The sequence below is a fragment of the Archocentrus centrarchus genome, chromosome 5 (assembly GCF_007364275.1).
Source record: "Archocentrus centrarchus isolate MPI-CPG fArcCen1 chromosome 5, fArcCen1, whole genome shotgun sequence".
Taxonomy (NCBI): Eukaryota; Metazoa; Chordata; class Actinopteri; order Cichliformes; family Cichlidae; genus Archocentrus; species Archocentrus centrarchus.
In genome coordinates this window covers 30762178-31015950 of record NC_044350.1, presented here as the reverse complement: position 1 = coordinate 31015950, position 253773 = coordinate 30762178, and the positions used below count along the sequence as shown (strand labels likewise).

Here is a 253773-nt window from a genome sequence, read left to right as displayed (position 1 = left end):
GCTACATTCTAATGTCATATTTTTCATTTCATATGTTTCATATTTTTTAGTTTTTGTTGATTTTTTTTTTTTAAGCTGCAGATTCAACCAGGCTGTAAATTTAGCCAGCTGACATATTATCAAACAATTACCCATTGATGGCAGTGGGACAGATTGTTCAACACTTTTAAATGGAAGGCCATTTTATTACCTCCGCCAAGGAGGTCATTCAGTCTGTAGACAGCTCGAAAAGTTTTGACTGAACCTTTGTAGGGGTGCAGAGTGGGGTCATGTTACCAAGACATTAAAATCTGGCTTACATCCACAGAGGTCTTCAAGGCCGACTTGATGATTTATTTGTGGTAAACTGATTTTAAAAAAAGCCTTCTAACGTAGGAACTGTGATTCAAGTTTGGTGTGTAGAAGAGTAATGAGTCATAACTGTTTAAACGGGCAGCTGAAGCAGCTCACGCTCTGTGCAGAATTTAATAGAATGGTATTTTGTAGATGTTTTTTGTTTTGTTTTAAACTTTAAGATGTTTCCAGTGCAGTAAAAACACGTGCGAAGTGCAGGCTTTTCTTATTTGCCCTGTTGAAACCCATTTTAAAGTTGAGGATTATTATTTTTTATTTGTGTAGATTTATTCTCTTTCTCTTGACCTTTCTTTAAAGGTATAACACATTTTGGGGTCAACTTGAAAGAATTTAGCAAAGTATCATTTCCTAAATGTTGCCAAAACAAACAAAGGCAGCAGAGTTTTAAACATAAGACATTTTATGAAAGTTTGACCTTATTTGACCTTGAAGAACAGGTCAGAGGTCCAAAGTAAGGTGATATTTAGAATCCCTATTATTCCCTATATGTAAGTATGTTGTCAATACAAACAACAGCAGTAAGAAACATAGTTTTAAATAGCTATAAAGCATTATCATCACTTTGACTTTCAGATCAATCCGTTGACCTTGAAGGAGAGGTCAGAGGTCAAGTGTGGCATGATATCTTAAATGTTTATAGGGTATATGTTGACAATACACACCACACTTGTAAGAATCATAGTTTCCAAATTAGAAGGCTTTTTGTTGATTTTGGACCAATAAATCATCAAGTTGACCTCGAAGACCTCGGTGGATGTCAGCCAAATTTTAATGGATTGGTAACATGACCCGGCTCTGCACCCCCTACAAAGTTTTATCAGAATTTATTCAAAACTTTTTGAGCTATCGTGTCTACAGACAGAATGACACACACGCACACAAACGCTACCAAAAACATGAGCTCCTTGGCAGATATGTAACGATATGAATACATGAATAAGATTTTAGTTGGGAAAACAAAATAAACTTGTGATCAAAAACCTTTTTCACTTGATATTTGTTACTAAACATTTAAACAAATTTTACTAAACAATGAAATGAATGCTATACATGTACCATATCCATATAAATAAAAAATAATACAAAATAATTACGCTTAAAATTATGCCTAGCATCTTAAAATGTGTTTCAACAGGGAAAATAACAAAAGCCTCCACTTTGCACTTGTTTTTACTGCACTACAAAATACATTTAAAAAGAATAAAGAACACAAAATGAATATATACAAAATACAATACTACTCCCTTAAGAGAAAATGCTGCCCAGAGACTGAGCTGCTTTGGTGCAGGTTTGGACTCTTGGATTGCTTCTTGTTTCATTTTAGGTTTGTGTAACTGCAGCTGAACTTTGAATTCATGTAAAGTTGTTACTAAATGTAAAAAGAGAGGATGCATCAAGATGATGCAACCATCCCTTAGGATGTTAGAGTGAACACTGGTTTTAATTATCTCACTTTTGTGTCCGAGAAACCATGATTTTTTTCATGTAATTTTCATATGATAGACTATAATGAATACTGCCTTTGAGTGCTGGCCACCATTGTCATGAAAATGGAACCAGCTAGAGCCATGCATTTAAAACAGCCTCTTTATTATGGCTTAGGAGGGAGGGGAAATGGCCCTAAAGTTGATGAATTCACTCTCAGCCCACCCATATTAATTTAGAAGCAGATTGTCTTCAGTTCTCTTAACAAAAATGAAACCTACACACACACACACACACACGCATGCAATCTTAGAATTGATAATAGATTGTTTCTTGCTAAATTCAGCTTTCCCTCCATCCATCCATCCATCCATCCATCCATCCATCCATTTTCTTCTGCTTATCTGGGCCAGGTCGCGGGGGCAGCAGCCCAAGCAGAGAAACTCTGTAAACCAGCTTCCTGAAACTCTGTGTTCACTTAATATTTACCCTGAAACATGGTTTGGTATCTTCTTTCCAAGCTTTCATTTAACACAGACATCTGAAATGTTTTGCTCCTTATCACATGTTTGTTCAGGCATCTATCTCACCATGCTAATGCTATTTCCAACACATCATTATCAATTCATGATCCAGACAGACAAGCCGGGATTGCCATTTTTATAGTTATCTCCATCTTCGCCTTTTATGAAATTATTTTTTAGTCATTTTTAATTTCATCCATCGATCCATTTCCTATATTATCAATTTTCCATCCAGGCCCGGGTCACTGGGGGCAACAATCTAAGCAGAGAAGCCCAGACCTCCCTCACCCCACCTCTTCCAGCTTATCCAGAGGATAAGCTCTATTCTGAGCCCCTCTTGGGTGGCTGCACTCTTCACCCTATCTCTAATGGAGAGGCCAGCCACCCTTCGGAAAAAGCTCATGTCCACCAGTTACATCCGTATCACTACAGCCGCAGCCCCAATCTGTCTGTCAGTCTGTTGCTCCCTTCTTCCTTCACTAGTGAACAAGATCACGAGATATTAAACTCCTCCACTTGGGGCAGCAACTCATCCCTGACTCAGAGTGGGCACTTCACCCTTTCCATCTGAGGACCATGGCCTCAGACTTAGAGGTTCTAATTCTCATACTTGCTGCTTCACACTTGACTGCAAACTGCTCCAGTGTGAGCTGGAAGCCACCACCTGATGAAGTCAACAGGACCACATCATCTGCAGAAAGCAGAGATGAAATTCGAAAGCTGTCAAGGCGCCACTTGGCCACACCTGGAAATTCAGTCCATAAAATCTCATCCATCCCAGGGGCCCTGCCACTAAGGAGTACCTCAGTGCACTCACCTGGGTTCGTGTCCTGGGTTTGAATCCACCTTGGCCCGGGTCTTTCTGTGTGGAGTTTGCATGTTCTCCCCGTGTTTGTGTGGGTTTTCTCCGGGTACTCCAGTTTCCTCGAACAGGCCAAAGACATGCATTTACTGGGGTTAGGTTAATTGGTGATTCTAAATTGCCCATAGGTGTGAATGTGAGTGTGAATGGTTGTTTGCTGCTCTGTGTTAGCCCTGCGACAGGTTGGTGACCTGTGCAGGGTGTACCCTGCCTTTCGCCCTATGACAGCTAGGATAGGCTCCAGTGACCCTGAACAGGATAAGAGAATGGATGGATGGATCTATATTCTTTCTTCTGACTGGCTACCACTCACACACAGAAGGTTTGAAAAGCACTTGAGTGGGGTTTCTGTGCTCTCAGCCACAGCTGTGTGCCTGAGATGACCATATTAGTGATAGCTGCTCTTTACGGCATTGTACAGAGCTGAGAGTATAGAAAGGAAAAATTACTGAAACAGAGTATTTAGAGCAGTCAGAAGCCAGCCATTTTGGTTCAAAGGGATCAGTTGAACACTCACAATACACTGAGCTAATTACAAAAAATTGACATGAACATTCAGTATTGTAAAAGAATATGATAGAAAATAAGGAAAAGGGTAACAGGAGAGCTGGCTGCTTTGGTTAATAATGAAGCTGACTGTATTTTAAGGGTTAACAGGAGCCAAGCAGTAAATGTTTGCATCTGGGGCCTGAGCAGGTTAATATGGCTGTGCTGGTAGCGGACAGCACTACAGGACGACAAGCAGTGTGTTGTTTTGGTTACTTAACGTGGTTTCTTCAACATTATAAAAAAGGTTTTATAGGGAAGTAACTGATGTGTTTCGTAAATGTGAACTACAAACCTGTGTAACTCTGGTTGAGGAGTAAATTAACACTTCCTCTGCGTCAACTGTCACACTACAGACAAAATAAAAAGAATTTAAATAAAAATACAAAAGAACAGAAAGAATTACATGACAGATCATTTAAGACGTCTTCAGCTCTCTGCCTCACATGTCTGATTCCTAAAGGTGTCAGGGCTCTGTGCCAGCCAGTCAAGTTCTTCCACACCAAACTCATCACGTCTTTATAGACCTTGCTTTGCGCACTGGGGCGCTGGAACAGAATTTCAGAGGGTGATAGTGTTGGACAGTCTATGTTCAGACTGCATCTAACCAGCTTGTATATAATAGTAGTGGAGCTTATCGTGAGAAAACACAATCTGAACCGAATTTACCCACATCTGTGACCACCGTCAACCAAGGAAAATTTCCCAGTCTGTTCAAACAGTTTTTCCTCATAACCATTTGTACCACGTGATCATAGAAGACCGGCTTCTGTCCCCGATATGCAGGTTCCTACAATTTCAGCTGTAGGAACCTGCAGTCTCAGCTCACGTGCCAGTCCCTCCATCCCCAGTCCCCACAATATACCAGTAAGCCATCCTCCATCTTTACCAGCACTTCAAGTACCCATTCAAAGGCTGCAAACCGCTTCACTATAATCTAGTGGACTTTGCTGTCTGGAAGGAATGTCAAGCAGTTACAGCACAAGCCAGTAACCTTCATACTGTCATGGTCCTAGGCTTTGCCCAGAGTTCTGTGTTATGGTTCTTAAGTTATCACTGATATTCCTCTGTGTTCTGAGTTTCCCTATGGGTTTTGAGTCCTGTTCTTAGTTACAGTTATTGTTAATATTCCTGTTTCCTTTGCTCTCCTTGTTTCTCCTTGTCCCGGTGTTCCAGTGCCTCTTTATTTCTCCCTCAGTGTGTCTGCCTCCCTCATGTTCTTTCTATTTTGGTCATGTCTGTTCCTTCCCCGTTTAGTTTTCACTTCCTGTTGTATTTCCCTAGCCTCCTGTTCACTGTGTCGTGTTGAGTTTCACTTCCTGTGTTTCATTAGTGTGATTCTGTCCACCTGCTCTCTCATTCCGTCTGTATATATTGTCTGCATTTTCCTTCGTTCTTTGTCACATCCTTGTCATAGTTTTCCTCCCGCTGTGTGCTCTGTCTATCTGTGTTTGTTTCCAAGTGAGTTCATATTTTGCTCTGCTGGCTTCCATCCAGTTTTGTTTTGCCCTCCGTTTCCAGCAACGAAAGCTGATGTTTAAAGTTCAGTCCTGTTCTGAGTCCAGCATTGGGGTCCTCAAACCTGCCTGCCACAGCGTAGTAGTACATGACACATATTATTGCTCCTCAAGCACAAAAGAAAAAGATCAACCAAAGATGCAGGTTGCCATCAGTCACAGTCCTACATGATGCAGATAAGAAATCTCAGCATGAATCCAGTGCACCAGGAAAAGAGACTCAATCTTGTAAGACTTAGTCACAAAGATAAGAGCATGATACTTACGCCATCGTGGATAATGCATCTAAATGCACTATGTTGTTACCTTGATTTGGAGGGAGAGCAAGAAACACACAAAGACCATTCAAGTGGATGTCGATGGTGCTAAAGGGTACGCAACTCCTCCGCTAACTAAGAAGGATGGACCCAAACTAAACATCCCAGGAGAGTCAGTGATGCCCTGCTCCGCTGATCAGAGCGCAAACTTGAAATTTGCAGTTATCTACAACAAGATTAGTAAATTTGATCAAGCTGGTTATATTGTAAACTCAGTGCAGAGCAAGTATCTGAGTCACAAGAGTCATGGTATATCCCCCATCATCTGGTGGAGCAAAATGGCAAGCACTGCATCGTTTTCAGCTGCCGCTTCTCATACCAAGGATAGATACTGGATGATCAGCTCCTTCCTGGCCCCACACTGGGGCCTTCACTACTTGGTATTCTGCTCCATTTTCACCACCAGCGTGTCTATGAGTGGCAGTGGTCAGAAGTAATGAAGTACAAATACTTCGTTACTGTACTTAAGTAGAATTTTCAGCTATTTTTATTTCACTCCCTACATTTTTACACAAATATCTGTACTTTTTACTCCTTACATTTTCAAAACAGACTTGTTACTTTAGGTTTAAGACATTTGAGGGGAGTTAGTATTTGACATCACTGCATGCCCTCTTACAACAAACTGATTTGCCCGTAAATGGGCAAATCAGTTTAAAAAACAATCTTATTGGTGTATCCTCCATCACCGGGGCTTAGCGCATATAAAGAGATGAAAAAGGCAAATACATTTAGTTTAGGTATCATTTATAGCGCTGTATTCAGGGGTTAATTTGGCTGGACCAAGTGCAGAGTGCAGTCTGTAAGCTGTGGTTGCAGTACTTCAGCATCCAGCTGGCGCTACTGAAGAGGAGTAACATGTTGTGGTAGGTAATGTTACTGGCCAATGTAGATTTTTACTGGCTTTTTATTTTTATTTTTTAAAATTTTAATAAAATTGATAAAATGATTCATTTATGTTTATATTAATCTAAATCATCAATTAAATCCAATAATGTTACAAAGCCTTGAAATTAAAATGGTCTTAAACCCCCATACCCACCTTTAGACGCGCCCCTGCTTGTTGCCGGTGTTGTGGCTGCCATCAGCCTTCAGCAAGCTGCCTGATTTAAACATCAGGCTAAGTTAACGGTTCATCATCTGCATATTTTAACTTCTGCAGCTTCTTCTCTGTGTAAAACAAATGTCGGTGGATGGGAGCAGCTACTCTCTTCTTCATGTCAGAGATTGTTGAACAGCTGTTTAACAGTAAAGGTTTTAATGTGGTTACAGGAACAAGTGCTGCTGTTTTTGGACACTAGAAAAAATGTTTTCTTTCAGTCCACCTGAGCTCACCTGGCTCCGCCTCTTTGCTCTTCACCGTGTATGTGCGTGTGTAGACACATCCACGTTAATCTATGATGGCATCATCTTCGGTGCCGCTGCTGTGTTATCAGTCTTTTTGCTGAGGTAACTGGGGTGTGCATGGCTTAATGTTGTAACACCTTTTATTCATACACAGTCTTAGACAGGTTTCTATTTTTAGTGCAACAGAGTTTAAAGGAAGCATCGAAGCAAAAAGTTTGCATCAGGGATTTTATATAATTGAGTTATTCGATGAATTGTTGCAGCCCCAGCACTGATAAAATATTTTCCCTATAAATATTTGTATTTACATATATACAGTTATGCTTTCTGCAATTGGCAATAAATCACCTCTCCTGCAGTCAGCGGTAGAAAGTAAATTTACTCAAACACTGTACTCAAGTACTTTGCCTACTTTATACTTGCTCAGAGGGAAATAGTGTTATTTCAAATTCCTTCACTTTGCAGATTCAGAGTAATCAGAGGCGTAAACTTATTTTTATTGTTGGTGAATCTGTTTAAAATTTTTCCAAACTGTAAAAACTCCATAAATTGTGTTGAACTGATTATGACATTTCACATGTTTTGTTTTGTTAAAGTATGCAAGTATAAAAGTATCTCACACGACCCACGAGCCTAAACTAACACTGAAATGCTCAACAATGTTATCAGTAACATAGCTGAGCGGCATCGGGTAAGACCTGACAGATGAAATATAAACTCCAAACACGAGGTCCCTGCCCTGGCTAAGGTTCAAACCAAGGATCCGCTTTCAGTGAGGGTACAGTGAAAAATCCACAGTAAAAATTAATGCAGTGTGAATACTGCATTTGTTGTTCCACAGGTTTAATGGGGTTAACATTGTGCTGGAGGTGATATTTAGCACATAAAAGTTGTTAAAAATGCACAAAGGCCTATATAATTATATATATATATATATATATATATATATATATATATATATATATATATATATATATATATATATATATATATATATAAAAATATATATATATATAAAAAAAAAAAAAATATATATATATATATATATATATATATATATATATATATATATATATAATAATGCGTTCCAATGCAGGTGTTCTGTAGTGAATTTTAGAACATCACCAAAACTGATCATTTATGAGTTTTTAACCTACGATATATGCATGCATGCCATTATAAAGAGTTGGACTGGTAACTACTCTGATCACTTCAGATTTACTTTAACTTTATTCTGAGCTGTTTACTTTAATCACCCTGTATATGAACATTTTGATATAAACTCCACTTGCTGTGAATATTGAAAAGAAACAGGTGAGTTTATTTTTCAGTTTAAGCACTACCGTACCATTAATAAACTACAGTAACAGCAGAGAGTAATTACATCATTAGGTTATTAAGCAGAAGATTACTAGTTTGTAAGTAATGCAGACTATACTGAAAAAGGGACAGTCCAGTTAATAATCCCACAACTTTTGAGAATGGTGTTGTGTTCAAGAACAATCTGACATTAAGGGTTACACTCACAGGAAGGAAAATAAAAAACACAGGTGAACAGGTGCCAACATTACTATTAGAAAATTATGAATTCCACTCTTTGGTTGCTTGTTTTATTTAAAAAAAAAAAAAAAACCTGTAAAATACTTAAGTGGTGAACAGAATGCATCATATTTAGCAAATGCACCAAAAAAAATAAATGCACGTAAACACATATTTTTGGTTGATTGAACATTAACAGTAAACGTAAACGTAAGCAGCTTCATCCTGAATGTCACAGATAAATGGGTGCAATACAGGCAGCCAGCAGGTGCCAGAGCCTCTGAGTCAGACACCGTGACACCTCTTACAGGTGTTTCTCTGTACTGAAGGAAGGCAGACTAAAGGGATGTGTGTTGTAGTTTTTTTTTTTTTGTATTTTTCTTCATAAACTCTATAAAAGTGGATATAGCATTGAATATTTAAGTGCCAATATGAAGCCTCAAAACTTCAAGCTGAGGATTTTCACCACTGCTATTTGGTGTTTTAAAACCTGAGAGGGGGGGGGGGGGGGGGGACACGTCACACTCACAGTGACTTGTCAATCACAAGGTTTGCCTGCCTTAAGCTATGCCCTGCTATATACTGGCTATTTTCTTAGACTTCAACATAGTCGGACTTCTTGCAACCAGAAAGGCTTCCCCCTGCTGGCCATGGGGAAGAATGCAGGTTTAAGGCTGGAGCCCCTTTATTAATTTATGTCTGGGAAGCAGAGGTCTGAAACAGCTTTTTTTTTTCTGTTAAAAATCTGCCACAAGGGGGCCTCATTATTCTATCTGTGCATCTCATGACTGCATCGGTAAAGCTGGATCTGCAGCACCACTTGCAGAACTGTAGCACAAAGCGATTTTTTTTTTTTTTTTTTTTTTTTTAATAGTCCTAAAATCAGTCAATGAGTGCATTTTACACTGGTTCCCTTGCCTCAATATCTTTTTTAAGTGGTAAAAAAAGACTTTAAGGCCACTGACAGACTTTAAGTATCATAAACTTTTATTTCAGATAGATGATATTTTCTGCAATAATTCAAAACCCCATGAGAACATCTATAAAACTGTGCACAGGACATCCATCCATCATCCTCACCGCTTATAAAATTCAGCTTCACGGGAGGCAAGGTGCATCTTACCTTTTGCAAGATGACAAGAGCTGCTGCCCGCTGTCTTGCAAGAGGCAGGTTACACCCTGGACAGGTCGCCTGTCTATCACAGGTCTCCAATAGCATCAAATTCCAATAATAACGGATTGCATGCCCGGCTGTATAATAGCTTTAAAAGGTCTGTGTGCACCGTGTGTGTTTATTTACAGCAAAACCAGTTCAACATTAAAAGCTTTGCAGTCAAGCCTGAACAGAGTCTGAGCTCAAATTATGTGGTGATAGTTTCCTCAATCATTTGAACCAAACTGCTGAAAAAGATTTTGTGGGAGTGGCAGTGTTTTTAAAGGAGATTAAAATGTTTTTGTTTCTGATGGCAGCGTTGTTCCTTTGACTGAACAAAATGGAGACAAACCTGTTTAAGAAATAATAACGCATCCTTCCATTCTTATATTGTATGAAACTATTTCACTGGCCAAACAGCTCATTAAAATTTCAGAAGTGGCAACCCTGCTCCAAACCTTTTTATTGCTATTACTATTACAGAAATAAAAAGGTCTACATGGGTTTTACACATTTTTTTTCCCCCATTGAGTTTTATTCTAAATCTTTCATTTTCTAAATGTTTCTAATTTCAAAGGGTTGCTGCTGATAAGTGAAAAGCACCTCCCTAAAAATAATGAGTGCATGGTCCACTCATGGTGGAGGCTTCAAGTATCTCTGAGTCTTGTTCATGAGTCCAGGGAGGGTTCAGTAGTGCACTGATGGATGGACTGGCACGGCGTGGTGCAGGCCCCATACTCTCTGCTAAGGTGATGACCGCGTCAAGCTATATTCCTCCTGCCCTCGAGATAAAATGTCTTCAGTATCTGCATAATTTTCCGCCACCCACAACCATAAAATCGAGTGCTTCTAATCTGCAGTCTAATTCTGCCATCAACTCTCTTCAAGGCGTAACCACTGATCCCTTTTCCTTCCTTCCTTCCTTCTGTCCAGCATGCCTTTAAATACGGGGCAGACTGTCAGAAAAACAAATGGAAAAGCAGCTCAGCAATTTGTTTAACTGACTGTCCAGATCTTTGAGTTCATTTTTACTTAACCCTCTCTGTTGAAATATAACCTGCTCCATTGGAGCCTATCCCAGCTGTCATAGGGCAAGAGACAGGGTGCACCCTGTACAGGTCACCAGCCTGTCGCAGGGCTAACCTAGAGAGACAGACAACCATTCACACCTATGGGTAATTTAAAATCACCAATTAACCTAACCCCAGTAACTGCATGTCTTTGGAAGGAAACCAGAGTACAAACACTGGGAGAACATGCAAACTCCACACAGAAAAGCTCGGGTCAAAGTGGATTCAAACTCAGACCTTTGAGCTGTGAGGCAACATGCTAACCACGACGCCACGGTGCTGCCCTTTAGTTTACCTTTAATCAGATTTTATTCTAGTGGAAATATTTCACGATATTTTATGGTTTAAGGTTGAGGTCAGACATACTAATTATTGTGTTAAGCACAGATTATATTCTTAATTCCATATTTAAAAGAATGCATAATTTTAATGTAAAAATTCTACTGTCTGAGTACTTATGAAATAAGGATATAGGATTATAAATTGAGGATTATAAAATGATATATCACAAAGATTCCTGAAACTCAACCACCTGATTTGGAGAAATAAAAAAAAAAAGAACAGTGAGTCTACAGGATGACGCAGCAGCAGGTCGCCGGATAGTCGTCGGCACGGACTTTCTGCTCGTTGCCGTACACACAGTAGACGTGGGCGTTGCTTTTCCACTTGTAGTTCACCTTAGTGACGGGGATCAACTCGACCGTCTGCCTCTGAAAGAGAGAGATGGAGCGAGTTACGTTAAAGGAAAAGCCTGTCAGGTCTACATTATATTAGCTTAGCTTAGACTGAGAGCAGGAGGAAAGCTAATAAATACATCAGTTAACAAACAGCTCAGCCACACTTCAGCTTTCTGTGACCCTTCAACACTCCAACAGATAATTCCACTGTTTTCAGTGTTTATATGATAAGTGACTCTTCAACTGCTGACACTTCGCACATTCGAGATGATTTATTTATTCTCACACAGCACACTGCAACGCTTGAGCTTCGACTTAAACTTTCATTTCTTTTTCTTTGACTGGTATTAGAGAACTGTTACTTTGTGCCTTTTGATTGACTTCAGCTGCTTACTGAGCACTTTCATTGACATTTAAGTAGGTTTTTGTCTTCCCCCTTCTTCCAGACAATTCAACTGTTTTCACTGTGGTTTCATCAAGTGGGACTTCAGCTAGCTTCAAGTATCTTTATCTTTTGCTGGAACGGCGATAGCAGTTTTCTTTCCTTCCAGGTTCTAGAGAAGATGTCTTTTTAGTTTTCTCTTCAGCTGTGTGTCGGCCTACCTGCTGCAGAATCCTGGAGTTTTGGGCGTAGTTGGTTTGATGTTCTCTCACCAGACGCTCAGAGGCCTGAGAGACCGCTGGGTTTGGAAACCCAAGCAGCGGGTACACCTGAGAGAAGACAGAGTTTAACACACAAAATACAACGTATGCGCCCCTCCACAGTTTGAGAAACACTGCTTTAGTGCCACCTGAAGTGTGTGTATATACCAGGTACTGGCTGTTCTTGAAGAGCTCCTTTCCAGTCACTGAGCACAGATCATCTATCTTTAGACTGGGGTTCTGCTCCACCACATGGTCTTCCACGTTGTTTTTCCTGAACACAAACACAGATATGAACTGCACACATGCAGTACGGCTAATCTGTGACATAAGGATGGCAGCAAGAGTGAAAGGCAAGATTTAGTGAGACCTGTATGATGTATGATTTGAAGACGGCGGCAATGACAAAAAGACAGGAGGCTGAGCTGACTGAGATGAAGATGTTAAAAATTTTCTTTGGGAGTGACCAGAGTAGAGAGGATTAGAAATGAGTACATCAGAGGGACAGTTTGGAGACAAAGTTAGAGAGGCACAGCTGAGATGATTTAGATGAATAGTGGATCTACTGGACACAGGAAAAGAAGAAGGCAACCACAGAAGATTAATGGCTGTAGGAGGACGACATGCAGAGGGTTGGTGTGACAGAGAAGGATGCTCGGGATGGGGTGAGATGGAGAAAGTTGATCTCCTGTAGTGACCCCCTAAAGGGAGTCTCCATCCTGTTAAATACACAATTACACGGTTTAATCAGTCTTACACAGTAAATGATTTGCAGTATTTAATGTTAGCAATTCACAGCATGTAATTTTGATCTTTATGGACTAGTCACTAGAGGGTGACAAAGCACCCAAACACTGTGACTGAAAGATATATATTTGAGAGGTGCTTGAATTTTTATAAACCCTTTTGAAATTTCTGCATAAACTAGATTTGATCAATCTTTGCTGTTGATAATAATGGGGTTTCCACTACTAAAGAATTTTCATTGCACTGATTTTAAACAAATTTCGAATGTGGCCTTCACGTCTCAGAGGCTATATACATTTGCCACTCACAGATATGTCACATTGGATAATTTATTCAGTAACTTAAATGATTAAGTCTATTATTTTTGTCTTGTTTCTTTATTTTGTTTATCTCTGTTTATGTTATGGCTGCTGTCAAAATCTGATATTTTGTCAGTTTTATGCAGCTATATATGCAATTTGAAAGCCTCGATACAACTCCGTCTCCTTCCATTCTTCTTCTTTAAGTGCAAAAAAAAAAAATAGTAGTGGTCTCATAGATTAATGATTCATGTAACAAGACAGCAGGTCAAAGTCAGATATTTGGATTCCAACTTTAAAGGCCTTCTGGGCAAAAACATGTCAAAGACGTACATGAGTAGAAGACAAAGATGCAGAAATTTTGTCTCTTACCCACATGGATCTTTGATACGTTTGCAGCCAGAGTGCCGACAGGGACCAGAAAGAGAGAGCAGATTTCTCCCATACTGACTTCTCTTCATTGGCTCCCTGTTAAATCTAGAACAGAATTTAAAATCCTTCTCCTCTCATACAAGGTCTGCAGTTGATAAGGTATGTTACAATCTTCTGTAATAGTGAACTGGTTCTGCCATCGCTGTTTATTTAGGAGCATTTGGACCCGGAAATGATGTTGGACTTAAAGACCGGATAGAGCACTTCGCTCCAGACTGCTGGCTTACTTGTGGTTCCTAGGATACTTAAGAGTAGAATGGGAGGCAGAGCCTTCAGCTTTCAGGCCCCTCTTCTGTGGAACCAGCTTGGATTCAGGAGACAGACACCCTCTCTATTTTTAAGATTAGGCTTAAAACTTTCCTCTATGATAAAGCTTATAGTTAGAGCTGGATCAGGTGACCCTGAACCATTCCTCAGTTATGCTGCTATAGGCCTAGGCTGCTGGGTGGTTCCCATGATGCACTCAATGTTTCTTTTCATTCACCTCTTTTTACTCTGTTTATACCCCACTCTGTATTTAATCATTAGTTATTATTAATCTCTGTTCCACAGCATGCCTTTTGTCCTGTCTCTCCCCCCTCAGCCCCAACCAGTCACAGCAGATGGCTGCCCCTCCCTGAGCCTGGTTCTGCCGGAGGTTTCTTCCTGCTAAAAGGGAGTTTTTTTCTTCCCAGCGACAGTGGGAAGGAAAACCTTGCTCATAGGAAGTCGTTTTGACGGTTGGGTTTTTTCTGTAATTACTGTTGAGTCTTTACTTTACAATATAAAGCACCTCGAGTCGCTTTACATATTCAGTTAAATTAAATTACATTAATTTATTTAACTGAATATGGCATTTATAAAAAAAAAAACAAAACAATGTATTAAACAGGTAGTTTATAAGTAGCTTGCTGATTATTTTGAGGACTCTTTTTTGAGATTGACAGTATTTTTTGATGCTGGTGCATTCAGTTATTGTGCACCAACTCTCTGCAGGTGTGTGATGAAGAGCAGCTGCCACAGTGTGAAAGAAAAAAAACAAAAAAACAAACAAACATGTGCCAGATCTTCATTTCACCACAAAAGCAGCATAACCGAAGTGTAATTGGTCTGTTTACCAAACTGCTCTTGCAAAATTTACATGGAAATAGCACATCAAAAAGGTCAAACCACGAAAATAAAATTCCTGTTAGCTAACACCTGTACAGGAGCAGGCCTCTGGCTCAGAAACACAAACATTTATCGTGTTATTATTTTTGATCTTCATTATGTCACAGTATATAGTCACATCGCAAATCGGCTGTTAATGAACACTGAACAAATGAATAATAAATACATACATTTATTCTTCTAAGACAAAGTAATCAACTGCAAGAATTTTTAGCAGCCCTGTTTATGCATGACATTCGAATGACCCCAAAGTCTCACTGCACTAGAAATTGTTTAGCAAAATGTGTTTACAAACAACAACATACAGGTAAGGTAAATGTAATGTTGCTGTTTGCTTTGAGATCAGCTGCTACATATAAAAATAAAAATAATTTGTAACGATTTGAGTGTTATAAAAATAATTCCCAAAAACTAAATAGATATTGGTAATTCTGGTACCCTAGGCAGATTGATTAACATGTGTAGGAGGAGTTAGGGAACAGACATACATGATCATTACAATAAGATTTATATTTAATGTTTTTATTTTTCACTCGGGGGGGAAAAAAAAAAGTGCTTAAATACAAATGGAAAAGCTGGAAAAGTTCCTCAAGGACTTTGTACCAGAACTCCCAGAATATCTTCAAGGACTAAGGAAACCAACTACTGGCTCTTTGGTGGGTCTAGAAGACCCTCTCAAACTTTCCCAGGAACTCAATGACACATATTTCAAGACCACTGGAACCCTCAGTGATCCCCAGAAACTTCTTAGGGTGCAACAGAACTTAAAACATCTTCAAGGTTTTAGCAATTTCCCTTAACTAGTTTTTGAAACCTCCCCCGTGATTTTTAGAAACCATTCAAGGACTCCATGGAACTCTGAATAACTCTCCAGGGGTATTAGACATGACTGAATCTGGATGACTGGACCTTCCTCAAGAACAACCAAAGCCTTATGCAGGGTTTGTGGATTATCCTTAAATACTTGGAAGACCTGTACCCATAAGTGGTCTTTGGAAGATCTTTAATGCGATCTAAAAACTTTGAGGAACTACTTCAAGTTTCTAAGAACTGTCTAAGATAAAAAAGTAAACTCATCAAGTACATCAAGAACTTTATCATGTCAACAAATTTGCCTTCTCTTTTCAAAGCCCTTTAAAACTGCACCAAGGACTATTTGAACCATAAAAACAATTCATGGAAATCTCTCAATAGAATCAACTGAAACAGGACCTCAATAATTCTTAATGAATTCTGAAAGTATCACAGAACCTTCTCAAAATGACTGTAGCACAGAAACATCTGCAAGGGCATTGGGAATTCCTTTAACCCCTTCAAAGATGCCTGAAAACTCTTCAAGAGTTTCTGAAACTTGCTCCGGGGCCCCTTGAGTGTTTTAAGTAACACCTAAAACACAGTTTAAGAAGCCAATGCAACATCTTCAAGGACCCAGATAAGGCCGCTGAAATACAGGAATACTGGAACTTTTGCAGTACTAGTACTCACCACTCCACTTTGAGCTCGATGTAGGTCAGCAATTGGCGTTTTCCTTTACAGGTTTGACACTCCTTTCTCCCTCTACCATCACACCGTGTGCACCTAAACAGACGTGACACATGACTCATTTTTTTTTGGTTTTCATCGCATCATACTTACAGATAATTGGAATTTGCTTTCAAGACTTTTTTTCATCTATTCCTAAAGCCCGTACTGAACTGAGTAAAAGTGTTTAAATATGAATTTGCCTCTGATTGGAATCAGCTGTGAGATCATCCAAATCTTTGGGAGCTGCTTTTCTAAATCACTTCGGGCTGGAAAGGTTTTGACCACTGATGCCCAAGTTTGACCATTTTTGTCTCCTTGGATCTGACTTTTGGATTTTTTTTTTTTTTTTTTTTAAATTGTCATACTTCTGTATTTAATTCTTTATTTTTTGCACATGTGTATGCTCATTTTGTCAATATTGCTGCCTATCTTCATTCAGGACACAGTCACACAAAAAGGACACAGTCTCAAAAAAAAAGACCATACAAGTGCCCCAGGAAAACCACTGACACGCTGCAGCGCTTCCTAGATGTGTCTCAAACCTAAAACCACATCTTTGTACAGGAACTGCACCCTTGTACACAAGCTGCACGGGGTACAACTTATTCCAGGTGCATACTCTCAAAAGTACAATAATAAAACTTTCACTTTCACGACATGTGTGTGTGGGCGTGTGTCCAGATCAATTTCAAGTTTTCATTAACTACCATTACTAGATAAAAGAGAAATTAACTGGATTTAAAGCATCAGGAGACTCACAAAGAAATCCTGAAAATATTCCACCTGCCTGTCAATGATTTGTATGCACGGTTTTTGTGTGAACGGGCAGTACCTGTCTTTGCCTGTGCCACTACAGTGATTGCAGTTTACACCGTCCTTCACCCCAGCGCCATTGCAGACCCAGCAAGACTTCTACAAAGACACAAATAAGTGAATGATGAAGGTATAATTAAAACAGACTTTTCCTGTGAACAATTTTCATTTATTATTGGGAGTTTTCTTACATGTCCACTTCCATGGCACTCACTGCATGGCTCGGTACCTGCTGCATGGCAGGTGTGGCATTCCTAAACACAAACACAAGAAAAAAAGTTAATAAGTCTATTGTTAAACCACAGTTATCTAAGTGGTTTAACTTCTAATCAGAGCTCAAGCTAAATTAGCACTGCGTGTACAGCTGTTATCCAAAGTTTAGATACATGAGCATGAATGTTGGGGTCATTTGGAGCTTCCAAGGTGGGGGGGGGGGGTCTACAAGTCAAATCTACAATCTACATAAAATCTACAACACCCCAGAAATACCAGAATATCTTCAAAAGCTGATGAAGACCGTTCACAGGCTGTTTGGTTGTTGTGTCAGAAGTGTTACCCAATCAGCAGCAATGCACACAATGCTTGGGTAACAGACCAAGGTATTCAGTGCACCACTGTTTCCATTTAACTAATCAAAGTTGTGTCAGTGCTTAAAGCGTAAAGCTCAGAACTAAACTGCAGGTAACCCAGCACTTTGACAGGCAGCTTCTGTTATTCAGTCACCTTGATGGAGGATGTGTACGGCACCCGGATCTTCTCTGTATGATTGTTGAAGAGCTTGGGGGGTGTGGCCTGGATCTCCCACGGCCGTGGGGCGGGCTGAGTATAGAAGTCAGCGGGCTCACCTATTAGTCATAAAAGAGAGAGTCAAAAACGTTGTTTTTAGCAGTGATTCTCAAACTTTTTCCATCATTTCCCACTTTGCAGGAAGAAAGGGGGGTGGGGGGTGGGGGGGTGTCCAATAGTGGCCGAATTAACCGGAAAAAGACTTTGCCTGTGTATTAATGTAACTGAGGAGAATTTCCATCCATGGATCCATTCACTTCCGCTTTTAGGGGTTACCGTGTGGGGGCCTGGAGCTCGGGCAAACTCAGACCTTCTAGCTGTGAGGCAGCAGTGCTAACCACCAGGCCACCATGCTGCCCAAAATTATTCCATTGTTAAATATTAGTTCCACATGACTCTTCACCCAGGTCACTTGCACCCCACCATTCACTCCCATGTCATTAGGGTTAGGTAAAGATGACCAAAACAGGAATTCTGTCAAGGTTAGGCTGTGTGATGGGAAAGGTAGGGCCCAAATGCAGGATGCATGAACTGGAGCTTAACTCTAAACAGCTTTATTTGCTGCAGGATCACAAGTTACAATATACATAAAATCAAAACACAACAAAATCTCGACCGAGGCTGTAAAATGTAAAACAAGCCTGGGAGTAATGATGAGAGTGTGAAACCAAAGCTTCGATACTCTAGACCAGTGGTTCTCCAATCCAGGCGCGGTGTCCTGCAGGTTTTAGATGTGTCTCTGCTTCAACCCGAATCAAATATAGAAGTCATTAGCAGGACTCTGAAGAACTTGACTGCATACTGAGGAGGTAATTCAGCCATTTGATTCAGGTGTGTTGGATCAGGGACACATCTAAAACCTGCAGGACACCGGCCCTCGAGCCCTGGAGTTGAATACCCCTGCTCTAGACCCAGTGCTTCGAAGCTTGCTTCAGGACAAAAAAAAAAAAAAATAAAAATCATGTGACATATGACGTCTAAAGCAGCAACTGCTTCGTTCTCAGAATGAATTACCTGACTGGTTCAGGTGATTTGCTGGTTACGAGTGAAGGAGCGAGAGCGAGACAGTCAGCCAGGTTCATACTCGCACAGTTTTAGTGTTATGGCCAACAGTTACTGCTGAATTATGACTTAAAGACAACCTTTGCTGCAATCTCTTGCTCGTCCTTTCAACGTGATGACGGCCGCTGTCGTATCAAGATTAACGCAAAAGCGGTAGTTACACAGGCACACCCAGTTAATGCCATGTTTTCTGCTCAATAACGCAACACATACATTCATCCATCTTTATTTGTAAATAGAACCTGATATCATGATATTTGGTCATAACGTGTGTGCCTCAAACAATGCAAAGATGCTTCAGATCATTGAGGTGTGTGAGCGTGTGCATGCAGGTGTGTAATTGAAAACATTGCACTTTTCCAGGAGAGGACGCTATAAATGAAGCTTCGAGTAATGAACCCATTTTCGAAACAATTATTCAAGTGGTTCAGTGCTTCACAGAAGTTTCATTTTCTCATCACTACCTGAAAGAACAAGGGGAAAAACTAAACTGGGAAACACACATCAGAGAGGGAGAAACACGGACGATGATGCAACAATGAACAGAAGAAAACTGAGGGCTTAAATACACATCAGGTAATTAGGACAAGTGGAAACAACAGGGAACAGCAGGTGAAACAAATAAAGCTAATAACAGAGGAAGCAAAATTAAACACAAAGTACAAGGAACACGAGACTGTCAAAATAAAACAGGAAGTGACCAACCATGACACACATGCAGACTTGCCACACGAAAACTTGACAGAGGGAATCTAAAAACCACACAAGGAAACCTAGGGAAGGGAACTAAACACAGAAGGGCCAAGACACAGGGACAAAACACACAGGAACACAGGGAAGACCAACACAAAGGGAAACCAGAAAAACATACAAATAAATAACAGAACACCTAACAATAACAAACCGAGGATCTAAATTGTAAAGAAAACCAAGGACCAAAGACAGCAAACCAAACTTCACAAAAAGAACTCAAACACCGGGCCACCGGCCCAGGATCACGACAGATTCAGTTTATGAAAGCAGAAGCGTTTTCCAGCTAGGAGGTGATTCGCGTGAAACAATATGCAGTTATTATAAGAAAGAGGAACCAGTTGCTCTTAAGTTCTTTGATTCATAATAGAATATAATTGAATATTGGACTTTTTTTTATCCCTCACAAGCCCATAAACTTTAGATGTGATCAAAATGTAGTTTGATAACAGGATGCTGGGTTTTTGAAAACAAGAAACAACAACGCTATGCCTTTATTATTCTCCCGCAATTAATGGATGAATAAAAATATAAAATAAATGTAGAAGTCAGGAAAACATTACAGCTCCATTTCATAACAGAATACCCTTCAGCAGACATCTTATTACCTTCTGCAAAACTATTTAACTATATAATCAGCAATAATAAGCCAGATATAATGCATACTTACAAGGTATTCACATCATATTGTAGTTGTGTGTACAGGATTATTACTACATAATTCACTGATACTACATAATCTGCTGCATTACGTATAACATCCCTATAATTATAAGGCAACGGGAGACGAGAGATTAAGGGAAACTGAACAACTTGCATTTCAACAGGTCTCCAGCAAATCACATGACTTCCAAGGCTGCCATTTGTATTTGCCTGTTGTGTGGCATTACACTCAGTGTGTGTTGCATCAACTGTCTGAAAATTTCCTGAATGTCTGCAAGCATGACCACCAAAGGTGCTCGATTTTGCTGCACCATCTACTGCAGCAATAACAGTAAGACTTCCACTGACCCCAGGATAGGTCCTAAGTACAGATTCCATCAATTTCCAACTGACACAGAGAGGTGAGTGATCAATGCCGTGAGTCACTGGGTCAGCGAGTGTGTGTAGTAAGAAGCAGAGTTCAATCAGATAAAGAACGTAGACAAATAAGGATCAGTGGATTGGCTGATTTCAGAATGTTTGTGAAACATGATTAAAATCCGCTAGCTAGCCAGGCCCCTGTAATCAGAGCAGATGGAGGGTAGCTTAGCCACTGTTAGCTCTCCCCCAGCTGATTATCCTGTGCAGCTGGAAAAATCAGGCTGGGATCTGTTCTAGAAGAGAAGAGATTAATCAATTTCTTCTCTCTGAGCCGGCAAAGTAACAGCGAGAAAGCGAAACCCTAAACAAAAGCTAACATAGAAGGAAATCTGAAACTGTTGGTTAAGGATAAACATAGATTTTCCACCCTAATAACTCCTGTCAGCAGTAATGACATCCAGTTAAGCCAATCAGAGGTCACGTTGATGAATCAGGGAGCAAATTTGCCAAATCCGTGTCTGACTGTTATGTATTATAGGAATTGTAATCAAAACTCCCCTCTACAGCGTAGTTTCACTGCGCCTCAAATTGTTGGTTTCACATCCTTGTTAACACTTTTTTTCCTTTATTTTATTTTCCCCAAAACATCTCTTGACTCTTTTTGATTCCTGCTGACAGTGAATAGCCAAATTTGTTCTGGCTACATCCCTGATAATGCAACCATGTTATTTACATTTGAGCAATTTTACTGAGCAGTAGGTATGGCTTTAATATTGATAAATGATGAGTCATAGTCAGTACTATTTATGGTCATGAGTCATCCCTGAGCAACATAACAATGCTTCAGTAGTTGGCATCACAGGCAAATCAATAAGGTTGCAACCTAGAACTGATGTTACTGTCAAATGTCATACGGATGGTACGAGGACAATGTCCTCACACTTTACTTTGTGTGGGAGGGTAAAAAGCATCCAGCCTTGCTCTCTATAATAACTATAACAATATGCTGGCCCTAGAAAATTAATACAACTATAACCATTTAATGGCTCAAAATCAGGTTTGGGTTGAACAAAATTAAAGTGTGTTTTTACCTTCATATGGTTTATGGGCCCACTCAGTTGACCTGGACTCAGTGAATGTCTCCAGACGGTACTGCAAAACAGGAAAAAAACAAAAAACTTTATTTAGAGAAGCTGGATGTGGTGATGAAGTTAATGTGCTAATATTTTCCTTTATTTTACATCATGTGCTATGCTATGCATCACGTGCAAATAACTGGTCAGATTAAAATTAAAGTGTATTTGCTGTGTCAGACACACTTTCTGTTCTTCATACACTATAGTTTTATTCACACTTTAATGTTATATTTGGGTTGGGGCGGGGGGGGGGGGGGGGGGGGGTCACATGCCAGCCTTGTGCAAGTTGAGAGATTTTTGAACTGAGACTTTCCTCTGTGAGAACAGATCTCTGTCTTTATGTGTTGAGTATGCACAGACAAAATAATCAATAATACATCAAATATCAGCAAGAGGGAATTTTTCAATAACACTGCTGACACAGCTATCTCCTGTCAGCCTGGTATGAACGTTCAGCCTGTTCTGGATCAGGACAAACTCGTGTTAATGCACATGCAAATACAGAAAAACGCTTTATTACCAGAATAAGTGGCAGAGGGAGACAAGTGAGGGTGAAAATATTTTGTAACAAGAAAACCAACAATTCAATCCTGCACAAAATCTGTTCAAACGCAATCAATATTGCACATTGTACTGTACCATGTACTTTCCGTTTAGTGTCATGTAATTATTGCACAATAAGTCTTGCTGTAAAACTGGTCTGCGGTGGCCTTTTTTTTTTCATTTCTTGCAAGACTCCTGAGGATGACGGTGATGAAAGTTACTGGAAGACTCATAAAATTGCACAATTATTTGAAGCCACGAGGGTGGCAAACTGCCTCAGCAGGTCTGAATACATACTAAAAGCCCTGATGTTTTTGAGGAAAAAAAAGAAAACAAATGTTCAACAGTTCATTACATTCAACCGTATTCTCTGCTCACGTGTTTGGAAGAACATTTAAACTCTGAATAAAAGTTGCTCAAACCAGAACTCTGCCACAGACTGATCACAAGTTGCTAAAAGCAGATATGGTGGTAACTCAATCCTCAGTATCGCTGATGGTAACAGCATTCCAAAAAAGCATGAAGATCTAATCACCCTGTATGTGTTGAATGGCTCCATGGAGGTGATGACTCCCTCAGTGGCTGGAGCATCACTGTAGCAGCAATGAGATGAAGCAAACCTCTTGAATGCTTCACGAGCCACATTCTCCTCCAGAGCGGGGATACTGCAAAACACATATGCTCTGTGTTAAACTGGAATATTCTACTGATTGATGAGCAGCTCAGAGAGGCAAATAATATCACGTCATACCTCCAGTCAGAAGGTTCGGGGCCAGGTTGGGGTGGGGCTACAGGCTCCATGGGCATGGGAGGGGGCAGGAACCCTCCTGCAGCAATGACAAATTTTCAACTAGATGCAACAGCATTAACGTGAGGAATTATGCAAGTTCGACTTTTCATACCTCCTCCTGGCACGGTGCCTTCATAGCCGGGGACATTGTCAAACATGTTGGCTGGGGGGGCCATGAGAGGGGGGTACACAGCTGGAAAAAAAAGCAACAAGAAACATTCAAAACAAACTTCTGGATGAACTTAAAGCTACTGAAAAGTCAAAGTCATCAAGTTTTCCAGACTGATTTCTCAGTTCACACTAAAGCTCAGAGGGGACTAGAAAGTGCACCCAAATGCACCGGGCAATTTAGGAGCATGTATAGCATTTATTGGTTGGTTATACAGTGTGTATGAATACAGTGAAAATAAAAACTGCTGTACTGTGCAGTCCATCTCTGTCTCTCTGGCTGTTTCATTTAGCGTGCCATGACAATTTTTTTTCTTTTGCCTTGGACCACTCACAACCTGTAGGTGGGGAGGGTGGTGGGCATTCACCCAATAAAACCACGGTGTCCTGTTTTTGCACATTAGTTTCATGCAGATTAAAGCAACAACATTAAACCAGCAGCTCAGAGACTCACACCTGTTTTCCCATCAGTTTCCATTTTGTTTACAGTAAGCTTGAATAATTGTAAACCAAAAAATGATTCAGAGGATTTTCTCTTCTTGTTCTTAGGGAATTTGTAAAAAATCTGCTTCATATGAGAAAAATGATGCCATAAGCAAGATGTAGAGGTTTTTTAGTGTGAGAAAACTGGTGACATTACACTTTTCTAAGTAAACCCCAGGCTATATGGAACGACAAAAAGGAGCTGAACAAGACTGTTCCTGCACAGAGGAATTTTTGATCCTGAAAGACGAATCCTCCCACGCTGAGGGGCCACGCTTTACCCCCTTTTTAGTTGAGGTTTCTTTTTTCCTTTCTTTTAAGTGTAATAGACATTTCCGTTAACCAAACACTGATATAACAAGAAACTGCACTGACTTCTATCAAGGTAGTCATGCTTACTACTGTGTGTAAAAAAATTCCTGAAGTTCCAGACTCTGACTGTGGAAAGCTCTCACTGCCCCCACAGCTGCTCCAGTAATCAAAGAAGTATGTTAACGTGACACCCGAGGAATTAGAGAGAAAGGAGTGGCCTCAGTCCTGGAGGGAAAAAGTTCTTGTTCCTCATTGTCATTAGATGATTCCCATACTGCTGCAATCCACTGACCTTTACTTTTCAGATTATCTTAAATCCCTTCTTTTTTTTGTTGTAACAACTGTAAAGATTCTTATTTTATTTGCCCTTTTCCTCACTCATCCACACCTCACCTCCTTTATCTCACATTCTCTCTTGATTTTCTAATCACTGATTGGCTCCTGGGTTTCTTAGTTCCTTAAGAGAATTCCTTGATGGACATACTTAAGGACTGCAATCAAATTTACTGATATCAAGTTTCGACACAGTGTGTAAAATTTCACCGCTATATGTCAGTCAGTTGCAGATTGCAGTCATCTGAACTCTGGTTTTTTTAACCCTCCCAATTCAAGTGCATATTCCCAGCTACGGTAGCCGTGCAGGACAAACAACTCTGGCCGCCGTTCATCTGTAGTGCGTGCAGGCCAGGGATTCTCAAATCCAGGCCTTGTGGCCCAGTGTCCTGCAGGTTTTAGATGTGTCCCTGATCCAACACACCTGAATCAAATGGCTGAATTACCTCCTCAGTATGCAGTCAAGTTCTCCAGAGTCCTACTAAAGACTTCTATATTTGATTCAGGTGTGTTGAAGCAGAGACACATCTAAAACCTGCAGGACACCGGACCTCGAGGCCTGGATTGGAGAATCCCTGGTGTAGGCTGTCAATCTACATCTCAGCCGTCAATATGAGTGCAGTGTCAATATGCAATCCTATACGAGTCGACGAGTCAGTGAAGTCACTTCTGTCTGATCCTGAGGACAGTTGTTGAGAACATCTAGAACTTTTCTGTGGGCAAGCGCTGCTGTTGTTGTTGCTGTGCGCCGGCGTTAGTGAAACTTTCTTTAAGTGCATCTAACATTGTCGGATACTTAGCAAAAAACTCGTACACAATGTAAGAATTTAATCGATCTGTTTCTCAGAGGGAAAGTGTGAGTTTTAGGACACTTGAGCCAAACACTGGGTGGTCTAATGTTAGCTTACAACCAGCTGCTGCTGTTGTTGCTTAGCTGTCTCGCTATCAGCTGTCCAGAGAGGTGAGGATTGTGTGTTTAATCTGATGACAATAAGATGAATAAATGAGCATGTTTATGCAAAGTTTCATCGGCTACAGCAACGGCTTCAGTTCAGGAGATGATGTTTGAGGTGAGGAGCAGGGGCGGAGCTTCCGGAGGGGCTGGGAGGAGAGGAGAATAAGATTTCAGGTAGCCAGGCCTCTGTCACGTCCGAGGCGAGGTGGAGAAGGAGGGCCCTGTCTTGATTATATCGCAATATGCATGGCTCAATGTGCACAGTATACAACCCACTATACATCACCCATCATTCATGTTTTACACGGGGGTTTTAAAGGTTGCCACAGTCAGGACTGAGTCATGGTTGCTCAAAACTTTACAAGTCCAACTGACTTTAGTGATGTAGTAGGTGTAAAATATTGAATAAGATGTTGACTGGCTTTATTTTCACGCTAAAGGCCCTTTCGTTGCGTAAAAACGACATGAAATTTCGAATCTTTCGGATGTGAACTTGTCGTGTAACCTACATACACACCGGACGCGCTGCGTTTTTGGGAATAAAAATCAGAGCGCTGCATTTAGCAACATGTGAGTTCATAGCTCCAAACGCGCACTGATGTACTGAATATACAGGGATGTGTGAACAGTAAACTCGTACTATTTTACCTCAGACACACAGCTACACGCTGTTCTGAGTCAGTCGGCTCTCTGAAATCATTCTCTGCCTCCTCACATGTGATCCCAACTCTGCCAACAACAACTGCCCACTGATGATATGAAATGTGCGCAAAAGCATCCGTGATGCAGCTTCAACTCCTGGATCAAACCATGAAACTCTCCCTGCTGCTGCTTTCTAATGTGTTGGATGAACCCAGAATCTCGTTTTCTTCCTTCTCTTGTTTAGAAAAATCACAACCTCATTACATCATCGTTTGATGTCGGCTTCCTTTCTTTCACAGTGCGTTTTATGAGGGCAATTTAGTCGCAAAAACGCAGCGCGTCCGGTGTGTGTGTGTAGGTTACACACGCAACGCATCCGGTGTGAAACGGCCTTAAAGGCCTTAGGTGGGGCATTTTTACGGACTAAGCTAACATGAGTGGCACTTCATAACATACACATTCCCGCTGTTCTGGGCATGTGTATGTTATAAAATGATGTTATGATGAGCTTTATTATTTGGGTATAAAGGGCCCGGTCATTTGCCCCGCCCCGGCCCGGCCCTTATTTGTTCCGCTAGTGGTGAGGAGGATTTGGATGAGGTGGAAATGAGGGAGGAGAGAGCAGTGGTGGAGGAGGAGAAAGACAATATGAAAATATACATGTAGAAATCTTAAATGGTCACATATAGTTTGAAAGGGCTATTTGTGATCTTTAAATTAGAAAGACCGTATAAGGCGTACTCTACCCACAAATATAAAATATGATTAGGTGGAACAGCTACGTCCATCTGGGCCACTGTACTTAAGATGGCGGGGCAAAATGGTGGTTTCCACAAGCCGGTGCTGTCCCACGTGATTTCTACGCGATTAAACTGCTGTAAATGACTTGTTGTCCTATAATCTCTCAAACATTTTTAAATCATATCTCTCATGTATGATATAAAGTCATTTGGAGCCAGAAGCAACATTCCTGTCACAAGGCAGAAGCTGCAATCAGATTTTGGCAAAGTGACTTTTACAAATCCTTTATTTGTCAGAGGCAAAAGTACCGCCGACATGACAAAACGTGTTTTTTGAGCCAGCTCAGGCCAAGAGAAACCGCAATACAAATATCACAGTTCTATAAAGATATTTTAAGTTGCCAAAAAGGACTGGGTTGATTATAATGGAGGTACAATAACGCATAAAGATACATGCAAAACAGGTCATTTCTTTATTTCATATACAACCCTTTCATAAAACCTTTTACCTGCAGTCTATTTATCAACACAAACAAAGGTATTACACGTAGAAAACACATAGAAACCTCAGAAATCACTTTTTGGCACAACACTGGCTCCTAAATGTCTTTAAAGGATTCATTCTAATTTTATGAGATCGCATCACTTTGGTGGAAGACGTAATTCCACACTAATCAATGTATATTTAATATTTATATTCAAAAGGAGAAAAAGATTTAAGCAGCGCATTAATTCAATTAAGTGAATGCTGATGTTTAATTTTGTGCAGTTATCCAGTCAAATGTTTGATTTCTTCATCTTGATAAACTGCAACAGTGTTTAAATTTCACAGAAATTTTTTTCTTTCCCCCAAAAGTATGTTTTTCCTGCGCAGCTGTACTTAACAAGAGCCTAAAAAGCACAAATGCCAGATTAAGAAACTCCAAAAGAGTCATAAGAAGGTCGCTCGTAATCTAAATGTATTCAAGCTGTCGACGTGCGGGGGGGTCGGTGTTGTGTGCAGCCTGCTGTTGTGTCCCGTTGTGTATTTCGCGTCTTACCCCCGCTGTTCATTCTGCTGCCGTTTAATCACAGTGAGATCAGCTCGGTTTGACTGTAACCACGAAGGTTCTGCCACTCTTCTCTTTCTTCGAGGAACAAACGAAATTCCACAAGCTTTTTTCCAAATAAAGCACCGGGAACGCCCATAGATGCGGCAGTCAAGGACCGAAGCTGAAGTTGGTTTCCGATTGCAGTTTCCGATTCGGGAAATGGTTAAAGGGCCATTCCACTTAATTTTTCGCTACCTTCAGCATCTTTAATCTGCTCTAGTTAAAAATCTACAACACCTGCACACTTCAAACCTGGACTAGATTATTCTGCACTAATAGCAGAATACTTTAAACACACTTTGTGATTTGTGAAACCTTCATCTGATTTGTGAAACTTCAATAAAGTGCGATTTCAGCACCTATTTTCCATCTGGATCACATTAGAACTGATCCAGCTCCAAAACTACAACACCTACGCACTTCAAACCTGGATTAGATTATTCTCAACTAATAGTAGAGTATTTAAAACCATGTGTGTTGTAGTTTTGGAGCTGGGGCAGTTCTAGTGTGATCCAGATGCAAAAAAGGTGCTGAAATCGCCCTTTATTGTAGTTTCACAAATCAGATGAAGGTTTCACAAATCACAAAGTGTGTTTAAAGTATTCTGCTATTAGTGCAGAATTATCTAGTCCAGGTTTGAAGTGTGTAGGTGTTGTAGATTTTCAACTAGAGCAGATTAAAGATGCTGAAGGTAGTGAAAAATTAAGTGGAATGGCCCTTTAGCAATTTCCCGAATCGGAAGCTGCAATCGGAAACCAACTTCAGCTTCGTAGTTATATCTTATATTTTGATATCTTTGAGAAATCATGCTTTTTAATCAAAGAACCACATTTTTTTTAAAAAGTTGTAAATATTTGGAATGGTGTATTACGGAAGCCGAGAGCGGCCATGGAACGTATAAACTATTTTCTGATGGTTTTCTCGAGATAACGAGTTATTTAACTCGTTATCTCGAGAAAACGAACTTTGTAACGGGATGATTGGTGTGTGTTAAACATGATTACTTTCTTCAAATGCCTGTCACACCAGTCCGAGTCCGTTCTTGTAAAGGTTTTAAGAACACTGAGAAACTGATCATGAGCATTAAAGAAAAGATAATCATCTCAATTTTAATCCCAGGTTTTACTGCTGAGGAAGATGCAACACCCAAATCAAATACCCTACGGAAGCCGAGACCGGCCATGATACGTATAAACGTTTTTCTGATGGTTTTCTCGAGAAAACCATCGATAAATTAACTCGTTATCTCGAGAAAACCATCAGAAAAACGTTTATACGTACCATGGCCGCTCTCGGCTTCCGTAGGGTATTTGATTTGGGTGTTGCATCTTCCATCTTCCTGGGATCAAAATTGTATGACTGACCTTTTATTCATAATTTGACAGTTCATGCTGTTTACGAGGCTCATTAGGCTCATTAGAAGTCTAAACTCTAAACTCTAAATTCTAAACTAAACTCTTCCAAGTTTCACTTTTATTTAATCATTTGTCTCAACATATTTAACCCTGACGTTAAGAATGGTTCTTGTGGCTGGTACGAGCTCACCCTCGGGGATGGTTTTGACTGGGTCAGGGGCTCATCACTGGAGGTACCTCCAGACTACTATGGTCGCCCACCACCACTGGTCTGGACCACTCGAGAAACAGTACTGAACGTAAGGGAAACAAACACATGGCTAATCTGCTGTAGTAATGCCACCATGTGAGACATGCAGCTAGTGAAACGGAGAATGGAAATGTGGTAAGCTGATAAAGTGATTTCATTGGATTCTGACCAGAAAAAAAATGGAAAAAGATATTATCTACTGATTAAATTGAGGTTTTGTGGCTTCATGGCAAAATGCTTTCTCAGCCATCTGAATAATAGAAAGGACATATGCTGTACCCATTATGCATATTAACATTATTCACGGAAATAAACAAGACTCTGCGGAAGTCACTTCTAGGTTTATGTACCACAACATGCAACTATATTTTATGCTTCATCACATCTTTCTCCCACTCTGTTTCCAATGTTTTGGGGTAATCCAGGTTCAGATGGAGCTGCTTGTTATGTTGAATGTTGTTAATAATGTGACAATACCTATAATTGACCAGTAGATGGCGCACAGAATTGCGAAGCTAGCTCAAAATCTCAGTCTCCTTCTTATACTTAGTACATTTATAACATATACAAAGAGCATATCTTGAGGTGCGTGTAGGTAATCAGTTCTAAATACAAATTACATGTAAGCAGAAATGGAATATAAATGAGAAAAAAATGTAATGCTTAAGGTTGCATTTTACTGTCTTTTATTTATTATAACAGTTTACACTTTGCTTCACATTTTAATTTATTTTATTTAAATTTAAAAAATGTTTTTTTTTTAAATGTATTTTATTATTTATTTATTAAATTATTTTCACTCATTTATTTTTTTTGCTTCACATTTTAATGCAAGTGCAAGTAAAATTTTTTATGAATGTATTTGTGCAACCAGTCAATCAAACAAAACAGTGTGAACCTCTCCCCTGAAGGTGTGCTATCTACCACCAAAATGCTTGCAACAGATCCTTTCAGTTCTTAGGTGGAGCCTCCATGGACTAGTTTGTCCAGCATGTCCCACAGACGCTTTGTTTTTTTTTTTTTTAAAGCTGGTCTGTCAGCTTCTGCAATCAGAATTATGATCTGAATGCACTGTTGTACCACGTTATCATGAACTGCTATCTGAGGGGGGAGCTGGCTGCCTCCACAGTACCCTGGACTCACTCATCTCTGCTGGCACAACCCCTCCCCTCCCCACCCTAGTGCTCCCATGCAGTATGTGCTTCTAAGCTATGCAGAGGTTTTTGCAATCTCGTTTTTTAAATACACAATGGTCGCTCTTGCACCTTGAATCTTGCACCTAAGTATGGAAAAAATAAAACTAACAAAAACTAAACTAAAACTAAGCATTAAACTAAAAATAAAAACTAATAAAAAAAAAGCTAAACCACTCTGAAAGCTAATTAAAACTAACTGAATTAGAGAAAAAAGTAAAAACTAAATAAAATAAAAGTAAATAAAATTAAAGTATAATGTAAAATCAAAAACCATAATAACCGTGATGCAGACCCATAGAGGTACAGTAGCTCATTTGTTGGACCAAGCTTCACTCCCTGTGCATCAGTGAGCCCTGGCTGCCCGTGATCCTGTCGCTGGTTCACCACTGTTCCTTCCTTGGATCAATTTTGATAGACATTGATAGATGCTGCAAATCAGGAACAACCCGCAAGAACTGCAGTTTTGGAGATACTCTGACCCAGTCACAATCACAATTTTTCAAACTCACTCAAATCTTTATGCTGGTCCATTTTTCCTGCTTCTAACATCAACTTTGAGGACAAATGTTCACTTGCTCCCTGATATATCTCACCCACTAACAGGTGCCATGATGACGAGATAATCAGTGTTCCTCATGCTTGGACCCTCTACCAGGGGTCTGGGACTTTGAGGGTTCTGCGTAAGCTGTTCTTAGGACTGCTCTCTTCGGGACAGAGACCTCTACTGGAGCCATTCTCCCAGTTTTAGGGTCACAGCTCCTGATGTCCCTAGTGCCACTGGGACTATACTTTGGACTTTATTTTCCACATCTGCTTCATTTTTTCCTTCAGCCCCTGGTGCTTCTCTATTTTCTCATGCCCCTTCTTCCTGATGTTTCCTGTCCCCCTTGGGTGGCCACATCTATCACCACTGTGTCTGGCTGGTTGACCAGCAGCTGCTTGTCTGTCTGAAACATGAAGTCCCACAGGACCTTAGGCCTGTTGTTCTCATTGGGAACTCATGAGGACTAGTCCATGTAGCACACGTTCCTCTACACTAGCCTTGCCACTTGATCGTGACTCTCAGTGTACACGGTTCCAGCTTGCATGTTATATCCTGCTACTATGCATCAGATAGTCTCCTGGGTGCCTTTGCATAGTCTGCAGGAGTCTACCATGGCCTACAAACTGTGTTAGACTCCTGCCTCTATGAATCTGGTGCTTAGAGACTGTTCTTGTGTTCTCATAATGTGCTGCCATTTAAGCCGAACTTTTCTAGCCACACCTGTCAGTGGTACATTGCAGGGGTTTGATGATAGTGCCTTGTCACGGCAGGAGGTGTGACAGGCATAGTTTGGACGCAAATGCAGTACTTAGCAGACAGATGAAAACTTTAGAGGTTTTACTGCTTAATCGCAAACTCCAGAAAAAAAAAAAAAAAACCTCCACAGGACAGAACCTGAACAGGTAATTCAGAAACTTCATTCAGGAACAAGAACAGACACACAACCACGAGAGGATCTACTGAAGACAAAGAGACAAGGAAGTGGCATGAGCGCAGACAATATATGCACACCGGAAATTAGATAATTGGAAACAGCTGGGCAGGACACACAGGAAGCAAAACTAAACCCAAAGCACAAGAACCCAAAGCACTATCAAAATAAAACAGGAAGTGACAAAGACAGATCAAGACTATGGCACGTGAACTCGACACAGGACAGGGTAGACAAATACAAACACGGAGATCTAGACAAGACATCTGAGCGGGATACAGAGAGAGAGATAATACTCAAAACTGAAACAAAGAATACAAACAGCAAAACCTACAATAAACTCAAAACACTGGGCAAAAGGCTCAGCATCATGACAGTTCCTCTTCCTCATCTTCAACTGCCTGAGGCATTCTTGGAGCAGCTCGGTGGGGCCCATGTTCCTGATATGGTCGTGGATTCTATCTATTGATCTATCAAGTGAGACCGAGAGTGATTATGTTCCCGATTGACCTTTTACAGCTTCCACTGTATGTAGTTTTGTTTCTAAATTAAATAAGCATGGTTGGAAACAATACTTCATTTAAAAGGAAACAGGTTTTGCACACCCATTTTGCTATATTAAATATTTGGACTATTTTCTTAATAAATCTAATATATGTTTAAAAAGAATCCCAGCAAAGTTGAGTAATTACAAAGATTGTACAGGTGAAATCTGAGCACTACAAAGTTTCTATGTATAATTAAATCTCAGTGGACATTTGAACCAACTATCAACATTTATTCTGAGGGATAGAGCGAAAACCTTCAAAATAAATGTGGCATTTTTGGTGACTTGACAGCTGTGCAATGCCCATTTGGAGTGATTTATAAAGATGAACAGATTTTCAAAATACAGTAGACAGATAGGGTGAAAACCTAAAAACTCAGCTTTAGATGATTTTACTGGGTTCTGTGTCTGTCGCGTTTGGTCATTTCCTGTTTTGTTCTGACAGTTCGATGGCAATAAGTTCCAGCACAGACATCAACCAAGGCAAACTGGACAATGTGCATGTTGCTCCACATATGTGTCAGTAGATGGCAGCACAAGACTATGACAGACAGGCATCTTTATTGAACCCATTGGGGAAAATTAACTTGTCAAGGAACAGGCTATTTCAAGCAGTTTACAGGAAGTAGAGATGATGCTAAAGACTATAGAGGAATGGCACTATATGAGTAAATATGAATAATAAAGAATAAATGAAAATATTTTTAAACCATAATATAAAAATAATGAATAAAAGAAGAAAAAAATATATAAATATATGGACTAACGGTAAATGGACTAGTTCTTATATAACGCTTTTCTACTCTGAGCATTCAGAGCACTTATACAACACGTTTACATTTACCCATTCATACAAGCACTTCCATGAGTATCTAAGCGCTTTTATTGTCTGACATTCACACTCCAACACTTGCGTGTCAGAAAGCAACTTGGGGTTCAGTATCTTGTCCAAGGATACAGGCTAATTTTAATCTAATAAAATTAGTAGTTTGAGGAAAACATAATGAAGCCCCTCGCAGACAGCATGCAGCCAGCAGGGGGAGCCATAGTGTGTGACTGAGAGCCAAAGTTAAACTGCAGTCAGTTTACATTCCTGTAGATCTTCATGGTGTCAGACTGAATAAAGAGGCAGAGTTACAGGACTGATGTCTGCACAGTTAACCAGAGACACAGACACATACAGAGTGGAAACTGTGCACTTTAAATAAACACAGGCAGCTGTTTGATTTTCTGTGTCCATGTCAGTAAATCAAACGCACCTCAAAGGGGCTGAAATGTTTGAAATGTTATTAAGAATAATGTTCAGGTCAGTGACAGTGTGTTAAGGTGCCGATAGACCCGCAATGGGTTTCTATCAGTCTGTGGCATTCTGGCTTGTTTACTGCTCAGCAATTAGCCATGTACAGTGTTTCCTGATTTTTAAGTAGGCGAAAGGACTAAAAACTGAAAACTAGAAAACTATTTTACCCACGGTCATCTCACTCCAGCTCATCACAGACTGTTAGGTCAGGACCCCTTAGTGTCACATGTTAACACACGAGATTTCAGTATTTTGGGCCGATTTTGTGAACCCACCAGTATACTCTTAGTCCCAAGCCAGGACAAACGGGGAGGGTTGCATCAGGAAAGGCTCCCAGCATAAAATCTTTGCCAAATCAAACATGTGGATGCTAAAATTTTCATTGGGAGTGACCAGGATGGATGATAATAGAGATGAATACATCAGAGAGACAGTTCAGGTTGAGTTAGAGAGGAAAGGCTGAGATGGTTTGCACATGTGCAGAGGAAGGAATATATTGAGCAAAAGATGTTGAATATGGAGCTGCCAGGCAGGCGGAAAAGAGGAGGCCACAGAGAAGATTCATTGATATAGCAAAGGACGACATGCAGGAGTGTGTGACAGAAGAGGATGCTAGGGATAGGGTGAGATGTTCCACTGTGTTGACCCCTAAAGGGAGCAGCTGAAAGAAGTGCATGAACAAGTAATCACAAGTCAGCTTAGTGGAAACATTAAGGGGGAATTTTTCCTTAAAAAAAAGTTTCTATTCATAACAGATTCAGGAGGGAGTTGAACTCACAGCTCAGAGTCTCTGGTCCTCCTCCACTGAGAGGATGTTTACACCTCTGTGTGTATTTGTGTGTGTGCGGTGTGTGCGCGTTTGGGAGCATGAGTGTGTGTATGTGTATGTGTCATCCGGGTTGAGCAGAGTCATGCATTCTTTCCATTACCCTCATCAAATCAATGTTCAACAGCCCTCCTCCATCTACTGTCAGTGTACAGCTGCAGTGTGTGTGTGTGTGTGTGTGTGTGTGTATGTCACTGAAATGCCCGATCAATAAACAAATAGGATATTTGATCAGCAAAAACTGGGACGACCAGTCTGTCGATGTGGGTTTCAGATAAACTGCTGCTGATGGAAACTTGCTTGATGTGATTTCCCAGCATGTCAGCTTCAATTCTGCAACTTTTTTGGCGACTGGTTCATTAGTCTTACTTTTCCTTGAGCATCACCAGCAGTCTCTGATCTTTAGCTTTGAGTGAAATACCTCAGCAGCGACGCAATAACATTTTACACCAGGACGAGCCGTAAAAAACGCAGACTTGTGCAGTTTAGTAGTGCTGAATAGCAACGTGCTACCCAGTGATTATGTGCAGCATGATAGAAAGTCTTGAACAATAGGGCACTGTCATATCTTAGAAACCTCATTGAACCGTATTATCCTAATAGAGCACTTTGCTCTCAAACTGCAGGCTTATTTGTGTTTCTGAAAGCAGAATGGGAGGCAGAGCCTTCAGGTTTGGAACTACAGTCTAATCTAATCTTGAACAAAGAGGCTCTAAGAAGAGATGTTACCAATTAGTTTGAGATACTAAATGTCAGAAAAACATCTGTATATACTCCTACTTCTTTTCTTTTTAAGACTTTTGAAAGATTTATTACATACCAACTAATGTACTAATTAATTTAATGAATTTAATTAAGACTTTTTAAGGATCCACTTTAACCCTGTCATGCCTGTGAGAACTGCTAAAAGCAGGATAACGCAGACATCGTCAGGAGAAATGGCGCTCAAAGAATCCTGAATAAAACTTTATTAACATCTGCCAGTGAAGATGGAATTTGCCCTGTAAAAGCTGAACAAAGAACCACGTGAGCTGATGCTGTACTGATGTATGCATGCAGGTAAGTTTCACATCATTTTCAACTCAGCTGTGTGCTGGCAGAAATATTCACGCATTTTCACAGTAAAGATTTAGGTTATAGTTTTCTTGGCTAATCACATATCACCCCAATATCACGTGCATAGTCTGGCAGTGGCTCCTAGAAGTTGCCGCAAGTGTTAAGTGTTCCCGGAGGGTAAAATGCTGATGGCAGGAAGATCCCATAAAAAGCCACCACCCCAAACATTCACCTGCTTTTTGTCAACCACACGGAGATGTCGAGATGTGACTGTGTCGTCATGGCGACCTCTCAGTAAACAAACTGTTCTTCAATGGACCACAACTCACCAAGACAACAGTAAATATCCAGGAGGCCTGACAGTGTGTTTATGTGAAGTGAAACACAGATTTGATCCCTGCATTTCCCACAGAGAGAAGATCATAACTAAGAAAAAAAAAAAGAGTTAAATGTTTGATAATATTAGAGTGAATTTAAAAATAAATTAAATGGTAAACTGTGAAATTAAGCAGAAACATTCTGACAGCATATACCCACTGAATGTAAACTGTGTAATATTAAAGAAATCTAATTAAAGAGACAAAATAAAGTTCAACTCTGACTTTTGATTTGACAGCTGACAGGTGCTAAGCCCCACTCCCCTTAATTACTATCAAGCTTTAGTTTAGAGTGAGAACATGTATATCACAGGCCAGATGTGTGAATCAGCTATTCTGTGCTTACCAGAGTTTCCCCAATTTAACCTGTAACACAGCAAAATAATGTGAGTTTATGATAAGACAATGCTCGGCTTATGCTAGATTACTGTGGACTGTAAACTAGTTAGCTGGACCAGCTAATGTGTGCAGAAAGCAGAAGAGCCAAATGCTGCCTAAATTTCCTGTATTAAGAAGCATGCTTGAAGAATGGCACTTAAAATGGTTTTAGTCTGTATGGATAATTTCCTCCTTCATAGCATGTGTAGAGTGGCTGATTTAAAAAAAAAAAATTAATCCTTTTTTATTTTAAATTATAAAGTTGAGGTGTGATCCTGTGATTGACACGATTACCAACACAGGCATGTGTAGCTGGCAGCTGTCTCTTAGGCCACACCTCTGCTAATTAAACTCACTGAAATGGACCTCTCCAGCATGTTTGTGATGTTGGTTTCCTGTTCCAGTTTTTTAAAATTTCTGGTTATCAGACAGCACTGATCGCGGTCTGATAGGCATACACACTGTTCAAAGGTGTGCTTAAGTTTTGCTGAGTGAAATTAGCTTGTTAACCTACCTGACCAGCACTCCATTTTCCAATTACGGTCACCTCTTGTTCCAAAAACCAACACGGGAACAGTCCAGAGAGGAGGTGATATCACAGTGGCTACATCCATCCAACCGTCTATGACTTTAAATACTGAACACAAAAACAAATAAATAAATTCAAATAACTTCCAGAAAGTTGTTAAGTGGAAAATCGCTGTATGGTTATTTGTGAAACGTGATTTTGAGAAAACTGTTAAGACTTTTTATTCTGCACAGTGTGGAACTAAAAACAGTCGAAACTTCAGGAAAACACAAGAGACACAGTGGAAACTACAGGACGTGATCCACACACACTCTCACACCGAACATTGAACACTTAGTCTCCATATTTAAGTCATTTGGTGAAAAAGCCCCAAAATTTTGACATCAGATGGTCAAAAAGGGAGCTGATCACAGTGAGTATGTAGCTGTCTGCTGATGTACGAGCTCACTGCTGAAATTGTCTGACACCGTCAGCTTGCTGAGCATCACCGCAGACACCACTGTCCACGATATCATGACCAGAGACAGCTCCAGGGCGTCACAAAACTTCCTGGTGGACAGATGAATTCAGAGAACGGCCAAGTCGTGGCAGCTCTTGGACCGCACTTTCACCGCCATGCGCTGGTTGTTGCGTGCCACCAGTCGGTCCAGGAAGCGCCGGGCCTTACGGGTGAGGCTCTCTTTCCGTTTATAGATGGAGCGTCTGCGTTGAATGGTCTCGCTGCTGTCCCGACGAAGGCGGATCTGCCGGACTACACCCTCAAAAAGCTCAGTCACATTGTGCTGAAGCGACGCTGACGTCTCAATGAATTTGCAGTCAAACACGACCGCACACGCTCGGCCCTCTGGGGAAAAATATGCACACAGAAGTATTAATATAGTGGCACGAATTCATTATTGGTCGTTTTGTTGTTGTTACGCGTGTCTGTACATCTTGTGCTTTGACTCCACCTTCCACAGCAACTTCTCTGGACCGGACTAAGTCGCTCTTGTTTCCCACAAGGATGATGGGAAGGTTCTCGGCCTGGCGGGTGCGTCGCAGTGTGATGCGGAGCTCAGCAGCAGAATCAAAGCTTGAGCGGTCGGTGACCGAGTAGACGATGACATAAGCACTCCCCACCTTCAGACATTCATTGTGAGAGGGCCCGTCCTCCCCCTCCTGACAGGAGACATAAGCACAGAGCTTCTTTGTGAATATTCACATAATGAATGTCTCCTTTTAAAGTTGCTTGTGTTGGTCAAAGTTGTGCAGCTTTTTGAAAGACTACATACAAGCATGTCTCTGTAGCCTCTGATTTAACTCTCATAATCCCCTATGTGTAACCAGAGAGCTATGCAAATGGCCATCATAAATTCTACTGTCTGCCAGACCAAGAAAAAGATCCACAGAACTTTATCTTCTAGGCCTTTCAGTAAATTACAGGGCATCTGCAACATGTCATGAAATTTGCTCCATACACAACACTTTGTGCTACAATTCCACATTAAAAGTTTTTAATATTAGAAGGCATTTATTTTGAAGGAGTCACAAAGTTTGACCTTTGCCTTAAATTTTAGTGGCAAATGCATATCATTTCCATTTGTGCACACCTTGAAACTTCTAAAACTTCGTTATCCTCTCCCCCCATAGTTTTCAGTTTAGCTTAGGTTCAGTTAGCTTCCAGAGCATGCTTGTTTTTTTTTTATTATAATAAAGTTGAGTTTTTATCAGTGTCCCTGTTTAAGGCAGTTTAATTTATGTTAATATAACATAATTTTTACGAGTGTGTGATTTAAGGAGTACAGAACAGTCCAAGAACACAATAAAACAATCGAAACACCCGACACAAAGTAACACTGACATCCTACTGTCAGTAAACAGATTCATTGAAGCTGGTTGTAAATAGGTAATATTGTTTTAGTTTTATTTTCTAGTCTTTTTGTTTTTAAATATCTCTTAGTTTTAATTTTAACATAACATCTTTTTTCATTGCTATGCAGATGATTAACAACTGTATTTACCTTGGAAATCACTGTTTCATAAGAAGGCTCAATAAGCACATTTTGGATATATATATATATATATATATAAAAGGATGCCCCACAGTTTCTTAGAGTTAAATGAGTTCAAAACAGAGGCCATGTGGTTTGGTCTGCCACTGTTAACTGAGAGGCTGAAGGATAACCTTCAACTACCTTTTTATGAAAACACAGATTAAAAATCTTTAATAATCTTTTACACAAATTTGAAATTTGCCAAACAAGCGGTTTCTTCCAACAATCTCCAAACTAAAATCTTATTATTATTTTTTTAAATGATCAGATCTGGAACGGGTTGTGCATGGTTTTATTACATCTAGACTCGACTACTGTAACGTACTGTATACTGGAGTTAGTCAATCAATTCAATTCAATTTCATTTATATAGCACCAAATCACAACATCTGTCACCTCAAGGTGATTGTTGTAGCAACATTAGAGAGAAAACCCAACAATCGAAACGAAACGTGAGGGGAAAGGGGTGTGTGTGTGTGTGTGTGTGTGTGTGTGTGTGTGTGTGTGTGCGTGTGTGAAAAAGAGGTGAGTGAAGAAGAAATGCTCAGTGCATCAGGGGATGCCACCAGCAGCCTAGGTCAAGTGCAGCATAACTAAGGGAGGGTTCAGGGTCACCTGATCCAGCCCTAACTATAAGCTTTATCATAAAGGAAAGTTTTAAACCTAATCTTAAGATCAGAGAATCCAAACTGGGAGCTGGTTCTACAGAAGAGGGGCCTGAAAGCTGAAGGCTCTGCCTCCCATTCTACTCTTAAGTATCCTAGGAACCACAAGTAAGCCAGCAGTCTGAGAGCAAAAGGCTCTATTGGGGTGATATGAAGAGAACCTTATATTTGAGAAATATTTCTAGTCCCCATCAAAACTCTATCTGCAGCATTTTGGTTCAACTGAATGAATGAACTAGTTTTTCAACATCTCTCTGAGGTAGGATGTTTCTAATTTTAGAATGCAAACAAGCAGCACCGCCCCACAGATAAAACTCCGCCCCCTCATTTGAATATAAGAACATGAAATAAAAAGAGCTTCAAATGAAAAATGGGGTTAAAAAATAAAAGTCACTGAAATACGTAAAATAGCCTTACAAAATAAAAGTGTCACAAAATAAAACTCCATTATGAAATAAATAAATGAATAAATAAGTAAATCTTGAAATAAATTAAAATAAAATAATAATAAAAATAATAATGAAAATGTATTTTAAAAATATTTTGTTTTATTTCATGGAATATTTATTAATAATTTATCAATAGCAGTATTTATTTATTTATTCATTCATTTATTTATTTATTTCATTTTGAATGAAACGGCTCTCCATAGGAAATTGGCCTATAATTAGGTAAGGCAGCTGATCAAGTGATGGCTTTTTAAGTAATGTTTAATTACTGCCACCGTAAAGGTCTGTAGTACATCACAGTAATTCATAATATGATCGATAAAGCTAGATAGATCATATTTAAGATTGAAGCATTAATTAATGGTGCTACTTCTTTGCACAGTCTTGCAGGAATGAGGTCTATTAGGCATGTTGATGGTTTGGAGGAAATAACTACTGACATTAACTCAGAAAGATCAATTGGAGAGAAAGTTTAAATACATATCAGCAATTTGAAAAGTTGCTGTAAGTATCTGTGAAACAGCTGTGAATAAATTTTTCTCTAAATGTTTAATTTTGAAGACTTCATGAAGTCGTTACTAGTTACAGTCTGAAGGTAAATCTGGGGTTATTCTTGTTTTCTTCTATCAGTGATGAATAGTAATAGTTTTGGAGGACTTTTTTTTTTTTTTTAAAGAGAAACAATTAGTCCAAAGTACTGCAGCCAGATTACTGACTGGAACAAAAAAGAGAGATCACATTACTTCAGTTTTGGCAGCCTTGCACTGGCTCCCTGTGCACAACAGAATCCAGTATAAAATGGTAATGTTTATATTTAAAGGCTTAAAGGGTCTTGTACCAAAATCTGTGCTAAATATGCTGTGTCCATACACTTACTCAAGATCATTAAGGTCTGCTTCACACTTCCCATGGACAAAACTCATTTCAAAAGGAAGTCGTACCTTTGCTGTCGTTATTTTTTATTAATATTTTTGTACTGTGAAGCTCTTTGGTTTTAAATGTGCTATGCAAGTACAATTTACCTACTTACTTAGTTTTAGTTAACTTTAATAACCTTAACACACAAACACACTGTACCATTTTGTCATTCTCCCAGTTATCCATGACGATGAGTGTGGTTTCCTCTCCATCTACAGTCAGTGTCCTCTCATATATGTCTTCTGTAACATACAATAAACACAAGAGAAGGTTTGAGAAACTACTGACGCAAGCATTTCATGAGCTATACTCAGACTTACTGGTGCATTGAGCTAAATGCTGTCACTGGCATGTTAAAAGGATCACATGTAGAGATCATTTTAGTGTGTTTGCACGCTGACTTACTTACTTACTTTAATTTCCCCATTGTGGGATCAATAAAGTACAGATAACAGAACACCCATCCAAGAAGACAAACAGAACAAACATGGGGAGATAGGTGAACTGTGGCCATGCTGCCCCCCTTCTGGAGGTGCTGCCGTTAAAAACACAGAAACAATAGTGAAAACATATAGGGATGAGTGAGTATACATACACACATACACAGTATAAGGTTACAAAAACCTCTGAGATAGAGCAGAAACATATAGCACTTGCTAATTAGCACTCAAAGTACTGAAGAAAAGCTCGTGCTAAAGGAGCATCAGTACCTGCGCTGGCATGAATAAGTATTTGCCCCCTTTCGTTGCATTTTTTTTTTCACACTTGCATGTTTCACACCATCAAACAAATGTAATATTATTAATATTTGACAAAGATAACCCAAGTAAACACAACATATAAAAAAGAAACTATCCTAACCTACACGGCCCTAAATGAAAAGGTAATTGCCCCTGCTGTTAAATTAGGAATTACTGTAATAAACCACATTTTTGGAAAGCCACTAGCCACTCCCAGACCTGATTACTGCCAGGTCTGTTCAATCAATAACTCACTTAAATGGAACCCATCTGACAAAATGAAGAAAGCTAAAAGACCTCAAAAAGGAACACATCTTGTCTAATCTGAAAGTCACTCACTGACTAGTTTGGAAAGGGTTACAAAGCCACCTCTAAAGCTTTGAGACTCCAGCGAACCACAGTGAAAGACATTATCCCCTTGGAACGACTGTGAACCTTCCTAGGAATGGCCGGCCTACCAAAATTACTCCAAAAGTGCATCAACGATGCCTCCAGGAGGTCACACAAGAACCCAGAACAACGTCTAAAGATCTGTAGGCCTCACTTGCCTCAGTTAAGGTCAAGAGTTCATGAGAGACTGGACAAATCCATGGAAGAGTTCCAAGGCAAAAATCCGCTGCTGACCAAAAAGAACACAAAGGCTAATCCCACATTTGGGAGTGTGATGGTTTGGGGCTGTTTTGCTGCTTCAGGTTCTGGACTACTTGCTGTGATTGATGGAACCATGAATTCTGCTCTCTACCAGAAACTCCTGAAGGAGAATGTCTTGGGTTATGCAGCAGGACAATGATCGGAAACACACCAGCAAGTCAACCTCTGAAAGGCTAAAAAACAAAATGATGGTTTCAGAGTGACCTTTTCAAAGTCTGGACTTATATCCTATTGAGATCTTTTGACATGATCTTAAACAGGCTGTTTATGCTGGAAAACCCTCCAATATGGCTGAATTAAAACAATTCTGCAAAGAAGAGTTGGCCACAGTTCCTCCTCAGTGCTGTTTGTTATCTCAAACATGTGACTGCAATTCTTGCTGCCAAGGGTGGCACAACCAGTTATTAGTTTTGGGGGCAACTACTTTTTCGCACAGGGCCAGGTAGGTCTGGATAGCTTTTTTCCCCCCTTAATAAATGAAATCATCATTTATAAAATGATTTAAAAAATTTTAATCATAAATAATGTTTGATGTGAAACATGAAAGTGTGAAAAACATTAAAAAAATATGAAATCAGGAAGGCGGGGGCACATGGAAGTGTGTTGCACAAGCATGCAGACGTGTGTGTGGAGCAGCTTCACCGATCCATAATATACTGGTTCAGTGTTTAATTAGAGGGTAATGCAGATAACCGTGTTTACAGAAATGATAGTTAATAGCCTCTCCTCAAATTTCTTTTCATTGGATGTGTGTTTGTAGGTGAAAGACTGAGCTGTATGCGGGGTGGGCACGGTGGAGGGTGAAGGAGAGACAGTTGAACCATTTTAGGTAAAAAAATGGACTAACTGAATCTGTTGAACTACAGTTTCAGAACTACAGAAAGCAAAAAAAGAGCAGAGCAAATGTCGTGACTTAATGCCACTTTAGATGTTCAGGTGACATTCATCAAGTTATTTTCACAAGTTAATCTCATTCAGGTGAACGAGATTCTCCTGAAGGTGTCTGTTCTTTCGTTTTATGCTTTAAGTGGGAAATAAACTCCCTTGGCACTCCCTTGGCACTCCTGCTGCAGCCTGATGTTCCCACGTGGAACATCAGGCTGCAGCAGGAGTGCTGCTGCTTTTTTGTGTGTGGCCCACACACTGTGCAATGTGAAAGGTGGATGGTGCTACCCTAACATGTGAGTGTAAACCCATCCCACATTCACAGTGTTGACTGGACGATACAGAACATCACCCAGTCCTTGTCAAGAGATTTTAGTTTGGACCCAAATGGAGGACTGACGGGTGCAGCTGACCAGCGCTGTCATCCCTTGAGCTAAAATAATAAGCAGCATGGTGGACCAGCTTGACTTAATGTCTGTGGTCAAAAACAGACAACAATAAAGTAAACAACGCTGACAACACAAGCCATATAAAAACAGAACAGAAAAACAAGCCGATGTTAGTGTTGTAGATGTATTGCATGTTTTATGGGACTCTGTATATCTGTACTATGTTTGTACTATGATTTGCTCATAAAAGAAGGCCCTTTTGCATTTATCCAACTGAAAATAATTACAAGAATTAAGCACGAATCAGCCTTTATTATATCAATGTTGTGGGCAAAAAATTCGGACTTTGAAAAATAAATCAAGACTTTGATATAAAATGTAAACACATTGTTGGAAAGAATGGGAACTGGCATTTAAAAACAAACAAACAAGCAAAAAATAAGTTTTCATATCAGCTGCAGATGGGCTCTGCCCCCCCCCACACACACACACGCGCACACACACAGACACACCATGTCAGACCGTCACTGGGTCGATGATGCAGCTTATCAATCACGGCCTGAGGCCAGTCAACACGTGTCAGAAGACATGATCAATTTCAGGCCAGCCAAGGTTGACCTCACAGCAAAGTCAGAGACAGAAAGTGTGCTGATCCACTGTGGACTGAGTCTGACTGTGAAAGCTACAACACAGTGTGAAAGCCAGAATGATCAAGCATGAGGACTTTTGACTAATTTATACGTATACAGAGTCTGTTGTAAACAAATCTGTGACTTTGTTAGCAAACGTTGTTTAGTACGCAGCATTTTGCAGGCCTCTGACGGGCTTACGCTAAAACTTTCTAGCGTATTTGATTTGACTTTCTGGTGTTGTGCAGGAAGGAGTAATACCTTTAGACGGTTTGCATTTAAGGGGGAGTTTCAGATTTTCAGATTCAGTAATTTAGTAATAATTTTACAACGTATGATCCTATTCTATTTTCTTCTGTTTCACAGTTTAGATGGGGGTCCTTGCAAACCCAAACCCTCTGCCCCTGCTAGGTGGCAAAATTCAAGTAAGAAACCCATGATCTCATGGGGTTAGTCTAGGATTATATGAAAACATAGAAACTACTGAAATAGTTTGAATCCTCTGGCAAGTTCTCCAAGAAGGCTGGAGCACCCTACCTGCAAAGTACCCTGACTAAAAAGTGTACTGAATAGTATATAATCATATATTTTTATAAGTGTTTATATATGGCATTTTAAAAGAATGAACTATTGGACAATCAAGTTATGCCCTAAAGCTGTTATGTGCATCATTTCCCCTTTTTCTGAGTATTGCTGGGAAAGTTGGACCCTGTCAGGACAGATGGAAACCAGAGTGATATATATATATAAATTTAACAGCACCTATGATTTAAAAAAAAAAAAAAACTGTCTAAAAAGATTGGTGGGACCATTTAGGTGTGATGATCACCAGGCACTTAAAAAAACAACCACTCATAATGTCCCACCTCCAGGTTGTTCATCCTTGTCTGTGATCCCGGCAAAGATTCCTGCGAGGCTAGTCTTTCCGACTCCGTGATCACCAAGCAGCACCACTCTGTAAACACAGTCCGAATCACTCTGTGAGTCATCATCTGAGTCTGAACTCCACTGGGCGCGATAGTGGAGGGACTTGTCTCCAGGGTGGTAGGACGCTGACTGTCCCAGAGGTGGGTGGCTGCGCTGGGGACGGGGCTGCTCTGGGTCAGGCTGGGTGCTGCTGGGGATCCAAGGGTCCCGAGGCCAGGATGGTTGCTGGTAGAGTGGATGAACTGGTGTGCTGCCTCGCCTCCGGAGGGGCTCCTTCTCTCTCTGGGTGTTGAGGGTCATGTTCCTACGGTGAAGTCATTAGGACAGGATGGGCCTGAGGGTGGAAACAAGACTGTTAGTGGTTCAGAGCAAAATCTGGTCCAGGAGGGTCTTTACCAATTTTAACATTATCAGAGAGGCAAGTTGATTGACATTCAAAACAACCACAGAGCAGGAGCGCTGCCCCCTTCTGTCTGTGCTGCAGTGATGCAGAAGTGATGCACTATAAAATACATAATACAGCACCAGAGACTTCCTTGTTGAATAAAGGTTAAATAAATAGCACTATTTCAAAAAGACAGTGCGGCTGTGCTCTCCGGATTTCCTGCCTGGTTTTATAGCCTGACCTCCATAAGTGTGTCCAGAGGGATTCTGGCAGTGACAGCTGGAGAAGTTATGGTGGTCACAGATATATTGCGGAGAAAAAAAAAAGTTTATTTGGATAATCTGAATTCTCAGAGCTCAGCATCGGTTCTCTTGGATTATACAGGCTTAATACAACATACATACGTATACATATTGGTTGAACCCCCTTTGCCTATTCAGGTAGCCTGTGCTGATTAAATAATACTCAGTTGCTACCAAGGCCCCCAAAATGTGCAAAGAAAATATTCATGACACCATTACCCCCCCACCCCCACACCAGCCTGAACATGTAATAAAAAGCACTACAGATCAATGGTTTCTTATTGTTTATGTCAAATTCTGACCCTACCATCCAAATGTTGCAGCAGACACTGAGGCTCAGCAGAAACTGAGGCTCAGCAGAAACTGAGGCTCAGCAGAAACTGAGGCTCAGCAGAAACTGAGGCTCAGCAGACCAGGCAACATTTTTCCAGTCATTTATTCTCCAATTTTGGTGAACTTGTGCAAATTGTAGCCTCCGTTTCCTGTCCTTGACCGACAGGTGTGGCACCTGGTTTGGTTTTCTGCTGCTAAAGGTCATCTGCTTCAAAATCCAGCGAGTTGCTATTTTGCATATCTTGGTTGTAATTAATGGTTATTTCAGTTAGTGTTGCCTTCCTATCAGTTTGAAGTGCTCTGGCCAGTTTCCTCTGACGTCCGACATCTATGAGGCATTTTTGCCCAGATATCTGCAGCTCACCGGATATTCTCTGGTATTCTCTGTAAATCTCAGCAGATCAGCAGTTTCTGAAATACTCGGACCAGCCCGTTTGATACCGCCAACCATCCCACATTCACTTAAGTCACTTAAATCACCTTTATTCCCCATCCTGATGCTCGATTTGAGCTTGAGCAGCCCATATTGCACATATCTACGTGCCTAAATGCATTGAGCTCCTGCCATGTAACGGGCTGATTAGATATGTTTGCATTAAAGAGTGAGTGAAAAGGTATACCTAATAAGGTGGTTTAAGGTCTAATTTATGACATGATTTTCATTTAGTAAATATTTCAGAGTACTTTTTAAAGTACGTATTTCTCAGTGTTGATCGTGACATCCAAAATACTCAACTTGTGGCTTTAAAAATGGGTTTCCACAAACCAGTGAGTGGTTTTATGGTGGCTACGTCCATCTTTTAAATACAGTCTGTATGTGTGTGTGTGTGTATGTTAGTGTATTGAAAGCTTAAAGTACATTTGGTAATCTTAAAGACTGATTCAATAACTGCAAACCCAAAGAAGGAATCAAAATGTCATAACGTCGCTGTGGAGAAACGGCTGCTGAACTAACCTTAAATAGTGTTTGTTTTGATGTAGAGTTTTTTTTTTAAATAAATGGCATTTCTGAAGTGGTGTCTGAGTGACCTCACTCAGAAGCATGTACAGAAGCAACCACTTAGCTAGGTAACAAGAAAACAAATAACCTGCTAATGCCGATTAAGAAATCTTTGAAGAAATTGTGCAACGAGTGTAATTTCAGCCAAAATTTAGCAGATTCACACCTTCATTACACTGACATGTATTCAGTAGTGTTATATGTCTTCATTATGCTCACTACTGTACGTCATGCACTTCATGCAGTCTTGTCTTGTTTTGAGTGAAACTGAGTCAAAGAAACCTAAAACGTTATTTAAGTTGATTTCTCTGGAAAAACAAACACATTAATAAAATGAATACTGTTACAATAAACATCACAGACAGGGAACAGCCAAACTTGGGTTCCAGACCAGAATATAGCTTTAGAGCAAAGAAGGCACCAAAGAAGACTTCTACTATGCACAAGAGAGCAGAGACACACACGCACAAACCTCCTACAATGAATAATTAACATATTTTAAGGTGCCAAGAACAACAATTAATGGTGGTGAGGGACAGGCAGACCAGGTGAGAGCTACTTTTGTCAGTGATAAAGTAACAGCATCACTAAGCCTACAAAATTCTTTACAACTAAACTGCTAAACGTGTTAAAGATCAGCAGTAACAAATGTATCATGTTCAGTGTCACATAATAGACCAAATGACTGTACTTAGCTAGCTAATAAGAGGTAACAAACTTCATTATTTGCTTTTACTGAAGGCAAAAGCAACATTTATCAGAATGGGAAAAATTTCAAATGTGATTTTTAGTTGTGAAAGTGAAGTTTTCACGAGTGATGACATTTTATCTGAAACTCTTACATACCAGTTTTAGGACTAATAGCTAAAAAAATAATCATGCAGCAGATCTGTAGATAGACAGATGGATAGGTAGACTTACCATGTACACTCCATGCACAGCTGCTTCCGTCCAGCTTCAGTAAACAACAGAACTGAACTGAACTCTGTCTCTCTGACTCTGTCAGTGTAACAGTACCCTGGTGCCACAGTAACCCTCCTGGAAAAAAAAAGTTCCACAACAGCGTTAAAAATTCAGCAGTGGAATCACGGTTATCTACCTCCCCCAGTATGTGTGTGTGTGTGTGTGTGTGTGTGTGTGTCAGAGTGACAGTAGAGGAGAAACAGATATCTGAGGAGGGAGTGTGAGCGTGTGTGTGTGTGTGTGTGTGTGTGTGTGTGTGTGTGTGTGTGTGTGTGTGTGTGAGTGAGCTAGAGAGCGAGAGAAGAGAATTTTATCAGTGTGGAGGGTGAGCTGGTTCAGGAAAACATTTTAGTCACTTCCTGTTTGTTTGAAGACACAGTTTGGCGTAATGGAACAGCTCAGTTGGGATAATCTAGTTTACATATGATGTGATAACATATTCTTATTGTGGCTACATGTAGAGGTAAAAGACACTTATACTTCACACTTATATATCACACATGGCCTATGATTCATATAAAGTAAGCATGTGTAGGAGACAAAAGCTCAGGCTGTGGGCTGCTCTGAATGAACAGATTTATCCACTTTATCCACTTGTTTGATGTCACTGAAAGGAGATATCCATAAGATGGCTATATGAAGCACACAGCTGTGGCCGTCAGCATAGAAGCCCCACCCACCTGCCATTCAAACCTTCTGTTTGTGACAGTAAGCCAATCAGAAGAAGCCTGGCTTAAAGGAAGAAGTTTAAAAAAACAGCAATTGGTTAAATTAGAGGCTACACCAAGGCCCAGGTATATATTATAAATAAGGATGATTTTGAATTGTGAATCATGCTAAGCTACTCTGGTTTCAAAGGTTCTCTTTTAAGTTATATCAACATAAACCCAAACAAACACAATTAAATAAACAAACAAAGAAGTGGTGCCGGACACAACAAACCCCGCCCCCAGCAGAGGTTTTAGCTGATTTGAACATCGTTCATCTCACAAACATCTCGCTCTCCAAACACTGAATCACCAAGATAACTCATAGATCCTATTGTCCATGCCCACAATTTTCCAAGGTTTAAAAAGCTGAACTAAAATAAATTTCATTTTTCAATGTAAATGGAGTTTCCAATGTTAAATTCACCTTGACCCAATTATTGCAAAAAAAAAAAAAATGTAATCAGGTGATCTTTTGTGGAAATTTGGTATGAATTGAACTGGTAGTTTTGCTGAAACCAACCAATCAACAAGCCAAACCCCCCCACCCCCCAAAAGGTGGGGTAGTAAATAAGGAGCTTATCCACTAACTTGAATACTAAGTAACAGCAAATGTTTATTTAAGGAGACATGTTTTATGAAATGGATTATCTACCTGATTATCATAGTTGTGTAATGAAATAAAGTATGAAGGCTAACATCAAATAAAGGATCTCTTTTCTCTTGAACAGTGTAGTAACTAAATAAAGGCTCAAGCACTGAAGGACCAGTTCACTAACTTGCTGATTAAGGTGCCAGCTTGGCTGTTGAAGGAGCAGTTTCTTAAAGAGTAGGTTATTAATGGCAGTTTACCAGCTACCTAACTAATGAAGAGATATCAGATTACTACCTAACTAGGAAATGAAGACAGCAGATTATTAAGACAGGTGATCAAGATGCAAGGTTTGCCGACTAGCTGGGAGACGAGGATAACAGTTTACTAACCAGGAAAGCCAAGAAGATGGAAAATTACTAAATAGCTTAGTGAGGACTCGAGGAAGACAAAAAAATGAGAGGAACACTTTGAACTCAGAGTGTAGCATCGAGTCAGTTAAACCTCTGAGATATTGATCTGGTCAATTAAGTAGCAGAGGGGGTTTCAGCTGCTTTGGTGTAAATGAAATTAACAACAGGTGCAACCTTTAGTTCTCAACCTTCATTTTACCGGGCAAAATGTTTGAGAATCAGTTCTCATTTACAAACATGACCTGGACAAGAGGCCTCAGTAGGACACATAGATACACATAAACAGATAAACATACCAAGGATTCAGTACAAAGATTAACATGGAGCAAGCACAAATCAATACATACTAAAACTAAGTATATATTGTATTTTACTGTATGAAAATACTAATGGAAATATCCAAACTGATACAGATTACTATGCCATGGGGTGATAAAGACACCAGATTATTACCTAGCTAGCTGATAAAGTTGCCAGTAGCTGTCGTATGGATTAGTAGCTAAAAGTACCGGCAGGTTAAAATGATAAACTAAGATTTAAGCTTTAAGGATGGTCTCTCTCCCCTCAGCCCCAACCGGTGGCAGCAGATGACTGCCCCTCCCTGAGCCTGGTTCTGCTGGAGGTTTCTTCCTGTTAAAAGGGAGTTTTTCCTTCCCACCGTCGCCAAGTGCTGCTCATAGGGGGCCGTTTTTACTGTTGGGTTTTCTCTGTAATTATTGTAGGGTCTTTATCTTACAGTATAAAGCACCTTGAGGCGACTGTTTGTTGTGATTTGGCACTATATAAATAAAATTTAATTTAATTAATACGGGGCAGCACAGTGACTGCCTCACAGCAAGAAGGTCCTAAGTTTGATTCCACCTTGGCCAGAGTCTTTCTGTGTGGAGTTTGCATGTTCTCCCCGTGTTTGCGTGGGTTTTCTCTGTGTACTCCCACAGTCCAAAGACATGCTGTTACTGGGGTCACTCTAAATTGCCCATAGGTGTGAGTATGAAGGGCTGGCTGTCGCCCTGTGTTGGCCCTGCGACAGGCTGGCGACCTGTACAGGGTGTACCCTGCCTCTTACCCTGTGTCAGCCGGGATAGACTCCAGCCCCCCTGCGACCCTGAACAGGATAAGCAGAAGAGGATGGATGGATGAATTAATACATGTATATTAGAACATAACTGATAGAGGTGGTGAGCTGAATGTAGTCCATAAATGGTTAAGAGTAAAGGGTTAAATACCCGGAAAAGCTAAATGTAATCTATAGGAGTTAAAATAGCACACTGAACCAAACCTAGTTTGACTGACAAAAATATACATCTTTTAAAAATAGTAATAAGATTGAGCTTAAAAATGAATTAGTAAGAGGCAGTGATGGTGACTGGCTCCACTGGACCCACTGTGCATCTGGGGTATGTCACATACTGTATATAAAATGATGGCGGTGTAACCACCAGGTCGAAATCCAATAATTAGTGAATACCTGCTGTGAAGCTTGATCTGACCAATCAGGTGTGGGCCTCACTGAGAAACAGCGGGACACTGCAAACTCACAACAACCAGCCAATCACAGGGCAGACCCACCCTAAAACACACCCTGCTTCATCCTCCTTTTGATCCCAGAGGGCACCACAATTTCAAAATGAAAATCAGCATGTATTAAACAAAACTTGAAACTTGTGATTGAGGCAAAAAAATCATCAAGCGAGTGTTTGCTGAGATCACAGATCAGGGAAACCGAAAGGCTGTTTCCCTACAGACTTTCATACAAACAGACTGGAGGAGTCACCCCCTGCTGGTAATTAGGAAACACTGAGGTTTAAGGCAGTTAAGGATAGGCTCACTTTTTGTATTTCACTCATTGTATTGCTGTATTTAACTCTGGATGAGTGCTATACAACCTCTCTGCTAGAAATGAAAGAATTCATTTAAACTTTAAACACATAAACCATTTACAGCATGTCAAAAAATATCCCTGATTTACCATCAATATTTTCATGTTTGTTATTCTTAACTTTTTATACCTTTTCAGCCAGGAATGGATTCCCATAGTTCACACATGAGTCGAGATGGAAAATTCACTTCCTCTGTGTCAGTGTGAGAGTGTCCCGACTGAAACTCAACACATCACAGATGTTTAGCTTTTGTCCACCCCCTCAGTGTAAGAGTTTGAATTTAAGGGGAGGAGTCTTCTTGTGCGTCCCACTTGTCTGAAATGTAGTTTCCTAAACGGTGCTAATGATTCATGGCTTTATCAGTTAGCTAGTTACCACATGCCTGACAGATTTCTGATTTCAGCTCCTCCTTTCTTTCTTTCTTTCTTTTTTTTTTAGATTTTACCATCCACTGGGAACTGCATCTGGCTTTAATCAGGTGTAGACAGCTCTTAGAAGACTCATGCTATCATTAGTTTTATGAGCTGGTTGAAAGTTTTGGGTCTTTACATTTAACCTTTCTAAGGAAAACGTAACTCAACTATCAAATAAACAAACACACACATGCAAAAATCGAACAACTCCTCCAATCCAAACGATAACTTCACAGTCTCGGGCATCAGATAACCTGTTATGCACATTCTACAGACATGCACAACAAACCAGAGCACCCCAACCACCAGCAGAAATGCCCCATTTTAATAAGTCCATGGCCAGACTCAGTCACATCAGACAGTGCACAGAAATTCCAGTCCAGAGGGGTCGATTGAATCCACCACCAGTTGCCAGATTTAATTAAATCCCTTGACATTGTCATCCAAGGTGAATGTCAGCTTTCCCAGTTGGATAATTCAGCATCTCACCATATCAATCCTCAATTGTGGGTGCATCCCTGGAGCTGCAGAGTTTCAGAATCACCTTTCAAGCTGTATAAAGCAATAATGTAGCCAGTTTAGCATTATGTTTATTTCTAGCGTTAGCCACGTCAGCTACCAATATACAATAGATGGGAAACATTTCCAAATTGTACCCAATCAGGATGTTTATGTTATTTTTCATTTTTTTCACTTCTTCCCAGAAGCTCTGGATCTTTAAACAATCCTAAAACATATGCATGTTCCAGGCTCTGGATTACATTTCATGCAGAGGGGGGTTGTGTGCCCCACAGCAGTGCAGTGCAATCTGGATTATTTTAAACCGTGTTTCCCTGTCGTCATTACGGTTAAGGATGGACAAGGTATTTGTTATGGCAGAGCTCCATGCCTGATCATCAGTCTCTCGTTTCCTTCTGCCACATTTTTTATTTTTTTTGATATGTTCTGTAGAGCGTTTGGATTGCAAACAGAAAGTTTGATATATGCATGAAACATATGTGTCTGGTAAAGGCTGAGTTAGGATCTCCTCTAGAAAAGCTTGTGAAGGCAGTTTAACCTTGTGCTTATATTCAGTCAGCATCCTCACACCTGATAATGTTCACGAAAACATGGAAATAAAGACCTTGCTTTTCTTTGTGCGGCATTAAAAAATAGGAAAATAACTGTTATCAAAATGTTTATTTCTATTCAGCAAAGACACTTTCTTTGTCACTTCCAATGTTTCAAAGTCACAGAAAAATAAACTAAAATCCAGTGAAGTGTCGCCCAAGAGCCACTTATAACTCTCCAAGCAAATACAGAGTATTTATCACAACCTATAAAGTCTGATTCTCAAAACCTTTTCAAAACCTTAAGGACCTTTGCTTACCTGTAATAAACAACTCACTCTATTACAGACAGTTGTTCATGGAATATTATAGAATTTTGTTGTCTTAAGTTTCTGTGAATTTTGTTACTTTTACATTATTATTTATATGTTTCTAACTTTTCTTCATGATATGAGAGGAAAACAATAAAGCTAACTTGAATTTATTGCCTTTCATATGAATACCATTAACAGCTACTGTTCAGTAATCCTAACTTTAAACTTCTGCTTTAATTTGTAAGTTTTTTTGCTACTTTGTGTTTATTATGATCAGTCATTTGGCTAAAATCGTCCCTTTGGTTAACAAAAAGTTAACTAAAAATATAGTATAGTTAAATAGAGTAAATTAGTTCAATTAAACAAGCTGTGCATGTGTTTCACTGACTGTAGTATTAAAGACTAATGCTGCCATCACATGGTCAGAGGAAATCCAGCAGCAGAGTTTCATCAAATCTGTTGCTTCAGTGCCTCAGTGAGCATCAAATTCCAGTTAAAAAGAAATTTAAGCCTTATCTTATACATCTGTTTTTCACTCCTCAGGCTGGGTATGCAACCATACAATTTAGATGTGCTGATATTTTATTGTACTTAAATTGACAAATAAATCTAAACTTCAAAGCACACCATTAACACCCCCCAATAAATAAATAAATATAAAAATAAAATAAAATAAATAAAACTGAAAGAAAGAAAAAATAGCATTCATACTGTACGGTACAGTCTTTGTATTCTATATTCAGCAGATTTGAGGTACTTACTTTAGTTGAGTTAATGTTTCTACTTCAGTCTATTGTAACTAACCAGAGTAACTCATTACTTTAACATTTAACAGTTTTTTGCATATAATACATGAAATATTTTATTAAAATTTATTGTCATTTTTGTTTAACTAGTCAATTAATGTAAAAATTAATTTTGCTTTTCCTGTCATGGATTGTAAAATGAGGACCCAAATGCAGCTGCCAGGCAGACCGATGCAAACAAAAACAAAACAAAACAAAAAACTTGAGAGTCCAGTTACAAAATCCATGAAATGAAACAACAAAGTAAATCCACAAGAGTCCCTAAACAGCAACGAGCACACAAGGATAACAGCAGATGCTGAGACACTGAACACAGGACAGGGCACCGGGGATCAGGCACAACTAGGAAGAAAGGACCCACAAGTGCACACAATCAACACAATCACAGGGAAGGGAGTAAGACTGAATACAAGACACAAAGACTAACAAAGTAAAACAGGAAGTAAGCAACAAATAACTAAGCAGAGAAACAGACAGAAAAGTAAACTTAACATGGAGAAAAGACAGAGAGAAAATCTGAGAACTTCAATCTAAACAGTAACTGGAACTAAGAACTCGAGACCGAAAATACTAAAGAAATACCAGATGAACCAAATAGAGAATATTTACTAATAAACAAGAATTCAAAGTCTATAAACTGAAAAGCCAAAAGGCCATGACATTTCCATGCTTCGTTCATGCTTCAAATACTTCCCAGCACACTGATGCACCAGCGATAATAAATCTCACAATTATTATATTTCAAATGCATTGTTGTATTTTAGTCACATTTTAGTTTTTATTGTATTTTATTTAGACTTTTACTCTTTTTTCTTTTTTAACCTTGTTTGATGTTTTGCTGTAACAGAAAAATACCAACATTTGGGATAAATAAAGTATCTATAACTGTACACTCAGGCCACTTTTCTGTGCTGGGTTCTTTTAATACTGCAGTACATTCTTCCAAATTACTCTTCTAAATAATACTTCTAAAGGAAGGAGAATTTCACTATTTAAATTTTGGTGTTAGTGCTTCAACTTAAGGAAAAAACCAGATTGTCAGATTGTTATATATTCTATTATTTTATTTGAGAGATTCATCTTTCAGAACTTGGTAAGTCTTTGTGTTTCTGATCTTCTGCCTCATCGTGTTGCTCGTCTTCCTCTGAAGATGCACTGCATGCAGATGAGAGAGAGGCGAGCTGGAATTCATTGGACTGCTGAGCGCACACGTTGTCGGTTTGATCCACAGGTGATGTTTGACGGGGAGCAGCTGGAGGCAATAAATGACACTTTGTATAAATCATCGGAAACAGAATAACAGTTAAGCTTTTGACTTTTGAAAACATTTTCCTCACTTTGATGAGGAGCAGACTTGAGGAACCACTGCCGTAGTCCGTTGTGAAGAGCAGTCACAGCTGCAGGAGAGAAAAATCTGCATCAATCATCAGCGCTGTGGTAGCTGCACCAAGAAGTTAGCAACAGATCCTTTAAGTCCTGTAAGTTGTGAGGTGGAGCCTCCACAGATCGCACTTGGATATCCCACAGATGCTCGATTGGATTGAGACACCTCAACACCTCAGACTCATTCTTATGCCTGTTCCGATGCTTTTTTAAGATAGTGTTTATTCGTCACATGCACAGTTATACACAGTACAATGCACAGTGAAATGTATTTTGTACCTGCAACCATATATACACACACATATAAATAAGAAGAATAAAAATAAAAAAGTAATTCACACTATACACTATACTCTATATACTATACACTATACACACTTTATAAATTATAATATTTACATTGTGCAATAATGGTCCAGTTAGGGCTCAGAGTTGAGCAGACGGATGGCTTGTGGGTAAAAACTCTTCTTCAACCTTTCAGTCTTAGTCCTCAGGCAGCGGTAACGCCGGCCTGATGGGAGCAGGGAGAAGAGAGAGTGTCCGGGGTGGCTGGGCTGTTTTAGGATCTTCATGGCCCTCAGCCTGCACTGCTTGGTGTAAATGTCCTGCAGGTTGGGGAGGGTGGTTCTGATGGTCCGTTCAGCTGAACGAACCACCCTTTTTAGGGCCATGAAGTCCTGCTTGGTGCAGTTTCCCATCCAGGTGGTGATGCTCCCACGCATGATGCTCTCGATGGTGCAGGTGTAAAAGTTCCTGAGCACCTTGTGTGGGAGCTTGAAGTCTCTCAGCCGCCTGAGGAGGTAGAGACGCTGTCTGGCCTTCTTCACAGTGATGTTTATGTGATGAGTCCAGGACAGGTCCTGTGAGATGGTCACTCCCAGGTATTTGAAAGTGTCCACTCTTTCCACCTCAGCACCACTGATGACAAGTGGATGGTAGTCCCTCTGCTGCTTCCTGCTGAAGTCCACAATCAGTTCCTTCGTTTTGCTGACGTTGAGCAGGAGGTGGTTCTCCTGGCACCAGTTCTCCAGGCGGGAGACCTCTCTCCTGTAGGCTGTCTCCTCATTGTGAGAGATTAGTCCCACAACAGCAGTGTCGTCAGCAAACTTGATGATGACGTTGGACTCTGATGTGGCCTCGCAGTCATGGGTGTACAGTGAGTACAGCAGAGGGCTGAGCACACAGCCTTGGGGGGATCCAGTGTTGACGGTGAGGGAGGATGAGGTGAGGTGACCCACTCGTACCACCTGTGGTCTGCTGGTCAGGAAGCTGTGAACCCACCTGCACAGGGATGGGCCCAGGCCCAGGTCCAGCAGCTTAGAGACCAGCCTGGAGGGAACTATGGTGTTGAATGCTGAGCTGTAATCTACAAACAGCACTCTCACATAGTTCCCCTTACCAGTGTCTATGTGTGAAAGGGTCTTGTGGAGGAGGAAGGATATGGCGTCGTCTGTGGATCTGTCTGGCCGGTATGCAAACTGTAGTGGGTCGAGGGTGGTGGGCAGTGAGGAGGTGATGAATGTCTTGATGAGTCTCTCAAAACACTTCATCACCACAGAGGTGAGAGCTATGGGCCTGAAGTCATTGGGGCAAGGGTTAGGGTCCCCATTGTTGCTGCTTTTGGTAGTAGACAGGAGGCAGCATGGGAACCCTGTCTGGTCTGCGGCTCTGCAGCCCCACACACAACAAACTGCACCGCACTGTGTATTCTGACACCTTTCTATCAGAACCAGCATTATCAGTATATGACATACTGTAGTATGTCATATTACAGTAGCTTGTCTCTGTTGGATCAGAGCACACGAGCCAGCCTTCGCTCCCCCGGTGAATTAGTGAGCCTTGACCACCTTGACCCTGTTGCTGGTTCACCACTGTTCCTTCATTGGGCCACTTTTGATAGATGCTGACCACTGCAGACCAGGAAAACCTCACAAAAGCTGCAGTTTTGGAGTTGCTCTGACCCAGTCATCTTCCCATTACAATCGTTCCCTTGTTAAACTCACTCACATCCTCACGCTGGCCCATTTTTCCTGCTTCTACCACATCAACTTTGAGGACAAAATGTTCACTTGCTCCCTGATATATCCCACCCACTAACAGGCACCACAATGAAGAGATAATCAGTGTTATTTACTTCATCTGTCAGTGGTCATGATGTTATACATGACTGGTTTATTTGCACAGTTTTATCAAAGCTGTAAAATCTGCAGTTCCCTTTAAGTTACAGCAGGTGGCGATGCTTCCACCCTGTCAACAAGACTATTATAACTCAGGAAGAAACTTAATGCAAAGGTTTTATGAAAAGCTGACCAGACTTTAAAATCAATCCAGTGTCGTTTCTGCCACCCAAAATCACAGATTTGAATTAGATCTTTGCAGCTCAAAACATTTCCACAATAGGAAACAACAAAACAGAGGAACCTTAAGAATGCCTCTTACTTACTGTAGAATTATATTTATTTTCATTCAGATTATTTGTTTTTTCCTGATTAATCACTACTTGCTCCAATCTCTCTCTTTTTTTGTTGTTTTCTTATTTATTTGGCGTGTGTTTACCGTTCTTAATAATCGTGTCTATTTATTGACTGTACTCAAACCTCAACCAACACTTTAACTTCTTTCAGTGCTTACCAACTCAAATGACTCTGCATCTCCTTTTAGTAACTTCAAATTACTATTCATCTCCTTTCAGGACCTCAGCTCGACTTTCTAACATGTTCTGGTTTTTGTTATTCAGCTGACTACACACACATTTATATTTGCAGACTGCATACAAAGAAGGACGCAGTGGTCACATCATGTAATCTAACTGCTTATGGCAATGAAAATGTTTGTTTTGGTAACGCTTACCTCTGCGAGGCGGAGAGGTAGATGCTGAAGCTGCTGGGTATGGTCCACATTCTTCTCTAAGCTCCTGCTCGGGTTCCAATCTAACTTCCTCCATGAATTCTCCTCCAGTTTGTGGTCCAGCTTCCTCCAGGAAGTCTTCTCCAGATACTAGTCCAGCATCCACTTGGAGAAAGACTCTGTCCAGCAGGTGGTCCAGGAGCTGGTCCGCGTGGTCTGGCTTGGTTCTGATGGTCAGTTTGCAACTAGGTTGTCCCGCTGAGATCTGCAGTTCGGTGAAGTTTCTGAGGAATCAGAACCAACAGATGCTTCACAACTCTCCACCACACATATTCAGACATAGTGAGATGATAACTATTGGTTTGTGGTCTTTGTAGTTCTGTTTGCTCAGGTCTGAATTGGAGCATTTGTTTTAAGCTTGTGGCAGTTTCTGCTTTCCCATCATTGAAAAATGAAACAGAAGGATTAGACCTGTCCTTTGGATCCGCCCAAACAGTCTAAACAACAGAAAAGCCCATTAAAGGGTGAGTACACCTTCAAATTCTTCTTGAACCCTCCCTTCAGGCAAGAGGCTATTTAGTATGCAGGAGGGTCAGTGGGCACGACGGCTTATATTCAGCTCTAAGAACCATAAGAAGCTACTGTCAGGCTCCTCTTTTCTGCACTGAAGAGAGAGGCAGACATTTATGACCCTTTGAGGGGGCTTCTCCGTGGGTGCTCGTGTTGTAGCTGGTACAATGGCTCAACTATGAGAACCTCTGTGGTGTGTTTGTGTACATGCACAAATAATGTAGATAGCCATATTTCTGCTCTTTGTTGTGGTTAATCCATAGACCAAAATAGGAACATGGTCTGAAAAGAGAATCCAGTGAGGTGCCATGAACCTGCATTCTATCTAATGGCCAGCAGGGGGCCTCCTCTGATCGCAAAAACAAGTCCAGCTTGTCTGAAACATTGTAATCAACGCCAAAGTTGTTTTTGCAAAAATAACCTGTATTAGCATCAACTCAAAAAACGCCAGAGATGATTGATCATTGAATGTTTCAATGAGTGACTGACTCCTAGAATAAAACTAAAAGAATATTAATTCAGCGTGAATCTAAATAACTTTGAAATGCAGGTTTGGGGATGATTTCATGGGGATGATTTCATGAGGCAGCTGCTTTCACCTGTTTCTGTTCTGTTTGAGGATCCAGCAGAGAAACAGGAGAATGATCAGAGCCAGCACCAGAACTGCCAGGGACACACAGAAGAGGTAAAAGGCCACCTGCTCCTTCATTGCCATGCTGGTATCTTTTAGGCAGGCAGCAGCTTTGTGATGCACACGAGACAACTGTGAAAAAGGTAGAATAACGTTGAAGCAAACACTTATTTTTGGCTCTTATTGTCAGGACAAAAACCCTAAATGAGAAATTTACATTTTTTGTTTAACTACTAATAGATTTACGTCTGTTGTGGCTTTCATGAACAGTGCAAGCCTCTGCACCTGTAATCTAGATTACAATGACATGTACACAAATCAAGCATTTTGTGCTCATTGGTTTGTTTACGTACCTGGCTTGTGTTGTTGGGCTTCTGCGATTGCTTGTTTTTGATCATTTCCAAGCCCGTTGCTTAGAAATGATCAGGAATGTTTAAACCGGTCAATCTTGGAGAGTTGAAAGAAAACATTCTGTTGGAAGTTTTCAATCTGGGATCATCAGGAGAATCTGCAGAAAGCTGCTCGGAGCTGAGCTCCCATTCAAAACCTGCTAACTTCTCTCATGAAATATCACTTTTACCATTTAATGTAATTTGTTCAGTGTACTCCTATTGACTAGTGTGCTTCTGGCAATATTGAAAACATTAGAGCTTAGAGAGGGATGTGTTTGGAGTGGCTTGATTCATGTGTTTGGTCATTGATAAGCCATCTGAAGGAGACAGAAGGGTTATTCAACAGAAAGCTCATGCTCCAGGCACGTTGTTTTGATTCACTTATATAGTTTGAATCAGTGTAATGTGGACTGCTTGTAGGTCCCTATTTTTATAACCTGATTACATAATCCCAAATACATGTAATGAGTTAGAACCTGACCCTGAGTGTTACTTTGTCATCAGTTGTTGGTGGTGTAGGCAACGTATTTTTCATAGACAGTTTTGTTGTTTGAAACCTTGTTTTGTTTTTATGTTTGTAGTTTACCATAATCATGATGCCCATTAAAATGTTCTGATTTTCTTTCCTATTTTAATAACAAGCCATTTATTTTCTTAACGAGTTCCAATTTCACTGCACTTTATATGCAAGAGTTAAGTTTTAAGTGGGCTGTAGGTACCATACTGACAATGCTGTAGAGTGTCACTACCCCTGCTCCAGCCCATAACACCCATAAGATGACAATGACTGGCCTTTATGGGCTTATAGTTCATGTAAGAGCAACACTGGTTTATTACAGTAGCATCTAGTGGACAATATAGGAACTGCAGCTACACAAACGAGCTCTGTGGCATCTTGTTTTAATCAGATTAACATGAATCAGGAAATCTGTGACATCCTTTACATTATAAAATTAAATTCTACAGTAATAATGTTTAAGAGAATAAAGCACCTTCAAACACAGCAGTTATTGTTATATAAAGTTTTAGCATTTAAAATCAAATATCATACATGAATACTTACACTCTGATTTACCCTGATGGAAAATATTAGGCACCATGATGATATAAATAAAGTTTCATTACAGCAGTTTGCTTTTTTTTTTAAAAAAACACACCAATTAAATATGTATGCAATCTCCATATGTTTGTGTGTGACTGTGAGTGTGTTCAGACAGATTTATTAATGTTGTCATTGTTATTGATCTCCATCCTGCCGACCAGCTCGGTCACCAGCTGCTGCACGCTCTGAGAGCGTAGCCGGCCGACCTCCAGGACGCCCTCGTGGTTCACGCTTTCCGTGTCCTCGTAACTCTTCACCACCTGAAGCAAATGAGTCAGATCGCAGAGTCTTTGTAACACGGTTACTTTGTAGCCAGCAGCTTTGTTATTCATCGCAGTCATATCTAATCAGTTTGTTGATCAGTGACTCAGATATGCGTTACCTTGTTGGTGATCAGGGAGAGGCCAAAGACTCTCAGACCACAGTGAGCTGCCACGACCACCTCGGGAGCTGTGCTCATACCTAAAAAAAAAACAGACCAGGAGATGTTAGTAAAACTAGTCACAGCACACCTGCCAGCAAAACTGCTGCTGCTACTGTAGAGGAGTTTAGCTGCTGATCTTGTTGGATGATCTGCTGTCAACAATCAGTGACTCTTACCTGGATGATACACCCTTTATATTTGTTACTAATGCTTTAACTCAAACTAAATTTTTATACACTGGTTAAAGAGCCATTTCAGCAGTTCCAGCTGTTCAGCTGTGACCTACCACAACTTTGGTGCCGCTGACCTAAAAACTGTTATCTCCATTATCTGATGACTATCCTGTGATTAAACTGTGTTGATAGCTATTCATTTATGCCCTCACCAAAGGCACAGTGTAAGGACTGGGCTACTGGAACAAGTCCATAAAATGTGCTGATCGGCCATGTGGGAAAACCAAAAGTGCTCCTAGGTGTTCCAAAGGGCAGATATTATTTAAAACGGGAATAACAAGAGAGTGGTTGTAACAAATGCTACAACATTTAGCTGTGTGCAAGGAGTAGGCTTATGTGGTTTACTGAGCATGATGCGGCCTTTTGGCAGATTTACAGTCTAACAGAATATGGTGCTTTCTATGCACGTCAGAACCGGTCATGCTGATCCAAACAGGCACAAAGGTAGGCAGAGGCAAAAAGCAGTATTGCTTAAAAACAGAGATCTGTGCACATTTTCAGTCTCTTCCCGAGTCACTAAGAGTACTACAATTGGTTGTTCACATGAAAAGTCGGGGTGGGCGATTCAACCTCAAGATTATATCATGATCTTTCAAGAACATTTCAGTGATGCTTGCAGCATTTATAAGCGTAATAAAATTAAGGGCGTTTTCCATCCTTTGTTTCCGATGAGCTACTGTGGTTGATGACACAGTTCCTAGTTTGAAGTTTATATCTGTTTAAACAAGGTGCCAGCAGCAGCATCATTATAGTGGTGACACAGCTCAAAAATAGCCCATGTGGTGTTTTCCCTGGAAATTTTAAGTAAAAGTATAAGATAACACTTTAGTTTAACAGTAACTAAAATAACTCAACCCTGTAACAGGGCAGGAGCTGCACAGTATTATTTTAGTTTTCCTAGTTTTTCCAAGTCACCTTCCAATTTCCAATCAATGCACCTCCTCAGGTGCCTTGATCACCTTGGTCACTTTTTTAATATGTTTCTCAAATTGCAGATGAGAATCTAAAATAAGGTCGAGATATTTTACCTCTGAAACCTGTTCTATGAAGAGCTCATTAATCTTTAAATTTAGCTCATGGCCTTCTTTTAAGGAGTGAGCCCTGGAGGAAAAGCAAACTGACACAGTTTTCTTGATGTTGACTTTAAGACAAGACTTTCTGAGCCATGCTGCCACAGAATGTAAATCATGCAGCAGCTGTGTTAAAACAGACAAGGCAGCTTTGCCTGATACATATATTACTGTATCATCAGCATAGAGCTGAAACCCTGCTCCAGGGCATGACTGTGGTAAATCATTTATATTTACGCTGAAAAGGAGCGGGCCGAGAACAGACCTCTATCGTCACATAATAACACTAAAAAATATTTTCTTCCTGGGGTGTTCTATCTTGAATTGAGTTTTTAAGCCAGCTGCTTAAAGCGCTGCTTTTCCGCCACATCAGAAATTTCCATCCACCGCTGGCTCAGTGTCTTTGCTGTTAATGGTGAAACAAGTTTTTCCACCTTTAGCAGGAACAGTTTGTTTGCATATTTTGCAAAGTACTGCGCTTTGTTGGAGGTTGTTGAAGTGGCTCTCAAGACATGTTGGGCTTGTCTCATTGCTTAAGCACATGGGGTTGCTACAACAACGATATCACGATATTATATTTTTATACTGTAAAAGTTTATACCGGTACTATCACAGATGATATAATATTGCACAGGCCTAATGAGAAGCACCACTAATGAAATAATAAATATGACAGAGGTACAATTTTTTTCTCTGTATCTCTCAGCTGTCTTTTTTCTGTCGACCACTTTAGCTCCAAAGAATCAAACCTGCTCCTTTTCTGCAGAAGATGATTGTTAGAGACCCCGTGACTATCCATGTAGTGCCAAAACTGGGTAAAAATGTGGCTGTAATGAACGTACCAACAGCATCCACACCAAGCCGATGCAGCAGTCTGGCCTCAGCGATGGTTTCAAAGTTGGGACCTCCCACCATGGCGTACACGCCCTCCTGCAGGAAGCCGGCCACACCCAGCTCCTTGGCGATCTCCGCAGCAAGGCAACGCAGACCTTTGTCATAGCAACCTGACATGGCTGGGAAGCGAGGCCCAAACCTGTAAACAATAAATAAGAAGTAATGGACAACATGATCAGGGACTAAAACAACAATAGCAATAAAGAGCAGCAGAAACAAGAAGACAGTAAAAACAGTAGAAACAACAAACAGCCGTGCATGTAATTACTTGTCATCGTTGAGTCCGCACAGCGGGTTCAGACCAACCAATCCAGGGAAGTTGATGTGATCTTTGATGATCATGATGTCTCCAGGCTGGAAGCCATCAGCCAGTGAGCCAGCAGCATTTGTGACAATCAGGGTCTCCACCCCGAGCAGCTTGAAGACTCGAATGGGAAACGTTGTCTGATGGACAGACAGGAAGTTGGAGCCTCAGTAATCATTAGTCAATCATGGAAGACGCCTCTTGGGAACATGTGTTGTAATGGAAAATCATTTTTGCTTCCCAGCATGAATGAACTACCTTTTAATGACATTTATTGCAGACGGTTATGTATAAATGGTGAATTCTTGCCCCAAGTGAAATGTTTTTATTGAAAAGCAGCTTTGATAGAGCGCCATCTGGAGGAGAGTCATTTATTTTCATTATGATACAAAAAGAGTGGGTTTATGTGTGTGCGTGTGTGTGCGTGCATGTATGTGTGTGTGTGTGTGTTATTGAGGCAAACAATGGCAGCATTGAACAGCTAAAAGGCTGCATGTGATCGAACCCATGCGTGACCTGGGCTGGCTTCTCACGCGCACACACACACACATACTACAGGTTCAGTCTCATGCTACTGATTACAGTTATGTGTGTGCATGACTAAGCTTTTTTAATCAGCTCACCGTGTGTGTGTGTGTGTGTGTGTGTGGTGGGTGTGTACACAGAACTTTATTTACTTGTGAGTGGAAAGGCTTAAATGGCATGTTCACATGCAGTCTGTAAAAAGTTAGTTTATAAAAATACCAATTTTATAATGCAAGATTTTCTCAAATCTCAAATCACAGCAAACTGTGAACTGTGCTGTCTGACGCTTCTGATCGAAAGTGGTTCCATTTTGCTCGGTTCTTACATCATCACAGAGCTGTTACAGGATTGGGCTGGTTTGGGGTTGTGGTCAGAAGTGAATGCATCAATGAGGGTCCTCACAAGCACAGTTCAAATGTACGTACCTTGCAGAGGGAGTGTCCTTCATACATGTGGAAGCGACCCTGCATGCACACGCACGTCTTCCCCTTCAGCTCCCCAAAAACAAGCCGACCTGCATGACCCTGCACTGCAACACACACACATACACACACACACACACAAGGATCTTCTGATGTAACTATGTTTCATATATTTGGGCTTAGCTGTTAATGGCAGCTGTAATGCTTTGAAATAAACCAGTTTTAAACTGACAGATTTAACCCTGATTTAATTGCTTGCTTTGATTCATTTCAGGATGAATTTTCTATAACTCACCCAATGTTCTGAACTGATAAAAAGCTGCTGTTTTACGGGTCTGCTATTTATACATCTAATTTATTGAAAATGTAAAATATATTTAGTTAGTTTTTGTTAGCATGTGCTGCAGACAGTAATCTGTTCATCACTCATTACCTGTGCTCTGAGGGAAGCCCGGGATGTCAGAATAAGCAAAGGAGTCTTGACACTTCAGGGTGTCAGCGAGCATGCCCAGTCCAGATCCACAGATGATTGCTACCTGGGGACGATGCTTTGTCTGAGACATCAGCCAGTCAGCTGTCTTTTGGTATTCATCATGACTATGGGCAGAAGAAGAAAGAATAAATATTATATTGTAGTATCATCAATTACCACTTTTTTCTGCTCGTTTTTGGACTCAGTCCGACCTTTTATGTTCATGTTTGGCAGCACCACTGCTTCAGTATATAACTGCAGCTTTACTGTTCTGGTTTACTCTTGCTGCGTGGAGGTGTTTTTAGTTGGAGCAGGAAGCAGTTTTTTTTTTTTCACTGCTCTCCACCTTCTCAGCACCAAACAGCAGATGGACTCAGCTTGTGAGGAATATGTGAAAACGTCTTGCAGATATTTCTCTCAGGAAATGGTGCAGGTCAAAAACAGGCAGCGTATTCCTCAGGTGGAGAATATATGACATTACATGACTCCAAGTGAATGACATTAAGCAACTGTTTCCCAACAGTTTCACAATATATCTACAGAGCTTGAACAGAAGGCAGGAGGCTTCTTCAGATCTGTTAGAGAACTGAAGAAGCCTTTTTGGACGAGAGAAAAAAAACATCTTCAAAAACCCAAAGAAGTCCAGTTGTCTTCTTCTCAAGCTCTCAAGATTACCGTGACCTGGACGACTGAGAACCTACTCAGACTTCACAATATGTCAGTCTTCACTCCACAACATGTTTTCACAGATTTTAAGCAAAACAACAGAAACAAATTGAACAAAATCAGTTTGAGCTTTTTCTGTCACATATATAAACATCTACAGTGGAAGATGTTCATGGTAAAAGTTTAAAATAATGAGGTCTGCATATGCACAAGTGCTCCCTGTGAGTCAAAAGATCCAGCTTCAGACTCACGCATCAGAGTTTTTTAATTCTAAACTTGGCTCTGCGTGATGTCACTGAGTGTGGATGTCCTTATATGGTCATCTCAGACACATACTGTATCTTGGCTGTAAGCACAGAAGCTGTACCAGCATGCTGTTCAAACCTTTTGTTTGTGAGGGGCAGCCAATCAAGTCAAAACACTTGAAAATAAATACTTTATTTATCTCCAAAATTGGGAAATTACTTTGTTACAGCAACCAAAGCATGAACATCAGCTTAGCTCACAGAAGAAAATAGCTCAGAGAGGTTAAAAAAATGACCTGACGATGGAACTCAGTTAAATTTCCATTGGGTCAAAAAAAAAAATAAACAAATAAAATGAAGAGCTCAATAAATCAAACTCCAAATATGATACAATGAAGAGCTTAAATTTGAAAAGTCAGGTATTGTGGTGCGAGGTGGTAAAATTTTCTGTATCTATCTTTGTGCCAGATGAGCTACAACAGACGTTAGACAAAGTGTTTGGCTGCAAGTCCAGTTAGGGGGACAGAAGGTGGTCAAGGTCCAGTAATTATCCGTAACCATTCACCACAGCCACAGCTCTCCGTGTGAGCTGAAGGAGGAATTCAAACCTTCCAGCAGCCAGCAGTTCAACATCCAGACCACAGAGAGTGCAGGACAGGAAAATATGGATATGGGAAACAAGAAGTGTGATGCAATTACAAATGTAAGTTGCTCAATATTCCAAGACTTGTTACAAATTTCAAGCTTTGTTTTGAAAAAAACTCACCTATATATCACCTATAGAGTGGTATATAGTTTGTTTGTTTTTTTAAATAAATTCTCTTAATGTTCCAAAGTCCCCTTATTATTACTTTATTGAACTCCTGTTTCTGTTGGATATTTAAATCTTTATGAAACTCAGGAAAAACTCACCAAGAACCGCAGATGGAAATTCACCTGTATCTATGCTATTTATTTTTGATTTTTAATTATTAATGAACACTTTGCCTGTTAATAAATTAGTAAATGACCATACAAAAATATTTAAAACAACTTAACTTAACTTAACCTTAACTCAAAATAGCTGCTTGTTCATCACATTCTTGATTTCTCCAGCTATCCCTATTTTAAGGCTGCACTAGTTATTTTTTCATTAATTACTTAATATTCACTCAACTAAATAACTCTATAAATTTTAAGCTATAAGGAGTTACAGGACTGTTGAGGTCGTGGATCATGAACCTACTGAGGCGAAGGCTGATTAACAGGAAGGAGGAGGCTGAAAAATGAAATACTTTATTCTTCTTTGATTTTATTCTCATGAATCACTGAATACATTTATATTTCAGGCCTCATAAAACTAACCAGAAACATACAATAACATCTTTTTAACCCAAACAGTTCAGAATATAGTGAGTTTTATCAGGAGAAAGACGATAATATTACTTATAATATACAACTAAAAACATAAAGGGATGCAGTGAAGACAGTTTCTTACCTGATCTGGTCTTTGCTGTGCATGATGGATCGATGAGCAGCCTCTGTTACTGTGTGTGTATGTGTTTGTGCGTATGTGTGTGTATGTGTGTGTGTGTGTGTGTGTGTGGGATGAAGGGACAGTGAGAATGCAGGAGGTTCGTGCTGATCAGCCTACATATTCACCGGTCGCATGCTCCTGATTGGCCAAACAACTCATTCATTCATCAGTATCAGCCAATTGCAGCTGTGTTGTAGTAGTGATTGTGTGTGAGGATTCCTAAAAGGTTTTTTTCTTTTTTTTTTGGGTTGCATAAGCAGCATCACACCCCCACTGAACACAGTCAGACCCATTAGAGTTACTGTAATTCCTGATGCTCAGTCCTTACACAGTTATTTGTGACTGTGTCATGGCCTCAAAACACACACACACATTCAGACTTGTGCAAAGTTATGAGAACAGATAGGTAATGAATTATTCATATAAACAGTATTAGTATTTACAGTATTAGTATTATTAGCGCCGCTAAGAGGCTGCGGTCTTCATTCCAGCTGCAGTATGAGAGAAAGAAAACTACCGTGTCATTATTAAAACCTCCAGTTGTGCTTTAAACTACAGAACTGTGCAAAGGTCTTGAGCCACTCCTCATTTCTTTATGTTTTGAATCTGAGGAGCCAGGCTTTCTGATCATTTTTTAAACTGGTCTTGAACATTAGTTCTTCAGGCTTTCTGAAGGTCTTCTAAAGTGTTTCTTTGGAGATTGGCTGCATTTTCACCAGTCCAGTCCCTGCAGCTCAACATTTTCAGAGGAAAGTTATTTTTTTGTTTGTTAAGCTAATTAACACTGACCTATTAATCATTCCTGCATAAAACAGAGACCCAACTCAAGGGATGAACCAGTGTTGTGTCTACACATAACAGAAAACTTAGCAAAGAACCAACTTTAAATTGGCACATTGTTACTAGCAGCCTGTCACAAAAACACACTAAATCCAATTTCTTTAGTTGAACTAAAAAAAATGCCAAAGGTAACACAGTTTAACAAAAATCGTATTTTTGCACCAACAAGATGATTCTTAAAAACCTGACATATCTCGGCATATGTCAGTATCTCAGTATTTGCAGCAGCAGTATAGGATCATTTAGACAGAGCACAGAGCAAAAGGCAAGCAGCACCCAAAGAAGAGCTTTAGAACGTTCCTCAAGAACTCTGGAGAACTATTCCTGATGACTGCTTAAAGGAATTACAAGAAAGCTGCCTGAGAGAGAGTTCAGGCTGTGTTGAAGAATAAAGGTGGTGATATGAAATTTTGACTTCCAAGCTTGTTACACTCTGTTCTTGCCTTACACACTTGCCTCCAGTGGCCATGTGATTGTGATTAAAATGTGTGCCAGTATGATTATCTTTAGGGCAGTACTCCAAAACTCTGTCCTAGAAATTTGAGCTTTCTACCGAGTGTTTAATGATGTAAAAGGTTTGGGTAATGCGCACCTCAGTCCACAAACACTTCAGTGTTTCACCAATCCAAAACCTTTCCTTTGTGATGATATCCCAAGAATAAAACTCACATTTTATAGAGACAAAATCAATCTGGAAACAAATTAAGCTGCACAGATTTTAGACAGGTCAGCTGTCATAGGTCAGAGAGTTAAAAACTGTCTCATCTGTAAACTTAAAATTTCCAAAGTGTGTAAGGTTGCCTTCCCTTGACATTTGGGGCCTCTTTAAGAACGTCCCAAAATGTACTCACTATAATATTAACATAGTAAGAAAACTCTGACCACATTCATCTCACGCACATGGCAAAAATCACCCACTGATAAAAGTGCCACATACATTTGACCTCTGCATCTTTAGTGGCATTGTCCATAAATATATTGAAACTGTTTTATCTCCAGGCTGTCTTTCTCCGGACAGCGCTGACTCTCTTTGCACATTGAGAGGACTCTCTGGAAAACATCATCGTTTTAGAAAACGGGAGCACAGACAGGCTGTGATCTAATAATTCACAAAGTCAGCATGAATATGAAGTGTTTTAGGGCCTTTCCTTCAATAACTGGATTAATTTCAGTTGCATTTATATGTATATAGATATATTTATTTGATTTTCTTACTTCCTGTTTTGTTTTTGTGTACTCCTATTGTGGATAGGGTATTAATTATATGTGGATAAGGGTTTTGTCACGGCTTTGGTGTGTGGTTGGGATTACATTTTTAAAATATGTGTCTCTCTTGGTGATGCCACGTGGAAGGTTCGTCAGGTCTCCACATGTAGCGCTCACCCTCTCTCACTTCACCTGGTGCCGACCCACTTCGGTGTTTCTGTTTGGTAAATGCCTCATATGCCTTGAGAGAGATTGTGCTACATCACCCTCAGTTGTAATGTGTTTGAAAGTGTGTGTGTGTGTGTGTGTGTGTGTCTGTCACTTACACAGTAACATAGTAAATAGTCATTGAGTTTTTTTTTTTATTAACATGTAGTTGAGCACCTAAATTAACAGGTCACTGGCTGATGAGCCAATTAACCTGTAACAGATTTTATTTTGTTACATTTTATTTTGTCACTCCGCAGCAGGATTAGAAACCTGTATAAACTGGTTAAGTAAAATTCTGTCCGCCTGAAGCCCATCAAGTGAAGACTCAGAGATGTGTCAGTTTAACAAGCAGCAGCTCGTCAGTCAGTTCCCTTTTAATTGCAGCTTCACGTCCAGTCTCATGACCGCTAACATACCTCACATGCTGCCTTGCTGCTGCCCTGATCAGCTAACGCTAATGAGGCTCATGTGGGTTTGATGAATGGGGACCAGAGCTAGACTGCAATGAGAGGAACCAGGCCTGTGGTCAGCGCTGATATAATGTTTCGTGTTTACTGTTATGTTAAAGAATTGTGCCTTTGGCAGCTGATTCATTGTGTGCACTACCATTTTAATATAGCATACCCACAAACAAGAGAACACTGACCTTAAAACCTGTAGCACTTCATGTTGCTGAGGTTTACGGGCTGAAATTTTGTGCGACAATGATATACATTTGCTTGTGTTTGGTGGGCATGTCACCATGCTAACTAACACACATCAAAAACCTTTATATTTTCCCAATAAATAAATAAATTATAATATTTTTGCTTTTCTCCAAAACACGTGCAGGGTTAGGTTTGCGATTAAGACTTCGAGGGTTAAAATTATTCATTCATTTTCTTCCATTTATCCAATTCAGGGTCACAAAGGGGGGCTGTAGCCTAGCCCAGCTGTCACAGGTCGAGAGGTCGGGTATCTGCTGCAGGGCTGTCACACAGAGACAGACAGCCGTTCTTGCCTTTGGTAACTCCATGCATGTCTTTGGACTGTGAAAGGAAGCCAGAGTATCTGCAGACAACATGCAAACTGTACACAGAAAGACCCCGAACTGGATTCAAACACAGGACATCCTCGCTGTGAGGCAACAGTGCTAAACACTGCACTGCTGCAGTCAAACCTATCAAATCATTACAGTTAATGATTTCATTCATTATTAGCTTTATGTCCATGTATAGAGGAAACATTCTTACTGCCATGTGGGACCATTTTAATGAGTAAACTGTAAGATATATAAGTGAGAAATATAACACACTGTAAATATAAACATATACTGTAAGTGTTTTTCTATCTCTTTTGTTTATTGTTGTAGCTTATAGCTGAATATTTTTGGTGTATTAGAGAAAACCTTTGATTCTTTACCCACTCGTGACTCTGAGGTTTTCCTAACCTGGATACTGAGGAAAGCCAGTCACTCAGACTTTCTCACTCCACTGTTGTTATTATTAAATATTATCTAAAACACACAGCTTGAACAGTCTAAGTCCTCATCAGTGAGAAGAGCTAACCTAATCCTAGGTCCATGTAGAAAAATTAAGGGGCTTTTTGAAAGCAGCATTTCAGTTTAGTGGGATTTTGTTTTAAGAGCAGGTCAAAATAATGCATTCTTAAAGAGCCACAGTTAGCACTGGAGCAAACAACAACCTATTATTAACTGTACATACAGTAAGTCGGTCTCATTCATGAATGACCTTTAAAGATGTTGCCTTTTAGCAAAAGACTGAGGCACATGCATGTCTGAAAGGTCCGTTTTGTGGTGGTGGATCATTCACAACCACATCGCTAAATAAGTTCAAAGTCGGGATTTGAATAAGAAATCATGTCCAAAAAAAGAAGAAAAAAAAAGGCTTTGTTTTTGTCAGAGCCATCAGTGGATAAATATGACTTTAAATGTAACTTTCACACAGAATTTACTCCAACGTTTTTGTTTTTCTTCGCTGTTCTGACTCTGCTGTTTAATGCTCAGCTGAAGGTTCAGCATTACTGCATTCCTTCACAACCGGCAAAATGTGAAAAATGTGACTCCGTCCGTTTAAATGTCAATCAGATATCTGGGATTCTTGGACGTATGTGACGTGCAGGCAGCCGGACCTGCTCATTTTATTCCTGCTGTTTCAGCGGTGAGGCCTGACAATGTCTAAAAGGTTAATTGGGTCCTGAAACACACACACACACACACACACACACACACACACACACACACACACACACACACACACACACACACACACACACACACACATTCCAAAGTTCATGTAGCAAAGGAGAAAGTCTGAAGAAGTCAAAACATTTGAAGCATATAGAACAATGTTATTGCTCAATCGGCGCGCATCACTTGGGTCATCTGGGTCATCTTGCCTTGAAACATGAAGAGTGACAGAAATGCTGCCTGGGATGATGGAAAAGCGTAATATTAATGTTCCAGCTTCCCAAAGTGCCGTTTTCCTGTTTCCTGGAGTGACAACAGGCACTTACACTAACCTAAAACCATGTTTTTGTCTCATTAAAATCATCAGAGGACGGAGACTCGAAACAGCTGCTCAGTGGATTATAATAAAAAATCAAACAAACAAGAAAACCATCAGGGCAATTCTCACACTTTTCAAAGTGGGCCCTGTTGTGGGTCTGCCCTAGGGCCGCAAGTTTGACATCTCAGATTAACAACATAATACCTGCAAAGCTAAGGCCCTTTGGGGCTGTTTTGCTGCTAAAGGTACAGGATGATCTCACCACATCGAGGGGCCAGTGGACGGGACCATGTGCTATAAAATCTTGGAGAACCTCCTTCCCTCAGCCAGAGCACTGAAGATGGGTCATGGATGGGTCTTCCAGCATGACAGTGACCCAAAACATACCCAAAAAGCAGCAAAGGAGTTATTTCCTCCACACTACATGTAACCAAAAACACAATCTGTGCCCCATTCCTTATGTTGTGTCTTTTCAATACTGTTAGAGTGATGCATGCTCATATCAGACATGGTTGTAGTTTCAATGAATGAGGTCAGTATATTCGAGTTATCCCAATGAACCGAAAGCTGCTTTCAGCGCTTGGTTTCAGTTGTTTTTTTCTAGTCTTGGCTCTGCATGATGTCACAGAGAGAGAATATCCCTGATATGGTCATCTCAGGCACAGAAGTCCCTGATGTTCAAACCTTGGATCTCAAAAGTAAAAATTAAAAAATAATATGTGCCTAAACTTGCATTTTAACTTGTTACTTTTTGTGGCAAGACTTCCTTCAGTGAGGTCACATCTAGATTGGAATTCTGTTTAAATTTCCCTTTATATATGTCTAAATGGAATAACATCTAAATATATAACAGCAGCTCATTCAGTGTAACCAATATTTAGTTTTTATTAGACTTTATGTTTCAGCCTGTGAGAAACTCTGTTAGTATTTTTTTGTGCATTTAAAGCTGTGCCTTATTGTTTTCTGTCTCTTGGTAAGCAGGACAAACAGTCAAACTCCTCGCAGACTGACGGGTGTCTCTAAAAACAAAGCGTGTGTGTAAAATCCCGAACATGTCAGAGAATATCTCGGATTCTCCGGGAGTTGACTCACACCATCTGCTGATAGAAGGTCTTATTTTGCTTCTGACTCTGTGTGAAAATAAAAAATTTGCTTGTGTCTCTGTTGAGCGTCGTAAGCTGTGTGCTTTTTCTGTCAGTGTGACGTCTGAGTGAAGCAGGAGGAACTGAGAGAGAGAATTCCTCAAATATGAGGGTCTAAGGAGAACAGTAAGAATGTAGTAAATAATTTAATTCCAGCTAAAGAGATACATTTGTTTCCATTTTTTAAAAGTGTTAATAAAAGTGTTCTTTTTTGTCTAGCATTATATTAAAAACCCAACAGAGTTTAAACTTCAGTGTGAACAAAGACACACACTGTGTTGTTTAACTTCATGTGTTTCTTTCTGATTGTTTTCATTCCTCACATGAGTTTTCTTAATGTGCAGCTGGTTGTCAGTGATTTGATTTTTGAAGCTACCAGAAATGCATAAAAACATGCTCTGCTCATCACTTTGTGATCACGTGTGTGTCCACATAGGAGTCAAAGATCTAAGCTGGGCTTGATGAAATGGATGGATCAGAGTCTGTGTGTGTGTGTGTGTGTGCATGTGTGTCACAGCCATGCTAACCAGAGAGATGCTGCTGTGGAGGATGTGACAGAGAGGCTGCTAACAGCGAGCACTCTCATATTTTTATATGCTCTTGAATTCTTGCTTATGAATTTTATGTATTACATAACTGGAGTATCTCTAGTTATGTTTTATGTAAATTTACATGTGGGAACCTCCGTCCTGAAGAGGGATGGATGCCGTTTCTCCTAATAAGACCAGGTTTTTAAGACAAGGACAGACAGCCAGCAATTCAAGGAGAACACGGGGATAAACACGTCCGATTGAGGAGGGGCAGAGAGCAAAGAGGCTTTCTCCTGTTAACCCTTACAAACAAGCAATACTTGTTTACCCTTTTTATAATTGTACTGCCATAAACTTTAACATTTAACATGCTAACTGACGCCCGTAGAGTCTGGGATGGAGCTCGTGCGTTTTTTTTTTTTAACTTTGGGGTGAATTTAATGGTCAGTTGCACAAAGCTTTTAAGTTCTTGACTGCCTTTACCCTGAAAAACAAAAAACGCCTCTCATGCTTACGAAAATGAAATCATCTGCACTCCTCACGCCTGCAGATCCCTGCAGCTTCTTACCAAACTCACACAGAAAATTATAGCTGCAGATGGCTTGTGACCATCAGTTCCTGGTCACAAGTTTGGATGCAAGCTTGTGCGTGACTTCACCGGAGTAAAAAAACTCAAGATTTTAGCTTCATCCACTGGATCCAACAAGGCAAATGCTGTAAAGTGACTTAAATTGATATACAAGTGTGGGCATTCATGTACAATGAGAATATGCAAATTGAAGACTTTTTCTGGATAAAAATGTTATGGATGTGCATATATTGGATAGTGATGGTATTTTGCCCATGCATTTTTTAAAAAACACTTTAGTTAAGTCAGGAATTCTTGTAAAGTGACATTTGTATGTGGAAAGCCTTACAAAACAAATATTTTTGAAGAGTTTTTACAACGTAAGACTTTCTGTAAAGTGAAGGTCCTGCATAATAACTAAATTTACCTTTTTTGATGCCAAATTTTCCTATTTTTGAAAAACATTATTTTTTTAAGCATTTGTTGACGGTTGGTTAGTGTTTAAAATGTATTATTGACATACAACGCAAATTTAACAGTTAATAGAGAAATTACTTTCAGGTTTTTAATGCAACAAAGTAAAAAAAACCTGACCTCATCCATTTGTTAACTCTGATGTGGTTCAGTGAACACAGCAATACAACCTAAAGACTTAAACTACATTAAAACAAAGTGTCTACATGTGTGTGAAATCATTTTATTACAAGTTATATGTGCTGTCATCAACAAACATAATGAGGAAGCCAAGAGAGAGATAGCAGACGCTTTTCTCATTTCTCGATTTTGAGCCTCCTCGTCTCCTCTGTCCTCCCGCCTGTGCCTCAGAAATGTATTCCAAGGTGACATCTTGAAGGATGTCTCAGCTCCTAAAATGAAAAAGAGCAACGAGGAGAGAGGAGGCTTGCTGCAGGAGCTTTTCACTCGTGATGTATAAAAGAGGCGTGACACACAGCTGGAAAACTCATGGTGGGAGAAAGACTGCATAAATAACTCTTGCTTTTGTAACCAGGACCTTTAAATTTAAAAATAAATAAATAAAATTATCACGCAAATGGTAAATGTCTTGTATTGTGCCACTTTGGGAATTTAAAGGGGACCTGTTATTGTTTCTCTTCAGCTCCACATCTCTATCACAGCTCTAAATATTTTTTATTTATCCCGTACGGGGCCACAGTGCAGCCACTCAGTTTATCCTCTGTCTGAGAGAAGCCATTGAGCTTTTCTCTCTTCAAACCAACTTTCTGCTAATTGACTGCCACTCACAAACAGATGATTTGAACAGCAGCTGGGAACCCTCTGAGATGACCACATTAGGGATATCACCTCTGTAAGACATCATACAAATTCAAGAGAAATCCAAAAAATATATTTAATTGCATTCCTTTAAAAATGAGACACCTGAGCAAGCATGACTCATGTTGTTAAATTCTTGTTGCCTAGTGTTAATGGGGCACTAAGATGTGAAGCCAAGGGTGGAGAGAAAAGGAGTGTAACAGGGAACAGACCAGATGAGCTGCCAGAGTTTGTCTCCCTCTAGTGGCTGGAAGCTGCGCTTCTTCACGTCTGGTGACGGAAACAAATCCTGACTGAGAACACTAATCAAACAGCTGCCTCCTTATTATCAGCAGCAGATCGGAGTTGAAGAAAAATAGACCGGCTCGGTCCTTACATCACAGCGCAGACTGAGAAACAGGGTTTTGAGTCAGTTAACAGTCTCTGAGATCTCACTGAAGTTCTTCACTGTCTGAGTGTCAGAATCAGGAATTCTCCACTGATCCATCACCGCTTTGGTGATTGTGAGTGCGTTGCATCATGCCTACATTCTTCGCATATCCCAGTGGTGCAAACACACACACACACACACACACTCATGATCAAGCAGGTGTGAGATAACTGGGCTGCTTTTATTGTTGTTCAAAGCGTTTGCATTAATGATCAGACTGCAACAGCCAAACCACTGCTTTCTCATGCCCTCAGCTCGTGCTGCCTTTTATTGTTCACTTTGATTGTTATATCTGTTGTTTGTAAAACTAGTGTAGTGCCCATCTGGGGGAGAGTTTAACTCAGGTTAATTTTTTTAGCAACATTTTACAGGCTTCCCCTAAATGCGTCACAATCATAAGGTTAGCTACAAAGAAACACTCACCGAAAATGTGTGCGACTGTGCCCAAAGCAGGCAGATTATAATAAATACAATTAAACAAAATGCACTGTGTACTTGTCCAGTTATCTTTGTGAGAGATTGAAACCAGTGCGTGATGAAATTTTCAAAAAAGAAAATTTAAAAACCTTTTTGGCCGGCTCTTATTCTTCAGAGGCCGTCAAAGGCCTGGCTGAAAGTTAAGACTTGGTTAAAGTTAGAGACAGTTTTTGGTTGGGGTTAGGATTTGGCACTTACTTTAGGTGTGTGTGTGTGTGTGTGTGTGTGTGTGTGTGTGTGTGTGTGTGAGTATGTTCTCACTCTTGGGGAAACACTGGAACAAGGGAACAACTTTTATCCAAAATATGAGAGCTGCACATCAGATCAATGCCAAATTCAGCGTTGCTCTTACTCAGGTCCCCACCATTTTTTTCCCCCAGATCATCACAGCAGAATGTTATCAAGCAGCAGAAATGACTTTAATGACTGTTTGCAGGTTATTTGCAGCCTGTTGCTGGAATTAGCTCATGAAAAAAAAAAAAAAGTAAAATAAGTTGTACTATCATCTGCTGAAAGGGGAAAAACTCCTGTTTGAATGAGTTTCATGCTCAACCTATACAAACAAAACAAAAACCAAACAAACTGTGTGGTTTTACAGTAGCTACTTTGATCATTCACAAAAACCCTTTAAAACAGTAATTGTATATATATCAATCTTTTTGTAGTCACTTTTAAGTGTTTGATCCAATAATATTCCAACCTGGTTATTAAAACTATTGTAATCAGGTTACTAACTTTGGCAGCAAAGTAGTGCAGTGGTTAGTAGTGCTGCCTTACAGCACAGCTGGGTGCTTTCTGCATTTGCATGTTTTCCCTGTACTTGTACTGTATGTGCTACTTCACCTTCCTCCAAAAACATGAAGGGGTTGAGTTAACATGAGTTGAATAAGTGGAAGAAAATGAATGGATGGTTATTACAGTAGAACTAACTTTTACTTGCATAATATCAGCGTTGATAAATTAGCACCGCAGTGCCTGCAACTGTGTGTGCACATGTTGGTTCCGTACCCACAACTCTGTGGATCTATACCACTTTTTTGCATAAATGCTAGAAGCTTTAAAGTGTGTGTAAGTGAGGACTGCAGCCGCTGCTGTTAGTGCAACTGTTATAGATGTGACATCATGGCAGTATGAGGTCAACACACACACACACACACACACACACACACACACACACACACACACACACACACACACACACACACACACACACACACACACACACACAGAGGCTGGTTGAAGGATGAAGTCAGCCTCTGATTGCAGAAGAGTTACAGAGTGTTGACTTGTTCCTGTGTGTGTGTGTGTGTGTGTGTGTGTGTGTGTGTGTGTGTGTGTGTGTGTGTGTGTGTGTGTGTGTGTGTTGGTCAGCGTTGCGTGTTGATTGCACCTCGTTACGGCAGAAAGCAGCCGGATGGTGATGGTGGGAGTGTGTGTGTTTGTTTGTTTTGTTTGTTTCAGTCGGAGGCGGATGGGTGAGTGAGTGAGTGAGTGTGTTTGTGTGTGTGTGTGTGTGTGTGTTTATAGGGTATTGCCTCAAGTTGCATTTGATGGTTGCACCGGAGAGCAATGAAACCACGGACACACACACACACACACGCACGTGCTAATGCACGCGCGCACACACTTGAGATTTAACATAAGCGTTAATATTTAATGTTTCTTTTAATGTTTGTGTATTTACATTGTTTAGGTTTTTATGAACTGATGCTGAAAACTTTTCTCTTTGACACTCTGAAAGTTCAAACATTTTCTTTTTTTTTTACGCATTCAAAACACAAAAATTTAAATGAGCAGAGAATCAGGAAGTCAGAGTATCTGTTCAGCTGCATGCAGCTTTATTTATGAGTCAGAGAGGACACACCGCTCGTCAGTCTAATTGAGCAGTCACAGCTTCTCCTGTGAATCATTTATGTCACGTTGTCTTTTACTAACAGGAAATTTAAAACCTCCCACTCCCACTTTACACCTACTTATTCTGTTCAGAGTTTCAGGGGCAGCTCCTTCCTGCTCATACTGGGCATGTGCAGATTTGTACAATATCTTCTGTATGTATGGAATGTTTATTGATGTAAGTATCTGCACAATTTTTAAATGCCTCTGCTACATCAGTTATGTTCTCGTTAATCTGGTGGCACACTTGCTCAGGTGTCCTGTCAGATGAACTTTTACACTAAAATTTGCACCTTTGGACAGTTCAGAATAGCTAAATGTTGAAGCTGTAGCTGCCAGGCAGGATTTCTGAGGAGGCTCGTGGATGTAGTGAAGGAGGACATGCAGAGGGAGTGGAGGAAGAGATGGAGGAAGATGGCGACCCTTAAAGGAAGCAGCTGAAAGATGAGGAATCGCTAATTATGCTACTGGGACACTGTGAGCTGAATGGACTTCATTCATGTATAAATTCTTTTCACCGTTTAGGAGACACTGGCGATGTTAAATATCCCTGATATCCCAGATTCAGATTATGGTCTAAATGATATGAACATGAACAGGAATTGACCTAAAATCAGTCTGTCAATGTCTACCCAACCCTTCTCACCTCCCACCCTCCTCACAGATCCCTACATCTCACAACTGCTTCATCCCTTCCCCCTCTTCAAGACATTTCACCCTGTCATCTCAACTGGACTCTGCTCCCTCCCCCTCTGCCACCTCTGCAGTGCCCTTCACACCTGACCATGTCAGAAGACAGCTGAGTAAGCTAGTAAGCTTAGTAAACTCCAGCAAGGCAGCAGGCCCTGATAACATTTAATTTAGGGTGCTCAAAGCCTGTGCTCCACAGCTCTGTGGAGTACTCCATGTCGTCTGCATGAGCCTGAGACTGCAGAAGGTCCGTCTGTTGTGGAAGACGTCCTGCTTGGTTCCAGTCCCAAAAACGCCACAGCCCAGTGACCCCAACGACTAAGGGCCTGTGGTGCTCACACCCCCTCTCATGAAGATCATGGAGAGACTCATTCTGAGCTGCCTACAGGAGGGGCCAGAGCCGCCTCCACTTCCGGAGGAAACTGAGGTCATTCAGCATCTGCAGGACGATGTTGAGGATGTTCTATGAGTCGGTGGTGATCAATGCTATTTTATTCACCGCTGTGTGCCGGAGCAGCGGGTTGAAGGTAGCGGATGCCAACAGGATTAACAAACTCAACCACAAGACCAGCGACAGAGTCGGGGTTGAGATGGACGCTCTGAATGTGGTACTGAGGAGGAGGATGCTGTCTACATATCAGGCCGTCTTGGACAATGCCTCCCACCCCCTCCACGATGTTCAGGAACACCTTGTCATGGTCATGGTCCTGGGCCGGTGGCCCAGCGTTTTGAGTTTCTGTTGTGTAGCTTTCTTTTGTTGTATTTTCAAGTTGTTTCTTATAGTTTGCTGTTTGAGTATGCTGTTTAGTTTCTCTTGTTGTTTTTTGTGTATGTTCCCTTTGTCAAGTTTTCAGTGTTAGGTCTGCATCTGTTATGTTTATTCAGTTCCTGTTTTATTTTGACAGTCTCGTGTTCCCTGTGTTTTGTATCTAGTTTTGCTTCCCCTTTGTTATTAGGTTCATTTGGTTCACCTGTCGTCCCCTGTTGTTTCCACTTGCCCTAATCCCCTTGTGTGTATTTAAACCCTTAGTCTGCCTTTGTTAGTTGTTGCGTCGTTGTCATTGTTCTCCCCGGTGTTTCCCTCCTAGCTGTGTGTTTTGGTTTTTGGTTTCTCCCAGGCTTCCGTTTGTTTTTTTGCCCTGGTTGAGATTTTGAGTTTTTTTATTTTTCGAGTCCCTGCAATAAAACAAGTTTTAGTTTAAGTCTGCGTCAGTCCTGCACTTGGGTCCTCTGCCTCCGCACACAGCCACTCACCGTGACACACCTACAGCCAGAGGCTGCTACAATCCATATTATATATATATATATAGTATAAATTGTGTCTGTTCAACTCTTGGGTTTTTATTTTTATTTTCTATACTTTATTTATCCTATATTCTTTATTCCTGTAGGATCTTTGTGTGTTTGAGAGCAGCTGTAATAAAACAAACATTCCCTGTGGATTGATAAAGTATTTCTGATTCTGATACCCGGAGGGATCGAAGGCAGACATAATATGCATGCTCCACACAGAATGGCTGCAGACTGGATTCAAACCCACGACTTTCGTGGTGCGAGGCAACAGTGCCAGCCACTGCTCCACTGTTCCACCCTGCACATTTAATGCCCACAAATTCTGTCTGTGTAAGATAAATAAATAAATAAATCCCCATCAGATATTCACCAAACGAAGTCTCTAAAGAAGCAGCAAATAAAACAGCTGATCTCAGTCAGCGTTCAACTCAAAACATCAGAACCCCAAACATTAAAATAAACCTCACGTCTCCTTCTCTGGTGCTATTTATACTGTAACAGTGTTATACTTGGGTAAATGAGGCAAAGATCTGAGGGTCACATGGGAGGAAGAGTCTGACTGTTAATTAGCTCCTGATGTAACACACCTGGGGAGGGAGGCGAGTGCTGAGAGGAGAATGATTTTTTTTTTTTTGATTCGTCCAAACCACGATTCATGGTTTGGATTTAAAGTGAAGGGCCCTGCACATCCAGACTGGTGTTTTCACTTTGACTCCTGCTTAGGCTGAAGGTGTGTGCAACTTTGTTAAATGCATGTGATGAATTTTCTAGTAAGTAAAAACTTAGAAGAAGAGAGAAACACACACACACAAGTTCATCTGCTAAATTTCTGATTCTCATAGGGGTAAAAAAAAAAAAAGCTTATGAAAATTTCTTGAATTCAGATTCAAACTCCAAAAGTTAAACATGTCTAAAAGTTGTGCCAACTTTCAAACCTTTTTTATGCAGATCTGTCCGTAACTTTTTAAGTAAACCAGATAACAGACAAGACCAACCAATCACGTTTAACTCCTTTTTAACCGAAACTAAATCACTGAATAATACTGATTATCTCTTGTAGTCATACTGCTGCATACAGTGCAGATTGCCACACACACACACACACACACACACACACACACACACAAAGTGTAATCTATTACTAAACCAAAAATGGAAAGTAAAATTCTGCAGTGCCATCTAAAGACTCATTATCGTTATAATAACTAATATTGTTTGAGATCCAAGTTCATCTAAGTTCATCTACATCTACTTCCAGATGCAGTGTGGAGGTCAAAGGTCGGACTCTTTCTTAAAACACAACTGCACACGTGTACACACAGTCATGTCACAGAGGATGGAGTCGTCATGCCAACAGCAGACATTACCGCTGGTTTCATCACAGAGACAATCCCAGGCTGGCCTCAGTGTGTGTGTGTGTGTGTGTGTGTGTGTGTGTGTGTGTGTGTGTGTGTGTGTGTGTGTGTGTGAGAGAGACTGTTTATAGAGATCTACACCCAACACACACACACGCATCCATACAGTATTTAAGTATCTTCTTGTGTCAGTTTTGCATCATCCCTGGTGACCTCTCTTTCTGTGTGTGTGTGTGTGTGTGTGTGTGTGTGTGTGTGTGTGTGTGTGTGTTCAAAGGAGGAACATTACGAAGGAGGCTGAGACAAGATCAGGTTTCGCTCTACAAAAAGAAGCAAGTAAAAAAAACAACAATTATAACTGATTGGAATAACATGTAACAAGAATATCACGATGATAATAATCTAAGGGATCAAGCTTTGAAGGCTGTATTTGTTTATAGCAAAGATTTGCAGTACTTTGAAGTGAACATTACCATCAGCGCACTAACATTTGCAGTAGTAGGTACAACGTGTTCACCATCTCAGTTTAGCCTTTTAGCAACATTTGCCGTTAAAGACAAAGCCGAGCTCAGGACATTTTGTAACATCACCCCATGTTTGGAAATGCTCCATAAGAGTGTGTGTTTCAACATATTTCAATTAAATGAATGGATAAATTATTAAATTGCTTTCACACAACTTTAGGCTGTCAGGAAATGACTGAGGTGCTAAAAGCATATTTGTAAATGTGTGTTTTCAGACCCAAACCATCACTGGTGTGATGTGGGGAACTTTGTTTTTTGGGTCAAAAGCTCAGGCATCCTGTCCAGAGTCAGTACCCTTCTTCTTCTGCCCTTCTTATGCTGCTGGAACAACGGGTTTCTTCCATTTAGATGTACTGAAATCAGTTTTTAAATAACAGGGGGTGCATAGGGAGTCTTGTGCTTGGATATGAACTCCATTAGAAGTAATATATTTGAATTTTAGGAGGGCTTAACAATGGCCTATAATGAGATTAGAAAAATCTAACATCCTGCTGTGAGTATTTATATTAAAATAATCTATTAAGCCTTCCATTTTCTTTCTCCTGCCATCCACGCAACTTGTAATTATTTTCAAATTAAAAGAATTACTGTTAATGTAATCTAATATAGAATCATACATTTAAGACTTAAACACAAACCTACAAATGTTTATATAGTGCGATCCAAAACAGATCAGTTTGCAAAGTTTTGCTCTGTAGGAACTTTTTGCTGTTGGTTCATGAGTTTAGTCTTCGGTAAAAATTTATTGATCATCAAGAAATTCATTCAAATGAGAGATTTTTGCTGTCAGAATCTCTATGCTCATTTGCTCATTTAAATACTCCTCCAGTTCTTCACATGGACCGCCTCATAAACAAATGTGTCCAAGTGTCCACGCCATCAAGCTATTTTGCCGTTCACAGTGTATCATGTGAAGCGCCCGGACTTCACAGCGTTGGCTCACTGTCACAGTGCTGTTCATTAGTCACAGTCTTCAGCTGCAAACCCTAAAAGTTACTTTAGTGCATTCATGCTAACTTTGCACTCTCCAGGGCTGCTGTAGAGTCGGGGGAGGGCAGAAGCAACACGTTTCATGCAGCTATTAAAAAGAAATATTTTTTACATGAATGTAAAATATTTACAGTCTGATCAAATGGCTAATTGATACTAGAAGAATAATAGGACTGCACGTCTTTGCGCCTAGGAAAAATCGATTAGGGCTTAACCACTTTTGATCACAAGGTGAACGCATATGTAAATGCAGACAGATTACCAACACACTGCAATCAATCTGAGTCAGTCTGCACTGGTGAGGGCAAATCGTCTGCAATGCATCTCTGCAACGGGGGACTCAACTCAACTGGTTGCATTCTGGTTTTACTCTTATATAAAAGCAAGGTTGTTGAGCACCTCATTCTGCAGCAACCACATCACTGTTTGTGGATGAATTTCTGTTTCAAATCTATGAGGTTCTGGCTTGCCTCTGAATGTAAGAAGTCATTGTGAATTTCTGCGTATGTAGACGGCAACATATTTTCATTTGTTGTCCATTTATTACAGTTAATTGCCATATTATCATAAACACATTTCATGTAATTGCCAGCTTTGCCCTATTCAACACACACTGACAGCAGACTGATAGCAGCCTGTATTAGCTGTCCATTTCAAAGGCAAGGTTGTTGCACATGATCACAGTAAATTTAGTGACTGTAGTGTAACTGCACAGGTCCTTCCGGGGATGCTTGGCGGAGCTGATCACCCTTACATATTCATATGCATAGGTCAGTGGGTTTACACATGTGTAGATGACTTTCAGGAGGCTCAGCAGCTAAATGCAACCACTGAAGAAGAGTTCACAACAAGGAGCAGAATCAAATAGAAACACGGGACCGTGCTGTGGGGTTCCTGCACTTTCTGCTCTGCTGAAAACTATAGAGAAAAGGTCTTGCTGAAAAGAATGGAACCACTTGATGTCAGACTTGTAAAATCCCCATGTGTGCTCTGATGAGAGTACCAGCCGTGTAACCACAACTGTGAATCTGTGACTCCCCAAAATTAACTGGAAGAAAAAAGGCGAGACTGGGTGGAGCCAAGACTCAACTTTCCACATAGCCAGTAAAAGCTTTTTATGTGCTGAACATCTGATTTGCTACCAACACCAACATATTGTACACTAAATGGAAAATTATCTACAACTTCAGACATGTAAACAAACCACCACGCATGGAAGGATATTCGGGGCAATTAAATCTGCCACCAAGCTGTCACTTATTTCACTTACTAAAATGGCAGCTCCAAGCAACTAATTTCTGTTTTTTACTTTCACACAGATTCATAAACACACTCAAATGATGTATTAAAAATCTGTTTTGTTTCATTTCGTTTTTGTTGTAAACTGCAGTTTTGTCTTCCACAGACTGAATATAAAAGATGGACAAAGAAGGGGACTCCTCTGGTTGCCAAAATAATAATAGTAGTAATATTAATGATAATAAATAAATAAATAATAATTTTTAGTAAAGCAACCCTTTGGTTCATTTGATGTGTGAGCTTGGTAAACACTTTCCTGATGAGTTTATTGTCTCAGTTGTTAGTTTCACATCTTATTGAATACAATATGAGGTTAATTAGCTCCCCATTAGAGTTAAAAAAAAACAATATATGTACGTATAGAGTGTCTCGTAGTTTCAAAACACCAACATCAGAGTGCTCAACTTGAGGCATTACAAACGCTGATGATGTCATGGTGGCTATGTCCATCTTTCAGATACAGTCTACAGACCCCCTCATTTCCCTGAATGGAGGTGAAGAGTACAATATCCCATAGAGACACAATATTGGGAAAAACAAGCAAACAAACAAAACAAAGCAACCAATCAGGCCTGACTGAGTGGAACACACTCCCAGCCTTTAAAAGAAAAGTTATACACAGTTTAGACTATAAGTTTTAAAAGTGAGCAATTATAAATGCATCTAAACCATTGTTTATGTAATATTGCTCTTAGATTCAATTCAATTTCAATTCAATTTTATTTATATAGCGCCAAATCACAACAAACTGTCGCCTCAAGGCGCTTTGTATTGTGGGTAAAGACCCTACAATAATACAGAGAAAACCCAACAGTCAAAAACGACCCCCTATGAGCAAGCACTTGGCGACAGTGGAAAGGAAAAACTCCCTTTTAACAGGAAGAAACCTCCAGCAGAACCAGGCTCAGGGAGGGGCAGTCATCTGCCGCGACCGGTTGGGCTGAGGGGAGAGAAAGACATGCTGTGGAAGAGAGCCAGAGATTAATATCAATTAATGATTAAATGCAGAGTGGAGTATAAACAAAGTAAATAAGGTGAATGAGAAACAGTGCATTATGTGAACCCCCCAGCAGACTAGGCCTATAGCAGCATAACTAAGGGATGGTTCAGGGTCACCTGATCCAGCCCTAACTATAAGCTTTATCATAAAGGAAAGTTTTAAGCCTAATCTTAAAAATAGAGAGGGTGTCTGTCTCCCGAATCCAAGCTGGAAGCTGGTTCCACAGAAGAGGCGCCTGAAAGCTGAAGGCTCTGCCTCCCATTCTACTCTTAAGTATCCTAGGAACCACAAGTAAGCCAGCAGTCTGAGAGCGAAGTGCTCTGTTGGGGTGATATGGTACTATGAGGTCTTTGAGATAAGATGGTGCCTGATTATTCAAGACCTTGTATGTGAGAAGAAGAATTTTAAATTCTATTCTAGATTTAACAGGGAGCCAATGAAGAGAAGCCAATATGGGAGAAATATGCTCTCTCTTTCTAGTCCCTGTCAGTACTCTAGCTGCAGCATTTTGGATCAGCTGAAGGCTTTTCAGAAAGCTTTTAGGACAGCCTGATAATAATGAATTATAATAATCCAGCCTAGAAGTAATAAATGCATGAACGAGCTTTTCAGCATCACTCTGAGAAAGGATGTTTCTAATTTTAGAAATATTGCGCAAATGCAAAAAAGCGGTCCTACATATTTGTTTAATATGTGCATTGAAGGACATATCCTGGTCAAAAATGACTCCAAGATTTCTCACAGTGTTACTGGAGGCCAAAGTAATGCCATCCAGAGTAAGTATCTGGTTTGACACCATGTTTCTAAGATTTGTGGGGCCGAGCACAAGAATTTCAGTTTTATCTGAATTTAGAAGCAGGAAATTAGAGGTCATCCAGGCCTTAATATCTTTAAGACATTCCTGCAGTTTAACTAATTGATGTGTGTCATCTGGCTTCATTGATAGGTAAAGCTGAGTATCATCTGCATAACAATGAAAATTGATGCAGTGCTTTCTAATAATACTGCCTAAGGGAAGCATGTATAATGTAAATAAAATTGGTCCTAGCACAGAACCCTGTGGAACTCCATAATTAACCTTACTGTCTGAAGAAGACTCCCCATTTACATGAACAAATTGGAGTCTATGAGATAAATATGATTCAAACCACTGCAGTGCAGTACCTTTAATACCTATAGTATGCTCTAATCTCTGTAATAAAATGTTATGGTCAACAGTATCAAAAGCTGCACTGAGGTCCAACAGGACAAGAACAGAGATGAGTCCACTGTCAGAGGCTCTAAGAAGATCATTGGTAACCTTCACTGATGCTGTTTCTGTACTGTGATGAATTCTGAAACCTGACTGAAACTCTTCAAATAAACCGTTCCTCTGCAGATGATCAGTTAGCTGTTTTACAACTACTCTTTCAAGAATCTTTGAGAGAAAAGGAAGGTTGGAGATTGGCCTATAATTAGCTAAGACAGCTGGGTCAAGTGATGGCTTTTTAAGCAGAGGTTTAATTACAGCCACCTTGAAGGTCTGTGGTACATAGCCAACTAATAAAGACTGATTGATCATTTTTAAGATTGAAGCATCAATAATTGGAAAGACTTCTTTGAACAGTCTAGTAGGAATGGGATCTAACAAACATGTTGCTGGTTTGGAGGAAGTAACTATTGAAGTTAACTCTGAAAGATCAACTGGAGCAAAAGAGTCTAAACAAATACCAGCAGTGCTGAAAGCAGCCGAACATGAAGAATAATCTTTAAGATGGTTATGAATAATTTTTTCTCGAATGTCTAAAATTTTATTTGTAAAGAAATCAATGAAGTCGCTACTAGTTAAAGTGAAAGGAATACTCGGCTCTACAGAGCTCTGACTCTTTGTCAGCCTGGCTACAGTGCTGAAAAGAAACCTGGGGTTGTTCTTATTTTCTTCAATTAATGATGAATAGTAAGATGTCCTAGCTTTACGGAGGGCTTTTTTATAGAGCAACAAACTCTTTTTCCAGGCTAAATGAGCATCTTCTAATTTAGTGAGACGCCATTCCCTCTCCAGCTTTCGGGTTATCTGCTTTAAGCTGCGCGTTTGTGAATTATACCACGGAGTCAGGCACTTCTGATTTGAAGCTTTCCTTTTCAGAGGAGCCACAGTATCCAAAGTTATACGCAGTGAGGATGTAAAACTATTGACGAGATAATCAACCTCACTGGGAGCAGAGTTTAGGTAGCTGCTCTGCACTGTGTTGGCACATGGCACTGAAGAGCATAACAATGAAGGAATTAGATCCTTAAACTTAGTTACAGCACTTTCAGAAAGACTTCTACTGTAATAAAACTTATTCCCCACTGCTGTGTAATCCATTAAAGTAAATGTAAATGTTACTAAGAAATGATCAGACAGGAGGGGGCTTTCAGGGAATACTGTTAAGTCTTCAGTTTCTATGCCATATGTTAGGACAAGATCCAGAGTATGATTAAAGTGGTGGGTGGGCTCCTTTACATTTTGAGAGAAGCCAATTGAATCTAACAATAGATTAAATGCAGTGTTGAGGCTGTCATTCTCAGCATCTACATGGATGTTGAAATCACCCACTATAATTATTTTATCTGAACTGAGCACTAAATCAGATAAAAAGTCTGAGAAATCAGACAGAAACTCTGAGTAGGGACCAGGTGGACGATAGATGATAACAAATAAAACAGGTTTTTGATTTTCCCAATTAGGATGGACAAGACTAAGAGTCAGGCTTTCAAAAGAATGAAAACTTTGTCTGGGTCTCTGATTAATTAATAAGCTGGAATTGAAGATTGCAGCTAATCCTCCTCCTCGACCTGTGCTTCGAGCATTCTGACAGTTACTGTGACTCGGGGGTGTTGATTCATTTAAACTAACATATTCATCCTGCTGTAACCAGGTTTCTGTAAGGCAGAATAAATCAATACGTTGATCAATTATTAAATCATTTACTAATAGGGACTTGGAAGAGAGAGACCTAATGTTTAACAATCCACATTTAATTGTTTTATTTTTTTTATTTATTTTTTTTTTTGGTGCAGTTGATGAAGCTGTATTATTTATTGTTTTTGAATTTTTATGCTTAAATAGTTTTTTGCTGATTTTAGCTTTGGTTTTTGGTGGTCTGGGAGCAGGCACCGACTCTATGGGGATGGGGTTTTGGGGGGATGGCAGGAGGAGAGAAGCTGCAGAGAGGCGTGTAAGACTGCAACTCTGCTTCCTGGTCTCAACCCTGGGTAGTCAGTCAGATGGGGGTATAATATATGAAAGCACACCTATAGTATTCACGCAGCTCTTGAATATAACCAACGGAAAACTTTACTGAGGGAAAAAAAAAAAAATCAGCTATTAACTGATTTAAGCAGCGCTTAGCACAGACCACAGAGTGAACAGGTCCCAGGCGAAGAATATGCTCAAGGGTGTTTTATTGTCTAACCACCTCGGGGCTTTAACGGTCTTTAGGAGCTCCCACTGTTAGCCAGATTTTAAACTCAGTGTGTTTCCCCGAGGCTCAACAGATCAGGATGCCCTGAAGCGAAACACAGAGCGGGAGAGACAGAGAGAGGGAGAGACCACCAGAACAGAGCAGAGACCAGGCAGTGGCTCCACATACAGGAAGTGAATTTAAAGCTATAGAGCACACACACGCGCACACACACACACAGTCACAGAATGCAGCCTCAGACAGGTGGAGATCCAAAAAAAAAAAAAAAATCAGTGTCACAGCAGCACAGGTGTCAGTCGATAATCCAGAGAATAAGGATGGTGTGCGTCAGAGAAAAGAGAACAAATGTGTGTGTCCTAAATGAGCGCGCGCATGCTGTGAGTGTTGTTCTCAGTCTGTGTGTGTTCTCGTGGCAGGCCGTAGTTGAATCAGACACTTGGCCTCTGATTTCATCACATCGGTTATGAAAGAGACAGTAAAGTTTAACACACACACATCGTACACACAACACACGCACACACACTCCTCTGTTTCTTCAATATTTCATCATGTGGCATAAAAACACGCTAACCATGTGGAGATAACCTGCTCTGTGTGTGTATATGCGTGCGTGCCTGTGTAACCAGGTCAGTCATTCTCCTTACCTGTCGCTTGGAATCTGTCCAATCAGATCAGAGCTGGCTATACGTGCCAAACGCACACACTCAGAGGTCACAGTGGAGCAGCTGGTGTCTGTCTGTGATTACTGCAGGGATTAAAGGAGAACACATGCTCATACCTACATGCTGCCGCCTGCTCTTCCTGTCCGACCACTGAGACACTGTGTAAAACCCACAACCCTCGTTCTGTATAAAATCATTTTAATGATGCTCAGACACTCTAAGTCAAACAAATTAGGAGGAGAACTTCCAAATTTATATATTTGTAAAACCATGCATTTTTTCTTTTGGACAATTTTTATTTTAATTTGCATTTTGTTTGCTGGAATTAAAAGTAATGCAGGAGGAGTTTATTGTTGATTTCTTGGGGATGGTTTGTTAGCTACACTGGTACAGTGGATACAGTCAGTAGACCCTGCTTAAGTTCAAGCCAAGCATCAGAATGATGGGCTGGTCTGAGTATTACAGAAAATGCTGATCTACTGAAGCAGATGCGCTACAGCAGCAGACAACCACACCAGGTGCCACTCCCACCAGCTTAGAGCAGGAAACTGAGGCTCCAAGTTCCACAGACTCGTTAAAATTTCACAATAGAATATTGGAAAAATGTTGTCTTGATTTCTGTTGTGACATTCGCATGGTGGGGTCAAAATTAGGCATAAACATGATGAAAGCGTGGCTCCATCCTGCCTTGGATCAGCGGTTCAGGCCACATTCAGACAGAGTGATAACCTGCAGAGCTTCAAACACCTGTTGACCCCTGACCTTAATCTCTTTTCAGTCTGGAGCAATAAGATGCTCAGCAGTTGCACCTGTTCATCTGAGTTTTGTTCCTGTTTAATGAACCTATCTGATTATCAGTAATTAAAACCTTTGTAACACAAACACTGCACATGTGTGTATTATTACTGCTTTTTCAGGTATAGTCAGATTCATAAGCAACCGGTCTGAGTTATAGTTATAGTGCACTAACAGTCCACATATCACAGAATTCAGCAGGTGGTTTTATTTTGTTGTCGTCTCATCACCTCTAAAGTTCACCTGTCTGATTTCAGCTGACATGTCTGCCCCTCCCCTCCCCGATCCACACACAGGTGAGTGAGGTCCAGCGGGTTTAGCTATTAACCAGGTTTGGGTCAGATTATCCTGAAAATATATGCAAAGATGTAGCACAAACGATGTGGCAATCTGTTATTAATAGAACGCACCAAATTACAAAAATGTCATGTGAACATTTTTACTTTTGGAGGAGATAATAATGAAACGATTGCACCCTGTACAAAAAATGCACCGAGGAACAAAATTTTGATTTTCACAAATAATATTTTTTCTCTTGAAAATTTTCAATACCTCTTTTTCAATATTCTGTGCATCATTTGCTGCAGGTTTGTCAGCTCCACATCCATGATGCAAATCTCCCATTCAACGATACTCAGGTGGGCCGTGTGTTCAAATGATGCTCAGCTGGTACTAAGGGGTCTAAAGTGTACACCACCACCAACAGATGATGACCTGATAGCACAAGGCAGGATTACCTTGTGGATGAATCTTGTGCTTCAGTGCAATTGCCATATTGTTAGAGGGTAGCCGTGTGTTTTTCTATAAGTCTAACATAATGAATGTAGTCACATTTAAATGTAGTCACATTTATTTAAGGCAACGCATGAAAGAATTAAATATGAAGTAGCTGCTCTTTTATTGATAAAGGATCGGTCATAATTCAAGGTTGGAGCTAGTATTACTTTTTTCAGGAGTTTATATAAAGATGAAATTCTTTCATTTTGTAATCAGCTTTGTGCAACTTTTTCAACCATGTGATACATTTTTTTTTTTTTTACTGAATCATACATTCCACAATCATCTTCAATGTTTTTATGACACAAGCGGCTCTTGTGTGAAATCTGACTATTGCAGCTTCTGAATGTCACCACGGTGCTGTCACAATATTTTTTAAAAATAGTTTGTTAATCCCCGCGTTTCCAGAGAGCTGCCTCTCTTTCATAAAACTGGAAGAATGCCCGTTCTCTTCCAGGACAACACCAAAGGTGTGTGACCCTAAATGACCTGCAAATATCACGTCTACTTTGGCGTAATAAAGAACCTTTGATAAAAGTCATTTAGAAACTGTAACTCAAACTATGAGAGCAGGCACTGATGATGAAACTGTTGTTTAAAAAAAGGAGCGCTTACAAATAGCTGAATGTCATGTGTGTGTTGTCATCGTTTTCTCTCATTAAAGCCACTCAAGGACAGCTTGTAGTCCTTCTTGCTGGAAGAGACCACTGCCATTAGGAAACAAATCGCTCTTCATAAAAGTTAAATGACTTTGGACTGATTTGCAGAGGTTCATATACCTGAAGGAGATTAGTGATTAAAACCCATGACAGCAAAATAAAACACAGCAACTTAAAACAGCCTAAATGTGCACTATGATTATGAAATATATACACTTAGAGAAATACACACACTCAAACCAATGACACAAAGAAACTTACTGTGACTTCTAACTAATGGAAGCAACAACCATTTCCCACTGAGTCTCTAACTTTGAGGCTCTTTGACCTTTCAGACTCCAGGAGCTGCTCAGATGGGTGCCACAAATAAACAATCCCAGAGAGGAGACAATCGTTTGCAACCAACAAAGGTAACATTACACTCTGATCACCTTGTCAGGTACACCTGTTCAAGTGCTTGTTAACACAAATATCTAAGCCAGTAACCTGGTGGCAGCTCAGTGCATTTAAGCATGTAGATGTGGTTGAGATGAACTTCTGAAGCTCAAACTGAGCATCAGAACGGAGAAGAAAGGTTACTTTAAGTCACTCTGAATAAGGTATGGTTGAGGGTGCCACATGGGCTGCCCTGAGTATTTAAGAAACTGCAGATCTGCTGGGATTTTCCTGCACAGCCATCACTGGGGTTTACAGAGAATGGTCTGAAAAAGAGGAAATACTCAGTGAGTGTCAGCCCTCTGGCTAAAATTGCTTGTTGATGCCAGAGGTCAGAGGAGAATGGCCAGAATACTTTGAACTGACAGGAAGGCAACAGTAACTCAAATAATTTGTTACAACCAAGATATGGAGAAGAACATCTCTGAGCACACAACACGTCAAACCTGGAAGCGGATGCGCTACAGTAGCAGAAGACAACACTGCCACAAAGCTCAGATCACACTGATTTCTTGAACATCACAATGAGTTCACTGTACTCACGCAGGCACAGCCAACAAATCTGTAACAACTGCATGATGCTATTATGTCAATATGGACCAAAATCTCTGAGGAATGTTTCCAGCACCTTATTGAATCTGTGCCATGAAGAATTAAATCTGTTCTGAAGGCAAAAGGTGGTCCAATCTGGTTTTAGCAAGATGTATGTAATAAAGTGGTCAGTGGGTGTATTAATTGGAAACTGATACCATCCATCCATCCTCTTCCACTTATCCGGAGCGGGTCACAGGGGGAAGCAGACTCAGCAGAGAAGCCCAGACCACCCTCTCCCCAGCCACTTCCTCCAGCTCGTCCGGGGGGGACCCCAAGGCGTTCCCAGGCCAGCCGACAGATATAATCTCTCCAGCGTGTCCTGGGTCTGCCCCGGGGCCTCCTCCCAGTAGGACATGCCGGGAACACCTCACCCAAGAGGCGCCCAGGAGGCGTCCTAGTCAGATGCCTGAAACAGCTCAACTGGCTCCTCAGAAGGAAACTGTTATTATAAACTGATATTTATCTCTGTAAATAATTAACACTGCGCCGTTCATCTATAAACATTATTTGAATGGAAACTGTTGCTTTAAAGAACAGATACTTACACAAGTGAGATGACAGCGGTGTAAAACAAGACTGAGAACTCTTTAGTTTTGGTTTCACTGTTGCTGACTGTGACTTTCTGTACCTGTTTGGTTAGGTTTAAGGAAAGGCTGTGGCGTGGGTTAAAACATGATGAGTTAGTGAAATCACTATCACTCACTATCACCACCACATATGAGTCACAGGAACAATGTTAAAGGAAACCCTGTGTGTGTGTGTGTGTGTGTGTGTGTGTGTCTGAAATGACACCAGGGCTGACTAAATGGCAGGATTTCACACCCTTGCAATGAGCTTGCTGATCACTAATAACCTTTATTACAGTATTTTTACCAGCTATAACATAATACCACACACACTTTATACTTACTTGATCTCTATGATGATTTTTAAACATTAATTATTGCTTTATATAATGATCAGTTGACCATTTACTAACAAAAGTTATTTTAAATGTGTCCATCCATCCATTTTCTTAACCTACCTATTCAAGTTAGGGGTTTCAGGGAGTGCTGGAGCCTTTCCCAGCTGGCATAGTATGAAAAGCAGTGTACACATCAGACAAGTCTCTAGTCCATCACAGAGCAAACAGAGACGTGCAGCCATTCAGACAGTGGGAGGAAACTGAATCACCCTGAGTGAGAACATACAAACTCCACAAAGAGCGGTGCAAGCCAGCCACGCGGGTCAAAGCACTCTTGTCATGATAATCGTGCAAAACGCTGCACCAAAAAAAAATAAAAGGATTCCAACAATCAGTTTGTGATTCAAATAAGATCTGGCTGCTTATAAAGGTTTGTAACTCAGCTGCGTCTCACAAGAAAGGTGTGGCTCAAAAATACATGTGCTGACCTATGGGAGTCATGGCTGATACCCAAACTAATATAACAGCAGTCTTAACATTTAATATAGCAGGAAAGGGGACTGCGCGAGCGCACATAGGCTAGAAACAAACGTTTATCTCTCTAATACATAAAATACACTATATTAGTATATTTGATCCATGCCCAACATTTAATCTGCAGTTTGCACGGGTTTATTTTTAAAGTTAGACATATCCCAACTGCGTCCTGCACCTCCCACATTGTCCTGCTCAAACGTTGCCCCATTTTAGTTTGCCGGGATCTGAACACCATGCTGTGTGTGTGTGTGTGTGTGTGTGTGTGGGAGGGAGGGGGGGGGGTCAAATGTTGTCTTGGTCTTTCCTTTAATTAGTGCGCGCTCCGCTCTTTCTCGCATCTACTTTCTGACGACTGCTCGACACAGGATTGCAACATCGAAACCCCGCCCCCGCTGGATGACGACACCGCGGGAGGAAATAACGAAACCAAACAGACCCGAAGTCAGTCCGAGTCCGCTCAGCCCGGCTGGAGGTTCCGAACAGCAGCAGCAGCAGCAGGTCCGCGGACACCGGAGTGGGTCTGAACCAGCTCGAGGTCGTTGTAATCTAAACCGGCAGACAGACGGAGGGGCAGACAGGGGGACCCGGGGACTCGGTCTGATCTCGCTTTGTTCGCTTTCTCTCCGGATATTCCCACAAAGAACTCGGAAGTTTCATTTTTTAAAAAATATTTTTCACACTGAAGTTTTGCTGTTTTTTTGTCCTGCTGATTTTTTTCTTTTTAAATTGAAACCAAAGAAGTTGCTCAGAAACTGACAGCTGACTGACGACAGGTTGCGCAACCGAGACAATAAGAAGCAAACAAAGACGTCACCACCAGTTCTCCCAGTGCCGCTGCCGCCGCTGGTCCCAGTCGGAGGTTAACATAATAAGAAATTATTTTGTTTTTATGTTTACACCAACATCTGCTGCACAGACAGACAGAGACCTGCACCTACACGCTAACTCTACTGAATTTCTACTGAACCTACCGGCTTCCTGTTGACCTGCAGTCCGAACCAGCCTGCCTGAAGGTAAGAAACCAACCTGAGAACCATAACTGAATGTACAAATGCAAGCACATTTAAAAGTGCATCAGATTTACACTTATAAAAGTACAAAGTGCACTTAAAGTGCAGAATAGTTTAAACATGCATACTACATTATGTGCACTAACACACTCGCGTGCATTTTAGTCCGTTTTATTGGACTGTCGATTTATAAAATGATAACTGTGCCATGTATCTGTCAGATATGTAGTAAGTCAAGTTAGGTGAAGTCAGCAGAGAAGAAAAACAGCAAAGCTCATCCCTAAACTTTAAAACAGCTGTTAAAGAGAACAATGCAGCTGGAGTTTCATTTTTGCTTGTTCAGCTATGACATGTTCACCATAATCGGCTTTGCTCTGCTGTCTCTAAGATGGATGGACGGAGTAAAACCTGAATCAAACTTTTAGACAGCTTCATACTGCAGGTCTGAATCGGTGAAAAGTTAGAAAAGTTAGAAAAGGGGCCTTGGATGATCTACCTTCAAATGGATGTTACGAACTGGCTGGATTCTATTAAAAAAATATTAAACCATTAAGACATTTACGCAAATAGACTCAAACCACAGGATTACGAGCAACAAATAAATGACTTCCCACAGTCACTGATTTTGTAGCACCTGATCGGGTGACTGTTGAGTGCCACACATATGAAGTAATCCGCAGAATGACACAGTACATTCAGCATAAAAATACTGCACTGAATCACTTATAAAAGTAGGAAGAAGAAAATATCTAATATCTCTTCAAAAAAAAAAAAAACAATTCTAAAAATCAGTTTGACATTAAAGTCTTTTTTTGTTTGTTTGTTTATTATCTGTGTTGTATTTTATTGTTGTCTTTTATCTGGAAAGCACTTTGGGTCAACTATGTTGTCTTCTTCAAAGTGTCCTATAAATAAAGTTGGATTGGATTGGATTCAGAAGATGCCAGAGCAGAGTAGATTTTTCTCTTGAACTTCATTCATGTTTGTTCTCAGTTTTAATGCATTCCTGCTTGATGGACAAACAGAGGTTCAGAGTTAACACTCAGATTGAGATAAGAGTGAAAATCATACGAGAAACCTAATCAAAAAATCCCACTGGCATTTGTTACTTAATCTCGGCCTCGGGACACGGCCTCTCTTAACTGTGTACAATATCTAGATAAAGTTGGCTTGTAATTAAGATTACAAAAATCTAATATTATTTAAGCAACCTATATTTCCCACAAGCCCTAGCCTCTTGCACTCTACAATAAAAAGTAGTGACTACAGTTATAACATTTAAGAAAATAATAATAAAAGAAGCACCAGTGAACATAAGGGATATGGCCAAAACCAGTTTAGGATGCATTTTCTTAATTAAAGCCTTTAATTTCTTATCTAAACTCCTGCACCAGATGTTGACTTGAATTTGAATGTGAAGAATAAACACATTTAAAACAAACAAAGAAAAAAAAATGTTAGAAGAATCAGGACATTTCAGTAGACACTTTCACACACCCTAGAAACCTTTTTTTAGATTCTTATTAAGAACCGGATTTCTGATTATGAGCTGAAGAGAACGTCATGGAGAAATCATTCAGCTTAGATTCACTGTTGGTGTGTTTGGGGGTGGATGACGTTGCTGCTGTGACTCAGGGTGTTTCAGCAAAGTAAAAGCAGCGTTGCCCCACAGCAGGCTTCCACATAGCGTTACCACAGCGACCACACACTCTTTAAAAAAAACTTTACATAAGTCACACACACACACACACACACACACACACACACACACACACACACACACACACACACACACACACTCTCTCTCTCTCTCTCTCTCTCTCTCGGATGTGTGTGTATGTAATTGTTGACTGTATTTAAAGCCTGTTTAAACTATAAACTGTTGTGCTCTGATGCAACTATCTGAAAGCTGAAGCACCCGTCAGCTTACAGGAAGTTGCATCATGAAGCCTATAGACACACCGACTGTGTAACATGTGAGCAGCAGAGACGCAGAACACAGAAAGATATGATACGATTATAACTCCTCTTACTGTAAGTGAAAGCGTTACTGACAAGTGTTCAGCAGAGGGAAGGGGCTGAGTCAGAGGGTCACCTGCAGAGGGCGCTGCAGTGCGGTGATTAAATGTCTTCATCCAGTCACAGCATCTAAAATTAAACAGCCAGGAAATCATCAAACAGTGAATGAAACATTACTAATTAATAACTAATGTGCTAATAGTAGTTTGGTTCTATTCTAACAAACCAACTGTTTGGGATCCAGGATTTCTGCTGTAAGCCTTTTTAAGAGCTTTTTTACGCCACATAAAGTGATATTTAAAACTTTTTTCCACGTTCATATTGACCCAATAATGACAATGTGCATTCATAAAGTGTACACATGCAATGCACAGACACACATACTTGCTATTAGTGCCACCTAAGAGACTAATAAAATACTAGAAATTCAGAAAATCCAGTTTAAAATGTTCCAGAGGCAACCTACAGCCAAATCAAATCATAGTAGAGAGTGTTGGAAAAAGTGTCAGAAACCGAGTATGTGGAGCAGTATGAAGCCTGGGCTTCTGGCTCACAGGCATTACTTTGATATATGCTGGCTCTGTTGATTGAAATATTGGCTGTGCTTAACTTGGGATTGTGTTTCCAGAGAGTCCTGTACTTGTTTCACAGTGAAAATGAAACTGAAACATATTACATGGAGGTACACATTAACCTGATGATGTCACTCCTTGCCTCCAATCACAGATGAGCACCGGAGTGTCTACAACCAGATCTCAACTGTGTCTGAAGAGACTTCTGGACGAGCCTCAAGACAATTCACTGAAATATAAACGAGCCCGTCTGGCTCCGCCCCCTACCTCTACTGGCATATCACCCTGCCTGAGGCCCACAAGCCCCACCCCCACGTCCAACTTGAGCCAATCCTCATCAAGAGTTGGGCCGTATTTCCTCTTTGAACGTTGTGAGAGGGAAGAGACCTACAGGGCTGTGCATGTGCACACACAGCAGCAGTACACCTGTCAGGTAATACACAGAAACATGTTCACATCTACCCTTACTCCTAATACAGCAAAATATGTTACTTAAAAAAATGTTTTATATACTGTGAATATTACTAATACAGCTGAAGTCACTGCTGCTGATTTTGAAAACTGTTGAAAGAAATAGTGCTAATGATAATATTAAGAAAAGATTACTGTAAAATACTGCTGAAAGTAGTCACGTTATTGTAAATTATACTGTCACTGTTACTACGTTACCATGACAGTCCCTCCCGGTTGCCATTGTTACAGGTGCTCCCACTGCGTGGATACCAGGAACGGCTGGCAGCCTACGACCGGATTGGTAAACACGACAACATCTGTGGTCTGCAGGATGTTGTAATTGGACAAGACAAGGTGTATGTATTCATGCCTGGTCACCATGGTGACATGCACGCTTACGTGCGGAGCAGGAAACGCCTGAACGAGGAGGAGGCGGGGCTTCTGTTCGCCCAGATGCTGAACGCTGTCATGCACTGCCATCAACATGGCGTGGTTCTGAGAGACCTGAAGCTCCGCAGATTCGTCTTTATCGACAAATACAGGTGAGACCGATACACTGGTAATAGTACTATAACATGAGTAATACCCAGAGATTGTACATAAGACAGCTGAAACCTTTAAAGGGCAGCAAGGGGCAACTCTTGTGGTTGCAAAGGACATCAGGCATATTATGTATAGTGTCAACTGAGCACTTGTTTTTCCCCAGTAAGTGTATTGGGGGAAAACAAGTGTTACAGTCTTACTGAACACAACATGATGTTATTTTGGTGAATCAGTGCCCAGGACGATAAAACAGGAGATTCTTAACTATATTATGTTAAATGCATGGATGCAGTCCCTATAAAATGAACACCCCAAAGTCCACTTTGAGGCAGAAAAATCCCTGCAGTCTGTGGCAAAAATGCATACTACTACAACAAATAGACAAGTATAAATATTCCTGCTAGCAGCAGTATAGCTGGCAGTATGAATGGGGCATACGGGGGAAAAAAACTACCTCCAGTAGTAATCTTATTGTACCTTACAGTACCAGCTATATAATCAGTACTACACAGACTGCTGCTGCTAAACGCCTGTAGAGGTAAAGTCTGACCAGTGTTTTTTTGTCACTTGTGTAGGACTTCTCTGGCCCTCCTTGGACTCGATGACTGCGTGCTCCTGCACGGTATCAATGATGACGACTCTCTAACAGACAGACACGGCTGTCCTGCCTACGTTGGCCCTGAGCTGCTGAGCAATGGCAACGGGTCGTATTCAGGCCGTGCTGCAGACATCTGGAGCCTGGGCGTGTCCCTGTACACGATGCTGATTGGACGATACCCTTTTCAAGACACGCAGCCTGCGGCGCTGTTCGCCAAGATACGGCGTGGGGCATTTAGCCTGCCTGAATGGCTGTCGCCAGAGGCCAAGTGCCTGATTGGCTGCATGCTGAGGAAATCACCCGCTGAGAGACTGACGGCGTCTGAGCTGCTGATGCACCCGTGGCTGACCAAACCCCGCACGCCACACAGCAACATGCACAAGATGCATCACAACTCCCACACAACACTACAGAATAAACAGGAAGATGATCAAGTGGTGCCAATATGGACTGAGAAAAATTAACACGCATTTCTATCTCTATACTTGTGAGGACCCTAAAAGCCTGCAACCTAAACCTGATTCACACTTCCAACTGCAAAACCTAATCTGGACTCTGAAAACAGCCCTTTAAAGATGTGAGCCTCTGAAGACACGTCCTCACACCTCACAGTCAAAACTCCAAAGTGGTCTTCACAAATACAGACGCATTAAAATCACAGGAGCACTACAGAGACAGTCTAATCCTGGATTACTTGACCCTCATGTGCCTTCTTCTCTCTGTAAGCTGTGTCTCAGTTCAAGCCCCGCCTCTTTTTGATGGCATGGCCTCCAAAGGTGGTTTTCTTTCACAGATTTTCCTACATTGGACTCTCGGTTCCACCAGTAAGGGACACAAAGGAGAACTAATGGTGTGTTCAGGTGCACATCCTCGAAAAGTGGAGAATGTCCCGAATCCCCAAGTGCTGCATAAACTGTTAAAAACAGTGTTTTGAGTAGGGTTATTTGTACATATGTTGAGGGATGGATGTTTAAGGTTAAGCATCTAGCATTGTAACAGTATATATTTATATATGACACAGAAGCATAATAGGTCCCATTTACGGGCACTGAAATGTGTTGAAAACTGCCCTGAACACACCTTTATGTTTAAACTTAAGGGCGTAAAAGGAGGCGGAGCCTAAAATGGAACATGACTTCTTTCTTTCGGTGTTTACACTGTTGAAAGATAAAAAAAATAAATAAATCTTTCTGAAAACACTGAGAAGCAGAAAAATTACCCTTTTTTTTTTTTTTTTTTTTAAGCACGGCATTAAAAATGAATACAGCTCCAGCACAGATATCAAAGTGTTCTCATCCTCTTCTGATGATCCCAGTCTGCAATTATTATACAAGCAGCGAGCAGCAATGGGTGCTAAAAATATCTTTCAGACCTCAGGATCAAAACTTTATTTTGTCATTTCCTGTTTTTGGTGAGCTAATAAAAACATTATCTTGTAGTAATTTCCTCAAATTATTTGGATTTTGCTACGAACCGATAAACAGCGTTCCCATGACATGACATTTAATTTTGCCTGAACAACAACTGTGTTTATTCTGGGACACCTGTTGTTCTCTCACCGCCGCCTAAACGACTTCAGTTACATCACCGAACAACTTAATTTCTGGACAGGCACCATTCAATGAGGCATTAAGAAAATAATGAAGTGATGATCTTGCGATAACTGGAATATGATTAGTCCTCACACTCTGGTCTTGTGTGTCCTTTGACTGAGGACAGCAGTCATTACATAACAGACAGTCAGACAATGAGCTGCTTCCTGGTGTGCTGTATGATTCTGACCCAACTTATAGATGAAGAGAAAAAAAATTATGTTTTTGTTGTATTTTAACAAAATAAACTTATGTAAAAAAAAAAAAAAATTAATAAAATCTATTTATTATGTAAATCCTGTTGTGTTCTGAGCCTGCATGCATATAGTCTTTTTTTACACTTCGGCACAACCCTGGTATTATCTTATAACAATGTTCTTTTCTCAAATTTCACGTGCAGTGAGCTGTGCCTGCATTCAGCTATCTGTGGATTTTAATTTTACATCATGTTTTTTATGCATAATCAAAAGATTTGCTAGAGCATAAGATGTGCAAACAACTTAATGAATGCCCTTTAGAGCTGTTATAGAGACAGAGTAGTGCAAAGTCTAGCATAATTAGGGTAGCTTAGAGATGATCATGGATCATGATCATGAACATTGCCAGCTAATCAGCCAGTTCCCCATTTGTTTTGTTTTTTTCTCAACGTAATGAAGAGCTGCAGTAAGAGCAGATCCACTATAACTCATCCTCATGAATAGTTGTTTTGTGGTATCTGGAACTATTTCATAGTATTACAAGAAGCACTAAGAGTGCAAACCTCTGTCAAGGGAGCTCACTGTCTGGGCAGTATTTACTTCTAAGGGAATAGTATTTTAGACTGCTCAAAAAAAATTAAGGGAGCACTCAATGGGGGGGGGGGGGGGGGGGGGGGGGGGATCATGCTTGATATCTATACTGATATTGACTGGGTAATGTGTTAGGAATGAAAGGATGCCACATCATTTGATGGAAATGAAAATCATCAACCTACAGAGGGCTGAACTCAAAGAAGCCCAGAAAGTCAAAGTGAAAAACATGATGCAACAGGTTGGTCCATTTTTCCAAAATTTCATTGCGCCAACTCAAAATGGTACTCAGTACTTTGTATGGCCCCCCGTGTGCTTGTATGTATGCCTGACAACGTCGGGGCAAGCTCCTAATGAGACGACAGATGGTGTCCGGGGGTGGGGATCTCTGCCCAGATCAGGCGAGCGTGGGGGTCAGTCAACGGTGTCAATTCCTTCATCCTCCAGGAACTGCACCAAGAGGAACCCAGGGCCCACTGCACCAGCGTGGGGTCTGATAATGGGTTCAAGGATTTCATCTTGATACCAAATGACAGTCAGGGTATTGTTGCCTAGCCTGTAGGGGTCTCCCCAGGCCACAGGGTGGCTGTGGCTCAGGTACAGCAGGTCATCTACTAATCAGAATGTTGGTGGTTTGATCCCAGGGTGTTCCAGCCTGTATGGCAAAGTATTCCTGGACACTGAACTCCAAGTTGCTCCGGATGCATTCATCAGAATGTGATTGTGTGTGAATGTTAGATAAAAAGCACTCAGATGTAGAAAGTGCTCGCATGAATGTGTGAATGGATGGATGAGACGTGCTGTATAAAGTGTTTTGAACGTTTATGTGGAGTAGAAAAGCACTACAGAAGAACCATCACTGACCCACCACCAAACCAGTCATGCTTAATGAGGTTACAGGCAGCATAACATTCTCCACAGCTTCTCCAGATCTGCTGATGGGTGGAGAACCTTCTACGGCCCTGTCCAGCTCTTCTAGAGTAACTGCCTATCTCCTGGAATCTCCTCCATGTTCTGGAGACTGTGCTGGGAGACACAGCAAACCTTCTTCTACTGATGTGGCATCCTGGAGGAGTTGGACTACCTGTGTAACACCTCTGTAGAGTCCAGGTATTGCTTCATGTTACCAGTAGTGACACTTACCCTAGCCAAATGCAAAACTAGTGGGAAGAGGGAAAAAAAAAAGAAAAAAGAAACAGCCAGAAAACGTCAGTGTCCTCCACCTATAAAACCATTCCTGTTTTGGGGGTTGTCTCATTGTTGCCCCCGTTTTTTTGAGCAGTGTACTTTGTATACATTTTGTTTTCTTTTTTCTTTTTAAATGTACTTTAAGAAGTTTGTACTGCAGCAAAAAAAAAAAAAAAATTTAAGGGCAGCATGACAGATGTTCACTTTGACTACACAAACATTATGTAGGAGTCGGTGATGGATAACAGGTACTGATTTGTAAATAACTGGACATGAATAACTTGAGCTTATTATTATATTACACTACAGTGTATTTCTAGGTAACACTTTCTCTTGACAATATTTTCTTTAAAGATAAAACACAAATGCTAAAGTGAGGTCAGAGGTCAAATGTGACATGATATTTGGATGTAAACTATAATGTGATATTTAGAATCTCCATATACCAGCATCACTTCCTAACTGTTGCCAAAACAAACAAAGGCAGGAGAATTGTAAAAAATAAGACATTTTATGAAAGTTTGACCTTATTTGACCTTGATGAAGAGGTCAGAGGTTTAAGTAATGTGATATTTAGAATGCCCAGACATCATTCCCTACATGTTTTCAATATAAACAATGGAAATAAAGTTTTAAATGGCTCTATATAGTTTTATTATCACTTTGACCTTCAGACCAATCTATTGATCTTAAAGGAGAGGTCAGAGGTGAAATGTAACATGATATTTTTAATCTTCATGTATTACTTTCCATATGTTGACAATACACACTTATAAATTCTAAGTTATAGGGCATTTTGTCAGTTCTGGAGCAATAAATCATTAAGATGACCTTGCAGACCTCTGTGGATGTCAGCCAGATTTTAACGGATTTTTAACGTGACCCCACTCTGCACCCCTACAAATTTTTATCAGAGCTATACTGTTTACAAACAGAAATAATGTGCAAAAGCTACTAAAAACATAATCTCCTTGGTGAAGGTAATAAAGTAGTTAAAAAACATAATCTCTCTTCCTTTAAAGTACCTGTAGTGGTGCAAATAATTGACAATGGTGGGGCAGCCACATATAAGCTAGTGTACCTCACAAAAAATGAAAAATTAAAAGTACGAACCAGTGTTAATTTTGACAGCAAATTTTGATTTAGTTTTAGTCATAGTCTTTTGATGAAAATGCAATTTAGTTTTAGTCATAATTTAGTCATCTGAATAGTTTTAGTCTAGATTTAGTCGACGAAATTATCCTAAGAATACAGTCGACTAAATCTACAGTGGATTTAGTGACTAAAATATAAAGGGTGTAAAATGTAAACACTTTTTCTTCAGTGAATTAGTCATTATACACACTTACACAAAATTAAAAATTTATTAAAAGTTACGGAATATTATTAATAATATTAACATTAGCGTTTCACCTGCTTCCCACACACCTGATCATTAACACCACCTTACTGAGATAATCCGAGCGTTTTACAGCAGGACGCTCTGAAAGGTACAGGGCAGTGTTCAGGACTAAGATTATAAAGGCTAATCCACCGCGGTGTGGAGATTTGCTCTAAACACAAACGCTAAACTGGGAAAAACACTTTACCCTGCATGACATTAAAATGCTGACCTTTGCATGGAGATCTGGGTGACTGGTTTGCAGATGTCGTTTAATATTTGTCGTGTTTTTACCCGAGATAGTCGCTCCACATGGTTTACACATCGTTTTGTTTGGCACGACGTCAAAGGACAAATGTGTCCATACATCGGCTCTTCTCTTTCTCCCTGCTGACATTGTTTACATAACTTAGTTCTATCGGAAGTAACGACCAATCACAGGCTAGTTTGGTCTTCCCGGGTTTAGAGCAAATTTGTGCAACTGTGCGTTTGATTGGATGTTTTTCTAACTTGTCCCGCCCTGTCACAAAATTAAATCAGTTCTGATCCGATGTCGTCCCCGCCAAGCATTTTCGTAGTTTTCATTCGTTGACGAAAGTGTCAGTTAATTTCATCAGGCGGTCCACGGGCCGCATCCGGCCACGCCCCCTACTTCCGGTCCGCGATTTGATGTCAAAAATATGATAATTTGACTCTTTGATTTACTTTTTTGACATTTCGCTTTTCCCTCCAATTAACAGGAGTTAGAGGCCCGCGAGTTTGAGACCCCTGTTTTAGGTAGTTTTTATTTAGTTATCGTCTCATTTTCGTCGTTGACGAAAACCATGACGAAAATATGAAATTAACACTGGTACAAACCGCAGAGAAATCAAAGAGCAGCCCCCACATTTGAAAATAAAAATTACAAGTAAACAAACACTGTCAGGAAATTTTTTTCTCACCTTCATGTTTTATTGTGAAATCCTATCTGAAAGCAGAGTAAATACTCTGTGTTCATTATTTCAGTCAGACCTCTGACTCACCTAATTTCTCTGAAACCTCCACAAAAGTCTGCTCTGTTCTTGTTCCAGTCTAAAACATAATACATCAGCAGTCGGTAAACTGTCCCTTATGTTGACATGTGCCACCAAATCCACAGGTCAGTGGCAGCAGCCAATTAGGAGCCAGTGTCAGTGTCCATGTCATCAGCTTCATCGCCCTCCGAGCGGCAGATATCTTCCAATGCCAACTCTGAAAGAGGTTAAAAACAGAAGAAAAAGGTGAAGGTTTTTAAGTATGTGGGCTCAAGAACAATCCCAGCAAGGCGCTAATAGTGGATGATGTAGCTAGCAGTGATACTCAATGCATACAACACAAAAATGTCAAAATGCTAATATTAATGACATGATAATATACTTTTTATGAGCAGTGCACATGGCTTCTCTGATGTGGAAGTTTTTCTATAAACTGAATTTTTTTTTTAGAACCCATAAAGCTGGTATAACACATTAAATATTTATTAAAAATCATTTAGTCATCCTGTAAATTTGGGCAGATGACTTGTTTCTTTCATTTTTTTTTTTTTTTGCACTACAAATCTCCTAATGCTAATTTAAATATCCATTGGTCGACCTCCACACAGTTGGGTATAAAGACTTTAAATGTGGGGGGAAAAAAAAAGCAGGACGGGTTCGGACATCTGCCTCCGGGGCACCTTCCTTTGGAGGTTATCTGGGCACGCTAAGCTTTGAGGAGACCCCGGGGAAGACCCAGAACTTGCAGGAGTGATTATACATTTCATCTGGCCTGTGAACACCTTGGGATACCCCAGCAGGTGCAGCAGCAGGAGGTGAAAATGTTGCTCGAGAGAAGGATGTCTCAAATACCTGCTGAATCTGCTTCCACTGTGACCTGACTTCACTCCAGAGGAGGAAAAAAAAAAAAAAAAAAAAAACAGCTGGCTGATGTTGGTATCAGATCAGTATTGGGAAAAACCTTGAGTTTTGTTTCTTTCATTAAGATTTTTTTTTGAGCTTTTTTGATACAGTATAGAAATGATGGAAGGTGGGGAGAAAGAGGGGAAATAACATGCAGCATCTGGCCTGGAGGCAGTCAAATTATAGGGCCGCTCCAGTAAGGATTTCAGCATTACATTTATGGAGCGCATGCTCTACCAGGTGAAATATAGAAGCACCCCAAACATCAACTTTAATACCAGAATATATCACAGTCCAACAGGTAAACATGAACTTCCAGAGATGTTTCATCGCTCAACTGAAGACAGATGTGCTGTTATTTAACAGCTAAAATTATCACTGGGTGATACATGTAAGATTCAGCCGAGGTGGCAATTAGTCATATCCAGGAGGGGGTGTGTGAGAACAAAAAACCTCATCATGCTCTTAGAGGTTAAGAGAAAGGAGAGCCAAAGCACTGTATTAAAAAGTTCAGCTATGTTTGAGCTGGTGTACTCAAGCGTTAACGGTTATGGTGCAATTTCAACACCACATTACGGCTTGCGATGTACACCGCTCAAAAAAATTAAAGGTATCAGGAGTATAACATCAAGTCAATTAAACGTCTGGGATATTGGTCTAGTCAGCTGAGTAGCAGAGGGGGCTGGTAATCAGTTTCAGCTGCTTTGGTGTTAATGAAATTAACAGCAGGTTAATTTAATTAACAATGAGACAAAGTGTTCCTTTAGCGATTCAGACTCCGTTTGTGTGCGTCTGTACCCTCGCTCTCGCTCAGCTCGGGGATCTTCCTCAGCGTGTCTCGTACAGCAGGGATCACCTGGTCATACATGTGCAGCAGCGGCCTGCAGCTCTCTGAGAAGCTGCCATGATGCAGTAGCAGCCAGTGCAACAGCAACAGACACTCTCTGAGCAGAGACGCTGCTGTGCTGCACCACCACGGCAAAGAGGAGGCACAGCATTGCTGCAGAGGTGAGGCCACGTCTGGATGAAAAAAACAACAAAGAAAGTGGGCTTTTAGAGACGGACTGTTGTGTTGCTGACATTTCATGTTTTCAGAAATATGACACACCTGTTGAGGCTGTTAGCTCCTGAGAACCACGGAGATCCAGCCACTGACGATGGAAAACAATCACTATTGTCTGAACAAGCTGTGAAAGAATCAAACACAAATGTATAATAATGCAACACTCATCACACTGCACATAGACAGAACACGGTTCCAGGCACTGTTACCTCAGTATAACACTGGCAGGTGCTCTGCAGGCTGGTAGCCCAACTCTCTGATCTCTGAGTCATTAGTCTGTTCAACAAACGAACCACCTGACACAAACACAAACAAATAAAACTCTATTGATTATTAACGCATATTTAAAATTCTCAAATAAAAGCAGTCCTCCAGGTCACAAAATCAGCGATTAAACAATGTATTGAACGTGTTGGTTACAAGTGTGGGAGCCTCAGTGTGCTTGTCACAAGGAAGGAAGCAGCTGAATATCTCAAATATTTTTCACGTTTCTTTGGACAGCAGGTTCATACTTCTTTCATTTCCCAGGGCTGTAATAGGTTAAGATCCCTTACACAACTGGTTCTGTCAATTTTCATCATTCTTTGAGGAGATACTGTCTGAACATGTGCATCAAAGGGTGGTTCCCAGTCACGGTTTATATATATGATTCAGAGAGTTCAGCAAAGAGAGAGTTGTTGGAGAGCGATACCGAGGATCCCGGATTAGGCCAAGAAGGCAGGATCTTCCCAGTTTGGATACTCAGAAAACAGAAATGCTAGCTTTAGATCTAGCTCACCCACACCAAACAGAATACTGCACTGCACAGTGTGTGTGTATGTGTATGTGTGCACTACCTGAAGGTCCAACTGAATCCAGTTTGTGTGCGCTGTGTGTTTGTCTGATCTGGTCCTGATGAATTGAAACAACTTCAGGAAAACACAGGGATCTAAAGTAAACCAAAAAAAAAAAGTCTTTAATTGATTTATTGTTTCACAGAGAAACTTTAACAATGCAGTGATTATCTGAGCTGAAATAAAGGCACACACACACAAAAAAAACACCTAACAACAAACATTAAAGTGTCGCTACCAGAAACATTATGAAAGCAGGAAACATGGCACTGAGATCTATGAGAGGATTCATTTAGATAGATGCTTTAAATAAGGTTATTTGATTACTGCCAGGCTGTGAGACGTGCTTCCAGGAGGACTTTGGTCTTTCAGGTAAATTAAAGTCTCACCATGCTGAGAGCAGAGCTGCTTCGCCAGCGTCTGGTGGTCGGATATTGATGTGAGGATGGACACACACTCCGAAACAGTCTGGAACCTGCTGTTCGCTGACACACACGTACACACCACCGGAAGCACACACTCCAGCCTGTGAGAGGAGCAAAGAGGAAGGAATGATTCACAAGTGACTGCCGGAGATTCATAAATTTGTAATTTTACACAAATATGCATGCAGAGTACTGCATATAAAAACATAATTAAGCTGCATCGAGCATCTTTTCACGGAAAATGAACAAACTGTAGAAAACAAACATTATCCAGATTCAGATGTGAATCTATTTTTGTTTAAACAACAATTTTGGACTCTTGGACTCCCGTCATTAGTTTGGATGATTCACAGGCAGGACGTCTGAGGAATATCACAGTAAAAAATTGATATTAGCAGCTAAAATTCACGTTTCTGAATCTGCTTTATAGAAGTCATGCTTTCTAAAAATTATGACTTTTTAAGAAATAAAGGTGATTAGGAGAAGTGGTGAAATTCTTGACACATTGTATGATTTGTCACTATTTTACAGCAACTTCTACAACTGATGACAATGAAGTTTATATTTTATCATCTATTTCTACTTTCTGTAAGATTACCACAATGCCTATGAATCACTGCAGTTAGTACACCGAGATGTTATGCAAGTACTGAGAGTCAGTGGAAAGTCAAACACACACCCACACACCCCTCTGCTCACAGCAGTATTTCACACAACTGACAGCTGTGTCATATTCATGTGTTTGTATAATGCAACACTGTTTGCACTATAATTAGAGGGTTCAATTAAAATAAAGCATCAGAAGAGCTTCAATTCACCTTCACTGTTTTCTGCAGTTCTCATAAATTTGAGAATTAAAGGCCAAGATTATTTTTGCCTTTGTTTTTCTTTCCCTTTAACTCATCAGGAGGCCTTAAGATTAAAAACTATAATGGTATTTATGCATGTATGAAACAAAAAGTAAATATTAATTTTAATGTTTGAACATGGACATTATACAACAGAGCAAAAATAAATTAAAACATTGCAAATTATGCAGAATTTTAAAGCGGGGCAAAATATTCATGTCTTACAAGTCCCAATAAAGTATTCAAACAAAAGCTAAAGTCATGTTTATTGTACTGAATAAATGTGCTGCCACAAAAAAAAAAAAATCATCAGATCTCTTAATCAGAAGATTTCCATTAAAATTGTGTGTGTACCTGTCAGTATGTGTGTCTGGTGTTCTCTCAATTAAGACACGCAGTGTCTTCATGGCACTGAGGGCAAGCTCCTCCCTCTGTGGGCTGCCTCCACTGAGCCCGTCATCACACAGACGCAGCAGCGACTGCAGCAAAGCATTCTGAGAGCAGAGGTCCACTCCGGCAGCGGAGCAGTCAGCCTAAAACCGGAGGGAGGACGGAATTACATTATATTAATCTCTGTTGTGCTAAAGGAGGGAAAGTTACCATTGTTTAATATAGCACAATAAACTGAAGAGTAATTCTCTCAGTACCTTATGGTCTGTGACTCTGCTCTGACTCTCCTTTGACAACACAGCCTCCACCACCTGAGGACCACGTAAAAGGTCACCACTGCACAACTGAACAGTACTACAATTCATTTGGATAAAACTTTATTGATAATGGTGTCTCTTGTTTATTTCAGGCTGAAAACAATGCAAAAATCATCTTAAATGTAATTATTATTCTTGATGTTTTTCTGTCATTCATATACTGAAAGTTTTTTCTACTCCATGCTTTGTATGATGTCAATAAGAACAGATGGATCATTAATCAGTGACCCTCTTAAAACAAGATGAATTTTTCAAACAATAAGTTTGGCATATCCAATGAAGGCATTTTACCTTTGTAATGATGTTTTAGACTGATAAGGAGTATTTAGACATCTGAATAATGCAAAGCGTCTCTAGTGAGTAGAATACAATACAGAGCTGTAAATGAGCACAATAGCTCCACTTGAATGAAGACTATCAGGACAAACATCCTGAGCTGCACCAGGTGGTCTGCAGTTTGTATGTTTGAGAGGCCATTAGAGATGTTTGTCACTGTTGTGTCATCACCTCATCACTGTGGACCAGCATTAGACAGAGGAGCCTCAGAGCAGCTAAGCCATTGTCCTCCACGCTAAAACCACATAAACCAGTCTCCTCCAGTCTCCCCAGCCCAGCAGAAGCTGCAGCAGTTCGGCCTGCTGGAAGTGAGCTGGCAGCTGGAGAGTCTGACCCACTGCTGCCAGCAGAGGAGCAGAGCGAGTCCAAAGACTGGCACAGCTGAGACAGGTGAAGGTCCAGCAGAGGGAGGAGGAGGACGGCTCCAGGACACGATCTGTTTACACACACAGAAATGTTTTCAAATATTGTATCTAAAGCTTATAACTTATAAACAATGGCTTACTTTACATGAAGACGTTTTTCTCATTCCAACTGAAACCATTGAAGACTTTGGCTCGACTGTTTGACTGGAATGTGATTTAATACACTGTGACACATTTTTGACTCAAAAATGATGAATCTGCCCTGCATTAGCCTTCCTCTGCAGCCATCTAATGTCTGTGGTATGTGTATCATCAATGCAGAAGTTGCCACATTGCTATCACTTCTTTAAGAAAGATGCCATTTTCTGAAAGGTCATAAGAGTTTATCTCTACAATTCTATGTAAAGAAGGAAGGCGTGTGCAGGAAGAATGCAGACAGAAATTAATCAGTTTAAGTGTTCAGTTTTTTATCTGTTTATGACTTAGTTTATTCCACTTCTCTGAAATTACACTTTAACTGGATCAAACCCATTTATTCTGCCTAGAGTGTTTGTATGTATCGTTTTTATTATACTGGGGCTTTTAAACCAATTATAGACACAATACAACACTCCATATAAATGTGTGGTAACCCCAAGGCCAACTCCCACAAAATGTCTCACCAGTGAGAACAAATGTTAACATGACTGAAGACTGAAATATCATATAGTTAGTCGGCCTAACCTAAGGGAATGTGCTTTTTTTAATTGTTAGCAGTTAACAGAAATGTAACCTTGTTATTATTTTTACATTGAGAAGTTAAAAATGTTAACTGTAGCAATACAAATGGAGAATTAGACTGGCACAAATGACCTGCCCTTAAGGCACCAACTTCAGAAAAGTTGCTGTTTCCTCTTTTTGTATTTAAAGTGTTACTTTTGCATTTTATAGGAAGACAATTCCATAAAATGACAAAGCAATAACACTCAAGGGTGTTGGGCATTTCACATCAGACATTGTCTTGATGTGCTCAAATATCACAAACTGTATCCTTCAGATTTCACTGATCAGAATTTATGTATGGTATGGTGAGCATTTCCATCCTTGGCAGAGGTAATCAGTGTTAGACTGCTGTTGCCGTCTACATTAGACCATGTAATCTGCTTTTACACTGTTCATCCACAAGAGGACTCTGTTGTCTACAGATATGAAGGGGTTTGCTGCTCTGGTGCACTTTGCAAAGGGAGAGTTTGTACTGTACCTGCCTCAGGGTCAGTCAGCCTACCTGTTTTTGCTGCTGGCTGCAGATGCCGGCTGGCTCTGACTCAGCATGTTGAGTCCGGTTACTGCCAGACTCTGGACAGGATTAAGAGCAGCTCTGGGACCTCCACTGACACCGGCTGCAGCTTCAGAGTTGAGCAGAAAACCTGCTGACAGCCGACTGAACACACAACAAAAAACATCAACACATCAGTCTTATAAGTTCAATGTAGCTTTGGGAAGCATAACTAGTGATACAACCACTATTTTTGAAACACTATTAAAGTAAAGTGATCTCCCTTATTACTCAGGATTTATCCTGGCACCACAAATGTTTAACTAACATCTGTTTCCTTCCCACTTTACACACATTACACTACATGTTACTGCTCAGGCTGTCAAGATTGAAGTGCAAAGTGTTTACCTGGATGTCAGGTGAATGTCAGTCAGACTTATAGACAGCAAATGAGAGAGGCCGAGGCTGCTGGGAGAAAGGGGCTGCTGTAGCAATAACCCCAGCAGGACGCCACCTGGTTGGAGGATGACAGAGTAATAAACACACATACACACCTCTACCCCTAAATGTTTACATTAGTTCCTTTAAACTCTAAGTTGCAATATAGACCAGATTCCAATAGTTGATGATAGCTGATAATAAACTTTATATATGGTGTACCATTAACTGAAGCTGTTGGCTCATACTGTGACCCACTGTGTGTATATTCTGATGCCACTACATCAGAAGCTGACCTGTACAAAGCAGACTCTGCTACTCACTGTATGCTGCATAAGAATGTCCTATCCTGAATGTGATAATTAATATACAGGTTCTTAGGAGGTATAGATAAAATATGCACCCAAAAATTCATGTGAAAGGTTTTATATGTTGTTCATCGTCCACTTATATCAATATAACCAAGAAAAGACTCATAACAGTGACACTAGTGAAATGCTGGGCTAAGAAACCACAATATTTCCTAACACTACAGTCAGAAGATTTTGCCTTTTCATGACGACTATGTGCGCGATGTCACCAGGAAGAAGGCGCTCGCTAACTCGTTCCACAAAAGAACGTAAACAAATAAAGTGCTGTGCGCGATGCGGTCTACTTTACTCTACTGAATGATATCGGAAACATTTTTACTTTGTCTTGTTTACAGTTACACACAGATGAGGATCAGAAAAACAAAAGCAGCTGGCAGAACGCTGTGTGCCTGTTTTTAACCTCACCGAAGTGATGGAACCGCTGTGGAAGGTACAGATAATATAACCGCCACGGTACAAGGAAAATCACAAGGTCGTGAGATGTCCCAGATGCAGGGTCTTTGCAGGGTTTTTGTGACATACTCTTCAAAATAAAACAATCAACTTTCTAACGTGGGGGCTTTTTCCACTTCTGACCCAGGGTGATGCTGCACATTATTTGGGTTGGACTATAATTAGGCTGATATGTGGATGCAGCGTAAGGGTACACGGGTAGGCTGTGTGTGGAAAACAGAACTACAAACAACTGTGTGTAAGGTCAGGTTTTTTGGCAGCTTTAAAGTCTGTCATTAACCCTTTGAAGCCATACTTCAGGAGGACTGACCTCTGTGCTGCAGATGAGCAGGTCTGACGGACACGAAGGGATCTGGACGAGACACATCAGCAGATCTGCTGCTGGACGCCCCTCTCTCTGCAACGTGCAGACAGATACAGGCAGAGTATTAGTGAACTTCAAAGACGAGCGCACACACACACACACACACACACACACACACACACACACACACACACACACACACACACACACACACACACACACACACACACAAAAACATGTTTCACTCCTACTACTGCTCCTGTCTTTCTCACGACATCACCATTATCATGTAACCCACCATCTCTCCGTGTCTTCACCGGTGTCGTTCTGGATGATAACGGGGCTCCAAACATCTCCTTGGTGATGAAACCATTTCCTATTGGAGAGGATGAGCTGCTGCTGCTTCCATGATTTAGGACTTTAGGACTGTGGGAAGAAAGAAAACATGAGAAGAACTAATCTGATTACAGATGAGCAAATAATAAGCAATAATACAATACAAAAGAAATCCAAAAGATACTGTATTTCCTATGAGATACATCAACCACAGAATGGATGGAGTTTGAGCTTATAAAGAACCTCAACTCTGCTTATCTGAATTTTGCAAGAATGTTAACAAAAACAGTAAACTATTAAAAATATTTAGCAAATATAAACCTAAGTAACATCAAGTATTTGATCATCAAACCTGCCAATAATGTTGAGGATGGCTGACCTGTTTCTAGGCAGTGGAGAGGCCATTTTGTTTCTGTCTGTATTGTGGAGTTTGGTCTTCATCTCATTGATCTCTGCTTCTTTAAACTGTAGTTCAGACTGCAAGGACTGAACCTGTGCACAGAAAACACGCCGGCTTCTTGTCATTCCAACGGATTAAAAGCATCATATTATTTATGCTTGTGGGGATTTTTTTTTAGTGTCTCACCTTTCTGTTAAGCTCCTTCTCCCTGTCACTAAACTCTTTCTGTCTCTGAGTGTCCAGGAGGCTCTGATTCTGTCTCTGAGCCTCCTTCTCCTGCTGAGCTGCTTTCAGAGAGTCCCTCAGTACCCGGATCTCCCCACTCTTCAAGACAATTTCCTCTTCCACCTCTTTCAGCTAATAACACACACACATACACACACACTCATTTAAATAAACCAGAAACACAGAAAACCTGCTCAGCTTTGTAAGAAAATTAGCCTCAGAGATCTTAAATCTTAAATATTCCTTTGCTCAGCTCCTAATAAAAATATGTATCTAACATTCGCATAGATACCAAAATTTGAACTAAATCATTCTGTATTTTGGAGATATGTACAAACAAAACACGTCATGTAGAATATTTCTATGTGATGCAAAGATGAAACTACAAAAAGCATTGAGTCTTGGGTTTTTTATGGAGTGTGGACATTATAAAGGTAAAATTCAGAGCTGGAACTATTACACATTACACTCTATACAATAGAATATGACAGTGCAGACAATGATATTAAGAGCAAACAAAAATGAAAATCTGCAGCCACAGCTTTCTAAAAAACCTGGAGCTATCAGTTGTACTTTGGGACAGTTTGCAGTTTAAAAGCGGCTCACCTTCCTCTTCAGCTCTGCATGCTGAGCCTCCAGGAGACTGTAGGAGTCCTCTCTGTCTGACCTGAACTGCTGCTGCCTGTTACCTGAACAACAACGGAGCTTTAACAATGTGTTCAGCACAAAACCATCACCGACTGTATTAATGCTTTGACACCGACTTTTGCATGTGGGTGTTAAAAGACTACACAAAGCTAATTTTAATACAGTATGTACATTTACTGACAGTATTTTGTTTTCTTACCTTCCTGCTTGCATGCAAAGATCATCCATTTCACTGATCAGATGAGTTATCAGCGCCGTATCAAATGTTTTATTTACAACTTTCAGCCATTCATCGTTTTTGAGGTTTCTCCAAACTCCTTTTTCAAACATTACTTTCACATTTTGTCATCTATTGTTATGTCATCTTGTCTATCTATTCACACGACTGTACTTGTGAATCCTGCCTGCACGGACAAAACACCATAAACTGTGCCTACAAAATTTTACACGTTTCAAATGCAGACTGGCTCGTGGTCACACGCAGAGGAGCAGATTATGTCCAAGACGAAGGTCCAAAACACTTTACTTTTCTTAATGTGATAAAGAAAAAAATAACAGGAACAGATGAGATGGAATTCACACTTCTTTTTTTTTTTTGCAATTTTGGGCTGGGTAGATAAAATTACATGTAGTTTATCTTGTTATATCACTGCCTTGAAAAAGTATACAACCCTCACAGTAACTGTGTAGACAAAAATATGTTTACTGAACACTGTCAGTGATATATCCTGTTTATAAAACTAGTTTTTTTTTAAATTTATCATATTTCATGAAATATGACCATGTAACATATCTATGGAGGTTATTAAGATAAGATAAGATAAGATAAACTTTAATGATCCCACGATGGGGAAATTTGCGCATTACAGCAGCTCAGTACAGAGAAAAATGAAAAGGATGAGTAAAAACAAATGAACTAAAATAGAATAGAATAAAATAAAATAGAAAAAACTATACACATATACATAAGCACTATATATATATATATTACACTGGTTTCCAATTAATTATAGAATTGATTTTAAAATTTAAATGCTTCCTTTTAACCTCCCTGAACAATCTGAGACCTCAATATCTCATTGAAATGCTAATAACTGCACTATACTGCCAAAAGTATTCACTCACCCATTCATATCACTGAAGTCAGATGTTCTAATAATTTCCACAGCCACAGGTGTATAAAACCAAGCACCTAGGCATGCAGACTGCTTCCACAAACATTTGTGAAAGAATGGGTTGCTCTCAGGAGCTCAGTGAATTCCAGCGTACTACCGTGACAGGATGCCACCTGTGCAACAAGTCCAGCTGTGAAATTTCCCCACTACTAAATATTCCACAGTCAACTGTTAGTGGGATTATGACAAAGTGGAAGTGATTGGGAATGACAGCAACTCAGCCATGAAGTTTGGTGCAGAGTGCGCAGAGGTCACCAACTTTCTGCAGTCATTCACTACAGACCTCCAAACTTCATGTGGCCTTCAGATTAGCTCAAGAACAGTGCAGAGAGAGCTTCATGGAATGGTTTCCATGGCTGAGCAGCTGCATCCAAGCCTTGCATCACCAAGCGCAATGCAAAATGAAGGCTGCAGTGGTGTAAAGCACGCCAACCCTGGACTCCAGAGCAGTGGAGACATGTTCTCTGGAGGGATGAATCACACTTCTCTATCTGGAAATCTGATGGATGAGACTGGGTTTGGTGGTTGCCAGGAGAATGGTACTTGTCTGAGCCAAGTGTAAAGTTTGGTGGACGGGGGATTATGGTGTGGGGATGTCTTACAGGAGTTGGGCTCAGCCCCTTAGTTCCAGTGAATGGAACACTTAATGGTTCAGCACACCCAGACATTTTGGACAATTTCATACTTTGTGGGAACAGTTTGGGGATGGCCCCTTCCTGTTCCAACATGACTGCACACCAGTGCACAAAGCAGCTCCATAAAGACATGGATGAGCCAGTTTGGTGTGGAAGAACTCGACTGGCCCGCACAGAGTCCTGACCTCAGCCTGATAGAACACCTTTGGGATGAATTAGAGCGGAGACTGTGAGCCAGGCCTTCTCCCCAACATCAGTGTCTGACCTCAAATGGTCAAAAATTCCCATAAACATGTCACTCAAGTTCATATGCATGTGAAGGCAGATGAGTGGACACTTCTGGTATTATAGTGTATGAACCAGTTCTACCCCTTAGGTTATTCTCCAGGTCTCAGCTACTACTGCTGAAGATGTTATAGCTTTTATGCTGCTGGAACAACTTACAAAACCCTATTAGGTCTGTCCCACCATTGTCAGAAATCCAGTTACTTACCATTTAATTTGTTTTTGCTTCTTGCATTGCTTTTATTTTGTGGGTTTTATCAGTTGTACTAATCTACTATGCTTCTTATTTATTTTTCCTAGTTGTTTTGAGAATTTAACTTATCATTTTTTCCCCTATTCCATTTTTCATTTGTTTTTGCTCTTGTTGTTTACTGCATTTCCTAAATTATTCATTCACTTACTCATGCCGGTCTATGAACCAATCTATTGAATTACAGTATCCATACAGTTTGTGGCTGCAAAACTGGAAAATAGACTCTCTGTGGGAGCTCATTCTTCCACCTTCAGTGAAAGTGCTAGATAAATACAGTTATTCTTGCTTGCAAATTTCATTGAAATCAATTCAAATCAGTAGCAAACTGGAAAGATGAGAATCAAACTATAAACTTAATGAACATTACGAGAAGGAATTAAGCATATTAGAATGCAGTTGCCATTGGGATTAACATTCCAACACAGCGAGTTTTGATGTTTAATTATGAGCATATTTTTTTAAAATAATTATTTATTCAGTTGTATAATAATAACACACATTTAAAAAAAAACCCAAAATAAATAGGCTGAACTCACCCAGAGGTTCCCTACTTGGTATCGCAGCATTCTCTCTGTTGCTACTGTTGAAGGAAAATGCATTTTCTCTGCTGTGATTGGTTATGGTTTTGCTCACAGGTTTGCTCTGCCCAGTGGAGGATGGCCAAGATGACCCGCGGGCTGACTCATTTGATTTGGATCCTATCTCTGTCCCTGTCCTTGCTCCTGCCGAACCCGAGGTGACGGCCTGCGAGGCAATGATGTCGATTTCATCTAACACATCTTGGGTGAATTCTTCATCATCTCCAAAAGGATCATCAAAGGCCACTGCTGTTACTACATCCTGGTTCAGGCCCCGGAGGCGCTTTGTTGGGGGACAGTTCATGCTGTGTGGGGGAAAATTATCATTACCATTATGAATAGGTGCCATGCAGAAACACTAAGACTAGGCCACCCACCTGTGTGGGCCTTTTAGGAATAACTGGCAGCTGTCTTATAACACAAAGGCGAAAAGGGTGAAATCACAGCTGAATCTTTCCTTAGCACATTGGTTGGAAATAAGGGAAACACCTTTACAAATAACAAGGTGAGCTAACAAAACCTCTTAAGTGGTACTTCTGTAAATTAATGCTGTGTGGTGGGAAAAATATTGTTCGCATTTTGCAATGCATGGATGTTCAGAAACACCAAGACTCAACCACCCACCTAGGTGGGCCTTTTAGGAATAACTAGCAGCTGTATTACGACACAGAGGCGAGAGTACAGACTTCTTTATTTTTGGCAAATGTTTTACAAGATAATAACATGACAGTTTCAACATTGCAGAGATTCAATACCGGTAATAACATGAGGCATTAGGCACAAATATATAGTACTAACAGATGAAAGACAGTGAAATACAGAAAAGACTATTTTCAATAGATCTTTTTTTTGGGGGGGGGGTTCCCTCATTTTGATGTGCATAAAAACATTTCAGAGCTTCTCAACAGACAGTTACCGCTTCATATGATCCATTTGTTCCTCTGTAATTTACTCAGGACACTTTTAATCAAAGCGCGTTTAGCCGTATTTTACGATAAAAACTGACTGACTTAAGCCCCTCAAGGTTGCCCCTGAAATAATTTACACTACACACCAGATTACAAAATATTAAGCTACAAGGTCGTATTTCAGGAATTAAAAAACACCGTAAACAGCGGCATGGTCTAACTCAGTTCAGGCCAATGTCATTAAAGGAAACAACGCAGGCCTGTCATATTAACAAAGCTAGCTGTGCGAGTCAACAGGCAATTCAGTTTTTTCTGGGTTTTGTGTTACCTTGTCTTGATGCTGCTGCTGTCGCTCCTGTCTGCTAAGCTAGCGCAAACTAGCTGTGATTCCAATGGGAAGTTAGCCTGCTAGGCTACAAAACTCACTCAAACACAACAGTATTTAAATGTATTAATTAAAAATACATTGGAAGCGTGTCAAAGAGGACACCTTCTAGCGGCGCCTTGGTACTTAATTAAACTGTTAAATGCGCTATTAAATAGTTAAACAGCAGATAAACAACACGAAATTAAAGTTGACAAGACATAAGTGTATCTTCAACCCGCTCTGGTACCGCTGATAACCTGACCAATCAGAACACTGCCTTCGCTGTTCGACCAATCATAAGCGCCGAATCCCTAACTGGGTCTTTTACAGGTACCCGTTCAAGACAAACTGTACTAAATGCGCAAATAGGTCTCCTTAAAGGAGCAGTTCCGCATATTGAGTTGTGTTGTTGTTAAGAGTGAACTCCTGGCTAAAGCGTTCCTTAAGCACATTGCAAATACGGGAACCGCCTTTACAAACAACAGGGTGAGCTAACAAAACCTGTTAAGTTTCTTCAAATTTAACATGAGTTTTTTTTTCTTTGTGTGTGTGTGTGTGTGTGTGTGTGTGTGTGTGTGTGTGTGTGTGTGTGTGTGTGTGTGTGTGTGTGTGTGTGTGTGTTAGGGTGGGGGCAGGGACTATTTGGGCTATTTCTTTATTAAGTGTAGCACCTTCTTGAGGTGTCTGCTGGTTGCATGGCAACCACACAGTGATTACAACAATCCTTTATCCCGTGTCCAGTATCACTCCCTTGTTCACGCATTCGGCATCCTCTGTGGAATATTAAATGATTATTCTACACCCCGGTGGAAATTACCATGGATGTAGTAAGAAAAATTAATTTTAATTCATTAAATGGTGCCCTTATAACACCCACTATGATGGCGTGTATGATATGACATCACCTGCCACTTTATATCCACATCCTATGAATCCCTACATGTATGCTCTCTTCATATAGAGGCTTCTTGTGGCTTCTCAGCAACAGCAAGTGTGCTTTCCATTTTTAGACACAGACAGGTCTGTGCGTCGCAGCTGAGGCTCTACTGTGTGTGTGCATGTCTAACTCTGACACATGCTCACTCTCTCGCTGCCTCTTTCTCTTTCCGCCTCCATACTTCAGTACAAAAATGGCAGAGCTCAGCGACAAGCATCCAGATGTACCCTTCATCCCATGAGCAGCAGCAGCAGCACCATGACACGCACACACACACACACACACACACACACACACACACACACAAAGGCACACACGCAATCATCACCAACATTTGCACTGCCACAGTGATGCCAGTGACACCAGCACTCAGCACCACTGCAGGTCTCATCAGCACAGAGTCAGCTCCTCACATTTTAAAAAGATAATTCTGTAAATTAACAAAGCAACATAAATGCACACACGCATATACTTGGCAGGCAAGCTGGTTACCATAACAACCAAACAGTCAAAGCAGAGTGAATCAGATGAAGTGAAGCCTACATACAGTACATGTACATGTGACTGCGGAGCAGAAGAGTAACTGTGTGTTTTCTTTTCCGCAACATCCTCTTGAAATCCAGTTGTTTGTTCTGTTCACATTATGGTGGGAAGGATGATCCTCGTAATGCACACCCACCAAGTTTAAGGTATGAGTTTCTCCTTCCAAGAATGAGATAATTCAATACACTTAATTAAGCATTCACTAAGTGGATGTCGCCACCTTATTTACTGTCACACCTGTCAGGCTTCGCTGTTCGACACTGCACACGTACAATCCATTGTTTGCTTTGACATTCAGACGTGGGTGACAATTAAAGAAAGAGCTGCAGGTGTGCGTAAAATTGGGTACTTTGACAAAGGAGAAAGAAGGAGAGAGCAACAGTGTACGTTTTCTCTCTCATTCAGGCTGCACCCCTAATGGATTTTACAACTTTGCCACTTAAAATGTAATTGATGAGCATCATCGTGAGCACGAGGGACACTCTGCTGGCTTCTCACAGATTCAGATGCATCATTTAACTTTATTATAGCACAAGCTGCGAGTAACACGACAGTCAATTTGGGACCTGTATTGCTCCTTCTCATCACATTCTGCATATGAAGTGCTTTGCTGGATATTCATCTATCCGTATGCATTTGGGAGAAAAACTGATAATGTTCTCTTCACCAGTTCCTTCAAGGTGTCTTATTGTTTGCTAAAAGGATTTTATTTTCATTACACGTAACAGCTCACAGGTCACAAATCACAGATAATGAAATAACAATCTTAGAAGGGAGAACAACACAGATATTTCTGGAATTACCTTAGGCTGATGCTGCGCTTGTTAATCTGATAATATTTATTTTAATTCATACTTCTGGTGTGTGTATAATACGACTGCTGTTGTGACTTCAGTAAAAGTAACCAGACTTGTTAAATTGTCATCAGATTAAAGGGGTTCATGTGTGAAAGGCACTACTAAACAAGGACTGAAAAAATGTTTTCTAGTGGCTACCTACAGGGGTTGGACAATGAAACTGAAACACCTGTCATTTTAGTGTGGGAGGTTTCATGGCTAAATTGGACCAGCCTGGTGGCCAATCTTCATTAATTGCACATTGCACCAGTAAGAGCAGAGTGTGAAGGTCCAATTAGCAGGGTAAGAGCACAGTTTTGCTCAAAATATTGCAATGCACACAACATTATGGGCGACATACCAGAGTTCAAAAGAGGACAAATTGTTGGTGCACGTCTTGCTGGCGCATCTGTGACCAAGACAGCAAGTCTTTGTGATGTATCAAGAGCCACGGTATCCAGGGTAATGTCAGCATACCACCAAGAAGGACAAACCACATCCAACAGGATTAACTGTGGATGCAAGAGGAAGCTGTCTGAAAGGGATGTTCGGGTGCTAACCCGGATTGTGTCCAAAAAACATAAAACCACGGCTGCCCAAATCACGGCAGAATTAAATGTGCACCTCAACTCTCCTGTTTCCACCAGAACTGTCCGTCGGGAGCTCCACAGGGTCAATATACACGGCCGGGCTGCTATAGCCAAACCTTTGGTCACTCGTGCCAATGCCAAACGTCGGTTTCAATGGTGCAAGGAGCGCAAATCTTGGGGTGTGGACAATATGAAACATGTATTGTTCTCTGATGAGTCCACCTTTACTATTTTCCCCACATCCGGGAGAGTTACGGTGTGGAGAAGCCCCAAAGAAGCGTACCACCCAGACTGTTGCATGCCCAGAGTGAAGCATGGGGGTGGATCAGTGATGGTTTGGGCTGCCATATCACGGCATTCCCTTGGCCCAATACTTGTGCTAGATGGGCGCGTCACTGCCAAGGACTACCGAACCATTCTGGAGGACCATGTGCATCCAGTGGTTCAAACATTGTATCCTGAAGGCGGTGCCGTGTATCAGGATGACAATGCACCAATACACACAGCAAGACTGGTGAAAGATTGGTTTGATGAACATGAAAGTGAAGTTGAACATCTCCCATGGCCTGCACAGTCACCAGATCTAAATATTATGATCTTTACTTGCTTGCTAGTATCTGAGTGTATCAATATTTTTGACAAACAGGTGTAGACTGTAAAGAAAAGATGTACACAGCCACTGTGAGGTCATGAATGAGGAGTGGCTCTGACTTAGAACCTGAGGACAGTGCACACCCATGCAGTAGACTTGCCAGTCTCAAAGCAGTCATGTCCTAAAGCTTACCTTGCTTTATTGTTCATTTTACTGTATATATGCCCATAATTTTAGAAATAAACATGATGTATTAGCATGTCATTAGGGATTGAAAAAACAAACTCTTTAAGTGCTTCCTGAGGTCATAAATTAAATGAGAAATAATGGTCATTTTCTCAGAGATTCCTACACAGTCCATCCAGCCATTTTCTTCCGTTTATCAGGGCAGGGTCGTGGGGGCAGGAGCCTAAGCAGAGAAGCCCGGGCTTCCCTCTGCCCAGCCACCTTCACTAGCTCCCAGGCTAGCCAAGAGATGAGATATTATCCCTCCAGCGTGTCCTGGGTCGGCCCCAGGTTCTCCTCCCAATAGAACATGCCTGGAACACCTCACCCAAGAGGCGCCCAGGAGGCATCCTAGTCAGATGCCCGAACCACCTTAACTGGCTCCTTTCGATGCACTCCTCACCCGATCTCTAACAGAGAGGCCAGCCATCGTTTGGAGGAAGCTCATTTCTGCCGCTTGTATTCGCAATCTTATTCTTTCGGTCACTACCCAAAGCTCGTGACCATAGGTGAGGGTAGGGACATAGATCGACCAGTAAATTGACAGCTTCGCTTTTACACTGAGTTCACTCTTCACCATGACAGACGGGTGCAGCGTCCACATCACTGCAGATGCAGCCCCAATCCATCTGTCGAACTCCCGCTCCCTTCTCCCATCACTATCGAGACTGGCTATTGGGATATTCCTACACAGTATGCAATCTTTTTGCTATCAGATGGGCCGCCCCCTGCTGGTCTTTAGAAAGGTTTGCAGTACTTTGGCTATGGCCTCATTTTTCAGCCCTGGGGGATGTCTATCTTTATTATAAAGACTGACCAAAATCAATAATTTTTCAAATTCACACTGATTTTTATAATAAAATGTTTAGATTTTACAGGTAAACTGTAGTAAAGGATAGCAGTGCAAAGGAACACAAGCAGGCTGAGGAAAACCACATAATGAAGAAAGGGTAGATTTTTAAAAAAATCTTTATTTTACCTGCATCCACTACATTTTGAGATGAATTATTGACTTTACTTTTTAACCCTATCTAACATTTATCTATCATCACCCTCAAACAGCAGTGGTTGAGACACTTTCCACGCATGCAGGAGAATTTGGATGTGATAACGTTGCACAACAATGAAAGCCTGATGAGCACCAGAAGCTCTGCCTTGTAGTCAGCCTACATATTTTCTCATAGGTGAGACATCACACACAGTGCCGTGAAAATGTATTTGCCCCCTTCTTGAATTCTTAGTGTTTTGCATATTTGTCATACTTAAATGAATAAAATAAAATACAAATGCAGTTTTTAAATGATGATTTCATTTATTAAGGGGAAAAAGTTGTCCAAACCTACCTGGCCCTGTGTGAAAAAGTAATTGCTCCCTGAACCCAGTAACTAGTTGTACAACCCTTGGCAACAATAACTACAATCAAGCATTTGCGATAACACATTGTGGAGTTGTGGAGTAATTTTGGCCCACTCTTCTTTGCACACTTGTTTTTATTCAGCCACATTGGAGGGTTTTCAAAACATATCAATCGAATTTGACTTTGACTAGGCCACTGAAAAAACATAATTTGGGTTTTTTTTATTGAGCCATTCAGAGATGGACTTGCTGGATTTTTAAGATTTACTTTTGGTCCTTTTTGACAGATGTACAGTGAAGACTCGGGGAGGACACGGCAAACGGCGACATGGTCAGGACTCGATCCAGTGCTGGCCGCATTGCCAAACAGCATTTGTGGTCTCCTGCTCATGGCCTGAGCCGCCCTGGTGCCCTGGTGGGTTTTGTTCTGCTGCATAACCCAACTGTGTTGGAGCTTCAGGGCATGAACTGATGGCTGGACATTCTCCTTTGGGATTTTCTGGTGGAAAGCAGAAAATCCTGAAGGCAAGTCGTCCTAAAGCAGCAAAGCAGCCTCAGACCATCACACTATCACCACCATGTCTGACTGTTGGCATGATGTTCAAGCCAGATGTAATGGCATATAAACCTTCCAAAAAGTTAAACTTTTGTTTCAAATATTTTTACTGAGAAGCAGACAGAATATCAAAAATACAACCATCTTTGGCTTATACAATGCTTCATTATTTTATAATATAAGTAATAGAAGATGTGCACAAACAAAAAAAAAAAAGAGAGAAAAAAAAAGGGGTAATTACTTTTTCACACTGGGCCAGGTAGTTTTGGACATTTTTTTCCCTTAATAAATGAAATCATGATTTAAAAACATTTTGTATTTACTCCGGTTATCTTTGTCTAATAATAAAATTGGTTTGTTGATCTGAAACATTCCAGTGAGACGAATATGCAAAAACCTATGAAATCACAAACACAGTATTGCACGTCATCCATAAAGGAAAAATACCTGACCTTTCATCAATCCTGTATAGTAAACAAAAACAGTTGGCGCTGGCAATAGGCAAGACTATTTCAGTTCTAAAATGAATAACATAGTTTTATTATGTTTATTGCAGATCTGCTCTGTGAAACTGTGAAATCACTATGTTGTTGTTGTTGTTGTTGTTGTTGGTCTCTCCTACAATACTACAAACCACCAGTTATGACTGTTCAATACAGGTTTAGTCTCACAAAGTGAACTCACAGAAAAAAGCTTTATATTTGCTCTTCACTAAACAGCCCCTCTCTCAGCTTGTCTGTCTCTGACCATTTCTGTAACTTCCTAAAATGACAATTAACACTCGCACCCACTTCACAACTTGATTGGTTATTATGTGGAGGTGGTGAATGTACGCTGGGTGCGAATCTCTCGCTATTTTTTTCCATTCGTTACGCAACAACTTGTCATGCTTTTCGTGTCTACAACTGAGTGTGACACTATGAGTGCCTTTCCTGAGAGACTGTGTGAAAATGTGTTGTATTATTAGCTGGCTTTACACAATAACTTATAACCGTAGACAGTCGGTACAGGATAGATGTTATGCCTTACAGATTAATTCTTAAAGTTAATGATTACAAAAAAATAAAAGATTATAAATGAAAAACTGCAGATGAGCTCCAGCACCCCTTCATCAGCACCACCTCTCACGTTCCAAATATATATATATATATATATATATATATATATATATATATATACACTTTGTATTCATGACCATTTAAAGGCAGAATCTACATGCTTCAGCCACAAAACCATTAAGCTAAACGTTCAACTATTTTCTATTCATTTCCTAATTTATCTGTCATTTTTCTAATTGCCAACTTTTTAAATTTATTACAATTGCTATTAAAACCAATTCATTTAAATCTTATAATTCTAATCAATCTAGCCATTTATATGTACTTCATGGTTTTATAAACTGAGAAAAGGTACAAGGTAGAGCTAATGTATCCACTGTTAACTGCACAAGTACCCCTGCGGTACAACCACTCCTGTTTGCGAATCACCACTCTGGTGTACTCTGTATTCACTACATCTCCCAGCATGCATCAACTGGGGGATCCTGCATGAACAGCAAAAAGATGGATGTCTGGATAGTGTGTGTCCTCTGGTACTGCGTGTATGTTGCTGCAGTAGAGGCTGCCTTCTGCATGAGGCTTTGCTGAGGAGTTTCAGTCACAGAGGAAGACATCCACAGGGAAAATGCTTCCTCTGATTGGCTGATGGTCCATAAAAGGCCACCAATCAGACACCATTCTCATAGTGTGACTGCGTGTTTCCCTCTCCATCTCTAAACGCACCGTGTCAGCCTGCGCATATTTTGTGTTTGCAGGGTTGCATGCTTGCGTGTCTGTGTGTGTGTGCAGGATGCCAAAATCAGGAGCTGTAAAAGAAGGGGAGGGGCAAGGATAGAAGAAATAGAAAGAGGGATACATAGAAGAGAATAGAGGACAGTGGAGAGTGTACTGATGCTGAGGAGAAAGCAAGAGTAAAAGGCACACTGAGGAGAGACAGAAAGCGTGAGGTGGAGGAGGAGGAGGAGGAGGAGAAGAAGACGATCCGCTGAAGGAAGCAGCAGCATCGGTGATTATCATAGGAGCCAAGGCAGCTGTCCTCTGTTGCTGTGACGATGGGCTGCTGGCTTTCTGGACCATGGATGGGTGACCAAACGGTGAGCCGCCAAAGACCTGCCTCACTATTGTAAATAATGCTGCGTGTGTTTTACGATGATTCGTTTAAGTGGATGGAATTGAGCTCTGTTCACGTCCAGGTTTGGGTGTGTGTGTGTGTGTGTGTGTGTGTGTGTGTGTGTGTGTGTGTGTGTGTGTGCATGTGTGTGTGTGTGCGTGTCTGTATATGCAGACTAAATGGCATCATAATTTATCCAGGACTACATTTGTGTGTGTGTGTGTGTGTGTGTGTGTGTGTGTGTGTGTGCATGTTTGTAAATGGATGATAAACCTAATTCTTCAGCATCAAATCGAATTTGTCCATATGTAGAATTTTTAATGTTATGTACAAGAATGTGGTTCATCATCATCATCATCATCATCATCATCTCCTGAAGATTACTGCTGTCCTCTGTCTACACACACAGGTGCCATTTTGTGCTTCTCAGCTCATGCTGTGTGTGTGTGTGTGTGTGTGTGTGTGTGTGTGTGTGTGTGTGCACGCGTGCGTGTGTGTGTGTGTGTGTGTGTGTGTGTGTGTAGTTGAATGTAGAGGAGGGTGACTCATGGTTGTGATGTGCTGGAGTTAACAATACTGTTCATGCGTCTAATTTGATGGCCACTGAGCTGCATGTGTGTGTGTGTGTGCGTGTGTGTGTGTGTGTGTGTGTGTGCATGAAGCGGGATGATGTTCATCTTGCTTCCAGGTGTTAACCCTTTAGAGCAGCTGTGGACACCGTGTCCATATTTGTCATATTTCATTAAAATTGCCATAATTCAGCTGTCTGGGTGTCATACTGGAATAACTCTACCATCTGTCTGCAGGCGGCGGGTCTTGTGACCTAGTTGCGTAATATTGAAAATTTGAGTCAGTTTGTGGTCTGTAGTGTGTTCACACTGCAAAAAAATAGACTATATGAAGCGCCGTTAAAATGGCAGCGGGCAAGCAGAAATTTGATTGTGGTGTTGATGAATGCAGTTTTCCCACAATGCATTCCTAGATTAGAGGTTTCCTAAATTTTTCTTTGTAGAACCTCATTCTGCATTTCCCATAATGTGTATTAATTGCATCGTGTCATTAGGCAAGAAGCCACATCTTAAAAAGTCCACACCACCCACTCAGTTTGTAACTCAGGCATCCAATTACACATTAGTGTCTTTTAAGCTTAAGGCCACATATCTGTGATAAAATCACAAGGGTTTATTTTTCAGACTCGACAAAGTTCCGCCAGAGCCACATAAGGCCTGCAGTTTTCACAGGCTGTGAAGGATTAACCAGAGCTACTGTTCCGTGTAGCAGCTGTTACTTGTATTCTAGTTTATCGGAAAAAAATAAAGCCTTATTAAGACGCATACTAACAGAACCAACTGTCTGCAGGGTGGAGATTTGTTTGGTTCTGCCCGACCGTCATAGGCAATGAAAAAATACAGGTCCGTTTGCCGGAGAGCATCTTGGAGTCTGAGCATTAAACCACTGCAAAAAGATCACACACAAGTTACACAAATATTTTAGACTGGCCAACCGAGCAAAGAGTAATTCCAGTCATGCTTCAAGCTATGAGCATATTTATTTTTCCCCCCGCGTTTATGATCAGCACCAGCTCGTACAGTGGTTAGTATTTTTACTACTAACCACGTAGCAGATTTTCTAGAATAGAATAGAATGCCTTTTATTGTCATTATACAGGATGTACAATGAGATAGGAGACTATAATTCTATAGTTGTTGTGTAGTTCTTTTATAGTTCTCTGTTCTAACCTGTTGGTTGGCGTGGATTTCAGCGTGAAGTTTGCATGTTGTCCCTGTGAATGTGAGTGGGAATTGTTACTTTTCTCTTCCTGTGTTAGCCTTGTGATGGACTTCATTCACACAGTGTCACCTAGAATAAGCTCCAGCCCACCTGTGAGCTCTATTTGGTAAAAGGTTTGGAAAATACATGACTGAAATACTTAATACGGATTTGCTGATTTATAATCATACAGTTGGACAAGATTAAAAAAATACAGTGAAAGTTTAATGAGACACTTACTGTCTCAAGTCTCTAGATTAGGTGGTGAAGGCAGGAATATTAGGGCAAATGGACTTACATGTGTATTCTTGAGAAACACGTCTCAGATGGATTTGGCATTGCTAATATCTTGTTCCCTTCTTACTGCTTGTCTCAGATGAGTGGGCGGAGTCTAGCACACCTGAGCCAACGGGATGCTCTGCGGATCCTGGCAGCCAATCAGCGTCCAATCACCATGCAGATAAAGAGCCAGAGGAGGTGCGGCACCGAGGCAGACAGGGGATCCTGGGAGCCCCTTCCCCTTGACCTGAAGCACCTCAACCTACCCCTCCCTCTAATGGGGGCGGGGCTTAACACTTCTAGTCCCTCCTACCAACACAGGTAATGATGATTTGTTATGTTCTGTTTAGAGCTGTAAACCCACTTTGTCTGACAGTGATTTAAAAGAAATACCCATCATGCATTTGTCACGACCATACCATACACTAAACAAACAAATAACATCAACATAATTGTACAAACATCATCCCAAGTCCCAAAAGCTCAAAAGGAAACAAAAATCATAAATTACTTACAGTGCTGGTTATTTGAACTTCTCTACTGTATTCCTGTGCAGTGATGATTGTAAATTGCTTAACTGTACACAAAATTGAGTGCTGCTTTAATGAAATCTGTAAAAACTTTACTAGTTATTAGAATCCACTAAACTTTAGTGGTTTTAGGGTTATAGAGAGGATGCTTCTTGGTTTTTCAAAGTGAAAGCAGGGAATATTCGATCATTCTATTTTTGACGTTCACACACAAAAAAAAGGTCAGAAAAATGAAACCAATGTGGAAGTGCATTAATTCTAATAGCCTGTAAAGGGTGAATCCTCTGGTTGTCAAAAAAACCCAGATAATTTTTGTATGTAAGTCAATGGGAAGACGAATGAGGTGTCACAATAGACTTCACCAATCAGTGGTCATCGTGGCCACATTAATCTTTTATACAGTCTGTAGTTTTCACTCATACCTTTAGCTAAAATCAGTGAACTGCTGGTTATATGATTCTATTTTTTTTAATGTGTGAAATAAATTCATATAAATAAATTCCAGTAGTAGTGCTAGAACTCAAATTAACAGACTACACAATGAAACAGACACAAATGTATATCAGTGTTTTTGCAGCTGGAAAGTTACTCAACATACTGACTGCACATGTGACAATATCTTCACTTACCTACTGTGGTGGGAGTTTTTAGGGCAGCATAATTCCAAACTTTTCACCTTAAAAGATTCTAAATTTTGCGCCCTTGTCATCTCTTTCAGACATTATTACAACCATCTGTCTCTGCCACAAGATCACTGTGATGGCGGACGGTACAGCTACCTGTCTAGTTCCCCACGGGACACAGTGGATATTGGCCGCCAGGTGACATTAAGAGACACACACACACACACACACACACACACACAGAGTCGAGCATATCAGAACACTCGCTTGTTGTTGAGGATATTTATCACAGTCGCTTGATATTTTCATAAAAAAACAGCTCAGTAGCTCCTCTTATGTGGTTTATTGGTTTGCTCTGGGGATCAACTGACATGGCTGACAAAGTTCATGAAAGGAATATTAAATGATCTACCAATTATGCCACTGAATTATAGCTGTGATTCTACAGTTGCACTTTTCTGGCTTTGTAAATCTCCAAACTTCAAAGATGCATACAATTCTTCAGTGCCTAATTTGACCAAAAATGCTTTCAATTAGTAACAAAGAAGCAAATTTTTGTACACATTCTCATTTTCTTTTGTCATACCCAACATCTCCCAGAATCTAGAAGTAACTGCCCGTCGATCAAAGGGACACAACTGCCTGATGGGATGCTGCAGTAGTAACTTAGAAGAACCCAATGCCTGCCATAGTCAGGTATAAAAAAAAATCTGCTTTTCTATTGAAATGTTCATTTTATTGTTTGAAATATATGCCTGGTGATACATTTATGTTATTATGTGCAAATCCAATTTGATAAATCAATGAACTGGTTCTACCAGCTAATACTGTCTGTGTAAGTAGTGGCACAGCTAAGTTAGCTCAGTCGTGGAGCTTCATAAAGCCACGCAGCTGGACTGGCTGACACGTTGTCTCATTACCATGAATGCACACACTAGCTGCTGGAAGTATTTCCTGTTTCAATAGTATTTCATTGTCAGGGACCTGCTATTTTCAGTAGTTAGTGAGTTTTTTTCATTTGTTTTGTTTTTTAATTGAAACATAAAGATCCACATCTTCAGTATGAGCCATGAGCTTTTGGTTAAATTGCACACAGAATGGAAGACAGAGTGAGGAAGTTAGAAAGTACTGACAGGTATACATGATTGCTTTTGGTCTTTCCATGAGATTTAAAATGAAAATGACAAAAATACCGGCGCCCTTAATCTTTAGCCGTCAATGTTGACTGAATAGTCACACAGCAACTTTTAAAACCAGGCGCTAACTGAATAAAAGACGATGCTCACCTTCAGTATTTCCCTTCTACAGACACATTCAGCCAGTATTCAGGTTTTTATCGAGATGCTGCACAGACGTAAAAAATAAAACATGCATCTATTTTTAGTTTTGATCAGTATGTTGGTCCAATGACCCTGAGACTGACCCTGCCTGTTTTCCTAGACCGACGATGAGGATTTTATGCTGGAGAAGCCAATGGGCTTCCTGCCCCTTCACCACGAGCTGGACAGTGGTCTGGGCTGGACAGATGGCTCCCTTCACCAGGGTGACCTCTCAGGACTGGAGACCGAGGAGGGAGGCCTGGAGGACTGTCATTCACATGGTGCCCTCGCCCCAGGAGGGTGTGGGGGTTTTGGAGGTGGCTCTCCTTCCTCAGAGTCCTTCATTTCCTCAGAGCTCAGCGACTCAGGCTTCTACAGCGTAAGCACTGGGGAGTTCAGGCATTTCCAGAGGCTGCTGGAGAAACGAATGCGTCTGTACAATGCGAGGCTGCAACATCAGGGCGAACCGTGCGAGAGGCAGGAGCGGCGTGACAGCTGCCCCAAGAGCCACCGTGAGCTGCTGGAGGCCATACCTGAGGCGCTGACAATGCAGCCTCAGTGTCAGCATCTGCAGATTGGGATGGAGGAAGGTGCTGGGCCTGTCATGGACCTCCCATCCCGTGGACTAGTCAGGTAATTAGAAGATCAAATTTTTATTATCTGGGGCTGGTTTCCCTAAGGTCTGTCAGATAGGCACACATAGTTAAGCCAGTCTTACTTTTAATGTTACTCACTTATATAACACCAGTTGCACTCAGCTGTGCACAAATGATACCAAACTAACTGAAAGCCAACACACAAAAAATAACCATGGTAACAATAAGTGACTCTTATTACCTATGATAGACAAAGGAAGAAATATGCTTCAATTACTCTTTAAGAGTATAAAGCCATGAAGAGGATTTTTGCTTTAAATTACAATTTAAAACACACTTTAATCAATCAGCATTATTCAAAACACAGTTTTCTAGAATAAACAGAACTGAGCAGTTTTAAATGCTATATTCAAATGTTTTCAAACATTTGTGTTATCAAAAGTATGTCCTTTTAAATGTAGCCCATGAATTTATAGGGACTGTGTGTGACCTAAAACTTTTATTTTAAATTTTGATTTAACTATTTGTATTTTCAGGGTTTCCTCAGTCCAGTTCCATAAAGCTGACCGACCCTGTCTGAACCGTCACAGCTCCAGCAGTGGAGCTCTTTTCAACCCCTCCAATACTCATGCTGCAGTACCACGAATGGCAGGCCCCATCCTCTCAACCTGCAGCACTCCATCTAGCCACCGGAGACCGCTAGTACCCATGCAGCACCACCAGGGGTCAAGCTCAGTTGGGATGCTGAGGAGAAGCAGAACGCTGCATCATCGGCCACCTCCACAAGAGTACCGTCGACGAGCCAGCCACCCAGCTTCCCCATCTTACTGCGCTGCAACCCTGCACCACTGTGGAGGGGTTGCACCACACAACGTCTTGCCGCCGGGCCTGCCAGAGGAAGGTGAGCTAGTGAGAGGTGTGATGGCTTCCCACCCTGGAAGCATAGCCCTCTCACCCCAACAACATGCCACCCCTCTGGGGCACATCAGAGGTGCCAACAACCACGAGCGATGCTATGACAACAACTCCAGCAGCCAGATCACGCATCACGATTGGTGGCACTCACAAGAAAGAAGCTTGATGCCTGAGCCAATGTTGACAGAAAGGACCAGAGAGATAGAGAGGGAACTGGAGCAAAAAAGGCAAAGGCAAAAAGAGAAAGAGATTGAAAGGGAGAGGGAGAGGGAGACACAAATTCAGGAGGAGATGGAAAGGGAAAGGCAGAAAGAGCTTGAGAGGAGCCGAGCCAGAGAGCAACAGCACCTCCAGAGTCTTGTCCACCCTCCTCAGGCCGGTGATGTCAATGACACCTGGCCAAAACCCGCCAGCCGACAATCCCATGGAAGTGGAGGTGGCAGAGGCCTCTACAGCACGCTGGAAGGCCACACCGGGGCTTGTGCTACAGCTGGACAGGATGCAAACAAAGGACAAATTAATGCAGGTTTAAGCTCTAACCCCAGTTCTGGCATGCAGTCAAAACTTAATCCAAACTCTAAACCCATCGCAACCGCACGGGTCTCCAGGAGCCAGCTGCTCAGAGATCGAGCCTCTCAGCTAGCGGATGAACGCAGTGGGATGAGCACAGATGAGGAAACCAGCAATGACATGCTGCTGGGTCGGTACTGGACTCGAACGGAGAGGAGGGAACAATTTCTTTTAGCCCGTGAGCAGAGGCAGCAGCTGCAGCTGCAACAGCTGCAGGCCAGAGGATTGACTGTACGAGAAGCCGTCAGCAGAGGAGCACCCGTGGCAGGAGGAGGTGGAGCCTCCGCCGATGATGGAGGCATACTGGATAGCAATGGAGTCAGAGCTTTTGCAGAAGGCAGGTGCAACACGGTGCTGGAGCTGAGTCAGAGGAAGCTGAGTCGTATGAGGAACAGAAAGCTGTTGGATGACTGGACGACAGTAGAGGAGCTCCTGACTCATGGGACCAGGCTGGACAACCAGGATGACATGCTGTGTCCCAGCTCCCTGCTGACAGTCACCACTGTCTAATTGCATGGACACCATGTCTAACTGAAACTCTGTGTGTGAATGTGTGTGACATTAATCTAACAATACAACATTTTAGCATATGTTCTTGTTCTGTCTCTCCAGGGCCAGATGAGAAGATGATATTAGTTTTAACCACGTGTCCAGTACAGAGAGGGGTCCAGAACATATTCAGCCTTGTTCATCACAGATTGGCTGCAGCATTATACTATATTATACTCTCTTCATTTAAACATCCTTCCATGTTAAGGGGAAAAACACACCAAAACAAACCTTAAATGTAAAATATAAACTTACCTAAATTTAAATGGCATAACAGGTAAATCAGACCAGAAGATGTTTTTGCCTAGATTTAAAGATTTGTCCTGCTCCCGGTCCTTGTGATAAGCCAGGCTAAACATTACAAAGTCCTCCGTGTATTTTTAAAATAATCCAGGTTAACCTGAGGTATTTACAGCTAAATAATCCTGTTATATCTCATCCAGTTTAGTTGGTTTTTGATCAGCGTTGGAGTCATTTCGGCTAATTCATGTTTGATAAATGGATGACATAAATTTTATGCCAAATCAAACCCAAATTATGAGCCGTGCATCTCTACAGCTGCATGGGTCTACGTGACTGTCACACCTCCTCTGCTGGTGCAGAGTGTGTAATAGCTGCCACGCTCTGCACTACAATGAAACTGACATCCATTTTCTCAAGTCTCCGGGGAAGACAGAAAACAAGAAAAGTTGAATTGTTCCTTTAATGAATGCGTGAATGGGAGGGAACCTCACTGTCATTGCTGTACATCACCTCAACTGATAGCTTTATGTGTGGGTGTTTGACCACTGTACAGCACTCTGGACAAAACGTCTGTGTCAGTGTGTGACGCTTGTTATAACACACAAACGAACAAGGTCAGATGAGTGTGTTTGTTAGCGTTACGTCTTTCACGCTCCAGCTTATGCTCCATTTATTTCACAGAAGCTCTGATAGATTTACAGGCATTTGGGTTCGCACTTAAATCCTCAGACCATGATGTTCGGGGGGGGGGGGGGGGGGGGGGGGGGCAATACTGTCCTGTGATGCACCTGGCTGCGCACTAATGATGAACCACATGCTTTTATATCACCACTACAGAAAACATCAACTGTAGCAATGCAGACAATGACAAGAGATCTGATGCCAAATCCTAAATGTTTCTGTTTTTTTTATCTATAGAAACTGTTTACAATTCAAAGGTCAGTGGAAGCTTTTCTAACAGAAATGCTAAATAATGTGACCTGATTGACTGGTTTGGGCAACATGAGTAAAACCATGTTGACCAAGGGGATCAACACTTTGCCATGGAGGTTTACCACAGGTGTGAAATCAGCTGTTACAGTTATGCTGCATTCACGTCACATCATTCATGCCATGGATTAGAAGCAGCAAATTGGAAAAACGTGCCCCACCTGGTGCAAAAGAACCAAAGAAATGCCAATATATATATATATATATAAAAAAACAATAAAGCCATAAAATAAAAAATAAAAGCCATTGCCACTGGTAATTCTATCTAAATGTGATTGAGTCAGATAATTAAAAAGGAGCCGAGACGGAGCTGTACTGTCCTACATATGTGCTACCTCCTGATTGGCTAAGTCTCCTATTTTATTTGTGATGATTATATATTTAATTACAGGCCACTTGTGTGATGAGACTGAACTATGGCACCAACTTCAGTCAACATTACTAGATGGAAAAGTTATGCCCTTTAACCACCCTAATGTTGCGAAGCTGCCATAACAAAATTTTATGTCCTTTCTTATTGACGTGATGTGAACGCAGCATAAGATTTCTGGCCTTTCACGGTTCGTCGATCTCTGCTTTTTGGTGTCTTTACTGTTAGCTGGATATTTACAAAGCTGTCTGCGCACTAAATGTTTATGCATGTTTACTGATATCCGCAGTCATGCGTCGACTTTGGTGACAAGAAAAGAAAAAAGTCAACTTTGCAGCTGCAGCATATGTACAGCCAGAACAGGCAGAGCTGAAGTCAGCATCGACATTCCACTAAAAGCTGGTATGGCGTGTGAGTAAATCCCGAAAACCTACTGATTCCAGGTCCGCGGTTCAGGAAAATGTGCAATAATACCTCAAGCTAGATTTAATATGACAATGACGGGTGTTGTGCACGCTGCCTGTCAGGGTTCCATCGAATGCAGTGACTTGTTTTCCATTCAACACATGCACAAAGTGAAAAGTCACCACAAGTGCACAGCAATGGTAGAATTTACAACAGCAGCAGCAAAGGTTATGTAGATATTTACATTCTTTCTTTACATCGTTTTCCATGAGAGGGACCTAAGAAAACAACTTTTTGCACATCGTTTTTATACAAAAAGTTTTCCCTACCTTTCTGTACACACGGGGACCGAGGCCAGTGGAACGACTGTAGATAGAACGACGGTGCGTGTCAATGTTTTCTTTATAAACTATCATAGTGATTTATGGAGGAAAAAAAATAGTTTATTGTGATTGTGTTGGACATATTTAAATATTTTCTTGTGACGGTTTCAAAACCAACGTGAACAGTTTTTATGATCTTTAAAAATCTTTCCAAGCTACTTTACTTAAAAGGTGGTTAAACCCTGATTTACTGTTTTCAAGAAGTGAACACAAAAATGTGAATATTATTGTCTCTTTAAATGGATGAATTGAATTTTACTGTTGTTTTGTGTCATTATGACATGTATATATTGATTTTGTCAGACGGTGCGGTTGCGGATGGAGTCAGCGGCAGGACACGAAAAGACCATCAGACGCCTCCGGTGGTTTATGATGTGATTCTGTAGGTTTATAGCTGTGTTGTGGAGGCTGTATTAGTACACTTAAAACTCACATCCATAATTTCAGCATTCCTGGATAGTGGTTCAGTCTGATCTGAATGTTAAATGTGGCATCCATTAATTATGAGCACTGAAATACTTAAAACTGACACTGACATTACAGACAAATATTCTCTGTCTTCTTCAGAGTGAGATGTTTCAGATGCAAATCCATTTTATCTCATAGTGAGGAGCTGGTTCCATAATGTGTTTGAGCTAAATTAGCAGAAAGACTGGAAAAAAAAAAGGCGTTCGAATGACGAAAGTTGTCCGATTAAAGTTTTTAATCTAATTAATCGGTGAACGGGAAATAAACGCATATGAAAAAGGAGAAACCACAATATTGCACAATGAGTTTAAAGCTAAAAACTAAAGAGCAGGGCGCTCAAAGAGCATCACCAAAGAAAGAGTGCAGTTTGTTATTAAATTCCTCCTCCCAGCACTTATTTGTGTATTTATGATTAAATTAAGAGAAAGAGGCATAAGAAAATAAAGTGCAACACAGTTTAATGTGTAAACTGTGTTAATCTAAACTGTGTTAACCATAAAGCAAAAACAGGCAGATGGAAACTCACATACAAAAAAATTAAAACCTGGAAACAGCAGCTAACTGATATCCTGTTTATTTTGAATTTTAGGGAAAGCTTTTCCTCTTTAACAATGTGAGATGCTGTGTTGAATTTGGCATGCGGTGCAGTCATGGCTGGATTAGCACTTGGGCAAGGTGAGCAAATGCCCAGGGGATTCAGACCCCCAGGGTCCACAACAACCAGGTTTAATATTTGGGTCTACTTAAATTAATTTATTCCAAATTTATCAGAAATTTGCAGAACTCAAGTACAGTGTAAACATCCTTGTAGAGTTTAAATTCATAGTTTTAAAATATTATATACATTTTTTTTTTTGCTGCAAAATGTTTCATGATGTTATTTTTAAGAAATGAACACAAAAAAACCTCTAAAAAGATTGTATTAATCCACCTTTGAAGTGCTACAACCAAAAATTTAATATTAAATGATTTTTCAGTGAATAAAATATCAGCAAATAACATTACATTACATGGTAGGCTGTTTAAATACCTTAACTTTTAAGACAAAAAAATCTATGGAAAAAGCTCTATTTCAATATCAGCTTCCAGTCCTTGTGCTAAGCTAAGAGCATCCCACACGTCACAGAAATAACTGCTTTTCAGTTCATTAATCTGACTCGGAAGAAAACAGAGAAAAAAATATTTGCAGAAAATGCAAACTGTGTGTTTGAAACATGTTAAGCACTCAGAGAGGAGAGGCAACCTGTTTATTTTCTCCGCTTCCCCTCTCTCAGCTGTGACTCAAACAGTCTGAATAATGGATGACGAAGAGAGAAATTTTCGTTCTCCCCCCCCCCCCCCCCCCCCCCCCCCCCCCCCCCCCCCCCTCATTCTCTTTGCTTACGTTACACAAGGACACAGAGGGCTGAAAATAGCGCTGCTGTCCTCATGTGATGTGAAATTAAAAGCACACTGGAGCGGAGATACTTGCTGCTGGGGGGATCTCAATACTTGTTTTACTCCATCTGACAATCCCTCCATCCAGCCTGCAACACCAACTCCATCCGTCTGTGCAAGGGTACTTTTCACTACAGCAAGCTTTTTGGAATATAATGATGTACATGTGATTGTAATAAAGAGATTTTAATTAGCTACGAAATTGTGGTTTTGTGTTTTTATTCAAGACTTCGCTAATGTTGGTGGTCAGACGAGCAGTTTTACATTTTCACATACGGTCGACATCTTACCTGAACTGTCTCGTCTTCCTTTGTCGGCCTGGACCCATATGAGATGATCATACATCATACATTATGATGCGCATTAATTTATGAGCGGCCCTTCATTTATTAACACATTACATAAATAAGTTAGTTGATCAACTGGGGCCGTGGTTCAGGAAAAAGTGTTAGTTGTTTTTATAATCCATGTCATGACCCTCTTTCCAAAAATCAGAGCAAACTTTAAATTAATGATGGAAGCATTTGATGAGGTTCTGCTTAATGCAGATGGCAAAGAAGTTTAATGATCCACTGATAAAGACCAGGACACATCACTATTGGAGGACGTTTAAGCAGAGCTTCTGCAAATAAAAACAATGGTAATAATCCATCCATCCAGCCTTAATTTTATTACAATAGTTTTAATTCAAGTATCCTTATTCTTTGTGACATCCAAATCTAGTTATCTGTAACAGAATGATGCAATTTGATGTCTTACATAACTTTAGTCACTGCTACTCAAGAAACTCAGCTTTCAGTATGTCTGATAATATTCAAACTGAAAACAAATGGAACAATTTTGGTGTCATTTTCAGCTCCAGGTGTTGTAATAGATAACTCAACAGGTCCCTCACTGCAGCTAATCTGACCACCGTTAGTTAATATTGTGTATGTCCTTGAGTAAAAGCAATGAAAAGACAGCGTGAGGAGAAAAAAGGAAAAGTGAGTCCAGCCTGGACCAAAGATCAAGACTGGTTAAAATCTCTGAACAGAAACAGATTAAGATCGAATTTGGGTTAAAACGGAAAACCTGCTCATCTGTTTCAGAACAATTTCAAATGTGTTTATACTAAAACAACACTTAAAATTGCAGTGACAAAGTGATGAAGTTGGTTATGGCTTTTTCTTTGCTGATTAAAGTAAGTTTTATTTTTTTAGTACATCTTATTAGTTTGATTTGTTGGAATTTGAAAACCACAGATTGCAGCTAATATGGCACACAGTGAGACACAATTGTATCGATCCACCAGTAAAAGGACAGATTGTGAGAAAGCAGAGAGGACGCCCTCTCAGACCCCCAGTGGGACAGTAAATGAGATCTTTGACCTAAAAAGACAGATTAAAAATGAATATGATGGCACTTAAAGAAAACTGTGATGATTTGCATTCTTAACCACTGCAGCGCCCGACTGTTGTCCTGAGGGATTTGGCACACTTCAGGAAACAGCTGCCTCAACCTCCTCCTTCATGTAGAGACATGAAGTTTGAAGCATCCGACAACATAAAGGTCGGATGTTCTGCCTTCACCCAACTGCAAACTGAAAAAGTGGAATCAGCACTTTTGTACTACTGCTGATAATAAATCTATTTTTATTACATTTTCACGTTTTAGAAAATATTTGAGGGAGTCGTGTGATTTACCTCCAGATGGTCGGTGACATCAAGTTCAGCAATCATCACGACAGCTCCATTCAGAGTCCTTTGACCATCATTCAGTACCGAGTGTGGGAAACTGTCTGTTCACACCAACTACAACCTGCAAGACAGAAGACACACCTGCTACATTTGGACATCATAACTTTACCTAGTTTAGATTGATTTAAAAATATCATTAAAATTTTGTCTTTCCAAGTGTAAGAGGAAGTTATATACATCTCATTGTCTAAATTTACACCCACAAAGTAGAGTTTTTTTTTTAACCTTTCCTAGAGACTAAAGAATTCATAGAGATTTATACAGAAGGTGTGATGAGATGTTGAGGGTGAGCTCAATCAAAGTTATTGATCCCAGCGTCAGGCAGCAGATCAGTTTTCTCAACAGGTTCATCGCTTTCCCAGATTCACACAGAGCTGTCAGAGCCTTTTACTCCATCTTCCCTTCAGGCCACCACCTGTTCCCCTGAAATCTGACTATTGTCCCCTACTAATATGACCACTGAGCATGTGGGACGCCGGATTTCCTTTCTCTTATGTCAGGCACTCTGATTGGTCAAGACTGTGAGAAACTCCAGTCAGACCAAGACCCACACATTCATATGGAGATGTGGGACTACAAATAGGAGGGAAGAAGCTGGCAGAGACAGGGTCTCTCTACAGAGATCCAGCCATGGCACCTTCAGTCACTCCAGCAATGACTATTTCTCAGGCGCATCTGACTCTGAGCCACAAGGTAAATTGAAGAGTCACTGAATTTCAATCATTACTTGTGAAAAACTGTGCGATAATGGTAAACTTACGCACATGAGCTGGTTTATTAATTACTTTGTTCTTCTTCCTGCAGCTCAGAAAGCCTCTGGTGGAGAAGATATGCAGAGAAAGAATTAAGAGGAGCAGCTCAGGTCTCTCCTGAGTCCAGAGTTCCACAAACTGGAGAAGGCAGACATCCTGGAGATGACAGTTTGCTTCCTGAGGAGACTGCAGCTGCAGTGTGAAGCTGCGGTCTCAGCGGCTGTTAATAAGAGCTTCTCCAAGTGTGTGCAAGAGATGGTCCATTTCTTGTCCAAGGAGGAGGTGAAGACTCAGCCACAGAGAAACCTGAACCACATCAACCAGCTGCAGGTTCCTGAGAGAGCCTGATGTCTCTCCTCTGAGCTGCGCAGTCCAGACTTGCATCATCAAAGATGAGTCCAGTCAACAGCGCCCTCTGGAGGCTGTGGTAGTCAACTACAGACTGGAGTCAAAGCCTGACTGACTGCATTGATCATATTGGTCAAAAATTGCAGGACTGAATTTGTTGAGATTTTAAAGAATTGCTCTTTTGTTTGCACAGAAGACGTTACTTTGAGCATTTTGTATTTGACATTTCCTCTGGAAACTGTGCCAATATCTTTAAATTAAAGACAGAAAACCTCCTGTTATGCAGTAGATAAGCTGAAAGACCATTTTGGTCAAAGATCACAGGATTGAATTCTATTTCAAGAAACTTTTTCTTCTCTGTGCAATGAAGTTTTTTTTAAGTTTGAAACAAAGTGAAATTCATACTTTCATGTTAAAAATATTTCCCATGGAAATGATGAAAGAAGAACAGATTATCTTTTGCGTTAAGAAAGAACATTTGTCATTCTTGATGCTCCAATGAAATCAAAATTGGACCAAATGAGCATATACAGTTAGAGTACATCATATTCTGGTGATAAATGTTGAAGTTCTTATCATTTTGATAATACACAATTACTTAACACATTTTAATCTCTTTGATTATTCAGCATCAGTTTATCAGATATTTTTATTAAAGGGATTAGCTGTTTATATCACTGTGTGATAATTTTAAAGTGATCAATTTAAGTGCAATAAAATGCAGTTCCTGCTCATTTTACAGCACATGTTATGAAAATCTGATATGAACATTCATGTCATAATACTTGTGCCTTTTGCAAAGACGCCCGATCTTCCGCTCATTTTGAGTACGGTGTCGTGGTGATGTTACCAAGTTATCGTTGTGATGCATCATCACCGCTGTCGTTCCCCAACCAGAGTCTTTATAAAAATGTAATACTGTATTTATCTCGATAAAAGAATAATTGAAATCAAATTGTTTTTCTGTTGATGTTTACAATACTGGATATTGTTTGACCTTTTAATCACAGCCCACATCATGCATATCTTTATGTCATTGCTTGTAGCACATGCCTCCCTTATATAAAAGTCAGTCAACAAATCTTGGTATTAAATGACCTGCACATGACTGTAAAATGAGTCGTATGGCTTTAGTTTTTCTTTTTTTATGGACAGTGGTATTTGCCCATGAAGTATACAAAGATATGCTCCTGCACAGGAGGTTTGGGTCAGCTTACAAAACACATCATCAGTGTTTACAGACCTGAAGTAAGTCTATGCCAATGACACTGGTCTACACTGAAATGTCAGGACACTGCTGTGTGGCAGGCAGAAGATTGGACTCTAATGCAAGGCTCAGCAAACTGAAGGAAACTCCAAAAACAGCTTTACTGCTGGAGTGTTCCACAATGAAAAAACAAACAAAAAAAGGACTGGCAGGACATCAGCCGAAAATAACAAAGTCTTCTGCGAGTATTCGACACAATATGAGGGAAGATGCTACAAAGAACAGGAGGAAACAGGAAATAAATACACATGAAGTGATGAGGAAAGTGAAACAAGTCAGGAAGGACAGGTGAGAGGAAACACAACTGAATACAAAGTTCACCATGTAAAGTTACCAAAGTCAGACAGGAAGTAACTTCACAGACCTACACATGTGAACCAGACACTGAAAAAACTGAGGAAACAAGGAAGCAAAAAGATGACTTAAATCATACAAAGGGGATAACCCTCCAAAATATCCCAAAAACACAATAATCCTGGGTCCATGACGCAGAGACCCTGACAGAACTATAGAGGAGTGCTGCAATTTCTCTCAATAATGCAATAAAAAATATATTGCATTCACATATTGAAGGCGATATTTTTTTGCACCTGTGCAGTTATTTTAGGTTAATTCAAGGAAAACTGCATTTTCAAATAGACTGATGATGGACATGTTTCTGATGAACTCTTTTATCGATGCCACTATTTATATGAAGAAGGTAAGTGACTAAAAAAAGTGAAAAAATATTTCCGTCATGTCTACTTGAGTAAAAAAGGTCAACTAATTGGTCACTGAACACTTTGGTGCAGTTCTCATTTCCAGAGGGGGGGGGGACGCGAAGTGGTCAAAACTTCAAAGCTAACTATTGTCTCATGTGAGCGGTAAGGAGACACACTTCTATTGTTCTTCTTGTGAAAGCAGTGAAAGGACAGAGTGTGGGAAACCAGAGGAAACTCACTCACAGACCCCCAGTGGGACGATGGACGCTGACCTTTGCCCTGAGGACTTAGAGATCAGGAGGGTAGATATGTGAAAGGCTATCTATTAAGCTAATATCAGGGAACATTAAAAATTCTAATTAAAGCTATGGAAAAACTAATCAAGTACAACAGACAGGTGCACAGGTAACATTTTTGTGATGCTATGCTAGCTGTGTTATCAAGAGGACTAAATCACAGGTTTTACAGACAACCATGATATGACACCGAGTCATAATAAAAAAAAAGGAAATTAGCTCACTGCAAATATCAGATGGTGATTCTGAACAGTGCATATTCAGTGCTTTACACATTTATTAGACCACAACACAATGTAAGGTTTATGCCACAGCTGCCGTAAACTAACAGTATTATGTTTCTGTAATGGTTATTCCACCAGTGTGCACGAGCGCTTTAATTCACATGATATTTTTAATGCTAAAATATAATTACAGTTATTATTCATGAATTTTCAAGTTTACAGATGCACAAAAAAAAATCAGAAAAAATAGTAAAGCTCATTATGAATTTTTAATTACGATGCCAAATTATAATTTATTATAAACAGTTATTTACTTGCATTCCTGAACAGAAAAAAATAATTTTAGTAGTTAAATATTACGGTTAAATAATTTATGAGTTCTCAGGGAAGTCCAGTGTTCCAGCTTAAATTTGGGTAATTCAGGTTATCATTTGTCTAATAAACAACAATGTAATTTTTAGTTTTAAAACACTTTTGGGCAGATTTCTAACCTGTTTGTTTTCTTGTTTTAATAACCGGTGGTCTATTAAATTCATTAAGCACTGTATATTTCAGCGTATGTTGACGTTGAGATTTGGTTCGCGTCACAGGAATGCCTCTGCAGCTACCATCATTAGAGACTGTGCTTCATGAAACACACCTGAGTGGATGCTGTGTGTTTCTTCATGAAGATAAAGGAGTTCTGAACTGATGCCTGCTGTTGGTAAATTTGCCAAAGATATTCCTATTTCAACTTCATTCCTTCAGTGAGCAGAGCGTGTGAAACTTTGGTCCACTGGATCGTAGCTAAGTTTGATTAGCATCATAAACCAGTGAGATTTGGCGCTCTTCACAAGCAGCTGTCTCACTCTCTCACCCTCATTTATGGCTCACATTAGTTAAGGATGTTCATTTTTCTACAGTTTAATAAGTTCCTGCAGATTTAGCATGGTTGTTGACAAGAAATATAACTGTGACTGTATTTCTATTTTGATCAGATTTATAGAGACAACCAATCGGGTCATTTTCCTCCAGATGGTCGGTGACATCAGACTCTGTCTCTGTTAGAGCACACGACCACCAACCATCACAAAAGCTCTTTTCAAAGTCCTTTGCGGTGCACTGACTGCATCATTCACACTGAGTGTGGGAAAGTGAGAGCAACTTTCTGCTCCCACCATCTACAAACCCCGAGACAGAGGGCACACCTGCTGCATCTGGATGAGATGACTTTAAAAAAAAAGACCATGAAAATTAAAATTTTTACTTCAGTAATTTTTATCAGTCTGAGTTTAACTCAGTTTGTTGATGTTTAAATACAATGAAGGAATTTAAGAAATTAAATGTTGTGTGCATGAGAGATATTATGATATGATAGTAGATTATATATAACAAGATATGAATCCTTGCACCAACAGAGTGCTGAATTAGTGCTTTATCCATACTGGTTTGCTGATTTACTCTATGGGTTCACAGGCTTGATGGACTGATATGCACATGGCAATCAAAGTCATTGATCCTAGCATCAGGCAATGGATCAGTACTCTTTAAAGGGTCACCACATTCCCAGAGTTACAGAGCTCTCTGACTCCGTCTACCAGAAAGTCCACCACCTGTTCCCTTGAGATCTACCTATTGTTCCCTACCACTGAGCAGGTGGCACGCCAGATTTCTTCTTATGTCATGCACTCTGACTGGTCATGACTGTGAGAAACTCCAGTCAGACCCAAGCACACATATTCATATGGAGATGGGGAGGTGGGGCTATAAATAGGAGGGATGAAGATAGGAGAGATCAGATTCAGGCATGGCACCCACAGTTACTCCAGCAGGAGCATCTGACTCTGACACACGAGGTAAACTGAAGATTCACAGAATGAAAGATTGTGTTTTACAATGCTAAACCCATAATCCTGAACATGATTATTCATGACTTTCTTCTTCTTCCTGCAGCTCAGACCGCCTCTGGTGGGGAAGTTATGCAGACAGTAAATAAACAGCTACACTGAGCAGCTCAAGCCTCTCCTGGTTCCAAGGTTCCTCAAATAGAAGCCAAACTCCAAAGTGGAGAAGTCTGATCTCCTGGAGAGCTTCCCGAGAAGACTGCACCAGCTCCATCAAACTGTGGACTCAGCAGCTGTTGGCAAGAGCTACCCCAGCTGTATCCATGTTGCACTTCGTGTCCAGGGAGGAGATGACGGTTCGGTCCCAAAGATGACCAGCTGCAGAATTCCTCTCGCTGAGAAAGGCTGACTTCTCTCCTCTGAGCTGCACAGTCCTCAACACCTCCACGCAGAGATGAGTCAACAACCCCCTCTGGAGGCCTTGGTAGACTTCTACAAACTGGAGTCATTTCTAGACTTAATGGGATAACCATCACTGGACTGAGTTCTTCAAAACTGAATTATCTTGTTTTTCTGCATCAACAGAAGGTTTTAGTTTGTGTGCATTTAAGAGGACAGCAACAATATATTTCAGGCTAAGAAGGAAAATTTCTTGTCATGCATGTTGCATAAATGAAATCTGATTGCATGTGCAATTACTGTTTTTTTTTTATATTGTACTATGTTGTACCTGAAGTTCTGATAATGTCACAGTAACATTTGCTGTAATGCTTTTTTTTTGATCAGAACTTTAAATGCTCTTTTTATGGAGAAATTCTGATAATGAAACTGTGTTTATTCAAACAGACCTGCTCTACTTTTTCATGTTTAACATCATATGGTCTCATATTTTTGAGATAATTTTAACGTTCCTGCATATTGTGCATTAGTCAAAGCAGCTGTGATATTTTAATCACTGATGCTTTCTCAAAGTTTTATTTTTGAAAACATCATTTTATGTAATTATTGAAAAATGCTCTGTTTTAGGATCCTTAACTGTAAAAGCTGCTTTTGTGTAACACTATCACTGTTTTCAGTGTCAGTGTAACTGCAAACATTTCTTAATCAGTTCAGATTCAATATAATTTGATCTGTTTTAAGGTCACTCTTAATATCTTTATGTTTTGTTCATGAAACTTTTTGTTCATTTGCTAATTAATGTCAAAGGATCCTGAGTACTGAGTACTGCGTACTGCGTACTTGTGTGTTTGTCTTTCATAAAGACAGCTGTTACTTTACTCTCTCTGAGTAGTGTTACTTGTAGAAATCTACAAGTTGCAGATGTAATGTCTCATCACCTCCTCTTGGATATCATATACTCTCTGTGGTTTATTGTGCCTTGTTGAATAAACAAACACTGCCATCTGACAGTTGTGTGTTCTCATGAGATTATGTGCATTTATATTGATAAAAGGCTGACAAATGACAATACTGTCCACAAATAACCCAAAACGATTTCTGAAGCCAATTTAAGCTTGTTTGATGAAGTAGTTTAATTCAATTACCTCAACCCTAAATGCAATAGCTCGAGCTATCAAAATGATTAGAAATACTTTTAAAAAATGTAATTATTACATCATTGTGTCAGCTGTAACTGACAGTTGTGCGTGTTTTCATTTAAGAAATGTAGCTTTAACAATTTCCTTATTAGTGACGTCAGACAACGTATTTAATGTGATGTATAATGAGGCACACTTCTGTTGTGTGGGAAACCAGAGGAAACTCGTTCACAGAGGCCCAGCGGGACAATACAGGCAGACCTTTGCCCTGAGGAGATAAGATATCATTTTTAATCTCTCTGATTACTCAACATCGATCTGTTAGAGCAGCCATTCCCAAAGTTGAGTGCTGTGGCACACTTAAGAAACAGAAAATGCCATGCCCCCGCCCCCAAAAAAATCTTCCCTTGAATCAAAGTGCAAGGGAAAGTGATAGATTTGCTTGAAATTTTAATTAAAAAACATAAACAACACATATAAATTGCTAATGCTACCCAGTCATATGTAAAGTGCTAATGTGACCCACCTGCCACTGGGACACAAACTTCACTGTGAGAGCACTAAATTTAGGCCAAAGTAACCACCTTGTATTACCAGTTTTGATTCGCTTTTTATATAAATTATTACATTTATATAAATATATAACTGCGCTTACTTTAAACTGAATTTCTGTTATTACTTAGTGCGGCCCACCTGCAGTAGCTTCGCGGCCCACCAGGGGGCCACGGCCCACACTTTGGGAATCACTGTGATAGAGGATCACCATAAATTTCTAAACCTTTTGCCTGAAAGGTTTGCCTTCTAATCTGGTCCTGTAGAAGACCAATGGACAAGAATTTTAAAAACATTTTTTTAGTTTATGAACTTCAATTTAATCTTGTTTTGGCACTTTGTGATTATCTTAACCTGGTCGTTTTAAGGTCAGTTCTTGTTCCTGTTCACTTTTTTGTAAATGCATATAATTCAGGTTTTGATATTTCTTGTAAACCCAAATGAAGATTTTCTTTGTTTGTTTGAAATAAAAACAAAATCAGATCAGCTACATGCATTTCTTGTTTTAATGGGCAGATTAATGTACTGCAGGTTCCCTAAGTGTTCATTTTGTTTTTTCCTAATTTGATTTAATAACTTATCATCACTCTTTGATTCAAACCTGGGAAATTATTTTCTATCTGCCCCAAACATTTGCAGTGTAACTAACGTCTTAGTTGATTTTTATATGGCTTAGTGAAGAACTTTGGTGAACAGGCAGTTCGTGTCACTATTTTTGTTAATGAGTAGGTCGTAACCATTCATATAAATCAAGTGGTGATGTTGTCTTTTAGTGCCTGATTAGCGTGTTTATCACAGTAAATTAGAACTGAAGTGAAACAAGCATCTCAGCTCTGTAAACTAACTGAAACTAAACTGAGCTGAAAACAAAAGACTTAAAACTAAACCAAAATCAAACTAATTAAATATGAACAATGATAATAACTCTGCTGATTAGACTGGACGAACGGCTCATTTTGACATGTTAGAATTTAAAGCTTTAAGGTGAAATTTCTCACCAAAGAGGCCACTTGTGAGAAACTCTTGCATTCATCTACCTGTCAGATCAGCAAAGGGAGGGATTCTGGGAAATCAGGTGAGCCCCAGTGGGCCAGGAGACGGTGACCTCATCTCTAAAGAGACAGACATCAAAATAGAATATGATGGCAGTAACTGCCTGTGTCGTATCAGTCTTGTAAATTTGATGTTCACCTGTGGCACCATGTGTCACTACCTTTACTCCATCATAAACTGTTTATTTTATATTGTTTATATTATAATGCCTCTGGTGTTCCAATTACCACCAATTTAGTTTCTTTTTAGATTATTGTTACTTTTTATATTTATTCTTCTTTAATGCACTATTTAGGGGCAACACTGGGACCCGGGGACAGAATTTCATTCCATTGCATGTAAATGTGAAGCGAATGGCAATAAAGAACATGTGAAAGAATGTACATCGAGTGTTCAGCACTGTAACAATGTAGCAAATGATCACAAACGACTTATTTGATGGTTTAAATATATTTACAGGTACATAACTATATAAACCGAACAAAAAGCGATTATGACCTAAAACAGTAAAATGAGTGAACATTATCTTATGTGCAGCTGTTAAACAAACAAACAAAACCAAAAAAATAAACAAAAACAGTTATTATTGTTAGTCAGCATAGGTTTTGGCATGACAATTATTCCAACAAATGTGACTAACTGCTCTACAGGAGAACATTGTTACATATCTAGTATTGTTTAAATGTACATCTTCTAATAAAATTAAATGAAGCCTTTATCTTATAAAAGATAAAATGCATAAAGGTAAGGTGACTATGTGTGCCAGCTTCTTAGATGACATGACAAACTTTCATTAATGGAGAGAGTGTGGGAAACCTCTGAGGAGAAGAGTCACACTTCAAGCTAATTTGCATCCTAAATCTCACCAGCACCCGACTATTGTCCAGAGGGAATTGGCACACTTTGGGAAACAGCTGCCTGAGCCCCCCCCATTTATGTAAAGACATGCAGTTTGCCCACTTCATTGGTTCACTGGATATTAAAAATGAATGCTCCAAATTTAAAAAAGAGGAACTCACATTTACTATTATTTGTTGACAATAATTTCAGGCACTGTAGATTATATTTTCAAATTTTATCAAATATTCGAGGCAGCCAATCACGTTGTTTCCCTCCAGATGGTTGGTGACGTCAGACTCTACGGCCAGTAACATCACAAAGGCTTTTTTCAAAGAACTTTGTGGTGCATCATTCAATACTGAGTGTGAGAAAGTGAGAAATCTTCCTGCTCGCACTAACTACAGAGAACACGCCTGCTAGATGTGGATAGCAGAAAAAAAAATACGTTGACACAATATTTTAGGCACATAAAAGGTGCCTAAAATATTGTTTTCCAGTATCTTGCAGGCCTAAGTGATAGTTATAAAAAATGGTCATGGTTGTATACTACAACCTTTGTGAAATGTATTCAGTTGATTTCACATTTCCACTTCAGCCGTGTACCTTTCCAGACCTTTCCTGGTAGATCAAGTTAAAAAGTTCATACCTTACCAGCTTCTTAGTGTGAAGTCCAGGTGACTTCTGACTGACTCATTACAGACTGTTGAAGCATGGTTTAGTTTACAGCGAACAAATGGATGCAAGTGTGTGAGAAGTGAGAAGACATCCGAAGCAGAGTAGCAGCTTGCTATGCTATAAGAAAAGGCAAATTAGGATATCCACACGTGATTCTCTCCACATTGTGTTGAGTTCATGTGTGAAAATACTCTAGACAGAGGATGTTTAAACTTGGATATTTGCTTTTTGTGGATTTGTGTTGTATTGTAGAGGTGGTGGTACATTTCCCAGTTCTGTTTTATTCAGTTACCAATAAATTCTACGCACTAAAAGTTGAATTTTGCATTGATACATGTTCTGTATATACAGTTGTGTACAGACGTGACTGTGTGTGCCCACTCAAAATCAGTGATCTCAGCATCAGGTAGACCAGTTTACTCTTCAGGGTCACCAGATTCCCACAGAGCTCTGTGGGGCTCTCGCTCCATCTCCTCTTCAGGCCACCACCTGCTCCCCTGAGCTGTAACTATTGTCCCCTACTAATATGACCACTGAGCATCTGGCAGGCCAGATTTTCTTTCTCTTTTGTCAGGCACTCTGATTGGTCAAGACTGTGAGAAACTCCAGTCAGACCAAGACCCACACATTCATATGGAGATGTGGGACTATAAATAGGAGGGATGAAGGCAGCAGAGACAGGGTCTCTCTACAGAGACCTCTGCAGCACAGAGATCGAGCCATGGCACCTCCAATCACTGCAAAAATGAGCATCTGACTCTGACTCACAAGGTAAATTGGAGATTCACAGAATGTCAGTCTTTATTCATGAAAGATTGCGTTTAATAATGCTAAAGCTATGCTCCTGAATGAGTTTTTTAATGACCTTGTTCTTTTTTCTGCAGCTCAGAAAGCCTTCTTGTGGAGAAGATATGCAGAGAGAGAATTAAGAGAAGCACTGAGCAGCTCAGGTCTCTCCTGAGTCCAGAGTTCCTCAAACAGCAGTGAGACTCCAAACTGGAGAAGGCTGGAGATGACAGTTTGCTTCCTGAGACAAGTGCAGCAGCACCATCAAGCTGTGGCCTCCGGTCAGGGCTACTCCAGATGTGTGCAAAAGATGATGTCCTTCCTGTCCTGAGAGGTGTTGTCAGATTCAGTCACAGAGACACCTGCTGAACCACACCAACCAGCCGCATATAAAAACCCGAGAGAGCCCGATGTCTCTCCTCTGAGCTGCACAGTCCAGATTAACATCCTCCAAAGACAAGAGTCCAGTCAACAGCGCCCTCTGGAGGCCGTGGTAAACACCTACAGACTGGAGTCACTACTAGATCGACTGCAGTGATCACATTGGTCAAAGATTGTTTTAAAGACTTCTTCTTCTGCATGTACAGAAGGCTTTACTTTGTGTGTTTTTTTTTTCCTGCGGAAACGACACCAACAATATCTTTCAAGTAAAGAGAGAAAACGTCACGTCATGCAACAGACAAACTGAAAGACCACGTTGGTCAAAGATTGCAGGACTGAATTCTGTTTTTAGGAACATTTTCTTCTGTATGCACAGAAGGTTTTATTTTAACCTATATGTCTTTCATATAAAAAAATTATTTCCTATGGAAATAATGAAACATCTATTTCACATTAAAAAACATGTCACACTTAGTGCTCAGTGGTGCAGATGAGTGCACTGTAGCTGCTTATTACTACTACTGCATGTAACACTACATCACATTTTGGTGATATATGTTAAAATTAAGTTTATTACTTCTCGAGCGTTATTATTTTAATAACAGATTATTGCTTGTTCATTGGGACACTGAGTCAGTATTGATCTGTTTTCAGCTCTCAGTGTATTTTTTCCTTTTGTATAAAAGGATCGATGGGAAGCGTGCTATTATCTGCACTGTAAACCCAGTGATCAGTTTTTTTCTCAAAGAAAAAAGATTATGACTTGTTATGAAGTACTAAAATCAATTTGTGATTATTTTACATGATGCATTTCAGTGTCACTTTTTTCTTTACCTTTGTTATAAAGGCCATTTGCGCTCGTTTGGGAGCATATTTTATGAAAGTCTGATACGAAGATGTCATAATGTTTATGTCTTTTGTAAAGACGACTGATCCTCCACTCATTTTGAGTACAGTGTCTTGGTGATGCTACCAAGTTGTTGTTGTGATGTATCATCACTTCTACCTGCCTTCAACAGGAGCGTTTATAAAAAATAAAGAAACACTGAAGTCAAAATCATTTTTCTGTTCGCGTGTCATTATGTTATACATTATTATCATAACATTACAGTTAAGATAGATGTAATCTGATGAGATGTATGTCATGCAGGCTTTCCTGAGCTCCAGATGCAAAAACTTTGACGATAACTATTGTCTCCTCGTGTGATGGGGAAGAGGGCACACTTCTATTTTCCTTATGGAACCAGAGGAAACTCAATCACAGATGATGACCTCTGTAACCAGCGAGTGAAAGGAAATATAAAACCTGAAAACAGATCATAGATTTCAGACTGCTGTTAAATACTGAATAGTGAATCATAACATGTTGGTACACCAATGGAACAGAAACTGGCAAAGTTCTCACAGCTTCACCATCGTATTATTTAGAGTTTAAACAAAGTGAAATAAAAATCCTGACCTCTGTGCTGCTAAAGATATTCTCTTTTTAGTGTTTTGAAACCATTTCAGCATCTTTGGACTATTGTCCACATCAGAAACAGCTTCTCAGTCTCTCAGCCCCATTTCTGTAGCTGTGATGTTCAACGACTCGATGGCGTTCATTTAAATACTTTCTACAGGCACGCGTTTAATAGGTAGGTGCACATTATTATGAGAAACAGCTGATGTAGTATTGACTGTGGTTTGAGATTTTATCACAAAGTTGAGAACATCAGTGTTTCCCTCCAGGTGGTTGGTGACGTTAGACTCTGTTAGAGCACAAAACCGGCAGCCATCACAAAAGTAATTTTTGGTGCACCGTCTACCTCATTTATGCAGAGTGTTGGAAACTGAGAGCTGCCATCTGCTCACACCAACTACAAACCACAAGACAGCGTGCACATCTGTCACAGCTGGGTGAGACGACACCCAGTTTTATAAAATTAATAAAATTAAGTGAAGAATTTCTGAATTTACAAATACTTTCTAAGTATATGTATACGAATATATACATAATAGGATGTGCAAATTTTTAACCTCAACACTTCATCGGGGTTTTAATCTGTTGTGCAGATATTTCACAGAATTCACACAGATGATTAAATACTGCAGAGCCTGAATTTTGTCACTTTTTCAATTAAAAGCGATGAGTCCTGAGTTATCGAATCCCTTGAGGAAGGATTGGCAAATATGTGCAGTTTGTGCTGGAATTTGAAACATTTTGGTGATGTCTTTGCAGAGAAGCCACACACCGCAGCTATGACACATTTGCACAGATCCACCAGCTGATGCAGTGAAAAAAAAAATAGTTCATGTGAAAATAGAGAAGACTCACTCTCAGAGTCCCAGGAGGAAAAAGTTTCACTGATGAAGAGAGTGTGAGAAGTCAAGTCAAGTTCAAGTCAAGTCAAGTTTATTTATAAAGCACATTTAAAACAACGACGTTGACCAAAGTGCTGTACAAGATCTGTAACCCCAAGGACTATACTAAATAAAAATAAAAATATATAAATAAATAGATAAAATAATAAAATAAAAATAAATAAATAAAAACATTAAGAACAATAAATAACATAAGAAAATTAAAAATTAAAACGTTTAAAACAAGTACCATAAAATACCATAAAACAATCATCTAAAAGGAGGTAGCACTGCAGCCAAATGCCAAGGAAAAGAAATGTGTTTTTAATAGAGATTTAAATGTGTGTATCGTCTGAGCTGTGCGGATATGGAGAGGTAGATCGTTCCATAGCTTTGGTGCTGCTGCTGCAAAAGCTCGATCACCTCTCTGTTTTAGTCTAGTTTTAGGCCTCTGTAAGAGCAGCTGGGTCGATGACCTCAGAGCTCTTACAGGGGTGTGACAGTGAAGCAGCTCAGACAGATACAAAGGTGCCAGTCCGTTTAAGGCTTTAAAAGTAAGCAATAAAATCTTAAAATCGATTCTAAAACGGACAGGGAGCCAGTGAAGGGATGACAGGACTGGGGTAATGTGTTCATGCTTTTTTAAACCGGTTGCTTTTTTTAACCGGTGAGAAACCTCAGAGAAGGAGGGTCACAGTTCAAGTTGATTGGCATCCTTAACCGCACGAGTGCCTGACTATTGTCCAGAGGGATTTGGCACACTTCAGGAAACAGCTGCCTCGACCTCCTCCTTTATGTAAGGATATGAGATTTGAAGCATCTGAAAACAAAGGTTTCATGTTGAGTGACCATCATCTAACTGCAAACTGAAGAAGTGGAACCTGAATTTTGTTATTACAAACAGTGAGCAAATTTGTTGGATTATATTTTCAAATTTTATCAAATATCTGAGGCAACCAATCATGTTGTTTCCCTCCAGATGGTTGGTGACGTCACACTCTGCCTCTGTTTGAGCACACGACCGCCAACCTTCACAAAAGCTCCTTTCAAAGTCCTTTGTAGTGCACTGACCACATCATTCACACTGAGTGTGGGAAACTGGGAGAAACTCTCTGCTCACACCAACTATAAACCACCTGCTACAGCTGGACCTCAGAAAAATTAAATCAATAATATATATTTTAATAAAACAAGTGTCACTGGTGCTGTGGCTCTGCAGGCATACACTATAAATATAGAAATATATTTCGTACTTTCACACATGGGCTTCAGCCCTAAGCCTTTGTTAGTAAAGCGGTATGTGAGAGGTGAGCGAGTCAAAGAAAGTAAGTGGATGTCAGGCAAGAAGTGGAACAGAATCCGAAGCAGAGAAACTCCAGTTGTTCGCTACATCTGCCCAAATCCTACTCAAACTGATTCGATAGACACTGTGTGGAGTTCATATGGAAGCATACGCTAAATGGAAGTTTTAGATTTGTGTTGTTGAGAGCAAAGTACAATTTCCAACTATATTCTTATTCAGATATATAGATATTTTTAACTGTTAAATAATTGTTTGACAGGTCTGAGAGTTTGGTTTGATGAGCGTGTGTCCAGTCAAAATCATTGATCTCAGCATCAGGCGACAGATCAGTTCTCTACAGGGTCACCACTTTCCCAGATTCACACAGAGCTTTGTGAGTCTTTTCCTCTGACCCACCCATCCATCCAAAAGTGCTCCACCTGCTCCCCTGGGATCTATTTATTGTCCCCTACTAAGATGACCACTGAGCATATGGCGGACGAGATTTCTTTTCTCTTACACGCAGTGCTCTAATTGGTCAAGCCTGTGAGAAACTCCAGTCAGACCAAGACCCACACATTCATATGGAGATGCGGGACTATAAATAGGAGTGATGAAGCCAGCAGAGATCAGATTGTCTCTACAGAGACCTCTGCAGCACAGAGATCCAGGCATGGCACCTACAGTCACTGCAACAATGAACAGTTCTCAGGGGTATCTGACTCTGACTCACAAGGTAAATTATAGATTCATAGAATGTCAGTCATTATGAATGATTATGTTTGATAATGCAAAACCTATGAACCTGAAGCAGTTTATTAATGACTTTATTTTTCTTCCTGCAGCTCAGAAAGCCTCTGGTGGAGAAGCTACGCAGAGAGAGAATCAACAGCTGCATTGAGCAGCTCAGGTCTCTCCTGAGTCCAGAGTTCCTCAAACAGCAGCCAGACTCCAAACTGGAGAAGGGAGACATCCTGGAGATGACAGTGTGCTTCCTGAGGAGACTGCAGCAGCACCACCAAGCTGTGGACTCAGCAGCTGTTGACAAGGGCTATTCCAGGTGTGTGCAAGAGATGGAGCACTTCCTGTCGAAGGAAGCGGTGAAGACTCAGTCCCAGAGAAAGCTGCTGAACCCCATCAACCAGCTGCAGAACTCCTCTGATAAAAACCTGAGAAAGGCTGACTTCTCTCCTCTGAGCTGCACAGCCCAGCCTAGCATCACCAAAGAGTCCAGTCAACAGCGCTCCCTGGAGGCCGTGATAGACACCTACAGACTGGAGTCGCAACCTCACTAAACACGAGGGTCATATTGGCCAGAAATTACAGAACTGAATTCTTTAAAAACTTAAAGACTTGTTCTTCTGTGTGTACAGAAGGTTTTAGTTTGCTTTGTAAAGTAAAGGCAGAAAACATCCCGTCATGCCACAGTCGAGCTGAAAGACCACATTGGTTGAAGATTACAGGAACTTTTTCTTCTGTGTGTACAGAAGGTTTTTGTAAAAAAAAAAAAAAATTCATTAAAAAAAATGTTTCATATGGAAAGAATGAAATGAGGACAGGCTATCTTTCACGTTAAGAAAGAACATTAGTCATTGGTGTGCCGATGAAATCAAAATTGCTTAAACAGCTACTGCTTACTGGCAATGTATGAAAAACTGTACACCATACTGTGGTGATATATTTTAAATGAAGTTTGTTACTTCCTGAATTTTATCATTTTGATAAGACATGATTATTTGACTTTAGTTGAGACATTTTTCCCTAAACTAACTGTAATCGCTTTGATTACCCAGCATTGTTCTGTTATCAGAGCCAAATTATTATTCTCCTTAATCTAAGAGGATTATTTACGTGACACTGTTTAGACTGTAAAGTCTGTGGATTTTGATAAACCTGTTTATATGATTTTGTGATCATTTTAATGTGATCTGTTTTCTGTCTTTGCCCTTGTTATAAAGTGCAGTTTGTGCTCATTCAGGAGATTATTTTATTATGATTGTGTCTTTTTTAAAGACAATTGGTGCCCCACTCATTTTGAGTACAGTATCACGGTGATGTTACCAAGTCATGCATCATCATTTATTTGTCTGCAATTTGAGTTTTTATATAAATTTAATATTCTGTTTGTCTTAATAAAGAAATGTTGAACTCAAACAGATTTTTCTGTTAATTTCATGTCATCATATGTGTCTCATTTGGATGTCTAATAGAGTATTTTTATAGCAGAGCTAACAGAGTGCTGCAATATCACTGTATATTTTAATGACAAATAGCAAAGTTCACACATTTTAGTTACAATGTAACAGTATTATGGTTACAATAGTATTTAAATCAAATTAGAATAAATCTGATGTTATAAATCTCATGTATGTCACTGTGTATGCAGAAGCTCAGTCAGAGCGATCAAATTAAGTGATGATATATTTGTTGTGTCCTACTTCAACAGTAAACATAAACAAATTATTGAGTCGCCACTTTGAAACAGTCCTTACGTGCAGCTGGGTGAAAGCCAGAACTTAAATGACAACTATTTTCTCCCTGTGTGACGGGTAAGGAGGCACACTCCTATTGTTCTTCCAGTGAAGGCAGTGAAAGGACAAAGTGTGGGAAACCAGAGGAAACTCACTCACAGAGCCCCAGTGGGACAATAGATGCTGACCTCTGCCCTGAGGAGACGGAGCGTGGAAGGGACTATGGTGGCATGAAAACTGAAAGCTGATCATGGAGAACGGCAACACAGCTCCACGAGATCACATCGTTTTAAACGTACCGTGAAATAAAATACCATAAAGAGTTGCTGCTGATCTCCAGGGATTTGCTTCACTTAATAATCTGATTTCATTTTAAATGCACTGAAATTACACTTTCCATGTGTATGTGCATGACAGCAATTGATTTATACATGGGAATTTTTACCTGCAAAACTTTCAACTGGTGTTTTTCTTATGAACATATTTAACAGAATTCAGACAGATTCATACATACTGCACAGCCAGCCAAGCTTCTTCTCTGTGTTTGTAGATTTGAAAATGGAGCAAGTTTGATGTGTTGGAATGTGAAAACTTTAAGCCGACGTGTCTTCTAAAAGGGGCCACATGTTGCAGCTAATGTGACGCATAGTGAAACACAACTGTACCGATCCACCGACAAAAGCAGCGAAGGAACAGACTGAGTGAAAATAGAGAAGACCCACTCTCACAGTCCCAGTGGGACCACAGACTGATTAAAAATGATGATTACCTTTCTCAAATTAGTGTCGAAAATCTCATTTTCACATAAACAGTTCACAGTTGGTTACAATTATTGTGATAATAATGCCAACTAAAGAGGTTTTTTTTTACTCTTTTTTTTACTTTGTCTGAATATATCATTTGCATAATCTCACACTAAAATTCAAAGTTTACCAAACTTAGTCTTAGCAGCAGTAAGAAGCTTAATGACATTTTTGATACAGCTCTCAAAAATATCTGATTCTTATTCAGCATGTGATTAAACACTGTAAACTTTCTAAAGAATATGACTGCTCCACAGATCTGCAATATTAAATCTCATTAAATTTTCACATATAATGACATGAAATCTTCAGGAGTCTTCATCTTATCGGGAAATGATAAGATAAGTGGTCTACATATGTGCCAATATCCCAGAGGATGCACAAAACTGATCCAAATTGCTTCACTGATGAACAGAGTGTGGGAAACCTCAGAGAAGGAGGGTCACGGTTCAAGCTGATTTGCATCCTTAACCGCACGAGTGTGTGACTATTGTCCGGAGGGATTTGGCACACTTCAGGAAACAGCTGCCTCGACCTCCCCGTGCATTCAAGGACATGAAATTTGAAGCATCTGAAAACATAAAGGTTTCATGTTGAGTGTATGTTCAAACTTTGTCCAACTGTAAATTGAAAAAGTGGAATGTGAATTATGTATTATTGCAGAAAGTAAATATATTATGAATATAATTTCAAATTTTATCAAATATCTGAGGCAACCAATCATGTTGTTTCCCTCCAGATGGTTGATGACGTCACACTCTGCCTCTGTTTGAGCACACGACCACCAACCGTCACAAAAGCTCCTTTCAAAGTCCTTTGTAGTGCACTGACCACATCATTCACACTAAGTGTGGGAAACTGGGAGAAACTCTCTGCTCACACCAACTATAAACCACCTGCTACAGCTGGCCATCAGAAAAATTAAATCAATAACATATATTTTGATAAAACAATATTGTCACTGATGTTGTTTTCCAGTTGCTCTGAAGGCCTGACTAAATTATTTTTATGCATTTGCCTAAATGCACTACATATATTTGGTATTTTCATACATGGGCTTTAGCTTTGTTAGTAAAGTGCTGTGTGAGAACACTGAATCAGTCATTAACTGATCTTTACTGTAGCAGCTCCCAAAGTCCACGGTATGTCTGATTGAGTCCGTGTGAGAAAGGGTGACTGATGGTAGAATTTAAAGGCAGTGAGTAAGAAGCAGAGAAACTTTTTACTTTAACACAGATACTCTATATTTCATTGTTTGACAGGTCAGTTTGGTTTGATGAGCGTGTGTCCAGTCAAAATCATTGATCTCAGCATCAGGCGACAGATCAGTTCTCTACAGGGTCACCACTTTCCCAGATTCACACAGAGCTTTGTGAGTCTTTTCCTCTGACCCACCCATCCATCCAAAAGTGCTCCACCTGCTCCCCTGGGATCTATTTATTGTCCCCTACTAAGATGACCACTGAGCATATGGCAGGCGAGATTTCTTTTCTCTTACACACTCTAATTGGTCAAACCTGTGAGAAACTCCAGTCAGACCAAGACCCACACATTCATATGGAGATGCGGGACTATAAATAGGAGTGATGAAGCCAGCAGAGATCAGATTGTCTCTACAGAGACCTCTGCAGCACAGAGATCCAGGCATGGCACCTACAGTCACTGCAAAAATGAACAGTTCTCAGGGGTATCTGACTCTGACTCACAACGTAAGTTGGAGATTCAATGTCAGTCATTATGTTTGATAACGCAAAACGTATGAATCTGAAGCAGTTTATTAATGACTTTATTTTTCTTCCTGCAGCTCAGAAAGCCTCTGGTGGAGAAGATACGCAGAGAGAGAATCAACAGCTGCATTGAGCAGCTCAGGTCTCTCCTGAGTCCAGAGTTCCTCAAACAGCAGCCAGACTCCAAACTGGAGAAGGGAGACATCCTGGAGATGACAGTGTGCTTCCTGAGGAGACTGCAGCAGCACCACCAAGCTGTGGACTCAGCAGCTGTTGACAAGGGCTATTCCAGGTGTGTGCAAGAGATGGAGCACTTCCTGTCGAAGGAAGCGGTGAAGACTCAGTCCCAGAGAAAGCTGCTGAACCACATCAACCAGCTGCAGAACTCCTCTGATAAAAACCTGAGAAAGGCTGACTTCTCTCCTCTGAGCTGCACAGCCCAGCCTAGCATCACCAAAGAGTCCAGTCAACAGCGCTCCCTGGAGGCCGTGATAGACACCTACAGACTGGAGTCGCAACCTCACTAAACACGAGGGTCATATTGGCCAGAAATTACAGAACTGAATTCTTTAAAAACTTAAAGACTTGTTCTTCTGTGTGTACAGAAGGTTTTACTTTTTTGTTCTTGCTGCACGATTTCCTGAGGAAATGAAAGCAACAATATTTTTTGTGTTATGAAACAAAACATCTTATCATGCACATTGCATGACTGCAATCTGATTGCATTTGCAATAATTATTATTTCTCACTATGTTTCAGGTACTGATGATGTTAACATTTGTTATCTGTAGGTTTTTATTGACAGTAATAATATCTAAATAATATCCTGTCAATCTGAAAGACCTTGCTGGTTAAATATTACAGAATTCTTTTTCAAGAAACATTTTTCCTTCTGGATTTTTTTTCTAAACAGACTCAATTGTATTCTCATTGGTTTGTTTGCAGAATTGTTTTTTTTTTAATGTAATCAGATCCAAATTTATATTATTGGTTTTATTATACACTGTCTAGACTGTAAAGCCAATGGATTAACCCACTTAGATCACTTTGCGATAATTTTAATGTGATCCGTTTTAGTGTCACATTTTTTAAGTGCAGATTGTGCTCGTTTCAGAGCCTATTTTCTGAAAGTCTTATGAAGATTCATTTCATAATGTTTGTGTCTTTTGTAAAAATGACTGGTCCTCACTTTGAGTTGATTGTCTTGGTGATGTTACAGAGTTGCTGTGATGTATCATCACCTGTATCTGCTTCAAATTGAAGATTTTATTTAAAAAAAAATACTAAGTTTATCTTAATAAAGAAATAATTTGATCGAACAAGTTTTTTGTTTACATGTCTATCCATGTTATGCGTACTCTGTAAAAGATATGCATATCTGAGTGCTGAAATATCACTCTACATTCAATTTATAATTCAGTGGAAAAGGTTAGAATTCACCCCTGGAAAAGGACTTTAGTTAATCTTTGATATCTTCAATGATAAGTTTTATCTCTTCGTGTGATGGTAAGGAGACACACTTCCATTGCTCCTCCAGTGAAAGCAGTGAAAGGTGGGAAACCAGAAGAAATTCACTCACTCAAAGTCTCAGGGGGACAATAGATGCTGATCTTTGGCCTCAGTAGACTGAGACTGAAAGGGAATATGATGACTTAATACTGAAAACTGATCGTGTTGAACTGACAGGTGTAAAGATACCGAATAACCAATCATAACACATTTGTATCTTACATAATAATACCAAAAAAAAGAACAAAAAATTCTGACAAATGCAGCACTTTAAAAATCTGAAGAAGGTCTAAACAAAACAGTAAATTAAAAAAATAATGACCTCTGTGTTGCCAAAGATAATCCAGCTCTAATATGGCAGCCACTTATTCTAAAATGTAAAATGTAATGTACATGACATTTGTCAGTTACACCCTTTCAGCAGCAGACTTTTCATAACCAAATGAGGCTGTGAGATCATCATTATCGGTCTCTATTTGGTGATGTGTAGTCCAGATTTTTCCACATTAAGTTTAACAGGTAGGTGCAGATTATTTAGTGCAAAATAAAGAAGATAGTTTGGGATTTTTGTCAATCCCAGTCATGCCAATCCAGATGGTTAGTGATGTCACATTTGGATTCAGACAGGATACATCTGTTTATCTGATGTTTTGTAGATGATGAATCTAATTACCTCGCCCACTGATGGGTGGAGGGAGGTCATGTTTTCAATTGCATTTGTTTGTCTGTCTGTCTGTTAGCAGGATAACTCAAAAATGATGAAACTTTGTGGAAAGCCCAAGAACATATGAGGCCCAAGAACATATGAACATATGAGTTCAATTCCAAGGTCAAAGGTCAAAGACCAAGGTCATCAAAAATTTTGATTTTAAAATCAGTGTCACAACATCCCTCTTTTTAGTTTATATATTTTTTATAATTCAGATTTGTGCATTTTGCATCATGTAATGTGCTGTAAGGTCAGCCATAATATTTTTTCTATCTTCGGGGTCACGAAATTTTTGGTCAGTTAGAAAAGAAATATCTCAGAGTACTGTGTCCTCAAATATTGTAAATTCAGTTTTAAATATTGTAAGTTTTTGGATATTATATAAACATCCACCTCACTTTAAAACAAATATTTGTGTAATTCTAATGCAAAAGGTTTCAATTTATGGTACACTTCAGTTTTGAAGTGACAAAGAAATATTTAGAGAATTTTCTTTTTGAGCAAGTTGTTGTCATCAGCTGAATAACGTAACTGCGCTGTCTCTTAAAAAAAAATTATTTGTATTTTGCTCGTGTATACTTTTTCCTCAGGGTCACCATACTTTAGTTACCACAGGAAAGTGCATGACTTGTAAGATCTGTTGGCTTCCCAAAAGGAAATCGTTTGTTCACCATTACAGACAAATATTTTTAAGAATACTGTTTTGTCAAATTTAATAAAAAGTTTGGACCGGGTGGAATTAAATCATTCAAGTGGTCCCTTAATGTTTTAACCAGTAGATATACATATCAAGTATATATTCCTGGATCTATGAGGGTTCAAGAAATGCATTTAAGGGCAAATGAACAATGACTTGTTGAGAAGCCCACCCGCTGTCTGTGGCATCTGCACGTGTGCTGGGATGAAAGTCTAGTTTTATGCAGGCACCTGCTTTTTTGCTAATAGCAGGACTGCGGCAACGCTCTGGTGAGTGAAACACAGTCGTTTATAAATGACATCCACTCCACCAGCAACCGTCTATCACTCCAAAGGGATTTGGCACACTTCAGAAAACAGCTGCACCCCCATGTAAATCTCCCACCCTCACAGCTGAACTTTCAGTGATGGTTCAATTAATGTTTTGTCATGTAATGGCTGTGCGGAATGCAGAGTTGGACCCAGAGACAAAAGGAAAGGATGCACAGCATGAAGGAGGATAGGAAAAAACTGAAGAAAACTTAAATACCAAATGAGGTAATTAGGGAGACAGGGCACAGGTGGGGAAAACAAGACACAGGTGAACAGAATCTAACCAACCAACACAAGGGGACGCAAAACTGAACAGAATGTACACTGGGCAGAAGACCCAGGACCGTGAGGTGCCACTCTGAGCTTTAAACTGCCAAGGTGATATTTCTGTAGCATGAGGAGCAAGTGTGGGAAAATAAAATTAGCTTGTTACTCCCACTGACTGCAAGACACGTGTCAACCCCCGCAATCCTCTAGCTGTCCTCCTGAGATCTAAATATTGCCCCCTGGACAAAAACAGGAGCGTGTTGCTGCTCCACACGGCTTATTGTCTGACAGAGCTCTCGGATTGGCTCAGACTCTGGGAAACCTCAACCAGAGTAAGACCCACACATTCATATGGAGATGCTGGAGAATAAAAAGGAGAGATTAAACGGCACCTTTTAAGCCAGAAGAAAATCAGATTCTGACTACAGTGACCTCTGCAGCACAGAGATCCAACCACGGCACCTATAAACACCACAGCAATGATCAATGCTAAGAAGCATCTAACTCTGAGCCACAAGGTAAATTGATGATTCATGTAATCTCAGCCTGAGAACAAACACCATGCGGTTGCTTTTGTTTGATAAAGCAGCATCATTGACTGGTTATTTGATTATTTTGCTCTTCTTTCTGCAGCTCAGAAAACCTCCAGTCGAGAAGAGAACAAATCAACTGCTGCACTCAGCAGCTCGAGTCTCCCCTGAGTCCAGAGTTCCTCAAACAGCAGCCAGACACCAACCTGCAGGGACAGACATCCTGGAGATGACAGCTTGCTTCCTGACACGGTTACAGCATCAGTGCCGCCAGCAGCAGAAAAGACTGCTGACCCACTTCAACAAGCTGCAGACGAGAGCTCTTCTCTCCTCTGAGCTGCATAAGGCTGAATTCTTTGAATTTCTATTAACTTGTTCCTTCATTTTACAGAAAGCATCACTTTAAAAAAAAATGTTGTCTGTTTTCTTTATAGTAGATGATGTTTTCTGGGGAAATAACAGCATCGTGCACATTGCATGAATCAAATTTGATTGCATCCGCAATTATTATTTTTCACTCCACTGACCACGTTGGCTGGTACTGAACTGATTTCTCTGAAATTTGGTGGACTTGGTTCTTCCATGTTTTTACTAACATTTGTGATCTTCTCTTTGTTATTGATCAATGTTAAAAAATCAAAATGTCCTTTGTTAAAACTGTTATAAAGGATTTTATTTCCCTTTATTTCCTCTGAGTTGATTTGTTTCAGGATCCAAATGTTATCCTTGCATTTTAAAACACTATTTTGATCTAATATCAGAAATGTATTTCCTGTGGACTTTTATGTTAATTTGTAGTTACTATGGAATTATTGGAAATGATTCTTTTTATATTATACAATATTTATATTACACAAGGTTTGTGCGAGTACTCAGTCTTCAAATACTGCAAATGGTTTGTCTTTCATAAAGATATTTGGTGCTTTACTCTCTCCAACTACAGTGAATCACGTGATGTATCATCGCCTGTTTTTGTTGAGATTTGTAAAATTTATGTGGGTGTTATTAATTAAAGAAACAATGCCAGCTGAAATTGATATTCTGGTGTCGTCTTATGTCACAGTTACCCTCTTACTAAAGAAAGACAGATGTTCCCAGTTTTCTTTCACTTTATCATGCTTCAGATAGATCTTTGACAACTAGGGTTTATAAAAAGTTATGTGCATTATGTTTATACTGAGTAAGTAAAGTCATCTCATTGAAAGAGTACAAAGGCATCTTGTACTAGTGTAGCCCGTCTACCATATATGTAAATAACGATGTAGATGGGGCCCTAGGTTCTTTTCTCTATCTACTGTAACTGTTAACAATTAAAGATTATTCAACACAAATTACCCCCAGAAACTAACATACACTAACACACAATAGGATTAGCAACAGAGAATGTACATTTACTACTACCACCTTGAAACCTTAAAGAGAATGAGCTTTACTATAAACACAATAAACACAACAGTATTTGAAATTAAAAGAGTCAATTTACTAATAGTTCAATGAAAATAAAGAGAAATACAAAATTAAAGTGCCTTCTGTTATTCAACTTAAATTTCAAATCATCCTTATCCTTTAACACTATGCCGGCAAAACAATATAAAAGAAAATAAATGTTGCAGGCCTGAATCGTGGCTGGAGATCGTAGTGACCTAAAACTCAGTGGTCGTTTCACTCCACCTGGAGCAACAAAATAAAATGGTGGTACCTTTTTGAAAGACACGTGTCCCGCAGGAAGAAGCTAGCCAGCAGGCCTCATCTCCGGAGCAGAACAGAAGCTCTCAGGAATCACTGCAGAACAAGATGGACTTCACCTCCACTAGAGGAACCACGGGCGTCCCCGGGCCACTCTAATTGTTGCTTGGATGCTATCTCTTTTCCTGGCCCACAAAATGTCCAGACCGGGCAGCTGTCTTGAAGCTGGGTTAGCTACTAGCCGCTTACAGTCCGATCGCTCAGTCATTAGCTACTCACTTCACCAACGAGCAGCAAACTTCCACACAGCAAACTTCAGGTCGACTTTTGCTGTTCTCAGAATGGCCCACAGTCTCTGACTTATCTAACCGACAATCCAAAATGTCTGTAGCCATAAACTTTTGCCTCCGATCTCTGCGGGAATCCACTTCTCTGCGGTAGCTCCTCTCGTCTCCTCTCGTTCTCCTCTCGTTCTCACTCCGCCATTCCACCTATGTCCCCTTCACTTCCACTCGGAAAAAACAGTTCTTTCAAAGAAATACAGTTTTTAAAACCAAAAGAAATATACAATAATTAAAACAAATGGTTTTTAACATTCTTAATATTTCAGCCATGAACTTAACACAACTAAATATATTTTTAACTGTTTTTAACCAAATATCACAAATTTATTATGAACAGCTTATTTATTACAGTTTCCCATTTTTTAACCGGGCTACACCCTCCCCCTTCTAAACGTCTGATGTCCTCATCAGGCTTCAAACATCTCAAAACATAAAACACATAAGGAGGTGTGAGCAAGCATCCTGTTTTTTTTTTTTTTTTTAGCTTTGCCCAATCTTTATGACAACACCTCTATGTATGATGGTGATTGGTTCATCTTTGGCAGTACCTGGTTTGTCATACGTTAGCCTAACAACTGGCTTCACTGTTCTCTTGGGGCGGATCTCAGTTTTCTCATCATGCCTGCAATCTGTCTCTCTCACATATCTTGGAGCTCTAGCATGGTGAGATCCATCCCCTTCCAAATCTTCTTCCTCAAGATCAGTTCCAGAATCAGGAACAGAATCCTGAGATTGCTGGTCTTGATCAGTCCAATACTCTTGCTCAGCATGATCCAGCTTTGGACCTTCATCTAACTGAGAACGCGATCTCTCTTCCTCTAAAACAACAGATGACCGCCTAGCAGGTTGCCACATTTGTTGCCCCAATCTTGCTGAGCATTCATCGGCAATCCTTGCTGGTCTATAATACTCTAAATCAGAGGATGAGTCAGAGTCTTGCACCTCTCGACTCTCAGGTAAGTTTTGGGTCCATCTCTGGGTAGATGAAGTTCTGGTGTTTGGTCTGGTGGGTGGACTGCAATCCCTATTAGTCTTTGGCAACCTCACAAGTTGTCCAATAGGCAGGATATGGTCACGATGAATAGTTTTCACGCCTCCACAGCCATCTTCAGGTTTGACTCTATAAACTGGAAGATTGGGCAGTTTTTCCACTACAGTGTAGGGGACAGGACTCCACCGGACTTGCAACTTATGCTTTCCTTTAAGCCCCAAGTTCTTGAGTAACACTCTGTCACCTACTTTGAGAGACTGAAAGCCAACTCTTTTGTCGTACATTCTCTTGTTCTTATAGTGACTCTTGTTGGCAGTTTCAGTGGCAAGCTGATAAGCTCTCTTAAGGTCTTCCTTCAACTTTGCCACATAGCGTGAATGGCTCTCTCCTTTTCCATCCTCACCAGTGCCAAAACACAAATCCACTGGGAGCCGGGCTTCCCTGCCAAACATTAGATAATACGGGGAATAGCCTGTTGCATCGCATTTAGTACTGTTGTAGGCATGCACCAGAAATCCAACATGTTGACTCCACTGTTGTTTTTTCTCATCACTCAGAGTAGCAAGCATGGAAAGCAAGGTCCGGTTGAACCTTTCCGGTTGAGGGTCTCCTTGAGGGTGATACGGAGTAGTTCGGGACTTCCGCACTCCCATCATCTTCAGCATGTCTCGAATCAGGTGACTCTCGAAATCTCTGCCCTGATCTGAATGGATTCTAGAAGGCAGACCATAATGTACAAAATACTTGTCAACCAGTATCTTTGCCACAGTCTGAGCCTTCTGGTTCTTGGTAGGGAAAGCTTGTGCATAGCGAGTGAAATGATCAGTGATCACTAATACACTGCTCATGCCTTTACTATCAGGTTCCAATGAAAGGAAATCAATACATACTAGATCCATAGGGCCACTGCTTAGGATCTGATGTAATGGAGCTGCTCTCTGCGGAGGTGACTTACGGGTAATGCACTCTCCACAAGTCTTTACATGCTGCTCCACATCTCTTGACATTTTGGGCCAAAAGAACCTTCTCCTCAGGAGATCAGCGGTCCTTTCAATGCCAAGGTGTCCCAAATCATCGTGCAATGATGTCAACACAATCTTACGGAACTCCACAGGTAGAACAAGCTGAGTGAGTTCTTCACCTGAGGGTTGCCTGCTTATTCGATAAAGCAGCCCATCCTTTATTACCAGCTTATCCTTGTCTCGTTTCAGCTGGGAGAGCTCTGGATTATTCTCTGTATCCTCAGGCCATTGTTTATTCTGAACCGCTTGCAAAGCTGCTCTAATTACCGCATCCTCTTTTTGGGCACTGACCAGCTGTGGTTTTCTCAGACACTCTAAAGACTTCAATCCCATGTACGTCGGGAAAGAGTAGATGTCTGGCACACAAGCAGGAGAAGCTCCTAACTGATCAATGTACCTTGGGGGGCTATCTGAGGACTCAGAGACACAAACCTGTTGACAGACTGACTTTACATCTGCCTGCGGAATGATCTCCCATTCTGTGTTATCACTGTCTGGAAAGTTTCTGGAAAGGAGGTCAGCATCTATATTATGCCTTCCAGGTCGGTAATGGATGTCAAAGTCGTATGTGGAAAGGGCAGCAAGCCATCGATGCCCTACTGCACTAAGCTTGGCTGTGGTGAGCACATACGTCAAGGGATTGTTATCGGTGCGCACCGTGAATCGAACCCCATAAAGATAATCATGGAACTTGTCCACCACAGCCCACTTAAGTGACAGGAACTCCAGCTGATGTACTGGGTATCGTTTCTCAGATTGGCTAAGCTTTCTGCTGGCAAACGCAACTGGTCTCAATCCTTCTGGGTATTCCTGATAAAGGACAGCCCCAATCCCCTTCAAGCTTGCATCCACATGCAGGATGTACGGCTTTTCAGGGTTAGCAAAAGCTAACACAGGGGCATGAGTCAAGCAGTAGATGATCTGATGGAATGCATCTATGCAGGACTGATCCCATCTTTCACCAAAAGGTTCGGACTCACTCAGGTAAGTCTTAGTAGGGTCTCTGTTTTGCCTCTTACTTTTCTGGGTGGGAGCATAGCCTTTTGTCAGCTCAGTCAACGGTCTGACAATGGCAGCATAGTTGGCTATGAACCTGCGATAGTATCCGCAGAAACCCAAAAAGGATTTCAATGTTTTCAGGTTTGTTGGCTGAGGCCAGCCAATGACTGCCTCGATTTTCTGTGGGTCTGGTGAAACACCATCTGCGGATACAATGTGGCCAAGAAACTTTACTTTTGGCTGGCAGAACTGACACTTCTCAAGAGAGAGTTTCAGTCCAGCCTCTGCAAGTCGGTCTAGAACTTTGAGGAGCCTTTCCTCATGCTCTTCCAAGGACCTTCCAAAGACAATTAGGTCATCGAGGTAGACCAGTACTTGCAGCAAGTTCATGTCTCCAACAGTCTTTTCCATTAACCTTTGGAAAGTTGCTGGGGCTCCAGTTATTCCCTGAGGCATTCTTTCGAACTGGAAAAAGCCCAGAGGACAAATGAATGCAGTTTTTTCTTTGTCCTCCTCAGCCATGGCTATTTGGTAATAGCCGCTCCGCAAGTCGAGAACAGAGAACCACTGGCTTCCAGACAGGGAGTCCAGTACTTCATCAATACAAGGTGTAGTGTATTGATCGGGAACTGTCCGGCTATTCAGTAGCCTGTAGTCAATGCACATCCTTATAGTCCCATTTTTCTTCCTAACGATCACAATTGGTGACGCATATGGACTACGAGACTCCTTAATGATGCCTGCACACAGGAGCTGTTGGAGGTGCTTTCTGACATCCTCAATGTCTGCAGGAGCCAGGCGGCGGGAACGCTGCCGAAAGGGTCTATCATCAGAGAGGCGAATTGTGTGCTCCACATCTCTGGCTAGCCCAACATCCCATTCCTCCTTGGAGAAGACATTTGATCGTTGAGACAGTTTTTCTCCTAATCGTCTCTTCCATTCTTCTGGGACAGGTGAATCCCCAAAATTAATCAGTTTGGCATCAATGTCTGATGTTGATGCTGACTTGGCCAGAGGAACTGTGGCAACACTCTCAGTGAGGTACATGTGTCCCAGGACCGTGCCCACTGGTATGACTGTCTCTTTCAGAGACTGGTTCTGAACCAGGATTCTGAAATTATTGACATTCACTGCATGGCCTGGTACTACCATAGGTTGTAGTAACACACTGGCCGGAAGTGGAGCCGAAGGAGAAGAGTCAAGCATCAGGATCTCTTTATCAACCGGTTGTGTGAGATCAACTTTGCAGACCACCTGCTGGTCTGCACCTGGGGGCAGAGTAAGAGGGCCAGGGCCCTGCCATGTCACCATGCCAACACTGTCCTCTGACTCACTGGCAGATGATGTAGTCTCTGCAGCTGAATGCTCACTGTTAGACTCAGCCGGTATGCCAAGAGTTTGTGTGATATCAATGCCACTTGCTCGACACTGTTCCACTAGACTCCTGACATGACTGGTATTTGTCCCTATAATAACTGGGGTCTGGTCATCAGTTCGGGGACTGGGGCAAATCAGGGCAAGAACTGTCACAATCTGACATGTCCCTGTGACCATGGCTGGGTATTCAAGGTCTACCACTACATAGCCACGATAAGGATAGCTAGCCTCTGACTCACTCAAACCCCACAGAGCAAGACCGGACACTGGTTGTATGGGGACATCCGGGAGGTACTTTTGGTACCAGGACTCAAAAATTATAGTGACCTGAGAGCCACTATCAAACAGGGCATGGCATGAGTGTCCATTAACTTTTAACTGTACAATGCTAGGTGGCCCAATCAAACCTTCAGGGATTCCAGAGACCTGTGGTGTAAGTACGAGACTTCTCTTGACACCACAGTTAACCTCTTCCCTTGCTGGTTTTGCAGAAGGTTGGTGCACCTTTGCTAGCTTTAGAGCTTGAATCAGTTGCCTAATGACCTTACTCTGATTTTCTGGATTACGGCATTTTGCGGCAAAGTGACCTTTCTCCCCACACCGGTAACAGAACTGTTCCTCTGTGTGTCTGGAGGGTCTGGAGAGGGAGCTAGCAGAAGCTTCCATAGTCGAAACTGTAGCTGGTTGGGCCAGAGTGTCTGATTCAGGCACTCTTTTATTTACTTTTTGCTGCAACCTCTTTAACTGCTTTTTTAAAGATGTCAGCTCAGACTCTTGAGTGTTCTCAAAAGTGTGTTCTTTGATCACAGTACCAGCACTGGGATATTCATCCTTAGGTACATGGGGCTTGGTCCCAACTGATGCAACCATGCTCTTGAGCTCTTTGATTTCAGCTTTTAGACTTTGGATCTCGGCCTGTCTTAGATCCACTGTCTGTGTTGCTTCTACTCGATGCACTGAAGTTTTGAGTTTCATCCTAGAGGCTTCATACTCTTCCTCAGCCCGAACTTCACTCAAAAGCTGCAGAAAGGTAGGAGGAGCTGTCTTTCGCTCTCTTAAGCGTAGCTGGATTAACATCAGGTCAGAGGCCACTGCCCCTCTGAGTAGTTGCTCCAAACGAGCCCTATCCCTACAACTAGGGGGAAGGCCACCTCTCTGAATGACCTTTGAGAGAGCGCGCTCCAGCCTTCTGAGGAAATCGGAAAGTTTTTCTCCAGGTTGCTGCTGCATCAATCTGAATGCGAAATACAGATCATCCCCGGATTCTGCTGTTCCGAAAGCACTTTCTAGGGCTTCCAAATACACAGCAGGGCTAGCATCCGGATGGGAGGTTCGCACAGCTTTTGCAATTTCCAGTGCTGGCCCCTTTAAACTTTCCATTAATCGCCGCTTTTTTTCTTTATCAGTGCATTCACTTTCTTCTATCATGAGCCATGCCTGTTCGAGCCAGTACTCAAACTGCTCTTCCCCAGCTGGGACAGGCTGTGCTCCTGAAAAAATGCGTAAGCGTCGATAAATACCTTCTAAGGAAGGTTTAGTAGCCTTTTCCAAAAAATCCCCAACTGCTTGGAGGATGGACTCAGTAGAGTCCGTGGGGCGTTGACCAGTAGTCAGCAGGACTTTAAGGTCCTCTATGGTCTTTCCTTCAGCTGCCAATAGCCCTTTTAGTTTTTTGTCAAACTCTTCATCAGCAGTGTCAGGGGAGTTTCCTGTAGTGACTAAGGGCCAGGACCCCCTTCCCTCAGGAAGATGGACCTCTGAAGGAAGACTTGCGCCAGATAAAGTTTCTCTACTTTCACACAAAACCATCAGGTTGTCTGATCTGGCATCAAAGATCCTTCCTCTGACACGAACTCGCCCTAAGCACTTAATAGTTTCAAGAGTCTCTTCAATTTTGGATATTTCTGTATCTTCTGGAACAATGACCATTAGTCCATGGGCTTCATCCAAACCTTCACCCCTGCACCATCTCTTCAGCTCAGAAACAAGGTTTACCTTATCTGCCATTCTTAAGAGTATTGCTTCTCTACGGTTTCTTAGCTAATCCATTGAAATCTAATAAAAGGGGGGTTGTGAACATCCCAGCGGTGCCTCCATTTTATGTAGCCCGTCTACCATATATGTAAATAATGATGTAGATGGGGCCCTAGGTTCTTTTCTCTATCTACTGTAACTGTTAACAATTAAAGATTATTCAACACAAATTACCCCCAGAAACTAACATACACTAACACACAATAGGATTAGCAACAGAGAATGTACATTTACTACTACCACCTTGAAACCTTAAAGAGAATGAGCTTTACTATAAACACAATAAACACAACAGTATTTGAAATTAAAAGAGTCAATTTACTAATAGTTCAATGAAAATAAAGAGAAATACAAAATTAAAGTGCCTTCTGTTATTCAACTTAAATTTCAAATCATCCTTATCATTTACCACTATGCCGGCAAAACAATATAAAAGAAAATAAATGTTGCAGGCCTGAATCGTGGCTGGAGATCGTAGTGACCTAAAACTCAGTGGTCGTTTCACTCCACCTGGAGCAACAAAATAAAATGGTGGTACCTTTTTGAAAGACACGTGTCCCGCAGGAAGAAGCTAGCCAGCAGGCCTCATCTCCGGAGCAGAACAGAAGCTCTCAGGAATCACTGCAGAACAAGATGGACTTCACCTCCACTAGAGGAACCACGGGCGTCCCCGGGCCACTCTAATTGTTGCTTGGATGCTATCTCTTTTCCTGGCCCACAAAATGTCCAGACCGGGCAGCTGTCTTGAAGCTGGGTTAGCTACTAGCCGCTTACAGTCCGATCGCTCAGTCATTAGCTACTCACTTCACCAACGAGCAGCAAACTTCCACACAGCAAACTTCAGGTCGACTTTTGCTGTTCTCAGAATGGCCCACAGTCTCTGACTTATCTAACCGACAATCCAAAATGTCTGTAGCCATAAACTTTTGCCTCCGATCTCTGCGGGAATCCACTTCTCTGCGGTAGCTCCTCTCGTCTCCTCTCGTTCTCCTCTCGTTCTCACTCCGCCATTCCACCTATGTCCCCTTCACTTCCACTCGGAAAAAACAGTTCTTTCAAAGAAATACAGTTTTTAAAACCAAAAGAAATATACAATAATTAAAACAAATGGTTTTTAACATTCTTAATATTTCAGCCATGAACTTAACACAACTAAATATATTTTTAACTGTTTTTAACCAAATATCACAAATTTATTATGAACAGCTTATTTATTACAGTTTCCCATTTTTTAACCGGGCTACACTAGTATTTTATTTAAATGATCTTTTTTTAAATTTTCATTTAAAAGTTTAAAGCTTAGTTTCCCTCCTTACATAAGTCACACACTGTCTGTAATATAATATATAACATAATTTTATTCTTCTTTCAGTAAAAGCAGTGAATTGACAGAATCCCGATGGGACAACAGATCCAGACCTTTGCCCTATGAAAAAAAAATAAGAGATGCACTGATCAATCAACTTTTGATCAGAATCGTATTGCTTTCAAATTATGTACCAGATTCTTTGTTGATCCACCGCAGCCTGATGTTCATCCTTTGCTGCGATGCAGGTCACAACAGATTGTTATGCTTGCTAAAAACATACTGTGAAAACACAAAAACACACATCTGGATAATTATATAAAGGAGGACGTTCTGCAGCTTAGCTGACAAGCTGCATCTTACAATCATTAGCTATGAAAACGCTGAGACAACATTGGTTGTGTTGCAGCTGACGCCTCCTGTTTTATTCATTAACTGTTAAAACAGGAGACTGAAAATATGATATGCCAAACCGATTTGATTTTGATAAATTTCATATATTACTATCTCTCAAAGCCATCCAATGAGATCCTTTCCCTCCAGATGGTTGGTGAGGTGATGCACACAGACAGCATCTGTCTGCCAATTCAATAGTCTGTTTCTTATTTTTACACACTGCTTACTAGATACATTTTTTAAAGGTGATTCTGAGGGATATTTTATTTTATTTTATTTTATTTATACTCTGGAGAAAGAGTAAGATGCAATCACCACACTGAGACTGGGCACACTTCATGAAACTTCAGTTTTAACAACTGTCCAAACCAGCCAATGGGATCCATTCCCTCCAGATGGTTGGTGATGTCATGCTTTCTCTACAACAACCCGCAGCCAGCATCTGCCACAGAAGTTCTTTTGTGGTTCATTTACAGCAGCACAGAGAGTCAGTGTGGGAAACTGAAATCAACTTGTTACTCATGCTGACGATCCGGCACGTGTCTAAGGACACAGCTGCATCCGGTCAGCTGCTTGATTATTTTCAGTTAAAATAAGAGTACAACACCAAACAATTTTGTTACAATTGTGCATTTTTTTTGTAAAACAAAATTTAACAAAACCTTGAACAGAAGTATAAATGTTAAAGTCTAATTAAATTATCAGTTAAAACCAAACTGATGTTTGCAGTGACAATTTAGGGTTTCCCTAAAAACTGATCACATTATAAACCACACATGCAAAAGAAACCACTAATCCCACTATTTCATTTCATACCTGTAATTTTTACATTAAAACATGGATGTTTTTCTTCGACTTGTGATGGGGTAATCAATGTGTGCTCGGTCAAAATCACTGATCCCAGCATGAGGCTGCAGATCTGCTTTCTCTACAGGGTCACCCCTTTCCCATAATCACACAGAGATCTGTTACGCTCTCTTAGTTTGCCCACAGTCTTCCACCTGTTCCCCCGAGGTCTAACTATTGTCCCTCAGGCATTAACAGCGCCTTATTGTCTCACAGAGCTCTCTGATTGGTTCAGACTGTGGGAAACCTCAACCAGAGCAGGACCCACACATTCATATGGAGATGGTGGAGTATAAATAGGAGGCATGAAGCCGGCAGACATCAGATTCTCTCTACAGAGACTTCTGCAGCACAGAGATCTGGCAATGGCACCTACAGTCACTGCAGCACTTAACAGTGCTACAGAGCATCCAGCTCTGACTCACAAGGTAAAGAGAAATTTATGGAATTTAGTACTATGCATTACATTATATATGTTACATATTTTGTTGTAAACACAAAGATCCTAAACAAGTTTATTAATGACTTTGTTCTTCTTTCTGCAGCTCAGAAAGCCTCTGGTGGAGAAGTTACGCAGAGAGCGGATCAACAGCTGCATTGAGCAGCTCAAGTCTCTCCTGAGTCCAGAGTTCCTCAGTCAGCAGCCGGACTCCAAACTGGAGAAGGCAGACATCCTGGAGATGACAGTTTGCTTCCTGACACAGTTGCAGCAGCAGAGAAACCTGCTGACCCACTTCAACAAGCTGCAGACTTCCTCTGATGAGAAGCTGAGAGAGGCTGACTTCTCTCCTCTGAGCTCCACAGTCCAGACCGGCACCACCAAAGACACGAGTCCAACCAACAGCGCCCTCTGGAGGCCGTGGTAGACACCTACAGAGCTCTCACCAGACAAGCTAAAAAGACCACATTGGTTAAACATAACTGGACTGAATGCTTTGAAATTCAGTGAACATGTTTTTCTGCGTGTACAGACGTTTTACTTTGTGTGTTTTTGTGTGTGTGTAAGAGGACATTTCCTGAGGAAATAACAGCAACAGTACCTTTCATGTTAAGAAAGAAAACATTGTGTCATGCATGTTGCATGAATCAAATCTAGTAATTTCTTTGTTTTTGATCATTGTGGTCTAAGATTTAAACGTCCTTTCTCTGGACTGATTGGAACAACGGACTTCAGCTCCATTCAATCTCAAATGACCTAAAACGGATCTGTTCTGAGATCCTGTTCTTTATCCTTTTAATTATAAAAGGTTTAATATGACAATTTTTCACTCTTACAAGTCACTGTGGGTTAAACACTGTCATATTTGTACCTCCTGATTAACACATTGATCACCTGGAGCTAATATCTAATATCTACTATCTTTCTGTCTTTCTCACTTTGTGATCACCAAAAAATTAATCTGTTTTAAGATTTATATTATTGCATTTTATTGAAAAATGTTTCACACTGTCAACTTTGTTGTGATAGTGTCATTTTTTTCTCTTTGGAGAATTTAAATGATCTGTTTAAAGGTCAATATTAACAGTTATCGTTTTGTTTAGCAAACATTTTACTACATTTGTAAAACAAATGATTGCTGTGCTCTAAAAATGCTGTAAATCTGTCGTCTTTCATAAAGACAGCTGTTCCTTCACTCTCTGAGTACAGTGTAAGTTGCTGCTGTGATGTATCATCACCTCCTGTTTGAAGCATTTATATTTTATGTGGGTCTTGTTTAATAAACAAACACGGAAAGCTGAAAACTGTATTTTCATCTTGTTGTATGTTGCAGTTACACCTGTATATAATGACAAGGTGTTCTCCGTTCACTCCCATTTCACATTAATTCAAGGGGAGTTTATCATTAACCCACATTTAATCTACATATCAAATTACAAAATTCAGCAGGGTCATAAAAACATTTAGGTAAAACACACATGATTAGTGTAAAAGAACAACACGGCTCAATCCTGTTTTCAATCTAAACTCATAATTCAAAGACATTTTTCCCCCACTGCTACTACTAATGATGTGTGTGTGTGTGTGTTTAATGTAAAAGGTTTAAACTTATTAATTTCCTTCCATGAAACTGTCACAAATTAAATCTAATGAGATGCAGACTAAGACACACTTCTATTGTTCCTCCAGTGAAAGCAGGGGAAGGACAGAGTGTGGGAAACCAGAATAAACTCATTCACAGAGTCCCAGAGGAACAATGGCTCCAGACCTTTGCCCTGAAGGGACAGAGGATAAAAGGGGGCATGACCCCATAAATCTGATCTTGATGGGTTTCTGTTTTGGTCATGATTTTTTTTATTCATCTTATACATAAAACAGGATCACCATTTCTTTAAAAATATTGTCATTTTTTCTTGTTAATCTCCATTTTTAACATGAGATGTTTGAAAACGATTCTTGTGTGGATTCAAATTGAATAAATTCATGCAGAAAAAATTTGAAAGAGCAATTTTGCTATTAACAGTGGGCACGACAACGATCGCACGCGTCACACGTTCGATCACCGTTCATTTTTTATAATCTAAATTCTATTAGACATGCTATTTTTTTTTGTCAGTTCAAGCCCGAATTAAGAAAATTTGCTGCACAAAGATGATTTCACAACTATTTGTGGATCCAAGATGGAGAGAACAGTGGAAGGTGTTAAATTAAAGGTGCGCCTGTAGGCTCTCTAAGCAGACATCTAAAGATTATTCAAAACTAATGGCTAGAAACCTCAAGTTCATTCATTCACTTAAGCCTCTGCTCAGTCTGCAGACCCATTTTTTCACTCTTGACATATTGAAATCTTGTTAGATCTCAAATTACTGTAATTTCTTTCTCAGGAAAATATTTTCCATGCTGATCTGAAACAAAGAAACTGGACATATATGTAATGGGTTGCCTCCATGCCTCTGAAAGACTGGATGGATGGACTCTGCAACTTATCTTGTGAATGTAGCTGATTTTGTTAATTAACAGTCAGTTTCTGAGGGAAATCCTTGTGGTAATCAGACCACAACAGTGAGAGGAAACGAATGTCACTGAAAGCAACATTTGACAATGTTGTTTTGCTTTGCATAGGTGAAAATAACGCTAGAGGATAAAGATAAAACTCTAGTTAACAGGTGTAATGATAACATCCATATTTTCTTCCTCTGATGTGTTTCAGGGTCACGCAGGGGACTGGATCCTGTCCTAGATGTCACACAGCAAGAAGTGGGGTACACCGTTGACAGGTAACCAACACACACACACGGAGAAAGACAACCATTCCCACCTACGGGAGAATTAAAATGACCAATTAAGCTAACCCCGAGCATGTCTTTGGATATTGGGAGGAAGGCAGAGCACCTGAAGCGAACTCACACAGACACAAGGAGAACATGTAAATTCTGCACAGACAGGCTGCATTCGATCCCTGGACCCTCGCGCCGCTTTGAGGCAACAGTGCAAACCACCACACCATCGTGCTGGCCCTCAGTCTTCAAGTATAAAGCATAAAGTTTTAGTAGCCGTAAGTAGACTTGTGTTTGTAAATCCAAAAATCACCTGTAACATGGCAGGAGTCCCAGCAGAGAGCCAAATGATGGCGATACAGTCAACCATCAGCTATTAGCTGAGGTGCTGACTTTAACCTATTGCAGCTGAAGTCATCTGTCACAGATATTGAACTTCTGTGTGCTTCTTTATGTGCTGCTCTGTCTTACTTTTATATTCCTGCTGCAAAGGATCATAATTGCTTTTCCAGTTTGTCAAAAATATTTAATATGAACTTTCACAGATTGAACTATGGGTAAATAATCTTCAATCTTCACTTATACCAGAGAGGATACTCATAAAATGAAACTGTTAATGGACACATGCTTATTTCCTGATAATGGAAGAATTGTGGGAAAACCCACGAGAAAAGAGTTCAATGACAATCACTCCAAAAACTCGTGTCACCCAGGAAAGCTCCCACCATCACAGCTGAAACTGAGTTATCAGTCACCATTAGGAACAGACTATCAACATGTATCACAGTGATTATTGTATTCTTGTGGAGTCTTTACCTTACAATATAAAGTGCCTTGAGATGACTGTTTGATGTGATTTGGTGCTATGTAAATAAAATTGAATTGATTAAAAAATTGAATTGATTTTATATTTGCTTAGAGCCAACCAATGGGATCCTTTCCCTCCAGATGGTTGGTGATGTAATTCCCTGTTTCCATAACAACACACAAGCAGCATCTGTCACAAGAATCCCTTTGTGGCTCATTGGCCACAGCACGGGCGTAAGTGTGGGAAACTGAGATCAACCTGCTACTCACAGGGGTTGCACGGCACGTGCCACAAGACACAGTGGCATCTGGATGGCAGCACAGTTATTGTCTTGAGTAATTTAAATTAAATCAGCGGGCACAACACTCAAGGATCTCATGGTACAGTTTTGCAAAAGTGTGTGTTTTTGATTAAACAAAAAAAATGATGGTTAAGCTGACCAAAAGGGGAAAAAGTAACTAAATTAAATTAAAATTAAAATCAATAGATGCACAAAAATGCACCAACATTACACCTAGCCTATCTTTTCTTTTTAATTTTTATTTATTTTTAAAATTTTGCCCATATGTAATTCACATATTACAACTTTATTATTATCCCACACGTGCACTGCAATGATGAGCGTGGGCTCTGTCAAAATCATTGATCCCAGCATCAGGCAGCAGCTCTGCTCTCTACAGGGTCACCACTTTCCCAGATTCATACAGGGATCAGTGGGTATGTCTCCATCTCCCCCCAGTCCTCCAGCTGCTCCCTTGAGACCTAATCATTATCCCTTTAGCATACAGCAGCATGTTGCTGCTCCACATAGCTCATTGTTTCACAGAGCTCTCTGATTGGTTCAGACTGTGGGAAACCTCAACCAGAGTAATACCTGCATATTGATATGGAGATGTAGCACTATAAATAGGAGGGATGAAGCCAGCAGAGACCAGATTCTCTCTACAGAGGCTTCCACAACACAGATCCAGGCATGGCACCTACAGTCACTGCAACAATGGTCAGCTCTAAGGAGCATCCAGCTCTGACTCACAAGGTAAATTGAAGATTGCCTGAATTTAAACTAGTGTACAGTAGACAGTATATTTTGCCAATAAACAAAAACTCGTGAACAAGTTTATTAATGACTTTGTTCTTCTTTCTGCAGCTCAGAAAGCCTCTGGTGGAGAAATTACAGAGAGCTGCACTGAGCAGCTCAAGTCTCTCCTGAGTCCAGAGTTCCTCAGTCAGCAGCCGGACTCCAAACTGGAGACGGCAGACATCCTGGAGATGACAGTTTGCTTCCTGACACAGTTACAGCGGCAGAGCCAACAGCAGAGAGCCGCAGACTTCCTCGAATGAGAACCTGAGAGAGGAGAGGCTGACTTCTCTCCTCTGACCAGCATCACCAGAGCCAAGAGGCCAATCAACAGCGCCCTCTGGAGGCCGTGTCAGACACCTGTAGACTGGAGTTAATCGATAAGCTAAAAAGACCATATTGGTCAAACATACCTGGACTGAATTCAGTGAAATTCTATTAACTTGTTCCTCTGTATGTACAGAAGGCCATATTTTATGTATTAATGTCTGTGTGCAAGATGTCATCTCCTGGGGAAATGACTGCAACAGTAACATCTTTTCATGCATGTTGCATAAATGAAATCTGATTGCATCAGCAATTATTATTATTATTTCTTACTGTACTTCATGTGTCCATTTTAAGGACAGCCTGAGATAATACGTATTAATCTCTCTGGTCACAAAGAGTCGATCTGTTCTAAGATCCAAATGTTTATTGTTTCTTCCTAAAAGGTTTTCTAACTCCTACAGTTCAGTGTGGGTTAGTCGTGTCGTTGTCATGTTTGTGATCATCGATACTGATCAGTTTAACTTCTTAATTGTCCTTTTTCGTCGATAAAGTCTACCTCAATGTATGTCATTATGTTTTAAGATCAATATGTTCACTGATAAAGTGAAAACATTGCTTTTATGTTACTCTCAGATTTGAAGAGACAAAATAATATTTGAACTCAGCAGATAGCAGCAATGTGGTTTAAGGTCAGTTTTTGGTCACTGAGTGTTAATCTGTAGAGTACTGGTTTCTTAAACACATTAAACTGATTGTCTTTCATAAAGACGGCTGTTCTGCTACTCCTGCTGAGTTCAGTGTGTCTTGTAGAAATCTACAAGCTGTTGTTGTGATGTATCATCGCCTCCTGTTCATCCATGCTGAATAAACAAACACTGCCAGCTGAAAACAATGGGCTTTCATAGCTGCCATAGTTTACCTGTTATATTACATTGATTAAAGGCATAAGAAGTGTATTATAGCGCCACCCAATGTAAGGTTTATTAACATTATTGGTCATTACCAAAAATCATTTTAAAAATGTTTCTGTAATGGTTAATATGCAAGCTAATAATATTTTTAATGCTAAAATATAATGATTGTTGTTATCCACAAATTTCAAATTTACTGTTTTACAAAATAACAAAATATATATATATATTATTTACTTGCACGCCTAAAGATTTAGCTTTAGTGGCTGAACGTACATTGTGCCGGATCAAATACAGGTATGAAAACACAAAGTCAGTTTGTTATTTGCCAGATAAATAACAATGTCATTTTTAGTTTTAAACAAGTTTCTGGCAGATCTCTAAGATATTTGTGTTTTCTTGTTTTTGTAACAGGTGGTCTAATAAATTCATTAAGCGCTACATGTGCTTAATTTTCTTTCACTTTAAGTTGATTGAAAATGTCTCCATCTTTGTCTCAACAGACAAATACTTAAAATGTGATTGTTTATGCAGAAACATACGTTCTAACATGATGAGAAGGGTGATCAAAGCTGTTTCAGTGTCTTTAGCTGGAAGTTGAGTCATTAAACCAAACAGATTAGTTCAAACGGGCTGAACAGCTTCTTTGGTGCAATTATCAGTTTTACGTGGTTTAATAAAAGTTATTATTATTTCCATTCTAAAACTAAAAGGATGTACATTGTATCTAATGTGATGCTCAATGAGACACACTTCTATTGTTCCTCCAGTGAAGGGCAGACTGTGGGAAACCAGGACAAACTCACTCACAGAGCCCCGGTGAAGGAATAGATCCAGACCTTTGCCCTGAAGGTGCAGAGGATAAATGGGAGCAGGACTCCACAAACTCAGACATGCCTTATATCATCATGATGGCTCTTCTTACCTTACATAAAGCAGCATTAGCATTTCTTTATAAGTTATATAAGTTATATCACCTTCTTAAACTAAAAGCACCATTTAAACATAAGTTGTTTGAGAATGATCCATCTGTGGGCTGGGACTTTTTTTAAAAATAAAAATGTTATTTTTTTCCTTCAATAGATTTCACACACTGCTGCTTTGTTGACTAACATATTGGCACGTGTCAATTTTCTGCTAAAAAAACAGCGTGTGGGAAAACAGAGCTGACACCCGACCAGCAGCTGGCTAATGCTCCAGAGGGATTTAACACACTTCAGGAAACTGCTGCCTCCCAGGAAACCTCCCTGTGTCACAGCTGAAATTATAATCCATTTGATGGTCAGTAATCAGTTGTGATTATGACTGACGTTCAAAATGCATCACAAGTTCAATCACTTTGAGATTATTTTTATAAAATAAACTGTTAACGGTAATTTTACATTTTCAAACGTCAAAGTCATCCAGTGAATCTTTTCCCTCCAGATGGCTGGTGATGTAATGCTTTGATTCTCTAACACCACGCAGGCAGCATCTGTCACCTGAAGTCCCCGTGGTTCCCTGAACACAGCACGGGGAGTCAGTGTGGGAAACTTTGATCCGCTTGCTGCTCACACTGACTATACGGCACGTGGCAAATGATGACTGCATCTGCTCAGCAGCATGATTATCATCTTGAGTAATTTCAAAGAAATCACTGAGCATTGCACTCAGCTATCTTACTACAGGGAAAATTTTTGTTTTCAAAGATAAAAAGTAAAAAAATATTAGATAAATATTATGATAAGCGGATAAAAAATAATATCAAATATAAAGGGATAATATAAAATTAAAGATGTAGATTTTATATTTTAGTGATACGTTGATAAGTATGTGCTCAGGCATCAGATCCGCTCCCTACAGGCTCACCCATTTCCCAGATTCACATAGAGCTCTGTTACACTCTCTTTATCTCCTCCACCTGTTCCCCTGAGACCTCACTATTATCTCTCCAGCAGTAATGACAGCATCATTCCCAGATTCACACAGAGCTCTGTAAGTCTCCCTCCAGTCCTCCACCTGTTCCCCTGGGTCCTATTATCCCTGGACATACAGGAGCCTGATGCTGCCTCATATGCCTTATTGTCTCATGGAGCTCCCTGATTGGATTAGAGTGTGGGAAACCTCAACCAGAGTAAGACCCACACATTCATATGGAGATGATGGAGCATAAAAAGGAGGGATGAAGCCGGCAGAGATCAGATTCTCTCTACAGAGAACTCTGCAGCACACAGAGATCCAGTCATGGCACCTACAGTCACTGCAGCAGTCAGTGCTAACGAGCATCTAACTCTGACCCACAAGGTAAACTGAAGTTTGGTTTATTTTAAACTGCATACAGTAGAAAATACATTTTGTTACAAACAATAAACTCCTGAACAAGTTTATTAATAGACTTTGTTCTTCTTCCTGCAGCTCAGAAAGCCTCTGGTGGAGAAGTTACAGAAAGCTGCACTCAGCAGCTCGAGTCTCTCCTGAGTCCAGAGTTCCTCAAACAGCAGCCAGACTCCAAACTGGAGAAGGCAGACATCCTGGAGATGACAGTGTGCTTCCTGACACAGTTGCAGCAGCAGAGCCAACAGAAGAGAAATCTGCTGAACAACTTCAACGAGCTGCAGACTTCCTCTGATGAGAACCTGAGAGAGGCTGACTTCTCTCCTCTGAGCTCCACCGTCCATACCGGCATCTCCAAAGACAAAAATCCAACGAACAGCGCCCTCTGGAGGCCGTGGTAGACACCTATAGACTGGAGTTAATATCAGACACGCTAAAAAGACCATAGTGGTCAAACATGACTGTGCTGAATTCTTTGGAATTCTGTGGACTTGTTTTTCTGTATTTACAGAAGGCTTTATTTTTGTATTCTTCAGTGTATGTGTGTGTGTGTGTATGTGTGTGTGTGTGTATGTGTGTGTGTGTGTGCGTGTGCGCATAAGATGGCATTTCCTAAGGAAGTGAGAGCAACAGTATCTTTCACGATGTCATGCATGTTGCATGGATGAAATCTGATTGCATCTGCAATCATTATTATTTTATTTTACTTCATGTACTGATGATGTTATAATAACATTTTTACTGTTATTGATGTTTGCAATGCAAAAATGTCCTTTTTTTCTGGACATATTGTAATAATTTACTTCACCTCCATTTAATCGCTCATCACACAAAAACGATCTGTTTAAAATCCAAATCTTTTCTGACTCCGTCTTCTTCCACTTTCATTGTGGGCTAGTTGTGTAATTGTGATATTTGATCAACTCTGATCATTTTTGTTCTATTTGTGGACATTTTGATAAAGTTTAACTCAATGTATGTGATTACTGAAAAGCGATCTGATTTAAGATCAATATATTTACAGTTTTACTATAAAACATTTATTTTATGTCATTCTCAGATCTGAAGAAACAAGGTAATATTTACCTTTTGAGAATTCAGTTTATTTTAGTGGGCTTAAAGCATAATTTGATCTGTTTTAAGGTCAATTCTCGTTCAATAAGAGTTCATTTTTTACTCCAACGAGTATTGGGTTCTTAAATCCTGTAAATCAATTGTCTTTCATAAAGACGGCTGTTCCTCTACTCTCTCTGAGTGCCGCGTGTCTTGTAGAAATCTACAAGTTGTTGTTGTGATGTATCACCGCGTTCATCCATGCTGAATAAACAAACACTGCCAGCTGAAAACAATGTGCTCTCATATCATTTTATGCCACAACTGACTTGTTATCTTATAATAATGAACAACACATGTTTTCTTTCGCCACATTACACAGACAAATACTTAAAACGTCTAGCAGCTATTATAATTCTTTAACAGAAACATGCATATTCAGTGGAAAAAAGCTCTCAAATTTTTAATGAGCTCATTATCAGTGTTACTTAATTATGTTAAGGTGGAAATCAAACCATTAAACCAAATAACTTATATTAGTTCAAGCACACTAATGCTATTTTAGTGCAGACACCAGTTTCATATGTTTTAATATAAGTTTGAAATTATTTCCCTCCTAAAAGAGTTTGGACATTGTGTCTAATGTGATGCTCAATAAGACACACTTCTATTGTTCCTCCAGTGAAAGGACAGAGTGTGGGAAAGCAGGAGAACCTCACTCACAGAGCCCCGGTGGAACAATAGATCCAGACCTTTGCCCTGAAGGGACAGAGGATGAACGGGAGCAGGACTCAAACTGAAGCCTGTTTTTTTGTAAATGTAATTTTCGCCTCTTCTTCTATTAGAATAAAGCAGCATCACCATTCCTTTAAAAAACATAATAATTCCATCTTAAATAACACAGAATTAAAACAGACCAGAATTAAAGATGTGATCTATAAAAGGATTTCTGGAGAAAAATTCTGAAAGAGTTTTCTTTTTTTAACCTGTGAAAACCAAGAAAGCTGTCAGATTATTTTCAGTCACTGTTAACCATTAACATTCTTCTGGAAGCCAATCACTTAAAAAATGTCACAAATCTGATTTAACAACTACTCGCAATTCCAAGTGTGGCCCAAGAAATGAGGTACTACTACTATACTGAAATTTAGCAACTGCATCCACCGGTCCTGCTAGAGATGAAGTTAGGAAAAGAGAGGTGATCACATCCTGAAACCACTGCATACGATCCCTCTGCAAAGCCAAGTGCTACCATAAACCACACCACCCCAGTGCGCACACAGCCTGTCACCAGGAAGCACTGACAAAGGTAAAAGGCCCAGTGTTAAAATCACTAGAACAATATCTTACAATATCAAAAGAAACACAACAACCTATATATTAAGATTACTGGACAGGTAGACACATTTGAAACTGCTCTGAAAACAGATAAATCAGGCAAACATGTGACGGGGTTGTCTCCATCTCTAAAAAGGCATGGGTTTTCTAAAGAGGTGTTATAGATATTACTTTAGGACCATGAGTACTGATTGATATAAGGGATATTGTTACATTGACACATTGAAAAATAAGGATTTAACTGACTGTGTATAGTCTAATTCACAGAATAAAAACCTCATTGTAACTTAGGCTTTCAAGAGCAGACAGAGATCTCCTGCACAGGCCTCAGATGCTGAGAAGCTGTTTAGTCCACCAGGTCAAAAAGCCAAAGATTACTGAGAATACTGAGAGTATGAATAATGATTCTCAACTTACTTAAGAAACCAAGCATGAGCTTACTTTGGAAAACTAATACAAACTCCAGTCCTACCTTATTAGTTAATTAGTTACATGATTGAATTTATTGGTGATGTTCTTACAAGTCTGCATACAGACAAATGCTGGAAAACTTACTCCTGCAGCACAGCAGGGAAGAGTGTGTGGTATAACATAAAGCTTTAGTCAACAGTGGCTTAGCAGTGCAGCTTGAGAGGACTGCGTCCTGTTGTGAAACTTCCCAGGATAATTATCTCTTGTGGCTGAAGCAGTTTGAGATTTGCGTAAGTCTGTGCTCTTCAAATTGTTGCATAAATAAACAGAATAAAGTTAAAGATGACGACAACCAGTCCAAATGTTACCTGTAGGCTACGGTGGCAGAAAAGTCGGGCTGCACCTGAATAAAGACAGTACTAACCCTGTGGAGTGTTGCCTTCATTGCTTTTGAATTTGCCAGATTTCTTTAACTCAAAGCTGGAAATGTTGTTTTTTACAGATATACCTAAATGCATTATTACTTAATTCATCCATAAAATTAAATGTTTGAGTTACAGAACAAATCTCATGGCTGTGGTTGGTAAATTTCTCATACACGCAAGATTCTCCTCCTTCCCAAATCCCTATCATTTTCCTGGTTGAATTCAAAATATCCATCCATCCATCCATCCATCCATCCATCCATCCATCCATCCATCCATCCATCCATCCATCCATCCATCCATCCATCCATCCATCCATCCATCCATCCATCCATCCATCCATCCATCCATCCAGAATTCAAAATGTGTTTATAAATGAAAAATAAAGACCAATTGTTACAATTTTAGATTTTTGTTGCCCCCATTAAAAACGTGATGTCTGTTACTCAGTTTTTTTTGTTTTTTTTTTTAAATTGTGTGTGTGCGTGTTTTGTTTTTGTTTTTTTGTTTTTTTTGTTGTTATATATTTTCTGGCCACCAGCTGAATGTGTGGATGTTCATGATGTGTAATAAAGTGAGAGGAAAAAAGAAATTCACCTGTATGGGAACAACTATGTCAACCTTGTGTTGTGACCCAGATCCAAACAGCAAACACAGAGATTTGAGATTTTTGTTATGTATTATTTTCAGCACAGAATGCAAGTATCCATTTATTTATTTTTAACTACACTTTGGCCAAAAAGAGGGGGGAAAAATACAAAATTCTGCGTGCAGATGGGTACATATCAATTTTCTACTAAAGGAGGGAATGTGAGAAAGCTCTGGAGTTGAATCATCACTCCACCAGCAGCCAGCTAATTCTCCAGAGGGATACGGCACGCTTCAGGAAACTCCTCCAACCCAGGAAACCTCCCACTCTCCTTCATCAATTTGATGTTCAATAATCAGTCATGATTATGAATTAAAGTACAAAATGTAGTGGTATAAAACTGAAAGTGGGACAGGCAAAACATCTGATTTCACTTTTGATAGATATTTCAAAATAATTAAAAAATTTTCAAACTGTCAAAGCCGTCCAATGGGATCTTTTCCCTCCAGATGGTTGGTGATGTAATGCTTTCATTCTCTAACAACACACAGGCAGCATCTGCCACCAAAGTCCCCGTGGTTCATTGAACACAGCACAGAGAGTCAGTGTGGGAAACTGAGATCAACTTGCTACTCACACTGACTATACGGCACGTGGCAAAGGACACAAAGGACAGCAGTGTGTTTATTGGATTGAGCGATTTAAATGAAATCAATGGGCTCAACACTCAACTGAGTGACAGCACAGCTTTTTGTTTTTTTCATTAAACAAAATGTAAGAAAGCTTAATAAAATGTGTTAAATTAAACTTTTAGCTAGATTATCAGTTCAAGCAACATCAGTTTAACCAGAAACTTTTTAGGTTTAGACTCGTAGAAGCATGATACAACAAAAATGCCACTAGATTACATATCACCCCTTTCCCTAGATGAACCTCACACATTACAGTTTTGTCATTCTACACACACACGCAATGGGATGATAAGTGTGAGCTTATTCAGAGTCACTGATCCCTGCGACAGGCAGCAGATCTGCTCTCCTCAGGATCACCACTTTCCCAGATTCACATAGAACTCTGTAAGTATCTCTCCATCTCCCTCCAGCCCTCCACCTGTTCCCCTGGGACCTATTATCCCCCGGGAATAAAGGAGCATGATGCTGCTCCACATGCCTTATTGTGTCACCGAGCTCTCTGATTGGCTCAGACTGTGGGAAACCTCAACCAGAGTAAGACCCACACATTCATATGGAGATGGTGAAGTATAAATAGGAGGGGTGAAGCCAGCAGGGATCAGAGTCTCTCAGCTGAGACTTCTACAGCACAGAGCTCCAACCATGGCACCTACATTTGCTGCAGCAATGGCCAATTCTCAACAACATCCAACTCCGACTCACAAGGTAAACTGAAGATTCAAAGAGATTTAAATATCAGTTAGAGGTAATTGCATTTTATACATGCTAACACTGCCCCTGAACAAATTTATTAATGACTTTGTTCTTTTTTTTAAACACAGAGAGAATCAACAGCTGCACCAAGCAGCTCTAGTCTCTCCTGGGTCCAGAGTTCCTCACAAACAGCAGCCAGACTTGGAGAAGGCAGACATCCTGGAGATGACAGTTTACTACCTGACAAAGTTACAGCAGCAGAAATAACAGGAGAAGACTGCTGACCCACTTCAACAAGATGCAGACTTCCTCTGATGAGAAGCCGAGAGAGGCTGACGGCTCTCCTCTGAGCTCCACAGTCCAGACCAGCATCACCAACGACAAGAGTCCAACCAACAGCACCCTCTGGAGGCCGTGGTAGACATCTACAGACTGCAGTTAATAGACGAGATAAAAGACCATATTGGTCTAATTGGATTGAAAATTTTCAAATTCTATGAATTTGTTCTTCTGTGTGCACAGAAGGCTTTACTTTGTGTGTTCTTGTGAGTGCGCATGATGACGTTTCCCGAGGAAATGACAGCAACAGTACCTTTTGTGTTCAGAAAGAAAGAAATCTGATTGCAATCGCAATGATTATTATTTCTTACTGTACATGTTATAGCAACATTGTTGCCGTTTGTTATTGATTTTTGTGATGCAAAATTTAAATGTCCTTTTTAAAGGACAGATTGTAATGATGACTTCACCTCTCTTTAATGTCTCTGATCATGCAAAGCTGATATGTCATAAGATCCAGATGTTTATGAGTTCTTTCTAAAACATTTTCTTAGTATCAGTTTTCTTAATCCTACAATTCACTGTGGGTGCAACATGTGACAGCGATATTTGTACCTATTGATCAATACTGATCAGTTTAATATCTTAAATTTTCTTTTTTGGAGATTTTGATACACTTTACCTCAGTATACATCATTACTGAGAACTGATCTGTTTTGAGATCGATATGTTTATTGTTTTACTGTAAAACTTTTTTGTCTCACACTCAGATTTTTCAAGACAAGGTAATATTTACCTTTAAAGAATCAATTTGAGTGATTATTAAGAATTCTGTGATCTGTTCTAAGGTCGATTTGTGTTTAGTGAGCATTTATTTGTTGTCTTATTTGAAACAAAATTGTCAAAAGACACCGAGTACTGTAAATGCAAACTTGGTCTTATATAAAGACAGCTGCCCTGCTACAGTGTGTCGTTGTTGTTGTGATGTATCATCATTGGAGCGTTCTGCTTTGTTGAATAAACAGACTCTGGCAGCTGAAAACATTGTCCTTTCATATCAGTTCATGCCATAGATAACATCTTTATAATGATGGACGTATGCTCTTCATTTTCTTTAGTTTCAAGTCGACTGAAAAATGCCTCTCATCATTTGCACTGCTTCTTTGATACAAGCATCAGGTTCAGGTGAATAAAAAAGTTAAAGTCAATTTCCCACCTAATAGAGGATGCACTTGTATTTTATGTGATGCTCAAGGCACACGTCTATTGTTCCTCCAGTGAAAGCAGTGAAAGGCTAGAGTGTGGGAAAGCAGGAGAAACTCACTCACAGAGTCCCGGTGGAACAATAGATCCCGACCTTTGCCCTGAAGGGACAGAGGATAAACGGAAGCCGGCCTTCAATAAATGATTTTGTTTTCTTTAACCATTGCTTGCTCCTCTTTACCCAAAGCAGCATCATCATTTCATTTAGAAATGGGCCATTTCATCTTTTTAATCTAGAACCACTATTTTTATCTTAAGGTGTAAAAAAAATTTAACATGTGGATGAAGAGCAAAGATGTGATCTAAAGAAAAAAAAAAAAGGAAAACTGCTGGAAGGGCATTTTTCTTAACCATGAAACCTGAGGATGGTGTCAAACAGAATATATTTAACTCAATGCATAAATTACATTATTCTGAGATACAGTCTCATGAAAAATTACATTAAATTAAAAAAAATAAAAATAAAAAAAGGCAGCACTATGTTAATGGGTCCTGAGGAAAATGATGGTAAATTTGTAATATTTCTACAATGAACTGCTAAACCTTAATTGCAGTATTAAATATAAAAAAAACCTATTTAAGTACATTGTTTTTAGTTACACCACTATAATAACACAATAAAGTCAGTATTAACTAAAAGAAAGATGTTTGTTTTTAAAAAAAATAAATAACCATTCTTATTTGTCTACCAAAATTCACACAGTCTTTCATGATCTGGTTTAGTTATGCTGTCATTCACCTACTGTATCTGTGTCAGTATGGCCTTCAGAGGAAAACAATTGTTTTTATTCCTGCTCTACAACTTCTCCTGTATTTGATTCTCAGCATAAAGACCTCACTATAACTCAAGTTTTCAGCAGCAAAGAGAAAACCATGGAACAGGCTTCATTGGCCAACAAACCATTTAAAACAAAAACTATCAAAATAAAAACAAATACTACCAAGGCAAAGATTAACAAAAATATGGAGAAGAGGCATGACCTTATCTGAATATCTTCAGAAGCACTAGCATATATTGGAACACTAATACAAGCTACAGCATTGGAAAAATACTAAGTGTTATTAGCTAGTTAGCTACTTGGTCTGTAGTGAAACTTCTCAGGAATTACCTTTTATGGTTGAGGCAATTTGAAATGAGCAGAACTCAGAGCTCTCCTACCTGTTACGTAAATAAATAAAAAAGAATGATGGCCAAATTTGGTTTGTTTGTAACGCCACAAATTCCTGTCAGAAAGCTCGGTATTTGGGGGACGGAAACACTGAGGTTAGCAGGAATCCTCTGAGCTGCAGCCTTCATTGCTGCTTCATTTTCCAAATGACTTTATCACAAGATCGGGAATTCTTTATCAAGTATAACTAAAGAAATTATTGCAGTTATTCTCATTGCAATTATACCTAAATATGTTATTGCTAAATTAGACAGCAAAAATGAACCTTAATCTCAGCAAATCTCATACCTGTGGTTGGAAAATTTTCACATGCATCAGTTAAGATTCTCCTTCTTGCCAAGCTCTAAAATTTTCCTGGTTCAATTGAAATGTGTTTTATGGATAACACCTCATGACAATGAAATGAGTTATGACTCGTTAACTTTTTCGATTTTTATTGCCTCTGTGAAAGTTGTCTTTTCTGTCTTTTATTGATGTCTCTTTTTGTTTGTTTGTTTTGTCTATATTTTTGGCCACCAGCTGAATGAATGCATGTTTGTGATGTGTAATTAAGTAAGAAGAAAAGAAATTCGCCTGAATGGGAACAGTCTGTCAAATATTTCAACCCCAAGCTTTGACTCAGATTCAGAAAACACTTTTTTTTTTCCTGCACAAAATTACATCTAATTTTTAACAGAAATGATGCATATTTTAAGAGTTTTATCACACTTTGGCCAAAAAAAAGAATCCTCAAGTCAACTTGCAGATTGACTCATGTCAGTTTTCTGGTAAAGGGGGGAATGTGGGAAAGCTCTGGAGAACAGAGAACCAGCAGCCGACTGATTCTCCAGAGGGATTTGGCACACTTCATCCCATGAAACCACCCACCCACCCTCACAGCTGAAAAATCAATCTATGTGTTAGATACTAATCAGTCGTGATTTTGAATTAAAGATCAAAATGTATGATAGTGATAGAAAACTGCAAGTCAGACAGGCCAAAATATTTTGTGTTCACTTTTGATAAACTTGATACTTTTAAATCTGTCAAAGCCGTCCAATGGGATCTTTTCCCTCCAGATGGTTGGTGATGTAATGCTTTCAGGCAGCATCTGCCACCGAAGTCCCCGTGGTTCATTGAACACAGCACAGAGAGTCAGTGTGGGAAACTGAGACCAACTTGCTACTCACACTGACTATACGGCACGTGGCAAAGGACACAAAGGGCAGCAGTGGATTGAGTAATTTAAATGACATCAATGAGTGCAACACTCAAGTGATTAATGATCCAGCTTCACGCATTATAATTGATGAAAGATTATTAAGTTGTATTGGATTAAACTTCACACGACACCAATTTGATAAACTACATTTTAGGTTTGGGCTCAGTAGAAGCACAAAATGTGACTAGACTATATATCACCTTTTTACAGTTTTGTTATTCACCCATATGTGCAATGGGATGATAAGCATGTGTTTATTCAGAGTCACTCATCCCTGCAACAGGCAGCAGATCTGCTCTCTTCAGGATCACCACTTTCCCAGATTCATATAGAACTCTGTAAGTATCTCTCCATCTCCCTCCAGCCCTCCACCTGTTCCCCTGGGACCTATTATCCCCCGGGAATAAAGGAGCATGATGCTGCTCCACATACCTTATTGTGTCACCGAGCTCTCTGATTGGCTCAGACTGTGGGAAACCTCAACCAGAGTAAGACCCACACATTCATATGGAGACGGTGGAGTATAAATAGGAGGGGTGAAGCCAGCAGAGATCAGAGTCTCTGCAGAGATCCAGCCATGGCACCTACAATCACTGCAGCAATGGCCAATCCTCAGGAACATCCAACTCTGACTCACAAGGTAAACTGAAGATTTAATGTCAGTAATCATCTGTGAGTGTTTTGTTCATGCTAACACAGTCCTCCCGAATGAGGTTAATAATGACTTTGTTCTTCTTTCTGCAGCTCAGAAAGCCTCTGGTGGAGAAGTTACGCAGAGAGCGAATCAACAGCTGCATCGAGCAGCTCAAGTCTCTCCTGAGTCCAGAGTTCCTCAAACAGCAGCCGGACTCCAAACTGGACAAGGCAGACATCCTGGAGATGACAGTGTGCTTCCTGATACAGTTACAGCAGCAGAGCCAACAGCAGAGAAACCGACTGAACAACCTCAACAAGATGCAGACTTCCTCTGATGAGAACCTGAGAGAGGCTGATCTGTTTCCTCTGAGCTCCACAGTCCAGATCGGCATCACCAAAGACAACAGCGCCCTGTGGAGACCGTGGTAGACACCTACATACAGCAGTCACAGCTACGATAGTTAGAAAGACGTTGTTGATCAAAGATTGTTGGACTGAATTCTTTGAAATTCTATGCTCTTGTTCTTCTATATGTACAGAAGGTTTTACTTTGTGTGTTTATTGTGTAATTTCCAGAGGAAATGACAGCAACACTGTATTTCGTATTAAGAAAGAAAACATCTTGTTATGCATGAATCAAATTGATTCCATCAGCAGTTACTATTATTCCTCACCATACTTCATGCTTAGGTTGTCTATAATGCTATGGTAACAATTGTTATCTTTTAAATCATTTTGATAATTTGATCAGAAGCTTTAGCCATTCTTCATCTGAGCCGCGGGTACACGTAAATGTTTATTTTTTTCCCTTAAAGGGTTAATTGATATCACTCTGTCACAGTTTTCCAGTGACTCTGAATGAACATGTGTGTGTGCCGATGTCATCATCACATTGTGATAAGAATTTTTGATCTGTTTTAAAGGTTGTTTTTTATTATTAGTTGTGTTTATTAAGAGTGAATTGACTTGTCTTTCATAAAGACAGCTGCTTCTTTATGCACTCTTGAGTGCAGTATTTTCAACATCTACAAGTTTTTGCTGTGATGTATCATCACCTCCTGTTGGAGCATTTATATTTTATGTGGCTCAGTTTGTCTCGCTGAATAAACAAAAGCCATATGGAAATGATGCCTCTTTCTTATTTCTAAAGCCATTTGATTACTTTGGAATATGAGCTGAAGTAGAAGTTTCACTCTGCAGTCTCACTCTGGTTGAAAGCTTTAAGTCATCTTCTCTGGTTTCAAAATATCTGCTTTTAGTCAGATAGATTACTCTTTTGGGAACCTTTTGAATTCTTCTTGTCTCTTTTACATAAAAATGCACAGTATAAAATAAAGTTACACACACATGTTTACATATTGGTTGTGGTGGTTAAGGGCATGGTGGTAAATCTTTGCCAAATCATCAAGAATGAGATTGCAACACCGGATTGATAGGGTCCCAGGTTAACATCGACTGCCTCCGGTGCTGTTGGCCAACAGGGTGCCCGTGGAAACTGTGCTACTGTTAGCCAAAGACAGTGGAAGAGGGGAGAGGGAGGGTGTGTTCAGAGGCCACAAGAGAGAAGCAAAGGCAGAAGTGTGGAGGTGAGAGTGGGGACTTAAAGGGATAGAGCTGATGGAGAGGAGGAAAGGACATCTATGGGGTGTGCAAGAGACCAGGTGGAAGAGAAGCAAGGCCGGGAGCTTTGGAAGTGGATTCAAACACTTCTACCATAGTAGAGACTGGAAGTGAAATGGAGTAGAGGTAATCTGGAAGGAACAGTACGTGAATAGTGTTGTGGAGATGAACCTAGTGTGAGGAATGTAGAGTAACATGAGTGGAGGAATATGCAAGCAGGTGAACTACATTTTATACAGAAGGTGCAATCTAAAAGAGATGGGAGACTGCAAGGTGGTGGTGGGGGAGAGTGTAGCTGGGCAGCAGTGGGTGGTATGCTGTAGGATGGCTTTGGAAATCAGGATAGGGTGATTAAAACTAGGAAATGTACTAATCAGTTCAAACTCAAGGGTAAATGCACTAGTAGTGCTTTTCTGCTCTACATGAGAACTTTATACAGCATGTCCCTTTAACCCATTTGCATACACATTCATACAAGCACTTTCTATTCACACAAGCACTAACATTCACACACACAGTCACACTCCGATGAACGCATTAGCAGCAACTTGGGGTTCAGTATCTTGCCCAAGGATACTTTGGCATGCAGACTGGAGCAGCCAGGGATCAAACTGCCAACCTTCCAATTAGGAGATGACCTGTTCTACCTCCTGAGCCACAGCCAGCCACAGTTATGTGATGTGCAGAGCTGTAATAACTACAGAGGGATAAAGTTAATGGGCCATACCATGAAGCTATGGGAGAGAGTTGCTGAAGCTAAGTTAAGGAGATAAGTAACAATCAGTGAGCATCAGTTTGGCTTCATGCTGAGAAAGAGCACTTCAGATGTGATGTTTACTTTGAGAGTACTGATGGAGAATTATAGAGAAGGTCAGAAGGAACTGCACTGTGTCTTTGTGGATTTAGAGAAAGCACATGATAGGGTGCCTGAAGAGGAACTGTGGTACTGCACGAGGAAGTCAGGAGCGTCAGAGAATGAGAGGATGGTGGAGGACATGTATGAGTCAAGTCAAGTCAAGTTTATTTATAAAGCACATTTAAAACAACGATGTTGACCAAAGTGCTGTACAAGATCTATAACCCCAAGGACTATACTAAATTAAAAAAAATTAAAAAAACAGGGGTGAGGTGTGCGGTAGGAGTGGCAGAAGGATTCAAGGTGGGGGGTGGATTACATCAGGGATCGGGTCTGAGCCCCTTCTTGTTTGCAGCAGTGATGGACAGGTTGACAGATGAGGTCAGACAGGAGTCTCCATGGACCAGGGGTGGGCAATTAATTTTCCCAAGGGGCCACATGTGGACGGCCAAAACAGTGAGCCTTAAAAGAGATAAAATTAGCACTGAGCAGAATTTAGCTCAGCTAATAACCTGCCTAACTTTACCTTCATGCAAGCAATAAATGAATGCCGCAAAATATAGAGGGACCCATTTGATAGTTATGTCAGCTGGGCTCCTGCCCTCTGGGTCCTGGGGTACTGCTCCGCTGAAAGTTAAGTTTTTGGCACCCTTCTTGTGATGGCTGCTTCCAGCATAATAATAAGATAATAATCACAAAGCATAAATCATCTCAAACTGGTGTAACTGACAAACATGCAGCAAGTGTATTATAAGCAATTCTGGCCCAGTGAATACAAACACACAATCTCTTTTTATCTTTTTAATCTATGTTTTTAATTACAGCAAGCACCTGAAAAACAACTGCAAAACTGACATATAATCAGGCTCGTTCTCTGCTTATCTCCTCTCCATCTGTTTGCGTCTATCTGCTGTCTGTGTAGGGACTCAGGCCTCTCATTTCCCCTCCTCTGAGCCCCCCCCTGCAGCTCCCCGCACAAGGCTGAACGTGCCCCAGTCACACGCCCTCCTCTTTCTCTGCTGCTGGGAGCCACAGCGACACACGGCTTCCCACACTCCTGTATGCAGCCTGCTCAGCAGCGCACACAATAGAAGTGTGTCTGCTCTAACAAAGCCTCAGGACCGTTCTCAGGCAGGGAGAGGACAGAGGGCCACTTCACAACCATCTGGTTTTGCTGTAACTCACTGCTAAGAAACAGAGTGAGAAAATGCAACATTGATGAAGCTTTTAGTTTATTTTGAAGATTTATTCACATTATTTATTTGGGCTTTCTTTGTTTTATAAATAGAAATAAGTAAAGACAGAAAGACGGGCACTATTTGTGAATAATTGTCCATTTATTTCAAGAAATAAGTTGTATTTGTATCATGCATGCAGTCCTTTTTACATTTTTAGATTAGTCTCAATAAAATGTCTGTGCTATGTTCCCTCATGGTCATTGTCCATGGTCTAAACTTCACAGAAGGAAACAAAATTTTCCCATGTCCACTTCAGGAAGAGCATTTTCCCACTGACCTCACTTATGTATGGCATACAGATAAAGCATCCCACCTGTTCTCCATGACAGCCATTAAATTCGCTCTATTGTCCTGAGCGCTGAGGCCCCTGATTGGCCAAAAAGCAGCGAGAGCGCAAGATTCGCAGCATAAATAAGGAGCAGACATGCAGATTTAAGCAGAGACATCGTCTGAACCTTGACAAGCAACACCAGGAAGCACCAAAACCTCGTCATGGCTCTCTATGCGGACCTCACTCTTCAGGACACCGTGAAGGAGCAGCTGTTTAGGTGAGCTTAAGTTCTATGTCTTTTTTCCTACTATGAGCTCTCAATCAGAAATATACTCTTCACAAAATTGATAAATATATTAATGTAATTGTGACTTTTCTCTCAGGTGTAAACTTCACATGTTGGAGAGGAGATGCAGCACCGGAGTGGAGAAGCTGAAGGCCCTGATAGCAGAACATCTGCAGAATGGTCTCCCCCTCTCAGACTTACTGGAGAAAACAAAGTCATTGCTCACCTTAAGAAAAGCCCTGCTGACGCACAACGGCTACTCCAAATATTCAAGGGACATTCTGCGTCTGTTTCCTGACGCAGAGGACGACGTGGCTCCACTGTGCTTTTAACAAGCCACAACCAACAAAAAGTCACCAACACTGGATTCAATTCATTGCAGTTTTAATGGCAGTGATGAACTCGGTGTTAAAAATCTACTGACTGCATTACTTGCATTGTGACAAGGAGATTCTCACAGGCGCGCGAGGCTTGGTTTTTAAGTAAGCGTTTGTTCCACCTCATAAAATGTGATTTCAGCCTCACTTTAACAGCAGCCGGTGGAAGATGATAGTATTCAGAGTCAAAGGTGGTTATTGACTGTGCAGAAAATGTGTTTTTTGCTGCTATTTGTGGGATTTGTGCTTCTGGTGGTTGTAATTTTTGTTTGAAGGCCACAGAAGATAAACCCAACCCTGAAACTATGCAACAATTAGTTGTTGTTTGTATTATTAGTGTTTTTTTAATTTCACCATCAGAATTTTGTCGGTCTAACTTTCGCATTTTATGCCAACAGTGCCGTGCTGACTTATTGTTACTGTGAAAATCCTGCGTAGGCATTGTGTGATTATACTTTGCATGTGTATCTCGCTGCCTTGTTTCAAGGTATGTTTGATTATATCCTTTAATACAAAAACCTTTCTTTTGAAAAGGGATTCGTCTTTGTTTATGCTGTGTATGCATATTTTTTTATTTGTTAGTTTTGTTTTAATTCATCCAAAGTGGATTTTAATTTGTTTTTGTGTTTTTGCATATTTCAAGAAAATAAATGCCTGAAGATCAGAGTCTTGTTATGTGGCTTTATTTTAATTATTTTGGGAGAATTAAACCATTTAAACTTTGTGAAACATTTTCTGCGTTGATTTAAGAAGCTTCCCCTGAGTGTACGTGTAATTTTAAACACTGTGCTTCATGACAGATGCTTTTTTTAAATGCAAAGAAATGTTGAAATGATGAAAAGATGCAAATCATAGACTATGACAATCATGCGATTTGAAGACATAGAGCTGGGGTCCTCAAAGTGCATCCCACAGGCCAATTGCAGCCCTCGGCGACCATTCTCGTGTGACCGACAGGCACAACAAGGAAAGCACGAACTGCTCTGCGTTCCCCTTTATCCAGTCTATGATATACCACCTCAGAGTGAGACCAAGAGAGCATTTCCTTAATTTCCCCCAATTCAACTCCTCTGTTCTAGCCATCATGGGAGACTTAACGTTTTTAATACTGACAAATACTGTGGTGGCGAAGAAATACCACATCACAAGGGTTAAAAAAACAACAAAAAAAATACAGTACAGCAACCAACAATAATGTGTGCATTTTTCTTGTGTAGCCCTCAGTCATATGCTGACTCCCTAAATTGTCATCAATGCATTGGGAACTGCTGAGCTACAGTGTTGCATTGAGCTCTGCCGTTAATCCATCATTCAAACACTAATGTGCTTTCAGAAAAGTGCTTTAAACCCCTCCCGGCATGTGCTGCAGCTGTCACGGGGGCTCACACCTTATTGAGAACCTTTACACTGTTATTTTCCTTCTATGCTGCTTTATGTAACACCACATTTTACAGTCACTGAATGTGCTGTAAGCTATGAGCTCATAGAAGAAGGGTTTACCCAGCATCTCTCTCTCGATCTGCTCTACGATCTATCATATTCTTATGTGATCCTCACAAACTGACAGTCACTCCCTGACCAAGTGATAAGCAGGCTCAGCATACTGCAGCTAAAGCTATGCTGTTGTTGCGGGTATCACATTTTTAAACATGCAGCAGAGATTTGTTGTTTTCTGTAATTTCCACGAGTAGCTGATAGAAATAAGTCAAGCAAAATTTGTTGTTTTTTTTCTGATTGTTTTATTGCGCATCACTTGGCTTGAAGAGATACATTCATTTTGAGATATTTTCCAAATAACAAGGCCTCCACTGAAGGCATGTGCGCTGTCACTCACAGAGCCAATAGGCAGCACATTTGTCTCCAACTTTATCTGCTAAAAATGCAGACAGTTAACAAATTTAAAGGACAGAAAGGACATTTCAGTCGTTAGAGTGCGTGGATATCACATTAAATTTTAAGCATGTTCAACATGCATGCACAATTGTTAGCGCAACCAACAATATTCGGGAATTCACACTGGGAATAAAAATGCCTACTTCACAGAGTAATGCCTTAATCTGAATGTGACTGCTTTTGAAATACAAAATAACGACCCACCCGCTGTCTGCAAATATTACAGAAACACAGAATCTCACCTTTACAAAAGGCAGTATAAATGAAAGAAAAATGCAGCACAGATATCAAAATAAGATAACCACAGGAACAAGTACAATTACAGGTACTTCTACAGAGATAGAGTTTTTACATACACACACACTTTTATACAAGTCTTTAAGCTTCTACCAAGGTCTCCACAAAGCAGAGCTGACTGGACTCTTGTCTTTGATAATGCTTGTCTGGACTGTGGAGCTCAGAGGAGAGAAGTCAGCCTCTCTCGGGTTCTTATTGGAAGAAGCGTGCAGGTTGTTGACGTGGTTCAGCAGTCTTCTCTGGGACTGAGTCCTCACCTCGTCTTTGGACAGGAAATGGACCATTTCTTGGACGCACCTGGAGTAGCCCTGATCGACTGTTGCTGAGTCCACAGCTCGACGTTGCTGCTGCTGCTGCAGTCGTCTCAGGAAGCAAACTGTCATCTCCAGGATGTCTGCTTTCTCCAGTTTGGAGTCTGGCTGCTGTTTGAGAAACTCTGGACCCAGGAGAGACTTGAGCTGCTCGATGCTGCTGTTTATTCGTTCTCTGCGTAACTTCTCCACCAGAGGCTTTCTGAGCTGCAGAAACACAAACAATATCCATTAATAAACTTATTCAGGGGCATAGTGTTAGCACAAACAAAATGCAGTTGCCTATAACGGATATTTAAATCTCTTTGAATCTCCAAATTACCTTGTGTGTCAGGGTTGGATGCTCCTGAGAATTAGTCATTGCTCCAGTGACAGTAGGTGCCATGGCTGGATCTCTGTGCTGTAGAGGTCTCTGCTGAGAGAATCTGATCTCTGCTGCCTTCATCCCTCCTATTTATAGTCCCACATCTCCATATGAATGTGTGGGTCTTGGTCTGCCTTGAGTTTCTCACAGTCTGAGCCAATCAAAGAGCTCAGCAAGACAATGAGGGATGCAAGACATTGAATGGTGTTATTGCCTTAAGGATAATAGTTAGATCTCAGGGGAACAGCTGGCGGGCTGGGAGGGGGGGGGGGGGGGGGGGGGGGGGGGGGGGGGGGGGGGGGGTGATGGAGAGACACGCATGGATCTCTGTATGGATCTGGGAAATGGTGACCCTGCAGAGAAAGCTGATCTGCTGCCTGATGCTGAGATCAATGACTTTGACTGAGCACACGCTCATCATCACATGAGACAAATCTAAAACCGTTAATGAAAATGTGTTTGAGACATTCCCATCTTTCTGCTTCATTTACAGCAAATGTGCCACAATTATGTGTCATTTTAACCCAACTAGAATGATGGAAAGTAATTCTCTTGCTTCACGGAGTTATTTTTGCTGAGGTTGTAATGGCACAAAATTTAAAATGCTGTTCTGGATACAACAGAACCTTTCCCTGTCAACAGCTGGCTCAATGAGATATTTTTAATAAAGTTTCATTGTAGCTATAAGGAGTATCTTTAACCCAAAAATTCACAGTTCTATCACACCACGAGCAGCACATGATCAATTCAGGAATGGGCTCCCTTTATCCTATCATAATCATAAAAAATGCCTGGAATGCAGAGAAACAGTCTGAATCTAAAGGAGGAGAAAAAGAGCCTTTGAATGTTCATTAATCCCAAACATGTCTGCATTCCTTATAGCAGTTTTACGAAAGCCTGGTAATGACGAGTCTTGATGTCTGGAATTTCCATTCAGGGGCAATGAGACAAAACTCGTAAACTGACTCCATAATTAATGTGATGTGCAACCAGACACACTTCTTTTGTTCTTGAAAGCAGTAAATGGGGAGAGTGTGGGAAACCAGAGAAAACTCACTCACAGAGCCCCTGAGGGATAATAGAGGCAGGCTAGACAAAGATGTCTGTGAAGGGGGAGGAATTCTTTACCACCGAATTTAAAATTTTTACATATTTTACTCACTCAGGCTGAGCAAAAAGGTTCATTTAGATTTCTTACTAATGATATTGCTTGTATATTTTGATAGTAAAACTATTCACAATACTTTGAGAACTTTAATGTTAAAATGTGTGTGTGTGTGTGTGTGTGTGTTTTTTTAATAAAATGCAAATTAATTTAAAACAAAATGGCATCTTTTTTGTAGCTCTTTTTTTTGTAGCTCTGCAATGTTATCCATTTTTTGTGGTTACAATAACTTTTAACAGGAAAATATGATTAAACCAAAAATGCACAGGCCATAAATCAGATTGCAGAAAATTCAGATTAAAGTGATGATTAATATATTTTAAATACCTGACAACTACATAATTGTAACAGTGTGTATTAACTGAATACATTTAAATGACAAAACAAGAAGTGCAGACAGCATAAGTAATATAGTAACAACTATAATGGTGTAAAACCTATCTTTAATAATAATATATACTTTATTTATCCCTAAAGTAGCAGCCAAAACATTAAACACAATTAACAGCATTAAAGTCAAACAGCTCAATGAAATACAATATGACAAAATAAAAAAGTTTAATAAAGTGAAAAAAAGGAGTTTAATGAAACTGAAAAATGAAATAAAATAAATAAAGAGATAAAAAAAGTAAAAATCTATGTAAAGTAAAAAAAAATTAAATGAGAAAAAAATTCATAACATTGCATAAAGTGCAAATAATAAAGGAAAATTATGACATGTCCTCTTATCTCACTGCGTATTTATTAAATGTATGTATACTCCTTAGGACTGCATTATAAATGCTGGATGATTTTAAAGTAAAGGTGTGTTTAATTAAATTTAATCATGAAATACACATCCAAATATATCTTGTTGGCTAAGTGTTAAGTTTCATCCCTAATCAAAATATTTATGTTTATACTCGCTCGCCTAGCTTAATTAGGGACGGTGTCTACACAACAAACTCTTCCCTCTCGGGAGAGCTGGGAGCTGCTGGTGCGGGGATGAATTAGCATTTAACAAGGCACATGCCCATTGTTGAGTGAGGGCTCAGTCAATGAACAGAGTGTGGGAAAGCTGTGTGAGAGCAAGTCACAGTTCAGTGTGATTAGCATCTTCAGCCTCACCAGCACCTGACTGCTCTCCAAAGGGGAATTGGCACACTTCAGAGGAAGATTTCCTTCACTGCTTATTCTCTTTCTCCTTGTATTTCTTTCTCTGTTTGTCTCCCTCTCTCTGGTGCCAACTCTGTAACTTTTGCCAGCTTCATTTCCACTCTGTGTAATGGGTCATTATTTCAAGCTAAACCTCTTTATTTATTTTTTTTTTCCCTCTGATGGATGCCAAACTGCCATGGTACTGTCATCCTTATTTTAAAAAAAAAAGGTTAAAAAGACCTTTGTTTTGCACAGTGTTTTGACAGACACACACATTGTGTGAATGCCACTGGTTTTAAGAAACTGCTGCATAATTGGACAAACTTTATAGACAGAAGATAATGAATATATTTTCAGGAATCAGCTGATATCTCAGGTGATATTTTATTTCCTGACTGAGAAAGTTATGCTACACTTACACTAATGTGCTGGATTTAAAAAAAAAAAAAATTAAGGTCCTCAATAATAATTATGCATTGTGGCTTTAGCAGATGACCTTCTGTTAGGTTTAAGAGTATTGTTTAATCTTAAAAATAATAACTTTGCCTTTAAATTTTGCCATTTTATTTTGAAATCAACATCTAATAATTGAAATGACCGCACAAATGTGACACAAATTTTTGAGTATGAGGTGTTTTAAAGTGTGTATGGCATGCTCTCACGTGTGCGATGGGAAAATGAGCGTGTGCTCAGTCAAAGTCATTGATCCAAGCATCAGGAAAAAGATCTCCTCTCTACAGGGTCACGGCTTTCCCAGATTCATACCCCCCCCCCCCCCCCCCCCCCCCCCCCCCCCACACACACACACACACACACACACACACATCCCCGTCCCCATGAGTCCTCCACCTGTTCCCCTGGGATCTAACTATTGTCCCCCCGGCAGTATAACATTGGCTAAACATTCAGTGTGTTGCTACTCCCTTATTGTCTTGCAGAGCTCTCTGATTGGTTGAAACGGTGAGAAACTTCAGCTAGGCCAGAATCCACATATTCATATGGAGATGTGGGATCATAAATAGGAGGGATGAAGGCAGCAGAGATCAGATTCTCTCTACAGAGACCTCCTACAATCACTGCAGCAATGAGCAGTCCTCAGGAGGACCCAAGTCAGACCCACAAAGTAAATTGGAGACCCATCAATACTTTAACATATTTTTAGAAGTTGTCTCACTTATTGCTTAAGTTACACACCAGACAAAGTTTATCAATGATTTTGTTTTTCTTTTTGCAGCTCAGAAAGCCTCTGGTGGAGAGAATTAACAGCAGCATTGAGCAGCTCACGTCTCTCCTGAGTCCAGAGTTCCTCAAACAGCAGCCAGACTCCAAACTGGAGAAGGCAGACTTCCTGGAGATGACAGTTCGTTTCCTGTGACGACAGCAGCAACACCATCAAGGTGTGGACTCAGCAGCTGTTGATAATGGCTATTCCAGATGTGTCCAAGAGGTGGAGCATTTCCTGTCCAAGGAGGAGGTGAAGACTCAGTCCCAGAGAAGACTGTGGAGCCACATCAACAAGCTGCAGAACTCCTCTGAGAAGCTGAGCGAGGCTGACTTCTCTCCTCTGAGCTCCACAGTCCAGACCAGCTCCACCAAAGACAAGAGTCCAGTCAACAGTGGCCTCTGGAGGCCGTGGTAGTCGCCTACAGACTGGAGTTATTACAAGTCACCATATTGGTTAAATATTAATAATATTTCAATTTTTTATCAAGAAATCTGTGTCAGATTTTTGTTTAAAGTTCTGTTGAACTGATAGCTTCTTTCTTTGTGAAAGTTTTGTCCTCTGAGAAACACAATATTGTTCTCTATTAATAATTTCTCACATTGATTTATAACTATGACTGTCTATTACTGGTCAGCAGTGATCATATTTAGCTTATATTCTGTGCACAGGAGTTGTGAAATTTTACCTTTTTTAGCATTTTCTCAAAAACAAAAAACAAACACCTTTTCTGTTGAACTTCTACCGCATTCATATTTGAAAGATTTTTTGTAACCATATTGGGTATATCTGTTCTATTATTAACATATTTTGCTGTGTAAAGGTATGTGAAACTTATTTACTCTTAATTAGAGTTGGTTCACTGAGCTGCTCATTCTTCTCTGATTAAGGGCCTTGACTTGAAATACAAGTTTTCATTGTGATGCATCATCACCACTCATGCCTCTGTGAAGGTATGCAATCATGATGTGACCCGTTTATTCTTCATGAATAAAAAAATAACTGAATACTGAGTTGTGTCATTTTGTTCTTTATTCTGACCAAAAATACATAAATCAATCAATCAACACTGATCAAGCTTTTCTGATAGCGCAGAGGTGATATTGTTTATTGGAGTACCGCATTGTTCAGACACATGAACCACATCTTTAAGTGAGATGGGTCTGACAAACATCCTGTAGCTGCTGTTGAGAGACACATAACTATTGCTGCATTACTTCATACTTATGATGGCTTGTAATATAAAACTGACCATTAGATCATTTTCATCTGTTTTGCATTTATTAAACTTAAGGTTGTTAAACTCCTGAACATCCTAACCAATTTCCTCTCATCTGAGGGTGACAGTTTGTGTCTTCTTCCAGATCTCCACAAAGCAGTGGTGGCACATCTGAATACGTGTTTGAACTCTTGGAATCTACATTTGTTCAAAAATGGCTCCAAGAGACCTTCCAGGCGCCACTAATTAAACGATTTATATTAGTGTATGTATATTTGAGCCTGTGTGTGTACTTTTGACCTTGTGTGGATTTAGAGAAAATCCTAAATAAATTCCAAGTTGTGTTTTAAAATAATTAAAGATATATGCTGTACAATCATTCCACCCTGGATGAAGAACATTTAAAAGAAATCATTCAAAGCCCAAGATGACCATGACATTCATGCCCATGATGAGTGGATGTAAACTTTTGACCACAGCTGTCCATCCACAACTTCTTAAATCATTTATGTATTTAGTTTTGTTTGTTTGTTGTTGTTTTGGATATGCAAATAACCATTACTTTTGAATTCTTTTTTTTTTTTAAGTCGTTACTACCTGATCACGCTCGCACGGGTCCGGAGAGCTTGTTTACAAGATGACGCTCACGCTCTACACTGTGCGTGGATGCTGATTGGACGCCGGAGGGCACGCACGTACAGCACGCACACAGCGTCACATAATTACCGACCATGGCGGAATGTGGTCGAGTTGACAGCAACACAAGTCACACCATGGATAAAAGCATTACTCTTCCTCCCGACGAAATATTCCGCAATTTGGAAAACGCAAAGCGCTTCGCCATAGACATAGGTACTTGGAAATATTAAAGCTTTCTTTTATTTCGCAGCCACTTTTGCACACACTGAGCTAATCTTCGTGTTTGTAGACCAGCTCTGCCGCAGCCTTAATACTCTGACAACACAAGACTTTAGGTGAAAGAAGACAAAGCTAATGGTAGCGGCTTAAATTCGCATCTAATGTTAATTTGTTTGACTGCTAGTAAGTTTATTCTAAAGATGGAAGTCTGATGAGCTTTCAGGATTATCGTTTTATCTCACTAAGCGGATGTGTGCCTAACACAACCTGGCCAACTCTCACAAGTGCAACAGCCTTGGCGTTAGCTGTTAGCTACTTGGTTATAAGAGTTTATTATCGCTTTTAAGCTAATATCAGACGTTGACGCGGCACTGCTCGTTTTAAGTTTTGATATTAACGCAGTTTTTCACTTGATTAGCTTTCGTTTCCCTGCGGTTTTCTTGCCGGACATTACCAATGCTTTTTTGCTTTAACAGGTGGCTCCCTGACAAAGCTTGCCTACTATTCAACTGTCCAACACAAAGTGGCCAAGGTGCGATCTTTTGACCACACTACAAAGGTACGGATGAAAATACAGAAATACGCTGTGTATGCTTTAAAGTGCAACCCCTGGAACAAATAAATAAATGCGCACTTGGAGGGTGTTCATTCAGCTTTTTGTAATTTCACCAAAAAAAACCAAACAAACAAACAAAAAAAAAAAAAAACAGATCAAGTAAAGGGATAAAAATATGTTGACCTGTCATCATATCATCAGCATCACCATTCCTCCACTATATTCTCCATCGAGCTACTTCCAACTCTCAAATATCAGCTGGTAGATCAGCTTTTATATTTATATATATATATATATATATATATATATATATATATATATATATTTCTACTTTAATAGTCAATCAGATTGGCATCCAGGCTTTTTGCTGACTGTGAAATTGAGTTGAAGAGAAACTTTAACACTCGTTCCTCTGTGACATCATCCATTATCATCCTGAAATTACTTCATCATTATGATTACTATCTCCCCTGGTCCTTTACCATATATGCAACCCTATATATGATACATATACCCTATATAATAATTTCATTTTATTTGTTTCCTGAAGCCATATTGTTCAGCTACTAAACTAAAGTATTCTGAGTCGTATCTGATTTGCTACAGAGTTCAAGAAAAGCTGAGTGAATATCCAACAAGTGTAGCAATTCCATAATTTTTGCCTGGGCTTGTAGCAGAGGCCAACATCTGGACGGACTGAAGTACTCAGACATTTCTGTTATGTGTGTCTGTTTCCTAGGAGGCTGCCAGTGACAAGCTGTATGAAATATCAATGCAGGAAGAGGTCACAGCACGCCTGCACTTTATCAAGTTTGAAAATGCTTACATTGAGACGTGCTTGGATTTCATCAAAGACCATCTGGTTAACACTGAAACCAAAGTTATCAAAGCCACAGGTGGAGGGGCACACAAGTTCAAAGAGCTAATCGAGAGGAAACTGGGACTTAAGTCAGTATATACAAATCACTTTTAACTATCACCAAAAAAGTCTCTAGCTGTGCTGTATCATTCAGCTTTTGTCGCAGCCTGCAGGTACTAACAGAAACAAAGGGAAGTACGTTTCTGGCATGTTTTGGATGACCAAGCTTGAGTGAACAATAGTCCACTGTTCTTGCTGTAACCAGTGCACAAAGCAATATCCTGTCCTCTTCCTGTGAAACAGGAAATTGCAAGACAAATTGTATTTTTTTTTTTTTAGGAGAGACCTTTGGGAGACCTTATAAAGACTCCTCTGGAAAAATAACTACTGTTTGTTGGCTTGTCAACTTTTGCAGCCATCTTTTTATTTTGGCCAACTGAAACATGCGTCTGCAACATCATAATTGTGATGTGATTGAGAGCAAGATACAGTTTCAGTTTTCACAGTTTAATGTTACGCTAGTTTTTTTTACCATAAAACAACTATTTTGCATTAGCTGGTGTTTGTAATTATAACCTGCCTGTGCAGCTGTCTAGAAGAGTGTAAATCTGTAATCATATTGAAGAAGAAAATTTCTTGTTTTAGCTGGTGATGATGTTTTACTGTTTAACCTTCTGCTTTGCTTTATTTCATACTTATTTGAAAATAACTCAAGCTAATCACTCGTTCTTGTCTTTTATTGTGGCAGAGTGGACAAAGAGGATGAGATGACCTGCCTCATCAAGGGCTGTAATTTTGTACTGAGGAACATACCACATGAGGCATTCGTGTACGCCAAGCATGCTGACTCAGAGTTCCGCTTTCAGACGACTAATCCAGACATCTTCCCTTATCTGCTGGTAAACATCGGCTCTGGGGTGTCCATAGTTAAGGTAAAAGTTAAGGTTTTATGTGTTGTTCAAGGGGGAGTGTCTCTGTGCTGGATGATTAGGAGAAAAAATGTTAAAGTTTTTTTAGCTTTAAGAAATACCCTATTTCTCGTCCACATTTTTTTTGCACTATTTTAAAAAACACTATTATAGAAACTGACGGAAACTGGATTTTTAGGGAGTTAAGGCCCATATCCCTTTGTATATACACTGATCAGGCATAACATTGTCATCACAGGCAGGTGAAGTGAATAACACTGATTATCTCTTCATCATGGCACTTGTTAGTGGGTGGGATATATTAGGGAACATTTTGTCCTCAAAGTTGATGTGTTAGAAGCAGGAAAAATGGGCAAACGTGAGGATTTGAGCGAGTTTGACAAGGGCCAGATTGTGATGGGTAGACAACTAGGTCAGAGCTGAAATCGCCAAAACTGCAGCTCTTGTGGGGTGTTCCCAGTCTGCAGTGGTCAGTGTCTTATTAAAAGTGGTCCAATGAAGGAACAGTGGTGAACCAGTGACAGAGTCATGGCAGGCCAAGGCTTACTGATGCACATGGGGAGTGAAGGCTGGCCCGTGAGGGCTCATCCAACAGATGAGCTACTGCAGCTCAAATTTGTAGAAAAGGTTAACGCTGGTTCTGATAGAAAGGTGTCAGAATACACAGTGCTTGCACAGTGCATATGATGCTGTATAGCTGCAGACCAGTGAGGGGGCCCGTGCTGACCCCTGTCCACTATGCCAACAGTGGGAAATGGACTGGTTATTATGTATTCATTTAATACACTTGATACAACATGTCTTCATTCACAGACATATTCATACAAGCACTTTTTCTACATCTAAGTGCTTTCTCTCTAACATTTACACTCCAGTAAACAACTTGGGGTTCAGAATCTTGCACAAGAATACTTTGACATGCAGACTGGAGCCGCCAGGGATTGAACCACCAACCTTCTGATTAGTAAGTCTCTAGCTTTGTTCTACCTCCTGAGCCACAGCCACATACCCAAAAATGGGCATGTGAGTATCACAACTGGACCACAGAACAATGGAAGAAGGTGACCTGGTCTGATAAGTCATGTTTTCTTTTATATCACATGGATGGCACACATGGGTGTTTGTGTGTGTCCCTTAACTGGGGAACATCTGGTACTATGATGCACTATAGTAAGAAGGCAACCCAGTGGAGGCAGTGTGATACTTTGGGTCCTGCCACGTACCACCTATCAAGCATTTAATTGAAACAATATTCCCTGATGGCTGTGGCCTCTTTCAGCAGAATAATGCACCCTCCCACAAAGCAAAAATGGTTAAGGAATAGTTTAAGGAGCACAACAATGAGTTTGAGGCGTTAGCTTGGCTTTAAAATTCCCCAGATCACAATCCAGTGGAGCATCTGTGGGATGTACTGGACAAATAAGTCCGATCCCCACCTCACAGTTTACAGGACTGAAAGGATCTGTTGCTAACATCTTGGTACAGATACCACAGCACACCTTCAGGGGTCTAGTTGAGGCCATGCCTCGGTGGGCCAGGGCTGTTAGAGTCATTAGTTTCCTCGTTAGTACAGTGGTTAGTGTCCCTGCCTGTCATGTGGGAGACTGGGGTTCAGTTCCCTGATGGGAGATAAGTCTTTCTTTAATTTCCCTGATGGAATCTTCTTAAAGGGATTAATAAAGCTTTATCTAATCTAATCTAGATGATGGCTTTCATATGATTTACTAAGTTCTTTGTGTGATTTACACACTAAGTGGTATCCCATTCTTTTCACCTTCTCCAGGTTGAATCAGAAGACAAATTTGAGAGAATAGGAGGGAGCTCAATAGGTGGAGGGACATTTTGGGGCCTTGGAGCCCTTCTCACCAAAACAAAGGTAATAATATCCTAAATTATGTGGACTGGTTTTATTACCAGTCACTTTTTTTTTTATCAGCGGCTGCTTAAATTGTGTATTTAAGAATGGCTTCTCGGTGCTGGATTTTGTCCCTTGAACTTGATTCTTTATCTCCTTTAGAGATTTGATGAGCTACTGCAGTTGGCCTCAAAAGGACAGCATACAAGTGTTGATATGCTTGTCAAAGATATCTACGGAGGATCGTACGGCTATTTGGGCTTGACTGGAGATCTTATAGCGAGTAGTTTTGGGAAGTCTGCTACTGCTGACAAAGGTGAGTCACGGACAGACTGATTTTATTTAGCTAACCTGTAGTGTTCTGTGAGTGTACAGTACTGTGTAAAAGTCTTGAGTCACTTGTCATTTATGGGAAAATAAATGACAAAAATGGGAAGCTAGGTGTAGCACTTTATTGAAACATGTACAAATATACATGGAAATACAGAGGATAAGGCCAAAACAGAGCTTGTTAGCTTGAAAGTCAGTATCTGGTATGACCGTCTTTATTTTTCAGCACAGCCTGAAGTCTTTTAGGCAAGTCTTGTTGTACTTTCTTTGAGTAGTCTTTAGGATTAGTTCTCTAGACTTATTGAAAGACACTGCAAAGCTCATTTTTGGATTTTGGCTGCCTTTTGTTTGGTTGTCTATCTATTCCCACACTGCTTCAATACCGCTGAGGTCTGGGCTCTGGGGAGGCCAATCAATGACTGATTGATGATTGAATCATTATGTGGCATGCTGAAAAAAAGAACTAATCAGATACTGGTGTTGCATGGCAGATTCCATAAATTTTAACAACATCCCAAACACCACTGGCTGAAATGCAAAGCCTCCACTGTGTTTCACAGATTGCTGTAGGCGCTCACTGTGGTACCTCTCTCCTGACCTCCTCTGTACAACTAGACAATGATTTGAATTTGGATTCATCACACCATAAGACCTGTTGCCACTGATTATCAGTCCAGTTCTTGTGTAATTTGGCATACTTCAGACTTTTCTCCCCTTTTCCCTTCCTTAAGAATGGCTTTTTGATAACCACCCTGCCACTGAGACTGATGAGGCTTTGACAGATAATAGATGGATCAACTGAAAGGCCAGATGCGTCTCTCAGGTCATATGTCAGGTCTTTGCTGCTTTCTGAAGTACATGGCTTTCAGATACTGTTCATCTGCTGTAGATAGTTTTTTTTTTTGTTGTTTTTTAGGTCTTACATTTCTGTACTACTACTTTTGTCCTTCAGTTCCTCAAAAATTTTAAGGACACACTGCACAGCTGCTGAAATATAAAAAGTTTTCAACTAATAGTTCTTTGCAAATCATCGTGTTGGTGCAAAAATACACTTTTATGCCTGTCAAATTGTATTTAATCTGTCATTTTTCATAGATTCACAAAAAGATGCAGGAACAAATTATGTGTTTTTGTGACAGGCTGCTTAGTAACAAAGTACCTAAAGATAATTTAAAGTTAGTTCTTTGTTAAGTTGTCTGTTATGTGTAGACACAACACTGATTCATCCCTTGGGTTAGGTGCTTTTTTGTGTTTGAGTGATTCATAGGACAGTGTGAAGTGGCTTAAACAAAAAAACATTCTTCTGAAAATGGACTGAAATTGAGCAAAAAGCAGCCAATGTCCAAAGAAAAACTTTGAAAGACCTTCAGAAAGCCTGAAGAACTAAAGCTCAAGACTACTTTCGAAAGTCTGGTCCTTGTAAGCAAAATAAAAAGAAATGAGTGGTGACTCAAGACTTCTGCACGGCACGTTTTTGTAACTTAAGACTCTATCAACATAGTTATTTATTGTGTCCTGTATTTGTAATTTATTAAAGTTAATTGTGACAAAAACAAAACCCAACATCTTCTTGGTGTCAGACGTTCTTCTGATGTGGGCCCATAAAGTCATAAGTGTAAGCAGCTTGGTCTGAATGGCAACAGCTGCAGGGCAGCAGCTGCAGTATGCTTGGATTATTCATGGGTGAAATGTATTCCAGTGATGGCCTAGTTTCAAGTGTAATATATCTGAATTTGCATTTAAACTCAAACTGAACCAGTCCACCTCAGATGATTACATTTGGATAGTTGCTTCTTTTTAACTATCACACGTCGCATCACCGCTAGAATTTCAAGAGAATATCTTCAGATGTAGCTGCTGCAGGTTAAAGACTTGAAAATAAATTGATTATAGCCTCATATATGTATTTGGGTTTTTCTGATAATGCAGGAATACAGATCCCCGTTCGCTTTGACCTTGTTCACTAATTCATATGGAGGTTTTGTACGAAGACATGTGATGATTGACATGAGCAGTCGAGCATTTTTCTTGGAATTGCAGTGCACCGGTGACAGCCAGTTTAATACCCAACAATCCTGTCCCATCATCTTACAGGGTGGGGCTGACATGTCAGAACTTGTGATCACTAACAGGTTTGAGTTAACGTTAGTGACACGTTATTACATAGGCTCTTTTTGTCTTTTGAAATTTGCCGTTGATATTGTCGGGAACAATAAATAAAATGCATTACCGTTGTGATTCATTGTTTCCTGGGTGGACCTTTTCAGCTGGAAGTATTTCTTCAGACTCTGTTTCCTGATTTAAATTGCATACTCAAATATTATATATTCACCGTACATAGTAAAGGAGAAAATGGTGTGGAGTTGCTTCTAAGCCATTTTAAGGCATTACTTTCAGGGAAAGAAAAGCCAAACGCTGTCATTTTGATAAATGGAGGCTTGTTTTTTAAGAGTTTAATTAATTCCAGGAAAAAAAAGCCTCTAATATTTTCCAGTTTTATTACCAATGCAGATGCAAACAGTTGGCCTTTCATCCATTGTTGTATTTGCAGCTGTTACTGTCTAACTGCTGCTCTTGGGCAATTATTGTAGATAAATCTGTATTCTAAGTTATAGTTCCAGTTTGAAAAACTAGCAAGTATTTGGATATGATGTCACAATGCCACCCCATTACCTCTGTTACCACATAGTATACTTTTATGTTCATATAACCTGCTCTAAATTGTAGAGTTTTCCAAAGAAGACATGGCCAAGAGTTTGCTTCATATGATCAGCAATGACATCGGGCAGCTGGCCTGTCTTTATGCCAAGCTCCACAACCTGTCCAGAGTGTACTTTGGAGGCTTCTTTATTAGAGGACACCCTGTTACCATGCACACCATCACCTATAGCATCAACTTCTTCACCAAGGCAAGCAGAAGTTTCTCCATTGACACACACACAAAAAAAAACCCCACTTTACGAGAAGGCGAGATCTACTTTTTCTTGTCAATGTAGTTGTGAACCCACAGCCCAGATTTTTACCTGCTCTTGTTGTTTCAGGGTGAAGTTCAGGCTTTGTTTTTGAGACATGAAGGGTATCTGGGAGCCATCGGAGCCTTTCTTAAAGGAGCAGAAGAAGACAGTAAGAAAAAAACAAACCTAATTGTTATTGTGGTTTTTTTCACCTCAGTGTTTCCCCACGCAAAGATCATACTTGGTTGTTCTGCCTAGGCATGTTGGCCAACACCCAAGTCTATTCATTCATTTATTTCTGACAGAGACAACATCATGATCAAGTTATTGTTTGGCAGGGCCTTTGTTCTTAGCTTGAAATTTTAGTTACTGCCAGCTACCTAGGTCTGGCCTGTTCCATGTAGTGTTTTCTTGCAGGCAGGTTTGTCAGGTTGCTGTTATGGCAGTCCTCTGTATTATTTAACCTTCTACGGTCCGCGTCCTGTGGTCAAACTAACTCCACCATCAGGGACTGAATGTGGAAGAAGTAGCCCCTTTTCTGCCACGGAGATCCACTGCAAGTGTGAGGACCGCTCTAACCAGAACCTGCAGCACTTGAAGAGCTAGTGTTGCTGCATAAGGACTGCAGAACAGGGACTGCCTTTCAAAGTTGCAGTCCAAAATGGTAAAATTTAAGTCCCTCCACAGGGACCACTGGAACGTGTATTAAATTAAAAAGTGTACATGGTTTTATTTTTAAAAAGCACAGTTGAGCCCTTGTTTTGCTACCACAAGTGTAATTCTGTGGGAAACACTACATCCTTCATGCAAATCTTCACTCACATTAAAGAGATGACTGAAAACTTGTAGCACCACAGGAAGATTCTTGGAAACAGTTTTATGGCATTAAATATGAATAAAATCTGTGGAATTCAGTTGCAAAATGTCCTCGACAAAAACACGTTTCATAATCTGCCATCACAGTATAATAAAGGAATGATGCATCATCAGAGAACAAAGACCGATAACAGCAATGATTAAATACGAGGGTGGGCTGAAAAGTTCATAGGCTGACCAACATAGTCGACACATTCTCCCCTGTGGTCCACACACTTCTTCCATCAGTGTTATAGAAGCTCTCATCCTGACCCTCAAAAAAGTCCTCAACAGCAGAGATGACCTCATCATCGGTCCGATACTGTTGAACATGAAGTGTTTCTTCATGTTGGGGAAATAAAATAGTCAGATGGTGCCAAATCAGGAGAATATGGAGGGTGCAGCCACAGACTTGTGTGCAGGAGCATTGTCCTGGTGAAACAGGACCCCCTTCATCAGTTTTCCAGGCCTTTTTAACTTGATTGCCTTTCGCAGCTGCCTCGGCAAGTTGGCACAGTATTCTGCATTGATAGTTTGGCCTTTTTGAAGGTAGTCAATGCACACAATGCCCTTGGCATACCAGAAGACGGAGACCATCACTTTTCCTGCTGATGACACCACCTTGGCCTTCTTTGGTGGGGAGAAGACGGGTGTTTCCACTGCATGGACAGCCGTTTGGTCTCTGGCTCAAAGTGGTGAACCCAGCATTCATCTTGGGTGAGAAAATGTTCAATAAAACCGGCTGGATTTATTTCAAAATGTGTCAAGTTTGCCTGTGACACGACCAGCCTGGTGGGCTTTTGATCGGGCATCAAAATTCGTGGCACTCACGGAGCAGAAACCTTTGACACTCCAAGATTGTTATGCAGAATGTTCTCAACTTGTTCACGGGAGATGCTCACAGCATTAGCTATCTGATTAACAGTTAAATGTCTGTCATCCATCACCATGTGGTGAGCACAGTCAATGTTTTCTTGGGCGGTGGCTGTGGCAGGACGTCTGGACCTTGGGTCATCTTCAAGGCACTCTCTACTCCTCTTGAATTCAGCTGCCCACTTTTGCACAGTTGATAAAGCTGGAGCATCTTCCCCTAATGTAGCAACCATGCCAGCATGAATGTCCTTGGGGGCTAACCCCTTTTTTCTGCAGATATTTGATAACACCACGGTGCCAAATTTGATCCATTTTCACAAAATGTCTCTAGTACTACTTTTCCAAGTCTTCAATTCTGTATCCAACGTGGGTTTATCTGGAAAGAAAACATACCATTAGCATCAGTAAAGGTTGATTTTTAAGGCATGCCCAATTTAATTACTCCTTCTTAGCCTATGAACTTTTTAGTCCACCCTCGTATGCTGGATTACTTTGCTATAGACATGTTTAAATATTAACTTTAATCGTTATAAAATGTTTTGTAATTCAAATTTTGAACCATCATTATAACAATGTATTAACAATTACATTTTATCTCCTGTAGATCCAAACCAGTACAGTTGGGGTGAGAATTATGCGGGTAGCTCAGGTCTGATGAGCGTTTCTCCTGACATGAATCCTATGCAACGTGCTCGTAGTGGAACGGTGAGTCTACGGGGGAGACTAGAAGCTGGGCCGTGTAGCACACCGTGGCACATTAGCCCTCATTTGCTGATGGTTGATTCATTTTTTTCCCCTGCATATCATCTTCCATCTAATTATTAAGATTTAAGTGCATCATTTAATGTTTTTATTTTTGATGGCTTTTTGATGGAGATGTCATCATTAATGTCCTCGCTTGAATACATAGTGACACAAAAACATCCATTGCGTTCATCTTTGCAGTCTAATTTTTTTTTTGTTTGTTCTTCATTTGCTCTCCACACATTCCTCTGTCTGTCTAATTCTCACCTTCAGTTTCCCGTAAGTACCTCTGCCTGCTTTGCTTGCTTCCTGGTTTGATGCTTCTGTTCGGCTCATTGTGTGGCTTAATTCTTTAGTCGTGTCGGGCAGTCATTTGTGTTCACATGAGATGAATTTTCGACAATAGAAAACGGTGCGTTCTTTGATGGTTTTGAAGTATGTGAAGTGTTGCGAGTGTGCGCTTTGCTTTGTGATTCTTTGTTGTGATGCTTTTAGCATCTAGGTCACTGTGGACCATCAAGAACTGTCGGCCTCTAGCATTAGCAGCTCGGCGACCCCCTCCGACCCACGATCACTGAAATGCCCCCCTGCCCAGCTTAGATTGACTTGTTTTTATTACTGCAGACTGGCTCTTCTTTGCTTTTTCTCGCCACTCAAGAAACTTTCAGTAGCTGTACTAAGTTCTTTAAAAGGACCTCCTCTAATGGACTATTGATTTTGTGTTCATTTAATGAATCTCTCGGCTTCCGCTGGCTTTTAGAGTTAAATTCTGCTTTAACCTTTCTTCTTCACTACATCTCACGCTAATCTTTTTTTGTTGATTCACTAAAGAAAAAATACTGACATGAGTGCCACAGAAAAGGGGAAATACTGTGAAATGCATCCTGGAATGACAGTGTGTAAGAGGGGTAGCGGGAGTAGGCTCGGACATTTTAAAGAGCTGGAAGAAGCATCGAGCTGTCGGAGTTTATGGATGAGGCTTGACAGCACGAATCGTTTCTGTCTCTTTGTTGTGTAGTTTGACATGTTGGAGATGGACCGTCTGGAAAGGCAGCTGGTGAATCTGCCTCTGCTACAAGACCCTTCCTCTTACATCCCTGACACTGTGGACCTCACTGAGGATGCTCTGGCCCGTGAATACTGGTTGTACTGCTTTGAAGAGGCCCTAGATGGGGTAGGATGGCAGAATAGCTGAGTGTAAAATGAATTTGCACCATGTGGAAAATGTCTGTAAAATTACTCATAAAAGGGGGGGCATTAGACCTTGAGATCTTTGTGCCTGTTAAGATGGTAAGATTGGTCAGCTACAGAATAATAAAATATTGTCTTCTCATAACTGAGAGACATGTCAGACAGCATTTTCTCCCCAGATTAACCACACATGCAGCATCACGAAAGAGCTGCTAATGATTTTCAGTAAAGAAACACACAGTGAGAACCAAAGCAGTGTTTATGATGCTATCTGTCACTCTAATTCACAGTTCCACCTGACTGCACTGACAACATTGTTCCTCTATTGTCATGCTTGCACTCCTGTACAGTTGAGCAGTGGGGAAAAATGGCTAGCAGACTGCTCTGTGTTCATAGAATTGACTTAAAATAATTCGAATATGCCAGTCTTTCTGTTGGGACGTAGTGAAGGACCCTAGACACAGCATCGGTTCTCATCCACTGTGCCACATCATGCAAGATGATGTTGTCTATCACTGTTCTTATTTCCTTGAGCAGGTGGTTAAGAGAGCTGTAGCAAGCCAACCCGACATGCCAGAGGCGGCCCTGCGTGCTGAGAAGTTCCGTCAGAAATACCGACACAAGCTTCAGACCCTTCGCCACCAGCCATTGTAAGGACTGCTACTGCATCTAGTTTACTCAGACGTTACTTTTAGTCCAAACTAAAACTCAACTCTTTTCTTCATCTTCTGCATTAGTTTTATCTCTTTATACCTGCAAAATCTTGATGTCGATCCTGTTTACTGTTTCGGATTTTAGGACTGGGCTGCATTCAGTAAGTGTGAATTAGTTGTGTTAATTTAGCAGAAAAAAAAACTCCAGTCGTTTCACAACACTGGGTGTGTACCTCTGTAGAAAGTTAAACATGAAATACTTCCAAATTCCAGATATTCCTAAATTGACTGTTTATCTTTACAAGAATTTAGTTCAGAGCATAAAAAAAAGTAAAAAAAAAAAAAAAGCTTTGCATTTATCATCCCAGCCCGGTTGTTTCTATGTTTCTCTTGGCTAATGTAGAGTGCTTCTCTTCTCACCTAGTGCTTATGGATCCCTCACTGTCAGAAGTCTGTTAGACACGAGGGAACACTGTTTAGACGAGTTCAACTTTCCTGATCCCTACTCTAAGGTCTGAGTGAAATCTATCGAATCTGTTTTCCTTTTATGCTCTTTTCTCATGTTTTACAGCTGAGTGTGCCTTCAGCGGTTAATGTTAATGTTTTTTGTTTCTTTTTTAAAGTCTGATGCTCATCATGTCCACCTGCTGAAGTTACCCCCTACAAGGGTCCAGTATGAACTCGTATCATGTTTCTGTTGTGTTTCAGATCAAACAGAGGGAGAATGACGTCGCTCTCAAGTACTATCAAAAGGCGGTGAAGTCCCTGGAGGAGTTGAGCTGGGAGGAGAGACAGTTTGCCTTAGTCAGGGGCGTCCTGGCTGGAAATGTCTTCGACTGGGGAGCCAAGGCCGTGTCAGAGTGAGTGGAGCTGAAGGCTTTTTTTCCATCTGTCTGAACAGCCGGGTTGATGGATCGCACGCTCCCGTTGACTTGGATAGTAGAAGAGACCGCGGCTGCATGTTGTGTTCTTTCATGTTGTTGTAGCGCTGCTTGCCGAGGCTTTCGCTGCTTTGGTCTGTAAATTTTGGTCCAGAGGGATTTTATATTAAAATAATAAAATAATGATGGACATATCTGAAGTCTACTTAACAACAATTGATCCCTAAAACTTTTCTAGAAATGTGTTTAATTTCTGTTATCCTGGCTTTTTCGGGCCGGATCATATTGTTAGCCGTTTGTTCCTGAAGGACTGATAGCACATTTTTATGTGCAGGTCAGGCTGCAGAAGCTTTTAGAGACACAAAATATTTTTAGTCCGGTCTCAAAGTTTTGAAAGTTTTGTTTTTGCTTTGTAAACTGCCTTTTGTTCATACTGGTCTCACTGTTGTGTGTTTTGTTTTGTCATATGCAGCGTCCTGGAATCTGACCCTGAGTTTGGGTTTGAGGAAGCTAAACGACAGTTGGAAGGTATTCAAGTACTTTACTTTAATGCAATTACAACTACACAGCACGTGTATTGTAGACTGCATGTTAGCAGGGCATAAGGAGTGTGAGAGGTCCATCTGTGCAATGTGAGGGTCAACTCTATTTCAGCAACAGTCACATTAACAGAACATTTGAGCTTATTTTTATAATACTAACATGTCTCTTTGCTTCCCTTCACTTACATCTCTCTAAGAAGACCTGGGAGCCAAATGAAAACTCTTTAGTTCCACAGTTTCAATCTCAAGTGATGCGACAGCGTGCCATGGGTACACCTTTGGTTCCTTTGATTGGAGGTCCCCTCGGAACAATTTCCTTGTTATTTGAGGAGAGAGAAGAAAAGCATCACATGCATAAAATAGAAACACATGAAACTTGAAGCATGAAAATATACTTTTGTGTACAAGTAAACACTGTTGTGCAGCTGGATATTTGAAAGAGAAAGCTCTCTGTTCTGTTTGGCATGTGTGAGGTGGCCGAAAGGAAAATTCACCTCAGACATTTCCTGTTAGCTGCACGTCTCTTTCAGTGCTAGCACACCTTCTAACGTCTGCTGATGATACACTGTCAGGATTCAGACCTGCTTCTAAGCCTCTTGGTGGTCAAACTGACTTCTGTACTTGTGTTTTTTATTTGCTTCTCAGAGCGGCCGTGGCTTGTTGACTCCTATGACCAGTGGCTCGAAAGACTAAAGGTCAGACTCTCTCTGTTGCACTAAATAATACAATAAGTACACACACACACACACACACACACACACACACACACACACACACACACACACACACACACACACACACACACACACATGGGCTGTTTTCACAGGTGAACTCAGGACAGTGTTTGTAGAATCAGGTCTGGACCTTTGTTCAGAGTTGTACTGTTTTGCATGCAGCACACAGCAGGATACAGTCTGACACATTTTCACCTCTGGGAATACTCTGTTTGGTAGTTTGGAGTATTCTCTCAGCACGCAGACTTTGTTTCCCTCTGGATCCAACTATGTTAAATACTGTGTGTTTGTGGCTTTTTTCACACGTGTTCTGCAGCCGTGAACCGGAGGAGGTGCATAAGAAAACACAAACTGAGACATTAAACGGTCTTTACCCTACCGCAGAAACCTCATATTCAAAACTGTTACTATCAGGAATAACCATATTTTGATGAACCACAAAGAAATTAAATCTTCTGGGTGGTCATTAGTAGTGTTTTGCTTACTTGACGGTATGTTTTGTTTTCTTGATGATTAATGTTTGAATACCATCCATCCTGGTTTTCTCTTGCAGGGTCCTCCTCATAAGTGTGCCCTGTTTTTCGTAGATAATAGTGGAGTCGACATCATTCTAGGTGTGATGCCTTTTGTGAGAGAGCTTCTCTCTCGAGGAACAGAGGTAAGGAATTAAAATAATTGTGGAATACTGTATTTGGTCAAAAATTAAACTGTACAACTCTTCTATGGCTTAGGTGGTATTGGCCAGCAACTCTGGTCCAGCTTTGAACGACGTGACGAACGGTGAACTGCTGATATTGACAGAGAGAATCGCTGCTATGGATCCTGTAATTGAGTGAGTGTATATGAGTGATTTTAAATGTGGTTTGATCTTGACGAGGCAAATTGATCAGGGCATAAAGTTTCATTATTGACATACAAGCACAAGTTAAATTCTAATTAAGCTTTACTTGTCATTTCTTTCACACATGTATGACATCAGTACAATGAAACAGTTTTTTTTTTTTTTTTGATCGTGAACCATAGTGTGATAAATAGTTGCAGAGACCTGAGTAATTGTGGTGTGTTTGTTGATGCTTTGTAGGGCTGGCCTGAGGGAGGACAGGTTGCTGTTGGTGCAGAGCGGTTCCAGTTCCCCATGTTTGGATCTGAGGTTTGTTGTTTTAGTTTGTATTTAACTTTATTTTTTCTTCTTTAAATGACAAAGAGCTCCTCTTGCTCTGAGAATGCACACATAGGGAGGTTAAAACTCACGTGGGCTTCAGTGGATGTCTGTCAAAATGGATACACATCACACTTGCACTCAAGTGTAATCCAAAAGTGTGTTTTTCCAAAACATGCATGCATGCAAAAAAAAATCCTGTGAAGTGATAAGGACAAGGGTAACCTAATCTGCTTCTCAGAATCAGATGTGAAAGTGATTTTCTGTCATGCATATACATTGTTACAATGGTGGATGCCGATGAGCCAAAACTCTAGACTTTAAATTTTAAGGCAGTTCTTCTGATGCAAACTCCTCTCCTAACTACACATCAGTCGGATTACGAAGTGTTTGATTCTACGTCTTTATTGTTTTCCAGCCGCCTGGACAAAGTCTTGGCGAACGTTGTGCGGGAGCGAAAGACCGACCTGGTCATCATTGAGGGAATGGGTCGAGCAATCCACACCAACTACTACGCCATGCTCAGCTGTGAGAGCCTCAAGATGGCTGTCATCAAAAACTCGTGGCTGGCCGACCGATTGGGGGGGAAACTCTTTAGCGTGGTCTTCAAGTACGAAGTACCAGCTGGGAAACCGAACCAGGACTCCGGTGCGCTTTCGCCCTTCTGAGCGTGACAGAGCTCACGTTGAACCGGTTTGAGTTGTAGCTCTTAATGTGAAGATGATGATGGTATACTGCCACTGAGTGAACAGCTGATTTTAATGCTGACTGTTAAAAGTTTAGGTGGGTTTTTAAGGATGGTCATTAATAGGAGGATTTGTACATTTTTATTTTTAAATCGACTTTTGGCTTCATGAACTTTTTATTGTTTTCTTGCACATCTGTCAACTTTTCTGTTGAATCACATAGTTTATGGCTATCATCAGTACCTGTTTAGAGACGAAGCTTTTATTTTGAAAACGTGCATCCGTCATGGGCAACATGACTGCGCACACCAAAAAAAATGTGACTTTTTGGCTGGGGTATGTTTGTGCATAAGAGAGCGAGAGCAGCAGGAATAATTAGAGCTTTCAGCGGTAAGACGTATTTAATGTGCCTTAAGGCTGATGTGATTAAAGTATCACTCACTCAGTTTTGCTTTGAATTCCTGGTGGAGGCTGCATATTACACAAATATTTTTTTTTTCAGCACTCTCACAACATCGACAAAATTCCAGTTTTTCTTTTCATGACATTCACGCCACCGAATGATTTGAAATTAAGAAATTTGCTCATTGTCACTGTCATTTGTGTAGCTGTTGAGGTGGAATCAGGGAAAGAGCAGCACTTTATCACAGTAATTAAAAAAAAAAAATGTGGTCATGTTCCTCCACAAGGTGGCAGTATTCTACTGTAATGTAGATTTTTACGCTCTACATCTCTCCAAAGGTGCTTGGTGTCAAAATCAACACTGCATATTTCAGGTTCAGTAAACTGTAAGCATCACATGGAACTTGATGTCGCTGAGCTGGCTGGGGCACGAGTCCATGCATTCACTGTAATCACCTGGCATGTACAAATACACACTGCGATCCATCCCTGAGTCACATGACATGTGTTTGAAGGCAATAATACGGCAGCTTCTAGTTGTAACAAACATCAGACATGATGTGAGGTGGCTCATTGTTTCGGTAACGTCATCACAAATGTCTGAATTCAAGGCGAGAAGCCTCGGTGTGAAAATATCTCACCAAAGTTACAGCTGCTTCACTTGTGTACTCATACTGCAATATTGTATTTTTCATTTGTACATATATGTGATATACAATTGTGTGTGTATATAGTTATATATATATGAATATATACTGTATATATATATGAAATTCAATTGCATCACTTCAGTTAATCACACCAAGCACAATTTTGAGTATTATTCTCTTGACAATCAATTTTAATTAAATGGTGAAAACCTATATTATACCCTCGTGTGTGTGTGTGTGTGTGTTGCATTCATTTTCTTTGTAGATGTGTCAGAAGAGTTTTGAGCTGAGCAGAGAAATCGGAAGAGTTGAAAGTTGCCTCATATTAAAAAAACGAACCTGCCCCCGGCAGTATGAAAGCTCGACACCCTAGTTTGTGGTGGTTGATGCCTGCTGGGGAGCTTTGAGCTGATAATGCATGAGGAGGCCTGGCAGGGGGTCCTCCTGCTTTTCCTCTTGCTCATCGCTCCCACTGCCAAAACCCCCCACACATCCAGTTCTGCAGCATGCCCTTATGGATGTGGTGACATCTGCTTATAGCCTATGAAAGGTCTGCGCTGGTGTTATTCTCGTGTACTCTTTTGTTTACACTTTACAGTGCAGACAGACATGTGTCTGTTCACGAGTGCAGTCATGCACAGGTCACGAGATAATGGGCACCTCTTGCCTCCGACGAGATATCTTGGTCGTTTGTGGGACCGAGATCAATCTGGCCAAAGTTTGGCTAGATCGAGGGCCAGAAGTGACGCTTCTGATGCAGAAACTTTTTGTTTTGACTGCTGGAAATGACAAAAAAAAAAAAAATGGGCCGTCGTGTGTTTGGTCACATTCTGGCTGCATGAACACGCAGCTCTGCTGTTTTGTGCATGTGCACAGCAATCGTCTCATATAATGAACACTGTCTTTAAAAATGCATGTGATTAACAGAATGGTTAAAAAGAAGAAATGTCTCATTTTTGCTAATTATTTAGTATTAATTAAAACATTCTGGTGTAGAATGTTAATAATTTATTGCATTCATAAATCATTGCATATTTCTTTCTTTTGCATGAGGGCACACAAGCTGATTTTTAACAATAACAACTATGAAAACTATAAGAACCATCAATACTGACGGTCCTGACCCTCCTGGTGCTTCATATTATACCGGACTCATTGTTTGTAGCCATTTTGTATCTTTTTTAATAAGAATAAGCAAAGGTTGCTGGTTCAAAACCTGCAGCCAAAGAAACAGTCCGATCTTGATAATTATTATACAAAATTCTACTCTTTACAATTTTTATGTGTTTTAGAGAACTGTCACTGCCGCCTGAGCTACAGCAGCCTGCAGCTGCAGCTCAGGCTGGACTGTATTTGGTAAGAAGTCTAATGGGGGCAAACTGGCAACCGGGAGATCCTCGAGCTGTGTGACTTCTCACAGAATTGCTCGAAGTCGCTCAAACATCGACTCTGGCTCAGAGGAACAAGAACGCTCGCTCTGTATCAGGAAGACCTGTTAGATTATCCACTTTGGGAACACAGATGATTTGTCTGGGTGAAATTTAGTCACATGCAAAAAAAATATATTCATTGTTACCAAAACATCACATATCAACACAAAGGAAGTGACAGGTAGCATGTACTTGAATTTATTATTATTTATTCAAACTATTAAAAAATATCAGTGTGGCATCTGGATTTATGGGGTTATACATTTAGGTTTATTTAAATGGGACAATGCATATTAATTAACACGAGCACTTAAATTCAACATGTAAATTTGCCAGATTTTGCCATAAAGGCAAATTTTCCTGGCAGTTTTGCAGTTCCCGGCAGGTCGATGACATTTATAGATAATCAAGAAAAACCCAAGCACACAGAGACATCTGAACGTGGGTAAAAAGACAGAAACACATGTAAGATAAAGAAAAACATACTCATATGGCACATTAAACATCATCAATTTTGATATGCTAATTAGTTTTGCTTAAATAACACTTAAACTAACTTGTAAGTTTTCGATACGCACACGACAAAAGCTACAAAGGGAGCAGCTGAAACCAAAGTGAAAAGCTGTGTGTACAATATACACCACATGCACAAAAGAACATCAAATTAAACTCAGATACATCAACATTTTACCATTTTCCTCATCCAGACTGGCAGAGATGCTGCACGGCTGCTTGTTTGGAGGTACACTAATACAGTATAAGGGAGGAACAAATCCCATATGCATGCACGCCCACATCAGCATTCACGATTCTCAGCGACTCATCGATAATCTGTCCTTAATGCACGGTTAGTTTGATTTTGTGGAAACCATCATCCTGAACAGACCATTTGCTGCAGGTTTTTTGGGGGGATTTTTTTTTTTTTTGTAAAATTTTCCAATTATAGATAAAGCTCATAACACACTGATACACCGGCTCAGAGAAACAGTGAAGCATTGACTGCGACTGTTTGCATAACATGAATCACCGTAGTTACAGTAAACACAATAATTTCAAAAGAAGTTTTCTTCTCGAGCTTGGATTTCAGCACACTGTGGCTGCAGCTTTTGTGACTTTGAGTAACAATAACATCAATTAAATCAATCATGTGACCTTAAATCTACAATGTGATAATGCAGGTATCATTGCTGTTTAGATAAATGACTTTTCTGGTTTCAGCTGTGATAAATAGCTTTTTTTTTCCCCTCACACATCTGAGTATCTTCAGTCAGATATTATTCACCACTGATTTATTCTTCCTTCTAGAAAGGTGGAATTTAGTTTTCGGGGAGGCCAGTCGGATGGTGGAGGTGTGAAATGCTAAAATGGCTTTCAAAAATGCCACACTCCTCATTTTTCAACAACTGCATTGGTAAGAAAAATGTTATAAATGATTTTAAAAAATAAAATGGCTATTGCTATAAAAAACACTACATGCAACAGTTCTGTTTTCCTTATTTTATTCAGTTTGGTCAGCTTTGTTTGATTACCAGTTTCTGTGGCATTAATTGTGCAATACTACCTTGTATCTTGCACTACTTTTAGGTGCCTATTTCAACTTATTGTAAATTTTATGCATACTCAGTCACAGCACATTGTAAATTTGGATCACCTGCAGCTGCTCTTCACACTGCTGTGAAATACAAGCCTGTGAAAATATGATTAAAAAAAAAAAAAAGAAAAAAGTTTTGATTCCAGCATGTGTGCCACCAACTCCCATCATGATCTCTCAAAAAGAATTTTTAGTCTCACACAAGCCACACAGGAGCTACGGGGGTCCCATTAAAATACCGCCTTTGACTGCTGATGTCATTCTCAAGTGTGCCTGACACAGACTGTAAGCATGAAGCAATATGTGGAAATCTAAACTTGAAGATACAGTCAGAGTGTTAGAATCTTGGTACTTTAAGCAAAGGTCCACTTAGTGTGTCAGTTGTTGGTGTTGTGTTGTGGCTGAACTGGTGTTGGAGTCTGTCTGTGGAAAGGTGCTGCCTAGAACCGTGTCACAGGGATAGTCTCTGTGGTATGTACCTGCAAACCTCCTTAGAAATGTTACACCAAGTAAACAGACTGTATTTCTGAATAAAGAGGTTTGTTTCATATGCATGTGCTAAACACAACTAACCCCAAGGAGTGTGTATTTTATGCACAGCATGTCCTTTTTTGTGTGTTCAGCCAGAATTGGAGCCTTCACAAAGTACAGCAAGATGTTTAAGCACTCAATATTAATTTCTGAAGGCATGTTTGAATTTTTGTCTGTTATCTGCCTTCTGCAGACTCACTCCCTCCGTGCTGCACTCACTAAGTGGCTTGTCAACATTGTTTGCATTCACACCAAATGACTATAAAGCTTGTTTGCTAATTTCAATAAAGCTAACAAGCACAGTGCGGACACACGAAACAAAATAGCAGACTATTTCTAAATGTCAACCTATTCCCCCAAGTGATTTATACACAATCATACTGCAAACACACACAAAGCTGAGTCTGCCAGCAGACACAAGACTCACAGTGTTGATTTGAGACAGGCTGGACGCGCTGCGGACTTTGTAAGATCGACTTGCGTGAGAACAGTCCATGAAAGATGCAGTCCCAGGGTTTCACTGCAGAGGATATATCAAAAACTAAACTCGCAGCTGAATGTTATTAAAAGTGTTGCTGGAATTTTCTTGAGCCATGTACTTAGAAAAGATACATTTTACAGGGGATGCAACCAGTCATTCTGACACACAGAGGGAATAAATAGCTTTTGAATTTAGAATTTAAACACTTTAAAATGTTGCCTTCACTGCACAGGCAAAAGTATGAGGACACGTAAACATTACAGCTATATGTGACTGTTTAACCTCCAATTCTAAAACCACAGGTATTAATGTATAACCCTCTCCACCACCATGTGAATGTTTTTCACCTGATTTCTGAACCTGGCCGCAGGAATTTGCTCCCATTCAGTGACAGCTTTGTTGAGATTGGGCACCAGTGCAGGTGATAAGGTCTAGCTCATATTTTTTTTATCCTAAAGGCACTGAATTTAGAGCACTTGGGTATTTGCTTTGTCAGAACTGAGCATCGACCTTAGTATTTCTAATGTGCTGGCTACAGTTGTATAAAGATAGAGTTTTTGTCGGGGGGGTCTGTGCAGACAGATGATGTTATTTTTGCTCAGGAAAAAAGTACATTAGAACTCAATTTCTGTCCTTGCAGGTACAATTTAGATTAATATACCTTGAAGGTAAACTAAAGAAGGGTTACATATTTGCACTGTTTCTTCAAGACATGAAGTCTGTGTGCAAATACAGACAGAAAATAGGTAAAATATTAATTTTTACTCATTTTGAGGTTTTACTGTTTACTTAAGTTAAATGAAAACCATTTAATGCATTCTAACAAGTTTCACTCTGTATCTTGTATTCTTGTTAGCACTGGCCTCACAGCAAGAAGGTTCTGGGTGTGAAGCTTCACAGGACCTTTGTCCTCTCTGTGCCAGGTGAGTTTCCTCTGGGTGCTCCCCTCTCCTCCCACAGCCCAAACACACCTGTATTACTGCAGGTTAATTGGCGCAGGTTAGTTTGCTGTAGGTGCAGATTTGCCCTGAGACGTCAGTAAGACTGGAAAAGTACCAAACAAAGAGTATGAATGAATCATATAAACATCAACAGCAAATTACTGGACTTCTAATTTTGCACTTAAATATTGTCAAGAGTCAACAATCACAAGGGACGTTTTTTGACGGGCTGAAAATATAATAAAAGTCAAGTTTCTGATCTCTCTGTTTTATTTTCGCTCCTAACTTACAAAACTGATATCAGTTGCCTATTAAGTCACCATTACATCAATACCCAAGCGATTGCCCCCCTCTCTCCTGCATTACCTGCCGGAACACCCTTTGGAGATAAAGCCGGTCCTGACGCTGACGCGCACTCGGGAGCGCGCTCTCCGGAGCGGCTGAGTCTCCTCATCATAAAGAAGCAGGAGAGAGTCCGGATGCTCCGCACATCCAGGGGAGCGGACTACAGAGGTGCTGCTGCTGCTGCTGCTGCTGCCGCTGATGCGCTGCGTTTCGGTCCTGTCCTGCTGTCAACCTGCAGCCATATGAGCGAGCTGCTCTTAGAGCCCTGAACATCAGAGGAAAACAACGAGAAACAACCCCAAAGTAAGGCTTTATCTCTACACGGGAATTACATCATTCCCAGAACAAGTGCTTAGGTTGGTTAGTGTTGCGGCTAATATCGTTTATGCAATTTCCTCCCATTGTTTTGGGTGTTTCTGTGATGTTTGTAAATTGTTGCCATTTTATTTCCCCTTGTGTCTTATATATATCTACACATATATGCGTGCGTGCGTGCTTGTGTGTGTGTGTGTGTGTGTGTGTCCAATTCCCAGTTCTGATGCCATCATGGACTTGAATCCTTATTAAAGGGTTTATTGAAAATGTTTCAAACAGGATTTATTGTGTCCGTAAAAACGCACCTGTGTCTTAATAATATCACATGTCTTAAAAACTTAATTAATGCTGATGGTTTCCTTTCAGATTCACCCATTTAAAAAAAAAAAGAAAGAAAGAAAGAAAAAAAACGGTTTGCCTGGCAGGAAAAGCGTCGCTCCTGTGGCTGAAAGGAACGAAGGAGTGTTTGCAAACATCGGATTAGATTTGGTTTGATAGCGGAAAAACAGATTTGACTCGATAATTAATTTAACTTTTGTGGCGGCGGTGTGTCCTGCTGTCATGCTTTTAAATCAGATCAACATCACAAAGGAACTTAATGGCTGTATGCTGTGGGTAGTTATAAATGATCGGAGCGATTATCTCTTCCTGACAGCTCATTGTTGCTCACTGCACACCAAAGACGGCGTGTGACAGTGTGCGTGCATGCGCGCGTGCACGTGCGCTTGTCAGAGAGAGAGAGAGGAGACTGTGTGTGTGTGTCACCTTGCAATTAGAAGTGAAGGGAGCGATTTTTGTGGACTCACTTGAAGGAGTTAATACTAATTAATGGCAAGTCAATCAAGCAGGGAAGCATTAGGCATGATCAGAGAGAGCGTGGGGGGACCCCACAGCGAGTCGACCTCGGGCCCAAATCAAACTCTGATTCAATTATAAATGAACTGGAAATGAAAAGATAACTCAAGGACACATTTACATCATTTGATGTTCAAGTGGAAATTAATTTAGTGTCCTGTTTTTCAGATTCAGTTCAAAGACTTGGAAGATAGTGGTTTGTTTTTAATGTTATCTCTGGCAAAAGCCACACATAATGAATCAAACTCATATCCAGTCTACTGGTATCAGATAGATTCAAACGAACTTGAAAGAATCACTGTTTCTTTGTTTTTTTTCTTCCTTTTTTGCTCTTTCAGTCACTGCACAAACAGAGGTCTTAATTTCTTTGATTCTTTATTGATTTTCAGCCAAAAAGGCTACATTGCTAAACTTCCATCCAGTCTCCTCCACCGTGGTGTGAAACTCGCCTCGAACGCCGCTGCCAAGCGTGGCTGCATCTGTTTGATCAGGACTCTTTCAGCATTGGCAGGCAGTCTGTGCTGCTCGCTTCCACGTAGAGGGGGCAGTCCATTATATGAACTTTGGGCTAATATAATACGCTTGCATGCTTCACTTGATCATCTCTAAACAGGAGTGTTTCCCCCCGCTGACCGGTCAAACTGTTCCCATGCAGAATGTTCAGAGGCAGACCCAGGTGTCCACATTTCATGGGTTAGCAAAGAGCGAGGATTGTTGTCAGCTGCTGAAGCCAAAGCTTTGTTGTTTGTTTTGTGTGTAAGAAGGGATTCAGCTGGTGTCCTTCTCTGCCACAAAATAAGAGATGCCACGACACTTTGTTCTAATTAAGACAGGATAAATCCTCCCTCTGTTTCTGTCTCTCTCGCTCCCTCTTTGATTTCAGTTTCTCCCCTCACCCTCCCTCTCTCTCCCTGCCTCGCTCCTTTCTTTCTCGCTCTCCTCTCTCTTAGAATTACATCTTATTTTCTCCTTTTCACTCGGTTTCTCCCCCTCCTCCTCCCTTTTGTCTCTCTCATTCTCTTTCCTCTCTGTGGGACGCCTCTTGCTGTGCTTCTGGTGCTGTTTGTGTCTCACAGCATTTTTGGAACATGCCTCTATGTGGGTGTCTGGAGGAGGTTTCCCTGCTGTGAGTGTGTATTTGTGTGCATGCGGTGATTGTGACAGAGAGAAAGTGTGTGTGTTAAGTGTGTGCGTCAGTGCATTCAGACGGGCGATGAGGGCCCCATCCCGGGATGTTGCTGATGTTACTTTGCATCAGTGACAATGTTCTGGTCTCGTTCCACATCTGTTGTACCTGCAACCACATTACCACTGAATCATTTTGTCTCTCCCTGCTCTCTGCTCCAGCTCACTTGCTGACAGATGGACCTTCCTTATGGCTCTTGTTTTCTTTTTTTATCACCCTATGTTGCTTCCAGGGGCCCTCGCCATCCAATAAACACCTAAAAGCTGCAAAATCGCTGCAATCTATGTGTGAATCCCATTGATATTGTTTGTGGAGGATTGGAGAGACAAAGCACTCTTATATTGCTGAAGTCAGTGGTATTGGCCCTCGAGGAAATGAAGTTTTATGGTGCTAACTGCAGCTTGGCAGACATGTTTATTATGCACAGACATTTACTGGAGCTGTAATTTAGGTGCTTGTTATTGAGATGATATTTATGATAATTTGGAGGCATAAACTAGACCTAGTTTGCAAAAGAAAAGAAGACAAGTAAGTTCAATGCATCAAATATTCAGCATTATTAAAATGGTATTGCTCTGTGTGGAGCAAAACTGAATTGTATTTGTGACAGATTTATTATGCATTTTTTGTGCTTTTTTTTTCTTTTCCCTGTCTGTTCTGTTTCTGGTTTAAGTATATCCTTGAGCTGCTGCTCAGTGAAGCAGACAGCTGAAAGGAGATAGGTAGCTTCTTTTTTTATGTCCAGTGACACACTGCCAAAGTGACCTGTGGTCTCTTTTTTTTGAAAGCCTGTAATAGATTTGCAAATTGAGCATATGCTCCAAAGCCTGATTATTAGCTGGTTGATATCTTTCTGCTCCAGTGGATCAAATCTACTGAGTAATTCTGACATTAATCAACAGGAAAGCATTCCTGAGTTAAACCTCATATTGCTGTATGTGGCCGGGAAACAAGAAAAAAAAAAAAAAGTCTCAAATGTGGCCTCTGTCTGACATGACAGCTCTGCTTCTACAGCCTGTTCCCGGAGTCTTTGTTTGCTGAGTCCTTATGGCCCTGCTGGTTGCTATGAGAGATAAAACAACAGGAGCAGATGGCTCCTGGAGGTTTGGTGTCACAGCAGGTGAAGCTAAAAGATGCACACATGCAGCAGTTTAATAACAGGGTGGCCTCCCGTTCCGCCTCACTGCTTTCCCTCTCCTTCCCAATATCAGCCGCAGATCTGGGTGCAATCTCTGCTAAGTATATTCTTATAAGGAGTGCGTCCTGCTTAAGGGACTGACCAGTTGATCAAAGACTGGAGAGAGGCCCCTGATCTCATCAGAGCTTAATCATCCAACCCTCTAATAGTGCCCCCTTTGCAATTTCTTGTGAGATTACCTATCATTTCATACATACTCCACTCTATTCTGATTCATGTCTCCCAGGTGGCCTCATGCTGCACACTGAGCTTATAAAAACTCCTGCAGTATATATTGTGTTTTCTACACACTGTTGGGTATAACCTACTTTTTTGCTCACCTGCTTCCTAAAAATGTGGATTTTTTTAAAAAACATTTTATTACATTTTATATTACTACACATTGTTTCCCTCTGTACACGGATGATCTCCACACCAATAAAATACTTTACAGCCTCAAGAGTCGAGGTTCAAAGTGACATCCAAGATGTGTCATATTCCTTTTAAAAATCGTATGTGTGTACTTGGTTATTACTTCTGGACCTTAAATTTCCCATGACATCATGTCCATCCTCTCCACTTTATCCTAAATATAGCTACATAAATAACCAAAATATAGGCCCCAGAGCGGATATGATGAACGTTATTTGTCATTTGATATGATGGAGCAAATAATAAAGCATTTAATTGGCTTTTGTTTATTGTTTAAGTGGAAAATTTTGGTCCATCAAAGAATAAAATCTATAAAGACAGCCATCAGTCTTTTTATTTTTACTCTGCTGCTCACAGCAGTGTTGGATTTTTTTTAAAGGACTCATTTCTAACACTGTTTCTAAATAAAATAAAAACTCCCTGATATTATCTGACAGTCTGTTAGACAGTCACTCCTAAGGGTGCATCAGGCGTCCCAGTGTTTACATTTGTTAAAGTCTTTTCATAAAAATCAAACATTTCCATGTAAGAAAATGCCTGTATCTAGGCAACTTTCCTTTTAACATTTGCAATTAAAATAGGTTCTCTAATTTACTGTAAAAGACCATAAAAACATGGTTGCCTGGTAAGACTGTGAAGCTGTTCATTTTTGACTCTGGACCAAAAAAAAAAAAAAAATGTAGCAGTGCACCAACAAAGCCAGAGCCAGACACTGCAGGGTAGCTGACATGGATGTAAACAATATGGGATTTAAAGCAGTTCAAAGAAAATTGAAAACATAATAAGTTTTATTGAGAACCAGAAGATAAGAGCAATCAGAGCACTGAGATTTAAAAAAAAAAAAGGTATATATCAAAAATAACCAAAAGTGCCAGAATGATGGCAGAAATTGTTGAACCCCCTCAGTGCGGTTAAAAGTGTAATTAAATAGGTTTTCAGAGCCTTTCATTCTTTCAACTACAAGTTATCTCATAGAAGCCATGAAAGCTAACACCCAGCCATAATTTGCTTCTTTAAATGTTGCCATTCAAGTGGCAGATTAGCTCACTGCGCAATGAAAGTTGTCAGGCCACTCATTCAGTCTGCCATCACCTCAGTAGCAGAGGCCCTGCTGTGCCCTACCTACAACACTCAGGCTGGTATAATACAAGTTCTGGCAAGAGGCTGTGTTGTTCATGAAGACTGTTTATCACACACAAGAGACTGTGCTTAAAATGTGGAATGCCACCCAGAGTGCTCCATTATCATCCCCATCCTGTGTCTCCTCAAAGGGCCACCTGTTAGCAGCACATGAAAGTATGAGAGGAGAAAACAGGGAACTGGTGTGCTGAGATACATGGCCTCCCTCCTCCACCGCCTGCTTTCCCTTTCACATAACACATCTATGAAGACCTTAGTTTGGATGGGGCGCCTTCTGCTTCTGTGGAGGTGTAACAGTTTTGTTTCTTCAGTTTTTTGTGCTGTATATAAATATATATATATATATATATATATATATATATATATATATATATATATATATATATATATATATATATATATATATATATATATATATATATATATATATATATATATATATATTTTTTTTTTTTTTTTTTTAATTCCTTTCAGAGTTTCTCCCTTTATCTCCAGTTCAGGTGATTTTGTTATTTCTTATTCCGCAAGCAATGTGAGTGTTTATCCTAAATTAGACATGTAGATATAGATATGAAATAAATGCATTTATCTTTCAGTGCCTGTCACTGAAGAGTCAGCAGGATTGATGTAAAGAAATATTTCAAAATCTTGATTCATTTGTGTCTTTGAGCCAGGGTTTTGTGTTTTGGTGGAGTCACGGTTTGTTTTTGAGAAAGTATTTACGTCCAAGCTTTGGAGTCTTCTGTTAGTGGTTTGATCTCATGTCCCCCTGTGCTTATGAGGCTTTGTTATTTTGTGCCTTATTCCCTTGCTTAGCTGTGTTGATTAAAGGTTTGTTAGTTCCCGTTTGTATTCTCATTCTGCTCCCTCAGTCTTGTCTCTGTGTTTGTCTCTATATCAAGTTTGTATGTGTGAGTTTGTCTCTCACTTCCTTTGGTTTTACTTTGATGGACTTTTGTCTCTTGTGCTTGTATCTAGTTTACTTCCCTTGTCTTGCTATTCCTGATTTCTTCCCACCTGTGTCTCCCCCCTTCATTACCTGGTGTGTATTTACCTCCCCCCTTGTCCTTTTTTATGTAAGTAAGTAAGTAAAGTTTATTTCTAGAGCGCTTTACAAGAACAAAGTTCACAAAGAGCTTTAAAAACATAATAAAATGGCACAGTTAAAATGGAATAGTGGAATTAAATAAAAGCCAACCTGCACAAATGGGTCTTCAATTTCTTTTTAAAAAATGTCAACAGAGTCTCCAGATCTTAAATCCAGTGGGAGTGAATTCCACAACTTAGGGGCCACAACCTCACTTAGGGTCCTCCTGGTATATAAAATATAAAATATAAAACTGCATGTATGTGCACATACATGCAGGTGACCTAACTAAAATCAAATGAGCGGCTCACAGATTTCACATCAGATCACTATGGCAGCTCATTTGCAGAATTTCTCTTATAATATGAATAGAAACCTTTTTCAGCTCTAAATAATTAATGTAGTTGCTGAATCTGTCTTCAGTTTCAGCGGCGCCGATGGATTTGTTTTTTCTAGTGAAGACAACAAGTTTATGCAAATGAGAAGCGGTGAATTTGATGTCTCACCTGGTGCAAGAGGAAGGTACCAGAATGCATTGTGAAGCTGATTACATAGACCGTATACAAGACTCAGTGATGGTTTTGTGAGCATCATTCCTGGCAGGAAGGCACCTTTCCCAAAATGCTAAGCCATTATTTTGATAAATGTGTGCTGAGGACTTTGGAGATGTAATCCCTTACACAATCCTCTCGTTTCACTGCCTTCCACCTCAGTTAACTTTAAACGTTTTGTTTGTTTTCCCTTCTAAATCACCCCTTTGGCCAGATAAGATCCAGGCCACTTGACACCAGCATCAATTCATGTGTCAAATAGACAGAGTGCACACCCAGCTAAACACTATATATGTGTGCGACACGGCCGATTACCCTCCCCTTCGACGCTCTGAAGGCCCGTTTGACGATAAAGGTCTCACCTCAGTGGCCAGCCTCACACTCTTGTTTGCAAATTGCACAACTGATCGAACTCCCAGAGGCCAACAGATGCCGTCTGCCTCTAAATCCCCCCCACCCCCGGCGTGATGCCGGCACTTACAATGCGAACATCCCCTGACATCACCAGCATCCTCTCCACCGCGCTCACCCACACAACCTGGCGCCTGTGTGCTGTTTTTAGAAACAGCTAAAATACCGACTTTAAAACCAGGGGTGTGCTTTTTCAGCTTCACGCGTGTGTGTCACTGTGATAAAAGAACTGAGACCTTATCAACCCCCCCAAACTCCACCTCAGAGACACACACACAGCACATGTGCCTACCATCAGCAACAGCTCAATACTTTCTCTCATTGATTTTCTATATGCCCTGCACTGCTGTTTGTCTTTTAACACAAAGGAGTCACCTGTCAGAGCACCATAATGGCATTTTGTATGTCTGTGGCAATTGTGTTAGCCTATTTAAGTGGAGGAGAAAAGAAACCATACCATGTTTAGAAATAACAATATAGCCTATAGACTTGTATGATATGCCATGAGTTGTTATTGTCATTGTTTTGGTATCTAATTGATAGCGAGATAGTTTGCAGAGCATGCAGGAAGCAGGACACAGGAGTCTCTGGAGCTTGAAAAAGGCGACTGGACTTCTTTTTGTTTCTTGAAGACGTTTCACCTCTCATCCGAAAGGCTTCTTCAGTTCTCAACCAAATGGTGGAGAGACCCAGGTATTTAAACCCCTGTGGGCGTAGTCCCCTGGAGGTGGTTATGACCCTCTATTGATCATGTGCTTGAACACATGTGCCCAGGTGTGAAGGGGGCGTGGGTCATATTTAATCAGTGGTTTCAGTTGAAACCAACTTAGGACTCCGCTCCATTGTTTCCTGTGGCCTATTGAGGTCACTGGAACAAAGGTGTGAATGGGGGTTGAGACGTCTGGGAAGGGAGCTCAGGACAGCACTGTAAGCGGGGGAAAGTTGGTGACGTAATCCACCTCCTCTGTTCAATGATGGTTGTTCACAGTGGACATAGATGGCTTCTTTCACTCCTCTTTCAAACCATCTGTTTTCCCTGTCCAAAATGTGGACATTGGCATCCTCAAAAGAGTGCCCTTTTTCCTTCAGATGCAGATGTACTGCTGAATCTTGTCCTGTCGAGGTGGCTCTTCTATGTTGTGCCATTCGTTTGTGAAGAGGCTGTTTGGTTTCACCAATGTAGAGGTCCGAGCACTCTTCACTGCACTGAACAGCATACACTACATCGCTGATCAGGATGCAGGATGTGAATTACCTGTGCTATTCTCACACTGGCAGAAATCCCAACAAGCGAATATCACACAGGCCGTTGAAGCTGGCAGGGTAAAGGCTGCTTAGTGTCCCACCCGACTGTGCTGGACATCTGTACTCTTACATGCACACCTGTCATGTAATGTCTAAAAAGGTCCAGGGGTGCAGTGAATGTATGAAATCAGCTTCACGCAGCTGTTTTACATCAGAGCTACAGAAAACAAAAAGATTTTTATATTTCTGTAATCACTGAATATAAATCACGTCTTCAACTAAATATGCTAATGTACAATTGAAATTGAGCCTCACTGCAGTCAATGTTGGGATGATATGATGGGGAAAAGAAAAAAAAAACATGAGTTCTTTTTGAGTTTACTTTTTTAAGACAAAGCACCATTTCATTCACATTTGGATGAAGTGCCAGTGCAGATACAAAGAACCTCATATTTCAGTTCAGTCACACCTCACACGTGTGTTGACTTTTGTATGGTTGGAGAGCTCTTCAGACCACTGAATAGGCAGTGATGAAGAATGTGCACACTGCAGCATCTCATAATGAGTACAGCATAGAGGTACTTGAATGAATTAAAAGAACAAGCTTATGCACATCTCTCTGTCGTCTCTTCAAATCCACCGAGATAAATGTTTGTGCTTGAGAGGCTGACAGTGAAGTAGTCTCAATTTTGGGGGTGATGAATACAGCAGAGTAAAGTACACATTAAGGACCCGTGGTCTCCAACTTCTTCACAAAAAGGCAGTCAGTCAGAGCTAAATGAGGGATGCCCCCTTTGAAGGAAGTTGCATTTATTATGTATCTGATATTTTTCCAGAGAGATATGCCACTGAAGGAAATGATGATTGTTAAGGAAAATTTATAGGACATTGAAAAGGCCATAACTGATCAGAGATGAAGCTAACATAGATCTTAATCAAAACCTCAAATATCAACTTTACAGTGGTGAAAGATGGAAAGCCTGTGGAAAGGATAAGTGGAAGAAAATGGATGGATGGACAGATAGATATTTCTTTTAGGGATGATAAAAATTATATAATAGAGTGCTGAAATATAGACAATGAGTATTTGATACTGAAAACTAATTCAATTTATTTTTAAAATGTAAGCTAAATGTAACTTTTAGATTTTTGTGAAAAATCTGATGAAATCTGAATTCGCCGCAGAATACGGGATGGGCAGCACTGAGAAATATTTCCTCTTCCCAGCAGGTGGCATTGTGCTGGACAGACGATGGCTCTCTCCTGGAGTCTGTTGCTGCTGTTTGCCGCCCTGTCGCTGTCACACAGCGCTGAGCATGGAGTTCCTCATGGCAAGAGGAGGCAGGCGCAGACCTCAGCAGGTGGCAGCAATGCCCTACAGTACCCCTCGCAAGGTCTACAGGGCCACGGTTACAGCAGGAACCGCAGAGGGCATGGCAGCCAGGGGGCCCGGGGTGCCAAAGGTGGAGCTGGGCTGCTCTCCCACAGGCCTCTGCACCCCTTAGCTAGACCTGAGGATGATGGGACAGGCCTGGAAGGTCTCAGCCCAGTGAGACTGGAGATGGGGCCGGGCAGGGACAGAGTTCGAATGAGTGTGAAGAGTTCATCCCAGGTCCAGGAGAACCAGCTTGTAGGAACACGCAAGGAGAGAGGGCATGGACATGGAAATGGAAATGGACATGGGCACCATTCTGAGCACAGGAGACAAGGGAGCAGGCGTGACAAGGGGCGACACAGAAAAGGTGAGCTTACCATAAACCCAGACATACACTTGTGGTAAGACGTTTGCATACATTCATCACGGGCATGAATGTCATGGTAATTTGGGGCTTTTAATGATTTCTTTGAACTGTTCCTTTTCCAGGGTGCAATGATTGTACAGCATAGATAATGAATGACATTAAAAAACAAGGTTTGGGTACAAGATTCTCTCAAATACACACAGGGTCAAAAGTCTGCATACAGACTTAAATATATAAACTTAGCACAAAAATTAAGGAAATTTGTGTTTGGTTGATTATTTCTTTGTTGTAACGATGCTTCTTATACTGTTGGAAAGCCTGTTTATTTCCCCTTAAATGGTGCCAAATCTGTGAGGAAAATGAGGATTGAGCAGAAGAGTTGAGTGTGTGCGTTGCGCCTGTGAAAAACTTGCCAAATCTTCTCTGCCAGTGCCAAACAGCTCATTCTGATAACAACTCGTTTTAAGCTTCTGGTACCCCAGGTGCTAACAATCAGACTTGTCATCATTTGAAGCAATTTCAGTGCAGAGATATCGAGATGATATTCTGCAAACAGTGGCAATCCCATGTCTCCACAGTCTGGGACCAAATTCTATCTTCCAAGATGACATTCACCCACAAAGTGGGGTTTGTCAGAGATTATCTCCAGAATAGTCCTCCAGTGGACTATGCTTAAAACCCGGGTCTGTGCCAGAAAACCAATGAATTTAAATGAACTCCACCTATTCTGTCAAGAAGAGTGATCAAATACCCAGCCAGATGTTTGCTACCAAAAGTGCCTATCATGCCCATGATGAGTGGATGGAAACTTGTGACCACAACACTACACATGCCTTCAATTCAGTTCAATTTTATTTGTATGGCACCAAAGTACAACATCAGTCACCTTAAGGCACTTTATACTGTAAGGCAAAGACCCTACAATACTACAGAGAAAACCCAACAGTCAGACGACCCCCTATGAGCAAGCATTTGGCAACAGTGGGAAGGAAAAACTCCCTTTTAACAGGAAGAAACCTCCAGCAGAACCAGGCTCAGGGAGGGGCAGTCATCTGCTGTGACTGGTTGGGGCTGAGGGGAGAGAGACAGGACAAAAGACATGCTGTGGAAGAGAGCCAGAGATTAAAAATAACCAATGATTAAATGCAGAGTGGAGTATAAACAGAGTGAAGAAGAAACCCCAGCAGCCTAGGCCTATTGCAGCATAACTTAGGGAGGGTTCAGGGTCACCCGATCCAGTCCTAACTATCAGCTTTATCAAAAAGGAAGGTTTTAAGCCTAATCTTAAAAATAGAGAGGGTTTCTGTCTCCTGAATCCAAGCTGGGAGCTGGTTCAACAGTAGAGGGGCCTGAAAGCTGAAGGCTCTGCCTCCCATTCTACTCTTAAGTATACTAGGAACCACAAGTAAGCCAGCAGTCTGAGAGTGAAGTGCTCTGTTGGGGTGATATGATACTGTGAGGTCTTTAAGATAAGATGGCGCTTGATTATTCAAGACCTTGTATACATCAGACTCTCCTCTTATTATCCTTGATTGCAAGGGTTTCCAGCACTGGTCAAACAACAAGAAACTTGACATGGACGACATGCAGTCACAGCAGGAAAATAAAGTTGAATGACAAATGAACTTAAGCTGCTTTAGTATCGTGGTCTGATATTGTTGTATACTAATGCACTGACTTGGAACCTTGGAAGGAACAAAGTCATTGTAAATGTTTCTAGTAATATTGCTAATATATATATATATATATATATATATATATATATATATATATATATATATATATATATATATATATATATATATATATATATATTTAACTTTAATGAGTCAAAATCTTTGTGTTGGTCATGTCTCAGGGACACCAAAAACAAGCAGAGGACTTTTTGTTTAAAGTATCCTTGCTGTGAAGGTTGGGCACGGTGTTGACTGGTATTCTCTCCATGGTGTTCAATAGAACAATTGCTCTCACCTTACATTAGAAACCACTGTTACATGTCATAATGCTGTACAAATCGGTCAGTTTGATCAAGTGGACAGCTTTAGAGGTCTGGACCTGGACAAATCTATTTGGCTTTGAACCTAAATGAATAACAATTACATTTGGAAAGTTTTGTAAATATGACATAATGTGACATAATACATTGCTTTCAGATATTAAGATGAAATCTATGGCATGACAGATTAAAAACAAAAACACTCATTTACCACTTATGTCTCTAGGTGAATTCAGGTTTTTGGTGTGGTGTTTGCAGAATTCAAAACTACGCTCTGTATAACAACAGGAACATTTCATCTCAGAGACATCGTCCCGGCCACTGTAGACAGCCCACAGATGAACCTGAGAAGCATTTTTATTGGACTTGATGCAGAATAAATGCTACTTTATGGAAACTGGAGAATTAGCCAAAACCTCCTTTGTGGAAAGAAGTGTTAATATTGGTTTTGTTTTTAAGTGACATTCCTGTGCTTTTTGCACTACAAATAAAATTCCATTCACTTTCACTGTAATACTGTTGAGGCACAATTTCCAAAGACAGATATCTAAAAAAAAAGAGAGAAAAAAATCAGGTCAAATATAGCTAAACTCCTTTGGTTTGATGAAACAATCTCACAGTCAGTCTAGTAATTTTCAGCATCAATATGGCTTATTTACATTTTAAAAATTGCAGCAGACCCTGTCAACATTTGTTTGAAAAATTAAAATATATCTCTATATATCTGTGCATACATTTTACTGTCCAGGGTTTTCTTCAGGGCTGAGCTCCGCATTGAAGGACAGAGATCTATTCGAGGATCCACTCTCCTCCTCTGCTTCTTCCACCTCCCCCTCTCTTAGCGTGACCCCACCCAGTGAACCCCCTTCCCCCATCATTGGTGTCTTTGGCTCCGGCTCCTCTACGGTTACCACAGTGATGAACGAGCATCCCCCAACGCTGTCCCCGGCCTCAACCAAACCCCAGGTAACCAACGAAACTGGAGTGCTTGTTAAAGGCTGGGTGTGCTGTGCCTCAGTGTGATTTCAGTGTGTGGTGGAAATAGAGTGAAAATGGGCCCCATTACAGCCGTTATGCTGCCACAAGCCTCATAGCTCATCTTAGAAATGGCGCTCTCTCTATAGCGTGGACCCGAAAGTGCTCCTTGTGAAAAATGTCCTCCAGCAGACCAAACTGGCTGCCTTTTGGTCACAGTGCGAATGATAGTTATGACCTGTTCTGTATATTAAAACTGCACCTCTGGAACCCAAAATCACACAGTTCAGAGTCCAGCAGCACATTTACTGTAACTACCCTCCAATTTCTTTATTAAAAAACCACCTCAGGACAAAATCTGTGGGAGCAGAGAGTCCCTTTTTTTTGTGTCTGGCTGGGCATATGTCATGAAAGAAATCTGCAGGGATTATGAGGAATCACTCACCACCTGTCAAACCCACCCAGCATGATGCTTAAATAGCATTCATGATGGAAAAAAAAAAAAATATTTTCCCGAGACTCCATACTTAAAACTGTTTGCCACATTTGCCACAACTGCTGTAAACACCTAAGATTTTAACCAGTGGAGTTGCTGGACAAAAACCCGAAGGTTAGGTAACGCTGAGCTGTTGTAGAAAATTAAAGACGTTTTGTGTTTCTTTTAAAATGGCTCTTTAGCACTCGCGGTCCCTCATTAAGTTGTGGGTGCACACTTGAGACCTTTTTCAAACCATTAGTAAACGTTTCTTTCAGCCACGACCCTTCCACAACCTTAACTGCATGTTTACTACTAAAGGCCTTGAAACCTTCAACTTTCCCAAACCTACAAGTTGCATTTGTGCCAAAATCCAACCAGCCTTAACATTGTGTTGTCCCTTAAAAAGGGTTATTAGGTAGAGGTCTGCTTTTAGTGCTGTTTCTTTGCAGGCAAAATAATGCAAAATTGCCTGACTGATTTCCATTTAATGTGGTGGAGCACAGGCAAAGGAAGACCCAATCCATTTTGAGTATCCCCTTCTTTAAAACTACACGGTGGGCACTGGCCTCGGCAGAGTTCTTTATTTTTACATAGCAATTTTAACACTTATAAGTTTAAAATAAACATTGATTTTGGATAAGAATTGTGTGTTTGTCATGTTTGTACATTCAGCCCACAGGGGGCTTCATTTATTAAAGTTTTCTTAATCCTAAAATCGCTCCTGATGGTGTGCTTATGTTTGTCTCATGAAAGATGCTAAGCATAAAAAAAACCTTGCTTAATCAGGTTCTAAGAATCTCATTTGCAACTTATATATAACCTCAAACAAGGCTGTAGATAAGAAGACAGTATGCCTTAGGATTTCTCTTTTAATAATGCCGAGACGAATGATGGTTTAGTCAGGAATGGAATGAAAGAGAAAGGCAAACTTTTTTGGATATTATGGCGATAATAGAGGTGATTCTGCACTGTGATTGTTAACAAAGCTTGTGCAACTCTGGAGCGGTCACTGCACAGAACGAGGTAAATCAGAAAGGCAGAACTGTAAAAATCGTCCCAGATTTACATCAAATCTAGACTTTAAAAAAAATTTCCACACGGTTTTCAGCTTAAAGTAATTCTTATCAGTGAGATCCCTGATGTTTTGTTGCCTTATAAAAACCGCATCCTAATTTAACTGTTTATTTTCAGAGATGAAAATCATTCTTATTCAATAGGTCACTCTTCTTCTTAGGTCATCAAACAAACAACTAGTGCAAAAGGCAAATCTAATTTACATTTAACTTTTCAGCATCTGGCTCAGTTTCTACAATGAGACTACCATGGTAACGATGAGTGAGAATAGGAATGAAGATGCTTGTGTAAGACACCAGGACACAGGCGAGATGAATTAGTGGCAAAGACACAAACAAATATTTGCAGGAATGGTGAGGCTATTTTCCAGGGGAAAATCTTTCAAAATAAAACAGGATGAGAGGACAATTCACGAATGCACGAAGAGACAAGAATGGGGAAGGCAAAGTAAACAAGGAAAAGCATGACACATGGAAAACACAAAGGAAAAAAAGGAACCAAAGAAAACCTTTTGGAGCAGAAATCGTGGCACCGTCTACTTCTTAGTCTGAGTTTCTGAGACCCCAGGAGAGGGTGCATGTCAGTCCTCTGACAGCTGTCAAATATTATTGGATCAAAGCGGAAAAAATACTTAGCCTCCTCTGAACCCAGATTCAGTGATAGAGGACGGCGGGAGGCTTCTTAATTAATGTTCGATCTTATGCTGATGGTTTAATGAGCAGTTGAGGAGAAGCAGGTACCCCCCACCCCCACCCCCACCCTGCAATTAATCAGATTGTTATTTCCACAGGCACATTTCCTGAGGGTAAAAGGACACAATTTGGATTTGTTTCCAAGACAAGCTCTTTTTGGATAGATCAAGTATTCCTCGTGAGATATCGCAAAGTCCTGCTGACTTAATTATACTGTGTAACATTTCTGTTTTGTTTCACCTCTCTGAGGAGAACGGCAATAACTGTGTTTTCATTACTTTTTAGTGGTGTCTTAGCTATTCACCAAGAAGATTTTTTTTTTTTTTTTTTTGTAGCCGTGTGTCCTTAAAAATCGTCTGGATGAGTAAAGGACAAAAGAAGAAACTATCTGTCACAGATGAACAGTATCTGAAAGTCATGTGCTTAGGAAATCCAGCAGAGGACCTAAGAGATCTGGACCTTCAGTTGATCCATTTACTGTTTGCCAAATTCTCATCAGAAATGGTCTCTGTGGAAGACTCGCTGTTAAGAAGCATTCTTAAGGAAGGGAAACAGGGAGAAGGCTGAAGCAGGTGAATGAACGCTATACCACCCAAAAAGTGTCTAATTGGCATGACATTCATCCCAAACAGACCACACAGAGCACACCTGGATAGAAAAAACCCACAGTGGAACACTATTAGTCATGGATTGGCCTCCCCAGAGCCTGGACCTCAGTATTATTGAAGCATTTTAGGATCATCTTGACAGAGAATGAAACAAAAGAAAGGCAGGCAACATCCAAAGAGCTTTGAATTCCTGAAGACAACTCAAAGAAATGACAAGAAAACTTGCCTAAGAGAGTTCAGGCTGTGCAAGCTCTTGTGCAATTGTAGAAACTCTGTTGTTGCCTTACATACTGTATTTCCATGCATGTTTCGACATACTTCAATAAATCACCACACCTATTTCCCATTCTCCCGACAAAATATAAAGAAATGAGGGGTGCCTCAAGACTTTTGTGTAGTGTTGTGTATGAAATGTATTTATTTTGGTGCAGAATGTGTGCACTTAATTCAAACTGATGGCCTCCTGTGAGCATTAAATAATGACTTAACATATATGGCTATTTCTTCATAGTGTATAATGCTTCTGAATGACGTGCTATGAGATACAGCTGCAGTCAGATGAAGTCAAGTTTTGACTTCTTGGTGACCATCAGACGCTCATCTACATAGCAGCATGTTACTGAAGCAGGATAAATTTATGGCACTTTTATATAAACTAGGATCAGTTACAAGGTATCCAGCTACTGATTTGAACATACTCAAGTAACAAGAAGAATTACACACAGAAAAATAAGTGTGTGTACATAATCATGACTATTAGAAAATGAAAGTGAATTATTGCATATTAGTAGAGTAGTCAGACTGGAGTTGCCACTATTTCATCACTGTGTAGTCTTCTAGCATTTGATGTTATTTTTACTATTTTTTTAACCTGTAGCACCCCAAAGTTAAATGTCCTATTAGGAGCCTCAGAGTGCTATGATTATATGGCACACATTATGTAGTACCAAATGTCCTTCACTAGATGTTTTGACCATTCTTTGAGAGTCATAAAGTTTAGCGTTATTGCATCATATGGTTTTACCTCGGATCATAATGCAAGAGAACAGACAGGACAGCATTCAACATAATTTGTTTTATTGTAGGGTCTTTACCCACAATACAAAGCGCCTTGAGGCGACAGTTTGTTGTGATTTGGCGCTATATAAATAAAATTGAATTGAATTGAATTGAATAATAGATAAAATCATTGAAAATAAGTAAAGATTCACAAAATAAAGACATGGGAACACAAAATTATTTGTCCTGCAGGTAATGGAAGAGAAGTTACTTTTGCGTTCTCCCACCAAATATAATAACACAATGTCTTTTTGATGATGAGGGGATGGAAGAAAGAAAGAAAGAGCTTTATTTGTCACATACATATACATGCAGTGAGATTCAGTCTCTGCATTTAACCCATCACACCTGGGGGTGGGGGGGGCTTGCTCGGGGACCCACAGCGATGCCAGCCCAAGGATTTGAACCAGGGTCCTCTCAGTGATGAACCCTCTTCTTCTCCCCTAGTCCACCACTCCCCAAAAGCTCCTATTTTTCACTGATTTCTAAAGTTGAGCATTAAACATTAATCTATCAAGTAAAATAACAGACGACAGTCGCACACAGCAGTTACATGTGGGACTTCAGGTGGCGTGACCGGCCTTACAAGGTATAATTCTAGATACGGGATTTACTTGAGCCATCTGACTATATACAGTGATATAATGAAGATAAAAGAATAGCATGATAAATTGACACATGTTTCTGTGTTTTTTAATACATAGGTGAACAAGCACAGTAGGCCTGGCTACGGTTTTGCTAGTAATAATAATAACAATGTTGCAGTTTATTATTATTATTATATAGTTATAATTATTAGACAAAACATTTTGGTTTATTTCACTTAAACATCCACCTCACATCATATGGCTGTCTGCTGGCTGTCTGCACTGACTAGAAAAGAAAAGGCATGTGTGCATGCAAGTGTTAAACTACATGTGTGTAAACTGTTTGCATATTAACCACCCAAGTGCTGCGTGATGTGTTTTAGTATGCTTGTGTGTGGCCAGCCATGTTCTCTTTTACCAATCGATTGGTTTTTAAAGCTCTGCTGCTACCCCTGTTGTCTCTGTGGGGGTATTTTATAAATCAATGAAGCATCACTGCTGCTGGTCACAACACAGGTCCAATGAATTTCATTAAGAACAGCCTGAATAAATGTACCAGCAAAACACAGTGAGCAAATCAAAGCGCATTCATTTATTGCTGCAGTAGTTTAATTGAAATAACAAAGCATTCATCACAGAAGACAGAAATGCATTCTCCGCATATGCTGGATGATGTCAATATAGAAGTATTATTAATTACACATGTAGTGTACTTATCACAGCTGTGTTTAGATGCATAAATATAGCAGACAACATGCTGAAATGATTTAAAGATGGAATTAGGTGTTTAAAGATCAGGACGTTAGCACGTCTGAGTTGTCCTGTGTTGATTCCTTGCACTAAATATTAGTTAAATTAAAATAAAAATGTTTCCACTGCAATAAGGATAAAAATGTAAGGTGTAGCTTCAAGGTGCACTTTCATTTTCAGAGGTCTGGACGAGGGAAAGGCCAAGGAGAGGTGATGCCAACGCTGGACATGGCTCTCTTTGATTGGACAGATTATGAGGACATGAAACCAGTCGACACCTGGCCATCTTCCAGGAAGAAAGGTTAGTAATGTTACTTTAATTTAGGCAAGCATGTTTGATGAAAACAACAGACATTCAACTCAGATTATTCTCGTTTTATGTGATTAGTTCCATATATTTCAATGAATATGACCACACTAGCAGCTCTCTAAGGTCTCCCTGAGGCACAGTAATACTCAACATCTGAATATCCGTACTCACTATGACACTGTGTTTAACAGTTATAATGTTAGGAACAATCACAACATTAATTTCTTAGACGAAACATCAGGGGACGTAATCACTGAAATCTTACATATTCATCCTCTGGGCACGAGCCAAGTGTGACAAATCATTCAGTTGTTGTAGAGATTTATCTGCAGAAACGTCTCTATTGACACTCACGAGAAAAGCCCCATGCTGCACGGAGGATCGGTTCTCGGGCTCCTCTTGTTTCATCTGTACATGCTTCCTCCAAGTCACATCTTTCAAAACTAGAGTGGCTTATCATCGCTGTGATGACACCAAGATGTATTTAGTTATCTCAACAAACTACGGCTGTATTCCCTTCAATCAAACGGAAACAACACTGAGAACAAATAAGGCTGCACCGACCTCAATCTGTGAAACAAGTGTTTTGGGAAATTATGGATGAGGACCTTTTACTCACCACATTAAGACTGTAGCTAAAGCAGCTTTTTGGCACCTCAAAAATATAACTAACCTCGAATGCTTATTCATGTCTTTATCTCTTGTATCTCTCTCCTAAAAACCACTATCAGAGAGTCACAGCTAGTTTAAAATGCTGCTGCTAGAATTTTAACAATAACTAAGAAAAGAGACCATATCAGACCAATTCTCAGCTCTCATCAGCATTGGCTTCTGGTAAGATTTAGAATTGAATTCAAACTGAGTGGTTTGAGCCCTAAATATATATCTGATAGATTTATATGAGATCTGCAAGAGTCGGTCACCTGGTGGTGCCCAGATCTGGGATGCAATTCACTGCTGGAACCATGGAGGTCAGAGCTGCTCCAACTCCAACTATTATTTTATTATTATTTTTTTTAATAAAAAAGCTAAAAACATTAGTCATCACTGCTTTTAACCAATCAGCTAGCTGTACATTTTTATCCTGTTTAGCTGGACTTCTTTTTCTTGTTTTTTTGCTTGCTGATTGTTTTACTCCAGGTTATTCTCTTTTTTAAAAAAAAATCTATTCATAATCAATGTCATTTCTATTACATTTTTTTGTTTTAGTTTTCTCTTGTAAAGCACTTTGAATAACTGCAGTGTTTGAAAGCTGCTCTATAATGCTCTTGCCTTGCTTGCGGTTCCACAGAAATGTCAGGTGGATGTACATCATGATTTGAATTTATCCATGAGACCTTGAATAAAGTTAGAAACTCTCATGGCAATCTATTTAATAAGTGAAAAACCTTTTCTTGCTGTTGGCACTACAGAAAGGTTAGGTGATGCTCCGTTATCATTCTGATTCATCCAGGAGAGACTTTCAGTATCTGCATCAAATTTCATGGCAATCTGTCTGAGATGTTTAAGTCTGCACCAATGTGAAGAGATTGACTGATAGACCCAATATTGGCATCCCTAGAGACATGCTAAGATGGTCACAAGCTGCATTATTAACACTTTATTTAAATTATATTTAAAATTTAAACAACTTAAGGCTCAACTATGTGTAAATATAAATGCATTAAACATTGTAATACCAGTTTTTTAGGAAGCAAAGTAGCACTTACAGCTGAATTACTCCTTACTAGCAAGAGCAAGGCCAAAGGGTCATCACTGGAGGCCCTCACATCTAAAACAAATTTGCTGACAGTGTTTACTAGTGCCATGTTAAAAATGTGAAATAGTAACTAATCGAAAATATGTGAAATACCACACAAAAAGCAGGATTTTGTAGAAAGAAGAATAGCAGCAAGGGTGAAAGGGAAGGTTTACAAGATGGACGTGATGTATAGTTTGGAGATGTTGGGACTAACACAAAGACTGAGGCTGAGCTGGAGGTGACAGAGTTGAAGATGTTAAGATTTTCTTTGGGAGTGACCAAAATGGACAGGGTTAGAAATGCGTCCCTCAGATGGACAGCTCAGGTCGAGTGTTTTGGAGACGGGGTTGCAGAGGCAAGGCTGAGATGGTTTAGACATGTGCAGAGGGGGGCTAGAGGAAGGTTGGAGAAAGGATCCTGAATGTGGAGCTGCCAGGCAGGAGGAAAAGAGGAAGACCACAGAGAAGATTCACGGATGTGGTGCAGGAAGACATGCAGAGGGTTGGTGTGACAGAGGAGGATGGGATAGGGTGAGTTGGAGGCAGATGAGCCAGTGTGGCAACCTCTAAAGCAATCAGCCAAATACCACACAAAAAGCAGAATTGTGTTACTGCGTGACAAATCAACCAATCTGATTGGATGAGGATGCATATTGATCAACGTTTGGGGATCAAACTCCTGCTTAAACTTCTTGTTTTGCAGACAAGAGGCGGAGTAAGAACCTCAGCAGTGGAAATATGACTGCAGATGCTGATGCAATTGAGCCATGTGACCACCACCTGGACTGTCTACCAGGTCGGTATGAGCAAGAATCATAATTATCTTTCAGGACCGTAACGCGGTCTATTGCTGTATTATTAAATGTCGATGACTGTTAAATGTTGTTGTGTGTTTCTCGTGAACAAGGTTCTTGCTGCGACCTGAGGCAACATGAGTGTAAACCTCACAACAGAGGCCTCAACAACAAGTGCTACGACGACTGCATGTGTGAGGAAGGTGAGCTTTTTTAGTCACTACCAACATCATTAGGCACTTTAGCATCCATAGAAAAGTTAATAGCATCAGTTCATCTTTTCATGTGCAGTTGCGCATGTGGGTCGCTTCCCCCAAGTCTCACTGTTTAAATTAAGATTTTAAGTCTTTGACTGGTAACGGGCCCCTGGAGGGACTAAAAAATTGGCATCTCACTAACGCGGTAAACAGAAAACGTCCCAGCATTAATAAATTACGATTTTCAGGGTTTTATTAAATTGTTTTGAGTTTAGAGATGGATGGATGGATGGATGGATGGAGTTTAGAGATGTTTATTTCATACATCATGTGATGATGACGCAAATTCTTATAAATATTGAATGTGGTTAACTTAATGGCAAACACTTTCATAGTGGTAACTTATACCTCTTCAGCTACAATACCACAGCTCTTTATTCAATCCTAAAATAAAGTATCTCTACTAAATGTGAAACTACTGCCTCTGGTCACTGAAAAACATGCATTTCATATCATTTAAACACCCTATAACAGGGATCCTCAAATCCAGGCCTCGAGGTCCGGTGTCCTGCAGGTTTTAGATGTGTCTCTGCTTCAACACACCTGAGTCAAATATAGAAGTCATTAGCAGGACTCTGGAGAACTTGACTGCATACTGAGGAGGTAAATCAGCCATTTGACTCAGGTGTGTTGGATCAGGGACACATCTAAAAGCTGCAGGACACCGGACCTCGAGGCCTGGATTTGAGGATCCCTGCCCTATAAGATAACAGGTCACTTGTTACATTTCAGGATTTCGTTGTTATGCCAAATTTCACCGGAAACGACGCGTGACCAGGAGAAGGGGTCGTTGCGTGGTGCCAGAGTCGGTCAGCAGTGACCAAGGAGGTTTCATCACCATATGAGAGGGAAGAGGTGAAGGACAAGATGGCGGAAGAACATAGAGAATGACCCCCTGACCAGGGAGCCACACGACCCTGCTAAACTGACCAAGTACTTAGAGGTGATGACTTGCTGGTTTTTTTTATTTTTTTTATTTTTTAAATCAAACCCACAACATAAATCACCCCGATGCCAACATCTGGTCAGCTAATGCATAGTAGCAGGTGGCCAAAATGGAAATAACATTTCAATGTTGAATTGTGGGATACATTATGCAGCCTAATCCAGCAAATCACCAACTTTAAGCACACCTGTTTTAATTTAGTGTTGTTCATTCCTTGTGCATCCCTGCAGGAAGACGGGCTTTCCAAATTGCATTCATTCCACAGTCTCCAGGTTTTCTTTTGTTTTTAAATGTCTTTTTATTTGCCTTAAATTGGTTGAAAAGATTCGCTCATTGGGTGACACATCAGTGACACATGTTTGTAGGTCTCACACCCATTAGTTATTAATATTCACTGCCTTCATGGTTGCTGTTGATGTGGTTTAATTTTAGGCAAGAACAGATTTTGTAAGTTTTCATCATTTTGACCTGTTAAAAAATCATTTTTAGTATTGCTTTAAGATCTTTGGGGTCCCAGAATGGCAGCTTTTTCTGCTTCAAGACCTTTCAGACCAAGTTAAATAAAAACGATCACAAAAATTATAAAATGATCAGAAAAAACATTTTTATCTTCGGCTGTGCGAACAAGCGTGTCAGATTTAGTTGCCTGGTGTTCCAAACAACTGCTAAAAGTTAGTTTTTAAATATTATCTGAACTGGTCTGCTGTCCTGTGTTGTATATATGAATGTGTTTGAACTGCCAACACCTTTTTTTTTTTTTTTTAAATTGACACCACTGTTAAAATGTGCTTAATGATAGTAAGATAAACAAAATGCTTGTTTGACCTTCCATTTTACATGTCTATGTTTTATTTATTCAAAACACGTTCCTGCCTATTTTTATTTTTAACGATTAAACACTTAGTAGGATCTGAGCTGTGTGACGCAAACCTGCTTCTACACATCTACACACTGTTTGGCATTACCACGTCTATACTAACCTACGGTTTTCTATCCTTCAGGCGGTAACTTTATAGATGCTACTGCGTCATGAAGCACAAGAAGAATATTTCTAAATTTAATACCTCTATCATATATAATTTGAAAGTACAAATATATATCAATTTATTTTACATATTTGGGCAAGAAAACATTTTATCCGCTTTTAGACAGTCCCCAATCTTAAAAATTGACATTTGTTATTTGTTTTCTGAGTTTCAGTAAATAACTACTGTCTGTTTTATTTCTTTGCCAATAAGGTGCACAGTGTTAAAATACAAAGAAGAAAGTATTTTGATGCCTGTGAGCCTGCCATGAGATTTAAAAAGGTTTCCAGATTGCATGAAATAAATCATTAATCTATAAATGGTCTAGGTTTTTTAA

At 40.3% G+C, this 253773-nt stretch overlaps 14 protein-coding genes and 3 pseudogenes across 19 annotated transcripts; 11 read left to right on the top strand and 6 right to left on the bottom strand.

The window, feature by feature from the left end:
- Positions 1 to 8806: 8806 nt before the first annotated feature.
- Positions 8807 to 27880, bottom strand: LOC115780776 (protein SSUH2 homolog). Its single transcript, XM_030730177.1, has 12 exons — positions 27701 to 27880; positions 23140 to 23220; positions 22989 to 23064; positions 22773 to 22902; positions 21650 to 21710; positions 17661 to 17782; positions 17129 to 17191; positions 16957 to 17036; positions 16086 to 16178; positions 12142 to 12247; positions 11935 to 12042; positions 8807 to 11364 (listed from the first exon to the last, which is right to left on the bottom strand). Exons 1-12 carry the CDS (start codon positions 27711 to 27713, stop codon positions 11224 to 11226), a joined length of 1074 nt encoding a protein of 357 aa, XP_030586037.1. The 5' UTR covers positions 27714 to 27880; the 3' UTR covers positions 8807 to 11223.
- A 9368-nt stretch (positions 27881 to 37248) lies between these two features.
- Positions 37249 to 52142, bottom strand: rem1 (RAS (RAD and GEM)-like GTP-binding 1). Of its 2 annotated transcripts, XM_030729708.1 has the most exons (7): positions 52031 to 52046; positions 51088 to 51126; positions 48268 to 48384; positions 45266 to 45660; positions 41265 to 41347; positions 37991 to 38198; positions 37249 to 37884 (listed from the first exon to the last, which is right to left on the bottom strand). In XM_030729708.1, the coding sequence occupies exons 4-7, from the start codon at positions 45624 to 45626 to the stop codon at positions 37607 to 37609; spliced, it is 930 nt and encodes a 309-aa protein (XP_030585568.1). In that variant the 5' UTR covers positions 45627 to 45660; positions 48268 to 48384; positions 51088 to 51126; positions 52031 to 52046; the 3' UTR covers positions 37249 to 37606. The 2 variants fall into 2 exon arrangements, with proteins under 2 accessions (XP_030585568.1, XP_030585567.1); XM_030729707.1 differs by lacking the exon at positions 51088 to 51126 and having other exon boundaries at positions 52031 to 52142.
- Positions 52143 to 55559: 3417 nt separating this feature from the next.
- LOC115779984 (uncharacterized) lies at positions 55560 to 60382 on the bottom strand. Its single transcript, XM_030728895.1, has 5 exons — positions 60268 to 60382; positions 59883 to 60046; positions 58717 to 58997; positions 55821 to 55880; positions 55560 to 55735 (listed from the first exon to the last, which is right to left on the bottom strand). The coding sequence occupies exons 1-5, from the start codon at positions 60310 to 60312 to the stop codon at positions 55560 to 55562; spliced, it is 726 nt and encodes a 241-aa protein (XP_030584755.1). The 5' UTR covers positions 60313 to 60382.
- An 808-nt stretch (positions 60383 to 61190) lies between these two features.
- pnp4a (purine nucleoside phosphorylase 4a) lies at positions 61191 to 68259 on the bottom strand. The gene is made up of 7 exons (XM_030729452.1): positions 68141 to 68259; positions 65714 to 65877; positions 65284 to 65387; positions 64298 to 64473; positions 63978 to 64168; positions 61791 to 61870; positions 61191 to 61668 (listed from the first exon to the last, which is right to left on the bottom strand). Exons 1-7 carry the CDS (start codon positions 68161 to 68163, stop codon positions 61516 to 61518), a joined length of 891 nt encoding a protein of 296 aa, XP_030585312.1. The 5' UTR covers positions 68164 to 68259; the 3' UTR covers positions 61191 to 61515.
- A 27402-nt stretch (positions 68260 to 95661) lies between these two features.
- Positions 95662 to 101689, top strand: LOC115780814 (tribbles homolog 2-like). The gene is made up of 4 exons (XM_030730226.1): positions 95662 to 96248; positions 98991 to 99269; positions 99539 to 99831; positions 100408 to 101689. The coding sequence occupies exons 2-4, from the start codon at positions 98991 to 98993 to the stop codon at positions 100892 to 100894; spliced, it is 1059 nt and encodes a 352-aa protein (XP_030586086.1). The 5' UTR covers positions 95662 to 96248; the 3' UTR covers positions 100895 to 101689.
- A 4642-nt stretch (positions 101690 to 106331) lies between these two features.
- atrip (ATR interacting protein) lies at positions 106332 to 120755 on the bottom strand. 2 transcript variants are annotated; one of them, XM_030729657.1, is made up of 18 exons: positions 120465 to 120755; positions 119187 to 119533; positions 116261 to 116343; positions 115616 to 115786; positions 115382 to 115521; positions 114992 to 115119; positions 114700 to 114786; positions 113536 to 113641; positions 113137 to 113292; positions 111679 to 111943; positions 111112 to 111165; positions 110819 to 110997; positions 109581 to 109717; positions 109195 to 109286; positions 108568 to 108654; positions 108404 to 108482; positions 108094 to 108315; positions 106332 to 106609 (listed from the first exon to the last, which is right to left on the bottom strand). In XM_030729657.1, the coding sequence occupies exons 2-18, from the start codon at positions 119530 to 119532 to the stop codon at positions 106536 to 106538; spliced, it is 2406 nt and encodes an 801-aa protein (XP_030585517.1). In that variant the 5' UTR covers position 119533; positions 120465 to 120755; the 3' UTR covers positions 106332 to 106535. The 2 variants fall into 2 exon arrangements, with proteins under 2 accessions (XP_030585517.1, XP_030585518.1); XM_030729658.1 differs by having other exon boundaries at positions 115409 to 115521.
- A 7203-nt stretch (positions 120756 to 127958) lies between these two features.
- Positions 127959 to 136420, top strand: LOC115780574 (uncharacterized). The gene is made up of 6 exons (XM_030729840.1): positions 127959 to 128290; positions 130454 to 130677; positions 131605 to 131707; positions 132110 to 132205; positions 132950 to 133461; positions 133961 to 136420. The coding sequence occupies exons 1-6, from the start codon at positions 128249 to 128251 to the stop codon at positions 135417 to 135419; spliced, it is 2436 nt and encodes an 811-aa protein (XP_030585700.1). The 5' UTR covers positions 127959 to 128248; the 3' UTR covers positions 135420 to 136420.
- A 5691-nt stretch (positions 136421 to 142111) lies between these two features.
- LOC115780874 (transcription factor HES-1-B-like) lies at positions 142112 to 142673 on the top strand (annotated as a pseudogene).
- A 14288-nt stretch (positions 142674 to 156961) lies between these two features.
- On the top strand, positions 156962 to 162571 carry LOC115780502 (protein deadpan-like). Of its 2 annotated transcripts, XR_004019973.1 has the most exons (3): positions 156962 to 157084; positions 157194 to 157724; positions 161958 to 162571. XR_004019973.1 is itself a non-coding variant. In XM_030729723.1 (2 exons), the coding sequence occupies exons 1-2, from the start codon at positions 156962 to 156964 to the stop codon at positions 157641 to 157643; spliced, it is 573 nt and encodes a 190-aa protein (XP_030585583.1). In that variant the 3' UTR covers positions 157644 to 158435. The 2 variants fall into 2 exon arrangements, 1 of the variants encoding a protein (XP_030585583.1); XM_030729723.1 differs by lacking the exon at positions 161958 to 162571 and having other exon boundaries at positions 157194 to 158435.
- LOC115780503 (transcription factor HES-5-like) lies at positions 161209 to 162062 on the top strand. Its single transcript, XM_030729724.1, has 2 exons — positions 161209 to 161331; positions 161427 to 162062. The coding sequence occupies exons 1-2, from the start codon at positions 161209 to 161211 to the stop codon at positions 161874 to 161876; spliced, it is 573 nt and encodes a 190-aa protein (XP_030585584.1). The 3' UTR covers positions 161877 to 162062.
- A 14107-nt stretch (positions 162572 to 176678) lies between the features above and the next one.
- Positions 176679 to 178107, top strand: LOC115780771 (enhancer of split mgamma protein-like). Its single transcript, XM_030730173.1, has 2 exons — positions 176679 to 176801; positions 176919 to 178107. The coding sequence occupies exons 1-2, from the start codon at positions 176679 to 176681 to the stop codon at positions 177237 to 177239; spliced, it is 444 nt and encodes a 147-aa protein (XP_030586033.1). The 3' UTR covers positions 177240 to 178107.
- A 3205-nt stretch (positions 178108 to 181312) lies between these two features.
- Positions 181313 to 182634, top strand: LOC115780685 (transcription factor HES-5-like; annotated as a pseudogene).
- An 11990-nt stretch (positions 182635 to 194624) lies between these two features.
- On the top strand, positions 194625 to 195779 carry LOC115780783 (transcription factor HES-5-like). The gene is made up of 2 exons (XM_030730185.1): positions 194625 to 194722; positions 194827 to 195779. The coding sequence occupies exons 1-2, from the start codon at positions 194660 to 194662 to the stop codon at positions 195145 to 195147; spliced, it is 384 nt and encodes a 127-aa protein (XP_030586045.1). The 5' UTR covers positions 194625 to 194659; the 3' UTR covers positions 195148 to 195779.
- Positions 195780 to 201081: 5302 nt separating this feature from the next.
- On the bottom strand, positions 201082 to 202312 carry LOC115780690 (transcription factor HES-5-like). Its single transcript, XM_030730031.1, has 2 exons — positions 202190 to 202312; positions 201082 to 202074 (listed from the first exon to the last, which is right to left on the bottom strand). Exons 1-2 carry the CDS (start codon positions 202310 to 202312, stop codon positions 201646 to 201648), a joined length of 552 nt encoding a protein of 183 aa, XP_030585891.1. The 3' UTR covers positions 201082 to 201645.
- Positions 202313 to 205560: 3248 nt separating this feature from the next.
- LOC115780450 (transcription factor HES-5-like) lies at positions 205561 to 206749 on the top strand (annotated as a pseudogene).
- A 940-nt stretch (positions 206750 to 207689) lies between these two features.
- pank4 (pantothenate kinase 4 (inactive)) lies at positions 207690 to 224865 on the top strand. Of its 2 annotated transcripts, XM_030729643.1 has the most exons (20): positions 207690 to 207826; positions 208309 to 208391; positions 209128 to 209336; positions 209996 to 210179; positions 211960 to 212052; positions 212194 to 212347; positions 215089 to 215270; positions 215403 to 215484; positions 217648 to 217748; positions 218061 to 218066; positions 218806 to 218961; positions 219516 to 219628; positions 220056 to 220143; positions 220340 to 220491; positions 220985 to 221040; positions 221700 to 221749; positions 222342 to 222446; positions 222520 to 222620; positions 222870 to 222938; positions 223366 to 224865. In XM_030729643.1, the coding sequence occupies exons 1-20, from the start codon at positions 207706 to 207708 to the stop codon at positions 223613 to 223615; spliced, it is 2355 nt and encodes a 784-aa protein (XP_030585503.1). In that variant the 5' UTR covers positions 207690 to 207705; the 3' UTR covers positions 223616 to 224865. The 2 variants fall into 2 exon arrangements, with proteins under 2 accessions (XP_030585503.1, XP_030585505.1); XM_030729645.1 differs by lacking the exon at positions 218061 to 218066.
- A 5266-nt stretch (positions 224866 to 230131) lies between these two features.
- Positions 230132 to 253487, top strand: draxina (dorsal inhibitory axon guidance protein a). Of its 2 annotated transcripts, none has more exons than XM_030729937.1 (7): positions 230132 to 230307; positions 239634 to 240145; positions 242890 to 243107; positions 248545 to 248665; positions 251118 to 251210; positions 251322 to 251411; positions 252198 to 253487. In XM_030729937.1, the coding sequence occupies exons 2-7, from the start codon at positions 239656 to 239658 to the stop codon at positions 252308 to 252310; spliced, it is 1125 nt and encodes a 374-aa protein (XP_030585797.1). In that variant the 5' UTR covers positions 230132 to 230307; positions 239634 to 239655; the 3' UTR covers positions 252311 to 253487. The 2 variants fall into 2 exon arrangements, with proteins under 2 accessions (XP_030585797.1, XP_030585796.1); XM_030729936.1 differs by having other exon boundaries at positions 239631 to 240145.
- The last annotated feature ends 286 nt before the right edge of the window (positions 253488 to 253773 follow it).

Coding starts and splice junctions, on each gene's coding strand:
- pnp4a (XM_030729452.1), bottom strand. CDS start 68,163: ATGCACAGCAAAGACCAGATCAG. Junction 65,878..68,140: donor CACAGCAAAGACCAGATCAG/GTAAGAAACTGT, acceptor TTCTGCCCATAG/TCATGATGAATACCAAAAGA. Junction 64,474..65,283: donor AAGGACACTCCCTCTGCAAG/GTACGTACATTT, acceptor TCTGTCCATCAG/ACAACGTTTCCCATTCGAGT.
- LOC115780814 (XM_030730226.1), top strand. CDS start 98,991: ATGAGCACCGGAGTGTCTACAACCAGATCTCAACTGTGTCTGAAGAGA. Junction 99,270..99,538: donor AGCAGCAGTACACCTGTCAG/GTAATACACAGA, acceptor CCATTGTTACAG/GTGCTCCCACTGCGTGGATA. Junction 99,832..100,407: donor GTCTTTATCGACAAATACAG/GTGAGACCGATA, acceptor TCACTTGTGTAG/GACTTCTCTGGCCCTCCTTG.
- rem1 (XM_030729707.1), bottom strand. CDS start 45,626: ATGACCCTCAACACCCAGAGAGAGAAGGAGCCCCTCCGGAGGCGAGGC. Junction 41,348..45,265: donor CAAGGATGAACAACCTGGAG/GTGGGACATTAT, acceptor TGTATGTTACAG/AAGACATATATGAGAGGACA. Junction 38,199..41,264: donor ACTGGGAGAATGACAAAATG/GTACAGTGTGTT, acceptor GTCTCCTGTCAG/GAGGGGGAGGACGGGCCCTC.
- LOC115779984 (XM_030728895.1), bottom strand. CDS start 60,312: ATGATCAAAAACAAGCAATCGCAGAAGCCCAACAACACAAGCCAG. Junction 60,047..60,267: donor AGCCCAACAACACAAGCCAG/GTACGTAAACAA, acceptor CCTTTTTCACAG/TTGTCTCGTGTGCATCACAA. Junction 55,881..58,716: donor TACCTCTCCGCCTCGCAGAG/GTAAGCGTTACC, acceptor TCTCTCCTGCAG/CTGTGACTGCTCTTCACAAC.
- LOC115780574 (XM_030729840.1), top strand. CDS start 128,249: ATGGGCTGCTGGCTTTCTGGACCATGGATGGGTGACCAAACG. Junction 128,291..130,453: donor CATGGATGGGTGACCAAACG/GTGAGCCGCCAA, acceptor TGCTTGTCTCAG/ATGAGTGGGCGGAGTCTAGC. Junction 132,206..132,949: donor CCAATGCCTGCCATAGTCAG/GTATAAAAAAAA, acceptor CTGTTTTCCTAG/ACCGACGATGAGGATTTTAT.
- pank4 (XM_030729643.1), top strand. CDS start 207,706: ATGGCGGAATGTGGTCGAGTTGACAGCAACACAAGTCACACCATGGAT. Junction 221,750..222,341: donor AGTGGCTCGAAAGACTAAAG/GTCAGACTCTCT, acceptor TTTCTCTTGCAG/GGTCCTCCTCATAAGTGTGC. Junction 222,447..222,519: donor TTCTCTCTCGAGGAACAGAG/GTAAGGAATTAA, acceptor TCTATGGCTTAG/GTGGTATTGGCCAGCAACTC.
- LOC115780776 (XM_030730177.1), bottom strand. Junction 16,179..16,956: donor AGTGGCACAGGCAAAGACAG/GTACTGCCCGTT, acceptor ACGTCTGTTTAG/GTGCACACGGTGTGATGGTA. Junction 12,043..12,141: donor TCAAGAACAGCCAGTACCTG/GTATATACACAC, acceptor GTCTTCTCTCAG/GTGTACCCGCTGCTTGGGTT.
- LOC115780690 (XM_030730031.1), bottom strand. CDS start 202,312: ATGAAGGCAGCAGAGATCAGATTCTCTCAGCAGAGACCTCTACAGCAC. Junction 202,075..202,189: donor ATCCAACCCTGACACACAAG/GTAATTTGGAGA, acceptor GTGTTTCTGCAG/CTCAGAAAGCCTCTGGTGGA.
- atrip (XM_030729657.1), bottom strand. CDS start 119,532: ATGAACTGTCCCCCAACAAAGCGCCTCCGGGGCCTGAACCAGGATGTA. Junction 115,120..115,381: donor ATCCTCAACATTATTGGCAG/GTTTGATGATCA, acceptor TTCTTCCCACAG/TCCTAAAGTCCTAAATCATG. Junction 108,483..108,567: donor CCTGCCAGTGTTATACTGAG/GTAACAGTGCCT, acceptor ATTCTTTCACAG/CTTGTTCAGACAATAGTGAT.
- draxina (XM_030729937.1), top strand. CDS start 239,656: ATGGCTCTCTCCTGGAGTCTGTTGCTGCTGTTTGCCGCCCTGTCGCTG. Junction 240,146..242,889: donor CAAGGGGCGACACAGAAAAG/GTGAGCTTACCA, acceptor TTTACTGTCCAG/GGTTTTCTTCAGGGCTGAGC. Junction 251,211..251,321: donor CCACCTGGACTGTCTACCAG/GTCGGTATGAGC, acceptor CTCGTGAACAAG/GTTCTTGCTGCGACCTGAGG.
- LOC115780783 (XM_030730185.1), top strand. CDS start 194,660: ATGGCACCTACAATCACTGCAGCAATGGCCAATCCTCAGGAACATCCA. Junction 194,723..194,826: donor ATCCAACTCTGACTCACAAG/GTAAACTGAAGA, acceptor TTCTTTCTGCAG/CTCAGAAAGCCTCTGGTGGA.
- LOC115780502 (XM_030729723.1), top strand. CDS start 156,962: ATGAAGCCAGCAGAGATCAGATTGTCTCTACAGAGACCTCTGCAGCAC. Junction 157,085..157,193: donor ATCTGACTCTGACTCACAAG/GTAAATTATAGA, acceptor TTCTTCCTGCAG/CTCAGAAAGCCTCTGGTGGA.
- LOC115780503 (XM_030729724.1), top strand. CDS start 161,209: ATGAAGCCAGCAGAGATCAGATTGTCTCTACAGAGACCTCTGCAGCAC. Junction 161,332..161,426: donor ATCTGACTCTGACTCACAAC/GTAAGTTGGAGA, acceptor TTCTTCCTGCAG/CTCAGAAAGCCTCTGGTGGA.
- LOC115780771 (XM_030730173.1), top strand. CDS start 176,679: ATGAAGCCGGCAGACATCAGATTCTCTCTACAGAGACTTCTGCAGCAC. Junction 176,802..176,918: donor ATCCAGCTCTGACTCACAAG/GTAAAGAGAAAT, acceptor TTCTTTCTGCAG/CTCAGAAAGCCTCTGGTGGA.